This window comes from Salmo salar, chromosome 03 (genome assembly GCF_965601325.2).
Source record: "Salmo salar chromosome 03, fSalSal1, whole genome shotgun sequence".
Taxonomy (NCBI): domain Eukaryota; kingdom Metazoa; phylum Chordata; class Actinopteri; order Salmoniformes; family Salmonidae; genus Salmo; species Salmo salar.
In genome coordinates this window covers 72,139,671-72,378,008 of record NC_138293.1, presented here as the reverse complement: position 1 = coordinate 72,378,008, position 238,338 = coordinate 72,139,671, and the positions used below count along the sequence as shown (strand labels likewise).

The 238,338-nt window shown below is 44.4% G+C and overlaps 7 protein-coding genes across 21 annotated transcripts; 4 read left to right on the top strand and 3 right to left on the bottom strand.

The window, feature by feature from the left end:
• The first annotated feature begins 6,635 nt into the window (after window positions 1-6,635).
• LOC106601432 (uncharacterized) lies at window positions 6,636-32,852 on the top strand. Of its 6 annotated transcripts, none has more exons than XM_014193645.3 (5): window positions 6,636-7,177; window positions 17,860-18,103; window positions 20,564-20,648; window positions 22,214-22,288; window positions 31,452-31,470. In XM_014193645.3, the coding sequence occupies exons 1-4, from the start codon at window positions 6,830-6,832 to the stop codon at window positions 22,245-22,247; spliced, it is 711 nt and encodes a 236-aa protein (XP_014049120.1). In that variant the 5' UTR covers window positions 6,636-6,829; the 3' UTR covers window positions 22,248-22,288; window positions 31,452-31,470. The 6 variants fall into 6 exon arrangements, with proteins under 6 accessions (XP_014049120.1, XP_014049118.1, XP_014049119.1 ...); XM_014193643.3 differs by lacking the exon at window positions 31,452-31,470 and adding an exon at window positions 28,109-29,175; XM_014193644.3 differs by lacking the exon at window positions 31,452-31,470 and adding an exon at window positions 28,104-29,175.
• A 10,490-nt stretch (window positions 32,853-43,342) lies between these two features.
• On the top strand, window positions 43,343-47,601 carry LOC106601434 (alpha-N-acetylgalactosaminide alpha-2,6-sialyltransferase 2-like). Of its 2 annotated transcripts, XM_082971467.1 has the most exons (8): window positions 43,343-44,112; window positions 44,811-44,889; window positions 44,993-45,164; window positions 45,274-45,673; window positions 46,000-46,103; window positions 46,467-46,550; window positions 46,646-46,739; window positions 47,263-47,601. In XM_082971467.1, the coding sequence occupies exons 4-8, from the start codon at window positions 45,614-45,616 to the stop codon at window positions 47,440-47,442; spliced, it is 522 nt and encodes a 173-aa protein (XP_082827593.1). In that variant the 5' UTR covers window positions 43,343-44,112; window positions 44,811-44,889; window positions 44,993-45,164; window positions 45,274-45,613; the 3' UTR covers window positions 47,443-47,601. The 2 variants fall into 2 exon arrangements, with proteins under 2 accessions (XP_082827593.1, XP_082827592.1); XM_082971466.1 differs by lacking the exons at window positions 46,000-46,103; window positions 46,467-46,550; window positions 46,646-46,739; window positions 47,263-47,601 and having other exon boundaries at window positions 43,355-44,112; window positions 45,274-45,585.
• A 1,052-nt stretch (window positions 47,602-48,653) lies between these two features.
• On the top strand, window positions 48,654-142,143 carry LOC106601416 (caskin-2). 6 transcript variants are annotated; one of them, XM_082971465.1, is made up of 19 exons: window positions 48,654-48,984; window positions 57,760-58,297; window positions 97,120-97,171; window positions 109,936-110,033; window positions 111,999-112,144; window positions 113,653-113,748; window positions 115,340-115,470; window positions 125,372-125,480; window positions 125,721-125,829; window positions 128,951-129,036; window positions 132,793-132,910; window positions 134,900-135,076; window positions 136,085-136,221; window positions 136,433-136,496; window positions 136,645-136,751; window positions 137,142-137,354; window positions 137,468-139,394; window positions 139,483-139,765; window positions 140,249-142,143. In XM_082971465.1, the coding sequence occupies exons 2-19, from the start codon at window positions 58,204-58,206 to the stop codon at window positions 140,343-140,345; spliced, it is 4,044 nt and encodes a 1,347-aa protein (XP_082827591.1). In that variant the 5' UTR covers window positions 48,654-48,984; window positions 57,760-58,203; the 3' UTR covers window positions 140,346-142,143. The 6 variants fall into 6 exon arrangements, with proteins under 6 accessions (XP_082827591.1, XP_045571185.1, XP_045571184.1 ...); XM_045715229.2 differs by having other exon boundaries at window positions 128,942-129,036; window positions 136,088-136,221; XM_045715228.2 differs by having other exon boundaries at window positions 128,942-129,036.
• A 157-nt stretch (window positions 142,144-142,300) lies between these two features.
• LOC106601421 (Na(+)/H(+) exchange regulatory cofactor NHE-RF1) lies at window positions 142,301-182,273 on the bottom strand. Its single transcript, XM_014193628.3, has 6 exons — window positions 181,403-182,273; window positions 153,600-153,770; window positions 149,938-150,091; window positions 146,205-146,248; window positions 144,396-144,509; window positions 142,301-143,708 (listed from the first exon to the last, which is right to left on the bottom strand). Exons 1-6 carry the CDS (start codon window positions 181,907-181,909, stop codon window positions 143,562-143,564), a joined length of 1,137 nt encoding a protein of 378 aa, XP_014049103.2. The 5' UTR covers window positions 181,910-182,273; the 3' UTR covers window positions 142,301-143,561.
• Window positions 182,274-188,237: 5,964 nt separating this feature from the next.
• LOC106601425 (ras-related protein Rab-37) lies at window positions 188,238-201,456 on the bottom strand. Of its 3 annotated transcripts, XM_014193636.3 has the most exons (9): window positions 200,908-201,456; window positions 197,278-197,388; window positions 191,862-191,903; window positions 190,883-190,949; window positions 190,734-190,786; window positions 190,294-190,359; window positions 189,713-189,769; window positions 189,379-189,455; window positions 188,238-189,079 (listed from the first exon to the last, which is right to left on the bottom strand). In XM_014193636.3, the coding sequence occupies exons 1-9, from the start codon at window positions 201,016-201,018 to the stop codon at window positions 188,971-188,973; spliced, it is 693 nt and encodes a 230-aa protein (XP_014049111.1). In that variant the 5' UTR covers window positions 201,019-201,456; the 3' UTR covers window positions 188,238-188,970. The 3 variants fall into 3 exon arrangements, with proteins under 3 accessions (XP_014049111.1, XP_045571179.1, XP_045571180.1); XM_045715223.2 differs by lacking the exon at window positions 190,294-190,359; XM_045715224.2 differs by lacking the exon at window positions 197,278-197,388 and having other exon boundaries at window positions 200,908-201,290.
• Window positions 201,457-208,381: 6,925 nt separating this feature from the next.
• LOC106601414 (xylosyltransferase 2) lies at window positions 208,382-222,144 on the bottom strand. Of its 2 annotated transcripts, XM_014193620.3 has the most exons (11): window positions 221,993-222,144; window positions 217,030-217,558; window positions 216,320-216,495; window positions 214,574-214,776; window positions 213,847-213,927; window positions 212,888-213,104; window positions 212,393-212,569; window positions 212,003-212,259; window positions 211,593-211,788; window positions 211,035-211,368; window positions 208,382-210,777 (listed from the first exon to the last, which is right to left on the bottom strand). In XM_014193620.3, the coding sequence occupies exons 1-11, from the start codon at window positions 222,122-222,124 to the stop codon at window positions 210,449-210,451; spliced, it is 2,631 nt and encodes an 876-aa protein (XP_014049095.1). In that variant the 5' UTR covers window positions 222,125-222,144; the 3' UTR covers window positions 208,382-210,448. The 2 variants fall into 2 exon arrangements, with proteins under 2 accessions (XP_014049095.1, XP_014049096.1); XM_014193621.3 differs by lacking the exon at window positions 213,847-213,927.
• Window positions 222,145-225,635: 3,491 nt separating this feature from the next.
• LOC106601426 (uncharacterized) lies at window positions 225,636-234,935 on the top strand. Its single transcript, XM_045715219.2, has 5 exons — window positions 225,636-226,136; window positions 227,039-227,130; window positions 230,132-230,230; window positions 231,619-231,789; window positions 233,045-234,935. The coding sequence occupies exons 1-5, from the start codon at window positions 226,064-226,066 to the stop codon at window positions 233,237-233,239; spliced, it is 630 nt and encodes a 209-aa protein (XP_045571175.2). The 5' UTR covers window positions 225,636-226,063; the 3' UTR covers window positions 233,240-234,935.
• Window positions 234,936-238,338: the final 3,403 nt, after the last annotated feature.

Genomic DNA, 238,338 nt, shown 5'->3' with positions numbered 1-238,338 from the left:
CAACAATATTGCCTGGTTATGTAATTTTTCTATGACTTCAATTATTATTATATATCTTTTTTTATTTAACCTTTTATTTAGCTAGGCAAGTCAGTTAAAAACAAATTCTTATTTACAATGACGGTCTACCCTGGCCAAAATCGGACGACGCTGGGCCAATTGTGCGCCGCCCTATGGGACTCCCAATCATGGCCAGATGTGATACAGCCTGGATACGAAACAGGGACCGTAGTGATGCCTCTTGCACTGAGATGCAGTGCCTTAGACCGCTGCACCACTCGGGATTAATTTAATTACGTATGGGTTACTCACACAATTTTCAAATTTGTATGATAACAATTGTTATTGTCTCTCGTGTAAAAGTGTGCCCTTTGCTGCTATATTAATCAACATTTTAAGATGAATGAAATGAAACTATTCAATTTATTTGACATTACACGGCTATACTGTAGATCAGGGGTGTCCATTTAAAACAAAAAAAATCCCCCCCTAATTTTTCCGGAGAACGATCTCAATTGACATGCCTACAACCAAATCGAAACTGTGTAGAAATTATAGTGGACATAATTTTATAGTCTCTAAACTCTGTCCAGCTTGATAACAGTCATCTAAATGAAAGCTAGACAGTCGGGGAGCGTAGAAAATTTGATGGATAGAGAACTATTTTTTGCCAATTCTGACAGCAAGGAATATAACACAAGTGGACCTCGGTGAAGACAGAATGTGGCCCTTTGGGGCAAAATGAGTATAACACCCCTGTTGTAGATGCTGGTTTCCCAGACCCAAATCATGCCTATTCCTGGTCCAAAAAGCACTTTCAGAGAAGTCTCTATCACGGATGCCTTTTAGTCCAAGATTAGAATGAACCTCTTTCCAGGAAAGGAGCCCTAGGTGTTTGATCTTGTGTTCTCATTCTGAGCCACCATTTTATATTCTCATCGCATACAGAAGGGGGCACCAATGCCAGAGTTCTCACACTAGCTTGGCACTAGTGTGTGGGGGTTATAGTCCAGAAGATACAGTTGTGTTGAAATTAGAAATGAGGGCTGGCACAGGTAAAAGTTTAAACATATTGTAGGCCTTGTAGTTGCACATCTTGATCTTATTTCTCTGTGTAGTACAGCTAAGGGGGTTTGTGAAATGTTGCAAATACATTTTATGTGAGGGGATAGGTAGATATTTTGGACAGACTAAATTCATGGTTCTTTCCAAGTGGCTTCTAGGTTATGTGGCATATGCTGCTCTACAATGATTCAACTGCTTTGTATTTCGTTAGTGTAAATTCAAACAAAAGCAACTAGCTAATACATTACTGTTATTCAGCAAATACAAGTTAATGGTTTGAATGCAGATTCTGCTTGTATAACTTTGTTCTGTGGGGTTAACATGGAGTCAAGTGAATACTGTTTTTTTTTTGCTTTAAAAATGTGGCTTTGTCATCTAAAATGATTGAAAGTACTTTGAAGTATGAGAATTGCTGTATGTCTGTGCAGTAGGTGTTTTCCACTGTCTTTAGACAAAAGTGCCTATAAGCACCAATTGATACTGTCATTGGCCTGCAGATGAGAGGTTGTGTTGCTACATGTGGTCAATGCGTCTGGTGTTTGCGCTGTTTTTAACCCATTAGGTGCTCACCTCATGTCAAGCATTTAGCACTATTACGGTCCCTGGGGTCGGTCACATAGTGCCTTGGATCCGATGGGGGAATGGTGTGAACCAGGAGCCTACGTGGGTACATCTCATTTGTCTAATGTGGCTTCCTTTGGTCGACCTCTTCCCTTCAGCCGCACTGATCTAAATCTACAGGACTGGAAAAAGGAAGCCCTCTATTAGGGTTCCGTTATATTGCTTTCACCTATCCTGTCTGTCTAGATCAGGGCTTTCACCTATCCTGTCTGTCCAGATCAGGGCTTTCACCTATCCTGTCTGTCCAGATCAGGGCTTTCACCTATCCTGTCTGTCCAGATCAGGGCTTTCACCTATCCTGTCTGTCCAGATCAGGGCTTTCACCTATCCTGTCTGTCCAGATCAGGGCTTTCACCTATCCTGTCGGTCCAGATCAGGGCTTTCACCTATCCTGTCTGTCCAGATCAGGGCTTTCACCTATCCTGTCGGTCCAGATCAGGGCTTTCACCTATCCTGTCTGTCCAGATCAGGGCTTTCACCTATCCTGTCTGTCCAGATCAGGGCTTTCACCTATCCTGTCTGTCCAGATCAGGGCAGATAAAGGAGAATGATGAGAGGAAGCCATTTTAAGATATTTAGATGTACACCCAGACATACCTTGACGCTAACCAGATCAAAGTTTATAAATTATTGATGAGTTAATAAATTATTTTTTCATGCAGCAACGTGTTAGTATGTTTCATTCTACATATCCATAGTTTCATCCCAATTTATCAGAATCCCTTAACAGATTGTTTATAGATTTTCAACGAAATCAATAAATTGTTCAACTAACTATCCAAAACCATTGGCCTACCCTTAGCCCTTACCTTAACCCCATGTCGGTAGTGTTGCAGTTGTTAGTTTAATAGTTTTAGCATCTGTAAGATGACTAAACTGGTACCTGTGATGGTAGTTGCCAAAGCAAACCCTAGTGAATCATAAATACTGAGGAAGCAGTACGTCACTAGTATGGCTGGCTGGAATCTGCCTGTGATAGTGTCAAATTGGGCAGGGCATTTGGGAATGGGAAATTCAGTGATCTGACAGTTTGTTTTCATGGACATTGCAAACATTGTAAGGGTAATACAGTGCCTTCAGAAAGTATTCACACCCCTTGACTTTTTCCACATTTTGTTGTGTTACAATTTAAAATGGATTACATTTACATGTGTTTGTGACTGGCCTACACACAATACCCTGTAATGTCAAAGTGGAATTATGTTTTCAAAATCTTTACAAATTAATAAAAAAATGGAAAGCTGAAATGTCTTGTCAATAAGTATTCAGACCCTTTATTATGGCAATCCTTAATAAGTTCAGGAGGAAAAATGTGCTTAGCAAGGCACGTAATATGTTGCGTGGACTCACTCTTTATGCAATAACAGTGACTACCTCATTTCTGTAACCCACACAGATTCAAGACCAGGGAGGTTTTCCAATGCATTGCAAAGAAGGGCACCTATTGGTAGGTTGGGTCATTTTCTTTTTTTTATAAAAAAAAAACTGAGATTGAAAATAGCATTGAGCATGGTGAAGTTATTAATTACACTTTGGATGGTGTATTAATAAACCCAGTCAATACAAATATACTGTACAGGCGTCCTTCCTAATTGAGTTGCCGGAGAGGAAGGAAACCGCTCAGGGATTTCACCATGAGGCCAATGGTGACTTTAAAACCCCCTAGAGTCTATTGACACACCGGTGTCAATCTAAGTAACATAATACAAAAATCCCCATCAAAATCTGTCAGGTTAAGCTAGAGATATGTTTTTTTTGTTGCATGGGCTGCGTCTCAGTCCACTGCATCCGCCTATGTGTCCCTTCCACATCTGCGGTTGAAAGTGTCAGAGCTACAGCACAGTTTATCAGACCAGAAAACATCTGTAGCATCTGAATGGTTTGGCCTACAACCAATGTTCCCTCTAATTGTTTTCGGCACTGAGCAAATTTCAGGTCTGCTGAGCGCAAACTTGAACATTGTGAAAGTTCTGTGCAACTTCCGGCCCGCGTTTACTGTGAACACTGAGGCTGTACCCACTTTAAGTTACAGTTTTAACAGTAATCAAGTAGGCTACTGTGGCTATTTGATCATAATGTAGGCCTACCAGAGTGGTCTACCATCAGAAACAATGGAGAAAATGCATCCCGTAACATTTTAACATGGAAATAGCTATCATTCAGCCTACAGTAGCAGCGAATGTGTGGTGTTCATTGTAGGCCTATATTCCATGAGACTTGAAAAAAAACATGCAAGGCTTGACATGAATCTGTTTAATGTCCTTCAGACAAGGAGGTGACTGAAAATGTTGTTGTGTTGTTTGATGCAAGGAACATCTTTACAAAATAAAATGCATCATTTTTCCCATACTGTTATTACAGAGAATCAGTCAAATTATGCTACCCTCTGCCTATTGGCTACTTAGTTTATTCAAGCCTGTCTGAAAATACAACACTGCCCCTTTAAGGCAAGAAAAAAGCTATTTACTTGACTCACTTTTCAAAGATGACTAGACATGCACACGTTTTGTGCTCTTGTAGGAAGCAATCACTCCCCCATTTCAAATCATCTATAACTGAGCTAATAACTCACTATCAAAGTGTATGAACAAATGTGCACACGTGGCTACATGTAGCTCTCGCTTAAATCTCAAAACAAGCACATCTACTCATGACCGCTCATGTGAATTATTTCTGCCACCCACATACAGGAAACTGGTTCCAAATTAACAACATTATTACGTACTCCACCACTCATGTTATCTACATGATTAAATGTCCATGTGGGTTGTGTTATGTAGGTAAAACCTGTCGTTCTCTCAAACAGAATCAGTGAACATTAAAGTTCAATCATTAGAAACGACATGGACGAGACAGCCTACAGGGAGGAGGTGAGGGCTCTCGGAGTGTGGTGTCAGGAAAACCACCTCAGACTCAACATCAACAAAACAAAGGAGATGATCGTGGACTTCAGGAAACAGCAGAGGGAGCACCCCCCTATCTACATCGTCGGGACAGCAGTGGACAAGGTGGAACGTTTTAAGTTCCTCGGCGTACATATCACTGACAAACTGAAATGGTCCACCCATTCAGACAGCTGCGCCTCTTCAACCTCAGGAGGCTAAAGAAATTTGGCTTGTCACCTAAAACCCTCACAAACTTTTACAGATGCACATTTGAGAGCATCCTGTCAGGCTGTATCACCGCCTGGTTCAACAACTGCACTGCCCACAACCGCAGGGCTCTCCAGAGGGTGGCGCGGTCTGCACAACGCATCACTGGAGAGGTGGATATAAATAATACTCTGAGCAAAATAAAATGTTTTGGGATTTTCACCCTCCAGAAATCATTCCTGAAAGGTCTTAATGATGAAATGACCATGCATGTTATGTTGTAAATGTGAACATGAATTAATGCCATCACTTCAGATTACTCTGATGTTTTTTCTTGCACTGTACCAAATGATTTATGAAAACTTACTTGTCCTCATTGTGGTTTTATAGATGTGTATAATACGTTTTATGTACAGACTTTATTCGAAAAGTTATGAAATGCACATTGTTATATTTTGTAACACTTGCTTATTTTCCCTCGACTCCAACCCCATTTTATGCATTGGACCGATGTGGGTGGAGCAATGTCTACATAAGGGTACAAATTGTAAACACTCACAAAAGCTCTGACGAAGCCCTTGAGGCCGATACGTAAAGCTTAATTAATAAAGAGCAGTGATACTAGCAAGAGCGCTCTGCAGGTTTCTTCTTTTTTCTCACCTATCAGCTGGTTCATTCCTACAATGTGGGGCCTTTTGGACCTCATAACTTTTGGAATAAAAAATTAAATGCAAGTATTCTATCAGAAAAGGGAAACGTTTCACTTTTAGAAGAAACATATTGGTCAAGCTCAAGGCACTTCATTTTTTTTTTGGTCCATTTTCCAACCTGTAAGGTGCATAATCCTAACAGGGTGGAAAATTGGAGCCTAAATTAGCCATAGCTCTGCGAGTGAGAAAGATTGAGCTAGCATAATGGTGACCACTTGAATGGGATTTTACCTTCTCTATCACACATTTTTTTACATTTAGAAATGTTGCTAAATTTCTCTATAATTTAGCCCAACAGGGTGGAAATGTATGAGTGGGACATACAGACTAACATGACATGTGGAAAAATATATAAAACTGAGTGTTCATATTTATTTAGCTTTGCACCATTATTTTCCCACCAAAGACATGACACTTCCTGAATGTGGTGTCATTGTAGGAAGAGGTTGTTTTCTTAAATGGAGAATTACAACAAACTAACAATGTGGAAGATAATATCAGGGACACACAGAAAATAGAAAATAAAATAATAATAAATACAATAATCATGGAAAAAACTTTATTGATAAGAGAGAATTTAACTAGGACTATAAAATAATGAAGAAAGATTTTAAATATGTTATGGCTTATACTGTATTTCTCGTGGAACTTGATGAACAACACCTGGGGTCATGGCAAAAATGTTTACCTCCACTGAAACAAAGTGTTCAAAATGCATAAAATTCCCTTTCAATATCCATATTTTTGTGTTTTTAAGGTAAAGGACACCTGCCCTTATATTTAAAGCCTTGTGGAATCCACATTTTAAACTAAATAAGAAGTGATATTTCCTAGGGACAGAAAAGGAAGGCACTGCAATGTAGGAATGACCCGGCTAATACAATCATATGAAAATTGCTGTTCAAAACAACTGGAAACTCGGAACTTTTCGACTTCAGTGAGTTCAATACAACTGGGAAAAAACGAGCTCCGTCTGAGAAAAATAGTTTTTCCAGGTTCCAAGTTCTCTTTAAATCACCATTATAGCAAGCTGGTGCCCGACGGCACAGTCTATGACGTTGCACGCAACCATTGGTTGATGAATGCAACGTCTGAGCAGGGGAGCGCGACCGAAATTACGCTCAGCTTTATAGCCTGCGTTAACACCAGCATGTTTATACACTTGCGTTTAGTGGAAGCGCGGTGAGATGCTCTACAGTGCGCGCGGGACTACACTCTGACCTACACACCAGCTGGCATCTGCAACAAGAAGGACAATTTTGCATGTACACATAAAAATACTATTTATTACATCTGCAGAAAACAACAATTGTCAAGTGAACCTTAAATAATTCTACCATCATGGAACTTGACGCGTCTATCATTCTCCCTGCGCTCTTCTTTACCATTCTTGCTGTTGTCTTGGCAGCCAAATTCATCCTCAAAAAACAACCAGAGGAGAAGAAGAAGAGGGTTAAAGTAGGCAACGGAGACGACATTCCTCCTTCCATAGCATTGACACCAGCAGTAGCAGTAGTGGAAGTACCAAAAATGGAGATACCACCACCGGTGATTGTACCAAAAGTGGAGGTACCCCCACAAGTGGTAGAAGCTATAACCGAGCCAGTAACAGTTGCCCCAGTAGTTGAAGAGATCAATGTTGTAGAAGAAGAGACAGTTAAAGAGCCTGAAATTATCCCCGAGGTTCAGGTAAGATATTCTGTTTAGCTTCATTGACCTGTTATGAATGGTTTGAAGATGATGAAGTGACTATTTGGCAACTCTCCAGAACTTCATGAACTGACCACAGCCTTTGTTGCATAGTACCTGGCCAGAAAACACTGCAATTGCTCTACTTTTAAATTAAAACTATTCGAAATCAATATCGTTTTAAATCAAATTTTGTGTAAAGTTGTGCCATTTACGCACTGCTTAAGCACGTCATTTGCAACATCAATGCATTTCTCTTGCAGGCTATTTCACATCAAATACGAATTCCACCAAAAGCTGTCTCTTTTGATAATCTAACATGAAATGTGTTTATTCAGTTAATACATCCTTACATTTCAAGCTGGATTTAAACTGAGCCCAGCTTGTATTGTCACAGAAGGGAAAATGACAATGAAAAACCATCTGTGTCTCCAAGACCATTAATACAATACTTGATTTATAATGCCCATTTAGCTAATGACTGTGTTATGTGCATTCCAGAGCCAATGCTCTAAAGCGCACAATAAGCAGAACTGAATGTACCTTGTCTCCCAAGGGCACTCAGCATTTTGACCCCCATACCTGCCCCCCATGTATACTATAGTGCAACTGACCTTTTCCATCACAAGCCTATATGAGCCCTTTACAAGCACCTGACTAAAGACAGAATGTGCCCACTGCTGCTTTAACCTGACACACACGTCACAGAGAATACATTGGAGACACCCTCTATGTTTGGTCCCAAACATACAGTATTTTCTATATTTAATGACCGTGAGGTCAAGAGTATTTGGACAGTGACTCATGTTTTGTTGTTTTGGCTCTGTACTCCAGCACTTTGGATTTTAATTGATACAATGTCAATGAGGTTAAAGTGCAGACTGCCATCTTTCATTTGAGGGTATTTTAATCCATATGGGGTAAACCGTTTAGAAATTACAGCATGTTTTGTACATAGTCTCCCCATTTTAGGGAACCAAAAGTATCTGGACATTAAAGTAGTCAAAAGTTTAGTATTTGGTTCCATATTCCTAGCACGCAATAACTACATCAAACTCGTGACTCTACAAACTTGTTGGATGCATTTTCAGTTTGTTTTGGTTGTGTTTCAGATAATTTTGTGCCCATAGAAATGAATGGTGAATTAATACTGAATGAATCATGAATAATGAAGGATGAGAAAGAACAGAGGCACAAAAATAGTGCCCCAAGACATGCTAGCCTCAACAGGGGAGGTTAGCATTTTTGGGGGGTATGATATTTATGCCTCTGTAACTTTCTCACTCATTATTATTCATGATTAGTTCATGATTATCTGTAATCATGGGAGAATCTACATTAATATAGAAGTGTTCAGAAACATATTATATTCTTATTTACAATAAATATGACTCCAAAATGACAATACATTATTTACCATTAGTTTCTATTTTACAACTTCTTCTGTAGTATTTATCTTTATGGTCCACTTTGTTAGACTGACTTTATCACTATGTTAGTGGCACCATGCCATCTAAGTTGAGGTGGTTTGTGTGTACATTACCACCTGCCGTGCATTTTGCCGCGCTCACATGCTCCACATGCTAGTCGGAACTCGGACATCGCGGACTTCCTAACTGGTTGAACGTGGCACGTGGATAACTACAACCAGTTAGCAAGTGGGACATTTCTGAGTTTCCTAGTTAGGGCTAACACGTGAACGCAGCATTACTGTCTGTGCTTTACTATTAGGTTTATTTTTTACAGTTGCATTTAAAGTGCACATTTAAGAGTTCTCTCTCTCTCAAGGTGAAACAATCAATCAATCCAATTTATTTATAAAGCCCTTTTTATATCAGCAGATGTCACAAAGTGCTTATACAGAAACCCAGCCCATACAGCCTTCTCAGTTATGAGAGACATAACTTCTCTCCGTTGCCTGCTATATGGGACCCAGCCAAGTTGTGCTGCTGCAGCCCTGGGGCTGGGGTAGCTCACTGGCAAGTCTACATACAGTACTAATGGCATGGCACCTCGTGTGGCTGGCTTTCTGAGGGGCTAGATTAGAATAACATGGTGTCTGTTTTATCTCTCCACTTTTATCACCATCAGCATTCACATCAATGATCTGGTGCTGGGCTCTCATTTACCGCATTAGACAACCACCATGCACTGCACCGCTCTGCACAAGTTTGAAGTCTAATATTATCTACAGTAACGTGTGTGTATGTTTTACCGGTTTCACATCATTGATCTGGCCTCTCATTTACCATGTTGGTAGCTAACCTGCACTACTCTACTCTGCACAAATGTAATACAATTGAAGTGGAGTAACATCTTGATAGATCCATAGGTGGTATACGATACAATTATGTACTGTAACTGCATAGTATGCATAACCGTTGTCAGCAGCGGTGCAAACTGCATATTTACATTCTAACTGGAGGTATAGAGTTCTAAAATCACTAAACATTTGCTCTGCGACCGAGGCTACATCTTGGAGCTGTGGAATTTGGGGCTCCTTCCTGTGCTGCTTGCTTTGCTGAAAGTGTTCCCTTATCGTTACCCCAACCCTCTCTCCTCCACCCTCCTCTCCTTCATTCCCTCTGTCTGCTCGTGTTTGTCCTGTATGTCTGTGTGTGCTTAGCAGCAGAGGCATGCTCTGTGTCACGTCCATAGTCTTCCCTTCTGTTTGAACTTCACATTTCTGTTCCTTAATCTTCTCTCACTATCACTCTCCTGTGTTGTTTTGGGTGTGGGGGTCAGTGTAAGGTGCTCATAAATGTGTGTTACTGTCCTGGACACACACCCTTCTCAAACCCAATAGACTAGTATAGAACCTATAGAGCAGCCACTGACAAATGTAAAGAGTAACATTAAGATCAGAAGCCAACCCACAGTCATTCTTCCATATACTCACTATACTCCATCAACAGCATTGAACAGTACTTTCTCCATCAAATGTTCAATGACACATTCCCAAGACAGAGGGTAACAAACAAGGAAAGAGAGTTGAATATTCAGCAGTCTTTTTTTGCTTGTTATGGGTCGGGTCTGCAAACCTTTTTAACTGTACCCTACACCTATAGTCGTCTGTGAATATGCCACATGTTATCGTGGCCCCGTCAAAACCAGAAAGGAAACAATCTCCACTAAAGCCCATTATTCCATACTCAAGCTGTAGCAGCGTTCGAACATTGTGTGAGTGTGTGTGCGCACGTGTCGTGGAGGAGCACACAGTATAGCATACATACATGTACACAGACACGTCAGCCTATAGTGACCAATCAGGGGCCATGACTTATTAACTCCCAGTATCCAGGCCTTGTCAAGTCAATGTCTGCATTGTGTTCTGAGATTAAGACTGCCCCCTTCTCTCCTCAGTGCTGCCCACTTAACTATCTGGTGATATATGCACTCTATAGATGTGTGTATGTGTCAGGGTTGGCCTTAAGGTAGTGTAACCGATGTGAAATGGCTAGCTAGTTTGCGGGGTGCGCGCTAATAGCGTTTCAATCGGTGACGTCACTCGCTCTGAGACCTTGAAGTAGTTGTTCCCCTTGCTCTGTAAGGGTCACGGCTTTGTGGAGCGATGCTTCGTGGGTGTCAGTTGTTGATGTGCGCAGAGGGTCCCTGGTTCGAGCCCATGTAGGGGCGAGGAGAGGGACGGAAGCTATACTGTTACATTGGTGCCGTGACCCGGATCACTGGTTGCTGCGGAAAAGGAAGAGGTCAAAAGGGGGGTGAGTGTAACCGATGTGAAATGGCTAGCTAGTTTGCGGGGTGTGCGGTAATAGCGTCTCAATCGGTGACATCACTCGCTCTGAGACCTTGAAGTAGTTGTTCCCATTACTCTGCAAGGGCCGTGGCTTTTGTGGCGCGATGGGTAACGATGCTTCGTGGGTGTCAGTTGTTGATGTGTGCAGAGGGTCCCTGGTTCGGGGCGAGGAGAGGGACGGAAGCTATACTGTTACAGTAGCAAAGATACTGTACTATGCCTCTGGCTGAGATTGATGTAAAATAGCATTCTTGTTTTACATGTTCCAATGGCTGCGACACTCCACACCCTGCCCCCATACCCATCCTTTCTTGTTGTACAGTCAGAAAGAGTTAACCTCTTCCATCGTGTTGAAACACACTATAAATGGGAATGTGTCTGGGCCTGCTAGCTAACTCACTGCTCACACTGAGAAGGCAGAGATACACACAGGCAACAGCTGGAGCCAGCTGTTCTTTTGTCAGATGCAACATGGAGGACACTGTTATCAGGAAGTAGTTTGCTGCCTGTCGAAGGCTGTTAACGTGTTTTTATACAGGCAAAACATTCTTAGTATATAAGGGCCAATGTATGGTACCCTTTGAGTGCTCATTGGGTAAATCCAATGTTTGTCAGTTGTCCCATGAGGGACCCATAAGTAACTCAGATTTATCTTAAGGCAGTACACAGTGGGAGTTATGTGTATGGTACACAGACTACAAGAGGAGACTAGGGAGTGTTTCTCAGAACAGTCCTCAGCTCTCTGCTCTCTTGTGTGTTCGTCAGACTTCTAACAGTAGCCTGTGATGGAATCTGCAGGGCTGCTTACTCATTGGTCAAGCTCTCCACTGACCTACCTCTCTTGGTATTTCCCCTCGTTTCTCTGCCTACCTACCTCTGCATGCACGCTGGAGCTACAGTTTGCTCTGGTCCCTGTTGTCCTTTCCTTTCCCAGCTGGACTTCAGATCCAGGCAGGCACCCATCCCCATGAGAAGACAATGCCATGGCTTCACATCACATTACAACCACTAATTCCCCTCTGTAACACGGGCATTGGCCCATGACAAGAAGTTGGCAGTTGGCACTGACACTGTAGTGGGCACTGACTCCCTCTCTCCCCAGCTTGACTCACCATAGAGCTGAAACCCTGGTGTCTTTTCTGGCCATGTTGGGCCCTGCGCTGTGCACTAGACAAGTCAACACAGAGGAATGGAGGAGGTCTGCCCAGTACCGGAGTGAGAGGGGGAAGAGTGGAAGCATGAGGGAGTCATTTCCATTCTTAAAAGGTTAGCCAATCCCCCAGTGAAAAGCTAAGAAACAGCAGCTCGAAAGTAAGTTCACTGGCTAGGCCTGCACAGGCCTCTTGGCAGGTAGTTCCTATTAAAAGCAACCGTCAACTGCAGTGCTGTATAATGTATGTCTAAACAGTACAGTACATGCTTTCTATACAGTGTTGGAGGAAGTCATGGTGGGTTGTGCTGTTTCCTATAGAAGTGTTGCTGCTCTGGATCGGTGTATTGTTCTGCCAAAACAACAGATAAACTGTATCATGTGATTCACCCTTTTGATTGCCGTGATGTGGCCTGAATCATTGAGGATGTTCTTACTTAATAAAAGTCAGCTGTTTCGGATAACAGAACAAGGGCAAAACTATTGTATAATTTTAGTAATAATCAAACATATTCCAAGTCAATCATTATTCGTGAGAATCAACATTTGGACTCAATTCAGAGCCAATGACATGCTGAAATGAAACCTCACCCACAGTCTCCAGTCCAGTGGTGATGTCATCGATGGCACAATGGTGTAGGATCTCATTCCTGCAGGCCGCCACAGCACACTGTGACCATTGACTGCCAGGACACAAGCTGTGTGTGTTTGTGCCTGTTAACAACACCTCTATTAGCAACACTCTATGGCTAGCTCTGCACTTGAGAGTTCTGAACACTAATTGGCTTCATGCTACCCCACCGGATGTTCCTCGCTGTATAGCTCCACATACTGTCGAGGTATGTCTGTCGTTGTTTCATTCATTGGTAATATCAGCCACCGATAAGGCAGTGGCTTTGGGGGAACAATGTGTCTGTCTGTACACAGAGACACAGAGCAGGGGTGGGAGGTTGCTGAGACAACAGGACACTATTCCACCCCAGATGCCTTGGCCCATTGCCCTGAGCCTCTTTTCAGGGGATTGTCTGATGGACTGCAACAACATGACACAAACAGCCTGGTACCCCCTGGTCATCTCAATGGAGGAAGAGAAGAGAACTGGCATGGACAATGTAAAGGAGAGGGTACAATACACCCAAGAGGCTTCAGCTGAATTCTCAGCTGATGCAGTCTTGATGTGGACAGTAAATACACAAAGTTCATCCCGCTACATCAGAGGTGTGCTATCAACACCACCCTTGCCCACCACCCACTCAAGGGGCGCGGTAGCACTATAAGTTCCCTGGGGCAGCTAGAATTTCACTTGGTGGGCCAAGGGCCCTACCCCAACAACTCTTAAGAGGTTCTCCAGTGAGACCAATGCAGTTTATCACCCTTCTGTTTATTGTTGCTATAAAGGTAGCAACATTATTCAGTATCCACTTGCAGAAAGGTATCATTCTCTTCTGCCTCCTATGCACGGACCACTGTCAATGTTGCAGATGCCAGGTATCAGGTGTACACAGCTATGCAGCTGTCTATTTACCACCCCAAACCGATGCTGGCAGTAAGACCACACTCAACGAGCTGTATAGGGCCATAAACAAACAAGAAAATGCACATCCAGAGGTCGGTGTTTCTCGTGGCCGGTGATTTTAATGTAGGGAAACTGAAATCCATTTCATTTTTATTTTTTTGCATGTCACCTGTGCAACTAGAGGCGGCAAAACTCTTGATCAGAAACACATACAAGGCCCTCCCTCACCCTCCCTTTGGCAAATCAGATCATGACTCCATCCTCCTGCTTCCTGCTTAGAAACAAAAAGTAAAATAGCAAGTACTAGTGACACGCTCAATATGAAGGTGGTCCGATGAAGCGGATGCTAAGCTACAGCACTGTTTTGCTAGCACATACTGGAATATATTCCAGGATTCATCCGATGGCATTGAGGAGTTTACAACATGAGTCACAGGCTTCATAATAAGTGCATCGACGACTTCGTCCCCACAGTGACCGTATGTACATACCCCAACCAGAACCCATGGATTACAGGCAACATCCGCACTGAGCTAAGGGTAGAGCTGCCGCTTTCAAGGAGCGGAACACTAATCTGGACACACAGGAAATCCCGCTACGACCTCCGATGAGCCATCAAACAGGCAAAGCATCAATACAGGACTAAGATCGAATACTACTACGCCGACTCTGACGCTCAATGGATGTGGCAGGGCTTGCCAACTATTACGGATTACAAAGGGAAACTCAGCTGTGAGCTGCCCAGCGACGCAAGCCAAGCTTAAATGCCTTCTATTCTCTATTCTCGCTTTGAGGAAAGCAACACTGATCCATGCATGAGAGCATCAGCTGTACCGGACAACTGTGTGATCTCGCTCTCCGTAGACGATGTAAGACCATTAAACAGGATAACATTTACAAGGCCGAAGGGCCAGACGGAATACCAGAACGAGTACTCAGAGCATGCACCTCAGGAGGCTGAAAAGATTTGACATGAACCCTCAGATCCTCAAAAAGTTCTACAACTGCACCATTGAGAGCATCTTGACTGGCTGCATCACTGCTTGGTACGATAACTGCACGGTGGTGAGTATGGCCCAGTACATCACTGGGGCCAAGCTCCCCGCCATCCAGGACCTCTATACCAGGTGGTGTCAGAGGAAGGCCCATAAAATTGTCAAAGACTCCAGTCACCCAAGCCATAGACTGTTCTGTCTGCTACCACACAGCAAGCGGTACCAGTTCACCAAGTATGGAAGAAAAGGGACCCTGAAGAGCTTATACCTCTAAGCCATAAGACTGCTAAACAAGACTGCTGAATAGCTAATCAAATGCACTGGCTCTATGCACACACTGGACTCTACCCACACACACACACACACACACACACACACACACACACACACACACACATACTTACACTGACACCCCACACACACATACACACTACATACGCCCACCCAAACATAACACGAGCACACATGCATACTGAGGCCACACTCACACACCCATACACACACTTTCACACTTACCACATACACTGCTGCTACTGTCTATCTACGCTGTTGCCTAGTCACTGTACCTCTATCTATATGAATATAGCTGCCTCAATTACCTCATACCTCTGCACATCGACTCGGTACTGGTACTCCCTGTATATAGCCATGTTATTGTTACTCATTATTGTTATCAACTGTGTATTTATTCCTTGTGTCACTATTTCTAAGTAAGCATTTCACTGTTAGTCTACACCTGTTGTTTGTGAAGCATGTGACAAATACAATTTGATTTGATGTGCTCATGCTGTGAGGTCATGGCCCATACACGCTAAGAATAAAAGGTTCTACCTGGAACCAAAAAGGGTTCTCCTATGGGGACAGCCGAAGAACCTTTTTGGAACCCTTTTTTTCTAAGAATGTACTGACCCAAAATGGCTGAGTGCATGTCAGTGGATGCCACATTTACAGCATGAGGTCAGAGGTCAATGTCACTGTATGAGCTGAGTGAGGGGTTAATTGCACAGGCTGTTATTAACAGGGCTCTAAATCCTCTACAAGCCATCCTACAGCTCTTGGACTACGTTTAGTGTCTGGGTGGTACAGACACCGTTAGAAAAATGAAAGTTACTTGAGGAGCCTAAGAGATGATGACTGATGCAGAATGGAATAATGACCTCATACACTTCTACTAGAGAGAGCTCTCTGACCAAATTAGGAGATGTAAAAATTGAGTATTGGTGATGATGTTGAATCTTAGACTTACAAAATGTGAGCAATGCATCATCTCATTCTAAAGCAGTGGTATTCAAGGTCAGTAGAACTGCAATGGGGTTTTTGAGGAAATGTATTTATTGGTTTATTTTCATTTTGATAAGAGATCAAAATGCAATGAATGGAAGTTCATTTGTTGATATAAAATCTACATTTAACGATTTTAAGATTGTGTCATTAGATTTGTGGTAGGGTGGGGTTGCGAGAAATTCTGTCCCAAAAAATGTGGTCCCCGCTGAAAAGGTTTGAATACCATTGCTCTAAAGGGATTCTATAAACCTACATTCAGCCCTACTATGACCCTGAATAAGATAGCTTTTGTGAATGTGTGAGTTGGGTCCTATGCATGGAGTATTTTGGTGTTTAATAGCTGAGGAATTCAGTGGCAGAGGGGAAGAGGCTGTTGGTGGGTAGGTCTGCTAAATGGATTCCATTCCAGTGGTTGGGTGTGAGTAGTCTAAAGAGGGCTGCTCAGGGGTTAGGCTATGAGACACAGTTGGGCCTGGTAGAATCCATGCCCATGGCCTGCTCTGTCTACTACCATTTGTTACTGTGGTGGGTTAGTCAACATGTCCATCGTCATAAAGTCTGCTCCAAGAGGAGGGGTAGGGTTGTGACACAGGTGGCCATGTGCTTCCTCTGCTAAATTTAATATACACTTTAAAGTCATGTGGACAATTTATATAGACAAAAATATGAGCAGCCACAGGCAGAAATGTCAACAAAACATTTAATATTTTGATTAAATCACCTTAAGCTTCTTTCCTTCACTTTGGTCTTCTACATTTGGAGAATTTAAAACTACTTTAGAGCTGGACTTTACTGTAAATGAGCACCCTACTTATACTCTTAGTTCTAGGCTTTAGCCATTGTTACTCTGATCAGAGATGACAGGAGGCCTCTGGCAGAGCGTCAAGCCCTGAGCCCACTGTGTCCCCATATGTGACCTCACTGTGTCTCTGTGTACTCACTGTGAGATTAGTTCTCCCAAGTATCAGACACCAAAAGCATTAAAATATATTTTTGGTGCATTGTGTGTGTGTGTGTATATGTGTGAGTTCCTGCGAATCCAGTTCTGTCAGGGCTAGGGAAAGTTCTGGAGAGGGAGGGGAGGAGATGGATTGAAGGGGGGTTTATTTGTGCCTGTGTCATTGGCAGGCGGCATACAGAGAGGACACAGCCACTAAACAAGAACCTGAGAGAGAGCTGCAAATGACAGCTGTCACTCATAGAAGAACCATTACAATGTGTCAAGAGGTTATCACGTCCACAGGGCTCAGCAGTTGAGTCTGCAATTTGTAGAGGTTTGCGCAAAATATGCAGGTTTTACATTTCAGCATGTGAAGGATGATATTCTGGGTTATGTCCCTCCAGCACCAATTTCAGAGCAGAAAAAAGCCTTTTCTACTTTTTATAGAATGTGGGATGCGATACCGTTTAAGTATATGGCTATATTTCCCCACCATAGACCTACCCCTTATAGACTGGGGCAATTTGGATACTATGGGGGTGTCCTATTGCTGTCTTTAGTGACAATTTGACAGACACTCCCTCTGTATTTTTGCATGAGTTCTGTTCAGTGGTTCTATTCTTGGCAGTTTCCCAAAGTCGGTACTGGTTGAGCTGATGAGTTCTCATATACAATCACTGGGCTCAGTCATCTCTGTCTTATATTCCCCAGGAGGCTATGCATGACAAACAACACTCAACAGTTCTTATTGTTATTAGCGTGAGCAGTTGGTTCCACTAATGTAATTGTCTCAGGTACTATAGAAACAAGTCTAGCCTAAAGCTCTGCTATATTTAGAACCTAGGACGGCTAGGTTGGGAATACAACACAATTCCCTATTAACCTCCATTAGCCGCTACACTGACCATTGAAGGCCATTGGAAAACAAAGTCATGTTCGTAGTCAGATTTTTTTGCTCAATATTAATCACAATTCCATTGTTTAAAACAGCATTTTAGGTGTACAGTAAATTATATCTGTTATACACTTTGTCCCTGCAGGCTGTGCCAGAGCCCGTGGTTGAGCCAGAACCCGTGCCTGAGCCCATCCCTGAGCCAGAGCCCATCCCAGTCGTTGTTGAGGAGCCCATCCTTGAGCTCATCGCCGAACCTGTATCTGTGGTGAAGGAGGTCCCCGTCAGAGAGCCCACCCCTGAGCCAGCGAGGGAACCCAACCCCAAGCCAGCGAGGGAACCCACCCCTGAGCCCATCTTCGTGCCAGAGCCAGAGGACCTTGAGAGCAACGGTAGTATGTTTTAATAGTTTTTTGGTGTCAGCTAATTGTCAGCTATGGGTACAGTCAGTCGTCCAAAAGCAGATCAAGTTTGACTACCTGAATGGATTGACTTTAGCAATGACTAACTGCATCAAACCAATCTCAAAGGGCCCTAATGCATTAGCCAACATTAACCGGATGCACATCACTGCATACCCAGCAAATCCTCATTTAAACTGGATCTGGGGTGTCTAGCAGATGCACTGGCTTGTGTATACGCTGTGGGGGTAGATCCTCCATTGACACATCCCCTTACAGTCTTGAGACTTGCCCTCCTTTCACTGGAACTGAGTTGTGTATTCAAACCAGCCACCATTTTGTCTTTCGGTCAGGTCTTTTCTGATCCCTCGAGGCCCCAGGTCTCCATTGAGGCAGGTCTCATTGTGCCAGATTACAGTAAGTGTTTCCAGGTGAGAGGTCAGGCCTCCCTGGAATACTGTACAATACAACCACACAGAGCCACACAAACACAAGAGCTTTGTGCCTACATGGCCTTTTATACTGTCATGTATATATCTGACTAGGTTTCGGTTGGACACCTCCTTTTGTTATTTGTAGACTGCAAATTGACCGCAAAAAGTCCAAACGAATACTGTATCATATTTGACTAAAACATAGTATACGATCACATAACTGTATATCTCTCTATTATGCGTGGCAATACATTGGAACAGATTTTCAAAATTAAAATAACTTGGAAGTGATTTGCTGTTGTTTTTACAGTTTTGTAAGTACAACAATAAAAAATTAAATATACATGTTTTAATTTTTTTGCTCAAAAAACTTGGGTGGCCAAATAAAATCGCCTGTAGGCCAAATTCGGCCAGAGGGCCACCAGTTGGGGAACCCTGCCTTACAGTATATCCTCACTGAATAGCATACTGGCCACTGCTGCTGCAGGCGGGCAATCATCACTGTACGTGTGTGCAGGGGAGATAACTCGTTTCCAGGACAAAACATATGGTAAAGCTGTCTTTTTGCATGTTGAGATGGTAAAGGGGAAAAATGTGGACTTTAAGGCCAAATTTGATCTCATGTCTCCACCTCACCAACAGTTAACTGTTGATTGACAGTGAAACATGAGTTTCATTAAGTGACATGGATGGATGATCGCTGTAGGGGAGTTTGGTTTTTAGAACAAACTGGTTAGCAAGGAATGTACATTGAGTATACCAAACATTAGGAACACCTTCCTAATATGGAGTTGCACCCCCCTTTTTGTTTTCAGAACAGCTCCATTTTGTCAGGGCATTGACTCTACAAGGTGCCGAAAGCATTCCACAGGAATGCTGGCCCATGTTGACTCCAATGCTTCCCACAGTTGTGTCCAGTTGGCTGGATGTTCTTTGTGTGGTGGACCATTCTTGATACACACAGGAAACTGTTGAGCGTGAAAAACCCAGCAGCGTTGCAGTTCTTGACACACTCAAACCGATGTGCTTGGCAACTACTACCATACCCAGTTCAAAGGCACTTAAATATTTTGTCTTGCCCATTTGACCTCTGAATGGCACACATACACAATCCATGTCTCAATTGTCTCAAGGCTTAAAAATCCTTATTTAACCTGTCTCCTCCCCTTCACCAATGCTGATTGAAGTGGATTTAAGAAGTGACATCAATAAGGGATCATAGCTTGCATCTGGATTCACCTGGTCAGTCTATGTCATGAAAGAGCAGGTGTTCTTAATGTTTTGTATACTCAGTGTATTTATTGACAGTTACCTAAGGACAGAAAATGAACACTAGTTCACTGTAATGCACTTCCATGGAGCTACAACTATGTGAGGTCTTAACTCTTGTCATCCTATGATCATGTTTAAGATCTCTATGTACCCTTTCAGGTGTTACATGAAACACCACATTACATCTAATTATTGAGCTTGTATCTTCTCGGTAGAATGGACTCCTTGAAAAACTGATCAGTGTCTCTTTCACTATCAGACCTGTCTATAGGATATGGCCTGGTTTGTACCACTGTCTGTATCAGTAAAGTGTATTCCTCTAAATGAGAGACAAACTGCCTCACTAAGACACGGGACGGTTGGGGTCTGGTTCCACCAATAGCACAGGGTTGTAATGTCACTCTGTGTACTGTAAATGGAATCAGTGACATTGGCACACATAAAAGTGAATCAGCCATCTGACTCTGAATTGAATTACGGCCACACGGTCACTCTTTGCTCCGTTTTGACTGCACTCTACTACTGTGTGTCCTTCCTGTAATCCTGATATACTGTAGCAACAACAGGACTGTAACTAACAGCCACAGAGGTCCCAGAGGACTTAGAAATCCTCCAAACATTTATCTGTGTGTGTGTGTGCATGCGTCCGTTCGTGTGAACATGCAAGTGTGTGTACTGTATGTATGAATGATGTGTAAGTGTGTGTTGACCATGGTCCCTCCTGTTTTCTCTGATGTGGCATCAGCTGAGGCGGTGCACTTTACCCCAGGAATGAAGATTAGCAAGTTGGAGAAGCTGATGACCAAGGAGGAGATGGAGGAGGAGCAGAGGTGAGTGCCCCCCTCTCTCTCCCTACTGCCCCCCTTCCTTTGCATGACTCTGGTTTAACCTATCCTCCTTCTGCACGCCAATGCAACCACCTTCTCCCTCTCTTCCTCCCTCCCCTATCCTGTCCTTGTGTGTTGACCTGGCATTTAGGTGCTATGACATCTATGACACATCCATGACAACATCTCCCCTGCAGATAGGAGGGGGTTGGTCACAGAGTGGACAGTTAAACCAATAACCCACCAAAGCAGTGAGGGACGTTGCAGACTTTGTACCTGTAGCTACTAACTCCCTCAAAGAAATGTAGACTTGAGACATCCCACTGGGCACTGACGTCAATTCAACGTCTATTCCACATTGGTTCAACGTCATTTCATTGAAATGACGTGGAAACAACGTTGATTCAACCAGTGTGTGCGGTGGGATGTTCTGTATCTTTATAGGTCACCAGATTGTAAAATAAGATTAGTGAACTTCACTGAAGAAAATTGAAGGGCACTTAAGGAAAGAGACAAAAACAACAACAAAGACTGCTTGTTTTGAAGCCTAAAGGTTACTCTTAGTTTGTAATGCTAAACATCTTCCTACAGACTGTGGTGAGCTTGTGGTGGGAGGCCGGCATAGGGAGCGAACAGCCTCTCTCTCTTTCTCTCTCTCACATCCTAGGGCTTGAACTTGCATAAGCAGAGGGAGGGAGGCGTTATGTGATGCCTCCTATCTTTTGGTTTAGACAGTCCTGTTCTCTGCTAGTGGAGCGGTGCAGTGAGCCTGGGGCCCAATGCTTGCTGGGGGTTGGAATGACTTAGTGAGTGAGCGTGCAGGGGGCGGATGTGGACTCTGTTTAGGGGTGTGACAACAAGGGAATAACATGGATTAATAGCAGCACTTACCGTTTTGGGGGGGGGGGGGGGGGGGGGGGGGAGTGGATGTCTTAAACGCATTGTGATTGGTGGCATGTGCCTTCTAACACTGGAATTGAATCAAGGTCTTAAAATATCTGCCAAGCTTGGCTCTGTTGGTTTGTTATGTTCCCATGGAGTTGCGCGCTGCGGAAGGAGGAAGGGAGGAAAGGCATGTGGGCCCTGAGTTTCAGGAATGTTTTTCTTTGTCTTTTTTGGGGAGTATGCTTCCACTCTTGTTTGAAGCCTGAGCAGTGACTCATGGTTTTAAATGACCAATGATGTATTAATACATCTTTATACGATTAACTATAGTCTCATTCCAGCCCCAAACCCAGCTATATGTTACTAAATCCCTGTGCCTTGTACCCTGTGCCTTTCACTTATGTGTTTACACACAAGAGCACAGCATGTACTTGCTCACCACACCAACTGTTGGACCTGAATTAAACTCAACCACAACTTTGGCCTAAACTTGATTTCATGAAGCTCAGTGCAATGTTTTCCTTTTGGCACTAGGTTTTGTGTGGAAAAGATGTAAGCATGTGAAAGCTATTTGCATTGCCATAAGTGCCTGTTAAGTTGTCTGTTTCCAAGCTGTGGAATTGTGAGAGTAGAGTTCTGTGCTGCTATACATAACAGCTTTCACCCGGCCTTTATCTTTTCAGGATAGAGCTCACACCTGACTTTACCTCTCTATAAGCAACATCGACAAGCACACTGTGAGTTATGAAGGATTATGGGTAAGATATAATTTCACTTTAACCCCCCCCCCCCGAGCCTCTTATCCACTCCCAAGTCTCAAAAATACCACCTCACCTCCCTCTCCTTGCTCCCCTCACCCACTACCCAGGGTGTGACACACTGTATGACTGGCACTCCATCACTGGTGAAGGGCAGAGCCATATACAGTACATATGTACAGTGCCTTTGGAAAGTATTCAGACCCCTTGACTTTTTCCACATTTTATTACATTGCAGCCTTATTCTAAAATGGATTCAATAAATAAAAATACAATCTACACACAATACCCCATAATGACGAAGCGAAAACAGTTTTTTTTATTTTGTTGCCAATATATAAAAAACAGAAATAGCTTATTTACATAAGTATTCAGACCCTTTGCTATGAGACTCGAAATTGAGCTCAGGTGCATCCTGTTTCCATTGATCATCCTTGAGATGTTTCTGCAACTTGATGGGAGTCCATCTCTGGTAAATTCAATTGATTGGACATGATTTGCAAAAGCACACCTGTCTATATAAGGTCCCACAGTTGACAGTGCATGTCAGAGAAAAAACCAAGCGATGAAGTCGAAGGTATTGTCTGTAGAACTCCGAGACAGGATTGTGTCAAGACACAGATCTGGGAAAGGGTACCAAAAAATGTCTGCAGCATTGAAGGTCCCCAAGAACACAGAGGCCTCTGTCGTTCTTAAATGGAAGAAGTTTGGAACCACCAAGACTCTTCCTAGAGCTGGCAGGCCAGCCAAACTGAGCAATCAGGGGAGAAGGGTCTTGGTCAGGGAGGTGACCAAAAACCCGATGGTCACTCTGACAGAGCTCTAGTGTTCCTCTGTGGAAATGGGAGAAGCTTCCAGAAGGACAACCATCTGTGTAGCACTTCCCTAATCAGGCCTTGGTAGAGTGGCCAGACGGAAGCCACTCCTCAGTAAAAGGCACATGACAGCCCAATTGGAGTTTGCCAAAAGGCACCTAAAGACTCTCAGACCATGAGAAACAAGACTCTCTGGTCTGATGAAACCAAGATTGAACTCTTTAGCCTGAATGCCAAGCGTCACTTCCGGAGGAAACCTGGCTCCATCTCCACAGTGAAACATGGTGGTGGCAGCATCATGCTTTGGGGATGTTTACCAGCGGCAGGGACTAGGAGACAAGTCAGGATCGAGGCAAAGATGAACAGAGCAAAGTACAGAGAGGTCCTTGATGAAAACCTGCTCCAGAGCGCTCAGGACCTCAGACTGGGGCGAAGGTTCACCTTCCAACAGGACAACGACCTTAAGCACACAGCCAAGACAACGAAGGAGTGGCTTCGGGACAAATCTCTGAATGTCCTTGAGCGGCCCAGTCAAAGCCCGGACTTGAACATGATCGAACATCTCTGGAGAGACCTGAAAATAGCTGTGTAGTGACGCTCCCCATCCAACCTGACAGAGCTTGAGAGGATCTGCAGAGAAGAATGGGAGAAACTCCCCAAATACTGGTGTGTCAAGCTCGTAGCGTCATACCAAAGAACACTCTATGCTGTAATCGCTGCCAAAGGTGCTTCAACAAAGTACAGAGTAAAGGGTTTGAGTACTTATGTAAATGTCATATTTCAGTTTTGTATTTTTTATAACCAGTTTTTGCTTTGTCATTATGGGGTACTGTGTGTAGATTGATGAGGGGAAAAAAACTATTTAATACATTTTAGAATAAGGCTGTAACGTAATTTGTTGGGGAAAAAGTCAAGGGGTCTGAATAGTTTCCGAAGGCATTGTATATATGACTCTGGTGAAAGCAGTGTATATCGATGCATTCAGCCATTTACTAATTAGACTAGTATGACATCACCAACAGTGTAAAAAGGCGATTGGGCTGTAGGATATTGTTTTTTTGTTTTTGAACAGACATGTTAGCCACTGATAGGCTTCCACTGATGTGGTAGAGCACACATCTGGGTCTGATAGGGCACATGCTGGCAGAGCTTGCTTTATCCTTTCTATTTTACACTTTCTGTTTGATCCCTGCCAACGACCACCAGACCTACAGTGCATTCGGAAAGTATTCAGACCACTTCCCCTTTTCCACATTTTGTTACGCTACAGCCATTCTAAAATGTATTAAATAATTTATTTTCCTCATCAGTCTACACACAGTACCCCATAATGACAAATCGAAAACAGGTTTTTCTGACATTTTAGCTAATTTATAAAAAATAAAAACAGAAATACCTCATTTACAATTTAATCCATTTTAGAATAAGTTTGTAACGTAACAAAATGGGAAAAAAAGTAAACGGGTCTGAATACGTTCCAAATGCACTGTACATCACTTCCCGAACATCCCTCCCCCATCCCCCCATCTACATCCCCCTGTGTCTTCAGACAGTCTAATATCCTGGAGCTTCATAAGGATATTATGGTTCTATAAGGATACAGTTAATAGTTATCATATGCTGCTGTCTCACGGCCATGTAAAACAAAGGGCCCTGCGATCATGGGAAATACTGCACTGGGGCACCAATGTGGGTCATCATCAGTGCTGCAGGGGAGACTCCCCCCCCCCCACCTTCTATTGAGATGACATCTGTGAGGAATCATTCACAAAGGCACGTTCTTTACCTCTTAATGCTGGTACCAGAGGTGAATCCATTTGGAATTGATTGGTTGTGCGTGGCACCTGCTAAACAAATGCCTGAGAGAAAATCAGTTACTCACTTACTGCACACCCAAAATGGCTGCCATGATAGTATTAAAGAGTTTCATAATTTAGTGGTTAGGTGAGACTTTTATCAGGACCACTCTGATTTTAGGAGCCACCTGCAAAATTAGAATTAATCTTGTGCCAACAGCTGCGCTTGTAAACACTCAGGGGGCCTTGCAGAGAGCAGTTTTAAAGTTGAATTATAGCTGAGCCCTGAACCTTAGACCTTTGCTGCTATACCATTGGGCCCTCTGCAGGCAATATCGAGGTAGTGAGACATTTAAATTGGGGATTTTTTTTACTGTGTCTGTGAGAGCTGAAATGCTTTCACTATAATTGCATTTTTATTCCAGATGGTGACAGCATTTGATCAGTGTAGCCTGAAAAGGCAAATCAGGCCACTATTTGCAAGCCACGTTTATTGTCTCTACTTGATAATAAAGATCAACATTATTATTATTGCAATAAGGCTGACTCACTGGAATATAGGTATCTTCCCAACAAATGTTTTGCTCATAAACTGTTTATGTTCAGCTTACCAGTGTCTGTAGGTCTATCTATAATGTGTATTACTGTATGCCTGTCTTATCTCCAATTACAACATTGTTACATCTAGGGGCAACCTAGACTCAGGGGTAGACGTAACATAGTAAATGTAAATCCGGGACACACTAATAGTATGATAGTGTCCCGGATTTAATTTGTAGATGTCCACAATCCATTTTGTATGATATGTTACAATTTTTTTTTTTTATGATATGTTTCGAATTGCAATTTGTTGTGGCTAACGTTAGCTAGGTGGCAAACGTTAGCTAGACTAAAGGTTAAGGTTAGGGTTAAGGTTAGGTTTAGGAATTAGGTTAAATGGTTAGGGTTAGGAGAAGGGTTAGCTAACATGCTAAGTAGTTGCAAAGTAGCTAAAAAGTACAAAGTAGTTGCAAAGTTGCTAATTAGCTAAAATGCAAGAGTTGTCTGGGCTGAGATTTGAAAACGCAACCTTTGGGTGGCTAGACATTCGCGTTATACTCCCACCCATCCACCCCAGCCAACCACCCTACTTTCGTTTTTGCCTTAACTAACCTTTTACTGCAGTGGGCTAAATCAGGGTCACACAGACTGTTTATTGGTAGTCTTAAACAAAACTACTTTGACACCAAAGTATTTTTATAAATGATTTAACCTTTATTTAACAAGGCAAGTCAGTTAAGAACAAATTCTTATTTACAATGACGGCCTACCGGGGAACAGTGGGTTAACTGCTTTGTTCAGGGGCAGAACAACAGATTTTTACCTTGTCAGCTCGGGGATTTGATCGAGCAACCTTTTGGTTACTGGCACATCGCTCTAATCACTAGGCTACCTGCCGCCCCAAATATACACCACATTGTTATGGGCTTAAAAAAGAAGACGCCTGTACCATGTCAGATATGGAGTTGAAATGTATAAAGTTTGGAGTTTGCATCCCAATATTACACTTTATATACATTACAGAAGACTGAAATATATCAAAACTGTTTGACATAGAAATACCAGATTTTCAGTTTATTAATTATGAAATTATGAAAAATATTAACATTCCACCCATGAGGCCACTATTAATTGGTCTGCAGGAAATGGCTACAGCATTTGCAGACTGTATGTCAGATTCAGTCTTTAACGATTATCACGTTACACTGTGCGACGTTACCAAATTAAAATCTTGATATCAACCTGGCCAGATTGTACGATTTGCTTCAGTTCTGTCGTCACATTCTGCAATTTGCCTGCAGCGGTGTATTTGATCTGAGCATGTACCAGCACCAGCAGTGCAAGCCTCACTCAATGCTTATGCGTGAGTGAAGTGAGTTCTGAATAAATTCAAGTAGGCATCTTAGAAATAGTTTTCACATACAAACTTTATATGTACAAACGTTTAATTTGATTGCCGATTTTGTGCGTTTATCGAAATCCCACCAGGTAGCCAAATTTCAGATGTGTCATATAAACATGATTATTTACAGGGAAATCGTTCTTCTTGCACAGCATGTAGGCTAAACGTTTAATTCAAACTATTATATTAATCTGACTATTCACAATAATTTTATTGTTGTGTGCATACTCAGTGGCGGCCATCTTCATATTGGTCAGTCACCGGGATCAGCTCATAACACCAGCCACACTACGCGATAAAGGACAAAAAATGTGGACACCGCTAGAACTTTGTCGGAGCCTACGATTGCACGTAGCGGTACTTAATCAGCACTTAATCAGCAGACCTAGACCCTGTCACACTGAACGAGCCAAGACGTCCGACAATCATTTACGACCTAAGAATTTGTCCTCCACGTGGAAATTTTGTCTGGGACGGCAAAGTTGTGGCATAAAACGGCTAAAATCGTACAGTCTGCAAACGCCATATGAAACATAACATATCGTACTAAGTGGAGTGTCCCAGATATACATTTACTATGTTACGTCTAGTCTATGAGACCAGGCTGCTAGGGGAGGAATACTTGTTTCAATAGTTAATTGTTCAGCTGTCACATTCACATGCCTGCTGCATATGATAATATGGTCTCTTTGTTACATTGCACTAATTAGTACATACTAACCTTTGAAATGGCATGCATCTCACACATTGCCATCTAACCTGCCTGGGAACTCCGTGGTGCGGGGGGTGAAGTTTCTCCCAAGTGCAGATCTAGGATCAGCTTCCCCTCTCACAACCCAAATGAATAAGGAACATGCAAAACTGACCCAAAATCAGCATCTAGGGGCAACTTCACCATATACCAGTTGGAGGTGGTGGGGGAGGGGGATCTGTGGTGGGGGAGGGTATTCTATGGTGGTATGCTATTTTCCGGGTGTGTTTTGATCAACCTTTGGTCAGAGCACTGTCTGCTTTAGGTTTCTTGAAACCTACTAAACCCTGATGCATGCTGAAATAACAACCCTGACAATGGTGAGTGATCTCACTCTTTTCCAAATCACGAGTTTGATATCAGTCAAATTCCAATACTACAACTACTTAACATTTCTGACTCTTAAGCTAATAACAATAACTAGCTAATAATATCAATGAAATAACTATATTTGTCAATAGATAAAACTGTACCACATTGTACTGATATATTAGTACTCAATTTTTTTCAGTGCAGCTGAGTAGGCGATGAAGAAAAGGAATGACTCTACACCGACACCTTTCTATTCTTAACTTTGTTTTGTGAAAAGTGATCACTGAAGAAGAACCTTTGAAACCTCTGCTGAGAAGAGCGATCTCTTCTGTTGATTGTCCGGCAACTTTGCTGTTGATATGGAAAATATATGTTGCTTTTTTGTCCTCTCCCCTTTTCTTTCCTTCTTTCTTACTTTTGAAGGATGTGAATTAAAGGCTATTGCTCAACTCTGCCTGTGAATAGCATGCTGCATTACACCAAACACACAAGTGCCTCTGTGAAGCTTTAGTCCCCGCTTTAGTCCCCGTCGCTTTCTATCTGCTCTCTTACTGGTGGCGTCTATCCTTTTGATTAGAGCAGGAATGATTCATTCTGGATTCTGAGACTCTGATAGTCGCAAAAGAACGTTTGAAGATAATACATCCATGCTTATTACAAAGTATGACGTGTGGGGTGTGCAAAAAAAGTTCCCGAAAAAAGTAAGGTCGGGAACCACTGTTTTAGAAGAAATGGATGACCATTGCAATACCAATACAGTAAGGAAGTGTTTAAATAGCTATTATGGGCGAAGGGGTAGGGAAGGGTTGTGTTGTTTTTCATTGTTTTAAAATATGAAACTGTGATTTAAAGCCAAGACAAGTGATTTGCATGCAAAGGCCCCCTCTACCCAAGTCTTGGTCTGTGTGGCCACTGTCCATTGTGAGTCAGTCCCAGACACTTTAGGTAATGTAACAAATGCCAATCAGTAACATCCGAATACCCTAATGATGGCATTCTGAATGCTGAGAGAACCATATATCTCACTCCTGTCCTGACTCTGACGATCATTGGGGCTTTTGTCACTTTATATCTAACCAATGCACACTGACAATGAATGGGCTTCTTTTCATATGGGACTGAAGCTCGGTTGTTAGAATGGCTAAAGTGGAATATGTGTATGACAACCCCTAGTGATTTCTGTAGAGAGATTGAAATGTTTTGTTTAAACATGACGTTTTTTGGCCTTTTGTAAACTCTTGACTATTAAAAGCCAGTTTGTCTAAAACCAATGCTTGTTTAAGCCTCTTACTCATTTCCACCCATGAATCCACCCATGAATCCACCCATTTTTCCATATCAGCACATCTAATTAAAAGCAGTAAATTCATCACATCATTGAGTTTTGCTCACCTACTTTGTTGCACATTTTGTAGTACATTTACATACAACACAATGCTAATCAGTATGTCATGAATTGCATCTTTCTATGTAAGCCAGATAAGGTCATACATGGTTTGATGATGATATCATAACTTCAAATCTCTATACATACGCAATAATAGCTGTTCTCATTGCACCACTCGACATATGATTTCTGGTAACTAGTAGGGCTTTGTATGTTTCAGACGTGCCTTAGTTGACGTGCCTTTATCAGGTAGGTGTTAACTTCAGTGGGACTTGAGATTGAAGCCCTCTAGAAGAAGGTCTTTTGAGGTGTTTTTATTGGGCAGCCTGTAAAGGTCCAGTATGTGAATGATGACAATAATAAACTGTGAAGCACCTGTCTACCCCAGGATATGTTTTATACTTGTGTTTATTATAACATTAGAAGACACACAGTGTCCAACTATGTACACCTACAGTGCCTTGCATTCTATGAAAAAAAATAACTTGTTTAAAATTATTCAAAAAAAATAATAAATGAAAAGTGGTGCGTGCATATGTATTCACCCCCTTTGCTATGAAGCCCCTAAATAAGATCTGGTGCAACCAATTACCTTCAGAAGTCACATAATTTGTTAAATAAAGTCCACCTGTGTGCAACCTAAGTGTCACATGATCTGTCACATGATCTCAGTATATATATACACCTGTTCTGAAAGGCCCCAGAGTCTGCAACACCACAAAGCAAGGGGCAGCACCAAGCAAGCGGCACCATGAAGACCAAGGAGCTCTCCAAACAGGTCAGGGACAAAGTTGTGGAGAAGTACAGATCAGGGTTGGGTTTTAAAAAATATCAGAAACTTTGAACATCCCACGGAGCACCATTAAATCCATTATAAAATTTTTTTTAAGAATATGGCACCACAACAAACCAGACCAAGAGAGGGCTTCCCACCAAAACTCACGGACCAGGCAAGGGCATTAATCAGAGAGGCAAAAAAGAGACCAAAGATCACCCTGAAGGAGCTGCAAAGCTCCACAGCGGAGATTGGAGTATCTGTCCATAGGACCACTTCAAGCCATACATTCCACAGAGCTGGGCTTTATGGAAGAGTGGGCAGAAAAAAGCCATCGCTTAAAGAAAAAAATAAGCAAACACGTTTGGTGTTTGCTAAAAAGCATGTGGGGGACTCCCCAAACATATGGAAGAAGGTTTTTGGCCATCAAGGAAAATGCTATGTCTGGCGTAAACCCAACACCTCTCATCACCCAGAGAACAACTTCCCCACAGTGAAGCATGGTGGTGGCAGCATCATGCTGTGGAGATGTTTTTCATTGGTAGGGACTGAGACACTCGTCAGAATTGAAGGAATGATAGATGGCACTAAATACAGGGAAATTCTTGAGGGAAACCTGTTTCAGTCTTCCAGAGATTTGAGACTGGGACGGAGGTTTCACCTTCCAGCAGGACAATGACCCTAAGCATACTGCTAAAGCAACACTTGAGTGGTTAAAGGGGAAACATTTAAATGTCTTGGAATGGCCTAGTCAAAGCCCAGACCTCAATCCAATTGAGAATCTGTGGTATGACTTAAAGATTGCTGTACACCAGCGGAACCCATCCAACTTGAAGGAGCTGGAGCAGTTTTGCCTTGAAGAATCAGAAAAGTCCCAGTGGCTAGATGTGCCAAGCTTATAGAGACATACCACAAGAGACTTGCAGCTGTAATTGCTGCAAAAGGTGGCTCTACAAAGCATTGATTTGGGGGGGGGGGGGGTGAATAGTTATGCACCCTCAAGTTTTCTGTTTTGTTTTGGTCTTATTTCTTGTTTGTTTCACAATAAAAAATATTTTGCATCCTCAAAGTGGTAGGCATGTTGTGTAAATCAAATAATACAACCCCTCCAATAATCAATTTTAATTCCAGGTTGTAAGGCAACAAAATAGGAAAAATGCCAAGGGCGGTGTATACTTTCGCAAGCCACTGTATGTTTATGTCTTACACACACGCATAGATAACAATCATGTGTGTGTTTTTTGGGGTGTCACGTGTTGTTTGTGTACACTGAGTTTCTGTTATATGTATCTATTGTGTGTATTGATGAGTGTGAGTTTGTAAGTGTGTCATATAGACCCAGGCATTGGAAGCAATGCCATCATGTCTGTGTGTATCTGTTCTAGGGTGCAAAACGATCAGTTGGCGGCCATCTTTCTCATGCTGATGCAGAACCAGGAGGCACTAGGGGAGGTGACTGAGGGAGACATGGAGGAGCAGCTCAAACTCTACTCCCTGTAGCAGAATGGGGCGGTTCTGTTATTGTCAACCTTGTATAGGGCTGAATAGCCTGTTCCCCTTTTTAAAGTGCAGGTGTCAAGCAGAGCAACTGTCAATGTATAATACCGTATTTATGTTTGACTTATCATGTCAGGTCAGAATGATCCATAACAGACAAAGACAATAGGTTTAATATTCTGACATACTGGAGAGGGATAGGTTAAATGGCATTACCCATAAGACCAAAACAAATTGTACAATACTTGAATGTAAGACACAAGTCTTCATACTGTTCTTGTTCTGTTAACATTGGTTATCGTAAAGTATGGCAATGTTACAGTGGCTTTAAAAATTTTCTTAGAGTATGAACAAACAATTGCAGTAACTTATTTACATTAAGTATATTGATAACACACTTTGTTTATATTACTTACATTTTTTATGAAATATTGTTGGTAAGTCACATATACTGTATGTATTTTCACTTGTAAAGAACTATTTTGGAATGACTTTGTAGTGTTAATATAGGTACTATTGAAATATACAATGAGTGTACAAAACATGACATAGACTGACCAGGTGAATCCAGGTGAAAGCAAGATCCCTTATTGATGTCACTTATTAAATCCACTTCAGTCAGTATGGATGAAGGGGAGGAGACAGGTTAAAGAAGGATTTTTAAGCCTGGAGACAACTGAGACATGGATTGGGTGAATGGGCAAGCAAAAGCTTTAAGTGCTTTGAAGGGGTTATGGGTTATAGGTGCCAGGTGCACCGGTTTGAGTGTGTCAAGAACTGCAAAGCTGCTGGGTTTTTCACGCTCAACAGTTTCCTGTGTGTATCAAGGTCCACCACCCAAAGGACATCCTGTCCTGTCGGAAGCATTGGAGTCAACATGGGTCAGCATCCCTGTGGAATGCTTTCGACACCTGTAGAGTCCATGCCCTGACGAATTTAGGTAGGTGTTCCTAATGTTTGTACACTCAGTGTATATGTTTTTCATATATTCTAAACACTACATATTTTGAATCAAATGTTTTTAATGGATGTACATACTGTATGGAGATATTTTAGTAGTTTGTTTAGAGTCTCAAGCGATGAGGTTTTAATAGTTAGTACCACAGGTGGCTGGTGGCACCTTAATTGGGAAGGACGGGCTCATACTTATGGCTTGAACGGAATAAATGGAATGGTATCAAATCCAGCCATTATTATGAGTCGTCCTCCCCTCAGCAGCCTCATGTGGTTAGTACACTGGTGTATCTTTTTACCAGTTATTTTATTAAATAATATGACACTCAAAACAGGTCATGTGAGCATGTCTTTTTTATATGTGTGTTTGAGTGATAATGCTTTTATTTCTACTCTCTGTTTCTACACTGTATGAACAGTCCATTTGATAAATCATGATTTCACATTCTCTTTCAGTAAGTCTAACACCAACATTATTTTGCTAAACTTCTATAAGAAAAAGCTAACTATGAAATGTAAAAATGTTTAAACAACTGTTATAATTGTGTCACATGAACACATACAAGTTGTTTATGCCTTGTCCAACATTTCCCTGATGATGTGTTGTACATGTAAAACCAGGCAAGGAAAAATGAGGTAGGCTACAGTGATATGGTCTAGCTGGTTGAGTAGATGAGTAGATGAGTAGTCTTCCCGTCTACTGTTTGTCACGCTCTTATCATTCCTCTGTGGGGTGGTACCACTAACATGTTGGAAATAATTAGAGTACATAGTTACACAGTACATGTTTGAAATAATTAGAGTACATAGTTACACAGTATATGTTTGAAATAATTAGAGTACATAGTTACACAGTACATGTTTGAAATAATTAGAGTACATAGTTACACAGTACATGTTTGAAATAATTAGAGTACATAGTTACACAGTACATGTTTGAAATAATTAGAGTACATAGTTACACAGTACATGTTTGAAATAATTAGAGTACATAGTTACACAGTATATGTTTGAAATAATTAGAGTACATAGTTACACAGTACATGTTTGAAATAATTAGAGTACATAGTTACACAGTACATGTTTGAAATAATTAGTGTACATAGTTACACAGTACATATTTGAAATAATTAGAGTACATAGTTACACAGTACATGTTTGAAAAACACCTTATCAAAATACAGTTGCTCAGATCGTTATCAAAGTCATACAATGTTTGTGTTTATGTCATAATAAATTTCAAGGCATAATTATAATCACTTCCTAGTATAAATTGGCTTCATCCTCTTGCCATAACATTTGTAAGATGTGTTGGCATCATTCTACATAGCACCAAAGGTGAGAAGATTAAGGACACCAAGTCTGGATCAGAGAAGAAGTAGGGGTTTACAGAACTCCAGTCTCCTTTTCAGCTCATTTATCACCTGATTTTCTTAAAAGGCATATCTCGATAGGTGGTCCAGGTGTCCTCTGACATGGCACAAATGTTCTCTATTGCTCCTCTATTTTTCCTCAATCAAGGTGGGAGGCCGATGACAGAGGGCAACATGAAAAAATGATTTTGCTCAAAACATATTTTTTTACTCTTAAAGCCGAGCTCCGCACTTGGAGAAACAGCGCCACTGGCAGTGGTGGAAAAGGTGCAGTCATACTTGAGTAAAAGTAAAGATACCATCATAGAAAATGACTCAAATAAAAGTGAAAGTCACCCAGTAAAATACTACTTGTGCAAAAGTCTAAAAAGTATTTGGTTTTAAATATCAAAAATAAATGTACTCAAGTATCAAAAGTATAAACCAGACACAACATTTATTACATTTTTTAATTGACGGATAGCCAGAGGCACACTCCAGCACTCAGACATAATTTACAAATGAGGAATGTGTTAAGTGAGTCCTACAGATCAGAGGCAGTAGAGATGTTCTCTTGATACGTGTGTGAATTGGACCATTTACTTGTCAAAATGTAACAAGTACTTTTGGGTGTCAGGGAAAATGTATGGAGTAAAAAGTCCATTATTTTCTTTAGGAATGTAGTGAAGTAAAATTTCACAAAAATATAAATAGTAAAGTTCAGATACCCAAAAAAACTACGTAAGTGTAACGATCGTCTGAAAGAGGGGAGCAAGATGCAGCGTGGTAAGTGGTCATAATTTATTATAAATGACAAAACACTTAAACAAAGAAACAAAAACGAAAGCCAACAGTTCTGTCAGGTGAAAAACACAAGACAGAAAACAACTACCCACAAAACCCCAAAGGAAAACAGGTTGCCTATGTATGGCTCCCAATCAGCGACAACGATGTACAGCTGTCCCTGATTGAGAGCCATACCAGGCCAAAACAAAGAAATACAAAGCAGAGAAAAAAGGACATAGAATGCCCACCCTCGTCACACCCTGGCCTAAGCAAAATAGAGAATAAAACCCTCTCTATGGCCAGGGTGTGACAGTACCCCCCCACAAAGGTGCGGACTCCGGCCGCAAAACCTAAACCTCTAGGGAAGGGTCCGGGTGGGCATCTATCCGCGATGGCGGCTCAGGAGTGGGACGCAGACCCCGCTCCACCGCTGGCTCCCCCCACTTTGGTGGCGCCTCTAGAGCGGGGTCCCTCGCCGCGGGCGCCGGACTGGCGGGAGACTCTGGCTGCGCCGGACTGGCGGGAGACTCTGGCTGCGCCGGACTGGCGGGAGACTCTGGCTGCGCCGGACTGGCGGGAGACTCTGGCTGCGCCGGACTGGCGGGAGACTCTGGCTGCGCCGGACTGGCGGGAGACTCTGGCTGCGCCGGACTGGCGGGAGACTCTGGCTGCGCCGGACTGGCGGGAGACTCTGGCTGCGCCGGACTGGCGGGAGACTCTGGCTGCGCCGGACTGGCTCTGGGTGCAGGCACAGGATTCACCAGGCTGGGGAGACAGGCAGGAGGCCTGGCTCTGGGAGCAGGCACAGGACTCACCAGGCTGGGGAGACATGCAGGAGGCCTGGATCTGGGAGCAGGCACAGGACGTACTGGGCTGGGCAGGCGCACTGGAGAGAGAGTGCGAGAGGCAGGCACCTGCTTACCGCAAAAAGCACAGGTAGTTGACTCAGGCCTCACCCCTGTTCCAGCCAAACTACCCGTGTGCCCCCCCCAAAAAAAATGTTTTGGGGGGCTGCCTCTCGTTCTTCCCGGGTAGGCTCCGATATCTGTCGATCACCTGGCCCCAAGTCCAGTCTCTCCTCCCAATCCACTCCTGATGAGACCAGGTGTCCATCTCCTCCCGAGCACGCTGCTTGATCCAGTTGTGGTGGGTAGTTCTGTAATGATCTTCTGAAAGAGCGGACCAAGATGCAGCGTGGTAAGTGGTCATAATTTATTATAAATGACGAAACACTTAAACAAAGAAACAAAAACGAAAGCCAACAGTTCTGTCAGGTGAAAAACACAAGACAGAAAACAACTACCCACAAAACCCCAAAGGAAAACAGGCTGCCTAAGTATGGCTCCCAATCAGCGACAACGATGTACAGCTGTCCCTGATTGAGTACCAGGCCAAAACAAAGAAATACAAAGCATAGAAAAAGGACATAGAATGCCCACCTTCGTCACACCCTGGCCTAACCAAAATAGAGAATAAAACCCTCTCTATGGTCAGGGTGTGACAGTAAGTAGTATTTTCAAGTATTTATTATTGTTTTTGTTTTGTTTATTAAAGCCCAATGCAATCAAAAATGTGATTTTTCTGTGTTTTATATACACTCCCTGGCCAGTTTATTAGGTACACCCATCTAGTACCAGTTCGGACCCCCCTTTGCCTTCAGTACAGCCTGAATTTGTCAGGGCATTCTACAAGTTGTCGGAAACGCTCCACAGAGTTGTTGGTCCACGCTGACACAATGGCATCCTGCAGTTGCTGCAGATTCAACGGCGGTTAATTCATGCTGTAAATAGCCCGTTCCATGTCATCCAAAAGATGCCGTATTAGGTTGAGGTCTGGGGACTGAGCAGGCCACTCAAGTAAACTGATTTCGCTGTCATGTTACAGGCAATGTTTTTCCACTTCTCAATTGTCCAGTGCTGGTGATCATGTGCCCACTGGAGCCACTTCTTCTTCTTTTTAGCTGATAGAAGTGGAGCCCTCTGTGGTCGTCTGCTGCAATAGCCCATTCTTGACAAGGACCGACGAGTTGTGCGTTCCAAGATGCAGTTCTGCACACCATTGTTGTACTGCAGCGTTATTTGTCCGTTTGTGGCCCGTTTGTTAGCTTGCATGATTCTTGCCATTCTCCTTCAACCTCTCTCATCAACGAGCTGTTTTCACTCACAGGATTGCCACTGACTGGATGTTTTTTGTTTGTCGCACCATTCTTGGTAAACCTAAGACACTGTCGTGCGTGAAAAGCCCAGTAGGGTGGCCGTTTCTGAGATACTGGATCTGACGCGCCTGGCATACCACGCTCAAAGTCGATTAGGTCACTCGCTTTGCCCATTCTATCGTTCAATTGAACAGTAACTGAATTCCTCAATGCTTGTCTGCCTGCTTTATACAACAAGCTATGGCCACGTGACTCAATGTCTGTAGGAGTGATCCATTTTTGTGAATGGAGTGGTATACCTAATAAACTGACCGGTGAGTGTATTTTTCCACGCTATGAGGTTGGAATAATACTGTGATATTGTGAAAATTATGATAATGCACTTTTAGTGTAAGAGCTGTATGAAAAGACTACCTGAAATTTCAGCCTGTTTTGGTGGGATGGAGTTTTGGCCTTCCATGGTGACGTCAACATGCAATAAATGAGTTAATAGACCAGTAAGAAAAAGAGTTCCAAACCTCTCTGCCAATAACAGCTCATTTTCAGTTTTCCTCTCCCCACTCCCAGACAGTCCTAGCAAAATTCTTGTTTGAGAAATTGCCCTTTGCTAAGAAGCAATTTTTTCCCTTTTTGACCATTTTAATTGAAAACAACCACAGTAATGGACTTAATTGTTACCCAGAAATGATTTGATATTGAGATAAAAACGACTGCGTTGGACCTTCAAACGGCGGAGGAGCTCCCACGTCAAGGTAAAAAACTAAATCAGAGAACATGCTCTGCTGTGCTATTGTGCGTGCAGTGATGTGCAATGATGTCTGCTGAAAAAAACAGGGTTCATTGTCTGAAGAAACATCCTTGTTGTTGTAATATCGCAAATGAACGTGGCAGTTTCACCGCTGCGGATTCCAATTTTAAGCGTTCATTATTGAATTTATACATGGAATATTGTTTAAGAATAGGAAACGTTCAAAAATAGCTGGAGTGCGTCTTCAAATTACATTTCTATGGGAACACCACTAATTCCCATCTCTGCATGAAATAAATTCTGGTATGCAGCAGAGTTCCCATTCTGATCTGTGCTGCATTCTTCTGGTCTGGACAGGAATCACCTTGACATCAGCTGTTGGTCTCTCAGTGCTCCCCCTGGCCGTTGGTTATTTATCTAGTCAAGGAAGGGAAAATGGGCTCTACTGGTTGAAGGGTCCTGCCATCAGCTGGAGACCAATTAAAACCCAATCCTATTCTGTCATGCTGGAAAAAGATTTGCAGATGGACTGAGAAATACATGTAAATCCATGTAGCTACAATGGCACCTGTAATGAACATGTAATGCATGACATGTACACTATGCTCTCCTCAAATTGTACTCTAATCATGTAATCAAGTTTAAGCAAGTTAGAAAGGTAGAGGTTATAAAGAATCATTGAAAGGCAAGCCAGCCCAAATTTCCCTAATTATGGCCACCAGGGGGCGGAAATCCCAGCGGGGACGGGGGGGACACGACCCCCCCATCCTGGGAAAAATATGATTTGTCCCCCCCAATATATCACTGTAAACATAACTATCTAATTTAAATAATATTACTAATACGCAATGAAAGCAATTGTGCTGATTATAGACACTTAATAGCTCGTTTTTAAGTTTCAAAAGATTGCGCCCCCCCACCCTTTGCCTCACAATGGTTTGATCCACTGCCAGTTCCTTAGTTGGCAAGGTAACAGAGGGTTCGTATCTACTGTAAATTAGTGCCTCAAAGTCCCTGTGATAAGGTTAGTGATAAACTGAAGTCCAAACTGAACAGAACTACACTCTGTTCTACGATTGTCTTAAATATATTTAATGGTCTCGTTGCAAAAGCTAAATTGTCGCAAGGGAACTTTTATTTATTTATTTTATTTCACCTTTATTTAACCCGGGTAGCAAAGATTATAGCAAACACCACTGAAACGGAATTGGTGCTCACTAGCTTTGCAAATTCAGCTATTGTTGGAAGCTAGCCAATATGAAACAAACGATTAAAATGACAAAAGGTTGCAGCATATGTTGTGTAAATGGTGAACTCATACAGCTGTCAACTCTTGTCACTGCAATCCGTTTCACATTTGCTAGCTACCTTTTAGATCGAAGCCCATATAGAATGATAGAAGATAAGATGGTAGAAGCCCATCTCCTACTGTAAATAGCCTGTACACTGTGTGTGTGTGTGTGTGTGTGTGTGTGTGTGTGTGTGTGTGTGTGTGTGTGTGTGGTGTGTGGTGTGTGGTGTGTGTGTGTGTGTGTGTGTGGGAGTCAGCCAGGTAGAAAAATGGCAGAAAAAAGACGGACTTCAGAGTATTTTTCAGTATACCAAAACGCAAAGTAAGAACCCTAGTAGCCTAATATCTCAAAGACTAGTTGATAAAATGTTCATAAGAAAGAAGTGAAATACTAATGGAAATGTTTCACAATGATGTCATTAGGCAGAGCAGGCAACAGATGGCACACAGACAGCAGAGTTGGGGACAGATATGCAGGGACAGACTGGCAGAGACAGGGAGTCTCAGGTAAGTTTGTTGAGTCTTTGTTTGGCAACATTATGAAAGGTTCTCAATTTTTTTGACTAGTAAAATAGGAACATAATTGGAAAATGCCATGGATACCCCCACTCTCAACTTAAACTGGTGACTGAACTAAGATTTGTTAAAGGCAATGGTATTGCTGTTGTGATTAGTTGTGTAGTTTTGGGTACCGGTAGTTAGGAGTATGGCAAACACCTTATTTTTTTGGTTCCTCAATATACATTTACCATATTACAACGTAGGCTATGTGTTACAGCATTACTTTTGGTGTCCCCCTCAGGAATTGCTCTTGAGAAAATTTCATGTAATTGTCCCCTCCAAAGTTGATATCAGATTTTCGCCCCTGATGGCCACACCTCTTTAAACTGCCAGTTGGTGTAAATTGGGGCATTTCCATAAAAATAAACCCCCAACTCCACACACGAGGAAGGTGCGCATTGACTGTCACACCCTGATTTGTTTCACCTGTCTTTGTGATTGTCTCCACCCACGTCCAGGTGTCACCCGTTTTCGCCATTATTCCCAGGGTATTTATTCTTGTGTTCTCTGTTTGTCTTTGTAAGGGGTGCGTAACCGGTGGCAGGGAAGTCAGACGCAGGAGAGCAGAACTTGGTAATAGCCGGAGCAGTTTAATAGCAAAACCAACGGCATAAAAATAACAAGATATGGGTACAAAAACCTGTCGCGCACCAATCAACACGTGCACAAGCACTTACAATAAACAATCCCACACAAAGACATGGGGGGAACAGAGGGTTAAATACACAACAAGTGACTGAGGGAATTGAAACCAGGTGTGAGGAAAAACAAGACAGAACACATGGAAAATGATAAGTGGATCGATGATGGCTAGAAGACCGGCGACGCCGACCGCTGAACGCCGCCCGAACAAGGAGAGGACCCGACTTCGGCGGGAGTCGTGACAGTCTTTTAAACTATCAAAATAAAGAAAGTCGCACACTGCATGTATAAACTCCCAGCAATTTAATGGGTATTTACCAACATTTCGGCATCACTGTGCCTTCCTCAGGGTAATGTCATAAATACTTGAACCAGGTTATGTAGACACACAGTGCAATTAGTGTAATCAATGACAGTGGTGAGGGGTGTGTCCTAATGATTAAGTTAATTAAAATTAATTAGTGACTCTGTTAAAAAAATAGTATATGGCATATTAAATATATTATTATATTGTTATCATATAGAAACATAATGGAATATAGTACATCATATTAGCGTCAACATACATTATTGTTTCATTCAATTTCACATAATTTCGTATTTCATTTTTGTTACAAGTAATGTTGGTTCAACCTTAATATATAATGAACATCATCAACAGGGGGAACATATTAGGTATACGCTTAGTAAGCTGTAAAAATAATTTTTCGATTTATAAGACTTGTTCATAAAGGAAAAAGTGTTCATAAGAAGGGCCTGAGATCAAAGTCAATATTCAGACCATTAGGGGTCAATGTTTTTAGATAGGATATCCAGTAAGCCTCTCTTTGTAGTAGTAGGATCTCAATGTTACCTCCTCTCCTTGGTAGAGCAACATGCTCAATGCCTGTGTATTTGAGGGAGGAGATGGGATGGTTAGCTTCAACAAAGTGAGCTGCTACTGGATAGTCAATGTTCTTACACCTGATTGAGCTGTGGTGTTCAGCTATGCGTTGTTTTAATTGACTTTTCGTTTGTCCTACATAGGCTTTACCACATGAACAGGTGATGAGATAGATTACTCCCTTGGTCTTGCATGAGATGATACCCCTCACAGGGATTTTTCGACCTGTATGTGGGTGTCTGAAGAAATACCTTTTTATGGTGCTATTACACTGTGCGCATGAGCCACATTTGTAGTTCCCTTTTGGGATAGGTGTCAAGAGTGTCTGAGTGGGCTCAGGGGGCATGTGAGATCTCACCAAACTATCTCCAATATTGCGACCACGCTTATAGACCACCAGTGGGGGTTCCTCGAAGAGGTGTGCAATTATTTTGTCTGATTGCAGAATATGCCAGTGCTTTTTCAGAAATGCTTTCATTTTCTCCGAACCCTTGGTGTACTTAGTACAAAAGACGGTTGCGTTGATTTTCTTCTTTGGTTAAGTTTTTTGTAATTCATCTTTTGGTTTTTGAGATATTTTCATCATTGCCGCATCAATAGTTGTGTCCTTGTAGCCTCTCATTTTGAGTTTATCTGTCATTTTTTTAGCATTGCTGTCAAAATCTGACTGGTGGCCACAGATTCGTTTAACCCTGCATAACTGGCTATGTGTAGACCATTCTGGAGGGGAAGGGGATGCATACTATCTGCACATAGCAAGGTATTGATGTCTGTGGGCTTTGTGTATAAGTCTGTGTGTAATGCATCATTCTCTTTGATAATCCATAAATCCAGGTAGTTTATTTTTCTCTCAACAGTCTGCATGGTGAATTTGAGGTATTCAGAGCTCTCCTTTAGTAGAGTTTGGAATTAATTTAGTTCCTGCTGACTTACTTCCCAGAGCACAAAGACATCATCTATGTATCTCTTCCATATAAGTATTTTAGAAAGTAAGGGGTGTGTGTCTGTTTTAAAAAGGAATGCTTCTTCAAATTGTCCCACATACAGGTTAGCATAGATGGGGGGGAAAAGGGGAGCCCATGGCTACACCCCGAATTTGAAGGAAAAAGTCTGACTCAAAGACAAAATAGTTATGGGATAATACCAGTTCAGTAAGTTGTAAGATGCAATCATTAGATGGAGCAAGGGTAGAGTCTCTCTGCTGAAGGAAGTGTTGTAATGTCTGCAAGCCTCCAGTGTGTGGGATGTTAGTGTACAAGCTCTCCACATCAAAAGTGGCCAGCAGGGTGCCCTCTTGTATCCTTCCTAAGCCCTCTATCAATGAGATCATGTGACTAGTATCTTTGACATAAGATGGGAGATTCTCAACCATCGGTTTAATGTGGTAATCCACAAATTTAGAAATGTTGGATGTCACAGAGTCGATTGCTGCTACAATGGGTCTACTTGGAGGAGGAGATACTTGTTAATTTAGCGACTGTATCTTGGGAAATTTCACACATAGAAATTCAACTTCTTGTTAAGTGATTTGTCCTGATTCCAAACAGCTTTCCACTGTGGATGAAATATTATGCTGGAATTCCAGGGTAGGGTCACAATTCAGTTTGCGATAGAAGTCACCTTTAGATAGTTGTCGGCGACATAGTCACATTTGTTTTGTATACAAATTCCTTCTCCTTAGTCACATTTTTTTATGATAATCTAAGTATCTGACTTTAAGTCCTTAAGAGCCATTCTCTCGTCTCTACTCAGGTTCTCATAGGATTTGTGTTTCTGTTTATCTTTCAGTAAGTCACCTACATCATTTTCAACAATCCTTCAGAAGGTTTTTATGGAGGCATGGCGTTTGGGGGAGGTACAAATGAACTTTTTGCTCTAAATGTAGTTCTCTCAGAGTTCTCAGGTACCTCAGCTGGGTTAATGGCTCCATCTCCTCCTTGACTCACAGTAGGACAGGTAAGGCTATTGATTAGCATGGTAGACCTATGTTTACATCTCACTGAGGATGACATTTCAAGTGGAGTCATGTAAGTATCACTCTTATCAAAGAACTCACGCAATCTCAGATTACGAAAAACTTGAATACATCTATCTGGGCATCAAAGTCATTAATGTATGCAGTGGGTACAAATGTTAACCACTTATTGAGAACACTGTGGTGAGCGGATGTCAGGGTCTTACTTGATCAGTTGAAGACATTTAGCTCCTGTTGGACTGGGGCCGTCCTGGGTCTCAATTGATAGGTGTCGCGGGGTGGTAGTGGATTTCTTCTTCCCCTGACGTATGTGTCGAACCCTCTTACATGCTGGGAGTGTTGTCCTGGACGTTGTCCCCGGTGTCCCCGCCCTCTGTAGATAAAACGCTCACCATTGGTAGAGGAGACAGAGTTAGTGCTGTCTGTGGCTAGTCGGTCTGACAGAGGCACTCTGCGTCTGTCATCGGCTTGTCTCTTCCGTTTTTTTGGTTTCTTGTGTTTAGAGTCTCGCCAGAGATATATTAGTCTGTTGTTCTTATCTTCCAAATCGCGTTTATACTTCTTGATTTTCCTGATTTTCCTGTCTTTTGCCAGTTTGTCTTGTCAAGTCAACCAGTGTGGTTTTTTCTGTGCTCCTGGTTTTGACTTTTTGCCTGCCCTGACTCTGAGCCCGCCTGCCTGAACATTCAGCCTGACCTGACCTTGAGCCTGCCTGTACCGTTTGGAACTCTGACCTGGTTAATTAACTTTTACCTGTCCTCGACCTGCCTCTTGTTGTTAAATAAATATCAGAGACTCGAACCTTCTGCTTCCTGTGTCTGCATCTGGGTCTCGCCATGTGTCGTTATATTGACAGGTAAAACTAAAAACAGGACAGAGACAACACAATCATACTCTGCGGGACAGATCATAGTCTGACCGAAAAAAGACTCAGAGGAAAATGAAGGATATGGACCTTGTTCGCCCAACTGACTCACCTGGGATTTAGAGCAGTAAATGACTTGTAACAGAAAGTTAAACTCAAACTTTTTTTTTTACTCAAACAGCACGAGATATTATGTTCTCTAGTTGAGAAATATGATGATTTCTTTGAGGAAGTGTGTCTTCCTAGTGGGGGCTTTATGTGTAAGTGTTACTATAACCACGATTATGTATGGACAATGCTATGACCTGGACTTCTTCCACGACAGACTTGCGAACAGGTGAATATTCTGCGATTTTTGAAATTATTTCCCCTTTCAAATATTTGAATATTCTAAAATATAAATAAATAATTGTCAGGGTCTCAACTTACTGACAGTTAAAATAGTAGAATACATCAAGTGGAATTTTGAAATTTGGTTGTGCATCAGCAGTTTTTCTCACGTCACTCAATTAGCCCATGTCAGCTATTTTTTATTTATTTATTGTAAGTTCATTTGCAGCCAGATTTGCAGCCAGCTATTTAAACTTGCAGTAATCCTGGTTGAATTACCTACCGGTGGCCCCCAGTGATTGTGTTAGTCACTCTCAGTCAGATGTCCTATTAAAAACTGGAAACTTTTCTGCCCCTTCCCCCTCCCTGCCATGGCAAAATGTATAGATTTGCAGCAAACTTGCTTTAAAACTGCAACATGTGTGGAATTGCAGGAAATGTACAGAAATTTCACTTCAAATTTCACTTAGGGTCCCCAAAAGGCTAGGGCCAGCTCTGACTGCATGTGTGGGTATGGATGTGGGTACGCAGACCCGTGAGCCACGAGGTCAGATTTTGTGGCCCCCACTCCCATCAAAGTTGCCCATCCCTGACTTAAACAAATCTGCTGGATTGGTCTGATGTGCTTCTGTCCACTTAACAAGGTTTTGTGTGGATTTAACTCTTTGTTGTGCATTTTCAATGCATGTTGTCTTCTCCTTCCAGTCAAGGCACAGAGTTTGATAGCATTTGGACTTGCGATGAGGAGCTTTGGGACAACACCACAGCAACTGGGGAAGAGAAGGTAATCGCACAGAGATAATGTAGTTGCCTCTCATCTAATAGAACAAAGGCACACATATCCGTCTTGTACAGTACAATGTCAAGTGAGGTCTGTCTCTACTCAGCTGGAGGGTTTGTGTCCTCTGAGAAAAGCAGTGAAGAAGGACGACTTCCTCAGACTACGCTTTAACTTTAAAGTGCCTGTGCTGCAGTGGGCTGGGAGCTTCAGCCATTCAGAGTGGGGGCGATTGGAGACGTATATGCCCCCCTACGGCTGGAAAGGCCTGCCCCAGGACGGTATGAACATTCCCTTCAGGACCCTATTTAATCATCTCAACCAAACTACATGTATACTGTATATAAAGTCATTGTCCTCTCACCTTTTTGCTCATTTGTTGTTGATCAGTTGTGAGATCCACTTTGGCCCTGCTCAACGACTCGTCCAGCAGCCGCCTGTTTGAGCGCAGGTGGCCTGATCAGTGTGTCCGCTGTGCTGTGGTGGGAAATGGCGGCATCCTTCGAGGCTCCAAACAAGGCAGGGCCATCGACAGTCACCACTTTGTCTTCAGGTCAGTAGTGCTGCTGCAGCTCACCTTCGACCATCTTCAAAAAACTATTAGACTTCTTATTGCTCTTTGACATAACTAAGATCAAGTTTGTTGCAATTGTAAATATTTCCAATCACCAAGCACTTTGAGGAGGACGTGGGCACAAAGACATCTTTCTATGGGTTCACCACAAATACTATGAAGAATTCCCTACATTTTTACAGAAAAGATGGCTTCACCAAGGTCCCACGGGGACAGGTAAGAACTTGTGGGACAGGCTACAGCAGCGTTTCCCAAACTCTGCCCTCTGGACCTGAAGGGGTACACGTTTTGGTTTTTGCCCTAACACTACACAGTTGATTCAAATGATCAAAGCTTGATGATTAGTTGATTATTTGAATCAGCTGTGAAGTGCTAGGGCATAAACCAAAACATGCACCCCTTAGGGTCACGAGGACCAAGTTTGGGAAACCCTGGGCTACAGTGCTGAATCCGGTCCATTTTAAAGTGTTAGGAATTTGTCATACTCTGAGTGGTTGTTTATGCAACTATTCCTTAAAGCTTTGACTATTTCCTATCTGCAGAGAGTTCGATATATCTTCATTCCGTCCAACGAACGTGACTATGTGATGATGTCAGCTGCTATCGAGGGTCTAAATGTCACCTCCGGTCATGACAAGGGGGACTGGTGAGTTGAGAGGGTCACATATGTGAAGCCCACATTAAGAAGAGTTGTACATTTGAACAGCATGATACAATGGTGTGTTGAAGTACTGTGGTCAAGGAAAGCACAATGATCTTGCTTGCGCTTATGCTGGTGAATACGCGTCTCAGCTGTAATTCACTTTATTACCACAATATGGTGCTGTTGTATTTCTATGAATGTGGTGCGGTGAGCACTGGCTAGAATCTTGTGTGGTGGTAGGGCTGTAGGCATACAATTCACTTGTTGATGCTTATCTTTTTGTAAGCTCCCTTGCTATTGATTTACTTTTTGACATTCTTAATGGAAAGTTTTTTCACCCCTTACTACATTTATCCCCTCAAACAGGCCCTCTCGATACTTTGGATTTAAGCCACCATATAAGCACTTTAAAATGCTTCATCCAGATTTTATTACATATGTAACGCAAAGGTAAGGGGACTCGTATTGCCAGGTCAAATTGAGACTTTTAGATAATTATTGGCTGCTTTTGACATTAATGACTGTTGACTGTGAATGCTGCACAGGTTTCTGAAGTCTCCCCTGCTGAAGTACAGTCAGCTCTACATGCCCTGCACTGGTGCTCTGATGCTTCTGACCGCCCTGCACATGTGTGACCAGGTCAGGTCACATCGCCACACGCTTTGCCCTTGGTCATCTATTGGTCACTGTTTAACCAACCAAGTGTCTAATGACATATGGTAACTTGGCCAGTATGGAAGTGATTTATTGGGAAACCATGACATCCTCTGTTTATAGTCCTGGTATAGACCCCATATACTGTTATTCCATATTGATTGTGTCAGATATAATTCATTAACATAATCCTGCAGAAACAGTCAATGTGGATTATAATTAATTAAAACATTTTAGGGGTTGATATGTTTTTTGTAAGGGAAAATCAAGTCTGAAATGTAAAAGTGTAAATTACAAACTTCAGAAGCCTTTTTAAATCTCAAACACACAAGTATTTAATTTCCTGCGTTGCAGGAAAGTTCTACTGCAACAGGGTGATCAAATTAAGACCCTACATCTGTATTGAAGGCTAGATGGTGCTATACTGAAACTATGCATAGAAATATTTACACAGCTGACTGAGAATGCAATTCATGCATAAGTGATCAAATCTCCTACCTTCCTGCAGGTGTCTGCCTATGGTTTCATCACAAAAAACTTTGCAGACTTCTCTGACCACTACTATGATGCTGTGATGCTGCCCCTGCTCTTCTATGCCAACCACGACATGCAGATGGAGAGCTGGCTGTGGGAGGTACTGCATGCACGAAAAGTAATGTCACTGTACAAGAGGACAAAAGTAAAATGATGGACACTGAATTGTATTTTCATGTGAAAAGCCTTCCTTGAAATGCTGTTAACTCCTATGTTTGCCATGGAGGTAGTCCCTCTGAAGGAGTGGCTGCTGGAGTTGTGTGGCATCCTTTGTCATTAGTCTCACAGCAACATTAAAGGCCTTTGACGGTGTAAAGCCAAGCTCAGGTGTTCCAAGCGTCTGTTTGTGGGATCGGGCCTTCTTTGATCATTTGAACAACCCTTATCTTCTCTGTGAAGGCAGGTGCAGGGAGCCGAGACTATAGTCTCTCGGTCATTCTTCTTTGTCATTTTCCTGCAATGCCTATTCTTATTAGAAACTGTCGGTTTGACTGGGACTCACAATGAAAGCTTTCACATTATGAAGCCAGCAGTCCATTCATGCCAACCTTTTTGTAAATGAGATTTGACTTGCAGCCTCTTTGTCCAGTGCCTATCCAAGGATAGGTTACTCCAAGCCACAATAAAGACAAAGTGACACATTCTTGTGTCAAGCTTTGATCTGCTGAGCTATTGTTACATGCATAAATGGATCTCCAGTGTCTGTTATGAATGAAATCCTGATAATAGACTAGTGAATGCTGCTAGATTATGTAATTCACTGTAAAAGCAAGATAATGACCACTTGTAACAAATTGTACACATTTTGGGGGAAAGCTGTGTTATGGCCATTTTCTGCAACTGACAGCTGTGCAAAATCTTTAATTTTACTAACCTAACTAAAGCTAGAGTCCTTAATTGAAACAATAACAAAGCGGTCAGCGGCCTCTATTTTGGTAAAAAGCTGAAGGATGGGCCAGGAGAAATGTAACCAAATTGTAACTCAAATTCATAGAGCTATGGATGCAAGGACTGACCAGCCATGATATCAACATTATAGTTGTAACCATGTTTTGAGGCTATACAGTTTGTTTAAATACATTTACATTGTTTACAAACACATTTTTGGTTCTGATGGGGTACAACAGTTGAACTAAGCTCATAGGCATCTATGTTATCTTCAACAATCAATTCGTATATATTAAAAATGTATGTACAACCAGGGATTCTAGCTTTAAAATGTAGTGTAGTGCATGTTATGTATTTTTTATTTATATTATTTATTTCATATCATTTCAAGTCGCACTGGCGCGAGTCGGGTCGCACAGCTCGCTCCTTTTGGAAGCGGAGGGGGGGGGAAGCGGGGACAGAGGACTGTGGGAGGGACGAACATATTCTGGATTGGATCTGACGGAGCAAGTGACAATGTAGCGGAGTCTGGCTTTCGCGTCGGAGTTGGAAAATATTGCATCAAATTATACAAACTTTTATGTATTTTTATATTTCACATATATTTGTGATGAGTAGGTTATGTGTTTACTGGACATAAGAGGGGTACTAAGATTCGCTTTCTGTGGGAGACTGACTCAAAATTACTTTCCTTGAGTTATTGGAAGGCTCCGATTACTTTTGCTTGGACCTTGGAGGGCTCTCTGAAAAAACTGCCACCTTGACATGTATTCCCGTTTTCTAACATGCAACAACAACACTGTATAAGGTAAGACAAATGTGAATTCAAACGTTATAATTATGGATAAGACAGGAATGGCCCCTACCGACGGGCTCGGGAAACTAGTGTTGCTAGTTAAGAAGTTCAGTCCGAAGGTCGCTAGCACACTAGTTAGCTTTGCTAGCTAGCTAGCTAGCCATGTTATTTTAGTGAACGAAGCAACCGCGAGATTGAAAAGTAGATGCTAGCAAAAGTGATAGGCTTGCTACATATGTTGTAAGAGCTACTAGCTAACGGCATTTTTCCTTAACAATAACCCAGTTCAGTTCAAGTTGCATTGCACGTTTGCGCCATGCTTTGTAATGTGTGTCTTATTTATGGATAATTTTATAATTGAGTAATAACTATTTTACAGTTGGATGAACAATAACCACCTAGGTCTATTTCTAAAAACACATTATTGGCAATAAATGATCCATAATCTAAATCCTACATCATGGTGTAGTTCTCTATTGGGACCAGTGAATAAAGTTGCACCCCATCACCAGCTACACACTCCAACCTCTCAAACACATATTCATATTGTGTGACCCCTTGCCAGCAATGCAGCAAGCATGAAAAGACTGGCTAATGGGACTTGGTGGGGGAAGAGGAGGAGGACATGATCACTGTTATTGGGAATGACAGCTTTGCTTACGCACTGTGCACCTCTTTGGGTGTGTGGTGTACTGAGACTGCCAGGTTATGTAATGTAGCAAGTTATGTTCACACAAAAGAACAGTGCAGACTGCAGAGCTGTGCTGTGCAGACACCATCTCATTAGTGGGATCCTGCTGTGCTCACTGTGAACTTTCTCAAAACGGTGTATGTTTACATAGCAACACTTTGCTGTACATGAATTTCCTGGCCAGGTTGATCTGAAGAATAAACGTTTTGTTTTCTAAATTATAGTTTCCGGATTTGACCATATTAATGACCAAAGGCTCGTATTTCTGTGTTTATTATATTATAATTAAGTCTATGATTTGATAGAGCAGACTGACTGAACGGTGGTAGGCAGCAGCAGGCTTGTAAGCATTCGTTCAAATTGAAGCACAGCTCTGTTTATGACTTCATGCCTATCAACTCCCGAGATTAGGCTGGCAATACCAAAGTGCCTATAAGAACATCCAATAGTCAAAGGTCTATGAAATACAAATGGTATAGAAGATAAATAGTTGACGCGTCATAATTCCTATAATAACTACAACCTAAAACTTCTTAACTGGGAATATTGAAGAACTGGGAATATTGAACCACCAGCTTTCATATGTTCTCATGTACTGAGCAAGGAACTTAAACGTTAGCGTTTTTACATGGCACATATTGCACTTTTACTTTCTTCTCCAACACTGTGTTTTTGTATTATTTAAACCAAATTGAACATATTTCATTATTTATTTGAGACTAAATAGATTTTATTTATGTATTATATTAAGTTAAAATAAAGTGTTCATTGTTCATTCCGTATTGTTGTAGTTGTCATTATTATTATTATTATTATTATTATTATTATTATATATATATATATATATATATATATATATATATATATATATATATATATACACAGTTGAAGTCGGAAGTTTACATACACTTAGGTTGGAGTCATTAAAACTCGTTTTTCAACCACTCCACACATTTCTTGTTAACCTTTCTGCCGCAGGCATTCCGCTAGCGACCCACCTCAACAACATCCGGTGAAATTGCGCCAAATTCAAAATACAGAAATAGTCATAATAAACATTCATAAAAAATACAAGTGTTATATATCGGCTTAAAGATTAACTTCTTGTTAATCCAGCCGCTTTGTCAGATTTCAAAAAGGCTTTACGGCGAAAGCATACCATGCGATTATCTGAGGACAGCGCCCCGCTTACAAAAGCATACAAACATTTTACAACCAAGTAAAGGAATTACAAAAGTCAGAAATAGCGATAAATTGAATCACTTACCTTTGAAGATCTTAATATGGTTGCAGTCACGAGAGTCCCAGCTACACAATAAATGTTCGATAAAGTCCCTCTTTATATCCCAAAAACTTGTCAGCGCGTTTTGTTCCGTAATCCACTGGCTGAAAGGCGGTCAAAACATGCCAGCACTGCATGATTCTACAGTCCACTGACAGAAAGGTCTCATTCTTCTTCATTTTTCAGAAAACAAGCCTCAAACAATGTCTAAAGACTGTTGACATCTAGTGGAAGCCATAGGAACTGCAATCTGGGTCCTAACCCATTAGATACTCTATAGGCATTCAATTGAAAATACCCACATCAAAAAAATCTCACTTCCTGGATGGATTTTCCTCAGGTTTCCATCTGTCATATCAGTTCTGTTATACTCCCAGACATTATTTTAACAGTTTTGGAAACTTTAGAGTGTTTTCCATCCAAATCTACCAATTATATATTATATTATATTTGCATATCCTAGCTTCTGGGCCTAAGTAACAGGCAGTTTACTTTGGGCACGCTTCTCATCCAGACGTCGAAATACTGCCCCCAAGCCATATTAATAAACTATAGTTTTGGCAAGTTAGGACATCTACTTTGTGCATGACACAAGTCATTTTTCCAACAATTGTTTACAGACAGATTATTTCACTTATAACTCACTGTATCACAATTACAGTGGGTCAGAAGTTTACATACACTAAGTTGACTGTGCCTTTAAACAGCTTGGAAAATTCCAGAAAATGATGTCATGGCTTTAGAAGCTTCTGATAGACTAATTGACATCATTTGAGTCAATTGGAGGTGTACCTGTGGATGTATTTCAAGGCCTACCTTCAAACTCAGTGCCTCTTTGCTTGACATCATGGGAAAATCAAAAGAAATCAGCCAGGACCTCAGAAAAGAAATTGTAGACCTCCACAAGTCTGGTTCATCCTTGGGAGCAATTTCCAAATGCCTGAACGCACCACGTTCATCTGTACAAACAATAGTACGCAAGTACAAACACCATGGGACCACGCAGCCGTCATACCGCTCAGGAAGAACTAGAGATGAACGTACTTCGGTGCAAAAAGTGCAAATCAATCCCAGAACAACAGCAAAGGACCTTGTGAAGATGCTGGAGGAAACAGGTACAAAAGTATCTATATCCACAGTAAAACGAGTCCTATATTGACATAACCTGAAAGTCCGCTCAGCAAGGAAAAAGCCACTGCTCCAAAACCGCCATAGAAAAGCCAGACTACGGTTTGCAACTGCACATGGGCACAAAGAAATGTCCACTGGTCTGATGAAACAAAAATAGAACTGTTTAGCCATAATGACCATCATTATGTTTGGAGGAAAAAGAGGGAGGCTTGCAAGCTGAAGAACGCCATCCCAACCGTGAAGCACGGGGGTGGCAGCATCATGTTGTGGGGGTGCTTTGCTGCAGGAGGGACTGGTGCACTTCACAAAATGGATGGCATCATGAGGGAGGAAAATTGGTGGATATATTGAAGCAACATCTCAAGACATCAGTCAGGAAGTTAAAGCTTGGTCGCAGATGGGTCTTCCAAATGGACAATCAAACTTCCAAAGTTGTGGCAAAATGGCTTAAGGACAACAAAGTCAAGGTTTTGGAGTGGCCATCACAAAGCCCTGACCTCAATCCTATAAAAAATTTGTGGGCAGAACTGAAAAAGCGTGTGCGAGCAAGGAGGCCTACAAACCTGACTCAGTTACACCAGCTCTGTCAGGAGGAATGGGCCAAATATCACCCAACTTACTGTGGAAGGCTACCAGAAACGTTTGACCCAAGTTAAACAATTTAAAGGCAATGCTACCAAATACTAATTGAGTGTATGTAAACTTCTGACCCACTGGGAATGTGATGAAAGAAGTAAAAGCTGAAATAAATCATTTTCTCAACTATTATTCTGACATTTCACATTCTTAAAATAAAGTGGTGATCCTAACTGAGTTAAAACAGGGAATTTTTACTAGGATTAAATGTCAATAAATATTAATCGGCCGATTAATCGGTATCGGCTTTTTTGGTCCTCCAATAATCGCTATCGGCATTGAAAAATCATAATCTGTCGACCTCTATTTCATATACCTTTGACTATTGGATGTTCTTATAGGCACTCTAGTATTGCCAGCCTAATCTCGTTAGTTGATAGGCTTGAAGTCATAAACAGCGTTGTGCATTCAAGAATTGCTAAGAGCTGCTGGCAAACGCAGGAAAGTGCTGTTTGAATGAATGCTGACGAGCCTCCTGCTGCCTACCACCGCTCAGACTGCTCTATCAAATCATAGACTTAATTATAATATAATAAACACACAGAAATACGGCCTTTGGTCATTAATATGGTAAAATCCGGAAACTATCATTTCGAAAACAAAACATTTATTCTTTTAGTGAAATACTGAACCGTTCCGTATTTTTTCCAATGGGTGGCAACCCTAAGTCTAAGTATTGCTGTTACATTGCACAACCTTCAATGTTATGTCATAATTATGTAAAATTCTGGCCAATAAATTACGGTCTTTGTTAGGAATAAATTGTATTCACACAGTTCGCAACGAGCCAAACTGTTGCATATACCCTGAAGAAAGGCATTGATGTTCATCGTTAGGTACATTTGCGCAACGATTGTGCTTTTTTCGGCAATGCGCTTTTGTTAAATCATCACCCATTTGGTGAAGTTGAAGTAGGCCGCGATTCGATTATAAATTAACAGGCACCGCATTGATTATATACAACGCAGGACAAGCTAGATAATCTAGTAATATCATCAACCATGTGTAGTTAACTAGTGATTATGTGAAGATTTTTTTTTATATAAGATAAGTTTAATGCTAGCTTGCAACTTACTTTGGCTCCTTGCAGCCACAAGATCCTTTTGACACTGCACTTGCGTAACAGGTGGTCAGCCTGCCACGCAGTTTCCTCGTGGATTGCAATATGATAATCGGCATCCAAAAAGGCTGACTACCGATTGTTATGAAAACTTGAAATCGGCCCCAATTAATCGGCCATGCCGATTTAATCGGTCAACCTCTAGCCAGGAGGTTTGTCATTATTGATTGATAACAATTATTTTCCCACCTCTCCCACACTAAGTTTACAAAATTCTAACTTACAATGGTTTTCTTTCATTATTTGTTTTTTTATGCATGAATACGATTGCTCACTGTTCATTGTTGGCATTTACTGCCTAAGTTTGCCCACTTTTCCAATGAAGTGATCATTAAAATAATTGCCAACATCAAATGGTTTTGTGATGAATAAGCCATCTGATTCAACAAAAGATGGAGTTTAATTTGTCTGTCTTCTCATAACCTGAGTACTTGAAATGAAATTTTCTTCCATCATTCTTTATGTCATTGATCTTGGCTTCTGAATAGTTTTTTATTTTTAAGTTTAGGCACAATTTCTCAATTTGCCGTAAGTCAGCCAGTCAGTCAGATATACAGCCAGATTTATAGCCAGTCCTTTCTCCCATCTCTTTCTCAGCGAAACTCCGTATTTGGTGAATAACGAACGTATTTTGACATAACACTTGCTGAGCTGTCTAATGGGGAAATGAATGGTACTGTAGCTAACTGAGCTGGAGAAGAGACTCATATTCATTGTCTCCTCTTCTGCCCATTTACTGGTTCAGTGTGATCGTGAACACATCACAGTTTGCGTTATTGTACTTTCATGCACAAGTTCTATCTAATTCTGCTACCATCTTAAGTGAAACAAATATAGGTCAATTGTTTAAAAGCAACAAACACTCCTAAACTAGGCTACTTCTTGCTCTCATTTCTCTCAACTGTTCTTGGCCATTGGGCTGGAAGAGTTTAAGTAGCCTCCAATTCAAATTGCATTTGATACATGGTCAAGCATTGAAAACCTTATCTCAGAGCCTCAGGGAAAACTGTAAATAACACCAGCTCACTTGCTGAAAAGGCTCTAAAGAAATGTCCATCATCCTCTATGGGCAAGTTGCTCTCTCATGAACCATTTGTCCATAAAGTCCTGGTATGCACTGCAGTCATGAAACCACATTTTCTTTTTCATAAATTGCACTGTTTACCAGCCTTGTTGTTGAGGGGGATGGATAGCGTAGGCTACTTCATTTAATCTCAGATATTTACTGCTCACCATGATTTGAAGTGACAACGATGCATATTTATGTATGTGAGTGAGATGTTCATTTCGTGGGGAGATTCTTAGAGTTTTTCAGGATATTACTCCCTCCCTCACTGTTTCAGTTTCCTGAGAGATAAAGGGCACGCCACTGATTTTTCCTGTAAGGGCAAGCCGGGTTAAAAATGAAAAAGAAATCCTAGGCACGCTGGACTTTGTGGCAAATTGTTTTTTCTTCCCAGTTTAATATTTTGATTAATATCCAAATGAATAAGCCCGTAGCATTCGGGTGGAATTTTGTTGAAGCATGGTAAAAACTAGAGGTCGACCGATTATGATTTTTTCAACGCCGATACCGATTATTGGAGGACCAAAGAGCCGACACCGATTAATCGGCCGATTATTATTATGATTTTTTTTAATATGTATATATATACACACACACACACACAGCTCTGAAGTGACAACGATACTGAAGAGTCTGCTTAGGAGACAAATACTCTCAACTGTTTGAATAATAAAAGTAGAGTTTAAGTTACCTGTGATGAATGCTGAAAACAAAAACTGTAATTTCTATATGCAGGAAATCCTATTTTAATAATGGGCATGGTAGAAATAGTTTTTTTAAATTTAATTTTTTAATTTATAAAAAAATCTTTATTTAACCAGGTAGGCATGTTGAGAACAAGTTCTCATTTAAAATTGCGACCTGGCCAAGATAAAGCAAAGCAGTTCGACAACATACAAAAACACAGAGTTACACATGGAGTAAAACAACATACAATCAATGATACAGTAGGAAAAAAATAAGACTATATACAATGAAATTGACTACCAAAGTGCGAGTCACAATTCCCATGACACCTTCTAGCAAAATCAGAAAAGTGGTTCCTTCATTTATTCCATAGGATATTTTTAGATTAACTTAAAATAAGGTCTGTGTTTGGTTTAGGCTTACACCACCTTGCCAATTTTATAACTGTGTAGATATCCATAGGATATAACTCTGATCAATATAAGCGAAGATTATTTTTTTTGTTGAGTGGATTTATGAAAATATGTTGACAAACGTTACCTAGTGAGATTTACACGGGTATCAAAACGCCGAGGTGGTTTAAGCACAAAACACAGACCTTATTTGAAGTAGATCAAGACATTCTCTATGGAAGACATGAACGGTAAAATAACGAAGGAACCCCTTTCAAGTTCAGCCGCAAGTTATTACAGGAATTATGACGCGTCGACTATTTCTCTCTAAACCATATATCTTTGACTATTACGAGCCTGCTGCTGCCTACCACCGCTCAGTCAGACTGCTCTATCAAATATCAAATCATAGACTTAACTATAATATAATAAACCTTAGTTTCCGGATTTGACCATATTAATGACCTATCATCTCGAAAACATTATTCTTTCAGTGACATACGGAACCGTTCTGTATTTTATCTAACGGGTGGCATCCATAAGTCTAAATATTCCTTTACATCGCACAACCTACAATGTTATTTCATAGTTCCGTAAAATTATAGCAAATTAGTTCGCAACGAGCCAGATTCTGTATACCCTGATTCTGCGTGCAACGAACGCAAGAGAACTGACACAATTTCACCTGGTTAATATTGCCTGCTAACCTGGATTTCTTTTAGCTAAATATGCAGGTTTAAAAATATATACTTCTGTGTATTGATTTTAAGAAAGGCATTGATGTTTATGGTTAGGTACAGTCGTGCAACGATTGTGCTTTTTTTCGCAAATGCGCTGTTGTTAAATCATCCCCGTTTGGCGAAGTCGGCTGTCTTTGTTAGGAAGAAATAGTCTTCACAGTTCGCAACAAGCCAGGCGGCCCAAACTGCTGCATATACCCTGACTCTGTTTGCAAGAGAAGTGACACATTTTCCCTAGTTAAAAGAAATTCATGTTAGCAGGCAATATTAACTAAATATGCAGGTTTAAAAATATATACTTGTGTATTGATTTTAAGAAAGACATTGATGTTTATGGTTAGGTACACGTCGGAGCAAAGACAGTCCTTTTTCGCGAATGCGCACCACATCGATTATATGCAAAGCAGGACAGGCTAGATAAACTAATAATATCATCAACCATGTGTAGTTAACTAGTGATTATGATTGATTGATTGTTTTTTTTATAAGATAAGTTTAATGCTAGCTAGCAACTTACCTTGGCAACGTAAAGCAGGTGGTTAGAGCGTTGGGCTAGTTAACGTAAGGTTACATCCCCAAGCTGACAAGGTAAAAATCTGTCATTCTGCCCCTGAACAAGGCAGTTAACCCACCGTTCCTAGGCCGTCATTGAAAATAAGAATGTGTTCTTAACTGACTTGCCTAGTTAAATAAAGTTTTAAAAAAACAAAACAAAAAAAACAAACAAAAAAAAACATTCGGCAAATCGGTGTCCAAAAATACCGATTACCGATTGTTATGAAAACTTGAAATCGGCCCTAATTAATCGGCCATTCCGATTAATCGGTCGACTTCTAGTAAAAACCCTGTTGCTGTTCTTTGGTTTGGAGCTTCCTTGGGGTTACATGTTTTTTGACGGCCTTGCTTTGGTTTCTCCTCCATGTCTTCTATAGCCAGATGGGCATTGAAAGACTTGCATGTCTGTGTGGTTTGTCCAGTATTGAGTCTGGACTATGATATAGCCTATTAACCTAACTGTTATTCTCGTTTTCTCTGTTCTCAGGTTCTGGCCTGCTGGTTCATGCGGCTCCGCCCCAGCCTTCTCTGTGCTCTGACTATAACACCCGCCGGGGCCCTCAAGCACATAACTGGTAGCTCCACACAACTCCAACCCCTGACACACTCTGTACAATAAAATATTTAGCAAATAAAGACCGAAAGAAAGTTGAACAGGAAATTTAAGCAGCAAAAGAGATTTTCCGTCTCTCAGGCCTCCCTTGACTTGGCATCCATAACCGGACTGGGAGTTGAGACAGCTGATTTGAGGCTGTGAGTGTCCTCCGCTCTACTGCTTCACATTCCCTCACCTGTCAGCTGTGTGTGTTTCTGTGAGGACAGTAACTCTGAGGTAGGTTGATGCGGCTGTGCCTTAGCATGGTGCTGTGAGGAAGCCGCTGCCTGGACTCTGGACGGACACCAGTGAAGCGCTTACACACCTTGGACCGTCATGGGGAAGGAGCAGGACCTACTGCAGGCCGTCAAGAGCGGAGACCTGCCCTCCACTCAGAAACTACTGGCCAAGCTCAAAGCCAGCCGAAACAGTGAGTCCTCAAGTTACCCTTAAATCTTAAATCTCATAGTCAGATTTATTTTAGCTCGCTGAAAGGCTGAGGGAGTGTGCTGTGCAATACATCTCCGTTATGTTTATTTGCCCAAGCTTTGGGATTATTGGCAGATGGCGCCTAAGTAAGACAATTAGATGTGCGCACAGTCAGAAATCTCTTCCTCTGGAGGCAGTAAGGCAATCGGTAACATGCTTAAACAAGCAGTTTGCTTAGGTCTGTCTGCTGCTGCTGATGCCACACCTGTCATAACTACTAAACGTCTCCCAAATCAATAGATCCTGCTAAACGTCTACGCCAGTGATTCTCTAACAGGAGTAGGCTAGTCGAGCCAGCGGAAATCGACAGTTCTCAGTTATTCAGACATGATGCATAAGCCAGTGTTTGCTATCTGACTCATCAACCAGTTTTCTATGTCTGCTGGTTGACTCAATATTTCAACAAATAACATTTCAGTCATTTAGCAGATGCTCTTATGCAGACCGACATACAGGAGCAAATCTGGGTAAGTGCTTTGCTTGTCAGATTTTTCACCTAGTTGGCTTGGGGATTCCAACCAGCGGCCCATCACTCTTAACTGCTAGGCTACCTGCCGCCCCACACAGTTATGTGTATTTTCTTTCTCATGAAAAAGTGATAAACTCTGTAATTGGATTATGTGAAAGATAGCCTACCTTTTACAAAGTGGAGTGTTGGAGCTAATCCTATTGAATGTATAGTGATCCTTATGTTCAGTGATTGAGTGTGTTTGTTCAGGGGAGCTGTGCTGAGAGGAGGTGAGTGCTCTCAACTCTCTAATCTGAGGTCAAGCTTCAGGAATTTACCTACAGAAGATGCTGAGCCTCAGCTAAAGCTTTGGGGAAATCTATCCCTTTGGATTAGCCAGGCCAGCTCCAATCCAGCCCTTATGATGATGGCGCACTAATGAACTCTCTCTCTCGCTCTTGGGAAACTGAAAGCCTATCCACATTCTCCTCGGGTTTTAATTCACTGGACCATAAGCTTACGGCCATCTATATCGTCTCCCTTGAGAGGGACACTTTCTATCCCCAGAGTTGCTATCCGCTGTATGAGGGTTTGTGGATGGGGTGGGTGGGTTCCCACTTGCAGACCCCCACCACAAATGCCTCAAAGGTCTGAGGGGAGGGGGGGCTCAGTTGCCTCTTCTTGAGCTATCAAGTCCTCTGATCTTTCTGCTCTCAAAATCTCCAACTACAATGGTCTATCAACTGCAGTTTACTGCACCTTTATCCTTCTGCTCTTCCAATCACTAAATTCACCTACTGGCATAGTTTACAAACACAAAGACCATTACTCACACACCCAGGAGGACTTTTTCTCTGACTATGAGTGTTGTCGTGTTCTCAGAGGCCTATGTAATTACTAAAATGACAGTGCTGGGCGGCTGTTTAGAGGCTGTTTTTCCACAACCACAATGCCACAAGGTGCAAGACGTTCTGGAGGACTCCTGTATTTTGTTGCTTCTCTCTGCTCATTCACTGTCGAGATAGTGTCCGACATTGAGTTCAACATGACACCGAACAGCACAGTGACTTAGAGAACTGAGAGCCCCAGGCCAGGAGGTTGGGCTGCTTTATCATTGTGATAACCTATCACCCTCTGTGCTATTCGGGACCCTCTTTTGGCTCTAAACAAACATGAATTGCTCTGACCCAGAGGGGAGAGATGATGGGATATGAGGGATGGGGAGGTTGTCAGATTTAAGTGGTCTCAGTGTACCCTGTGTTTTTCCTGTGTTTATCAAATTCAGCAGACTATTATATTGTAAGAATGGTGGACATAAGGTGTAATTACACTATAAAGGTCTCTTTGTCTGCCATGGGGTTGTAAACCCTGTCAAGCGTTCATGTTAAAGGACAACTCCCACTTTTCAACCTCATTTTCATTATATCCTGCACAATACCAGTGTCAACATACAGCTGCACCATTGAGAGCATCTTGACTGGCTGCATCACGCTTGGTATGGCAACTGCTTGACACCTGACCGTAAGGCGCTACAGAGGGTAGTGCATATGGACCAGTACATCACTGGGGCTGAGCTCCCTGCCATCCAGGACCTCTATACCAGGCAATGTCAGAGGAAGGCCGTAAAAATTGTCAGACTCCAGCCATCTAAGTCATAGACTGTTCTCTCTGCTACCGCACGGCAAGTGGCACCGGAGCGCCAAGTCTGGGACCAAAAGGCTCCTGAACAGCTTTCTAACCCCAAGCCATAAGACTGCTAATCAAATGGCTACCCTGACTATTTGCATTGACCCCTTTTTTATTTGCACTGACTCTCTTGCACCGGCTCATTCACTGGACTCTACTCACACATACTACACTGACACTCTAACACACACACTACATTACACTACATTCAACTACATACGTTAACACACACAACACACATGCATATTGATGCCAAACACATACTCACGCATAGACACACTTTTGTACTCTTCACATACGCTTCTGCTACTCTGTTTATTATCTATTCTGATTGCCTAGTCACTGTTACCCCTACCTACATGTACATATTACCTCAACTACATCATACCTCTGCACATTGAGTATGTTTACATGCACACTAATAATTAGATATTAAACTGATTATTTTAGATTATGCAATAGTCATGTAAACACCTTACTCTGCTTATCTTTATTGATGTAAGGTCAAAATCTAAGTAAGCATACACCGATTAAAACACCTGGTTTTCTGAGCAATCTTTCAAATTATTAGGACATGTAAACACCTTAATTGACGTTCCAGCAGTGTATTTGATCTGCCCATGTGCTAGCACCAGTCGAGCGAGCCTCCTTTATTAACACGAGTGAAGTGTGTTCGGAACAACAATGTATGTGTCTTAGAAGTAGTTTTCACATACAAACTTTATAAAAAATGCTTACCAAAAATAACATGTTCGCCGTGGTAGGACGTTTATTTTGATTGCCGATTTTCTGCATTTATCAGTGTCATCAGGTAGCCTGATTTCAGATGTGTCCCTGTAAACAGGATTATTAGGGAAATCGTTCTTTTTATTTCTTTTTATTTGATTTAACCTTTATTTAACCAGGTAGGCTAGTTGAGAACAAGTTCTCATTTGCATCTGCGACCTGGCCAAGATAAAGTGTAGCAATTCGACACATACAACAACACAGAGTTACACATGGAGTAAAACAAACATACAGTAGAACAAAAGAAAACAAAAAGTCTATATACAGTGAGTGCAAATGAGGTAAGTTAAGGCAATAAATAGGCCATGGTGGTGAAGTAATTACAATATAGCAATTAAACACTGGAATGGTAGATGTGCAGAAGATGAATGTGCAAGTAGAGATACTGGGGTGCAAAGGAGCAAGATAAATAAATAAACACAGTATGGGGTAGAGGTCGACCGATTATGATTTTTCAACACCGATACCGATTATTGGAGGCCCAAAAAAGCCGCTAACGATTAATCGGACAATTTTTATTTATTTATTTGTAATAATGACAATTACAACAATACTGAGTGAACACTTATTTTAACTTAATATAATACATCAATAAAATCAATTTAGCCTCAAATAAATAATGAAACATGTTCAATTTGGTTTAAATAATGCAAAAACAAAGTGTTGGAGAAGAAAGTAAAAGTGCAATATGTGCCATGTAAGAAAGCTAACGTTTAAGTGCCTTGCTCAGAACATGAGAACATATGAAAGCTGGTGGTTCCTTTTAACATGAGTCTTCAATATTCCCAGGTAAGAAGTTTTAGGTTGTAGTTATTATAGGAATTATAGGACTATTTCTCTATATACAATTTGTATTTCATATACCTTTGACTATTGGATGTTCTTATAGGCACTTTAGTATTGCCAGTGTAACAGTATAGCTTCCGTCCCTCTCCTCGCTCCTACCTGGGCTCGAACCAGGAACACATCGACAACAGCCACCCTCGAAGCAGCGTTACCCATGCAGAGCAAGGGGAACAACTACTCCAAGTCTCAGAGCGAGTGACGTTTGAAACGCTATTAGCGCGCACCCGCTAACTAGCTAGCCATTTCACATCGGTTACACCAGCCTAATCTTGGGAGTTGATAGGCTTGAAGTCATAAACAGCGCAATGCTTGAAGCATTGCGAAGAGCTGCTGGCAAAATGCACGAAAGTGCTGTTTGAATGAATGCTTACGAGCCTGCTGGTGCCTACCACCGCTCAGTCAGACTGCTCTATCAAATCATAGACTTAATTATAATATAATAAACACACAGAAATACGAGCCTTAGGTCATTGATATGGTCGAATCCGGAAACTATCATCTCGAAAACAAAACGTTTTTTCTTTCAGTGAAATACGGAACCGTTCCGTATTTTATCTAACGGGTGGCATCCCTAAGTCTAAATATTCCTGTTACATTGCACAACCTTCAATGTTATGTCATAATTACGGATAATGCTGGCAAATTAGTTCGCAATGAGCTAGGCGGCCCAAACTGTTGCATATACCCTGACTCTGCGTGCAATGAACGCAAGAGAAGTAACACAATTTCACCTGGTTAATATTGCCTGCTAACCTGGATTTCTTTTAGCTAAATATGCAGGTTTAAAAATATATACTTGTGTATTGATTTTAAGAAAGACATTGATGTTTATGGTTAGGTACACGTTGGAGCAATGACAGTCCTTTTTCGCGAATGCGCACGGCATCGATTATATGCAACGCAGGACAGGCTAGATAAACTAATAATATCATCAACCATGTGTAGTTAACTAGTGATTATGATTGATTGATTGTTTTTTATAAGATAAGTTTAATGCTAGCTAGCAACTTACCTTGACTTCTTACTGCATTCGCGTAACAGGCAGGCTCCTCGTGGAGTGCAATGTAAAGCAGGTGGTTAGAGCGTTGGACTAGTTAACCGTAAGATTGCAAGATTGAATCCCCAAGCTGACAAGGGAAAAATCTGTCGTTCTGCCCCTGAACAAGACAGTTAACCCACCGTTCCTAGGCCGCCATTGAAAATAAGAATGTGTTCTTAACTGACTTGCCTAGTTAAATAAAGGTGTAAAAAAAAATAAAAATAAGCAAATCGGTGTCCAAAAATACCGATTACCGATTGTTATGGAAACTTGAATTCGGCCCTAATTAACGGGCCATTCCGATTAATCTGTCGACCTCTAGTTTGGGGATGAGGTAGGTAGATAGATGTGCTGTTTACAGATGGGCTATGTACAGGTGCAGTGATCTGTGAGCTGCTCTAACAGCTGGTGCTTAAAGCTAGTGAGGGAGATATGAGTCTCCAGTTCTACTTGCAAAGCATGTAAACGTTTTAATCAAACTATTAATCTGACTATCCACAGTAACTGCACTCATTGACTCGGTACGGGTACTCCTTGTATATAGGTTTGTTATTGTTATTTTGTGTTACTATTTCCTTGTAATTTTTTTGGCTAATTTGTCTTACTTTTTAGTTCTGCATTGTTGGGAAAGGGGTCGTAAGTAAGCATATCACGGTAAAGTCTACACTGGTTGTATTCAGCGCATGTGACTGATTTGATTTCTAAGTTTTGTAGAAACAAATATAAAGTTCTACACAATGACATCAAAGTTTAAACATTTAAAAACTGTGATTTTCAAACACTGAGGCCATCATTGTAAATAAGAATTTGTTCTTAACTGACTTGCCTAGTTAAATATATATTTTTTGATTTGCGGTGACGTGGGAAGCAAGAAAATACCCTCCCTTGGGCTCGATACTCGTTGCAGGTTTAAACCCTTGAAATCAGTTTTTACTTTTAATCCTGTGACAGAGAATCATGTTTTTACTACATTTCTAATGATCTTTTTACCACAGATCATAGAAACGCGCTGTTTTCACATACAGTTGAGGTCGGAAATTTACATACACAGCCAAATACATTTAAACTCAGTTTTTCACAATTCCTGACATTTAATCATTAAGTAAAAATTCCCTGTCTTAGGTCAGTTAGGATCACCACTTTATTTTAAGAATGTGAAATGTCAGAATAATAGTAGAGAGAATGATTTATTTCAGATTTTATTTCTTTCATCATATTCCCAGTGGGTCAGAAGTTTGCATACACTCAAATAGTATTTGGCATTTCCTTTAAATTGTTTAACTTGGGTCAAACGTTTCGGGTAGCCTTCCACAAGCTTTCCGCAATAAGTTGGGTGAATTTTGGCCCATTCCTCCTGACTGAGCTGGTGTAACTGAGTCAGGTTTGTAGGCCTCTTTGCTCGCACACGCTTTTTCAGTTCTGCCCACAAATTTTCTATAGGATTGAGGTCAGGGCTTTGTGATGGCCACTCCAGTACCTTGACTTTGTTGTCCTTAAGCCATTTTGCCACAACTTTGGAAGTTTGATTGTCCATTTGGAAGACCCATTTGCGACCAAGCTTTAACTTCCTGACTGATATCTTGAGATGTTGCTTCAATATATCCACAAATCTTCCTCCCTCATGATGCCATCTATTTGGTGAAGTGCACCAGGCCCTCCTGCAGCAAAGCACCCCCACAACATGATGCTGCCACCCCTGTGCTTTATGGTTGGGATGGTGTTCTTCGGCTTGCAAGCCTCCCCCTTTTTCTTTCAAACATAATGATGGTCAAAATGTTCAAACTGTTCTATTTTTGTTTCATCAGACCAGAGTACATTTCTCCAAAAAGTACGATCTTTGTCCCCATGTGCAGTTGCAAACCGTGTCTGGCTTTTCTATGGCGGCTTTGGAGCAGTGGCTTCTTCCTTGCTGAGCGGCCTTTCAGGTTATGTCAATATAGGACTCGTTTTATTGTGGATATAGATACTTTTGTACCTGTTTCCTCCAGCATCTTCACAAGGTCCTTTGCTGTTGTTCTGGGATTGATTTGCACTTTTCGCACCAAAGTACGTTAATCTTTAGGAGACAGAACACGTCTCCTTCCTGAGCGGTATGACAGCTGTGTGGTTCCATGGTATTTAACCTTTCATACTATTGTTTGTATAGATGAACCAGGTTCCTTCAGGCGTTTGGAAATTGCTCCCAAGGATGAACCAGATTTGTGGAGGTCTATAATTTTCTTTCTGAGGTCTTAGCTGATTTCTTTTGATTTTCCCATGATGTCAAGCAAAGAGGCACTGAGTTTGAAGGTAGGCCTTGAAATACATTCACACCTCCAATTACACCTCCAATTAACTCAAATTATGTCAATTAGTCTATCAGAAGCTTCTAAAGCCATTACATAATTTTCTGGAATTTTCCAAGCTGTTTAAAGGCACAGTCAACTTAGTGTATGTAAACTTCTGACCCACTGGAATTGTGATACAGTGAATTATAAGTGAAATAATCTGTCTGTAAACAATTGTTGGAAAATGTACTTGTGTCATGCACAATGTAGATGTCCAAACAGACTTCCCAAAACTATAGTTTGTTAACAAGAAATGTGTGGATTGGTTTAAACGACTCCAACCTAAGTGTATGTAAACTTCCGACTTCAACTGTACATAGACAGGTTTGGTGCTGGAGATGATGAATATGACTTTGAAAAGTGGCGGAATTGTCCTTTTATCACGGGATGCTCTTGTGGCCCCTACACTCCAGGCTGGGCTGGAGTTGCCTCAGCCAGCTGACAGGCATGCCGTGCTGCTTGGGTCTGCCCCCAAGTCCCTGAGGGGATTCCTAGAGACTGTCGGATTACCCCCTCCCTTTGTTTTGCCTCTTGCCCATCCCAATTTATCACCTTATACGTTACGTGTGGCTCAGCTATTGTTATGAGCTCCAACCCAGCCCATTGATGGGATTGTGGACAGTAATTACCCCCGCCATCAGGTTTCCACAAACAAACACACAACCTTTTCTCTGACATCTGGTACCTCAGGTCTCTGCCTCACCCAATCCACTCCCTCCCATATGGTGCTCAACCAGATTAAGGGGAATTATGGGTCGGGCTGGGATGAGAAAGAGGGGTCCAACGTAGCGGGGCTTCCTCTTCTCTCTCTCCTACATGGCAGAGTCATAGTTCTATTTAACAGGCCCCCGGTGAGCCAGCAACAGCACGGTGTGAGTTCTGTGTCCCATGTCTCATGGTCAAAGAGTCTCAGGAACGGTGGGATATAGCCAGGTCAGTTGGCTCAGAGACCTCCGGCCTCTATTTGAAAGTCCAACATATTCAAGCTGATAAGGTTTCATTTGTGTTTTTATGCCAAGAAATATTTCACAGCTTGTTGCCCAATTAGACCTACAAAGCTTGGGGAATTGGTTTGATGTTAGATGTGCATCCATGCAAACCTCCAGGAATTGGGAGTGAAACCCCCCTGCCATATAACATCGTCATCTGTCTTTTTTAAACGTAAGTGTGCCACACACTGCATTATTATTGACCAGAGGGAGCGGTGTTCCGTATTGAAGACCATCAATGTCCCATTATCGGCGTCTCGTAAAACTGTTGGGCCACAATGAAAGGCAGGGCCGTTAAGAGAGCCCCAAACAAAACGTCCAGCACGGCGGTGGTGTCTGTGGTGATTCTCCGGGAGGGAGCAGCTGTTAGCCTCCCCAGGCCAGGGATAGGCTTCTAAAGAGCCCACTGTGACTGTCTATTGGTCGCCAGGCAGCTCGCCCATACTGCAGCCATGGTTTATTCATGACTTTGTGTTCAAACAGAGCCAGCCCACCCAAACACCCAATCCAGTCCCTTCATTCCACTTACTTAGGCCTACTCCTGCCGCCTTGTTATTCCTGCCTCTAGCTAGCACATCTGGGGCATCATGACACAGATAGGCACACAACCTCCTCCTTCCCTCCACTACAGAGGCATCACAGTGTTGAACTATTGAACTAACAATAATTCTGGGAAAAGCTCCATCCATTTACAGTTTAGTCATTGCCAGTATAGTACTTCTTGCTACTGGCAAAAAGGAATGAGCTAGAGTTCACTTGATCTGAATATTGTACACGTTTTTCTAGTTTCCATCCCAACATACTAGACGTTTTGCATATAGACTTGACCTTGTTTCACGCAAACACAGCATATCATTTGCTTATCTGCTAGTTTTTATGGTTGAAGTTCAACAGAATATTATGCGTTCTCCTTCACCATTGCACCTTCCTCTCCCATGTCACAATGCCTCAAGTACAGCTCAGGATAATGAGAAAGAAATTTCCACTTTCTTTTCAGACTGGGCATATTGATGGGAAAGTGTTAAAACCTTTTAGACAGACCGTGAAATTCTGTCTCTGTACTGAAGCCGCCGGTGTTTGCCTGTCAACTCTACCGTTGGTGTGCTAAATGTTTAATTGGCTCGCTAAACAGACAGGTCCCATAGACCTTGTAAAGGAGGTCAGTTAGCCTATGCCTCAGAAGAGGAAGAAGCACTGGTCTGTGTTGGAATGGGGCCCTTCAGGACCTCTAGCTGTCAGGGATTTTGTGTCTGGTCTCTGACGCAAGTGGAAAGAGAAGAAACCCAAATGGGAAAAGCAAAGGTTATTGTTACCAGAGTGGTCTACCTATGACCCTTTGTCAAGTGTTCTGTTTTCTACTGGGTTGGATCACAGACAAGCTAGCCAACATTTATCAAAGCATTTCTTAGTTTTACTCATCTAAGACCAAGATGAATCTATAAACACAGCCTCAACGATATCTCTTGCCTTGGACATTTGGGAAACTGCTGAACTTCTGTTGAACTTTATGTTTCATGTCTCTCTTTAACCATCCTTTAATTTTTGTTGATGAGTGCCAGATTTACTGGAATTAAAAGGGTGGGGGTCTTCCAAATCCACCCGCTAGAGCAGATACCAATGTCAATGATGCAACACGCGTTGGAATGCACTACCATATTTACAAAGAAGTTGAATGACATTGCCTTATCTTGTATGTTAGTTCAGGCATGTGCTCGCAAGGAGGATGTGTGTAGTCTGGGGGGGTTTGGAGGTGTATGTTAGTTCATGCATGTGCTTGTCATAATGTGTGTAGTTTGGGGGTGTATGTTTTTGTGTCTTATGTAAGCTTTGTTCAGCAGAATGGGCTCTTTGTGTTTGTTGCTTATCTCTGCCATTCTGTTTCCACAGCATCATGTCAGATGTACAGCTTTCACAATGTCCCATCATTGACATTGCCTGACTGAACAACCATAAGATTTTAAGATATGACTGATTGTTCACCTCTTTTGAAAATGTATTAAATCTTAATACAGGCAAGATTAGAATGACATTTTGGATGTCACGTCATGGTATTTCCACAACATAGAAACGTAGGCTCATATGCACATATCTCTACCCTTTATGGCTCAAGGCTGGATTTAAACATTCACATTTTGACACGTGCGTAATAGTGGAAAGCTGCTATTCTGAGCGCAGTTGTTTTCCAAAAGGTACCAGTGCAGAGCTTTCAAAGTACCCTTCCTGTTGAGGGCCTTAATGACTCAGCCTTCATGCAGGATGTGACTGGAGCATAGGCCCAGGTGCACACTGGCACTCTGAACTGGAAAAAACGGTACATTAAGATGCAGTTTCACGCTGACAAAAAGCTAAGGCACCAAACGGGCAACAGAACAGTATGACTTATGACTCCCAGCTGTGGACTGCTTGGTCTTATCAAGGTTTCAGTTATTTTCCCCAAATCCCTCCCGCTCTATCTGTGCCAACCATTGTCCAAGACACGACATAGCAGCACAATGCGTTTGAATGCAGAAAAAGAATTGGAGGGAGGATGTCATGTTGTAGGAATGTGTATCCCACAAGGATACCTCCGATCTGTTTTCTGGAACTGGAATCCTGAACTCCTCTTTGTGCAGTTACAGTTCGGCTTAACCCGAAGACTGAGATGAAAGTTTTGGTGTAGAGGACAAAGAGAAGGGTAAGAGGCCTCGGAACTTTCCAACAGAACTGTTACTATTCTGCCCTCCAGGAGTCTGAGGCGACTTCAAACAGGACTTTGGGTTTAAGAGGAGAGAAAGTCTAGCTTTTGTCATGGAGATGAGGAAATGTGGTCTCGGCTGCGGTGCTGATATCGAAGGGGAGAGGAGCAGAGCTGTCGAAAGGGAAAGTGGCTGGGATCTCTCCCTGGACTGTTAATCTGTCACCTTATCTCCATTACTGTAAGTGGAGGCCTGATGCCCCTCACCGCACCCACACTGACCTCAAACGGACATGATTAGTCACATGCTTACTCTGTCAGGAGGAGAGGGGAGTTAGTACTGGGGAAGTAAGTAGATGAAAGTTTGGCGCCGCTGGAGAGTAAAAGTCCATTATGAACAAAGGATGGGGTGTGGAGTTTCCTCTTGTCCTGTGACCAAAAAGTGTGGAGTGTTCTGGTGCGTCTGTTTAGCTTAAAGAGGAAGAGGCATAAACTCACACACACACACACATTCATATTTGCTGTCCTCCACCCCTCAAGACAAAAACAATTCAATGTTTGTTTTCTTTTTTTACCCAAGGAACATTCTCCATGCTGGGAAAAAGCATCTCATTAAGGGCTTGGTTCTCTGTGTGTGCAGTCAGTTACCACAGGGGTAAAGGTTTAAAGGCATACCTCCTTGACAAGCTCTTCCAAGAGGACCCTAGAGTCTGCCACTACATCATCAACTGGCCATTAGGCCTCCCATTAGGGCCTGCCGTCCAATCAGCTATAATCATTAGGGCCTGCCATCCAATAAGCTATAATCATTAGGGCCTGGTCTCTGGGCCCTCCATTTCTGTCACAAACACCGGAGTCGCACACAGAGGTGAAGTGTCCCGTTTAGCATTCCTGCAGGTCAGTGTGAGTTAGGCCTTGTCAGCAGCTTCCAGCTGGATCAACACAGAGCTACTATAGTGTGTGTGTGTCTGTCCTGTCCTGTCTGTCTTGGCTGGCTGGCTGGCTCTTTTTTCATTAGCCTCTGCTGACTCTGGCCCCATGACAAACAGCAACCAAAAACACTCAAAAGCACTCCGCGTGTCATCATCCTATTATAGATGAGATGTTCATCCATCCAGAAAAGGACCCATGTCCGTTTTGTGCCTGTTTTCATCTGTTTAGTGTTCACTTCAAGCCAACTGCATGTCTTTGGGTGTTTCAAAGGGAAATAAAGAAGACAAAGTGGTGTTTGTGTAATCTTCTGCATGTATCATATGCAAACATCACTGTTCATTTCCTCTCAGATGTCGTGATGCTGGTGTCATGCACCTGCCTCTTCATTAGCCCCACCCCCCAGCCCATATGGGTCTGTATGGCAGAACCCCCCATCAGGACGATTATGTCACCCTGCTGTCCTTCTTTCATCTGAGTGTTTGTCTCTTTCTTTAATAAAACCTGCCGTATGTGTCACACCCCCGAGCCCTATTCTCTGTGGACGCCCAGCTGGGCGGAGACACAATGCAACTCACGCAGGTAATTTGCATGCGGGGTGCTCCATTGCGTCAGCTGTCTAATGGGCCTCAACAGAGAGAACGACCAGGGACCTTATCTCCTCTCATAGTCTTGCTTTGCATCCCACTCCCACAGCCAGGCCCCGACCAGGGTTTCCAGGAAGGCTCTGTCTGGCCTGGGAACAAATTACAGAGTGAATGATTGTCAGCTCAATTAGTACCTCGTCTCGAATGTTTTACTGTCTTTTAGTGTTTGTGTGCGATCCTCTGGCAAATAAGCTAATTACTTGGAAACAGAGAATTCTTGGGAAAAGAGAATTGGATGAATAATTCGGGTCAGAGCAATAGCTGCACCCATTAGACAAAGAATTTGGATCTCTCTTTTGGGACAGTGCTGAATATGAACTCAGTTCAGCGTTTAGTCTCAGGGTCATTGTGAGGTTTAGGGCATATTACAGTCTTGGTGGGTTGGTGGAGCTCCCAGCATGGCAGCAGTGGGTATATGATATAATCACAGCGGTGAGTCAGTATCTGTGTCCATGGCTCTTCTCCAGGCACTGCTCCAGCACTGGGGCTTAGGCCTACAATTTGGGACCTGGAGATGCAATCTTCACTCTGCGTCCGGTGCAGATAACGCCACAGCACATCACAGTCCAGCAGGTCCAGAGTGAAGCCATGGGATTATCTCCCAAGGTGGTGCAGCGGTTTCCCTCCGCTACACCAGAAGTGTTGTAGCTGCTAGTCCTGTTGGTGGACATTAGGGCTGATCCCATTTAGTCGACTGTTTGGTCGATAGGCTGTTGGTCGACTGGGATTTCTTTAGTCGAGCTGTAGCAAATAATAATTATAATAATAATAATTTCATGGTGTACAAGACATGTCTGAGTGGACTAATCTATTGTAGAGGCCGTGGGGATAGCACAGTCCATCAGTCTAAGACATGCTACTGGAATTGTATATGTTTATATTACGTAAGAACAATGGTGTAACACTAATACAAATAATATGGATGACGCAATAAACACCGAAGTTCTGTAGTGGTCACTGCAGCATGGAGGAGAGAGACAGACAACGGCTGCTAGTACATTTTAGGCCTAGTACTTGAAAAGAACCTCTTGGATGTAGTCTTGGATTTTTGTCCCTGGTTCTTTTCTCAGTGTACCAATGTACTGTAATGTGATTCAACTGATGCTGTATGATGGTGGGCTCATAGGGAGTTAAAGGGACACCATTTGCCAGTGAACCCTGGGGAGCCCCATCACCTGTGAACCCTGGGGAGCCCCATCACCTGTGAACCCTGGGGAGCCCCATCACCTGTGAACCCTGGGGAGCCTCATCACCTGTGAACCCTGGGGAGCCCCATCACCTGTGAACCCTGGGGAGCCCCATCACCTGTGTACCCTGGGGAGCCTCATCACCTGTGAACCCTGGGGAGCCTCATCACCTGTGAACCCTGGGGAGCCCCATCACCTGTGAACCCTGGGGAGCCCCATCACCTGTGAACCCTGGGGAGCCTCATCACCTGTGAACCCTGGGGAGCCCCATCACCTGTGAACCCTGGGGAGCCCCATCACCTGTGAACCCTGGGGAGCCCCATCACCTGTGAACCCTGGGGAGCCCCATCACCTGTGAACCCTGGGGAGCCTCATCACCTGTGAACCCTGGGGAGCCCCATCACCTGTGAACCCTGGAGAGTCCCATCACCTGTGAACCCTGGGGAGCCTCATCACCTGTGTAGTGTTGACATTACATAGGATAATACAGAGCTTGTGTCCCTCCCAGCTATGACTGCTATGTCCTTATGATTAAGATAAGAAAATCCCTTCAATGTACAGGTCTAGCCAGTTTTCTAATGTTTGCTTCCCTCAAAATAGTCTCAGGTGCATTAACCTGAGACTATTGGTTTGGATGACCAATCTATTGTTGGTGTTCTACGCAGGACGTTGGGTCCAGTTTTTGTTGTCTTTATTTGTATAGTACAAGTATTCCCAACCGGGGGTAAAATGTATACTTTTTTTGAATTTTTCTCACATTTTCAAACAGTCCATTTATATTTTCCAACGGGGCTATACATTTGGGTGAGTTTTTTCTCGCCTAAGTAGCCTCGTTTCACTGCCAAAAATCTAATTCAACCATCTAGTGTTCAGGGAAATAACAACACGATGTCAAATACAGGTAGCCTAGTCAAATAATTAACATCCAATCACATTAACCGTTACTCTCTCGCGGGAAACCTTCACTCTTGTGCAGACATTTAGAAACGAAACATGACAATTTAAAAAATAAGCCACGGGAGTTTTTTGAGTGAGTTGCGAGTAGTAAGACATGTATAAAAGCAACAGATATCATTAATAAGAAGGGGCTAGAAGCGTCTTATATGGTGAGCTACCGAATGGCTAGGACAGGCAAGCCCCATACTATTGTGGAGGACTTAATTCTTCCTGCTGTTGCGGTTTTGACTGGGACAATGCTGGGGGAAAAGGCCCAAAAAACGATACAGACATTTACTTCATCAAACAACACTGTTTCACGCCGCATCGGTGACATGGCAGGAGATTTTTTCAAACAATTACTGCTTCGCATACAAGCCAGTGAATTATATGCGTTACAGCTGGATGAGTCAACAGACGTGGCGGGCCTGGAACAGCTCCTGGTATATGTCCGTTACGTTTATGGGGGGTCAATTAAGGAAGACATCCTCTTCTGTAAACCAGGACAACTGGAGAGGATATTTTTGTAAGTACTGGACAGCTTTGTAACATCAAATGGACTTTGGTAGTCAAGATAGGTTGGTATCTGTACTGATGGCGCAAACGCCATGACAGGGAGACATAGTGGAGTGGTAATGCAAGTGCAAGCAGTTGCTCCCGTTGCCACTTGGGTACACTGCAGCATCCACTGAGAGGCTCTTGCTGCCAAGGGAATGCCTGACAGCTTGAAAGACGTTTTGGACACTACAGTGAAAATGGTTAACTTTGTTAAAGCAAGGCCCCTGAACTCTCGTGTATTTTCAGCATTATACAATGATATGGGCAGCGACCATGTAATGCTTTTACAACATACAGAAGTGCTCTGGTTATCAAGGGGCAAAGTATTGACACATATTTTTTTATTGAGACAAGCTTAAAGTTTTCTTTACTGACCATAATTTTCACTTGTCTGACCGCTTGCATGATGACAAGTTTCTCACACAACTGGCCTATCTGGGTGATGTTTTTTCTCGCCTGAATGATCTGAATCTAGGATTACAGGGACTCTCCGCAACTATATTCAATGTGCAGGACAAAATTGAGGCTATGATTAAGAAGTTGGAGCTCTTCTCTGTCTGCATTAACAAGGGGACACACAGGTCTTTCCATCATTGCATGATTTTTTTTGTGTGCAAATGAACTCAAGCTTACGGACAATGTCAAATGTGATATAGCAAAGCACCTGAGTGAGCTGGGTGCGCAATTACGCAGGTACTTTCCGGAAACGGACGACACAAACAACTGGATTCGTTATCCCTTTCATGCCCTGCCTCCAGTACGCTTACCGATATCTGAACAAGAGAGTCTCATCGAAATTGCAACAAGCGGTTCTGTGAAAATTTAATTTAATCAGAAGCCACTGCCAGATTTCTGGATAGGGCTGTGCTCAGAGTATCTTGCCTTGGCAAATCCCGCTGTTAAGACACTGATGCCCTTTGCAACCACGTACTTATGTGAGAGTGGATTCTCGGCCCTCACTAGCATGAAAAACTAAATACAGGCACAGACTGTGTGAGAAATTATTTAAGATTGAGAATCTCTCTAATACAACACACCATTGCAGTTATGTGCATCCTTTCAAGCACACCCTTCTCATTAACCCGTGGTGAGTTATTCACAATTTTTGATGAACAAAAATTGTTTTATATGTAAGATGGTTAAATAAAGAGAAAATTATTGATGTATTATTATAATATTATTTGTGCCTTGGTCCTATAAGAGGTCTTTGTCACTTCCCACAAGCCGGGTTGTGACAAACTCACACTCATTCTTATGTTTAACTGTATTGTAAAGTGTGTGTGTGTGGCAGGCTTACAATGATGGCAAAAAAACAACATTTGAGAGTCTGCTGGCCCTGGTGCTAGAGGGGGTATGCAGCTGGAGGTTGAATGTTTTAAGGGGTACGGGACTATAAAAAGCTTGGGAACCCCTGGTATAGTAGAATGCAGCCTGATTTGTGTATCTTCTGAGATTGATCCTTCCTTTCATAAAATGACACTTCATCAGATGGTAGTCTCTGACAGATGGGACTAAGCTTGAACTGCTGTATTTGGGTAGAAAATAAACCCAGTGATTGAATCCCCAAACGGAACCTTCTGAGGTTTGCCTTGAGATGAACTATGATCTATGTGTTTTCTTAACTGCCTGCCCTCCTTACACTGTTCAACTTTACCTATCAAATCATAGCTGTACTGTTAGTCCTTTGCACACGTATAATTAAAGCACTTTTCTGGTAGTTTGTCATGAAACAGCAGGGCCGTTTTTCTCTGCTCTCTGTGCCAAGGAAAACATTCCCTCTTTCATTGCCCTTTGCTTTTCTCTCCTCGTACCTCCTCTTTCAGTAAAACCAAACACGTCTTTGGAGCGTTCTTCTCATGTAACTGACTTCTGCATCAGCACCAACGACTTCTTTTTCTTTGCATTTAAATCCTGATCACAAAAGAAGCGCCAGGCCAGTGTTTAGGTTGCCTGACAACTCCAATGGAATTATTCCGCTGCTCCCCTGCGTTCGCGATATACTCCAGTCTGAGTCTGCCATTGTTGAAGTTGTTTGTAGTGACGTAAAAATGAGTGTGTTGTACAAAACACAAGTAATCAGTGATTGGATAATCTCTAACCAATCAGCGTATCAAAGCCAAGGACGCATTTTCAAAACGCCTCTTTACCTACGTGTTCTGGCTCTGGCGCAACCCGTTGGTTTCTGGGACCAATCAGAACGGTTACAATGCGTTTGCGTGCTAGAAATCTTCCGGGAGGTACTCCGATCCAGACTCATTGCGGAGTAGAAACTTATGTCCGTGGTCGTGGCGTAGCGTTTGGCCGGAGCAAGGATTTTGAGTAGCCAGGCCTGTATTTAGGGCGGCTTCGATTTATTTTCTCCAGGGTTGCTGCTTCCTGCTGCAGTGTGATGGTGGCCTCCTTTAGCCGGGGCTGGCCTGAGCTCTGATACTTGGGATCTCTCAGCCAGCTCCCCAGTGGCCTGCCCTGCAGCTGTCGAACCATGTCAGTTGGCCTGGAGATGAAAGTCTCGCGGCCCTCTCCTTCACGGGGAGTGCCTGACCGCCGTGTTGTCACGGATACGTGTCCATTAGGGCCCAGTGAGTGGCAGGCCGGCTCCACAGACAGAGGGGTTCACTGCACACACAGCCCAGGTACACACACCCTGAGGCAGAGAGCTGTGAAACGCATCACACACAATCATGATTTATGACTCAGATGCCCCCCTGTGCACTGGTTAATTGAACACCGCTTCAAGGGTCGTAAATTGATGCATCTGTCTAACTGACTAGGCCGTGTCAATTTCAAGCCCTTGGATGGGAGCTTTGTTTCTAGGTCCCTGTTGACGTACGGTAAAACTTGTTCTCATCCTCAATGATATTGTGCTGTAACGACTGACATTCAATTCAAATGGTACAGCAGCATTGTCGCATCATTTACAACATCTTTATGGATCACTAGTCTCACAAATAACCTAATCATGCATTGTGAACCATGCTTTGATTCATCCCCCAGTTCAGTTCACATCCTTCCTCTGGCACTCCACTGGAAATAGCTAGAGATGCACCATGATCAGCAGCCCAGTGTAGTAGAGCTCTCTGTCAGTAAACTGCACTGTCTTCTCATGCATGAAAGGAGCATCCAAATCCCTACACTAAACATGACATGCCTTCTAGCCTTACATAAACTGAAGTTCTTACCCCCAAAAAGTATACTGTGAGAATGTAATGCCAAGGGTGTGACTGGGTACATAAGCAGGAAACGGCAATACATGCATTATTGAGTAAACAACGAATGTAGTGATACACATCAAATAACCATTATTACTGAGAGAGGCCGCGCCACAATGTCTGTACTGCTGAGCGTTTTAGATGTGTATCAATACATGTATAGCGTGCTGAGTATTGCTTGTGTACCACTACCACCCTGTCTCTTCAACTTGGTTAAAGAGTGTACCACTACCACCCTGTCTCTTCAACATGGTTAAAGAGTGTACCACTACCACCCTGTCTCTTCAACATGGTTAAAGAGTGTACGACTACCACCCTGTCTCTTCAACATGGTTATAGAGTGTACCACTACCACCCTGTCTCTTCAACATGGTTAAAGAGTATACCACTACCACCCTCTCTCTTCAACATGGTTAAAGAGGGTACCACTACCACCCTGTCTCTTCAACATGGTTAAAGAGGGTACCACTACCACCCTGTCTCTTCAACATGGTTAAAGAGTGTACCACTACCACCCTCTCTCTTCAACATGGTTAAAGAGGGTACCACTACCACCCTGTCTCTTCAACATGGTTAAAGAGTATACCACTACCACCCTGTCTCTTCAACATGGTTAAAGAGGGTACCACTACCACCCTGTCTCTTCAACATGGTTAAAGAGGGTACCACTACCACCCTGTCTCTTCAACATGGTTAAAGAGTATACCACTACCACCCTGTCTCTTCAACATGGTTAAAGAGGGTACCACTACCACCCTGTCTGCTTCCCATTTATAATCACATTCCGCTTTACATGAGGACATTTCAACCATGAGAGAGTGGTTATTCATGGTAGGTATTGGACAGGAAATGTAAATTTCATATGAAACAAGGAAAGGGGGTCTTTCAGTTTTCCCAAAGAACCAATTTTATGACTTTTGCTCTAGGCCCAATTCATAAAGCACAATGTTTGTTCTCTCTTTGAAAGAGTGTTCCCTATCTTTATGTTCCATATTTTCATCTGGATCGGAAAATTAAGGCTTTCCTCTGTTATCATTAAGTCTATTTAGCATGCAATTTTTTGCTTAATGTGGACCCCCCACGGTGACTACTGTACCTCAATCTATTGTTTTCCTCGTGTTTCCTCCCTCAACTAAGACCACAACGTTATTAGTACCAATCCTCCTAACCTCTGTCTATCTGTTCTCACCGCTGGACCTGTGACCAGTAAGAAAGTCAAACACCAACATGTTCAAGACCCCGCAGACCACGGAGATGAAGCAACCTCCCCTTTTAAACTTTAAAGGCAATTCAGCCACTTTTCAACATCATATTAATTATCTCCAGCACCAAGTCGGAAGTTTACATACACCTTAGCCAAATACATTTAAACTCAGTTTGTCACAATTCCTGACATTTAATCCTAGTAAAAATTCCCTGTCTTAGGTCAGTTAGGATCACCACTTTATATTAAGAATGTGAAATGTCAGAATAATAGTAGAGAGAATGATTTATTTCAGCTTTTATTTCTTTCATCACATTCCCAGTGGGTCAGAAATTTGCATACACTCAATGAGTATTTGGTAGCATTGCCTTTACATTTTTTAACTTGTGTCAAACGTTTCAGGTAGCCTTCCACAAGCTTCCCACAGAAAGTTGGGTGAATTTTGGCCCATTCCTCCTGACAGAGCTAGGGTAACGCTTTTTCAGTTCTGCCCACAAATGTTCTATAGGATTGAGGTCAGGGCTTTGTGATGGTCACTCCAGTACCTTGACTTTGTTGTCCTTAAGCCATTTTGCCACAACTTTGGAAGTTTGATTGTCCATTTGGAAGACCCATTTGCGACCAAGCTTTAACTTCCTGACTGATGTCTTGAGATGTTGCTTCAATATATCCACATAATTTTCCTCCCTCATGATGCCATCTATTTTGTAAAGTGCACCAGGCCCCCCTGCAGCAAAGCACCCCCACAACATGTTGCTGCCACCCCTGTGCTTCACGGTTGGGATGGTGTTCTTCGGCTTGCAAGCCTCCCCCTTTTTCCTCCAAACGATGGTCATTATGGCCAAACAGTTCTATTTTTGTTTCATCAGACCAGAGGACATTTCTCCAAAAAGTACGATCTTTGTCCCCATGTGCAGTTGCAAACCGTAGTCTGGGTTTTTTTATGGCGGTTTTGGAGCATTGGCTTCTTCCTTGCTGAGCGGCCTTTCAGGTTATGTTGATATAGGACTCGTTTTACTGTGGATATAGATACTTTTGTACCTGTTTTCTCCAGAACCTTCACAAGGTCCTTTGCTGTTGTTCTGGGATTGATTTGCACTTTTCGCACCAAAGTACGTTCATCTCTAGGAGACAACGTGTCTCCTTCCTGAGCGGTATGACAGCTACGTGGTCCCATGGCGTTTATACTTGCGTATTATTGTTTGTACAGATGAACGTGGTACCTTCAGGTTTTTGGAAATTGCTCCCAAGGATGAACCAGACTTGTGGAGGTCTACAATTCTATTTCTCAGGTCTTGGCTGATTTCTTTTGATTTTCCCATGATGTCAAGCAAAGAGGCACTGAGTTTGAGGGTAGGCCTTGAAATACATCCACAGGTACACTTCCAATTAACTCAAATTATGTCAATTAGCCTATCAGAAGCTTCTAAAGCCATGCCATCATTTTCTGGAATTTTCGAAGCTGTTTAAAGGCACAGTCAACTTAGTGTATGTAAACTTCTGACCCACTGGAATTGTGATACAGTGAATTATAAGTGAAATAATCTCTGTAAACAATTGTTGAAAATATTACCTGTGTCATGCACAAAGTAGATGTCCTACCCGACTTGCCAAAACTATAGTTTGTTAACAAGAAATTGGTGGAGTGGTTGAAAAACGAGTTTTAATGACTCTGACCTAAGTGTATGTAAACTTCCGACTTCAACTGTATGTGAAAACTGCGCATTTCTATGATCTGTGGTTAAAAAAAATAAGAAGATGCTTTTCTGTCCCACCCAGGGTAGGATTAAAAGGGAAAAACTGATTTTCAAGTCCAAGGCATGGTACTTTCTTGCTCCCCATGTCACCGCGAATGTCATAGTGTTTGAAAATGACTGTTTATTAAAGGTTTAAACTTTTGATGATGTCATCGGTTAGAACTTTTTATATAATTTTCTTCAAAACGTCAAAATGCGCCATTTTCACATGTTGACACTGGTATTGTGCTGGAGATAATGAAAATGAGGTGAGGTAATGAAAAGTGGGAGAGTCACCCTTTAACACTAGTACCGCTGGGCCTGGATGGACCACCCCTTTCCCTTAGACCGCTGCTCCACTCCAGAGCCCTAAGGCACAGCATCTCAGTGCTTGATGCGTCATTACAGACACCCTGGTTTGATTCCAGGCTGTATCACAACCGGCCGTGATTGGGATTCCCATAGGGCGGCGCACAATTGGCCCAGCATCGTCCGGGTTTGGCCGGGGTAGGCCGTCATTGTTAGTAAGAATTTGTTCTTAACTGACTTGCCTAGTTAAATAAAGGTTACATAAAAAAATATATATATTATATTAGGTAATGAGAAGTCATTCTGACTGCGACATTCTAACAGTGTAATTAATACATTTCATATATGCTATCACAAAAATATTCATTTGGTTGTGTTTATGAAGGTCTTAGGTAACATTAGAATACAAATATATATTTTTTAAATTACACAATAGCATTTTCACTAGTTTGTTACTATAGGCTATATGTAACAACAAATAGAAACACAAATTCAAGTGTTCAATGTATTTTATTTGTGGAGTTCCTTTGTTACAACTATGAAACAGAAAGCATATGTGTTGGAATGCGGTAACTACTTATTTTTATTTAAAAAAAATATAATAATCCCCATCCGCCAATATGCAAGGTCAGCAAGACGCGCAGTCAAATGATGAAAACATCAGTAGCCTAAACATCATTATAAGCACCAAGTGTCACGGGCTGGCTCAAAAAAAGCAGGAGAGGTAGAGTCAGGCGCAGGAGACCGAGAATTCTTGACCACACTTCTTTATTCAAGAAAATGGATGTGGTCGCCAAAAATATAGGGACGCAGCCCTTAAATACTTCTGCGGTGGTGAACACAACGAAACCAACCACAGGCAGAGGAAAACCAGCACACGTTCCTCAAGCACATAAACCGGACAAGAAACACAATCACGCACAAACACAGACATCCTACGCTAAACTAAATAACCCCCCTCTACTAATGACTAACCCAAAACAGGTGCGTGCCTACCTAGACCTAACCAACAGAAAGTGAAACAAAAAAGGATCGATGGCAGCTAGTAGGCCGGCGACGACGACCGCCGAGCTCCGCCCGGCTGAGGAGGGGCGTCACCATCCGTCGGTGTCGTGACAGTACTCCCTCCCTGACGCGCGGCTCCCGCAGCGCGCCGACGCCGGCCTCGAGGACGCCCCGGAGGGCGAGGCGCAGGGCGATCCGGATGGAGGCTGTGGAACTCCCGGATGAGCGCTGGGTCCAATATGTCCTCCACCGGTACCCAGCACCTCTCCTCCGGGCCGTACCCCTCCCAGTCCACGAGGTACTGCAGGCCCCTCGCCCGGCGTCTGGAGTCCAAGATGGACCGGACTGTGTACGCCGGGGGCCCCCCGATGTCCAGGGGGGGTGAAGGGACCTCCCGTACCTCATTTTCCTGCAGCGGACCAGCTACCACCGGCCTGAGGAGAGACACATGAAACGAGGGGTTAATACGATAATAAGAAGGAAGTTGTAATCTGTAACACACCTCATTTATTCTCCTCAGGACTTTAAATGGCCCCACAAACCGCGGACCCAGCTTCCGGAGGGGCAGGTTCCGGGTCGAGAGCCAGACTCTCTCCCCTGGGGTGAACACGGGGGCCTCGCTGCGGTGCCGGTCAGCGCTCGCCTTTTGTCGCTCCCTGGCTCGTTCCAGGGATTCCTGCACAGCGTCCCAGGTCTCCCTTGAGCGCTGAACCCATCCCTCCACCGCAGGGGCCTCCGTCTGGCTCTGATGCCATGGCCCCAGGACCGGCTGATAACCCAACACACATTGGAATGGTGACATGTTGGTGGAGGAGTGGCGCAAAGAGTTCTGAGCCATTTCGGCCCATGGCACGAACCTTGCCCACTCCCCTGGCCGGTCCTGGCAGTAGGACCGCAGAAACCTGCCCACCTCCTGGTTTACCCTTTCTACCTGCCCATTACTTTCGGGGTGAAACCCCGAGGTCAAACTGACCGAAACCCCCAGTCGCTCCATAAACGCCCGCCACACTCGGGACGTGAACTGGGGGCCTCGATCTGAGACGATATCCTCGGGCACCCCGTAGTGCCGGAAGACGTGGGTGAATAAGGCTTCCGCGGTCTGCAGGGCCGTAGGAAGACCGGGTAACGGAAGCAGACGGCAGGACTTAGAGAACCGGTCCACAACGACCAGGATCGTAGTGTTGCCCTGAGACGGCGGGAGATCGGTCAGGAAATCCACCGCCAGGTGGGACCATGGTCGTTGTGGAACCGGGAGGGGCTGTAATTTCCCTCTAGGCAGGTGCCTGGGAGCCTTACTCTGAGCGCACACCGAACAGGAGGAGACATAGTGCCTCACGTCCCTCACCAAGGTGGGCCACCAGTATCTCCCACTAAGACCACACACTGTCCGCTCAACCCCTGGGTGACCCGAGGAGGGAAGCGTGTGAGCCCACCGAATCAGACGATCGCGAACACTGAGCGGAACGTACTTACGACCCACTGGACACTGCGGAGGAGTAGGCTCCGTCCGTAACGCCCGCTCGATGTCCGCGTCCACCTCCCAGACCACCGGTGCCACCAGGCAGGAGGCTGGAAGTATGGGAGTGGGATCGGTGGACCGTTCCTCGGCGTCATGGAGACGAGACAGTGCGTCGGCCTTAGTGTTCCGGGAACCTGGGATATACGAGATGTTAAACTGAAATCTAGTAAAGAACATCGCCCACCTGGCTTGACGCGGGTTCAGTCTCCTCGCCGCCCGGATGTACTCCAGATTGCGGTGGTCAGTCCAGATGAGAAAAGGGTGACGCGCCCCCTCAAGCCAATGTCTCCACACCTTCAGGGCTCTGACCACAGCCAACAACTCCCTGTCCCCCACATCATAGTTACGCTCCGCCGGACTCAACTTCCTAGAGAAGAAGGCGCAGGGGCGGAGCTTGGGGGGGGGCGCCCGAGCGCTGGGACAGCACGGCTCCTACCCCAGCCTCGGACGCGTCCACCTCCACTATGAAGGGCAAAGAGGGGTCCGGGTGCGCCAGCACCGGAGCGTCGGTGAACAAAACCTTCAGACGACTAAAGGCCCTGTCCGCCTCCGCGGACCACTGCAACCGCACCGGGCCCCCCTTCATCAGTGAGGTAATGGGAGCCGCCACCTGCCCAAAGCCCCAGATAAACCTCCGGTAGTAATTGGCAAATCCCAAAAACCGCTGCACCTCCTTCACCGTGGTGGGAGTCGGCCAATTACGCACGGCTGAGATGCGGTCACATTCCATCACTACCCCTGATGTGGAAATGCGATACCCCAAGAAAGAGACGGCTGGTTTGGAAAACTCACATTTCTCAGCCTTGACGTATAGGTCATGCTCCACCAGTCGCCCAAGCACTTTACGCACCAGAGACACATGCTCGGCGCATGTAGCGGAGTAGACCAGAATGTCATTGATGTACACCACTACACCCTGACCGAGCAGGTCCCGGAGAATCTCGTCCACAAAGGATTGGAAGACTGCGGGAGCATTCTTTAACCCATACGGCATGACGAGGTACTCATAATGGCCAGATGTGGTACTAAATGCAGTTTTCCACTCGTCCCCTCCTCGGATACGCACCAGATTATATGCACTCCTGAGATCCAATTTCGTGAAGAAGCGCGCCCCGTGAAATGACTCTATCGCCGAGGCGATGAGAGGTAGTGGGTAACTGAAACCCACTGTGATGGCATTTAGACCTCTATAGTCAATGCACGGGCGCAGACCTCCCTCCTTCTTCTTCACAAAAAAGAAGCTCGAGGAGACGGGTGAGTTAGATGGCCGAATGTATCCCTGCCTCAAAGACTCAGTGACGTATGTTTCCATAGCCGCTGTTTCCTCCTGAGACAGGGGATAAACGTGACTACGAGGAAGTGCAGCGCCCACCTGGAGGTTTATCGCACAGTCTCCTCGTCGATGAGGTGGTAATTGGGTCTCCTTCGTTTTACTGAAGGCGATAGCCAAATCGGCATACTCTGAGGGAATGTGCACGGTGGAGACTTGGTCTGGACTCTCCACCGTAGTCGCACCGATGGAAACTCCTATGCACCTGCCCGAGCACTCATTTGACCACCCCTTAAGAGCCCTCTGTCCCCACGAAATCTTAGGGTTGTGAGTGGCTAGCCAGGGAATCCCTAGAACCACTGGAAACGCTGGGGAATCAATGAGGAAAAGACTAATCCGCTCCTCATGACCCCCCCCCCGCATTACCATGACCAGTGGCACAGTGACCTCCCTGACCAGCCCTGACCCTAATGGTCGACTGTCTAGGGCGTGCACGGGGAAGGGTTGGTCCAACTGGACCAGGGGAATCCCTAACTTAGCCGCGACCCCACGGTCCATAAAACTCCCCGCCGCGCCTGAATCAACTAGCGCCTTAAACTGGACTCCCAGGTGAGTCTCTCCAGCACCGGTCCACAGTGTGCCCTCTGCGACCACATGAGGTGCAGGAGCGAACTCCCCCTCCAGTCTTCCTGGCTGCTGCCCCCCCTATCTCCATAGGCGTGGGAGCAGGAGGGCTGGAGGGTGGAATGAGCAGGGCCCGGGTCGGACGTCCGCGGGCGGCCAGCAGATTGTCCAGTCGGATGGACAGATCCACCAGTTGGTCCAGGGTAATGGTCGTGTCCCGACAGGCTAATTCCCGGCGGACGTCCTCCCTCAAACTACAACGGTAGTGATCTATAAGGGCCCTCTCATTCCACCCTGCTCCCGCGGCCAGGGTCCGGAACTCGAGAGCAAAATCCTGCGCGCTCCTCGTCTCCTGCCTCAGGTGAAACAGCCGCTCACCCGCCGCTCTCCCCTCCGGGGGATGATCGAATACTGCCCGAAAGCGGCGGGTGAACTCTGGGTAGTTGTCCCTGGCTGAGTCCGGACTGTCCCACACGGCGTTTGCCCATTCCAGGGCCTTACCCGTGAGACAGGAGACGAGGACGCTGACGCTCTCCTCCCCCGAGGGAGAGGGACGAATGGTCGCCAGGTATAACTCCAACTGGAGTAAGAAGCCCTTACACCCAGCGGCCGTCCCATCGTACTCCCTGGGGGGAGCGAGTTTCACCCCACTGGTACTGGGTGCTGGTGGGGGCGCAGGCTGTTGACCTGCTGCGTTCAGGGGGCCGAGAGCGCTTCGGTCCCAGCTCTCCATGCGCGCCAACACCTGATCCATGGCGTTCCCCAGACGGTGGAGCAGGGTGGAGTGTTGGTCAACTCTTTCCTCCATGGACAGGGTTGGCGCTGAAGCTCCTGCTGACTCCATCAAGTTTGGGTGCGTGATTTCTGTCACGGGCTGGCTCAAAAAAAGCAGGAGAGGTAGAGTCAGGCGCAGGAGACCGAGAATTCTTGACCACACTTCTTTATTCAAGAAAATGGATGTGGTCGCCAAAAATATAGGGACGCAGCCCTTAAATACTTCTGCGGTGGTGAACACAACGAAACCAACCACAGGCAGAGGAAAACCAGCACACGTTCCTGAAGCACATAAACCGGACAAGAAACACAATCACGCACAAACACAGACATCCTACGCTAAACTAAATAACCCCCCCCCTACTAATGACTAACCCAAAACAGGTGCGTGCCTACCTAGACCTAACCAACAGAAAGTGAAACAAAAAAGGATCGATGGCAGCTAGTAGGCCGGCGACGACGACCGCCGAGCTCCGCCCGGCCGAGGAGGGGCGCCACCATCCGTCGGTGTCGTGACACCAAGTGTGCTTGATAAAGTGTAAATCAGCACAAAAGCAATAATGGCATTATAATGAATATAAGTGTCAATGACAGCAGTCAAAAATAGTCAATTATTGTCAGCTCGTGCTTACATGGTGTTCGTGTTCACACAGTAGCATCAGCTGGAGCATGTCTTTTTAGTGCTTAGGTTCAGGCTTAGGTTCAGGCTTAGGTTCAGGCTTAGGTTCATGATGAGGCTCAGAATCTGAAGAATAATCAGATGTCATGAATCATTTCTTCCCCAGCATCTGAGTCGTTTTCATTCAGATTTTGTAGCAATGCTAATTTAGCATGTGCATCCATTCGTGTTGGTCTTCTTCCCGTTGTCAATTACGCACACTCTCACTGTGTACTTCAAGTATGCCAGAGTAGACTGATAAGACTGTTTGGATTCGTTGGACTGTATAGGGTTAGGGCTGTTGCACTGACAGTATTATGCCACATCGGCAGTCATGAGTCATGACCGCGGTAAAATTCCATGTGACCGTTGAGTAATGGTATTCTCCTCTTATGCACATATAGACATGTGTTGATAGTACCCAAATCGCTAACGACCATCAGGTCGTTAATGGCCTGGTACTCGGGGCTCTATTGTCCATTTAACCACTCTGATATCAATGCAAATGCAGTCAAATCACATCAAATGCTTATCATCAAAACATTATTGTGTTTTTAAAACTCACCTCACTGTGATTGATCAATTTGACGAAAGAAGTTCAACAACAGGTTGAAACTGAGTGGAGAACATGGTCGTTGTTTCAAAGCCTAACATAACAAAATGACCAGCGCTTTCTAAGTTGATGATTCATTCAAAACAGTCAATCACGTATTAGAGCTGATGCATACACATAGGCCCATTGATGAGCCAAAAAATACCAAAACTGAATTAAAATAATGATTGTGCTGTTATACAATACATACCTACAGCATATTATGCACGGCAGGAAAACATTTTAAAAAATGATTTAAGAGGTCTTTGGTGCCTAATTGTTCTAGCCTAGGGCTGTGGCGGTCACTACGTTGTCAGACTGTTATTGTCATGGAGGAGATGGAAATGCACAGTGGTGAGATATTCTGTAGCTAAAGGTAATGTCTCAGCCTATTCATTATGAACATAAATGACAATTCTCGATATCTAGGCTATTCAAATACAAATTGGGGGCGGCTATCTCTGTAAGCCGCTCTACACAATCAATGAACCAACCACATCGCCTAGGCCTATATGTTCTCTCCCAGACTCATGGATAGACAGTTTGGAGTGTAGCATAAGGTAACCAGTCCATCCAGTATGTATAATAATACAGTCCACACTCAAATGCCATTACTATAATTGTTTTAATTTTGGAGAATAGTCTAATAGGGTACATGAGGTTTTGAGGTTCTAATTAGAATAGATCAATACAATAGAATGGCCTGTCCTGTTCTTCATTCACAATTGGTGATGACATAATTATGCATCGTTCGCTTCCCCTCCCCCTTTCTCCCCATCATACTTTACTTCATTTATTTAATCTGTTGTTATATGTGTGAAATTAGTTTTGATTTAGGTTCAGTTTCGAGGCAATTATTAAGGTGATTATCAACTGGGCACAGCGCCTTCAAATGTCGGGAGAAGGAGTGGAGCAGGCCCCACTGTTGGGAGAAGGAGTGGAGCAGGCCCCACTGTTGGGAGAAGGAGTGGAGCAGGCCACTCTCTTAAATAATTATGAATAGATCCACCATTGAGCACAAAAACAACACTTGTTACAGAATATTTTACATAGAAATAACATCTGTCAGACAAACCATGCCTGACAACATGATCCAATAAGACAGAAAAATAAAATAACATTTAAAGGCTGTGGAGAGGAGGGGTGGAGCAGGCCCCACTGTTGGGAGGAGGGGTGGAGCAGGCCCCACTGTTGGGAGGAGGGGTGGAGCAGGCCCCACTGTTGGGAGGAGGGGTGGAGCAGGCCCCACTGTCGGGAGGAGGGGTGGAGCAGGCCCCACTGTTGGGAGAAGGAGTGGAGCAGGCCCCACTGTTGGGTGAAGGGGTGGAGCAGGCCCCACTGTCGGGAGGAGGGGTGGAGCAGGCCCCACTGTCGGGAGGAGGGGTGGAGCAGGCCCCACTGTCGGGAGGAGGGGTGGAGCAGGCCCCACTGTCGGGAGAAGGAGTGGAGCAGGCCCCACTGTCGGGAGGAGGGGGTAGCAGGCCCCACTGTCGGGAGGAGGGGTGGAGCAGGACCCACTGTCGGAAGGAGGGGTGGAGCAGTCTCCACTGTCGGGAGGAGGGGCGGAGCAGGCCCCACTGTCGGGAGGAGGGGCGGAGCAGGCCCCACTGTCGGGAGGAGGGGCGGAGCAGGCCCCACTGTCGGGAGGAGGGGCGGAGCAGGCCCCACTGTCGGGAGGAGGGCGGAGCAGGCTCCACTGTCGGGAGGAGGGGTGGAGCAGGCTCCACTGTCGGGAGGAGGGGCGGAGGGGGAAACCATTAAAGAAATGACATGCCCTCCTAAAACTAATTATAACACCAGTTCTGTTTGTGATATTAAGATTCTAAGAACGACAGTGTGTTATATTGGGTTATTTAGGAAAAGTCAAGGACTGAGGGGGGCATGACTTAAATGGCAGAGTATTTTTTTTAATGAGCAGTCCAAATTACTGCTTTAGCAGTTCTAGTGTTATCCTTCACAACCTTTTCAACTCCTCATGAGAGATGGATTCAGGGAATAGTTTTCTTCTTTGTCCCCTCAGTATGAGTGAATGAATTAAACCTTTGCTGACTGTAATGGGATCATCAGTACTTCTACAGAGTGACAGAAAGGAGTTAGACTGTTGTCACTGACCCCAAAACAGTTTCAGACGACAACAAAATGGCTGTGTGAAGTCATTACAGGCAATTTGGGACACCAGCAGTTTCAACTACTGACAGGGCAAATCACCTTTTCCCATAAACACCCCCTTTGACCTGGGGTGTTGTGTGTGTACATGTGCGTTTCAAAGCTCATCTCTTCTGCTGGTGTTAGTGTTGGCCCTCTGGCGTGCCGTGTCCGTGTGTGACCACACACTCCTCCAGGCCCATCTGCAGCGCTTTTATTTACATACCGTGGTGCTACTCCCCATGCCAAGCTGGCCCGGGCTCCGAACCCCAGACTCCCCACTGGCTGAGCCAGAGCCGGACTGGGAAGACAACACATGGGCCTCAGGTTTCACTCCACTTCATCTCAAAGGAAAACATTGGGAGCCTCAACTCTCTTCATTCTTACGTTAGACCATGCGTGTTGGCGTTCCTGTCAGCCATTAGGACGTAGCGTGTTGGAGCCTAGAGGGCCAGGAGAGGAGAACAGGCCCAGATATGATGGGGAGAGAACAATCTGGCTCTTATCTGTGCTGCTACGTGTCTGATGTTGGTGTTATCTGCCTTTTCTTGTCTCCTGATAAGAGTGTGGCGTGAGTAAAGCCCCAGGCGTGGGGCAGCAGGTGTGGGCAGGCAGTGAGACACTACAGTACAGCAGCGTACACATTCCTCTGGAGAGGCTGAAGTGTGTGAAAGATCTGGATCAGTAGGACACTGCTTAGGGCAGGAGGGGAGCCTTATCCCCTTGTCCCCTTGTCCCCTTGCTCTGATCAGCTAAGTAATTGCTCAGTTGTTTAAAGAATGTTTTTCCCCTTTTATGAAAGGGCATTTGTACTCTCTTTTTTTGCTGGTTGTTTGGTTACTTGATTGTGTGAGATGCTGGTTGTCTGTGTCTGGATCCTCTTGTGTACTAGAGGTGGTCCTGGTTTGCGTGTAGGCTGCGTAATGAGTTGTGAATGGAGCAGGAGGAACTCCCTGCTTCTCAGGCGTTTCTCTAATCATCAGAGGAAGAGCCGGAGGAACGAGGGGAAAATAGAGTGCAGAAAAAAGGGAGAGAGGGCAGGGAGACAGAGAAAACGAAAGAGAGAGGGCGGAGTAGAGTCGGTGAGATGGAGGAACAGAGTTTAGGGACCTCTCTCTCTATTGCTCTGTCTCCCTTTCTCCCTCCCCTGGGAGGGGGCTCACACAATGGCCTAAGCCTCCCGCTCTTTGGAACAATGGTCTTGGGAAAGGAAGTGTAGAAGAGGCCCAGCTCAAGTCCCTGCTTTTGTTTCTGAGAGGTCCCCCCCTTCGTGTCACAGCCAGATTGCAACGAAACACCCCTGAGGTCACTCACACACTCCTACACCTCCGGTTCCTGGTCACACAGCCAGTGCTCCCTCATTGTGCCTCCAGTAAAACTCTGCCCCCCTCTGATCACCCCCAAACACCACCCCCAGGAGGTGGAGGTGATGGGGCAAACCGGAAAACTGTCCCACAAGACGAGGTACATTCCTCCCGGAGAAAAACAACACCTAAACAAAGTGGACCGCCAGAGGCCTGGGAGGTGAACTGAGATGGGCTTGTCTCTGCCCGGCTGAGTGTGAGTGTGTGCCATTTCAATGTGGTCTCCAGCAATGGGGTCCCATCATGTGCCAGTACAGTGTGCACGGTGGGAAAATACCATGCAGAATGAACAGTCATGGACACGAGATGGAGAGAGGAAATTTTGCTTAGTTTGTTAGCACTTTAGGAAAAATACTCAGCCACACCACCAATCTCTTACTCCTGATGTGTTCTTAACCTTGTGTTCTTAACGGCCAGACAGTTTGGACTCCTCTGCATAGCTGCGTATACTGAAGTAATATGGGGTAATCTGGCATGGAGAATTCTGAGGGGCGATGACCATATATATATATTGTAATGCTTGTTTGCCACAGGAGGAAGCACTCGGCCTTCACTTTCTCCTCCCTACTCTCTCTCTCTGACAGAACTTGCCCTTATAGTTTAAGTGCGAGAGTTCAGAAACTGTGGCTCTGATTTCTGAGGGATTTTCCCGCTCTTTGGCTAGGAGGCAGGTGTTCAGACAGGTCGTGGATGTGTAGGAGTGAGTAGCAGCACAAGGGGCCTCAAGACACAGCAGTGAGAGTACTGCTTCCTATGATGTAACCAGGCAGGTGCAGTTACGCAGGTGTTAACTGCACCAGGAACAGGTAGGTGTTGGTAGATGGTTGAGCCTCCTATGGTCAAAATGCTGTAAAAGTCAATATCTAGCTCCAGAGAGGGCTAGCCACCAGGCAAACTGAGGACCTAACTTTACCCAGCGGACTTAGCAGTGTGTGATAACTTTTCTCCACATGTAACTGTTGATTTGAGGAAAGCTAAGTAAACAGATAAAACCGATCTGTGTTGAAATCTATGGCTGTGGTCCACTCTGGCAGCGCTGCCTCTAGACGTGGGGAATAGCCACTCTGACGCCTCACAGAGCCGTTTAAAAACGACAGGGATCTGGGAACTGGCCAGGGGAACGGCCTCCTTTGTGTGCGACCCTGTCATTGTCCCAGAGCTCAGATGAGGCAAAAAAAAAAATACCCCAGCACTGCGCTGTGACTTCCTGTCCCCATTTGCTCAGCAGATAAGGCCCTATTCCCACAATGAGATATGAAGGAGAGACTGAGGAGCGGGGTGGCAAAAGATAATTTTACTTTTCAATTCACATTACATCCTTGCTTTACTTTACCTTTTGTTGTGGCTGGCAATGCAACATTTTTGGTCCTCAGCTCAAATTTACCGTAAATATCACAGTAGCCACAAGCCAGTAAGCAAAACTATTCAACAGTGACAAACTTTTATTCTTAAACAAATTACACTATTGAATAATGCAACCAAACCATATTACACTCTTGAATAATGCAACAATTCACAAGCATGTATGTGCAAAGGGTAGGAAGCATGAGTTTTTACTCACCAAAGTAACAACACAGTGTTGTCAAAGACTTAGTTACTTAGTTGTAGTCATGATCTGGTTACCTATAACTACAAACATAGTTATGTTTTGGGGTTATTACTTGTGAACTTATTTCCGGATATCTTGTAAACTACCCACAATGCACTATTTCGCAACGTCATATGGAGAGAGTTCGTATGCTAGCTCGGTATCTAGCTCAAGCCGGCTAACGTTAGCATCCTCATGCTCTTCACGGACTTTGTGGCTGTGTTATCTCGTAGGAACCTGTTAGCACGGCATACTCTGGTGCCTTCTTGCCGTGGGCTCAAAACGAAAGAAAATCATACCTTTTTGCTCTGTATTACCTCGTCTGTTCTCCTTTTTGTTTTGTCAACTTTTCGGCATGTTGGGCCTCCCGAGCGGCGCAGTGGTCTAAGGCACTGCATCGCAGTGCTAGCTGTGCCACTAGAGATTCTGGGTTTGAGTCCAGGCTCTGTCACAGCCGGCCGCGACCGGGAGATGCATGGGGCGGCGCACAATTGGCCCAGAGTTGTCCAGATTAGGGGAGGGTTTGGTCGGCAGGGATGTCCTTGTCCCATCGCGCACTACTGATTCCTGTGGCGGGCTGGGCGCAGTGCACGCTAACACGGTCGCCAGGTGCACAGTGTTTCCTCCGACACATTGGTGCGGCTGGCTTCCGGGTTAAGTGGGCATTGTGTCAAGAATCAGTGCAGCTTGGTTGGGTTGTGTTTCGGAGGACGCGCTGCTCTCGACCTTTGCCTCTCCCGAGTCCATATGGGCGTTGCAGCGATGAGACAAGACTGTAGCTGCCAATTGGATACCACGAAATTGGGAAGAAAATGGGGCAATTATTTTTTTACTAAATAAAATGCAACTTTTAGGCATGTTCTCTGGGAAGTAGGCTACGGGAGTTTTGTAACTTTTTCCATCTTGGCTTAGTGCTAGCGTGCTAGCTGATATCTGGAATCTATTGCTTATAGCTATTGGATTTCCCTCACTGACTCTCCATCGGCCCGGAGGAAGCGCCCACCTCTCTCTCGTTTTGGTAGCTAACTCAGCCTGCACTCTTTTTAAAAAGTTTTACAATCGGATGGGTCCCAGCCATCAATCTGTAAGTCTTTGCTCTCTCTTTGCGTTTGATCTATAGTTATGTTTTAGTTGTGCTAGTTTTCTAGCTTGTCTCCAGTTGTTAGGCTCTGGCTAGGTGGTTGGCTAGACTATTAGCTAGTTGGCTATAGTTAATGTTAGCTGACTGGCTAGCTTGCTTACTAAAATACCTGCACTGATAACATTCTTTGATAACTGGTTAGATGGCGTTATGGTTTTCCAAAACGTTGGTTTACTTTAATGTAGTTGTAGATGGCCGACTCATGCTGTGCTAACGTAACAATACATTCATAAAGTATTTGCTTGTAAGTTTGCAGAAAATGTTATTGAAACTAGTATTTGAAGATATTTCTGTTGGAGTTTACATTATAGGGAATAGGCTAGCTTGCCTATATGTAATCCATATTACACCACACACTCAGAAAAACATTTTCCGACTTGACTTCGGCATTCTTCGGAATTCTGATTTGGTTTTCTGTAATAACTTGAGAAATAAGAAAAGTGAGGTGTAACTTTGCAGTGGGACTTTTAATGCGTATACTAATGCAAATCCATATGTTACATGTGGTTCCGTGTATGCTCCTTCCATTTTAAGGGGATTATTTTCTCGCCTGTGGAGATGGGCTTCCATAGTTTTACCTGGCTCAGTGCAGCCGGCAGCTACTGCGACAATTTCAGAATGTAATAAGGATGGCCATTTGTCATTATTTGACTGTTCGAGTACTCGCATGATTTTCTTTCGAGTTCTCGGAATAAAAAGAACAAGTTGCTATTTTTAGAACCGAAAGGCCTATATTTTTTTTTATCTCTGGTTAAAGATTGAGTTTTGACCTCCGTTCGAGCAATCAATTACTCATACTCATCCCTAGAATGTAACAGGGATGCATTCCAGGTAAAAAAAAAAAAATCCAGGTGAAAACTTAATAAAACGAGTCTCAGATATTCAAAAACATTGCACTGCTATTACCATTTATTCTGTTTGTACTGCCCTGCTACCAGGGAGGTAACTGTTTGGTGGGTGTCGTGCTCTACCTGGAGGTAGCAGTCGAGACGTAGCGGGTACGCAAGTTTACATTTCAGTAATATGTGTAGCCGACTGTATTTTACATAAAGTGTAGTAAGTGTGTCTCTAAGACGCTGCAGGTCCCGTCCCGTTCCTTCCTTAGCCGTACTGCATGCAGCTTCCTGTGTTCCAGTGCCAGGCCTGTGAGAGCCCTAGGAGCACCACAGAGCTATGAATTCGCTGGAATCCACCAGCCCTGATTGTGGACCCAGGGTTTCCGCTGACACTCTTGAGTCTTCAAATAGTGCCATCAGATCAAACACTCTGTCTCAGATGCTAAACAATCAGTCCTCCATAAGGCGAGGGGAGGAAAGGGCTTTCTTCAGCCCTTTAATCATCCAAGCAAGATGCTTCCTCGTTGACTGGTTGCAGCTCCCGAGGAGGAAGATGGCCAGCTGTTAAACCACTACTGTAGTTCACCTAATTTGTCACTAATTCAGTATAATATGTCCTCGGGAACAGAGATGTGAAGGGATGTATATTCATCTTGGCATTTGTCCTCTTTATTTACTGGTTTGAGTGATGCCAGTCACAGTAAGTCCTGTTATTGCGACAGGCAGATACCATAGTAGTGTTGTCAAATGGCAGGGAATATGGCATGATGGGACTGCTGACGTTTTTCACAGAGCAGTTTTCGACAAGGCCTACTTTTGAAAGCTCTTTCTTCTGTAACAGAGCTGTTCCTGCCTCACATTTTGGATGGATAATGGTGGCCTGGTCTCTGTTCTACACCACAATGAGTGCAGAAGGAAAATTATGACCTGAACTTTTGTATGTTTATTGCCTAGACCTAAGTGCAGTCATTTGAGCCCCAGAAACAAAATGGATTTTTGAGGCGTTGCCTGCTCTTTTATGGAAGAACATATAATCATAGTTTTGATACTCACAGTGGTTGTCTAATTTTAGTCTGATATTTTACAACAGATTCTGTTTCTGCCAGTTGCACCAGAGACACAGGCTGCGACTTGAATCCATGAACTTGTTCCAAGACAGAATTCTCAAATGTGCAGACTTTAGCAAAATCTCCCCTTTGCCCAGCATTCTTGTGGTACCAAATCTATGGTACGTTATACTTTCAGCTTTAAATTAAAAAAAGATATGGAGTCCTCAAAACGTAACCAAACAGGCGGCGCTTTCCCCCTCTCCATAAACTACATTAAAAATAACTTTTAACAAATGTGCAGCAGATGAAAGCTTCAATGGGCAATTTGCTGCAATATTCAGCTTTAGAGACTGGTTCCTGTAGTGAAGACAAGGCCAGGCAGCCTGTCCCGTCAGTCACATGAGGGTTTGATGTCAGTGTGTGCTTGTTACACGGCCAGCAAAGTGATCTAAAAACTTTTTTAAAGAGGGGTTTGTGTTCCTATGACTTGACTGCGACACGCAATGTTTGATACATCTAATTAATTATGGAATTGAGGTCATAATCAAAGAGCCACAGAGATCCCCAAGGGGAACTGGCTGTGTAGCAGAGATCTTGAATAGAAGCTCACTTCAAAGCACTTGTTTTGGGGCTGTTGAGGCTACCTTGGCCTTGCTCGCCTCCTGCTCAGACATAATGAGCAGTAGTAAGACTGGGGCTGTCGTCATGTCTCCACACCGTGGGTGTATCCAGTGTCTGGGACTTCTTTCCCACTCGGTTCTGTGTTACCCCCTGTGGCCTGCCCTTTGACCTCGCTGAACTCATAGCAAACAGTGACCCTCACAGCGGCTGACCCACCTTCAGACGCCATGGGAGACCAGAACACAAGTGCAGACTCTGTCTTATGACCAGCTGACATGGATGGAGCTCTGCCTCACAGACCTCCATTACTGTTACAGCAGATGACAAATGCTTAGTGTCTGACATTAAACTGTATATCTACCGCTGGCGGTGGTGAATCATAGTCTCAATGACCTTGCTGTGAAATGAGTGACTATTTTCAGCTCAGGGACGATGACTGTGGCATCACACTGACATGCTGATTGAACACAGGGCATAAGCTGCATGACTCTACAAAGCACAAACTTTGTTTGGAATTCACAGAATTTATAAGAATATGCTGCTTATCACATGCAACTGGTGAGTCTGTGCTTATGTTTGGAGAAATTGTATGAAAGATGTCAAAGAGAGCTGGGGTGTCAGCAGGGCCAGTGAGATACACAAGGGAACGACCCTGCCATTGGTTGATCACGTCTTGGGAGGGCAGGAGATGTCTCCATCAGTTTAGTTGACAGGTCTGGACGTTGCCCATAGAGGCTGTAGAGACTTGGCACATTTCCAATGAGGATTTACCCCAGTGTTTTACCCAAAAGGTGCAGACTTTTCTGTTTCCATCTACGTGGGCCAGCACCCGTGTCTCACTTGGCCATGGCTCCAGCAGATCTGCTCTGACTTGGAGCCATGACAAAGCAACGGTCTTCTTGAATGATGCAGAGGTTGTTGATTCTGCTCGCCACAAGTTTTTAGTGTCACAGTCCTGATGGAAACAGAATAACTAGAGGTTATGTCAACATAAAACACTGAGGACACCCAGGTCTGGGGCTAACTCTAGATGGAAAAGCACCATATGAGTCCCTGTGGTGGCCAGTGACATTCTTTCTTCTAAAGCCACACTAGGCTGATGGAGAGGCATCTCTATCAGAACATCAAAAGACACAACAAGGTCTCCTCCCCCCTCTGTTCTCTGAACAGTGTATTGTCTCCTGACCTGGCCACAGAGGTCAGCCTGGGGTGAGAGGCTAATGAACTGCCTCTAGAGACGGAGAGAAAGGGACAGATCTATCAGGGACAGCTTGTTTGGGATCGCTAGCTCACCCACCAGGTTTTTGAGACCTGGTGGGTGAGCTAGCTGGAGTCTCCACTTCACTGTCTGTTGCTCTCTCCTTAAACCCTGAACCATGACCCCATAGCCCTCTAATTAAAAAATATATATATATTTAACTAGGCAAGTCAGTTAAGAACAAATTCTTATTTACAATGACGGCCTACCAAAAGGCAAAAGGCCTCCTGCAGGGACGGGGGCCTGAGATTAAAAATAAAAATAAGTGCAATATAAATATAGGACAAAACACACATCACAACAAGAGAGACAACACAACACTACATAAAGAGAGACCTAAGACAACATAGCAAGGCAGCAGCACATGACAACACAGCATGGTAGCAACACAACATGACAACAACATGGTAGCAACTAATCAGGGTGAGTATCTAGACCAGGATCTCTTAGTCATGTGGCCTGCAGGTCTTCAGCCTTTCCAGAACCAGATGCTCTATAATCTTTTAGAATGACTGAGTTGGTTCCCACGGATAATCTTGTTGAACCTGGAGATGGTTTGAGCTCACAAGCAAACGCATGATCATGAGTGAACTAATAATAGATCTGTAAAACAATGCTCAACCTCCAGATTTTGCACAAAAGCAAGCCAATCCAGTATAATACTATAAACCATGAACTGAAGCTGCACCATGAAGACACTTCCCTCCAGGCTTGAGTGAATAGTTTCTAGGTTAACCAGTAGCACAGTGTTTGTTCTAAAAATATCCTGAACGCATGTTGATTTATTTTCTGTCTTGTGTTTTTGCAGAGTTGTTGGGCTCCACGAAGAGACTGAACGTCAACTACCAGGATGGAGATGGGTAAGTGTGTGATGATAATAACTGTCCTAAAGAACTGACTGACAACCTCTGTAAAATAATAAATATAATAATAAAAGATGGCCTACTAATAAGCTACTCTTTCTGTATCTGGAAAACAGTAGTTCTACTGTGTAGCTTCTACATACAAGGGCTGGGATTTTAAATCTCAATGCGTCTTGTCTTGGCTTGTGATAAACACTCTGCGTTAGTTTGCCTTGGGTTGAATCATGGCCTTCTGCTAAGTCAGCCAAAGCAGACTTACTGGTAATTGTGTCTGGAGGAGAAGCGGAGGTGTCACTGCTGAAAACGCTCATTTAATTGTTGTTTTTACTACTGCTTCTTGCCCAAAAGCAGACACACCACAGTCTACTAACCCCCCAGTTACCCTGTCTGCCAGTAGAAATGCTGACTGTAAAAATGTTCCCCTCTCGCTTATTAGCATAGGTCTAGTTTCTCCTCATCTATTTTTCTCTTTGTGGAGGGACTTGGATCCCATATGAAAGTTCTCACTTTCTCCGTTTCCTCTCTTTTCCCCTTCTCACAGGGTGGTGTGTTTTCATCGCAGATATTTTTGTCGGCTGCTAGAGCCATACTAATTTTCACAATTGCTCTCAGTAGCTGATAGAATAGCACATTGATGAAATTGGTGAGATCCCTTGGTGCAGCATGGCTTTTTTAAAGAGTCGCTCAGCTCCCTGTAGAATATGAACTAGTCAAAAAGTAGATCTGGCAAAGTCTACAGTTAGACTGTCTGAGTTCAGATTGAGTCCGATAGGCTTAGCACACCCGAGATATCCAAATATAACTACCTCTTATAGCGCTCCCACATCCATCCAAACAGCCTTCCCCCTCTACAGACACTACTGGTGCCCCCTCACTCAGCCTAAATAAACAGAGTAACAAAAGTGGAGAGAAGAGCCAAGACAACAGTGGGAGACCTTTAGATAAGCCGTGCCTCTGAGATGGCTGTAAAACGGTCCAGAGAGCAGGACATTGGCGCACCATATATCAGAGCCCAGGCCCCCCCCACCCCCCCCACCCCCCCCAGGCTCTGGCCATGGTTTACTGCTTGTTATGCATCTTCTCCAACCCCCTCCTCTCTCTTTGTCAGCTCTCAGGGGCTGGGGGGGGGCAGGGAATTCAGAGGCGGAGCCTGAGGGGTCAGGGGTGGGGTTTGTCTGGCGTAGAGGGCGGGACTGTGACCGATTTAGATGGGAGTGTTTACAAAAGCTGCCACACAATTCAATGCAGTGATGACAGCTACCGCGTCCGGGAATTATATACTAGTGCACCAGAGAGGAAAAACATGGCTGGAAACAGAGTTGAAGGCTTGATGATGATGATACACTACATGACCAAAAGTATGTGGACACCTGCTTATTGAACATTTCATTCCAAAATCATGGGCATTAGTATGGAGTTGGTCCCCCCCTTTGCTGCTGTAACAGCCTCCACTCTTCTGGGAAGGCTTTCCACTAGATGTTAGAACATTGCTGCGGGGACTTGCTTCCATTCAGCCACGAGCATTAGTGAGGTCGGACACTAATGTTGGGCGATTAGGTCTGGCTCGCAGTCAACGTTCCAATTCATCCCAAAAGTGTTCAATGGGGTTGAAGTCAGGGTTTTGAGCAGACCAGTCAAGTTCTTCCACACCGATCTCGATAAACCATTTCAATATGGACCTCGCTTTGTGCACAGAGGCATTGTCATGCTGAAACAGGAAAGGGCCTTCCCCAAACTGTTGCCCCAAAGTTGGAAGCACAGAATCGTCTAGAATGTCATGGTATGGTGTAGCGTTAAGATTTCCCTTCACTGGAATTAAGGGGCCTAGCACGAACCATGAAAAACAGCCCCAAACCATTATTGCTCCTTCACCAATTTTTCAGTTGGCACTATGCATTCGGGCAGGTAGCGTTCTCCTAGCATCCGCAAAACCCAGATTCATCTGTTGTACTGCGAGCTGGTGAAGCGTGATTCATCACTCCAGAGAATGTGTTTCCACTACTCCGGAGTCCAATGGCGGTGAGCTTTACACCACTCCAGCCGATGCCTGGCATTGCGCTTGGTGATCTTAGGCTTGTTTGCGGCTGCTCAGCCATGAAGCTTTCCGACGAACAGTTCTTGTACTGACATTGCTTCCAGAGGCAGTTTGGAACTCTGTAGTGAGTGTTGCAACCGAGGACAGACGATTTTTATGTGCTACGGGCTTCAGCACTCGGCGGTCCTGTTCTGTGAGCTTGTGTGGCCTGCCTCTTCGCGGCTGAGCTGTTTTGCTCCTAGACGTTTCCACTTCACAGTAACAGCACTTACAGTTGACCGGGGCAGCTCTTGCAGGGCAGAAATCTGACGAATGGACTTGTTGGTAAGGTGGCATCCTATGACGGTACCACGTTGAAAGTCACTGAGCTCTTCAGTAAGGACATTCTAGTGCCAATGTTTGTCTATGCAGATTGCATGGCTGTGTGCTCGATTTTATACACCTGTCAGCAATGGGTGTGGCTGAAATAGCCGAATCCACTAATTTGAAGGAGTGTCCACATACTTTTGTGTATAGTGTATGTGGGGCTCAACATTAGCATGTCGGAAGAGTGTTCATTTGTGTCTTGCTGTGTGTTGCTCAGGCTGCGTGCGTGCGTGTGTGTGTGCTGCTCGGTTCTAATGGCCCCCATGGGGACACGGAATTTCAAGTGGAGGAAAAGGTCTTTCATTATTCATCAGTGCTGTTGGCACTGCTCTGCTTTTCTCTCTAGCGTTAAACACAGACTATACTACTGTAGGAACCCGACCCCTCATCTTATCACTACAGCTCAGTCTCATATCCTATAGCTTAGTCTAGCGCTCCATTAGTAGGCCATACGCTATCATGTTGAAGCACAGCACACAGCAATTATGTTTACAACATTAATCACTCATGTGTGGTTTGTTTTTCTAGAACACTTTGTTGTTGGGCAATCATGGAAAGTGTTCAGTCTGTCTTGGCAGTAGTGAGGGGGGATATGACTGGGCTCTTTAGTATGTAGTACTATGAATGCTGTTCAGGTGAAGACCTGTATGAGAGGATGATGAAAGGTTCTTACTCATCCCCTACTGTAGGCGTGGTCAGTGGCCAGTTTATTAGGTTCACACATCTAGTACTGGGTTGGACCCCCCTTTACCTCTAGAACAGTCTGAATTCTTCAGGGCATAGAATCATTGCTCAATTGGTATCAAGGGACCTAACGTGTGCCAGGAACACATTCCCCACACCATTACACCACCGCCACCACCCTGTACTGTTAACACCAGGCAGGATGGGGCCATGGACTCATACTGTTTATGCTAAATCCTGACTCTGTCATCAGCATGACGCAACAGGAACCGGGATTCGTCAGACCAGGCGATGTTTTGTGTTGGTGATGGCGTGCCCACTGGAGCAGCGTTGTCTTGTTTTTAACTGATAGAAGTGGAACCCTCTGTGGTCGTCTGCTGCAACAGCCCATCCGGGACAAGGACCGAAGAGTTGTGTGTTCTGAGATGCTGTTCTGCACACCACTGTTGTACTGCGCCGCTATTGGCCTCTTTATGGCCCGCCTGTTGGCTTGCACAATTCTTTCCATTTTCGCCCACTGCTGCTGACTGGATGTTTTTTGTTTGTCTCACCATTCTCTGTAAACCCTAGACACTGTCGTGCGTGAAAAGCCCAGGAGGGCGGCTGTCACAGGAGGGCGGCTGTCACTTGTTTTACCCATTCTAATGTTTAATCGAGCAGTATCTTGATGCCTCTCTGCCTGCTTTATATAGTAAGCCACGGCCACGTGACTCACTGTCTGTAGGAGCGATCCATTTTCATGAGCGTGGTGTACCTAATAAACTGCTCACGCAACTGTTATTAAGGTGTGTGTGTGTGGCTGTGAGAGTGTGTGCTTGGCACCCATTCATCCCATTTCCGTTGACTTTATTTGCCCCCTCTCCGTGTATGTGCTAGCATGCATGAGAGAAAGAGAGTTTGTGTGTGTGTGTGTGTGTGTGTGTGTGTGTGTGTGTGTGTGTGTGTGTGTGTGTGTGTGGTGTGTGTGTGTGTGTGTGTGTGTGTGTGTGTGTGTGTGTGTGTGTGTGTGTGTGTGTGTGTGTGTGTGTGTGTGTGTGTGTGTGTGTGTCAGAGAAAGGCATGCTGAACAAACACTGGTGCTGTAATATATGAAAGGGTCTCTTTTCTGCAACCCTGTGAAACAAATTAGTATTTGAGTCTCCATGAACCTTTCCAGCTTTTGGTCTGTGTTTGGGGTTCCGTTTCCATGGAGAGCAGCACTGGAATGGCCTGGGCTGAAAGGCTGTGCCTGTCTTTGGGGGACTGGTTGGATCCCTGGCCTGTGTGTCTGTGTGTCCACAGAGGGCAGTACTGCCAGGACCCGTCAACACACCCCTGTCATCTGAAGCAATGGAGGGAAAGAACCAACCCAGGCAGGAGAGAACTATACACTACTACCTCTCCCTCTGAGAGCTGGACAGAAAGCCTGCTCTGTTTCCAAACTTCCATAGAAGCTGACATCCATGCCATGTTAGAAGACGTGTGTGTGTGTGTGTGTGTGTGTGGTGTGTGGTGTGTGTGTGTGTGTGTGTGTGTGTGTGTGTGTGTGTGTGTGTGTGTGTGTGTGTGTGTGTGTGTGTGTGTGTGTGTGTGTTTGAAAGACTGTGTATTTAAGAGAATGAAACAGCATGTCTGAACCTGCGTCCGTAAAAACTCCCTGTAAATGTTTTAATTCAGACGGCTTGTACTGTCATATAAAATCCTTTAACTTATAAAGGAACATAGGAAAGATACCAAAGGCATCCAAAAAAGACCTCACCATTGAAATGTAGCTAAAAGTTATGTCTTAGTTCCCGTGTTTCCAAGCCATTTCATTAGCTCTACTACTATACTACACAGAGCTATACGGCCCACCTGCATTGATGCTGTGCCTAGATGACCAAGGCCAGGCCACTCTGTTTGCTGAAACGATTAGTACACAGCCCAGATTGGAAGGAAGTTATTAGCCTCTGACCTCCCAGTCATCCAATCAGTCAGCCAGCCAGTCAGATAGACAGAGAGATACTAGACTGGCCAGGTCACCTTGGGGAATGTAACACTATCAGCAGGAATGTCATTTGACAGGATGGTGCCTTGGCTCTGAGAGGCTGTAACTCTCTCACTGTCCCTGGTCTGGCTGGGGAGCAGTGTGGAGTAGTGTGTATGGGGTTTGCGTCTGTGTGTGTGTGTGTGTGTGTGTGTGTGTGTGTGTGTGTGTGTGTGTGTGTGTGTGTGTGTGTGTGTGTGTGTGTGTGTGTGAGAGCGTGTGTGTGTTTGCTTGCTTGTGTGTGTTTGCTTGTGTGTGTGTGTGTGTGTGTGTGTGTGTGTGTGTGTGCGTGCGCGTGTGTGCGTGCGTGCGTTTGTTTGAGGTGGGTGATATACTACCCCAGTGCATTCCAGTCTGCAGGGATGACAGCACTCCAACCTGGTACTGAGGGGCCTGATTGGAGACAGGTCAGACCCTCTCCATCTCCCTCCATAAATATCTCCCTCCTCTCTCCCTCTTTCTTTCATTGGAGTGGTGTGCTAGAGTGAGAGGGGGAGAGACGGCTGGGTTGACAGGAGGAGAGACCTGCGTGCTTTGAACACAGAGCCTTTTCAAGGGCCTTTCTCTCTTCTGGACTCTCACGTCCTGCCAGGGAGAACAGGAGAGAGAATTGAAGGGAAGGACAGAGGAGGGATTGTGTACCTCCGGCCTCTCACCTCCCTCTCCTGACGTCCCTCTTTCATGGCTGGGCCCTGTGTAAAGCCCTTGGACCCTGAGTGACTTAATACATCCCCACCCCATGGCCCAAATAAACCCTGCTGCATTAGGGTAGGAAACCGAGCTCTACCTCAGAGGATAGAGGCAGGATTCACTGGGCTAAGTGGCCCTAAGGCAGGCCTAATGAGACCAACGTCACACAGGTTTCATCTAGGTGTAGAGAGATCTCAACTGAAGGTTCACGAAAGAGAAAGAGGGTGTGTGTGTGTGTGTGTGTGTATAGTCTGCTTGGTGTGTGACTCTCACAAAGGTGTGAAGTGTTTTCAGAAGCACTTAGGAAATGAAGTGATTTGGGACGCGGTTCACCAACACTTCTGTACTCAATATTACAACATGAAAAACGGTTTGGTTGTCACACCCTGACCTGAGAGAGCCGTTTTCTCTGTTTAGTTAGGTCAGGGTGTGATATGGGGTGGGCATTCTATGTATTGTATTTCTTTGTTTTGGCCGAGTATGGTTCCTAATCAGAGGCAGCTGTTTATCGTTGTCTCTGATTAGGAATCATACTTAGGCAGCCTTTTCCCACCTGTGTTTGTGGGTAGTTGTTTTCTGTTTTGTTATCAGTGACCTGACAGAACTGTTGGCTTTTGTTTTTGTTTAAGTGGTTCATTATATATAATAAATTATGAACACTTACCACACTGCGCTTTGGTCCCCTTCTTCTAACGACAGCCGTTACATTGGTATTCAAATTTTGTTACTTTCGGTTCTATCAAATGTGTCTCACATTTGTAAATGAACTAAATGTATTGAACTTAACTTGGGCAAATTAATAAATGATCTATTATCATAACACATGACCATAATGCATCAGGGATTCGTATTCCCTGCAATTTTCTGAAGAGGCAACGACACAGGAATGCCCCTGTCTGTGCGGTGCGCGCATGTCTATCACTTAGTGTAACCATTATGGATGCTAATGATAACCGTCTGGTAGGTGGAAAGCTTTTCCCAGTAGCCTATGCCTACCTGGCAGAATCATGATTATTTGCATCAATTCAGTGGCCAATAGTTTTGCAAACTCCATCACACGTGCGCCACAGAAACACCGCTAACCAAACAACAGTGCTAAGCGTCTGCACTTGAATTAAAGGGTATCTACACTAAAACATATTAACGTCTTCCATTTTTCCCAGACTTTACAAGTAATCCCCTGATGTGGTTTAGTCATTGTTGTGGATTTAGAACTTCCAATGTAGTTTCATCTTTTTTTAAAAGCCGAACAAACTAGGAAAAATCACATTCTCTCTGCTTTTTTTGCCATGTTATCGTTTTGGTATAGAGTGTTGTTTTTATTTAGCCTTTATGTAACTAGGCGAGTCAGTTAAAAATAAATTCTTATTTACCATGACGGCCTACCTCGGCCAAACCCGGACGACGCTGGGCCAATTGTGCGCCGCCTTATGGGACTCCCAATCACGGCTGGATGTGGTACAGCCTGAAATCGAACCAATGAGATGCAGTGCGTTAGACCACTGCACCACTCGTGATACTAAACCTGGTATCAGCATCCAACTCAAAATACTTGTATCGTGACAGCACTTGTGCTCATCCCTAGTCTGGGCCTCAGTAGCTGGTTTTATTCACACAAAATATCAGTTTCTTGCCGTACATGTCTAGTCTCCCCTACTTGTGCTCTTTCTTCAGACTCTTTGTGTGAGGAAGCCCTGGAGTGCAGCTCACGGTATCTCCATTATAATATGCTGACATAATGGCAAGATCAGTCTATGATACTCTATTAAATGAATTAAGAAGCCTCCAGGTAAGCCGTATTTAGTATCGCATTATCAAACTTGATACCTTTCTATTTGCGTTGTCATATGTCTAAGATACCTCAGTCTTTACAGTAGGCCTTTGTCTTTACTCTGAGGTCCCTCCATAGACTTCGGACTGGAGCAAACTTGTTTCCTATCCACCAATAGACAGACATTGTTTATTTAGATTTTAGAAGCTGTCCTAATAACTAGGCTGTTTGCAGAGATGCTCCCTCACACATGCATTTTTAATGTCAGATTATTTTATCTCCTCTCAGTCAGGCTGCTGGATTGAACAGAGGGATTAGACTCTCTCTTCCTCCCCCTCTATCGCTCTCTCCTTCCCCCTCCCTCTCTCCCTCATTCTATGCATTACTCTTAGAGATGATCCTGGCCCAGTCGGTTACTGTAGCTAGACACAGCAGAACCCCCCAGCCTCCCTTCACAGTACACAACTCCCTCTGGTAGAGAGACAGGAAGTGCTACATGAGCACTTGCGGTTCTGGGGTCGGGGGGGCAGGGGGGGGCCACTGCCCCTGTGACAACAATTTTGGACCCCCTTGTGGCCCCCCTAAATGTGGAGTATGAAATAATTTTTACATAACACATTTTTGCTATCGTTCTTTTTTTACATCCGTTATTAGACAGTGGCAACGATGATGATCATCAACATGGTCTTTTGCCTGCTAATGCCTGCAATGCAGTGAAGAAAATGATATGACAACAATAACGTCTAATGTAACTGGCCCCTCTAACAGTACAACTGGCCCCAGCTTGGCCCCCCCAGTTGAAATGGTCTAGAACCGCCACTGCCACTGAGGCACCACTTATTCCAAAACACCCTGTAGAGCTATAGTACAGACTGTCTCTCTCTAGTACAGACTGTCTCTCTCTAGTACCGACTGTCTCTCTCTAGTACCAACTGTCTCTCTCTAGTACCAACTGTCTCTCTCTAGTACCGACTGTCTCTCTCTAGTACCAACTGTCTCTCTCTAGTACCGACTGTCTCTCTCTAGTACCAACTGTCTCTCTCTAGTACCGACTATCTCTCTCTAGTACCGACTGTCTCTCTCTAGTACGGGCTGTCTCTCTCTAGTACGGGCTGTCTCTCTCTAGTACCGGCTGTCTCTCTCTAGTACGGGCTGTCTCTCTCTAGTACGGGATGTCTCTCTCTAGTGCGGGGCTGTCTCTCTCTAGTACGGGCTGTCTCTCTCTAGTACGGGCTGTCTCTCTCTAGTACCGGCTGTCTCTCTCTAGTACGGGCTGTCTCTCTCTAGTACGGGCTGTCTCTCTCTAGTGCGGGGCTGTCTCTCTCTAGTACGGGCTGTCTCTCTCTAGTACGGGCTGTCTCTCTCTAGTGCGGGGCTGTCTCTCTCTAGTACGGGCTGTCTCTCTCTAGTACCGACTGTCTCTCTCTAGTACGGGCTGTCTCTCTCTAGTACCGACTGTCTCTTTCTAGTACGGGCTGTCTCTCTCTAGTACAGACTGTCTCTCTCTCTAGTACGGGCTGTCTCTCTCTAGTACAGACTGTCTCTCTCTAGTACAGACTGTCTCTCTCTAGTACCGACTGTCTTTCTCTAGTACCGACTGTCTTTCTCTAGTACCGACTGTCTCTCTCTAGTACAGACTGTCTCTCTCTCTAGTACGGACTGTCTCTCTCTCTAGTACGGGCTGTCTCTCTCTAGTACGGGCTGTCTCTCTCTAGTACGGGCTGTCTCTCTCTAGTACCGGCTGTCTCTCTCTAGTACGGGCTGTCTCTCTCTAATACGGGCTGTCTCTCTCTAGTGCGGGGCTGTCTCTCTCTAGTGCGGGGCTGTCTCTCTCTAGTACAGACTGTCTCTCTCTAGTACGGGCTGTCTCTCTCTAGTACCGGCTGTCTCTCTCTAGTACGGGCTGTCTCTCTCTAGTGCGGGGCTGTCTCTCTCTAGTACGGGCTGTCTCTCTCTAGTGCGGGGCTGTCTCTCTCTAGTACAGACTGTCTCTCTCTAGTACGGGCTGTCTCTCTCTAGTACCGGCTGTCTCTCTCTAGTACGGGCTGTCTCTCTCTAGTACGGGCTGTCTCTCTCTAGTACCGGCTGTCTCTCTCTAGTACGGGCTGTCTCTCTCTAGTGCGGGGCTGTCTCTCTCTAGTACGGGCTGTCTCTCTCTAGTACGGGCTGTCTCTCTCTAGTACGGGCCATCTCTCTGTGTCTCTGGTCTGGTTATTTATGGTTACAGTGAGGGAAAAAAGTATTTGATCCCCTGCTGATTTTGTACGTTTGCGCACTGACAAAGAAATGATCAGTCTATAATTTTAATGGTAGGTTTATTTGAACAGTGAGAGACAGAATAACAACAAAAAAATCCAGAAAAACGCATGTCAAAAATGTTATAAAATGATTTGCATTTTAATGAGGTAAATAAGTATTTGACCCCTCTGCAAAACATGACTTAGTACTTGGTGGAAAAACCCTTGTTGGCAATCACAGAGGTCAGACGTTTCTTGTAGTTGGCCACCAGGTTTGCACACATCTCAGGAGGGATTTTGTCCCACTCCTCTTTGCAGATCTTCTCCAAGTCATTAAGGTTTTGAGGCTAACGTTTGGCAACTCGAACCTTCAGCTCCCTCCACAGATTTTCTATGGGATTAAGGTCTGGAGACTGGCTAGGCCACTCCAGGACCTTAATGTGCTTCTTCTTGAGCCACTCCTTTGTTGCCTTGGCCATGTGTTTTGGGTCATTGTCATGCTGGAATACCCATTCACGACCCATTTTCAATGCCCTGGCTGAGGGAAGGAGGTTCTCACCCAAGATTTGACGGTACATGGCCCCGTCCATCGTCCCTTTGATGCGGTGAAGTTGTCCTCTCCCCTTAGCAGAAAAACACCCCCAAAGCATAATGTTTCCACCTCCATGTTTGACGGTGGGTATGGTGTTCTTGGGGTCATAGGCAGCATTCCTCCTACTCCAAACACGGTGAGTTGAGTTGATGCCAAAGAGCTCAATTTTGGTCTCATCTGTCCACAACACTTTCACCCAGTTGTCCTCTGAATCATTCAGATGTTTATTGGCAAACTTCAGACGGGCATATATATGTGCTTTCTTGAGCATTGGGACCTTGCGGGCGCTGCAGGATTTCAGTCCTTCACGGCGTAGTGTGTTACCAATTGTTTTCTTGGTGACTATGGTCCCAGCTGCCTTGAGATCATTGACAAGATCCTCCCGTGTAGTTCTGGGCTGATTCCTCACCGTTCTCATGATCATTGCAACTCCACGAGGTGAGATCTTGCATGGAGCCCCAGGCCGAGGGAGATTGACAGTTCTTTTGTGTTTCTTCCATTTGCGAATAATCGCACCAACTGTTGTAACCTTCTCACCAAGCTGCTTGGCGATGGTCTTGTAGCCCATTCCAGCCTTGTGTAGTTCTACAATATTGTCCCTGACATCCTTGGAGAGCTCTTTGGTCTTGGCCATGGTGGAGAGTTTGGAATCTGATTGATTGATTGCTTCTGTGGACAGGTGTCTTTTATACAGGTAACAAGCTGAGATTAGGAGCACTCCCTTTAAGAGTGTGCTCGTAATCTCTGCTCGTTACCTGTATAAAAGACACCTGGGAGCCAGAAATCTTTCTGATTGAGAGGGGGTCAAATACTTATTTCCCTCATTAAAATGCTAATCGATTTATAACATTTTTACATGCGTTTTTCTGGATTTTGTTGTTGTTATTCTGTCACTCACTGTTCAACTAAACCTACCTTTAAAATTATAGACTGATAATTTCTTTGTCAGTGGGCAAACGTACAAAATCAGCAGGGGATCAAATACTTTTTTCCCTCACTGTAGGTGCTGTACAGTATATTATGTTCTGGCAGCTTCCTCCCTCTCTCCTCTCCATGTGGATGGTGGTGGCTGCAGGCTGTGGCTGCGGCCTGGACCTGCGTGTGTGTGTGAGAGGGGAGATTTATATCTGTGGTGTTTGGACTTGACGGTGGTGCTGGAGGCAGGACTGTTACTCACCAGCCTGATGAGTTGAGTCGTTCTTCCCCTCTGAGCTGAGTCACCTCTAGAGGCCACACTTTGTGTTGGCATGCCCCGACAACACACACACACACACACACACACACACACACACACACACACACACACACACACACACACACACACACACACACACACACACACACACAGACACACACACACACACATACACACATACACACACACACACGTCATGGCACTCATAAAACATGATGGGGGGTGCCAAATCCTCCCTCCCACAGTTTGGGGGCTTTCATTTTTGATTTACTACCCCCATACCCCCCCTCCATTTCTCCCCAAAACAGATAAAGCTGAACAACAAAGAGAGAAAAGGGGAGGAGGGGGGAGAGACTGTCTGGATGAGGATGGGGGGAGTCTGGTCTTGATTGAGCCAAAGCCTCCAGCTCCATTATCTTTCCAGTTATTCATGTCTCCTGGTGTCTAGTGAATCCTAGACTACTGGCTGTCTGGCTTCTACACTACAGTACTGCCCAATAACACAGCCCTCAGCCCACAGCCCAGAGCAGGGTTCTGGCTGAGCCTGGCTTTGCTTTATATTGTGGCCTCTTTCTACATATTGAAGAGGTTGTTTTCCATTCACTTTACCATCAGATCACATGCAGACTTTAATTGAATCGTTACCAGTGAGAGGATGAGTGTGTGACTAACAGCCCAGGGCTGTGGTGTGTTATTGGGCTAATGGAAGAGTACTGGCTCTCTCTCTCTCTGTGTCTCTGTCTCTCTCTGTGTCTCTGTCTCTCTCTCTCTCTCTCTGTCTGTCTGTCTGTCTGTCTGTCTGTCTGTCTGTCTGTCTGTCTGTCTGTCTGTCTCTCTGTCTCTCTCTCTCTGTCTCTCTCTCTCTGTCTCTCTCTCTCTCTCTCTGTCTCTCTCTCTCTCTCTCTCTCTGTCTCTCTCTCTCTCTCTCTCTCTCTCTCTCTCTCTCTCTCTCTCTCTCTCTCTCTCTCTCTCTCTCTCTCTCTCTCTTTCACAAGCAATCCCATTGGCCTCTAAGCCTCCCCATTGCCAAACAATCCCAATGCCCTCTCAATTGTGTCTTTCACTCAACTATACTATGTCTGTACTGAACTATCTCTCCAAACGTCATCTTCCCATTTCCTCTTCTCTGTTGTCTTTGTGCCTCTGTGCTATATCCCTCCATCATCTTTCTGTGTGTTGTCTTCAGGTTCTCAGCTCTCCACCATGCTGCTCTGACCGGAACTACAGACCTGCTGTCTGTGCTGCTGGAGGCCCAGGCCACCGTGGACATCAAGGACAGGAACGGTGAGACACAGCACTATTTATCACCTGCTCTCAGATCAGCTAGCAAAACAGCTAACACAGGTCTCAGTGAGATCATCTCAGTCAGCACAGGCATTATCTCTGATGTTTTCTATCAGTAGCCCACATCACATTTCATGCTAGCTGGTAGATACAGATCTCAGACCAGTTAGCAACATGTGCCTCAGTACAAACAGACTCGCCTTTAATTCATATTATCTGTGATGTTTTTATTAGTGACGCACACAATGTCTTGTGATTCTACTGTATATCAGCTGGTACATTCTATTAGTTCCATCTGTAGAACACATTGTGATTTTAATATCAGCTTTCATATGGATTACCCAAAAATGTCTACTGTATTTCTGTCTGTCACTCACTGTCTGTCTGTCTTGTGTTTGTTTATATGTGTATTGTACAGTGCCTTGCAAAAGTATTCAAACCCTTTGGCGTTTTTCCTATTTTGTTGCATTACAACCTGTAATTTAAATTGATTTTTATTTGGATTTCATGTAATGGACAAAATAGTCCAAATTGGTGAAGTGAAATGAAAAAATAACTTGTTGCACTAAATAAAATAAAAATTAAAAAAGGAAAAGTGGTGCGTGTATATGTATTTACCCCCTATACTATGAAGCCCCTAAATAAGATCTGGTGCAACCAATTGCCTTCAGAAGTCACATAATTAGTTAAATAAAGTCCACCTGTGTGCAATCTAAGTGTCACATGATCTGTCACACGATCTCAGTATATATACACCTGTTCTGAAAGGCCCCTGCGTCTGCAACACCACAAAGCAAGGGGCACCACCAACCAAGTGGCACTATGAAGGCCAAGGAGCTCTCCAAACGGGTCAGGGACAAAGTTGTGGAGAAGTACAGATCAGGGTCGGGTTATAAAAAATATCAAACTTTGAACATTAATCAGAGAGGCAACAAAGAGACCAAAGATAACCCTGAAGGAGCTGCAAAGCTCCACAGCGGGGATTGGAATATCTGTCCAAAGGACGACTTTAAGCCATATACTCCACAGAGCTGGGCTTTAGGGAAGAGTATCCAGAGAAAAGCCATTGCTTAAAGAAAAAAATAAGCAAACACATTTGGTGTTTGGCGAAAGGCATGTGGGAGACTCCCCAAACATATGGAAGAAGGTACTCTGGTCAGATGAGACTAAAATTGAGCTTTTTGGCCATCAAGGAAAACGCTATGTTTGGCGCAAACCCAGCACCTCTCATCACCCGGATAACACCATCCCCACAGTGAAGCGTGGTGGCAGCATCATGCTGTGGGGATGTTTTTCATCGGCAGGGACTGGGAAACTTCTCAGAATGGAAGGAATGATGGGTGGCGCTAAATACAGGGAAATTCTTGAAGGAAACCTGTTTGTCTTCCAGAGATTTGAGACTGGGATGGAGGTTCACCTTCCAGCAGGACAATGACCCTAAGCATACTGCTAAAGCAACACTCGAGGGGTTTAAGGGGAAACATTTAAATGTCTTGGAATGGCCTAGTCAAAGCCCAGACCTCAATCCAATTGAGAATATGTGGTATGACTTAAAGATTCCTGTACACCAGCGGAACCCATCCAAGTAGCTGGAGCAGTTTTGCCTTGAAGAATAGACAAAACTCCCAGTGGCTAGATGTACCAAGCTTATAGAGACATACCCCAAGAGACTTGCAGCTGTAATTGCTGCAAAAGGTGGCTCTACAAAGTATTGACTTTGGGAGTGTTAATAGTTATGCACGCTCGAGTTTTCTGTTATTTTGGTCTCATTTCTTGTTTGTTTCACAATAAAAAATATTTGTCATCTTCAATGTGGTAGGCATGTTGTGTAAATCAAATTAAACAAACCTGCCAAAAATCCATTTTAATTCCAGGTTGTAAGGCAACAAAGTAGGAAAAATGCCAAGGGGGTTGAATACTTTCGCAAGTCACTGTATATGATCATAGATGTGCTGCCTTCTGCAGGTATGCGTCCACTCCACTATGCAGCATGGCAGGGCAAGGCTGACTCTGTCCTTATGCTGCTGCGGGCCGGAGCTGGAGTCAATGGGGTCTCACAGGATGGTCACATCCCCCTGCACCTGGCCGCACAGTATGGACACTATGACGTGGTCAGTACACAGACAGACAGACAGACAGACAGACAGACAGACAGACAGACAGACAGACAGACAGACAGACAGACAGACAGACAGACAGACAGACAGACAGACAGACAGACAGACAGACAGACAGACAGACAGACAGACAGACAGACAGACAGACAGACAGACAGACAGACACTGAGCTCTACACAACAGGCATGACACTACACACAGCCATCGTTAAGCACTGTCAACAAATATCCCCATTCTGCTGGATTGGGTGGAATGTATGCTGTTCTGTCCACAAAGCTGATACTGGTTTACTGTGGGTCACTTATCTGAGATTTAGATGTGTGTGGTCATGTTTGGTCAGTCCACTTAAGTCTTAAACAGTAAACAAACTGTCAACAAATCACAGCCATAGCCCCAAAACAGATGTGACATGGCAGGGGATAGAGTAGGATGAGTGGTGGTTGGTGGTACAGTCATTTAAGGGATTGAGGGGTTAGGGGATACGTAGCAAGCTGGGAGAGGAGAGGCATGGTGGTGTGATTGGATTGGAGAGGGAAAGAGGCCGGGAGAGAGAAGAACGAGGCAGGATGAGGGGTATTGGATTTGTAGGGATTGAGGGGGTAATGATGGGGGGTCAGGTGATCTGGGGTGATCAGGTTTAGGGGGGATTAGGGACCTTGTCTTTGTTACTAACCCCCGTCCGTCCCCGTCTCACCCCCTGTAGTGCTGAGTGATAAGTCGGTTCGGTCCGATTTATTTAGAAGTTAGGGTTTTCGCTTTAACAACACAGAATAAAACAATGAATTAAAGTCCCATGATGGTAGATGGTGCGTTTTCAGGTAGAGATACCGCATGCAACTGCTCTAAATCGCGCGCTCCATCTGTGTATGCCCCACACAGACGGGACAAGTAGGCATGCAATGGATTATGGTCATTGTAGTTAACTACTCACGTTTCCTGCCCTGAACTATGTAGAATATTGGCCTGTTGGAAACTACAACTCCCTACTACATCGCACAGTTCGGCTTTGATCTGATTTATCTCTAGAGAAACTGCGCATTGAGCGCACAGAAAAAAACGAACGATATGGAATTCTAATAATTGGGAAATAGATCAGGAACTATCCTACAAGCATTGTCAGGATGTGTTCTGGTTACGCCACATTAATTGATTTGTAAGCCTTTTAGGACCACAGTTTGTGTGAAAAGCATTTATCTGCACAGACCATGAAGTTCCATTTGATTATAACAGCCTCTGGTCCTCTAGTCTACGATGTATTCCCAGGGCTAATGGACTGTCTGTTTTCACCAAATACTCTGTGTCCTTGGATACGGCAGGCAGCACCAGGTGCTGATAGAAACATCTGACATCATCTCCCTGGCTATGTGTGTTGTAATATTATCTGCATGACCACATCCACATAACATAACCTACTCCCCTAATGGCCCCGGTGACAGTGTGTATGGTATTTGATCGTGTGTGTGTGTGTGAGTGTTGATTCCCTGTCTGTCTGTTTCTCTCAGTCTGAGATGCTGCTGCAGCACCAGTCCAACCCCTGTCTGATCAACAAAACCAAGAAGACCCCCCTAGACCTGGCCTGTGAGTTCGGGAGAGTCAAGGTAAGACTGTGTGTGTTTCTCCTCCCCCACCACTGGCCCAGGCTCACAGAGACAGACAGGGAGGCTGCAGCCTGCTGTGGGAGTGTAAGTGATGTAACTCTGTCATGGCCTGTGTTAGTCTGGACAGATACAACCCCTCTGGAGCTGGGATGGGCTGCGTTGTCACAACACAAATACATCTCACTTCTGCACTCTTTACTTTGTCTTTCTTTCAGTCTCTCCCATCCTTCAGCATGCTGGTTTTCTTACTGGAGCACATTTACTTCTCACTGTCAACATTTCTCCTCTCTTTCTCTCCCTCTCTATTCTCCATTGCTCTCTCTTTCTCTCCCTTGAGCACAGTTATTCTCACTCATTTTTCACACTCTCTCCATCTGAAATGTACATTTGGTTACTATGACTTAATGGTGAATTGGGCAGTTTAGGCCTTCATCGTTAAACCAGTTTGACAGTTTCAGAAACATCTCTCTCCCTGACCGCACACTAGCTTTGTATATGAATGTGTCCGTTCCTATAGCCATTCAAACACCACCAAGCCATGTGAGTGTATTTCAAACTCTGTGCGCTGCCTCAATCAAAGTCCCTGGTCCCAAATAGTGCTACAGCAGCGTTTAATTTGGATAGGACAGTGTGAAGCCGAACCAAGCCAGGGTGAAGTAATAGTACACACACACACACACTCATTGTGAACACTCCTCTCCTCTCCTACTGGGCTGGAAAATCCCCTTGTCTTTCATTCTTATTTATCTGGATGTGGGCTGGAGAGGAAGTATTGGCAAGTCTGTCTGTAACTTCTATTACTGGAAGGTTTGCTGGGCAGCTTTGTTTGTGCTTGTGTGTTTGTTAAATGAGTCTTGAGAGAGTTAGCCTGTAACTATTGTCCCCCAGGATTGATTTAGAATGGGATATCTTTAGAATGCTGACACTGGCTCCAGTGTGTGTGTGTGTGTGTGTGTGTGTGTGTGTGTGTGTGTGTGTGTGTGTGTGTGTGTGTGTGTGTGTGTGTGTGTGTGTGTGTGTGTGTGTGTGTGTGTGTGTGTGTGTGTGTGTGTGTGTGTGTGTGTGTGTGTGTGTGTGTTTGGGCATCAGCTGCTGTGTTCGGGTGCCAGGGTGTGGCGAGGCCCACCCTATTTCTATTTCTCTCTCTCCTTCCACTCTTCCTTTCTCTCCTTTTCCCTCTCTGTCCTCTGTCCCAGACCAGTCTCCCAGCAGCAGTAGTCAGTCAGTGGGTGTTGAGGTGTCATCCAGTGTGTGGGCCAGGTGTGGGGTTGTTTATGCCCCTGGGTCACTCCTGTTTTACCTCACACTCACCTGTGGGTCCTCACATGTCAAATCACAGGACTCCTAAAGGTTTCAAACTTGTGTGTGTGCGTTATCCCTTGTCCTAACACTGCATGAAATGTACATGTGTTGGTAACATTTGAAGCCTGTACTCATCACCCTGTCTTTTATTTATCACCCCTCCTCCCGTCTCACCCCGTCTCACTTTCTCTCACTCTCTCTTCGCTCTCTCTTCTCTCTCCTTCAATTTCCCTTTCTCCTCTCTTCTGTCTCCATGGCTTTATGACTTTCTTGACCTCCCTCCTGTCAGGTTGCTCAGCTGTTGTTGAGCAGTAACATGGTGGTGGCTCTGTTAGAGGGTAATAGTAAGGAACCTGTAGACTCAGGCTTCAACACTCCGCTGCACCTCGCCGCACGCAACGGACACAAGGACATCATCCGGTAAGAAACTTCCTATTGTTTTTCACAATCTGAACTTGTGAAACGTACGCAAAACTCGTATTGTGTAATAAGTGTTGTATAAATCATGCATTGATGTCAATGATGTCAAGATTTAATGCAGATTTGTGTACATGTTTGTCAGGCTGTGATTCAGACCATAGTGATTTGTGTGTACAGTGCCCATTGATAGATTGATATTTTCTTGTGGGACTTAATCCTCTGCCTGTCATTCCTCTGATTTGTCCCATACTAAATGAAAGGCTATGATTGATCATGGTTGGTCAGTACAGGTCTGTGTGATTGAACACCTACTCTGAGGTGGACAGGGGTCTGACAGGGTTAACACAGTCACTGATCTGGAACTGGTGTGCTGGGAGACTCAACAGGACAGTAAATGGTTCCCATGGGTCTACCCATGGGTTCCCATGCCCCTCCTCTCTCCTTCCCTCCTCCTCTTCCTCTCCACTGTACTATGGACAAGACAAGAACCATCAGACATGGCTCTGTCTCCACACCCTCGCTCTGGAACACTGTGGTGTGTGAATGTGTTTATTCTCTCTCTCAAGTGGATCTAGCCATATATTTAGTACCCCAATCTCTGCTCTGACTAGCTGGGAGGCTATAAAACGGCCTGTCCAATGTCTACTCCACCAGGGGCCACAGTCCCAATCCCCTAGTACTTCCATGGAGACCTAGATCAGAGTCTGTCTGGTACAGTCCAGTACCAGACACCCAGCTCACCCTGAGCCCTGCCATAGAGAAGGGGAGGAGGAGGGGGTCTACTCTGCAGCCCTGTTCCCATGTTTCACTGACAGCTGCAGCAGTCTGTCACCAGCCTGAGAGAGCGAGAGAGATTGATATGCAGAAAGACACTGGAGAGAAACGGAGAGGGAGGCTCTCTGGTGTGAGGCTGCAGTGCTGCCAATGTGACCCAGATCTGCCAGTGAAATGTGGCTGCTGATTTATCAGTAGTAGCTGGGATCAGACTGTTAACACTAGAACTGCTGGGCCTCTAATGGTCCGCCTTCAAGCTAATGAGCAGTCATTCTGACTGCAACATTCTAACAGTGGAATTCATATTTTTATGCTGTCGCAAAAATAATCATTTGGTTGTGTTTATGAAGGCCTTGGGTAACATTAGAATACGATTTTAATTTTATTTCAAAGAACTCCATAGCATTTTCATTAGTTTATGTTACTGTACGCTATACGCAAGAAAATAAAAAAATTGTTCAAGAAATGTTCTTAGTGGAGTTCCTTTGTTACAACTATGAAACAGAAAGTATATGTGTTGGACACGGTAACAGCTTATTTTTATAACTACACAAAACATACCCCAGCGACCAATATGCACGGTCAAAAGATGCACGGTCAAATGATGAAAACATCAGTAACCTAAACATCATTATAAGCGTGAAGTGGCCTTGATAAATAGTGAAACTCGAGGCAAAAGCAACAGTGGCATTGTAATCAATATACAGTTGAAGTCGAAAGTTTACATACATTTAGGTTGGAGTCATTAAAACACATTTTTCAACCACTCCACAAATTTCTTGTTAACAAACTATAGTTTTGGCAAGTCGGTTAGGACATCTACTTCGTGCATGACACAAGTAGATGTCCACAATTCCAGTGGTTCAGAAGTTTACATACACTAATTTGACTGTGCCTTTAAACAGCTTTGAAAATTCCAGAAATTGATGTCATAGCTTTAGAAGCTTCTGATAGGCTAATTGACATAATTTCAGTCAATTGGCGGTGTACCTGTGGATGTATTTCAAGACCTACCTTCAAACTCAGTGCCTCAAACCTTCAAACTCAGAAATCAGCCAAGACCTCAGAAAACAAATGGTAGACCTCCGCAAGTCTGGTTCATCCTTGGGAGTAATTTCCAAATGCCTGAAGGTACCACGTTCACCTGTACAAACAATAGTGTGCAAGTATAAACACCATGGGACCACGCAGCCGTCATACTGCTCAGGAAGAAGACGCGTTTTGTCTCCTAGAGATGTATGTACTTTGGTGCGAAAAGTGCAAATCAATCACAGAACAACAGCAAAGGACCTTGTGAAGATGCTGGAGGAAACGGGTACAAAAGTATCTATATCCTCAGTAAAATGAGTCCTATATCGACATAACCTGAAAGGCCGCTCAGCAAGGAAGAAGCCACTGCTCCAAAACCGCCATTAAAAAGCCAGACTATGGTTTGCAACTGCACACGGGGACGAAGATTGTATGTTTTGGAGAAATGTCCTCTGGTCTGATGAAACAAAAATAGATGTCACGTCCTGACCAGTAGAGGGAGTATTTGTTATTGTAGTTTGGTCAGGACGTGGCAGAGGGTATTTGTTTTATGTGGTCCGGGGGTTGTATGTGTTATTAAAGGGGTGTTTGGTTTATGTAGTCTGGAGTTTGAGTATATGTTCTAGTGTTGGTTTTCTATGGTTTTCTAGTCTGTCTATTTCTGTGTGGTTTGTGTGGCTCCCGATCAGGAACAGCTGTACGTCGTTGTTCCTGATTGGGAGTCATATATTAGATGCTTGTTTTCACCTGGAGATTTTGTGGGTAGTTGTCTTTTGCACTGGTAGTTGTCATAGCCTGTAAAACTGTCGTCTGCCGTTCTTTGTTTTGTTATTTTTCCCATGGTCTCTTTATTTTAATAAATATAAAGATGAGCATCCACATTCCCGCTGCGTTTTGGTCATCTCTACCCAACGACACCCGTGACAGAACTACCCACCACAAAAAGACCAAGCAGCGGAGTAAGGAGCAAAGGGATTTTGAGATGGACTGGTGGGAGAAATGGACCTGGGAGGAAATTCTGGACAGGGCTGGACCTTGGCACCAGGCTGGGGAATACCGTCGCCCACAGGAAGAAATAGAGGAAGCTAAGGCAGAGAGGCGTCGGTATGAGGCCATGTACGCGCTGAGGGAGAAGCACGAGAGGCACCCCCAAGAAATGTTTTGGGGAGGGCACAGGGGTAGTTTGGCTGGGCCAAGGATGAGCCCTAAGCCAGCTACCCGTGCTTATAGGGAGAAGTGTATGGAGTGGAGGGCGCCGAGTTTTGAAGAAGTGTGCAAGATCTTGCCCATACGCACGCACAGTCCAGTGTGAGTTATTCCAGCCCCTTGCAGATGTCGTGCTAGAGTGGGCATCCAGCCTGGTAGGAGGATGCCTGCGCAGCGTGTCTGGTCGCCGGTGCGCCTCCTGGGACCAGGCTACCCTACGCTCGCTCTACGCACGGCAACCATCAGGCCCCTGCACAGCCCAGTTCGCCCTGTACCAGCACCCCGCTCGTACAGGGCTACTAGTTCCATCCAGCCAGGACGGGTTGTGCAGGAGGTGCGATCAAGACCGCCTGTGCGCCTCCATGGCCCAGTATTTCCAGTTCCTGCCTCTCGTGCTGACCCGGAAGTGCGAACCCCTAGTCTGGCACGTCCGGTACCAGCACCACGCATCAAGCTTCCAGAGAGTCAGCCTGGTCCTACTCAGCCTGTTCCCGCTCCTCGCACTAGCCATGAGGTGCGTGTTCCCAAACTGGCACTTCCAGCACCACGCATCAGGCTTCCAGTGCGTAATACCAGTTCCACTCGGCCGGTTCCTGCTTCCTGCACTAGCCCTGAGGTGCGTGTCCCCAGGCTGGTACCTCCACTACCAGTCCCACGCATCAGGCTTCCAGTGCGTCAGCCCAGCCTCGAGTGTCCGGAAACAGTTCCCCGTCCAGAGTATCCGACGACAGTGCCCCGTCCAGAGTATCCGACGACAGTGCCCCGTCCAGAGTATCCGACGACAGTGCCCCGTCCAGAGTATCCGACGACAGTGCCCCGTCCAGAGTATCCGACGACAGTGCCCCGACATGAGTATCCGGCAAGAGTGTTAAGCCCGGAACCGAGTGAGACGGCCTACAGTTCGGAACCAAGGGAGACGGCCCACTGTGCAGAACCGAGTGAGACGGCCCACAGTTCGGAGAGGGGTAAATGGGTCTACAGTCCGGAACCGAGTGAGTCTGTCTGCGATCCGGAACCGAGTGAGTCTGCCTGTGATCCGGAACCGAGTGAGTCTGACTATAACTTTGAACTATGTGAGTCTGCCTACGGCCCGGAACCGAGTGAGTCTGCCTACGTTCCGGAGCCAAGAGAGTCTGCCTACAGTCTGGAGGGCAGTAGGCCAGAACCTGAACCACCTCCAGTATAGGTGGGTTGGGGAGGGGGGGTGTAGCACAGGTGCCGTCGTTGACGGCAGCCACCCTCCCTTCCCTCCCTTTAGTTAGGGGTTTATTTTTTTGTTGTTTTTTGTTGTTTAGGTGCATTCGGGGTATGCACCTTTGGGGGGGGGGGTAATGTCACGTCCTGACCAGTAGAGGGAGTATTTGTTATTGTAGTTTGTTCAGGACGTGGCAGAGGGTATTTGTTTTATGTGGTCCGGGGGTTGTGTGTGTTATTAAAGGGGCTGTACGTCGTTGTTCCTGGTTGGGAGTCAAATATTAGATGCTTGTTTTCAACTGGGGATTTTGTGGGTAGTTGTCTTTTGCACTGCTAGTTGTCATAGCCTGTAAAACTGTCGTCTGCCGTTCTTTGTTTTGTTATTTTTTCCGTGGTCTCTTTATTTTAATAAATATAAAGATGAGCATCCACATTCCCGCTGCGTTTTGGTCATCTCTACCCAACGACACCCGTGACAATAGAACTGTTTGGCCATAATGACCATCGCTATGTTTTGAGGAAAAAGGTGGAGGCTTGCAAGCCAAAGAACACCATCCCAACTGTGAAGGACGGGGGTGGCAGCATCTTGTTGTGGGGGTGCTTTGCTGCAGGAGGGACTGGTGCACTTCACAAAATACAGTGGGGGAAAAAGTATTTGATCCCCTGCTGATTTTGTATGTTTGCCCACTTACAAAGAAATGATCAGTCTATAATTTTAATGGTAGGTTTATTTGAACAGTGAGAGACAGAATAACAACAAAAAAATCCAGAAAAACACATGTCAAAAATGTTATAAAATTATTTGCATTTTAATGAGGGAAATAAGTATTTGACCCCTCTGCAAAACATGACTTAGTACTTGGTGGCAAAACCCTTGTTGGCAATCACAGAGGTCAGACGTTTCTTGTAGTTGGCCACCAGGTTTACACACATCTCAGGAGGGATTTTGTCCCACTCCTCTTTGCAGATCTTCATCCAAGTCATTAAGGTTTCGAGGCTGACGTTTGGCAACTCTAACCTTCAGCTCCCTCCACAGATTTTCTTTGGGATTAAGGTCTGGAGACTGGCTAGGCCACTCCAGGACCTTAATGTGCTTCTTCTTGAGCCACTCCTTTGTTGCCTTGGCCGTGTGTTTTGGGTCATTGTCATGCTGGAATATCCATCCACAACCCATTTTCAATGCCCTGGCTGAAGGAAGGAGTTTCTCACCCAAGATTTGACGGTACATGGCCCCATCAAATGATGCGGTGAAGTTGTCCTGTTCCCTTAGCAGAAAAACACCCCCAAAGCATAATGTTTCCACCTCCATGTTTGATGGTGGAGATGGTGTTCTTGGGGTCATAGGCAGCATTCCTCCTCCTCCAAACACGGCGAGTTGAGTTGATTCCAAAGAGCTCCGTTTTGGTCTCATCTGATCACAACACTTTCACCCAGTTGTCCTCTGAATCATTCAGATGTTCATTGGCAAACTTTAGACGTGCATGTATATGTGCTTTCTTGAGCAGGGGGACCTTGCGGACGCTGCAGGATTTCAGTCCTTCACGGCGTAGTGTGTTACCAATTGTTTTCTTGGTGACTATGGTCCCAGCTGCCTTGAGATCATTGACAAGATCCTCCCGTGTAGTTCTGGGCTGATTCCTCACCGTTCTCATGATCATTGCAACTCCACGAGGTGAGATCTTGCATGGAGCCCCAGGCCGAGGGATATTGACAGTTCATTTGTGTTTCTTCCATTTGCGAATAATCGCACCAAATGTTGTCACCTTCTCACCAAGCTGCTTGGCGATGGTCTTGTAGCCCATTCCAGCCTTGTGTAGGTCTACAATCTTGTCCCTGACATCCTTGGAGAGCTCTTTGGTCTTGGCCATGGTGGAGAGTTTGGAATCTGATTCATTGATTGCTCCTAATTTCAGCTCGTTTCCTGTATAAAAGACACCTGGGAGCCAGAAATCTTTCTGATTGAGAGGGCGTCAAATACTTATTTCCCTCATTAAAATGCAAATCAATTAATAACATTTTTGACATGCGTTTTTCTGGATATTTTTGTTGTTATTCTGTCTCTCACTGTTCAAATAAACCTACCATTAAAATTATAGACTGATCATTTCTTTATCAGTGGGCAAACATACAAAATCAGCAGGGGATCAAATACTTTTCCCCCCCCACTGTAGATGGCATCATGAGGTAGGAACATTATGTGGATATATTGAAGCAACATCTCAAGACATCAGTCAGGAAGTTAAAGCTTGGTCGCAAATGGGTCTTCCAAATGGACAATGACCCCAAGCATACTTCCAAAGTTGTGGCAAATTGGCTTAAGGACAACAAAGTCAAGGTATTGGAGTGGCCATCACAAAGCCCTGACCTCAATCCTATAGAAAATGTGTGGGCAGAACTGAAAAAGTGTGTGCGAGCAAGGAGGCCTACAAACCTGACTCAGTTACACCAGCTCTGTCAGGAGGAATGGGCCAAAATTCACCCAACTTATTGTGGGAAGCTTGTGGAAGGCTACCTGAAGCGTTTGACCCAAGTTAAACAATTTAAAGGCAATGCTACCAAATACGAATTGAGTGTATGTAAACTTCTGACCCACTGGGAATGTGATGAAAGAAATAAAACCTGAAATAAATCATTCTCTCTACTATTTTTCTGTCTTTTCACATTCTTAAAATGAAATGGTGATCCTAACTGACCTAAGACAGGACATTTTTACTAGGATTAAGTGTCAGGAATTGTGAAAAACTGAGTTTAAATGTATTTGGCTAAGGCATATGTAAACTTCAACTGTAAGTGTTGATATGACAGCAGTCAAAAATAGTCAGTTATTGTCAGCTCGCGCTTATATTGTGTGCATTTTCAATGGCATCATTTGGACTTCATTTAGCTGTTATCCCTTGTCCTAACAGTTGACTCAAATCTTCATCAATTTCACCTGCCTTAACACACTTTGACACCTTTGTTTGGTTGTAGTGCGTAATAGTCTCCGGTTTTCTCTTTGTGTTCCGTTGTCTTGTCATTCTTCAGCACTGTTGAGGAGTACGACAGCTGTGCAGGTGCCTTATTTTGCGCAGAGGTACGGAGCTCCCATCTCACTTTGTTCATGGTGCCAGGCAGACTTGTTTTCTTTACAAGCAAATTGTTCGCCCATGACAGTGATGTTAAGAAATTGTCCATGGAGACATTTCTCCCCTTGCCAATGTAAGGTCTCCAACACTCACCTGCTGCACAATGTAGATATTTTCCCAGACATTGAAAGCCGTTCAGCATGTTCATTACGTACGCTCTCACGGTGTAGCCTGCTCCAAGTAGCCCAGAGTAGACTGATAAGACTGCTGTGATTCAGTGGAATGATTCAGAGTACATATCATTTAAGATTCTAATTAGAATAGATCAATACAATAGAATGGCCTGTCCTGTTCTTCATTCACAATTGGTGATGACATAATTATGCATCGTTCGCTTCCCCTCCCCCTTTCTCCCCATCATACTTTACTTCATTTATTTAATCTTTTATATGTGTGAAATTAGTTCTGATTTAGGTTCAGTTTCGAGGCAATTATTAAGGTGATTATCAACTGGGCACAGCGCCTTCAAATGTCGGGAGAAAGAGTGGAGCAGGCCCCACTGTTGGGAGAAGGAGTGGAGCAGGCCCCACTGTTGGGAGAAGGAGTGGAGCAGGCCCCACTGTTGGGAGGAGGGGTGGAGCAGGCCCCACTGTGGGGAGAAGGAGTGGAGCAGGCCCCACTGTCGGGAGAAGGAGTGGAGCAGGCCCCGCTGTCAGGAGGAGGAGTGGAGCAGGCCCCACTGTCGGGAGAAGGAATGGAGCAGGCCCCACTGTCGGGAGAAGGAGTGGAGCAGGCCCGGCTGTCGGGAGAAGGAGTGGAGCAGGCCCGGCTGTCGGGAGAAGGAGTGGAGCAGGCCCGGCTGTCGGGAGAAGGAGTGGAGCAGGCCCCGCTGTCGGGAGAAGGAGTGGAGCAGGCCCCGCTGTCGGGAGAAGGAGTGGAGCAGGCCCCGCTGGGTTATTTGCAAAAAGTCAAGGACTGAGGGGGGCATGACTTAAATAGCAGAGTAATAAATACAATGAATGAGCGGTGAAAATGACTGCTTTAGCAGTTGTAGTGTTAAGGAGTCCTAATAATGGTGTGGTGGTCTGCCTTTTCTCTGACACACCTTCCTGGTCCAAACCACCTTACCAAAGACACAGTCAAGGCTTTCATTGGCTTCAATTGATAATGAAAGAGAGAAACTGTGTATTCAACCACGGCACAAGGATTTCTGGGATCCAGTGGCCATATGACTCCATAACAATACCCTGTGGTCCAATCACACGGTTATGTCACCACAATACATGCTGTAACCTGTCCCATGGTTCCACCACTTTGGCCCCACATAGACATCCATGTAATAGAGGTATTAAAGGGGCGATATGAACAGTGGGTTATTGAGTCAGTGCGGCCCCAAAGGAGGAGAGGAGAACAGGATAGGGCTCTCTTTCAGCATCCAGCCAAACCAGAGGGAAAGAGAGACTTTGATGAGCCTCTCCTCCTTTGTGTTTCTAAGGGGAAATGAAACGAGCACACTGACCTGGGGCGTAGCAGCCGCAGGGCAGAGAGAGGGGGGAGAGAGTGAGAGATGCTGAAGCACAGTATCTGTAACAGGATGAGAATAATGAAGTTCAAGTAAGGGAGGGGGTATTCTTCCTCTCCCTGTCTCTATATCTCTGTCTCTCTCTCCTGTATTTGTCCCCGGCATGGCCCCTCTACCAGGGCTCAGTCTTCTGAGTCATCGCTCTGTGCTTGGCAACTGAGCCCCAAAAATCCCTCTCTTTCTCTCTGTCTCCCTCCCTCTCTCTCTAAGTGACTTCTTGTTAGATTCGTGCCTTATTTACTAAAGTAAGTGGTGAGGCAAACTGATGATGCAAATCACTGTCACTGTCTGAATCAGTCTTGTATTGTTATTTTGGGTTAGTATAGTTAAATGGTGTGATTGTGACAGAGGTCATTGTGAGATGGTGTGGTTGTGGTATGGTTCTGGTTTGGCTGATGAGCAGGAATGCCATGTAAAGACAGAAGTTATGTGTTTGTGGTAGTTAGTTACCAAACCATTTGCATATGGGCACGTGTGGATGCCCACTTCCCCTTGCCTTGTGTGTGTGTGTGTGTGTGTGTGTGTGTGTGTGTGTGTGTACCTCTCCTGCCACTCTCACAAACTTTCCATGCTGTACATTCCCAGAAGAGCTCTGACATTCCTAAAGCTTAACTTAACTAACTTTTTATTTTTAAATGTAACCTTTATTTAATCAGGCAAGTCAGTTAAGAACAAATTCTTATTTTCAATGACTAGGAACAGTGGGTTAACTGCCTTGTTCACTACCAGGATATTTGAGTGCGTGTGTGTGTGTGTGTGTGTGTGTGTGTGTGTGTGTGTGTGCTGTGCAGCTGGAATCAAGTGTGAATTTTCCACATTTCCCCCTGGCACCTCAGTGAGTTAATGTGATGTGGGATGTTGAGTAGACTAGCTACTGTGGATCACTGTAACACTCTGCCATTGACATAATATACTGTCCTGGCATCTGGTCCTGCTGGCTCCAACCATGGCTCTGCCTCGCAGAAACCTTTACAATTCACCCTGGAGTTAACAGCCTTTGTAAACTTGAATCTGTACTAAAGTAGTATTGTGTTGTTCCTCTCTGGTTCAGGTTGCTGCTGAAAGCGGGCATCGACATCAACAGGGCCACTAAGGCTGGCACTGCCCTGCACGAGGCTGCCCTCTACGGCAAGACGGAGGTGGTCAGACAGCTGCTAGAGGTAAGACACCTGGAGGGACATCAACCTCACTTAGTTTTTAACTAGTCTGATTCAATCACTATTCTACCACGTTCAACTAACAGTTGGTAACATGTTGTCCAATGTAAGTGAAGTGTGTTATTGAATAGGTTGTACAGTACATTGCCGTTGACTGCGTTAGACTTGAACATTGATGTTGAATGTGTTGCTGTGTTTCAGTGCACATCTGATTGACAATAACATTGTGTGTGGTTTTGACAGGCTGGTATAGACGTGAACATCCGTAACACGTACAACCAGACAGCCCTGGACATCGTGAACCAGTTCACCACCTCTCACGCCAGCAAGGACATCAAGCAGCTCCTACGAGGTGAACAGAGCACCGCTCACCACTGGAATAGACTGGGACAGGAGATAGTTGTTAACAAATGAAGACATTATTCCATGAAGTATCATTCTTTGGCAGTCTTTACCTCTCATTCTGTGTTTTCCGCCTGCTTTATTGTCCTTGAACCAGGGCTCTACAGTGCAACCATTTTACTCACAAACTGAAAAAGTCAAGTATGAGTTTTGATTTATAGCATATAAATTGCTGCTGTAGTTCTTTTCAAAGTATGTTGGCTGTTTTAGAAGTGTGTAGCCATAGAGTCTACTTGAGTGACTTTGACCTTGTGTTTCTTGGCTATGGATATCATTTTGTTCACATGCTAGGTTGTTTTTCATGTTAGCTTGTTTGAGCTCGCTCAACTCAACTGCTAGTGAAGAGACATGGGAGAATCTCATCTTTCCCAGACAGACATGCCAGTCTCACTGTTACCCTTAACCTCTCTGGGGTAGCTGGGACGTGACCGTCCCACCTGCGGGACACACTATTCAACAGCCAGTGAAATAGCAGGGCGGCAAATTCAAAACGACAAAAATCTCATAATTCAAATTTCTCACACATACAAGTATTAATACACCATTTTATAGATAAGACTCTCGTTAATCCAACCATATTGTCCGATTTCAAAAAGGCTTTACGGCGAAAGCAAAACATTAGATTATGTTAGGACAGCGCCTAAAAAATAAAAGCCACAGCCATTTTCCAACCAAGGAGAGGCGTCACAAAAAAACAGAAATACAGCTAAAATGAAGCACTAACCTTTGATGATGATCTTCATCAGATGGCACTCATAGGACTTCATGTTACCCAATACATGTATGTTTTGCTCGATAAAGTTCATATTTATATCCAAAAAAAAACATTTTACATTGGCCCGTAATGTTCAGGAATGTTTTTCCTTCAAAAACTTCCGGTGAATGAGCACATCAATTTATAGAAATACTCATCATAAACGTTGATAAAATATTACTGTTATTCAAAGAATTATAGATAAACATCTCCTTAATGCAACCGCTGTGACAGATTTCAAAAAAGCTTCACGGGGAAAGCACACTTTGCAATAATCTGAGTATGGCACTCAGAAAACAACAGCAGGCAATACCTAAAATCATAAATAGCATTATAAATATTCACTTACCTTTGATGATCTTCATCAGAATGCACTCCCAGGAATCCCAGGTCCACAATAAATGTTGTTTTGTTCGATAAAGTCCATAATTTATGTCCAAATACCTCCTTGTTGTTAGCACGTTCAGTAAGCTACTCCAAATGTAGGAAGCACGCAGAAAGTTTCACGACGAAAAGTGAAAAAAAGTTATATTTACGTTCGTAGAAACATGTCAAACGATGTATAGCATCAATCTTTAGGGCCTTTGTAACATAAAACTTCAATAATATTCCAACCGGACGATTCCAATGTCTTGAAAAATGTAATGGAACACAGCTACCTCTCACGTGAATGCGCGCCAATGAAGTCATGTCCTTTCCTGAGTCAACAACTTCCAACTTCCTTTGTTCGCTCTCTGTTCACCATAGAGGCCTCAAACAACTTTCTAAAGACTGTTGACATCTAGTGGAAGCCTTAGGAAGTGCAAAATGAACCCTAAGTCACTGTGTGTTAGATAGGCAATCACTTGAAAAAACTACAGCCTCAGATTTCCCACTTCTTGGTTGGATTTTTCTCAGGTTTTTGCCTGCCACATGAGTTTTGTTATACTCACAGACATCATTCAAACAGTTTTAGAAACTTCAGAGTGTTTTCTATCCAAATCTACTAATAATATGCATATCCTACATTCTAGGTCTGGGTAGCAGGCAGTTTACTATGGGCACACTTTTCATCCGGATGTCAAAATACGGCCTCCTACCCTAGAGAAGTTAAAGGGGCAGCGGAACATTTTTGTCTCCCCTAAGTGACTAAAATATTTGACGGGACATTCTACTTGCTTGAGCATGGAACACCACAAAAACATTTTATTCTTTCACTTTTAGTCATTTCTTATCATAAAAACGCTCTTCCTCAATCTTTTATTGTGTTCCTAAATGTATTTGTGTGTTAAAAAATCTATTTAGCCGCAAAAATTTGCTAAAATGTCAGCATAGATTCCTGGCAGCGGATTTCTTTCTTTGTGCTTTTGTGTAGTGAAGCGACTCTTGCATTCTTTTGCAGTTTGAGTTCTGCAGGACAGAGTGTTCAGAGGTGTGTGTGTTGGGAGACAGACTGAGACAGAGCCAGTGCAGACGTTCCTATAGCGAGAGAGGCCCAGAGGAGAGACTGAGGGATATGAAATGCTCTAAGCTGTAATTCACCAAGCAGCTGTGTATAACCTCATGGAGTACAGGTTACATAACCCTATCAGCTCACACACAGACACACACACACACACACACGCGCGTGCACACACAACCAAAAGACTAGGTGTGTGTGCGTGTGTGACCTATAAGTTTGTTTGTTTGTGTGTGATTGTTGCGTGCCACCCCTGTGTACGTGCGCATGCATGAGACTGTGTTTTGGACCTCTGCTGTTTGTGCTATCTCCTCTGTAATCCAGCAGGCCTGGGTCTTTGATCTGGTTCTCGCAGCCTGGGAACTCAGGCCATAATGAGCACTTGTGTTCCTCAGTCAGCAGACTGCTGCTTCAAACATGGAGGCTGTGGAGAGAGACTTCCTGTTATGATCCAGTTTTCTCTGTGTTCAGAGCAGAGTGAATAACAGAGGAATAGAACACAATCAGCCACCACACCTCCTCGTCATGGATTAATTATTGATGTGTACCAACCAGTCAGAGGCTGAATACAGCACTGACTGACTCTGCTCTCTGATGTCACTGCATTCCATACCAGTGCCGGATGTGACTAATAAAAAAACAACAGGCATTGGGATTGTAGCGGCGTCTGGGTATATCCCCTTAAGGTGATTTGAAAATAGTGTACATGTCAGTATGTATCAATCATTGGGCTGTATTTTCTTCCTGCCTTCGTTCATACCAATTCCCTGAACTAACTTTGTGTGTGTCTCTCTTTCTCCTCTCTCTCTTTCCTCTCTCTGTCCCCCTCTCTCTCCCACTCTTTCTCCCCTCTGTCTTTCTCACACACAGATGCTACAGGTGTCCTGCAGGTGAGAGCTCTGAAAGACTACTGGAACATCCACGACCCCACCGCTCTCAACATCCGGGCCGGGGATATCATCATGGTAGGCAGCAGGAACACACACACACACACACACACACACACACACACACACACACACACACACACACACACACACACACACACACACACACACACACACACACACACACACACACACACACACACACACACACACACACACACACACACACACACACACACACACACACACACCTACCTCTCTTTATTTGCTGTCTGTAACTCCTCAGATGTGCCTCAGCTGGCATTGCCGTGTTGTTCCCACACTCACTGTGCCCCCATGTTGTCTGTTAGGACAGGTGTGTTTTCCCTGTGAACTGTCAGGCTCATCCTCTCTAACAGGTGTTTTAGTAGCAGGCAGGGAGACAAGCTGGCAGTGTTTATGTGCGGGTGGCTTCATGTGTATTCAGTAGACACAGTATGTAGATATGTGTGGACTACAGCAGGGGGTTTCAGCTGTTCCATGTAGTTGAACTATTCCACAGCTAGCACACCTGATTCAACACGTCAGCTAATCATCAAGCCCATGAATAGGTGACTCTGGTAAACTAGTTCAGGGCTACAACTAAATTGTGAAAAGTCTGCGGGTCCCCGAGGATAGGTTTGAAAACCACTGGACTATAGGACGGTTTGAAAACCACTGGACTGTAGGACGGTTTGAAAACCACTGGACTGTAGGACGGTTTGAAAACCACTGGACTATAGGACGGTTTGAAAACCACTGGACTGTAGGACGGTTTGAAAACCACTGGACTGTAGGACGGTTTGAAAACCACTGGACTGTAGGACGGTTTGAAAACCACTGGACTATAGGACAGTTTGAAAACCACTGGACTGTAGGACGGTTTGAAAACCACTGGACTATAGGACGGTTTGAAAACCACTGGACTATAGGACAGTTTGAAAACCACTGGACTGTAGGACGGTTTGAAAACCACTGGACTATAGGACAGTTTGAAAACCACTGGACTGTAGGACGGTTTGAAAACCGCTGGACTATAGGACGGTTTGAAAACCACTGGACTATAGGACGGTTTGAAAACCACTGGACTGTAGGACGGTTTGAAAACCACTGGACTGTAGGACGGTTTGAAAACCACTGGACTGTAGGACGGTTTGAAAACCACTGGACTGTAGGACGGTTTGAAAACCACTGGACTGTAGGACGGTTTGAAAACCACTGGACTATAGGACGGTTTGAAAACCGCTGTACTGTAGGACGGTTTGAAAACCGCTGGACTGTAGGACGGTTTGAAAACCACTGGACTGTAGGACGGTTTGAAAACCACTGGACTGTAGGACGGTTTGAAAACCACTGGACTGTAGGACGGTTTGGAAACCGCTGGACTATAGGACGGTTTGAAAACCACTGGACTATAGGACGGTTTGAAAACCGCTGGACTATAGGACGGTTTGGAAACCACTGGACTGTAGGATGGTTTGAAAACCGCTGGACTATAGGACGGTTTGGAAACCATCAGTCAGTTACCATCAGTCATAAAGCATATACACTTGCTAGTGAAAGTCTACACACCCCTTGCACAGTCTTCACATTTTACTGCCTTAAAATGTTGTCTCAAAAGGGAATACATTTGATTTTGTTCCTACCAATCAACACAACCTACTCCACATTCCCAAAGTTAAATAAAAATGATTTAAAAAAAATTAAAAAAATGGAATTAAAAAGATGTCTTGATTGTGTGTCTTTACGCCCCAGAGTTAATACTTCATTGTAAGGCAGCAAAATGTGTAGACTGTGACAGGGTGTAGAGACCATCACTAGGCACTGTACTGAACCTGATGTACATGTCCTCTATCAGTTCACTGTACTGAACCTGATGTACATGTCATCTATCAGTTCACTGTACTGAACCTGATGTACATGTCCTCTATCAGTTCACTGTACTGCACCTGATGTACATGTCATCTATCAGTTCACTGTACTGAACCTGATGTACATGTCCTCTATCAGTTCACTGTACTGAACCTGATGTACATGTCTTCTATCAGTTCACTGTACTGAACCTGATGTACATGTCATCTATCAGTTCACTGTACTGAACCTGATGTACATGTCATCTATCAGTTCACTGTACTGAACCTGATGTACATGTCCTCTATCACTTCACTGTACTGAACCTGATGTACATGTCCTCTATCAGTTCACTGTACTGAACCTGATGTACATGTCATCTATCAGTTCACTGTACTGAACCTGATGTACATGTCCTCTATCAGTTTAAAGTCCAGTAGGTCCTTAAGGGTATAGTACACAACAGGTGAACCTCACTATCCATATTCCTGAGGGGGAACTAGTTTAAAGGGAGAGAGTACAGTGAGCCTCTCTATCTGAAGGATGGCTCTCTTTGAGCCCGGAGAGAGAGAGAGACGGGTAGGGACAGGCCCTGGTATTCATCCATCACTCCCTCTCAGCAATGACTCTACTACTACTACTACTACTACTACTCGTCTCACACATACACATCGTCTCATGAACCCTGGCCTGTTTTACTTCTTGGGAGTGTGTCAGCCTATTCTGCTGCTTCAATGCCAGAGAGAAACAATTCATAAACCTTGCCCTCAGGCCATCCACCTCACCCATCAACTAGCCTTTCCACACCTCACACACACATGTACACGTTAGATACTAGGCAAAAGGTTAGCTGACATCTTAGTGGGGACCGGTGCCGAACCAAAGCGCAAAAAGTGGTCGGGCGGAGCGAGGCTGGTGAGGAGGATTGGACAGGCTGATAGCGATGTCGCTCTGGGTAAGAGCGTCTGCTAAATGACTTAAATGTAAATGTAAATGTGTTTCCGTAAGTGGATGAATTGGTCTAATTTAGCATGTATGGTAAAGCCTCAAATCTTAGCTACATCTTCCATTTCAAATAAGCTAGTAAAAAAGTGAATAATTACAAAAAAATATTTAATTTTGTGTGACTACAGCGCCAGCGATAAAAAGCCAAAATGGAGACGTTCTAGGTGAGCGAGGCATCGGAGCCTACAGGGTTTTTATCATTGAAAACAATGCATAGTAAAATAAATTCCACACACTGTGCCTTTAGCTAGTTTAGGCCTTTAGAAAAATATGTTTTGACAACTTGGACGGGTCAATTCATTTAAATGTATTTTTCTATAGCTGCCAAACCTGCCCATTCAGTACATGCTATTTCCCCCTCTACCCACATCTTTTACCAGACACACAACCCAACACCCCTCTTCTCCCCGATACCCTCAGCCCCCGAACCCTAATGTCCCTTGGCTTGTATCCTCTGACTAAGGCTGCTAAATTAGGGAGCAGAGACAATGGTCTGGGTTTTAGCAGCTCATGTGGACAAATGGAACATGATCAGAAACACATGACTACTGTCATCATCTGTTTATGTGCTTGACCTTTTGGTTCTCTCTCTTTTGGTTTGTTATTGTACTACAGTTGATCTCTGGGCTGTGGCGCTGCTTTTGTATCACCCTCCCAACTTATGTAAAACATCTTTGACATTATGAAAACAAACCATACAGAGACATAGATACACAGATGAAGTTGTTAACACGTAGAATGTGTTTCAAGTTGGAGCATGTACTTTCTGTCATTGTCCCAGAACTGCACACTTCAGGTCAGGTACTCTCCTACACACGTACATAAACAGTGGAAATGACACCATGTTGTTATAGAATCTCACAGACCTACCTGCCTCAATATGGAGAGACACTGGGTAGTAATAGCCATCTGACTGGTTTAGACCTGTCTTAATGTTTGTTTTGATTGGCTGCCTGGCAGGTCCTAGAGCAGCACATGGACGGGCGCTGGAAGGGGCACATCCACGACAGCCAGAGGGGCACCGACCGGGTGGGCTACTTCCCCCCAAACATTGTAGAGGTTATCAGCAGACGCTCAGGTCAGTCACACACACACACACACACACACACCCTATAAGTTCAGTGTAATCATTAGCCATTCCCCACTCCCATCTGAAAGCAATGAGCAAAGAGAGAGAGCCCTCTGACATTTGCCTCTTTCATTGCGTAACCGTGGCACCCGCAGCAAACGGAGGATTCGTAGCTTGTTGAGTCAGCTGCCGGCATGTCGGAACATCAACACACAGACACACTCACTCACTCACACACACACACTCACTCACACACTCACTAACTCACTCATCTCCCAGACAAGTCAGCACACTCACAATGCAGTATTAAGTCAGAAATGGAAAGGGAAATGGAAATGGCTTGGAACTGCATGAGTTATCTGCTATTGTACATTATGTAAAAATTCCCACCCTTACCCACGCAGTCTACCTCTAATACCGGTTAGATTAACGGAAGGTGTCAGTTACCTACCTAACACCACAGAAGAAGATAATCCGCCCCACACCACCTCTTTGATGTGCACTAGAGGGAGAAATCCCTGAGTGAATAGGTTGGCGTGGAGACACTCATGGAGCAGCTTTGACAGAACAGGGAGCAGCTCAGCACTGCAGTCAGAGAAAAGTGACAGGTTTCTGTCTTCTCTGCAAATCTGTCACCACAACAAAAGATCAGGGGAACGGGAGACCCATCTTAAATTCTCCCTCTGCACCTACTGTACCTTCAGAAAGTATTCACACCCTGTTACTTTTTCCACATTTTGTTGTTACAGCCTGAATTAAAAAATGATTACATTGAAATGTTGTGTCACTGATCTACACACAATACCCCATAATGTCAAAGTGGAATTTTGTTTTTACACATTCATAGAAAATGAAAAGCTGAAATGTATTGAACCCTTTTTGTTATGGCAAGCCTAAATAAGTACAGATGTAAAAATGTGCTTAACAAGTCACACATAATAAGTTGCATGGACTCACTCTGGGTTCAATAATAGTGTTAACATGATTTTTCTTATGATAACCACGTCTTTGTACCCAACACATACAATTATCTGTAAGGTCCCTCAGTCAAGTAGTGAATATCAAGCACAGATTCAACCACAAAGACCAGGGAGGTTTTCCTGTGCCTCGCAAAGAAGGATACCTATTGGTAGTTGGGTGTTAAAAATTAAAGCAGACATTGAGTGACCTAGTTACAGTTGTGACTTAAATTGTCTTGACAATCTATGTTAAGGTATGACAATGGCTGTCTAGCAATGATCAACAACCGACTTGACAGAGCATGAAGAATTTTGTACAATCCAGGTGTGCACAGCTCTTAGAGACTTACCTAGAAAGACTCACAGCTGTAATCACTGCTAAAGGTGATTCTAACATGTATTTACTCAGGGGTGTGAATATTTATGTAAATTACATATTTCTGTATTTCATTTTCAATACATTTGCAAAAATGTACTACAAAAAAATATATAAAAAAATATATATATTTTGTTTTCACTTTGTCATTATGGGGTATTGTATATAGATGAGTGAGATAAAAAAAAATCTATTGAATCAATTTTGAATTTAGGCTGTGACACAACAAAATGTAGAATAAGTCAAGGGGTATGAATACTTTCTGAAGGAACTGTTTCTCTCTTGGCTCCACACACACACACACACACACACACACACACACACACACACACACACACACACACACACACACACACACACACACACACACACACACACACACACACACACAGATAGGTTGTATCTCTACACATCACTGCATTGGAAGAGCAGTGGTGGCCCCTCTTCATTACAGGTTGGCCCCTCCAGAGAACACTCCATTTCCCAGACTACCTTGGTTGGACTAATCCCTCATGCTTCCAATCCATCCCTTGCTCCTATTTTTCTCTCTTCCTCCTCCTTTTCTCTCAGCATCTCTCCATCCATACCATGTAATGTCCACCTCTAACCATCAGCTTGCGTTTAACCTCTCTGTCTGTGTGTCCTACCTGTTTGACCCTGTAGGGGGCACCCTGTCCCGGCACGCCTCTCTGCCCACCCAGCGCCACCAGCTCCTCTCCAGAGCCCCCCTCTCCTCCAGCCTGAGCTCAGCCCCCCAGACCGACGACTCCTACACACTGTACACCCCCAACAATCCCCACCTGGCCCTCCCCCACGCCATCGGCCTCAGCGCCAACCCAGGTATATACACACACACCCTTATACATGCACTCAGAGGACAGACGCACATCGAAACAGGTATACAGTACTCAGCCCCCTAACCAGCCAGACTTCCCCACCACTGAACCGTTGTGGGTGCACAAGGACACCTATGTTCGCCCCCTCTAAACCCCTCTCATGTTCAGGCCCAGCCAATCCCCAGTGCTGCTCCGTAGACCATGGTACCCCCATGGCCCAACAGTGTTGTTATGTCTGATAGGTCGGCCTCCCAGCAGCTTCTCTCAGCCTGGTTGTCCCCTGGAGGACATCTGGGTGCTCAGGAACTCACACACCGCGGGTAAGAGTCCCTCCACTGTCCCCCCATGACAATAGCTGGCTGTCTCTGTCCCCTGTCCCCATGCTCTACCTTTGTCATGTGCCAGCTTCAAACTGAGCTTCCCATAGCTCCTGCTGTTCTCCCTGCTGCCACGAGATGGGACCACCAGGAAACCTCTGTTCCAGTGACCAAAGAAAGTGACAATTCCGACAGTCTACAGGACACTGCAAGCTTAATGGGTGCCCTGTGTACTCCGCTGTAGGAATTTTCCATTGTGGATGACCTTTCATCTGTCCTACTGCAGGACTGTAGTTGTAGTTTACCCCTGTAGTTCTGTAGTTCTGTACCCTTGGCTGCTGTTGCTCTATGCCTGCAGCTCCGCTCCACCATGCAACCATCTCCCTTGGCTTCGTATGGCAGCAAATGACGTCCTGTCCTGGCCTGTGCCACCCCCCTGATCTGTGATGACTTTCCTGGCTCAGTGACAGAGTCCACAGCCCCAACCTCTGCCATCCTCTGCCAGCTTCAGTTAGAATCATGTGGATGTGTGTGTGACTGTGTTGACGTGAGCTCTGGAAGGACACAGAGGGGAGGGACCTCATTTTGCTCTCCCTCTCGCTGTCCAGCCACCACGGTTGTCTTTAACGTCCCTCACTTCTATCTCTCTCTTTCTCTTCTCCCTCTGCATCCTCCTCTCCTGTGGTCCGATCTAGCAGGTGACAGGAACAGTGTAGGGAGTACGGGCAGTGTGGGCAGCACCCGTAGTGCTGGGAGTGGACAGAGCACAGAGAGTAACACTGCCCCCAACGGACAACACCAGCAGACCACCGCACTCCCAGACACAGCCAAAGTACTGGACCAATTGTTATTTCAGCTTTATTTATCCTGGCTAGTTTTACTGAGATAGATAACAATGCTAAAATAATTGCAAACCTTACTCACAGCAATGAACAGAGGAAATGTAATATTGTGATTTACTGTCTTCATATGTAGTGCCAGTCAACAGATTGTTTATTCCTGCTCTCTCTGTAACTTGTCTTGTGCTCTGTTTTGATGTGCAGCCAGCGCCCTCTGCTGGTGACTCAGGGCAACCAGTCCCCAATAAACAGCCTGACCTGACTGCAGGTAGGAATACCAGCCCTTTCTCTCATTACTGCTGCATACCACAACATTTCTCCTGAAACTTCACCTTTCTAGTTTGATTTGCGCTTATTGATAGAAAACATCCTGAACACCATTCATTTAACTCTCCAGTGTGTGTTTTCTTGTCTAGTGGTTCTGGGTGCTCCTCGGAGGCCGATGGTGAACATACAGAGACCAGGGGAACAGCAGTTTGTCTCCCCACAGTTTGTACGTCCTCAGCAGCTACTGGAGGGCAAGGTGAGACTCAGACACAGGACAGACACAGGACAGGACAGACGCAGGACAGGACATGACAGGACAGACACAGGACAGACACAGGACAGGACAGACACAGGACAGGCACAGGACAGACACAGGACAGGCACAGGACAGACACAGGACAGACACAGGACAGACACAGGACAGGCACAGGACAGGACAGACGCAGGACAGGACAGATGCAGGACAGGACAGACACAGGACAGGAAATATTGTCCATGTTTGCCACACATTACAACTCATGATTGTATTTTTCTGAGTACTCTGTATGCCACAGTGAAATAAATGTATCTATTAAAAGAAAGGAGGACAGTGAATAGGCCAGTAATTGATGTCAATGTGATAGTCAACCCCTCCCCTCTGGTGTAGGATGCAGAGGCCATCTACCAGTGGCTGAGTGACTTCCAGTTGGAGCAGTACACTGGGAACTTCATCACGGCCGGCTACGACGTCCCCACCATCAGCAGGATGACCCCAGAGGACCTGACGGCCATCGGCGTCACCAAGCCAGGCCACCGCAAGAAGATCTCAATCGAGATAGGAAACCTCAGCATCCCAGAGTGGCTGCCTGAATACATGCCGGTAAGGAGGGCCTGTGTCTGTCTGTCTGCTTTTGTGTGCAAGTCAGGTGTTTACATTACTTTCATTAAGGTTTCAACTGTGTAGGTCTGACTGTGACTCTTCTCCTACTCCAGGCAGACCTGGGGGAGTGGCTGAGTACCATAGGCCTGCCTCAGTACCAAAGGAAGCTGTCAGAGAACGGCTATGACTCCATCAGCATCGTACGGGACCTGACCTGGGAGGACCTGCAGGAGATAGGCATCACCAAGCTGGGCCACCAGAAGAAGATGATGCTGGCCGTGAAGAAGCTGTGTGACATCCAGAGGGCCATCCTAGCTGCAGAATCTGGCCAGGGCACGTTGCGCCGCAAGCCCCCTGGAGCCCTTCACCTGGTCACCATCGAGCCCCCTGACAGCGCCTCCGACTGCCCCTCGCCCCACACCCTCAAGATGCTGACCTTCCAGGACAGCGAGCTGAGCGCTGAGCTGCAGACAGCCATGTCCAGCCACTACCAGGAGGGCCTGGCCATCAAGAGTGCCGTGGGCATGTCTCGGAGCCAAGAGAGCATCGACGCCCGGTCCAGGGGCTCAGGGCGCTCCCAGGACCCACCCACGGCCTCCATCACTCCCCACAGCCGCTCACAGGAGAGCCTAGGCAGCTGCAGCACCTCCACCAGCCTTAGTGCTGACAGCAGCCCTGCCAAGGAGAGGAATATTCCAGAAGGCTGGGACCAGAGGTCCATACTACAGCAACAGCTGCCCAAGCAGGTCCCCCTGGGGGCAGCCACTGTGTTCAAGTACCCAGCCATCCCAGCCAAGCCTAAAGGCCCTGGGTCTCACTCCCTAGGCTCCTCTCCCCAGGGCTCCCCGGCCCAGAGGGGCTTCAGCTACCTCCACTCCCACTGTGGCAGCACCGACCTGGGCCACGGCTCGCCCACCAAGCCCTTGGCACACACATACCACGCCATGACCCTGGCCCCGCCTAAGAAGCGCAGCCAGAGCCTGACACGCTATGCCCTGTCAGACGGCGAACCAGACGAAGAGGATGACGACCTGGCTCCGCCCTCTAGCACCCTAGAGTCCTACGCCACCCTGACCCGCCGGCCTGGACGCAGCCAGCTGGCAGGCATGCAGACCACACCCGTAAAGTACGGCACTGTGGGGCGTAGCCAGTCCTTTGCCGTGCGCGCTCGTAAAAAGGGTCCCCCTCCAGCCCCACCCAAGAGACTGAGCTCGGTGAGCAGCAGCCCCAGCGTTGGGTCCATGGAGAATATGGCGCCCTCTCCTGGGGGGGTGGAGACAGACAGCCCAGGGAGCGTGAGGAGCATCGCAGCCTGTCTGGAGGCCTCCACTGAGGGGAAGAGCCTGTCCAGGCCCAGGCTGGACCTCCTCCAACCAGAGCCTCTCCTCCCCAGCCTCACCCCCTCAGGACTGGAGCCCAGAGAGGCCTCCGCAGGGATGAGGAGGAGGGTGCAGAGTGAATGTGTTCCAGCCCAGACCGACATCCCAGACCATGACCCAGAGCGAGGGGTGAAATCAGACTCTGAGGAGGAGGAACCTAAGGGACCGGGGTTGGATGGCTCCTCATCCCCTCACAATAGCTCCAGCGAGTGTATCCCCTTCGCTGAGGAGGGCAACCTCACCATCAAGCAGAGGCCCAAGGTGGGAGGGCCGCCCAGGGCCGAGAGCACTGTGGAGATCCCGGCAGACAAGAACCGGCCCACCAAGACAGCCCTGGAGGTGCCTGAGTTTAACCTGAAGGAGTCAGACACTGTGAAGCGGAGATACAAGCCTAAAGACCATGCTGGCAGCTCTCCCACCAGTGACAGTGAGGGCCAGATAGAGTCAGACTCCAGTCCAGGCAGCAGGGCCCAGTCCCAGAGCTGTGAGGAGGTGAGTCTGGTCAGTCTGAGGATCAGTGAGGCCAGTCTGGAGGGGCTGGAGAACCTAGCAGGGACAGGCACACCCCTCAAACCCCCCGTCTCCCCCAAGCCTCACAGCTCCCACGGACCCCCCGTCACAGCCCCAAAACCGTCCCGACACAGTCTGGCTGCTGCTACAGGTAACTTATTACACGTGGAAGCTCATTATTATGTCTTTCTGTTTTTATCATCAATTCTGAGTTTCTGCTTTTGCTTCCTGTCCAACAGCCATAGTGCCGCCCACTATGACTGTCAACGTGGTACAGAGTCTTGCCTTCTCAGCCCCACCATCACCCACACCCAGCCGGTGTCCCCCAGTCCTAGGGCTTCAGAGCCAGCCAGCCCAGACAGGCAAGCCCCAGATCTGTGTGGTCGGCCCAGGCCCAGGGGTAGAGTCTGGCCCGGGGTTAGAGGTGGTGCAGCAGCAGAGGCTGGAGCAGACCAGCACCTCTCTGGAGGCAGCACTGCAGGCTGTGGAGAGAAAACTCACCCAGGAGGACAGCACTGACGGGTAAGAGAACATGATAAACACCTTACCATTTCCTGTATTTACAGGCCATATACACTCTACTGTTTATGTGAACTGAAGTAGCATTCATGCAACATTGTATCTGTCCCATTATGGTGTCTTTGAGAGCATGGGCAGTGCCATTGACACCATCTCCATTTTGAAGTAGTCCGTTTTCTTCTTCTACTACTTCAATGAGTTGGTAAACAAACTGAAAGGTTGCATACTGCAGCTGGAGTGTGTTGTCTGAACAGGTATAAAGACAACATTGGTGATTTACTGTCACTTGCAGGTATGGAATGTTTGCTCAGGTCCCACCTGATGACCTGGATGGAATTATGTGATCCTTCCTAAACCCATATTTGACTACTTCAAAATGGTGAAAGTCCTCAATGGCACTGCCCTTGATGAAACAGGCTTTTGAGCACTAGAGTCCTCTATCTATCTCCATGACTAAACCCTGCTTCTTTTTCCACCTCCTGACAGTGGGGCTAACACAGTGAAGTCAGCGGGCAACATTCTGGATGACATTGGCAACATGTTTGATGACCTTGCTGACCAGCTGGATGCCATGCTGGACTAAGCCCTCTATCCACTCCACTGACCAGCCCACTGACCCTTGACCCTTCACCTCAGGAAGTACTAATGACATTCAGAGGGAGAATGGAGCAGGTCACCCCACCTAAGTGGTATCTCCGACCCCGTCGCCCCTAAAACTACAGACCAACCCCCACCACCAGACTAACAGAAAACATATAGGACTACATTGTAGGATGTGCCATGGACTGGGATGGTTTTAATGAACAGTGTGTATCCATCTCCCTCCTCCCTGCCTCCATGTTGCCACTTCCTCTCCTTTCAACACCAGCACTTAACTCTGCTCTACAGTGCATTGCCATCAGTCACAACAACCCTGTTGGTTTCAACACAGGGCCTGACTGACTGACTGTAGATACATGAGGGGTGGACAACATACTGTACCAGTACACCGTTGTATTGGGTTGTTTCATATAACACAAGTTAAACTGTGTTGTCCTTTTTATTCTACCCAACATCCTCTATTTCTTCGTCTTGTTGGTGTGCCTTTCTTCCCCTCTTTCTCACAGTATCCACCTCTGTGTAAAGTCATTGTTTGGCCACTGTAGCAGTAGAGAGAGAGAGACAATGGGGAGAAGTGGTGTTTTTATACTGGCCTATAGAGGAACCATTCCTAGACAGAATATTACCATACAATACCATTTGTATTAGACGCTGTATCTGTAATTTGACCTTTGTATTTCACTATGTCTGACCATTTCAATTGGACCTTGTTGATATTTTCAATACTCTTGTATTTTATCAATTTTATACCGAGTTGACCACAATGAAAGTGTGTTTGTGTCTTCCTCAAGGCATGGTGCCAGTACGTTTGTGCTGTTAAAATCTTTAGTAATCATTCTTTAGTAATACAGAATGACTAGATGCTATATCATTTCTGGTTTTATGAAGCTATGTAAAACATGTAAAAGTGCTGGATGATATTGTTTAAACAAAAGGGAAGAAGACCTTTGCATTTCAAAGCATATTTAGCTATTGTCACTGTCCACACTGTCAATATAAGGAGTTATACATGCTTTGTACAGCCGAGGATGACATGCAAGATATTAATAATGTACACTATTTTTGAAAGAAAAAACAACAACATTTTAATGTAGATTAGTCCAACTAGTATTTAAATTAGAGTATCTAAATATGTATATTGTATACTTATAGGTATATCTGGGAGCAGAATCATATTCAACCAAAGTTCTTTGTACAGATTTTCCTTTGATATTTTCAATATTTCCATAAAATGCAGAACCATTGTTAAGGGGTTCTGGTCTTCCTTATTGTAACATGAATGAAATGAATTATCTACATGGTTATTAAAAATAGTTTTTTTCCCTGTCCACCCAGCATTATATGGCTATGTTCCATATTTGGGCATGCTACCGTACTTCTAGCAGAGAGAATGAACTCTTCTATGCTGTGTTTCTGTCTTCCTCATCAACTTTCAAATCATTAACCCTGACTTGTATGATTGTGTCGTGTCCTCTGTACTGTAAATGTTAGTGTTGTTTCAGTGTGAATGTGATCCCTGGCTGTAACCTGGGTTTCATCTCTGTCGTTCTCAGGAATGTCCCACCTATTCAGTTCAAGCTGCTCTCACATTAAACACGCACACCTGGCTTTGTTATAGGAGGAGGAACCGTGGTTTTGAAGAGGTGAGGTGAAGGAGAGCCTTGCGTGAATGTGAAAGAGGCACCATATTTAAGATGGGTCTGTGGATATATGTTATTCTGTTTTTTCATCCAGCTGAATCTTCATTTGGTTACAGTTAACCATTAAATATTCAAGTCTGATCCTGTTGAATTCTCTCGTTCATTTCTGGATTTAAATATCCAGAAGCCTTTTAAGAGTGGGTGCATTTCATCTACACCTTTATAGCACAGAAATAGATTCCTAACATTTCTGTTACTGTAGTCTTAATTTAAATGGAGAGTCATGGGACAACAGTGGTGAGATGTACAATTTAATACAGTATAGAAATAACATGAACAGTTTAAGAGCATGACACCCCCATACAATTCAAAGGTCAAAATAGCGAATCTCACTGTCATTCTCAATACTGAACATACACATAAAATCTAGTGAAGCGTAGAAATTTATATTCTTATTAAAGAAAGAAATTATGTTTAAGTATATCTACGTAAACGTAAAAACCTCAAAGCATTTTGACAATGGCAATAAAAAAAACTGAAATGAAAAGTAGCGCAATATACAGTGGTAATGGCAACGCTATGGACGTAAGGTTTTCAGCCTTCACATTTATTGAAGTAAGACTGGTATGGATGGACACTGCACCAACATATCGTTCCCCAATGACTGAATGACTGTCAGTGGTTGTCGTTCATCAGGGTTTTGGTCCCTAAAAGGTTTGCAGAATCTACCACACACACAGAGTTGATTAGTGAAGGTGCTGAAGGCAAAAACTGGACAAACATGAAAAAGTCTCTGCACACTTCCAGTCAGAAGCAAATTTCTCCTGAAGCTCGACTGACCCAAAGCTCAGCTACATGAAAGACATTTGCATCTGACTGGAAGTGTGAAGAGGCTTGCTATTTGGTCCCTGAAAGGTGATAGACTAGACAGGTATGTAAGTGGCTGGTCCCATTCTCGTTTAAGGCGAGAAAAATATTGTTTAATGTGGTTCAATGACTGATTAACGTGTAGAGGAATGGCCATAAGAGAGACCTACTCCACTATACTGACAGGCACCAGGCTATGACCAGCAGGGACTTCCAGGGTCTTCTGGGCATACACACCCAGGTACAAAACACACACACACACCTCGACACGCGAAATGGAATACTTAAAAATTGATTTTCAAATCACAATACAAAGATTCTTATCTGATCTAGATTTTTCCTTTCCAACATTGGCATATTCATCTAGATATTGTTAGCACATCATTTATAGCATCTGGAATATAATACAAATATCTGTGTATATATTTTACATACATATACCTGTATTCTCCCTCACCAATAGTTAAACTGCTGGTTTTAATGAGTCATAGAAAACATGGGGCTTAGAACAACCCCTCTCTCTCTCCGTCCCTCTCCTTCACTGACCTCTGTGAGTATCTACTGGATGTGGGTGTGTGAGTATCTACTGGATGTGGGTGTGTGAGTATCTACTGGATGTGGGTGTGTGAGTATCTACTGGATGTGGGTGTGTGAGTTTCTACTGGATGTGGGTGTGTGCAGGGTGAGGTGCTCTACAGGTTGCTGAACAGTTCATTTTTCTTGCTCCAGTCCATGGGCGGGGCCCTCTTGTTGGAGCGTTTCTGGTGAGCACGCTCCTTGACCTGCTGCAGGGACAGGTTCAGACCCGGGATGGCGCCCATGATCACTGGCTCAGACAACTGACCAACCAGGGAGGAGAGAGAGGGTTTAAGAGTGTGAGAGAGGAGTAGAAGTAGAGAGAGAAAGCACAGAGCCACAAGCCCCGTTTATACCTGGTTCTAAACATGAGTACTTTGTACTGATCTTGTCCACATTCTGATTTTGCCAGCATATTTAAACAGGTGTAGATGACTAAAAGACACATTGTGAACTGATTGTGATCTGCTCTTGCGTCACACACGCAAGTGTAAACAGATCCGGATAGTGAAACAATTTAAATCATAATCCCGCCCTCTAAAATATTGACAGGTGACGCCATTGACTTACGGCATCAATGTATCTTAAAATAAATACATATTATTTTGAAAGAATATCTGTCAAATCATTTTCATACAGGGAGGGACCAGGATATCTGGTCACAATGTGGACACAATAGCCGGATAACAGATGTAGATGCAACGGCTACAATGTGGACCCAATAAGAATGTGGATAAGATCACGACAAAGGACACATGTCCTCACCAAGTATAAACGAGGCTAGAGAGAATAAATTGATATTTTGATATTGTAGTAAAGCCTATTTTACAAGAGTGTGCTGAAATAATAGATATTATACATTACTGTGTCATTATGGAAACACATTCAGATCATGAGACTTCAGCTGCTTTATAATGCTGCTTCACATGTGTTTTCAGGGCGGGACTTACCTCTGTGGGCGGGGTTGTGAGTGAGGCGTTGGAAGAGGTGTTGCTTGGAGACGGGCTGATTGACAGCTTAGAGTCCTGCTCCACCTCTTTGGCCAGTTTTCCATTTCCATTCACCTGCAGTGGACACACAGACAGACAGCAAGCAACAAATCAGATCAAATACAAGTAGCCAAAGTGGGGGTCAAGTTTGAGAGAACTCTCCATGGAGAGTCTGGCTGCAATATTATGTTTGCCCACAGGGAGGCAGACTTGCCTGTGCCCCATTCACACACTGTCTGACCATGCTGGTTGGGAAGTTGTATGATATGTCTCCCTAGGCCAGTAGAGGCAGCAGCAGTTTACTAGAGCCTACTGGGGTCAGAGCATTAGAGAAGACCCAATCACCCTGTTCTGCCATGTCTGTGCCTACCTCACCCTAATCTAAGATAGCAAGCGTAAAAAAGAACGTCCTGTTTTTCAGGGGAAACGGAAGTTAGGTTGAAAATACTGCATCCCTGAAAACCGGAAACACGAGCCCATGGAGAGTGACCTCACCCTAACCTCTCTACAACCTCTCAACTCCTCTCTCTCTCTGCCTTTCCCTCACCTCTCTACCCGGCCTCCCCTCTCACTTAATCCAATGTTTTGACTGTTAGATTTGGGGGTTAAAAGGATGGTCAATGACTGAGGACTAGAGTCTCACTACTGACCTGCGCCTGTCTTCTTTACATATGAAGTCTATTAGCATAGTATTAATGTAGTGGAGTTAACCTAATGACATCTTCTTCTTCGGTTTGTGGCCAGTGGCCTGACTCTGGGTTTATCTGCCTGTTTGGCAAGCCTCCAAATCACTGACCATATCTAGGTTATATCACAACACACAATAGAGAATCCCCAGATAATACAGTGGGCTGCTATCATATGCCAGATATCTCTCTCTGTACCTGAGTCTACAGTACACTAGGTGGTAGGTGTGGGCTGGTCTGTCCCCTTACTAAGGGATTATGCACAAATACCTCAGAGGGATTAACATGGTGCTGATGAATTCTCCATGCCTAAACAACAGTGTACTGCTTTCAGCTTCTTGTTATCCAGCATTACCATGTGAGCCCTCTATACCCGTCTACCAGGCTCTGAGCACACTATTGAGGGCTACACTAGCCCTGGTACTGTATATCTTACAGACACCTGGACCTGGTTCTGTTCTGTCAGGGTAGACTGCTCTCCTGGCTTCCTGAGTGAATGTATTCAGATTACACAGGATTTACATATAATATCAACACAGAGAGTAAGATACCCTCCCCTGCCTGGGCCAGCCTGCCTGGGTCAGCCTGCCTGGGCCAGCCTGCCTGCTGGAAACAGTCTGTTCTATTCATTAATGAGTGAGCTGGAAGGAGAGTGAGAACCAACCAACACAAAGTAAATTATATGAAGCAATACACACACTCTACAGTCCTATAAAATAATACTAGTCCACTCCCTATGAATGCTCAGCTGATACAGTGCCTGTCAGTGCCAAAGCAGAAGCAGTTAATCCACAGTGTTTCATTTCTAGGGGCTGACCTGTCAGTGACCTCCACAGTGCCAGGAAAAAAGACTAGTGTTTTGGGAAGTCCACTCTGTGGGAGCGCAACTCTGTCTGTCTGTCTGTCTGTCTGTCTGTCTGTCTGTCTGTCTGTCTGTCTGTCTGTCTGTCTGTCTGTCTGTCTGTCTGTCTGTCTGTCTGTCTGTCTGTCTGTCTGTCTGTCTGTCTGTCTGTCTGTCTGTCTGTCTCAAATGTTAGTTTTGTATGATATTAGGTCAATAAGGTATTTGGCATCCAAGTCTTACCGTCTTTTCCATGTCTCCGTTGACGACAGGCTCAGGCAAAGCTCCTGAAAGCAGAAGAGAACACTGCTCAGTTATGGACTCCACACAAACTCACACTCCCTCCTCCATACCAGCTATTTACAACCATTCAACAACATCTAACCATGGAAATTCTCCAATCTTATAGTCAGTCCTAAATATCCTGTAACTGTCCCACCTCCGTCTAACACCAGAACAGAATTCCAGAGTGACTCATATCCCTGCTCCAGAGAACGGCTCCTATCCAGTTCAGGTTTCATCCCAGCGACACCTACTCTGTTACATAGCACAGGTATGTGTAGGTCATCCATTATTCAAACAGGGTTCATCTTCACAGAGATGTTCTCTGACCCTGGTTACCTGCCACGCATCATCACGTCCAAACAAGCTGCTGCATATGAAACCCAGTTCCCTAGTGGCCAACCTATATCAAATAGCCCTGGTAAGAAACTCTCCTCTAACCCGGTCACATGGATATTAAGGAATGGTTTTCACTTGGCTAAGTCAACCACAGAAAGAGACAATCCACTATATCTAAACCTGTGTGTCTATCTAAAACAGATACAGTTGACTGATGAACAACTGACCCCTGGTCGGAGCTGGTGGAATACTAAGACGGACCCTTACCTTCCATGCTTCAATTCCTCTCACACAGACAGACAGACAATCGGTGAGAACTAAGATAGTAACCTGTTATCATCTAAAGATAGCCTGACCCTGGTCTGCGTCCCCCTAGGCTGTTCTGAGACCTGTTGAAGCTGTCTCTATGTACCCCTGTGCTCCTTGGGTCCCTCCTCACTGTTTGCACACGGACAAGAGGCTCTTCAGTCCCAATACAGCTAACACTACAGGCTGAGAGGCCACTTGGAGCCAGCGCCTTGGAAACCAAACACAAGTGCTGGCCAGAGGGGTGGTGAGAGGGGAGTGTGGAGTGTGTGTCCATCCATGTGTGTGTGTGTGTGTGGGCTGGCCGCATGTTCGCGTGTGTGTGTGTGTGTGTGTGTGTGTGTGTGTGTGTGTGTGTGTGTGTGTGTGTGTGTGTGTGTGTGTGTGTGTGTGTGTGTGGTGTGTGTGTGTGTGTGGTGTGTGTGTGTGTGTGTGTGTGTGTGTGTGTGTGTGTGCGTGCGTGCGTGCGTGCGTGCGCTGCGTGCGTGCGTGCGTGCGTGCGTGCGTGCGTGCGTGCGTGCTTGAGTGTGTATCAAAGTCACAGTGATCCGGTGCCCTCTGAGTGGGCAACATGAGAGAGCAGTTACCTGGGCAACGCCTCAATGGAATTTTGCTCCTGTTGGGCATTTTTCAGTCAGGTTTAGAAGCCGATAGCAGAAACCACAGGAAGTTAGATAGGACTAAGACCTGACCATATATCCTCCTGGATGGAACAGGAGTTATATGTCCTTTTACTGCTTCACTATACTCATTCAGAGGAGAGGACACAGCATGTCAATCATCAGTCAACTGTGAGGTGTAACTGTGCCAATGGACAGCTGTCAAATCAAATGTTATTGGTCACATACACATATTTAGCAGATGTTATTGGTCACATACACATATTTAGCAGATGTTATTGGTCACATACACATATTTAGCTGATGTTATTGGTCACATACACATATTTAGCTGATGTTATTGGTCACATACACATATTTAGCAGATGTTATTGGTCACATACACATATTTAGCAGATGTTATTGGTCACATACACATATTTAGCAGATGTTATTGGTCACATACACATATTTAGCAGATGTTATTGGTCACATACACATATTTAGCTGATGTTATTGGTCACATACACATATTTAGCTGATGTTATTGGTCACATACACATATTTAGCAGATGTTATTGGTCACATACACATATTTAGCAGATGTTATTGGTCACATACACATATTTAGCTGATGTTATTGCGGGTGTAGCGAAACGCTTGTCTAAACAACCAGTGTGGACTCAGAATACAAGAACATTCCACCATGTAAAACAGAGGAAATTCTTATCACAACAAAGCAGCTACTGTATTTTTATTGGTGCACTGAAGAAGCATAAAACTCCCAGTTAGGGAGACACTAACTGACAGGGGCGGCAGGTAGCCTAGTGGTTAGAGTGTTGGGCCAGTAACCGAAAGGTTGATAGGTCAAATCCCCGAGCTGACGAGGTAAAAATCAGTTGTTCTGCCCCTGAACAAGGCAGTTAACCCACTGTTCCTAGGCTGTCATTGTAAATAACAATTTGTTCTTAACTGACTTGCCTAGTTAAATGAAAAATAAATATTGTCTACTTCTACCCACCATCTTACTAATACGGCCTCATAGGCACAGACAGGTAACCTCTTTAATAAACAGTATCTTTGGCCTGATCAGGCAGCGGCACTTCACTGTTGTTTATGGCAGAGCTTCAAGCAGAGGAAATATAAAGGCAGTCTGGGGCAGGGTGGTGTGTGTGTGTGTGTGTGTGTGGGGGGGGGGGGTTTGCAGCACACACACTGACTAATATGAATGTCCCAGACACAGAGGGCACCGATTTCCTCCACACCCATATGGTTGTCATAGCGTCGGCTGGGCTGGCATCATCGTTCTATGAGGCCGTTGGCATCAGAATGGCACTCAGAGTAGCCAGCCAAGTGTTGTCATTGGCCACCGCCCTGTTTCAACAAGTGTTACTTGGGCACATTTGGCCTCTCAAGCCAAATGCAGCTTGACGTTTATTGTCATGAATCTTGCCTTGGAGGCAGAACCAAGCGATTTCTGCTAGATGGGCTAGCTACAAAGTAATTAATGACTATATTGTAAAAATGTATGAAAGCAAAAATATACTTTTTGGTCTTATTTTAAGGTTAGGGTTAGCAGTGTGGTTAAGGTTATGGTTAAGGTTAGGTGTAAAAATCTGATTTTAAGACTTTGTGGCTGTGCCAGCTAGTGACTACTCCGCAGAGCTGCCTCCATGGCAAAATTCATGACAATAAATGCCAACCTGCAGCACTGGAGTCAATTTACAGGCTGAGGCTCCCTCTAGGGGCTTTCAGAGGTACAACAGCCTTCTCTTTGTGAAGAGCTCAGTAGCTGTTGGGGGAAGTTGCCCCTAGACAGTTGGGGGAAGTTTGCATTTAGCCCCTAATAGTGGTTGACATTCAGGGAGGTTAAGCTGATTCTAGACCCGTACCTAAGAGTTCGGATTTTGTACCTCGTGCAAACAACGTGAGGGGACAGGAAATGAGATGAGCTCAGTATATGTGTGTCTCTGTGGCTGTGTTCCTTGGCAGAGAGAGAGGAGCAGAGGAGCCTGGCCAAGCAGTCAGACAGACCCTTAATCTGCTAGTGTTTACCAAGGACAAGGGGACAGGGGGGGTAAGAGATCAGGCCTGAGAGAGAAACCTCTGGGGAATATAGACCTTGAATGAGGCTATTAAAGGAGAAGTAGTGGTTTAATCATTACCTGCCTAGTTAAATACATAGAAATATGAGGTGATTGCAGAGGCAAAACACTCCCTACACTGTGAGGTTGTCTCAGATCTGATAATGATTCCCATGTCCGTCAGGGATCGTGTGAGTGAGGGGCTTCAGAGGTCTGTCCTTCACACACACAGTGAGGAATGTGCAAGCTGATAACGTCCATTGTGTGTGAATGCTTGGACACGTATGTCTACAGAAAGGATCACTAATCCAGCCAAACTGCATCAACCGTGTTCTGGCCCTTTCTTGTAGATGTTTCTGGTCTCACCTGTGATGTGTTCTGGGGTGGGAGCGACTCTGCACCTCCTGAAGAAGGCATCTGTGTCTGTGTCCACAACCAGTAGAGAGGTCTCCTCACCACCAGACTTGATGGCTGCCACCACCTCCGAGTGCTGCTTCCCCTCCACTGTCATACCATTCACCTGGAGAGAGAGGGGGAGAGACGGAGAGACAGAGAGGGGGAGAGAGACACAGAGAGAGAGAGAGGGGGGAGGGAGAGAGAGAGGGGGAGAGAGGGGGATGAAAGAGGGGGGGGGCAGAGAGAGAGGGGGAGAGAGGGAGCGAGAGAGGGGGAGAGAGACAGAGGGGAGAGAGGGGGAGAGACAGAGAGAGTGTAAGGAACTTCAAAACACACAGACACAAGAGTCATGTCTGCACAAATCAGCTCATGAAGCATTAACTCCTTAGTTGTATAAGTGGTGTAACTATAGTTAACCAAGTCAAAACGGTGAAGGCTAGTCCAACAGCCTAAAACTACAGGTTTCCCTTTCACATCAGCACCATAGTTTGTTCAAGTAACTAACTATTTATGGGGAACTATTTCTTGCATATTTCCATTGTTCTCACAATGAGGACGATAACCTGTTTATCAGGTAGGACTTTTCAATATTATATTATCAGTCTGTTGTCCAGCAGGAAATCCTGTCTCTCCACACAAACACAGAATATGCTGCTGCACACACACACAGAGGAAGTGAATCTCTCCCAGGGGCTTGGGAGATGAGCGTCAAAACTCTTCACTGTTGCATGAGAATCTGTAGTACGTAGTCTGAATACAAATGAAACATTGCTGAAGAGAACAATTCAGAGATAGCATAAAGGAGTGCAACAACATTCTACTTTCCTTTCTCTTCATACAGTAGGTTCTTAGATAGCAACAACATTCTACAGTGAGGGAAAAAAGTATTTGATCCCCTGCTGATTTTGTACGTTTGCCCACTGACAAAGAAATGATCAGTCTATCATTTTAATGGTAGGTTTATTTGAACAGTGAGAGACAGAATAACAACAAAAAAATCCAGAAAAACGCATGTCAAAAATGTTATAAATTGATTAGCATTTTAATGAGGGAAATAAGTATTTGACCCCCTCTCAATCAGAAAGATTTCTGGCTCCCAGGTGTCTTTTATACAGGTAACGAGCTGAGATTAGGAGCACACTCTTAAAGGGAGTGCTCCTAATCTCAGCTTGTTACCTGTATAAAAGACACCTGTCCACAGAAGCAATCAATCAATCAGATTCCAAACTCTCCACCATGGCCAAGACCAAAGAGCTCTCCAAGGATGTCAGGGACAAGATTGTAGACCTACACAAGGCTGGAATGGGCTACAAGACCATCGCCAGGCAGCTTGGTGAGAAGGTGACAACATTTGGTGCGATTATTCGCAAATGGAAGAAACACAAAAGAACTGTCAATCTCCCTCGGCCTGGGCTCCATGCAAGATCTCACCTCGTGGAGTTGCAATGATCATGAGAACGGTGAGGAATCAGCCCAGAACTACACGGGAGGACTTGTCAATGATCTCAAGGCAGCTGGAACCATAGTCACCAAGAAAACAATTGGTAACACACTATGCCGTAAAGGACTGAAATCCTGCAGCGCCCGCAAGGTCCCCCTGCTCAAGAAAGCACATATACATGCCCATCTGAAGTTTGCCAATGAACATCTGAATGATTCAGAGGACAACTGGGTGAAAGTGTTGTGGTCAGATGAGACCAAAATTGAGCTCTTTGGCATCAACTCAACTCGCCGTTGAGTTGGAGGAGGAGTAATGCTGTCTATGACCCCAAGAACACCATCCCCACCATCAAACATGGAGGTGGAAACATTATGCTTTGGGGGTGTTTTTCTGCTAAGGGGACAGGACAACTTCACCGCATCAAAGGGACGATGGACGGGGCCATGTACCGTCAAATCTTGGGTGAGAACCTCCTTCCCTCAGCCAGGGCATTGAAAATGGGTCGTGGATGGGTATTCCAGCATGACAATGACCCAAAACACATGGCCAAGGCAACAAAAGAGTGGCTCAAGAAGAAGCACATTAAGGTCCTGTAGTGGCCTAGCCAGTCTCCAGACCTTAATGCCATAGAAAATCTGTGGAGGGAGCTGAAGGTTGGAGTTGCCAAACGTCAGCCTGGAAACCTTAATGACTTGGAGAAGATCTGCAAAGAGGAGTGGGACAAAATCCCTCCTGAGATGTGTGCAAACCTGGTGGCCAACTACAAGAAACATCTGCCTTCTGTGATTGCCAACAAGGGTTTTGCCATCAAGTACTAAGTCATGTTTTGCAGAGCGGTCAAATACTTATTTCCCTCATTAAAATGCAAATCATTTTATAACATTTTTGACATGCGTTTTTCTGGATTTTTTGTTGTTGTTATTCTGTCTCTCACTGTTCAAATAAACCTACCATTAAAATGATAGACTGATAATTTCTTTGTCAGTGGGCAAATGTACCAAATCAGCAGGGGATCAAATACTTTTTTCCCTTACTGTACTTTCCTTTCTCTTCATACAGTAGGTTCTTAGATAGCAACACCTGCTAGTAGCCAGAGAGTGCTAGCAACACCATCTCAGCCATCAGGCCATTGGCCCAGCATATGTCATGATGTCATCTGTTCTCCAGACAGCTGAACATTCTGAGGAACCACTGCTGAGATAGCCTGTGTGTACTTTGTTTGTGTGGGTTCTGTGAGCTCTAAGTGTGTATTTTGTGCATGTGTGTGTGTGTGTGTGTGTGTGTGTGTGTGTGTGTGTGTGTGTGTGTGTGTGTGTGTACGTGACTTGCCTAATTAAATAAAGGTTACATAAAAGAAATTCAAAATAATTACGTGTCTGTGTGTGTGTGTACGTGTGTATGCGCATGAGTGTAATGCGTGCATGTGTGTGTATCTGTGTCGGTCATAGGGTGGGCCTGCCTGTCTACCACAGTCCCAGGAAGGAGACTAAACAATACATGCTTTGGCAGTAACAATAGCTGTCCATTTAACAGAAAGAATACAGTCCTCAGTGGGTGGTGGGAGTGTGGGGACCGCTGGGGGATGGAAACCCCTCTCTGTCTCAAGGATTCAACTCTCCTCTCTTTCCGCTCTCCTTTTCTATGGCAGTCTCACATGGCTGCTGGGGTATAGCAGAAACTAATTTACAAAACAGTGGCTAGAGTAGAATGAGGGCAGCCAGGCAGCCATACACACCTCTGACAATACACACACACACACACACACCCCACACACCCTGCTACACAGTACTGAGTAATGAGCAGGATGGACTGGGGTGGTGGAGTGCAGACAAGTCACCAGTGACAAAGCTGGATTATCCCAGTCTGATCTAACTCCCAGTGACAGTGTCCACCTCTCCCCTCCTATGAGATTAGGACCCCACAGAGACTGTTACTACCACTCACAGTCCTCCTCACTCTACACCTCAACTTCAACATGACTGAATTGTGCCAAGGCCATTAAAGACAAGTCCCGTAGTTTTAGAAAAGTTTGCATGACATACAGAAGTATTTTCATTAATACAATATTATTCAATTTACTACTATACAGTAATAATAGTACTGTGCATTGAATAGTAATGTACTATTACTATACATGGAATAATAATAACACAGTATGATGCCAGAAGTCAAAGGTGAGCTAGATAGTTACCTGTACTATCCTGTCCTTGGCCAGCAGGCCTGACCTCTGTGCAGGTGAGTCCTCATCCACTGCTCTGATGTACTGGCCTGGTCTGGCCTTCTCACTGTGCAGGTTGAAGCCGTAGCCATGAGGCCCCTTCTTGATCACACACAGACGCGGCCTCAGATCACTCTGCACGTCCTGATGAAGAGATGAAACACAGTTAGTTGAATATTATCCTGTTGGAGAATCTACTTTCTCCTTCCACTCTCCTGGTTTCCTGTGCTAAGACAATGAATCACATTCACAGAACATACATGAAATGATTCACATTCACAAAAATATGTTTTTCCTTTACCATTAATACCTAACACATCCCAATATCGGGCGGCAGGTAGCCTAGAGGTATTGGGCCAGTAACCGAAAGGTCGCTGGTTTAAATTCCAAGCCATTGATCAAGACAGTTAACCCCCAACTACAACTGCTCCCCGGGCGTCGATGACGTGGACATCAAGGGGTTGGGTTAAATGTGGAAGACACATTTCAGTTGAATGGATTCAGTTGTGCCAACTGAGTAGATATCCCTTTCCCTTTCCCTTCCTTCCCCTTCCCATATGTCCAGTATGCTGATATGGTATGAAATGCAGTAATAGACTACATTTAAGACCATGACTCTGACATTGATGATCAAATCAGACTAAAATTACACCAGAGGAAGGAAAGGAGTCTGACAGAATAGGAGGGTGTACAGAATAGGAGGGTGTACAGAGCATGTGACTGGAGCTGTGTTGGTGTAGGGAGGACTGGGAGGGGCAGGAGCCAGGAGGCATGGAGCCACTACCCCGGCCTGAGGAAGGGCCAGTTCCTGAGGGCCAGTTCCTGAGGGCCAGGCCCCTGTGTTGTGTGAGCCCAGTCAGCCCAGGGCAGGACAATAGCAGGCTGGGAGGTGACCCCTGTCCTACTGCCTCTCTGAGATGACAGGAAGACATAGAACTGTATTGTCATCCAGGAAAAAACTCGACCAAGTCCAGCTACTCCCATCCGTCGGTAAGAGAACACAAGTAGTCTTTTTTTAGTAAGGGGACCTTTCACAGAGTTTTACAAAGCCTCAGGGAATGTTAAAATGTTGGTGCAGAATTAAATACAGCACAGATAAAGAACAGGAGCCAAAAAAACTACACAATCATAATCAATGTCTCTCTGACCCAACAAACCCATACTCCCCCTATTGGCCAATATGATTATTGACGTAATCAGTTTTTCCAAATACACTTTTGACGAGACCTTGATTGACACCTACAGTTGAAGTTGGAAGTTTACATACACCTTAGCCAAATACATTTAAACTCAGTTTTTCACAATTCCTGACATTTAATCATAGTAAAAATTCCCTGTCTTAGGTCAGTTAGGATCACCACTTATTTTAAGAATGTGAAATGTCAGAATAATAGTTGAGAGAATTATTTATTTCAGCTTTTTTTTCTTTCATCACATTCCCAGTGGGTCAGAAGTGTACATACACTCAATTAGTATTTGGTAGCATTGCCTTTAAATTGTTTAACTTGGGTCAAACGTTTTGGGTAGCCTTCCACAAGCTTCCCACAATCAGTTGGATGAATTTTGGCCCATTCCTCCTGACAGAGATGGTGTAACTGAGTCAGGTTTGTAGGCCTCCTTGCTCGCACATGCTTTTTCAGTTCTGCCCACAGATTTTCTATGGGATTGAGGTCAGGGCTTTCAGATGGCCACACCAATACCTTGACTTCGTTGTCCTTAAGCCATTTTGCCACAACGGAAGTATGCTTGGGGTCATTGTCCATTTGGAAGTCCCATTGCGACCAAGCTTTAACTTCCTGACTGATGTCTTGAGATGTTGCTTCAATATATCCACATAATTTTACTTCCTCATGTCATCTATTTTGTGAAGTGCACCAGTCCCTCCTGCAGCAAAGTACCCCCACAACATGATGCTGCCACCCCCGTGCTTCAGGGTTGGGATGGTGTTCTTTGGCTTGCAAGTCTCCCCCTTTTTCCTCTAAACATAACGATGGTCATTTTGGCCAAACAGTACTATTTTTGTTTCATCAGACCAGAGGACATTTCTCCAAAAAGTACGATCTTTGTTCCCATGTACAAACCGTAATCTGGCTTATTTATGGCGGTTTTGGAGCAGTGGCTTCTTCCTTGCTGAGCGGCCTTTCAGGTTATGTCGATATAGGACTCGTTTTATTGTGGATAAAGATACTTTTGTACCTGTTTCCTCCAGCATCTTCACAAGGTCCTTTGCTGTTGTTCTGGGATTGATTTGCACTTTTCGCACCAAAGTACGTTCATCTCTAGGAGACAGAATGTGTCTCCTTCCTGAGCGGTATGACAGCTGTGTGGTCCCATGGTGTTTATACTTGCGTACTATTGTTTGTACAGATGAACGTGGTACCTTCAGGCGTTTGGAAATTGCTCCCAAGGATGAACCAGACTTGGGGAGGTCTATAATTTGGTTTTTGAGGTCTTGGCTGATTTATTTTCATTTTCCCATGATGTCAAGCAAAGAGGCCTTGAAATACATCCACAGGTACACCGCAAATTGACTCAAATTATGTCAATTAGCCTATCAGAAGCTTCTAAAGCCATGACATCATTTTCTGGAATTTTCCAAGCTGTTTAAAGGCACAGTCTACTTAGTGTATGTAAACTTCTGACCCACTGGAATTGTGATACAGTGAATTATAAGTGAAATAATCTGTCTGTAAACAATTGTTGGAACAATTACTTGTGTGAAACCATCAGCCAATCTCTCTCACACACACACACACACACACACACACACACACACACACACACACACACACACACACACACACACACACACACACACACACACACACACACACACACACAATCAAAGTGGAGCAGTCATGAATGACCGATAGCCTTTGTCTTATGTAAGTTGATTGCAGTCTTAAGCAGGAGTCGAGTGCTGTATTCGTCAGTCTAATCAGTGAGTAAAAAAAAGGGGGCAGGGGCAGGCTGCTGGGTGGAGCGCTGTAGTCACTGAGACTCAGAACAGAAGAAACCTTTTGTTTAAGGAATCGCACACAAAGCCTTCCCCCTTCCAACGAGCTGCAGCCTCTCCTTCTGTGGAGTAGAAGTCCAGGAAAAGACAGGTTTCCTGAAGACTCCACCTGCTTCCCGCTTTCAGGAATGGCCCAGGCAAAGCCCCTCCCCCACAACCCATACGGTCCCTCAGACATCTCAAGATGCAACAGCTTGAGAGCCAACTAGTCCATCATAAAGAGACTAGGCTGTTCAGTAGACCATTCTTGCTGTCAAATACAAATACTGATCCTCTCTGAGACAACATCAATAATGCTGGGGCTGGCCAGAGCTTCAATGAGGCTCAACTGCCCCCTGAATTCATTACATGTCTCTGTAGGAGGTTCTAGTCGGAGGGACAGAGTTGAACATGGCTAGGAGGATAGGGAGCAACTGGAGTGTGCCAAACACTGATCCTGCCAATCAGACTTAAGTTGAGTACCTCTGCATCTGATGAAACTGACAACCATCTTACATGTTAATCAGGTCTGATTCTCCTCCATGTTCTTCATTCCAGACCTCCATATAAAATATACATTCCAAACTGTGAGTAAATCAAAATCAACTGTCACAACATATTTATATAATAAATTAAGATAATAAATGATAAATACTTTAATAAGGATCAAACAAGCATATTTAGAGGGAAAGTAGAGGAAAGAAGAGAACATTGGAAAGTATGCAGAAAAAGCACATTAATTGGAACTTAATTCTCCCTGACTAATTCTTGGTGTGGTCCCTCTCTACCCAAAGGCCAAAGTCCTGGTTAAACTGAAAAAGCTGGTTACAGTGGTTTCTCTGCTTCCTGTTTTTGGTGTGAAATCTCCGTTTTGCTACATAATTAAACGCAAACTGCAAACTGTACGCCACAAAGGATTTTTCTTTCAAAATGAAGAAGAGCGACTGAGGGTGCACCTACGTCCTACAAATTGAAGGCTTGAAACACGGGGTCATGGAAGGTCATGGTAGATAAGAAAAATACAGCATGGCTTGAGGATGTCCTTCTGGTATGTAGATCCCATTGACTGTCCACTGCACAAGTCTTACCACACATTTTACAGACGAGCACTAAGCACAGTGTCTGACAAGGACAGATCTGTTTTAGTCCAATTGGAGTCCTTTTCCTCTTAAGGTGGACTATGCAGAAATTGCTCCGTCATTTCCTGGTTGCTAAAATTCTAATAGCTAGTCCTAATGTCAGTTAATGGAACAAAACAAGCAAGTATAGTGTAGAAAATCATTGTACCATCGAAATTGCTGTGAAATATATTTTCCATAACCAAAAATATAGTATTTTAACTATTTGAAGCTGGTGTACAAAAGCGAAAGTTAAAGACCCAAAAATAAAATTTAAGAACAGGAAACATAGAAATAGCGCACATAGAACAGAATCAACCGCTTCTTAGACTTGCTTTCAATGAGAATGACAGATCTATAACTATGTGCATTTGGACAAAAAGTCTCCCAAAAAGTTACATATTGCAGCTTTAATAACAGACATTCACAGCGGAACACAGCAAGGAAGGATGAGGTCTACTGGCCAACGTTGAGCGTCCCTGCCAAGCAACAGAAAGGGACCATGGCAGGCTGGCTGGGATAACAGAAGACAGTTTGTGTCGGGAGCAGGGAAGAATCTCCGGGAGGGCACGGAATCTGTGGAATCTGCTGCACACACACAAACCAGGGCCTTCTCCTGGGGAGGAAACCGTGCTTCACTCCTACTGCATGTCCTGTGTGTGTGTGTGTGTGTGTGTGTGTGTGTGTGTGTGTGTGTGTCAACCTCTCCACTGCAGGAAGGGAGTAATGCATGGAAGATACCGTAAGAACAGTCACCTGCAGTGGTCAGCTTTTAAAACAGTCAGCCCAAACAGACAGTTTTACAGTCACCACCCTGCGCAATAGCCTGCGCCACATTCATTAGGCACTAAACGGGAGAAAACACAACCCAGCTTTGACAGAATATAGGACATACCAATAGCAAATGCCATGGTGTGCTATTGGAAAAGACTGTCTGTCTGTCTCTGTCACGTCCTGACCAGTAAAAGAGGTTGTTTGTTATTGTAGTTTGGTCAGGGCGTGGCAGGGGGTGTTTGTTTAGAGTGTTTCGGGGTTTGTTGGGTTATGTTCTTGTTAGTCTATTTCTTTGTTAGTTCTAGTATGTCTATTTCTATGTGGTGTTTATTGGGTTGACCTTCAATTGAAAGCAGCTGCTCCTCGTTGCTTCTAATTGAAGGTCCTATTTAAGAGGGGTGTTTTTTCTATGGGATTTTTGGGTAGTTGTTTCCTGTTTTGTGTTCGTGCACCTGACAGGACTGTTTAGTGTTGTTTTGTTGTTTTTGTATACATGTTTTTTGTTTTGTTTTCCTTATTTAATAAAATAAGAAGATGAGTTTACACGTTCCCGCTGCGTTTTGGTCCAATCCCTACGACAGTCTCTGTATTATAAAAGTCTCCCACATGAAACCAATATTTGTTTTAGATCAGCTTAGCCGTGACCTGAGTTAAGTCTCAGGTCAGAAATATTTGTCTAATGTTTTCACTCTTTATTTTGTTTTGAATGGTTCCCAGAACCTAGTTCTCTCTATAAAGGCATAATATTGGGAGAATGTGGGAGAAGAACGCTGGAAAGTACATCCAATTAGGGAAATATTGTGTAATATTAGGTTGCTTCTTGTGTAAATATTTTCCGTCTGGATTTTAATGACTTGTATATCAAACCAAATTCCAGAAGGGAAGGGTCTGGTCATGGTAACCACTCAGGTGGGGGAAGATTACAGTGTCCAACTATTACATAGTTAACAGTCAATTCAATTCATTACATCATATTAAGCATATTAAGCTTTATCTGGTTTTAGGAAATGAAAAATGTCTGTGGTAATTATATACTGTAAATAGGAATACTGTGTGCTACCACTCCTGAATAGTTGTTTCTAAGCCTATACCTTAAACATGTTCCCTTAAAGCTCCCAGAGATCTCACATATGGAGATCTCACACCTACATATCCACCCCACCTTGTGTTGACTTGTATATGAGGAGGTTTCTAACAGTCATAATCTCTGGGGTCTGTGGTCCCACACAGGAACCTCCTATCTCCAGTCACCTGAGAAGCAACACCTCATGAATAACAGTTAATACAGGGAGAGAAACTGAGAGAACAGTTAGTATTAACATTTATGTGAATAAATGACAAGGTTTTGCATATCCTGAATCATCAGAAATAACCATACTAGTAAGCATTTTCAAAGCCAGAGAAAGTATTGTGCTTTGTGGACTATTTTAAATGCTTTGGCATAGATTTGACGTACAGTGAGTGTAAGAGAATGGGTTCCTAGCTGAACACGTTCACTGGATGAAGATGACACAACCTTTTCCATCATGAGGGGAAGTGCGCAACACAGGAACTGCTACTTCGTTCCTGAAGCATACTCTTCCCTCTGTAGTCAACTTCCTCACATGCAAGAGAAATAAACACACAATACAGACAGACACCCCTATACCTGCAGTCCCACTGGTTACAGCACTCACATCTACCACACAGAAGACGTAGAAAAAACAAACAGCCATTGCCCATCCTGCCCACACCTTGACTGACAATAATGAATTGGCTTGACTACGCTTCCAGTGTAAATTAGCGACGGTGTCTAATGGGTATTTCTGCATGCTGGTTACTGAAACCATCAAGCAAATGTGACAGCACTGTTTTACAGCTACGAGGATTTAGAGGCACACAGGTGTACAGAGGCTCATCCCTTTCTAAAGCTGTGACTTACAGTAAGTCAGTGGTCGGAGCTGTTCTGACAGGTCATTGGCTGTCACCAGGGAGAATGATAGAGGACTCTAGCGCCCGGAAAGCCCCTTTTCGCAAGGGCAGCGCCATTGAGGACTTTCACCATTTTGAAGTTAAGGAAGGATCACATAATTCCATCCAGGTCATCAGGTGGGACCTGAGCAAACATTCCATACCTGCAAGTGACAGTAAATCACCAATGTTGTCTTTATACCTGTTCAGACAACACACTCCAGCTGCAGTATGCAACCTTTCAGTTTGTTGACCAACTCATTGAAGTAGTAGAAGAAGAAAACTGGAGATGGCGTCAATGGCGCTGCCTGTGCGCTCACAGACGCCATAATGGGAAAAGTCCTCTGTCATTCTCATGGAGGGACTCACTAACACCCTCTATATGGAGGTGACAGGAGGGAGGAGAAGCAGTACCTTACCAATTACCATCTCCATCTTCTTTTTAGGGAAGAAAAAAATATTGTGATCACCATCATCTGTGGCCGACGACTGTTGACACGTGGGCTCAACCAGAAGCCCTAGTTTCATATGAACAAGTGGAACACTTTCAGTATGAACGAACACATTAACAAACCTTGGGGTCTTACTTGAAACCGACTAAAAGTATTTGAGTCATAATTCAAAACCAGGCTTTCCCTGACTGCCAATTGTGCCAGATGTTTTACTATGGCCTGATGCAAAAATAGAACAGCCATCAAGTCATCGTCATCCAGTCCAGTCCAAGTCTAGGAAGGAGACCTTTGGAGCAGGTAGGTCATTGGAGAGAATGAGACTTAGCATCCTCTGCTTCAGCCCATTTCTTCCTTCCTGCTACGTACCGGGCTTTCAATTGCATCTAACCTCAAGCCGAGACACACTTCTTCTCTCTGTTTGCCTACACTCAAAAAAAAGTATATGATTATTATAATAATTTTGTAACAATACGAAACATACACAAACATCAACGACATCACACCTACCCAGACCCACCTGCTCACACCCCCTTCTCCAGCGTCCGCATCCCTCTCATGGCCTTAAACTGCACCATCTTGTTTATCTTCGTCGCCTATGCACTTTCAACATTTACATAATCAAGCAATTGACCTATCCATTGTTTTAACGATGGAGGATTGGTTGATTTCCAGTTTTTAAATATATACGTTTTTTCAAGATGAGAAGAGAATTGTCCAACCCATTGGATATCTCACTACACCCCCATACGCCATGTCTTGAAATATGAAGACAGACGGATTAAAAGTAAATTTACATTGTAATACCTCTGAAGGCCAACTTTCTAACTCCGCCCACAACTTCCAGATTTCTAGCATTCCCAGAAGCCATGGATTATTGAGTCATTGATAGATTTACAATTAAGACATGATTCTGCTGTTGTGCTGTAGAATGTGAATTTTGTCTGCATACACTCTGAGGGCCAGAAAACCACTGTAGGCCTACTGCAGACACTAACTAACCAGCCTGAACATGCTAACAAACCAACACACACGCCAACAAGCGAACCTGTAAAAAGGTGCTATCTAGAACCTAAAAGGGTTCTTCGGCTGTCCCCATAGGAGAACACTTTGTATAACCCTTTTTGGTACTAGGTAGACCCTTTTAGTTCCAGGTAGAACCCTTTTGGCTTCCACATAGAACCCTTTCCACAGAGGGTTCTACCTGGAACCAAAAAGGGTTCTCCTATGGGGACAACTGAAGAACCCTTTTGGAACCCTTTATTCTAAGAGTACAGTTTATCTACACACAACTGTTAACCCGCATCATTAAGCCTGGTATGCTCACCTATCTGCAGCTGCTGGTGATGCTTCTTTCTTAATCTATCTCTTCTGAAAGTTAGAGATTTGACAGCCCCCACCCAGAGCATGATATAACCCAGTTCACCATAACACATGACCCCCTCAGGAAGCAGTATATGCCAGGTAAGGTACAGTATCACCACAGTTCTGTTTAACTGGCACCACGCAGCTGCAACACCTCAAACATACTCCTGATAAACAACTGCCACTAAAACTGACTGACCTTGTTTATACCTGGGATGTACAACCCAACCACAATCACACCTGGGAAAAAAGAATAACACTTATTTCACTCTTTTGTAGCTGTTTTCAGTTCATACTTACCTGATATTAACCCATATTTACTATTTACCTAAACCCCTGTCAAGAGAGCTTCACTGTCTCTTCAGCACCTGAGTCAATGATTGACAGCAGAGATGGCATCCCATAAAAACCTGATCTGATGTGGAGAGCTGTAAAACACATGATGAGCTCTAGTAAAATATCTCAAAGGTTAATGATCTCAGGCAATTTGCATCGTCCATCCTCTCATTCTTTTCCCCTGACCATATTTGACACAGAGGGCCTTTCTAATGGAACACTAAGGCAGCTGTCAAAGTCACCACCTCACCAGCTTGAAAACAGCTTCATACACCATGCCAGCGGCTGCCACTCTGCCAGATGCCTGGTTAATATTTTCCCCATGTGAAGCCAGTGGAGGACTGAAGTGTAACTACTGTGTATTCACCAGGACATCATCATACTGTAGCCGGGTAACGTGTGTCATTAATTCTACAGAATGCCAGGGTCTCTGAGTGACTCAACTACAGGGCAACATCCAGGAAAAAGACTGTTAAATCATGTTATTCTTAAGCAGTAAGGCCCGAGGGGGTGTGGTATATGGCCAATATACCACAGCTAAGGGCTGTTGCGGAGTGCCTGGATAGAGCCCTTAGTCGTGGCATATAGGTGATATATCACAAAAACCTGAGGTGCCTTATTGCTATTATAAAACTGGTTACCAACGTAATTATTGCAATTTTTTGTCATACCCTTGGTATACGGTCCGATACACCACAATTTTCAGCCAATAAGAATTCATGGTTTGAACCACCCAGTTTATAATTCATGATAACGCCATACAAGAGATATTCTACTGCAGCTGTAATGGACAGAGAATGTGTCTTGCTCTGCCTGATAGGCATTGGCTCTCGCAGAGTTTACCATGCTGCACATGGCTGCATTTTGTGCCATCGATAATGTCCAAAGTCTAGGCACCCTCCTCTGTCACACGCCCCGCAAATCATCAACCCAGGCATTCTGCGAGCACTCAGCCGGCCTCTATATACAATAGATCTGTCATGCATTCAGTCCACTGCTGCTGCCTGCTATCACAGCAACTTTTAAACAGGTCTCTAACTCCTGGGGTTTTAATAAGTGGTAGAAAGCTGCGCAACACCCCTTGATCAGGTGAAAGAATAACCTCAGAGATGACAAAGTCAAAAGCTCCATGGTTACTCAGTGGAATAGGACAAATCCTTAGCCTCGTGATTGCCATGTGTAATTTTGACAAGAGCTTAGTTTAGTGACCCTTTCAAACCCCTATAGGGGAGAGAGTTAATAAGTGTCTGACTGACAAACTCACTGTTGTAAACCTGGTTTTTCAGTCAGTGTGGCAGGGGTGAACAGTACTTAAGTAAAAATACTTTACAGTATTACTTTAGTTTTTTTGGGGGGGGGTATTTATATTTTTGACAACTTTTACTTCACTACATTCCTAAAGAAAATAATGTAATTTTTACTCCATACATTTTCCTTGACACCCAAAAGTACTTGTTACATTTTGAATGCTTTACAGGACAGAAAAAATGTCCAACTCACACACTCATCAAGAGAACTTCCCTGGTCATCACTACTGCCTCTGATCTGGCAGACTCACTAAACAAAGAACATTCCTGGTCTTCCCTACTGTATCTGATCTGGCAGACTCACTAAACAGAGAACTTCCCTGGTCATCCCTACTGTCTGATCTGATGGACTCACTAAACAGAGAACATCCCTGGTCATCCCTACTGTATCTGATCTGGCAGACTCACTAAACAGAGAACATCCCTGGTCTTCCCTACTGTATCTGATCTGGCAGACTCACTAAACAGAGAACATCCCTGGTCATCCCTACTGTCTGATCTGACAGACTCACTAAACAGAGAACATCCCTGGTCATCCCTACTGTCTCTGATCTGACAGACTCATTAAACAGAGAACATCCCTGGTCATCCCTACTGTCTCTGATCTGACAGACTCACTAAACAGAGAACATCCCTGGTCATCCCTACTGTCTCTGATCTGACAGACTCACTAAACAGAGAACATCCCTGGTCATCCCTACTGTATCTGATCTGGCAGACTCACTAAACAGAGAACATCCCTGGTCATCCCTACTGCCTCTGATCTGACAGACTCACTAAACAGAGAACATCCCTGGTCATCCCTACTGTATCTGATCTGGCAGACTCACTAAACAGAGAACATCCCTGGTCTTCCCTACTGTATCTGATCTGGCAGACTCACTAAACAGAGAACATCCCTGGTCATCCCTACTGCCTCTGATCTGGCAGACTCACTAAACACAAATGCTTTGTTTGTAAATTATGTCTGAGTGTTGGCGTGTGCCTCTGGCTATCCGTCATTTTTGGGGGGTAAATTGTGAAGTCTGCTTTGCTTAATATAAGGAATTATAAATGATTCATACTTTTACTTTTGATACTTAATTATACTTAAAACCAAATACTTTTAGACTTTTATTCAAGTAGTATTTTACTGGGTGAGTTTCATTTTTACTTGAGTCATTTGCTATTAAGGTATTTTTTACTTTTACTCAAGTATGACAATTGGGTACTTTTTCCACCACTGTTACTGTCCACCTCCATTTGAAATTGGAACAGACTGGGCACCTATGGGATGGCTCTGCCATGGGTTCGAATTACAAGTCACTCATAGTGGGTTCGCTAAAAATAGTAGACCATTGTCAATCACAACAATTATGGGGGATGCCCATGTTGATATTTTAACACTAATGGGTGGGTGTGCCCTGATTAGGTACTGAAGTGCCCGGCATCCCCAGACCCCCTTTTCATTCAGTTCTCTAGTTCTGTCTCTTCTCAGGACACACCTTTCCAAAGCAGCTGTCCCTCCTCCATCCCTATGTCTCTCTGTCAGTGTGTTAGTATCAGTGTGTTAGTCCTACCCTATCAGGCACCAGGCCTGAGGAGTCAACATGGTTTATCTGCGAGGCCATGCTTCCTGTCTCTGACCTCCACCCAACGAGTTGCAGGCACACAAAATGTCTCCCACATCCAACTGAGCCCAGCCCCAGAGAACCTGTCACTGCACAGATTGACATCTCAGAGGGGAGAGGAAAGGGGCTAGGAAAGGATGAGAGGGATGAATAAGTGAAAGAGAACGTTGTGACATCCTGTGTGGCGTCATTCAGGCTGTGGATGGTCAACATGTGACAAACATTTTCTCACACTTTGCTGTCAGACTGTAGTCAGCTTTGATAACATAACCAAGCTCACCAACACTGCAGAAACCAACATCATACACCCACGATTGTAGAATATATTATACCCCTGGCCTTTCGTAACTCCATAGAATCCCTTTCAGACAGAACACACACAGTATAACCACTATGCCTGTGTGTGTTGTATAGTCTGTCCTGGTCCTACTCTGTGGTGTCATCATGGGCGCGGGTGACGGAGAGTCTATTTCAGGGTACCAGAGTGTCACCCCCGACCCCTATCCTTGGAGGGTGCGGCCCTTTCTCTCATTGTCAAGGAGGGGTTATGAACCCTGAGGGGCATGGAATGAGAAATTAAATGTGGCATGGTAGCATTCTCCCCTCTTGCATCCCAGGGGGCTCCCCTCCCCCTCGTGGGGTCCACTTCCACCCCACCATGACCTGGCCCTGTGTCGTGGCCCTAACTGTAGGAGAGACGGTGGTGTTGCTGTTTTGGGCCAGAGTCACTCATTCACTTCACTACAAACCCTCTACCATCCACTCTCACACACACACACACACACACACACACACACACACACACACACACACACACACACACACACACACACACACACACACACACACACACACACACACACACACACACACAAAGCCACTGGGTCTCAGGAAGAGGGCCATGGTGGGTGTGAATGTATGGCCAGAGCTCCACCCTGGGCCCCAGACAAGACTGGAGACAGAACACACTGAGCAGAGCAGGAAGTCCAGTGACCTGCAGTGAGGGACTTCCAATACACCTCTCTGTCCATGTGATGCCTACAATTATAGTCTGTATGATACAACTAAACCCTTATTAGAGAAGCAGATGTACAGGACTGACCGTAGAGCCTAGAGGGGGTGGGTAAGACAGAGTTAGTTACATAATACACTCACAAGCTGCTGAACTCTTACCCTCTACAAACACACACACATTTACACAAGTTGACACCACACACACACACAGACTGCACAGTACACAAATAAATGGATCCTTCTATTGAAACACAATGAATCCTGTGACCCTGTGTTTAGACCTCCACCCTGTCTGTCTTGTCATGTTGACCGTTTCCTCTGGAACACACTGCTCAACAAAGAGGAGGGAAGGAAAGGGTGACTCCCAAACATTCACTCACACACACACACACACACACACACACACACACACATCAAAAACAATTGGGTAATCGGGCTATATAAATGGTATACTGTAGTTCTCCAGTACCCCCAACAGTACACATTTTTATTGTAGGCCCAGACAGACTCACCTGATTCAGCTCATTGAGGGCTTGATGATTAGTTGACACGCTGAATCAGGTGTGCATGTCTGGGCTACAATAAAAAAGTGTACTGTTAGAGATAATGGAGGACTGGAGTTGGGAAACACTGCTCTAGTGTACCAGATTTGACCAAAGTTACAAGGAATGCCATCAACTACTGTAAGAGGTTTGACTTTGACTTAAACAGCCCACATTAGTTAGCATGTTATCCACTAGCAGGCTATCCTATTAGTTTGAACAACACTTTACTGTGTGTATACTGTAGACCAGGGGTACTCAACTCTTACCCTACGAGGTCCAGAGCCTGCTGGTTTTCTGTTCTACCTGATCATTAATTGCACACACCTGGTGTCCCAGGTATAAATCAGTCTCTGATTAGAACTACTGAAGAAAAATCAGTGGAACTGGCTCGAGGTCCAGAGTTGAGTTTGAGGGCTGTAGACTGTAGTAATTGTAGAGAAATTACAGTAATAAAGACTAGGAGTTTTCATTGTGACCAGTAGAGGCAACCCATTGTGGAGAGAGCAGAAGAGAGGGGGAGGGGGTCTGCCTGACACTCTCTACCTCCACCAACAACAATGACAGGAAACCAGCCTAAGCTTTCTGGAGTCTATGTGCTGGTCAAGGCCCCAGGAAAAGATTCCCACAGAAGCAAGCTACGCTAATGAGATTTAAAGAGCAAGTCACAAACTAAGGTGTGGCTGCCCGTTTCCTAAAATATGTATTTTTATTTTATTTAACCTTTTATTTAACTAGGCAAGTCAGTTAAGAACAAATTCTTATTTTCAATGACGGCCTAGGAACAGTGGGTTAACTGCCTTGTTCAGGGGTAGAACGACAGATTTTTACCTTGTCAGCTTGGGGATTCAATCTTGCGACCTTTCGGTTACTAGTCCAACACTTTAACCACTAGGCTACAGTAGCCTAAGCAAATCATTACAATGACGGCCTACCGTCATAAGAGAGATTCATGAACAGTTGACATATTTTCTTTAAATGGCATAGGACAATGTTATTGAACAGCCATTGTGGATTGTATGGCATCAGCGTCTGGTTGAACAGTTGGTAAAGCTAACATAAATAATATCAGGCCTCGTGTCGTCACTTGAACATGGTGAGGTACACCCAGAGACTTGGTCTGAAATACATAACTACCCAGTAAATAAACTATTACCCACTATAGGTCAATAATAAACCCACTAAATAATCCACCAGGAATGCTTAAAGAAAAGCCCTGGTTTCAAATATCTTTACGAGTTGCTAGCTCCTTGGTCACCAGGTTAAACCATTTAGTTAAAGCCATTGTCAACCCTCGCACTCCACTCTGTGGGAGAAAAAACAATATAGAGTGAGAATCCTCCTACAGTCACTAAAGTGGGATATTCCTATGTCTGAGGAACCATGTTTTGCTATAACAAAAGCCTCTCCCCACTATGGCACACCACAAGGGCCAAAAAGCCTAGAGGCAGTGGGTGTGTCAGTGGTTGATCCATGCTCTTTAATAAGCAGCTTTTATATGAATGAGTAGATTACAGGCTTGGTATCTGGTAGAAACCTGGTGGAAACAGACAGCCAACTGGCATATGCCTACAGGCCTGTCTGCATGTTGCTGCTCTCCAGGCAAAGTCTCTATGCTACTGTTCTCTACAGACTTCCTCCAAGACATGGAACACACACAACGGCCCCTCCCTGAACAGCACAACTCAGCCTACTAGTCACAGTTGATTTCATCTGACACACGGAGGACTCTTTCTCTCCTGTAATTTGCCTTTAAAAACAGGCTTATGTAACCAGGCAGTCATTCATGAGGACTCCAGAAACACCAAGCTGACTGGCTGGCTGGCTGGCTGGCATCCTCCTCGGTCTCCCAGTGGAATCTCAATGGACCAAAGCCTCGGTTGATGTGGGCTTTCCTCAAAGGCAAATGGAGGGAATTAGGCGCCTCACGCACACAAAATAACAACACAAACAGATAAGATAGATACTGTGGATAGAAAATAAACTTAGAGGCTCAACTCAAGGCATGCGTCACACCCTTATTTTCATATTTTATCAGATGTTTAGAGTGGCTTTAATGACAGATCCCATAAATCTATTAACGGTGTAATAAGTGCAGCCAAAATATAACCTGTTGTGACCTGTGTGCTGGTTTACTGCATCCCTCTCCACTCCACTGCATTTTACAATGGGAGTTATATTTTACTGCAGGGAAAACAGAGAAAGCCCTTTGAATCCAATGGCTTGTAGTGTCTACAGTGGCCACTTAAATGGCTATCAGAGAAGGAATAGACAATCAAACTCAGAGTGCTGGAAAGATTATCTCTGTCCTTGGTTTCTAACAACAGAGAAGACTGCAATTCCTGATTGCATTCAAAACGTTCCATCTCTACTTTCCTCCTCTCCATTGCTTCACACCCCTGTTTCTCACTTTGCCCCTCACCTCCACACACACAGACCAACACTCAACATGGATAGCACACACACCACATCAGTGTAACCAAGGCAACTCCTCCTTGGTTTCCGGAGAGGGCGTTCCTCTTGGTCCCCTCTTTTGTTTTTCTTCAAAGACAGGGAGAGGCAGTTGCTAAAGACGTCAGTGAGACTGCTAAACCAACATGCTGTGTATTCACTACCCAGGCCGTGTGTGTGTGCGCGTGTGTGTGTGTAATGTCACACTGACTGCATGGGCCAGGGTAGAGGAATGCCGGACAGGATGCAGGCAGAACATTCCTGGAACATAGTAATATGGTCTAAGCCTGAGTTGTGTCACTGTCAGTGTTCCAATATATAGGCTTACCACTTATCATCTTCTCAACCTTCACGCATTAAAGCAGTAGGTTGAGTTTCTTTAAAGGTCCAGTGCAACTGTTTATATCTCAATATTAAATCATTTCTGTGTAACAATGAAGTAACTTACTGTGATTATTTTTAACCGTTTTAATTGAATACAAACAAAAATAGCTTCTTAGCAAAGAGCAATTTCACAAGCAATAATTTTGCTATGAATGCTGTCAATAACAGCTGAAATCTAGCTGTTATTGACAGAGAGGATTAGACCTCTCTTTCTTATTGGTATATTAACTCATTTACCATCTGGTATTGTCACCAGGCCAGCCCAAACTCCATCCCACCAAAACAGGCTAACAGCTCTTACACTAAAAGGGCATTATCATCCTTTTCACAAATACACAGTATTATTCCAACCTCATAGTGTGGAAATATATATAAAAACAGAGTAAAATCAAATTTTGGGCTGCACTGGGCCTTTAAACTGTCAAGTAATGTATTCTCTCTAACTATTTCATTTAGAAAGCAAGCAAACACACTAGAAACCAAGGAAACATTACATGTCCAACATGAAAACTACAATCCAACCAATGAAATATGAGCGGTACAGAAGTGGGCTTGTTTGTTCATGGAACACTTCCTTCTGATGTGCGTACCAGCGTTAACTATAATACCACAACTCCATCAGGCCATCTGGGTGAGTTAGAAAGTAAACAGAGGAACAATCGGTGTGTATTTCTAAGACAAACAACATAACTGCGGCTGTTTTTCTATGGTGCTTGAGTACTTTTCCAGGACCTGTAGATGCTCTACAAGTGAGGGCCATTTACAGTAAGACATTTACATGTACATTAATACACAGTACATTGTTTCCATGAGCTTCAATTGCTCTAGTCTATAGAGTTAACTAATGTGATATTGTGGTCTGATGTACTGTAACATGTTCAGCTGTTGAGGGGATCTGATAGATTGTTCAACATTGCACAACAGTATTTCTGTGCCTTTATGTGGCACAAGTCCTCTACCTTCCACAGTAATGTCTGTCACTGGGCCTCTGCCTTGTAGTGTTAACACACAGCACTGATAAGAGATGAGGCAGACGCAGCATTTAACTACCCTGCAGACACAGAGTTACAGCCAGGACACAGCAGGGCCTATAGGTGGGGTAGATTTGCTGTGTTTTTGGATATTGGGACGAAACATGGAGGGTGAGGGAAACAGGGTTCTCATAAGGTTTCTTCGATGACCCCCATTACCTTCCCTGCAGGTTCAGAGATTAAACCCTGTTGGAAATCCTGCTCTTAATATTGATTCATTTAATGAGAACACAGTGGGTTAATACTTTATTGGAAGTGTAATGCTGGAGGAGTTTAAGTCACAAACATGTCAACTGTATCCGGTACATGTACACATAGTATACACAGGATGTACAGGAGCCCCTCGAGCAGCCCATAATATGCTGCACATGTGTCTGGCTGGCTGCATCCTGTTCAACACATGAGTGGGCTGGTCATGGCTGGGCACTGCAGGGTATGGTAGTGAGACTGTTGTTTAGATTGTTATGGTAGCAAATCACTCAGCAGTGAGATTCACTCGGAGCGCCACATTGGAACACGAAGACCCAAACAGACAGTGCAGTGTCAGTGAAGAAGTCTGGGTTATTACGTCACAGCAATAGAGGAACCAGAGAGAGGGGCTGGGAGAGCCCAGGGGTAAACATCCGGGACACGGCGGGGGGCACAGATGTTTTGGAGTGCCCCTCTTTTATTCAATGTTTGAATGAACCCACGTCATGTGCATGCTGTTAGCTAGAGGATATTAAGAGGATGTGAAGACTAAATGTAGTCCCTTCAAAGAATAAATAAAGTTAGAAACGGCTATTGAACAATGTGAGGAGCATTTGAAGAGATGATTTATCCACAATTTTTTTGTTTTTTTGTTTTTTTAATTACTGTCCTCAGATTCAAAAAATATATACACTGCTAAAAAAAATAAAGGGAACACTTAAACAACACAATGTAACTCCAAGTCAATCACACTTCTGTGAAATCAAACTGTCCACTTAGGAAGCAACACTGATTGACAATAAATTTCACATGCTGTTTTGCAAATGGAATAGACAACAGGTGGAAATTATAGGCAATTAGCAAGACACCACCAATAAAGGAGTGGTTCTGCAGGTGGGGACCACAGACCACTAATCAGTTCCTATGCTTCCTGGCTGATGTTTTGGTCACTTTTGAATGCTGGCGGTGCTTTCACTCTAGTGGTAGCATGAGACGGAGTCCACAGGTAGTGCAGCTCATCCAGGATGGCACATCAATGCGAGCTGTGGCAAGAAGGTTTGCTGTGTCTGTCAGCGTAGTGTCCAGAGCATGGAGGCGCTACCAGGAGACAGGCCAGTACATCAGGAGACGTGGAGTAGGCCGTAGGAGGGCAACAACCCAGCAGCAGGACCGCTACCTCCGCCTTTGTACAAGGAGGAGCAGGAGAAGCACTGCCAGAGCCCTGCAAAATGACCTCCAGCAGTCCACAAATGTGCATGTGTCTGCTCAAACGGTCAGAAACAGACTCCATGAGGGTGGTATGAGGGCCCGACATCCACAGGTGGGGGTTGTGCTTACAGCCCAACACCGTGCAGGACGTTTGGCATTTGCCAGAGAACACCAAGATTGGCAAATTCGCCACTGGCGCCCTGTGCTCTTCACAGATGAAAGCAGGTTCACACTGAGCACATGTGACAGACGTGACAAAGTCTGGAGACGCCGTGGAGAACGTTCTGCTGCCTGCAACATCCTCCAGTATGACCGGTTTGGTGGTGGGTCAGTCATGGTGTGGGGTGGCATTTCTTCGGGGGGCCGCACAGCCCTCCATGTGCTCACCAGAGGTAACCTGACTGCCATTAGGTACCGAGATGAGATCCTCAGACCCCTTGTGAGACCATATGCTGGTGCGGTTGGCCCTGGGTTCCTCCTAATGCAAGACAATGCTAGACCTCATGTGGCTGGAGTGTGTCAGCAGTTCCTGCAAGAGGAAGGCATTGATGCTATGGACTGGCCCGCCCGTTCCCCAGACCTGAATCCAATTGAGTACATCTGGGACATCATGTCTCGCTCCATCCACCAACGCCACGTTGCACCACAGACTGTCCAGGAGTTGGCGGATGCTTTAGTCCAGGTCTGGGAGGAGATCCCTCAGGAGACCATCCGCCACCTCATCAGGAGCATGCCCAGGCGTTGTAGGGAGGTCATACAGGCACGTGGAGGCCACACACACTACTGAGCCTCATTTTGACTTGTTTTAAGGACATTACATCAAAGTTGGATCAGCCTGTAGTGTGGTTTTCCACTTTAATTTTGAGTGTGACTCCAAATCCAGACCTCCATGGGTTGATAAATTGGATTTCCATTGATTATTTTTGTGTGATTTTGTTGTCAGCACATTCAACTATGTACAGAAAAAAGTATTTAATAAGATTATTTCATTCATTCAGATCGATGTGTTATTTTAGTGTTCCCTTTATTTTTTGGAGCAGTGTATAATATTCAAATGTGTTATTTAGAAAACGCTATATATCCATTGTTTAGTTGGAATGTTTGTAAACTGTGTATTTGACTGTGATATAGTGCCTTCTGAAAGAATTCACACCCCTTGACTTTTTCCACATTTTGTTGTGTTACAAAATGGTATTAAAATTGATAGAATTGTCATTTTTTGTCAACGATCTACACAAAATACTCTAATGTCAAAGTGGAAGAAAAATCCTAACATTTGTACAAAGAAAATATGAAAAATAAAACAAGAATATATGTTCATTAGATAAGTATTAAAACCACTGAGTCAATACATGTTAGAATCACCTTTGGCAGCGATTACAGCTGTCTTTCTAGGTAATTCTCTAAGAGCTTTCCACACCTGGATTGTGCAACATTGGCCCATTATTTTCAAAATTCTTCAAGCTCAATGATTGTTGATCATTGCTAAACAACCATTGTCAGGTCTTACCATAGATTTTCAAGCAGATTGTCACGACTTCCACCGAAGTCGTTTCCTCTCCTTGTTCGGGCGGTGTTCGGCGTCACCGATCTTCTAGCCATCGTCGATCCACTTTTCATTTTCCATTTGTTTTGTCTTGTTTTCTTACACACCTGGTTTCCATTTCCCTCATTAATTGTTGTGTATTTAACCCTCTGTTTCCCCCCATGTCCTTGTGTGGAATTGTTTGTTTGTAAGTGCTTGTACTCTTGTCACTGGTGCGCGTCGGGTTTTTGTACCCATGTAGGTTCTTTTTGTATTGCCGTGGGTTTTGTAATTAAACTGCTGCGGCTAATAGCTATTTCTGCTCTCCTGCGTCTGACTTCACTGCCACCAGTTCCGCAACCCTTACAGAATTCCACACCTGCCATATGGAGTCAGCAGGAGCAGGTGAGGAGTTGAGGAGGTTGATGATCCACCAGGAGCGCGTCCTGGAGCAAGAGGCGATGATCCACCTTCTCGGCGCCGCCTCATGGACTGCTGGGAGAGACAGGGAGTTCCTCCAGCGCCTCCCCCAGCACAACAGGGGCCTCCACTACTGACTCCCCCTGCACCTGGTTCCAGTGGGATTCGCCTCACCCTCCCCTGGGAGGACAATGGGGACGGCTGCCCGCTGCCAGGGGTTCCTGCTGCAGTTGGATTTATACCTGGCAACCGTTTACCCGGCTCCTTCGGGCCGTGAGAGGGTGTCCGCCCTCGTCTCATGCCTCCCGGGGAAAGCCCTAGAGTGGGCCAACGCCGTGTGGGTGGAAGGGGATGCAGTGCTGGACCACTTTGAGGAGTTCACCCATCGTTTCAGTCTTTGACCACCTACCCATTCGGCTGGATAACCTGCTGGTTACCCGCGGACATCCAGATCTGGGTCTGTTGGTTCCATCCCCCAGCACCACTGCTCTGATGCCCATGGAGTTGGGAGGTGCTGCGCTCAGGGAGACCGGAGTAGGTTCCGTCTCGTGCACTATCTGTGGCCGCAGAGGTCACACTGCCGGTCGGTGCCGGGTTGGTTCCTCTGGGGGTTGAGGCAGCAGGCAGGGAACTCTGGCGTCACCCCAGGTGAGAAAGCACCATTCTCACCCAGAGCCCTCTGTTGCACACATGTTTTTGTTCGTCACTTTTCCTGAGTTTTCCCCGCATTCCCAGCATAAGGCACTCGTCAATTCAGGCGTGGCTGGGAATTTTATTGACAGATCATTTGCCCATAGTTTACGGATCCCCATCGTACCTGTGGCTACGCCCTTCCCAGTTCACACCTTAGATAGTCGACCATTAGTGTCAGGGTTGATTAGGGAGGCCACCGCTCCTCTGGGCATGGTGACGCAGGGGGGTCACACGGAGAGAATCAGTCTCTTTCTCATTGACTCTCCTGCGTTTCCCGTGGTGCTAGGCCTACCCTGGTTAGCTTGTCATGACCCCACTGTTCCATAGCTACGGAGGGCTCTCACGGGGTGGTCGCGAGAGTGCTCGGGGAGGTGTTTAGGGGTTTCCGTAGGTGCTACTACGGTGGAAAGTCCAGACCAGGTCTCCACCGTGCGCATTCCCCCCGAATATGCCGATTTGGCTCTCGCCTTCTCCAAAAAGAAGGCGACTCAATTACCACCCCATCGACGGAGGGATTGTGCGATATATCTCCTGGTAGACGTTGCACTTCCCAGGAGTCACGTGTATCCTCTGTCACAGGCGAAGACGGTGGCTATGGAAACATATATCTCCGAATCCCTGCGTCAGGGGTACATTCGGTCCTCCACTTCCCCCGCCTCCTCGAGTTTCTTTTTTGTGAAGAAGAAGGAGGGAGGTCTGCGCCCGTGTATTGATTATCGAGGTCTTAATCAGATAACTGTGAGGTACAGTTACCCGCTACCTTTTATCGCCACGATGATTGAGTCAATGCACGGAGCACGCTTCTTCACCAAACTTGATCTCAGGAGTGCTTACAACCTGGTGCGTATCCAGGAGGGAGACAAGTGGAAGACGGCGTTCAGTACGACCTCAGGGCATTATGAGTACCTCGTCATGCCGTACGGGTTAATGAATGCTCCATCAGTCTTCCAAGCCTTTGTAGACGAGATTTTTAGGGACCTGCCTGGGCAGGGTGTAGTGGTGTATATTGATGACATTCTGATATACTCCGCTACATGCGCCGAGCATGTGTCCCTGGTGTGCAGGGTGCTTGGTCGACTGTTGGAGCATGACCTGTACACCAAGGCTGAGAAATGTCTGTTCTTCCAACAGTCCGTCTCCTTCCTAGGGTACCGCATTTCCACTTCAGGGGTGGAGATGGAGAGTGACCGCATCTCAGCCGTGCGTAATTGGCCGACTCCCACCACGGTAAAGGAGGTGCAGTGGTTTTTAGGGTTTGCCAATTACTACTGGAGGTTTATCCGGGGTTTTGATCAGGTAGCGGCTCCCATTACCTCACTGCTGAAGGGGGGACCGGTACGTTTGCAGTGGTCGGCTGAGGCGGACAGGGCCTTTGGTCACCTGAGGGCTCTGTTTACCTCGGCTCCTGTGCTGGCTCATCCGGATCCCTCTTTGGCATTCATAGTGGAGGTGGACGCGTCTGAGGCTGGGCTAGAAGCCGTGCTCTCTCAGCCCTCGGGTATGCCACCGAAGCTCCGCCCCTGTGCCTTCTTCTCGAGGAAGCTCAGCCCGGCGGAGCGAAACTATGACGTGGGGGACTGGGAGCTGTTGGCTGTCGTCAAGGCTTTGAAGGTGTGGAGACATTGGCTTGAGGGGGCTAAACACCCTTTTCTCATCTGGACTGACCACCGCAATCTGGATTACATCCGGGCGGCGAGGAGGCTGAACCCTTTCTTACAGACCAGGTTCCCAGAACTGTAAGGTAGACGCACTGTCCCGGCTGTATGGCACAGAGGAGCGGCCCATGGATCCCACCCCCATACTCCCGGCCTCCTGCCTGGTGGCGCCGGAAGTGTGGGAGCTGGACGCAGACATTGAGCAGGCGTTGCGTGTAGAGCCCGCTCCCCTCCAGTGTCTCGCTGGGCGTCTGTACGTTCCGTCTGCTGTCTGTGACCGGCTGATCTATTGGGCCCACACGTCACCCTCCTCTGGTCACCCAGGCAACGGTCGGACGGTGCGCTGTCTGAGTGGGAAGTACTGGTGGCCCACTTTGGCTAAGGACATGAGGGTGTATGTTTCCTCCTGCTCGGTGTGCGCCCAGTGTAAGGCTCCTAGGCACCTGCCCAGAGGTAAGCTACACCCCTTACCCGTTCCACAGCGGCCATGGTCACACCTGTCGATCGATTTCCTGACCGATCTTCCCCCATCACAGGGAAACACCACGATCCTGGTTGTTGTGGATCGTTTCTCTAAGTCCTGCCGTCTCCTCCCGTTACCCGGTCTCCCTACGGCCCTACAGACTGCGGAGGCCTTGTTTACACACGTCTTCCGGCACTACGGAGTGCCTGACGACAGTGTCTGATCGGGGTCCCCAGTTCACTTCGAGGGTCTGGAGGGCGTTCATGGAACGTCTGGGGGTCTCGATCAGCCTTACCTCGGGTTTACACCCTGAGAATAATGGGCAGGTGGAGAGAGTAAACCAGGATGTGGGTAGGTTTCTGAGGTATTATTGCCAGGACTGTCCGGGGGAGTGGGCAGCGTTTGTGCCCTGGGCAGAGATGGCACAGAACTCGCCCCGCCACTCCTCCACTAACCTCTGCCCCTTCCGGTGCGTACTGGGGTATTAGCCAGTTCTGGCTCCTTGGCATCAGAGTCAGACCGAGGCTCCTGCGGTGGACGACCGGTTCCCGGCGCGCGGAGGAAACATGGGATGCCGCCCATGTTCACCGCAGTGAGTCCCCGGTGTTCGCACCGGGGGACCGGGTCTGGCTCTCGACCCAAAACCTGCCCCTCCGCCTGCCCTGCCGGAAGCTGGGTCCGCGGTTTGTGGGGCCATTTAAAGTCCTGAGGAGACTGAACGAGGTGAGTTACAGGTTATAACTTCCCCCAGATTACCGTATTAACCCCTCGTTCCATGTGTCTCTCCTCAGGCCGGTGGTGGTTGGCCCGCTCCAGGAGTCTGAGGTGTGGGAGGTTCCTCCGCCCCCTCTGGACATCGAGGGGGCCCCGGCGTACTCCGTTTGATCCATACTGGATTCGAGACGTCGGGTGAGGGGCCTTCAGTACCTCATGGACTGGGAGTGGTACGGTCCGGAGGACAGATGCTGGGTTCCGGTGGAGGACGTGCTGGACCCTTCAATGCTGCAGGAGTTCCACCGTCTCCGTCCAGATCGCCCTGCACCTCACCCTCCGGGTCATCCCTGAAGCCAGTGTCGGCACGCTGCTGGAGCCGCGCGTCAAGGGGGGGTACTGTCACGACTTCCACCGAAGTCGTTTCCTCTCCTTGTTCGGGCGGTGTTCGGCGGTCGGCGTCACCGGTCTTCTAGCCATCGTCAATCCACTTTTCATTTTCCATTTGTTTTGTCTTGTTTTCTTACACACCTGGTTTCCATTTCCCTCATTAATTGTTGTGTATTTAACCCTCTGTTTCCCCCCATGTCCTTGTGTGGAATTGTTTGTTTGAAACTGCTTGTACTCTATGTTACTGGTGCACGTCGGGTTTTTGTTCCCATGTAGGTTATTTTTGTATTGCCGTGGGTTTTGTAATTAAACTGCTCCGCTATTACCTATTTCTGCTCTCCTGCGTCTGACTTCACTGCCACCAATTCCGCAACCCTTACACAGATTTAAGTAACTCAGGATTTAAGCCACTCAGGAACATTCACTGTCTTCTTGGTAAACAATTCCAGTGTAGATTTGGCCTTGTGCTATAAGGTTATCGTCCTGCTGAAATGTGAATTAATCTCCCAGTGTCTGGTGGAAAGCAGACTGAACTACGTTTTCCTCCAGGATTTTGCCTGTGCTTATCTCCATTCCATTTTTTTTTTGTCCTGAAACTACCCAGTCCTTAACGATTACAAGCATACCCATAACATGATGCAGCCACCACTACGCTTGAAAATATGGAAAGTGGTACTCAGTAATGTGTTCTATTGGATTTGCTCCAAACATAAGTTTGTATTCAGGACAAAAAGTTGCTTTGTCACATTTTTTGCAGTATTACTTTAGTGCCTTGTTGCAAACCAGATATATGTTTTGGAAAATTGTTATTCTGTACAGGGTTTCTTCTTTTCACTCTGTCCATTAGGTTAGTATTGTGGAATAACTACAATGTTTCTGATCCATCCACCGTTTTCTCCTATCACAGCCATTCAACTCTGTAACTGTTTAAAGTCACCATTGCCCTCCTGGTGAAATCCCTGAGTGGTTTCCTTCCTTTCCGGCAACTGAGTTAGGAAGGACGCCTGTATCGTTGTAGTGACTGGGTGTATTGATACACTATCCAACATGTAACTTCAACATTGTAACTTCAGAATGCTCAAAGGGATATTCAATGTCTGCTTTTACCTTTTTTACCAATAGGTGCCCATCTTTGCGAGGCATTGGAATACCTCCCTGGTCTTTGTGGTTGAATCTGTGTTTGAAATTCACTGCTCGACTGAGGAACCTTACAGTACTTGTATGTGTGGGGTACAGAGATGAGGTAGTAATTCTAAAATAATGTTTAACACTATTATTGCACACAGAGTGAGTACATGCAACTTATGTGACTTGTTAAGAAAATGTTTACTCCTGAACTTATTTAGGCTTGCCAGAACAAAGGTGTAGAATAATTACTGACTCAAGAAATGTCAGCTTTAAATTTTGTATTAATTTGTAAGAAATGTCTATAAACATAATTCCACTTTGACATTATGGGGTAAAGTGTATAAGCCAGTGACAACAAATCTAAACTAAATACATTTTAAATTCAGGCTGTAAAACAACCAAATGTGGAATAAGTCAAGGGGTGTCAATACTTTCTGAAGGCGCTGTATGTGGTTGTACTAACTGTATGTTGCTCTGGATAAGATGACAAAAATGTCAAATCTAAATGTTTTACATACAGATCTCATATAATAAAAATAACTCAATTAAATATTGATGTCACAAATGTATCATTTGTTCAGTTCTTTAATAAACAAAATGTTATTTGTTAAACTTGACTGTGTAAAACCTAGCAGTACTAGTTATTTCTCTGAGAGTGATGTGGATATATAGTATTACTGTATAAAACATAGCAGTACTAGTTATTTCTCTGAGAGTGATGTGGATATATAGTATTACTGTATAAAACCTAGCAGTACTAGTTATTTCTCTGAGAGTGATGTGGATATATAGTATTACTGTATAAAACCTAGCAGTACTAGTTATTTCTCTGAGAGTGATGTGGATATATACTATTACTGTGTAAAACCTAGCAGTACTAGTTATTTCTCTGAGAGTGATGTGGATATATAGTATTACTGTGTAAAACCTAGCAGTACTAGTTATTTCTCTGAGAGTGATGTGGATATATAGTATTACTGTATAAAACCTAGCAGTACTAGTTATTTCTCTGAGTGATGTGGATATATAGTATTACTGTATAAAACCTAGCAGTACTAGTTATTTCTCTGAGAGTGATGTGGATATATAGTATTACTGTATAAAACCTAGCAGTACTAGTTATTTCTCTGAGAGTGATGTGGATATAGAGCGTTTTGCTAAAAAAAAAACAGGATTATTTATCCCTCTGAAATGAAACCATTAAGTTCTAGATTTTTTAAATACATGTCTGTCAATGAACAACCTCATGACATGATGAGATATGAAAGAGATAGTGAAAAAACACACCAAAGTTATTTAAACAATAAAAGCTAATTTACCAAACTTTCTGAAAATGGATATATAGCATTTTGGAATTAAACTCTTCATTTGTTTTCATAGACAGCGGGAGGTCATAATCAAGGACTAATAATTGTATTTTGATTTGTTTCTTGTGTTCCATTGTGGGTGCATTACATTGCGAGTCATGAAAACATAAAGACACCAGAAATATGTTGGATGTAGTGTGTTCAAAGACATCTGCTTCAGTAAACCTCCAATTCTTTCTCTTCAACCCCAATGTCAAGTGTCAGTTCTTTCTCAAACCTCAGAACAACAACACAAAAAATGTTGTTGCCCTCCCAGTGGTGTGCAGCATCACTGTCACATTAACTTGAACTCAAGGCTGAAGCAGGCTGTTTGTCCTTCCTTTCCTATACCCCCCTTCCCACCACCACCACCCACAACAAATGTGCAGCCAACTGACTCGCCTACAACCTGCTATCTCTGCCAAAACTGCTACAATGAAGAGAGTGGGAATATTGGGCTTTGCAGCTGACCATATCAATTGTTATTTTCACAGTGCACTTATACAACAGGAGACTGAAAAGTTAAAATAATCTAATTACATTGCTGGTGAATACATGAATGAATAAAAAAAAACTGTGTCAGTGGTACAATTACGCAAACGGTAACTGAATCTGTATTGTATATTTGCAGAATATAGCTTACTGTGACCACCAGGCTACATCAATGACCCCATATAAGAATTTCATTGATTATTCAGGTTTTGCACTTTGGCACACTCACCTTCTCAGAGTTGATGCTCAGCTTTTTCTCAACATGGCTATGGAGCTCTACGTGGCCATGGAGCTCTCCGTTATTTTCCGGGATGGGTGTGGATTCTCTCGGTGTCCCGCATGGTGTCCCGTTCTCCTTAACGTCTTCGCTTTCTGACTCGTCGTCGCTGGGTAAAGGAATGCGCTCCGTGACATATTCTTTGAGACACTTCATCTTGTGTTTTTTCAACAGTTGCTCAGTGTCCTGGTCGACAACAATGAGCTCGAGCTGGCCCACCGTGGCTCTTATCCGGGACACAACCTGTTGATGGCTCTCGCTCTCCACGTTCTCCCCGTTCACGAACACTAGTCGGTCCCCCGCGCGAATCCCAGAAATTTCAGACGGACTGTCGGGCTCCACAAGCCGTATGAACTGCCCGGTCTTACCCTTCTCACCGTGGAGATGGAACCCATAACCATTGTCCCCTTTCTCCAGCAGGCAGAGTCTTGGCCGATTATCTTCGCTTTTGCTGGGCATAGTTTCTGCTATTTATTTCACCAATTCAACCCGTTGCTTGTGAGAATTATCGTTCACTAGCTGGAAGTTGCCAAGAAAACTCCGTTTGGGATGCTGAGCACGAGTGGTACCCGTCAACAGGAATCTCTACAGTTCTCAAGGCTGAGCGTCTGGCATCCAATGGGTCTGTTTATAAAGCGCCGTCCGTGGTGACTGGATGTCACCCACAGTCGCAACTCACGTTCAAAAGCAACTCCTAAACTTTGTGCATACAGGGGATGTATGCCAACCCGAGATGTGTCGCCAAAACCTGAAGTTCTACTAACTATATGTATGCGTTGTCTTTTCTCCAAAACTCAATTCTCTAATCTGACACGGAGTTAAACTCAGTAGACTATTTTATAAAGGACAGTGACGTAGGTGGAGAAGACAGATAGTAACACCAATCACTACTCAAATACCCCAGGAGGAGGGAGGCGCATAAATTAATGGGGCATGCATGCTATTGGCCCTAATGATCGACAAGTGCATGCGCAAAAATGATTGCTGCTGCTGCTGCCATGTTGTGACAAATGCATGTGGTCCTTCTGTAAACATATGGTACTGTATCACAGGGGGTTGGTGGTATGGTATCAACAACATCAAACATATGGTTTCCAGGTGTTTGATGCCATTCTATTCGCTCAGTTCCAGCCATTATTATGAGCCGTCCTCCACTCAGCAGCCTCCACTGGACTGCATATTCCTGATGTTTAAATATGTTTTTACTTATAGATTACAAATATTATGCTCAGGAAAAGACATCTGCATTTGCCACATGCGCTCCTTCTCTCTCCATCCTCTCTCTCTATATCTGTCTGTCTCTGTGAGAACACACACTCACTGACAGATAGAAACTCTTCTGAATAGGCCTACCTCACCAGCCTGCAATTCTGAAGAAATGCAAACCTTTATGTGGAAGGAAGGAGCCTAGACCCTCCTTGAGAAATGCTCTATTACATCATCACTAAAACAGCAAGGACATCACTGACCCAAAACCACAGCAGAGTTGTTACTTCTCTATACTGGGACATTTGCAGGTACACTTATCAATGCATGGTAATGTCCTTAATATAATATATTGATGACTCACTATAATTTATTGATGACTCACTCATAGGCCTATCATCTCAAACTATGTATACAGAAAGGCTGATGGTCAGATGCTATGTGATGTTTCTGAGGATGATTCTTGTTTGTGTTTGATTTAATCGTTGGTACAGCAGTACAACTGTGTGGAGGAGGAAGAGTTCCTAGGAGGTTTATGGTCTATGGGATTGATAGACTGGATGGGGAGGGGAGAGCTAGATTCCAGGTATACAACTGAGCCAGGTACAATGAGTAATGGATGTTCTGCCTGGCACCACCATCTCCACTACAGACTCCACCATCCAGGTTGATGTAGGCCTGCAACTCAGCTCAAATTGAACCTCTTTCGTACAGTATCGGTAAATAACCCTTTTCATATTACAAGGCTGTAAGGATTCCCATAACTTCACATTTCCATGTTCATCTCAATATGTGGTGGTTTGAAATAAACCTTTTCTGTCTGTCTCAATAAGTGGATGAATTACTGGCTTATTTTTATTTATTTTTTAATAAAAAATGAGTAGGATGTATTTCACAAAACAATCGAGTCCCTCTGTGACTTTGTGGATGTTTGGAGCTATTTGTGTAAAACAAATCCCGAGTGGTGATATTAAGAAGCGACTGCCTTTAAAAAGCAACGAATCCCTTTGAAAACAGCCTATGTGGCATTGATAGGAGTCAGAAACAGTGTGTCAAAATTGACTACAAAGTGTAAATAGGATCATTTTGGTCATAAAGTCAGTCTTGTCTAAAACTGAGTGTGGAACATCCGTGCTTCACAACTGGTGAATGAAGGTTGGGTTTTGATTTGACGATTTTCATTTGTCTACTAACATGGGGTGAACAGCTGCAGTGATTGCTCTCTATCCAATAGCATAGACAGTGAGACAGACCTGCCCAGCAGCTCCGACCTTGTTTATACAAGACAACGTGTGTTGCATTTCTTTACTTGAGAAATACTGCACCACACACTTCAGTTAGATGTAAAATCACACAACTAAAACATCCTAGGCAAAAACGTCAAAATGAATTACAGATTCCTTGAGTCATATTAGATTCATTATGGGGATTTTGAGGAAGTGAAATAGTCTTCTCATGGCGAACAAACATCATTAACCAAACGCGGAATCGGTCAGGGAACACACCCCAAGACTGAAATCTTGTTTTTCTACAGAAAAAACACGTTTTTCTATGGAGCGGTTGGTTGGGGGCCGGTGCATAATTACAAATCATTTGAAGACTGCAAAAAGCCCAAACATACACAATGTTTGACTAAAACATAACCATTTCAAACCTTGCATTTGTATACGATCATGTGTCTCTCTATTATGCGTGGGATACTTAGGTGTGTTAAGTAAAAAATAATAATAATGAAAGCGCAGCATTAAAATAACAGTAGCGAGGCTATAAACAGGGGGTATGGTACAGAGTCAATGTTAGGGGGCACTGGTGTCGAGATAATTGAGGTAATATGTACATGTAGGTAGAGTTAAAGTGACTATGCACAGTTAATAAACAGAGAGTAGCAGCGGTGTAAAATAGGGGGGGGGGCAATTGATTAGCTGTTCAGGAATCTTATGGTTTGGGGATAGAAACTGTTAAGATAGTTTGTTGGTGATGTGGACACCAAGGAACTTGAAGCTCTCAACCTGCTCCACTACAACCCCGTCGATGAGAATGGGAACGTGCTCGGTCCTCCTTTTCCTTTAGTCCACAATCATCTCATTTGTCTTGATCACGTTGATGGAGAGGTTGTTGTCTTGGCACCACACGGCAAGGTGTTTGACCTCCTCCCTATAGGCTGTCTCGTCGTTGTCGGTGATCAGGCCTACCACTGTTGCGTCGTCTACAAACTTAATGATGGTGTTGGAGACGTGGCTGGCCATGCAGTCATGGTTGAACAGGGAGTACAGGAGAGGACTGAGCATGCACCCATGAGGGGCCCCTGTGTTGAGGATCAGAGTGGCAGATGTGTTGTTACCTACACTTACCACCTGGGGGCGGCCCGTCAGGAAGTCCAGGATCCAGTTGCAGAGGGAGGTGTTTAGTCCCGGTGTCCTTAGTTATTGATGAGCTTTGTAGTCAATGAATAGCATTCTCATGTAGGTGTTCCTTTTGTCCAGGTGGGAAAGGGCAGTGTGGAGTGCAATAGAGATTGCATCATCTGTGGATCCGTTAGGCCGGTATGCAAATTGGAGGGGGTCTAGGGTTTCTGGGATAATGGTGTTGATGTGAGCCATGACCAGCCTTTCAAAGCACTTCATGGCTACAGACGTGAGTGCAACGGGTCTGTAGTCATTTAGGCATGTTACCTTAGTGTTCTTGGGCACAGGCACTATGGTGGTCTGCTTGAAACATGTTGGTATGACAAACTCAGTCAGGGACAGGTTGAAAATGTCAGTGAAGACACTTGCCAGTTCCTCAGCACATGCTCGGAGTACACGTCCTGGTAATCAGTCTGGCCCTGCGGCCTTGTGAATGTTGACCTGTTTAAAGGTCTTACATCGGCTACGGAGAGCGTGATCACACAGTTGTCCGGAACAGCTGATGCTCTCATGCATGCGCCAATGTTGCTAGCCTCGAAGCAAGCATAGAAATAATTTAGCTCATCTGGTAGGCTCGTGTCACTGGGCAGCTCGCGGCTGTGCTTCCCTTTGTAGTCTGTAATAGTTTGCAAGCCCTGCCACATCCGACGAGCATCGGAGCTGGTGTAGTATGATTCAATCTTAATCCTGTATTGATGCTTTGTCTGTTAGGTGGTTCATCGGAGGGCATAGCAGGATTTCTTATAAGCGTCTGGATTAGAGTCCCACTCCTTGAAAGTGGCAGCTCTACCCTTTAGTTCAGTGCGGATGTTGCCTGTAATCAATGACTTCTGGTTGGGGTATGTACGTACGGTCACTGTGGGGACGACGTCATCGATGCACTTATTGATGAAGCCAGTGACTGATGTGGTGTACTCCTCAATGCCATCGGAAGAATCTCAACCACCTTCATGACGTAGTTTCCTGGAATGCATTTCAATTAACAGGTGTGCCTTGTTAGAAGTTAATTTGTTGAATTTCTTTCCTTCTTAATGCATTTGATTCAATCAGTTGTGCTGTGACAAGGTAGGAGTGGTATACAGAAGATAGCCCTATTTGGTAAAAGACCAAGGTTATATTATGGCAAGAACAGCTCAAATAAGCATGGAAAATGACAGTCCGTTATTTTAAGACATGAAGGTCAGTCAATGCGGAAAATTTCAAGAACTTTGAAAGTTTCTTCAAGTGCAGTCGCAAAAACCATCAAGCGCTGTAAGGAAACTGTCTCTCATGAGGACTGCCACAGGAAAGGAAGACCCCGAGTTACCTCTGCTGCAGAGGATAAGTTCATTAGAGTTACCAGCCTCAGATATTGCAGCCCAAATAAATGCTTCACAGAGTTCAAGTAGCAGACATCTCAACATCAACTGTTCAGAGGAGACTGCGTGAATCAGTCCTTCATGGTCGAATTGCTGCAAAGAAACCACTACTAAAGGACACCAATAATAAGAAGAGACTTGCTTGGGCCAAGAAACACGAGCAATGGACATTAGACCGGTGGAAATCTGTCCTTTAGTCTGATTAGTCCAAATTTGAGATTTTTGGTTCCAACCGCTGTCTTTGTGAGAGGCAGATTAGGTGAACGGATGATCTCCGCATGTGTGGTTCCCACTGTGAAGCATGGAGGAGTTGTGATGGTGTGGGGGTGCTTTGCTGGTAACACTGTCAGTTATTCACTTTGAATTCAAGGCACACTTAACCAACATGGCTACCACAGCATTCTGCAGCGATACGCCATCCCATCTGGTTTGCGCTTAGTGGGACTATCATTGGTTTTTCAGCAGGACAATGACAACACACCTCCAGGCTGTGTAAGGGCTATTTGACCAGGAAGGAGAACGATGGATTGCTGCATCAGATGACCTGGCCTCCACAATCTCCCAACCTCAACACAATTGAGATGGTTTGGGATGAGTTGGAACGCAGGGTGAAGAAAAAGCAGCCAACAAGTGCTGAGCGTATGTGGGAACTCCTTCAATACTTTTGGAAAAGCCTTCCAGGTGAAGCTGGTTGAGAGAATGCCAAGAGTGTGCAAAGCTGTCATCAAGGTAAACGGTGGCTACTTTGAATAAACCCAAAAATATTTCGATTGGTTTAAGATTTTTTTGGTTTCTACACGATGATTCCATGTGTTATTTCATAGTTGTGATGTCTTCACTATTATTCTACAATGTAGAACCTAGTAAAAAAATAGAAATCCCCTTGTCACGGGCGTCGTATGATTTGGACCAAAACGCAGCGGGAATGTGAATACACATCTTCTTTAATGAAGGAAAACGTAAACACTTAACAAAACAACAAACATTGACGAGAAACAGTCCTGTCAGGTGCAAACACTAAACAGGAAACTACCCACAAAACCCCCATGAAAAACACCCCTACTAAATAGGACCTTCAATTAGAGGCAACGAGGAACAGCTGCCTCCAATTGAAGGTCAAAACAAACTAGACACAGAAATAGAAAAACTAGAAAATAGAACATAGAAATACAAAACATAGAACACTACCCAAAAACCCCGACAACACAAAACAAACACACCCCTGTCACGTCCTGACCAAACTACAATAACAAATAACCCCTTATACTGGTCAGGACGTGACACCCCTTGAGTAGGTGTGTCCAAACATTTGACTGGTACTGTATATATATTGTTTTGCTCAGAAAACTTGGGGGGCCAAATAAAACCACCAGTGGCCACCAGTTGGGGAACCCTGACCTATAACCTCCTCCCCAGCGACTCAAAGAACAGATATACAAACACACACTGCAATAAAACACCACCATCTTCATTACAAAAAAATAGTTTTTATATACTGTACGATAACAAAGCACCTTTCCATGGCACTTTGTGATCACTGTGACACCTCCATAGAGAGTGACAATAATTGTGACATCAAGCAAATTCAATAAGCAAACATCCATAATGAACCAAATACAAAGGAACATTTTACACAATGCAACCCATGAACAACCCATGTACAGTAGAGACAACAACAACAACGTCCATTAATGATGACTGATAGAGGTTCCACAACAGTGTCTGAGGGAGCTCTCTCATTGGTGGATGGCATGTTTAAAAGCAAATCAAAACTCATGCTGGAACTTCTGACCACCACCTCAATTAACATTGACCACAACATTTCAGATTTTTTATTTGGAGTATAATTAGAAAATGACTGTCATTAGACACATTTTCAGCCGGTAGAGGCCGCATCTGGGACACGCTGTGTATGACACCGCAGTAGTACAGGGTGCTCCTCATACAACATGTATAATGGCATTTAGTCCTGAATAGAATGTGGTGAAACATATGAAGCCATGAGCACCAAAAAATCTGTATTTTATTCCACCTAACATCTTTATATAAAGTGATCAGATCATTTCCTAATGTCTTTGTAAATATGGCAAAATTGGGGCAAGAAATTCCATTAGGATTTCCAATCCTTCCTTATGGCAATAATGAGTAAGACTGACTGGCTGCAGCTGCAGCATGTGATACACATGAACTAAATGATCCGAGCATGTTTCAAATATAAATTCACATTTTAAATACACTGGTAATGGATTTCTATCCAACTGAAAACACTGACATGGTTTTTCTCCTGATAGGGGTAGAATGAGGGTTGGCTAGTTGCCATAGGCCTTCCAAGTAGGTGGGGAGCAGACCAGGTGATCTCTTTTTCACAATGTGGTTGCTCTGCTCTTTTTGACTACTCACAATCTGATGATGCTATTTTAGGGGGACTGTCTCCCTACTGCTCTGTCTCTCTCTCTTTACCTCCCTCCCTCTGTAGATGTTTGTGTCTCTCTCTATCTCGCTCCTCTCTCACTGTGGCCTGGTGTGGTGTAACAGTTGGTGAGAGGTTCAGCTACATGTAGCCACCACAGCAGCCAGACTTCTGCTTCTCAGAGGCGATGTAGTCGTGGATCTGGAACTTGGGCTCGTTGGGCTGCTGGGCAGATCTGTGCTTCAACTCCCTGGCAGGCAGAGAGGGAGAGAGAGAGAGAGAGAGACAGAGAGACAGAGAGACAGAGAGACAGAGAGACAGAGAGACAGAGAGACAGAGAGACAGAGAGACAGAGAGACAGAGAGACAGAGAGACAGAGAGAGAGGAAGGAAGGAGAGTGTGTGTGTGGGATGGAGCAGTGCAGAGCAGAGAAATTGAAAACATAAGGGAAAAGAGAAGGAGAGATGAGGAACATAATTGGGCAATATGTCTTTGCCCTCTCACATACAGTGCAACTTTCATTTAGAAATAACATGAGTCATGACTTACTTTGCTACAGCCAGGAAGGCCAGCTCTACGTTGACTCCAGTCTTGGCACTGGTCTCCATGAAAGGGACTCCATATTCCTGAAAAGCATCCAGGGCTTTTAATGGCACTACTCAAGTACAGCACATTCATCATATGAATGAACTCACTACCAAACACTCAGCATGATACATCTCTCCAACACAAGAGGGAACATCAGTTCACAAGTGCAGTATATAAATCAACATTTCAAGCTTGTTTTCATTTCACAGTGCTGTACAGTTGCTTTTGAAGAGGCTACTTGGTGTTTTGCAGTAGGAGAGTGGAGCAAACCCTTTAAGAGGGCCTTGTCTCTTACCTTGGCCAGCTTCTCTCCCTCCTCATGCTTGATGACCCTCTCTCCGGCCATGTCCGTCTGTTTGGACAGAGCAGAGGAGAGTCATGGACACAACTAGTCCATTAGATCCAGAGAGGCACCACTACATCAGCCCACAGCAGTTCCCAGGGCAGTCTCCAGGCTGCCTCGTAGTGTCTGAGCACAGGCCAAACATTGCTCAGAGAGAGAAATGTTCCCTGTCCTGCTGCTCTCCCCAGCTCTGGGAATAAATGATGTCTGGTGGAACGTGACAGCAATGACCCAGTGTCTCTGTAGTAGCACCACCAGAGGGGGCACATGATCTATGGGTGCTGTTGAACTGGAGATGCCACCAGTTCTATTTGAAATCACCACAACACATGTATTCACTAGTAACGTTCTAATTCAGCTTCAATATAAACTCTGAGGCTGAGACACTGTGTGTGTGGGTGTGTGTAATTAGGCTACAAAGTCAATAGCAGAGACAAATATGTTTCTGTGTGTGTTGTGTTCTTATTGTTACTTTTGGTATGACGACTTCTCTTGATACACTCTACAAAACCAAAAGGATGTCTAGCTCACACCTTGTTGCCGAGCAACATGATGACCACATCCTTCTGAGCATACTCATGAATTTCAGTCAGCCAGGCCTATATATGGGAGGGGGGGGTGGGGGGGGGGGGAGAGATTTAAAAAGGAGATTAGTCAGTAAAAATTCCAGTGCTAAAGGAGACCCTCTCCACAAAAACAGAATCAATTTCTCTGCTCTGCTGCTTTGGTTACTGTTCTCCATTCTGCGCTCCACTTCCCCTATCCCAAACCTTCAAAAACTAAACAAATTGCTTCTTGGAAATATCATGAAATGTCATTGTGGAGGTCACTTCAGTAATGTAATGTAAGTGTGGAGGCCATATATTACTTGGCATGTAAAAGGAATTCTGGGTTCTTCCTCTAAAAGGGGGCTTATGAGAAGACGTGAGGAGATAAGAAGGAGGAGTGAAGAGTGACATGATAGGTTTCTCACCCTGATGTTGTCAAAGGATGACTTGCAGGTGATGTCATAGAGCAGGAGGAGGGCTGAGGAGAGAAAGGCAGAGAGTCTCACACAGCCACGTGCTCTTAGCATTCTACCACACACACAACCAGGAAGTGTTTTAATAGAGCAGAGATTACCCTGTGCGTCTCTGTAGTAGGCGTGCGTGACACTGCGGAATCTCTCCTGTCCTGCAGTATCCCAGATCTGGGAGAAAGAAGTGAAACAAATTCATTATAAAAATGTAATAAACCTGGAAAATGGGACAATATCCCAACCAGCAGCAACCAATGAGCATGCAATGGTATGCACGTCATAATGGGAAATACGTGAAATTAATGATCAATATATTTTACAGTGTAATACATTAGAATAGTCACGTGGCTTATTTATTTTTTACCAGGTAAGTTGATTGAGAACACGTTGTCATTTACAGAAATGACCTGGGGAATAGTTACAGGGAAGAGGAGGGGGATGAATGAGCCAATTGGAAGCTGGGGATGATTAGGTAGCCATGATGGTATGACAGCCAGATTGGGAATTTAGCCAGGACACCCCGAGGTTAATACCCCTAATCTTACGATAAGTGGCAGTTGATCTTTAGTGACCACAGAGAGTCAGGACACCTGTTTAACATCCCATCCGAAAGACGGCACCCTACACAGGACAATGTCCCCAATCACTGCCCTGCGGCAATTGATATATTCTTTTAGACCATAGGAAAGAGTGCCTCCTACTGACCCTCCAACACCACTTCCAGCAGCATCTGGTCTCCCATCCAGGGACCGACCAGGACCAACCCTGCTTAACCCTGCTTAGCTTCAGAGGCAAGCCAGCATTGGGATGCAGGGTGGTGTGCTGCTCAGACAAAACCCACCAAAGGCATTTAAATGTTTGGCACCTCTCAGCCAGCATTGTCACTAGAACAGGATACGATAACAACGTATTTGCAATAGATACGCTGTGGTTACATAGGGACACTTGCATGTTGACCACATATGCCACTGCCCACTGTGTAATATAATGATACTGACTGTGGTTTAATGAATTAGACTGGTAGGGATAGGATCACAGGAATAGTGGCATCAATGTTGGGTGTAGAGGTCCCTGCTCTCTCACCTGGAGTTTGACCTTCGCGTTGTCCACCGTCAAAACTTTATTCTGATGAGGAGAGGAAACAGTTAACCACAGGACTGTCTATGGGGGTCTTTTTGCATAATAGAGACAGACTCAGAAGAAACACATCACAGGTATTTAAATATTAAGAAGCTTCAGAAAGCAAGAATATTCTAAAGAACAAACAAACAGACCAGAAATGGCACAGCATGCTGTATAGCAGTGGCGACCCGTCATTCAGGGCAGGTGGGCCCCAACTTTTTTTCAAAAATAAAAATAAATAAATAAATCTATCATTTGTTTTTTTGGGGGGGGATTGCCTGTTTTGGATGTTATTTTGGCATTAATATGTGTCACATCAGTTTGCAAACAATGTAAAAAAATATATATATCATTGAGTTAATAAAGCTGCAAATAAACAGGCAGCTCTAAAATGTAGGTGTTTCAGCCTAGCTCAGTGCTTTACGTGGTGGTGGGGCAGGCCAGCAGAAAATAGGAGCATTGCACTGTGATTGGCTCAGTGTTCTGTCACTCATGGGGACACACTGTCACCCGCCTTAGATTAGAAGTGCCCTTCCAAGAAGGCTCAAGGTCATTGGCCACAGATAAAATGACCACAAATCACGTTATATCTACAGTAGCTTTGATTGGACAGATCATGTCAACATCTTACTTTCAAAGTCTTAGCTAGCAGTCATCATCAGACAATCTACTGGCAAATCCTTTTTAATCATTGTCATATGAAGAGAAATTATAGATAAAACATATCGGTGCTCATCGGCCATAAAGATTACACAACAAGTTGGAAATCGCAAATTCAACAATGAGTCGTTTGGAAGGAATCAGTGGCTAACTGCAAGCGTTGCAAAGAAACCACTAACGTTAGCCTGCTATTCAATGGCTGTGTCCCCCCCCCCCCCCCAAGAGTTCCCACCATAAATCCAGAGAATGACAAAGTTTGATGACAAAGTCTGATGACACAATTTGCCCACAAAGGACCGCTGCGCCACCAAGGTGAGTCCAAAAATGTATTGTATGCTGCTGCATAAATTATGTAATATGCAAGGGAGAAATGTATACTGTAGCTAAGAAAGTATTACTAGTGTTTGTTGTGTTGTAAGCTGTTAGTAACCCATGTGCCTCACCATAATAATTTGGTCTATTTTCACCAATGCGGTATTGCAAACACATCATTCGTGGCCCGGTGTGTGCTTGTTTGGCTACTGTTTTGTACAGCTTTCACCCAAACGGCGTTCAATGTGCACCACCCTAATAATTTGGTCTACTTTCACCTCTTAATTTCGCCTACTGTTCTAATTTGGTGGTGCACATATAGCCTATAACCTGTTTTGGAGAACTGTAATAATCGAATATTGTAAAAGCTTTCATTGTCTGTTTATATGCCCCCTTTTTTTATCCTACGGTTCTGATTTGTACAGGGAGTACACTGTAAGAATGGCCCATGTTCTGAATTCTGTCGCTATACATTTCAAAAGTGCTGAACAAATAGTTATATTGACTACGTCCGTCGTCGCTTGCTCAGTAACATCTTAATCGGAATTATGGATTGCCTCTTATCCGCTTGTTGTCCCCTTATGCCATAGTTTGTACATCTCATTAGTCAGTAGAAACCACATTTGTTTAATCTTGACGTTACCCTACGATAGGGGGCGCCACAGCGCATTTTGGAAAAAATTTGTGCCCATTTTCAACGGCCTACTAAGCAGACTCAGAAGCTAGGATATGCATATAATTAATACCTGTGGATAGAAACACCCTAAAGTTTCTAAAACTGTTTGAATGGTGTCTGTGAGTATAACAGAACTCATATGGCAGTCAAAACCCCGAGACCGATTGAACCAGGAAGTGGAATTCTGAATTGTGGACTCAACTTCACGTCGTTGCCTATTATTCACACCGTGAGATATCGTTCATTGAGCACTTCCTATTGCTTCCACAAGATGTCGCCAGTCTTTACAAAGTGTTTTGAGCCTTCTACTGTCGAAACTCAGTGAATGAGACGCGTTGGAAATTGGTCACAGGGGGAGGGCCATCACCATTATGAAGCCGGCGGCCCTGTCTACCCCCACCTTTGGAAACACAATGAAATCATCCCCCTCGAATCTTATTGGCTCTCTTGTTGAAAAAGGCCCTGAAGATTTATGTTATACAACGTTTGACATGTTTGAACGAACCTAAAAATTATTATTATAAAAAATTATTTCTAAACGGCTGTGGCGCGCACGGCAGAGTAGTTGGATACAGCATTCAGACGCGCTAACAACAGCAAGCTAATGGAACATAAAGGATGGACTTTTTTGACCGAAAATACATCTGTTGTGGACCTCGGATTCCTGGAAGTGCTTTCTGATGAAGACAACTAAAGGTAAGGGATTATTGACAATATTATACAACATTAGATGTGATATGCGATTGTTCCAAGATGGCGCCGAGCTGTATTTACTAGCTCATTTTCTGAGTATCGCATCCCCTTTTATCGCTAAGTGTGATTACCCAGTAAAGTTATTTTTAAATCTGGTATGACAGGTGCTTTCAAGAGATATTCATCTATAAATCTTAGAATGACAATATTACATTTTAAACATGTTTTCGAATAGTAATTCAGTAAATTGTAGCTCTGTTTCCCCGGATTGCATTTGACGGGAAAATAGTTAGTCAACGTCAGACGCCGATGTAAAATGCTGTTTTCATATATAAATATGAACTTTATTGAACAAAAGAATGCATGCATTGTGTAACATGATGTCCTAGGTGTGTCATCTGATGAAGTTTGTAAAAGGTTAGTGCTGCATTTAGCTGTTTTTTGGTTATTTGTGATGCATGTGGTTGGTCGGAAAATGGCTATGTTGCTGCTTGTACGATAGACTCCTCTAACATAATCTAATGATTTGCTTTTCCTGTAAAACCTTTTTGAAATCGGACGACGTGGGTCGATTCAGGAGAGGTGTATCTATAAAACGATATGAGACAGTCCTATATTTGAAAAAAATATATATATTAAATTTCGTTATGCTAATGTCGCTAGGAGTTTTCCCTGGATTTTGATCCCGCTGACGGGACGAGACGCTGAAGAGGTTTTAAGCAAGTCTGCCATGTCAGCTATGTTTTTTAAAAGGCAGTAAATGAGGCTGAATGAACTGTTTCGCTGCCAGACAAGGCTCCGCTGAAAGCCAGGTTTAGCAGTGGTAAGGTGTTGGGACAGCTTTACGTAGGCCCTAACAGTTTGTGGGCACCGTTTGTCACCATTATAGTGCAATTCATGTATTGTTTAGTGTTGTGGCTTTGATGGCATGCATCCCACTTTTTGGGGGGGGCCCCACCAAGATTTCCATGCTAAAATCGCCACTGCTATATAGACTCATACAGACAACATGAAAACTAAGAGGAGCTTCAGGGGCCAGCAAAGAAAGCCAATTGCTACGCCCACACTACAGAGGTTCTGGAATTAGACTTAATTGCACAATAGTGAGAAAGAAGACTGGCAAAATAACAACCCACTCCCCCACTAATTTCCTGTGGCTGTCAGGGACGCCATGTGATTTCCTGTATAGGCAGGATTCTAAAATAGTCATGAGTGAAAAAAAGAATATTAGCTACAGATATGGATTGGTGAAAAACATATCTTGTGAAAGATGCTCTCCAAGACAATATAGAAGGAATATGGAAGATTAAGGAGGAATAAGACGCTTCCAAGTGAAAAACATATCTTGTGAAAAATGCTCTTCGAGGGAGTATAGAAAGAATATGGAAGATTGAGAAGGAATAAGATGCCTAAGTCATGTGAAATGATGTGTCCCTTCTAAACTAAGTCTCAAATACGTACGTACATACACCCACCCACCCACACGAACAAACCCAATGGCACACATTCTAGAGGTCAACCAATAACAGCTTGTTGTAAGGTCATTCTGCTGTGTAGGTGTCATTATTATGCAGGTAGCTGAACCAGTTTACCTCACCCTGGCCTTTTAAACTTCCTGTTTGTATTTCAGGGGAAAACAGGGGGAAAGTCACTAAGTGAAAACATGACACAAGCAACAATGTTGAAATGAAGGAAGTGAATGCTACAACTGGTACATATCACTTCCTCTAAGCTAACCTCATTACTCCACTATCAGTACCCGGGTACAGTCAGCCCCTGCCTTTCCTGTGAGCACACTGACAGACACACTCTCTCTCTGAAGTGAGTCCAATCTTCTAAAATGGCCCCTCTCAACAGGAGTAACCACCACCCATTGAGACTTCCACCTTGGCAGAACGGACATGGTCCAACCCCTGCATTAGTTGCCATGGGTTTCCATTTTTCCCTCCAATTATTACGCAGATTGGCCACACACGGCTTCGCGTTGACAAGCCCGCATGCTGAGTAACTGCTACAAGGAAGCAGGGCCAAAATAGCCCTGCCACGTTAGAGCTAGTCACATCAGTCTTCCCATCCACACAGGGTATTGACTGGTATAGCTGGAGGCTCAGCAAGGAACATGTTGACTGATCCTGTATCAGTCTCAAAATCATCTCTCCTTATAATCTTCTGTTCCATACAGATGCAATGCAAGTAGCCGGGGGTGGTCACTACACACAACTCATTGTTATAATGCACTTATTTATGGATCTCATGAATAGTTAATACCTGTTGCACAAGCATGGAGAAAATAATCTCCATTTGTCTACTTAAACGCTCCACACATCCCTATCCATGTTGTACTCCCATCCCAGGCAGTCCTAATGTCTCCACCATCAACACAGAGTGGTAACACAGTACTCTGTCTTAATGCAACATCATTTCCTCCAAAACCGCCATTTTACCAGCCATTAGATAGAGTGTTTTCTTTGGAGGGTGAGCGGGTCCAAATCCACTGGTGCAAGAGTCTTTCTTTCTGTCCATATTCTCTCTCTTTTTCCATCTCTCACACATTTTCTCTATCTTTTTCTCTCTGTCTCTCCAGCAGCTGGTTGGAAGCTATGGAAATCTGTCCCCCACCAATCTGTCCCCCACATGGGAGCTGCTTGTTTATTTGACCCCAGCCAGGGCAGAGCATCGTTTGTGGGGGTAACGTAACGTACAGCTCCTCCAGGCTGAAAACAATCATTCTGGAGCCATATGCGGCACAGTAGCAGAAGTGCTCTATGGACTTGACTGATTTGTGAAAGGGTTTGTACATTTTGAGCCATCATCACTGCATGAAAACACTTTAAAGTGGTTATTGGATTTACAGATTTAACTGAAATAGGATGGGAAAATATTTTATGTATGGATTCTTCAACCACATTCTAGCGTTTATCTTGTAAATAGACCATTTAGAAATGAGAAAGAACAGAGAAAAACAGCAGACAATGTATACATTATGAATGTATAGACACAAAGAACCTGAGCTGAGTCTACTGACATCTCTCTCACCCTAAAGTCTATTCCCACGGTGGCTATGAAGTTGCCTCCCAAAAAGGCCCCGTCTTTAAAGCGCACCAGCACACATGTCTTCCCCACCGCAGAGTCTCCCAGCAGCATCACCTAGAGAGGCGTCACAGCCAGAGGTCAGAGAGAGGAGTTAGGGGTCATACCTGGGCCCAACACACTGACATCAACCCTCACATGACCAGAAGAATGGTAATAACTCCAAACAAGCTTTCAATGAACAATGTTTGGTCTTAAGAGATGAATCATTGAATTCAATTGGTTCATATGCAAAATTACTTTCTGGTGGTAATCTGTTGATTATTTCATGATGCTGTGCATCCATGAGAAGTGAAAATTATAAAACTAGAATTTCACAACATCATGATGACTAGTGTTGCTAAGTGTCAAAGCACTGACTCATGATCCTATTGCAAAATGTTCTTGTTTTAGCCTCATCTGAACTTCCTGGTTAATTTATTGGGCGCCTGATTTAGTTTGGATATTTTATCCATCCGTTGATTTCATCTTTATAAGGTTGTAGACTAAATGATGTGGTTGATGTGTGGGTCTACCCTTATTCATTTGATCATTCCTTATTCAACATGAGTAGTGTTCTGCAGTAAAACAGCTTAGAGTGGATATGTATGAGAGATCATATTTGCACAAACCATCATGGGACTGATGTGAAACTGCTTGACTATGTGAATGACCTGTTCTACTTCTGCTTGGTCTAGTCCATTAACCACTCTCCTGATTCTGATCAAAAGATTGAGAGAAATGTACTATTACGTGGTATGCAGTTAACCTGTATTACCAAGTGCTACATTCTTCCTTGAGCCAATATTTAGGTATCACTAAGAATGGGAGGACTGAATAGCGTGATTCATATCAAATAAACCTGTGTCACATTGGCTACATTATCCAGTGGTGGTACTACTTAACTAGTTTTTTGGGGTATCTGTACTTTACTATTTATATTTTAGCCAATTTTTCTTCACTACATTCCTAAGGAAAATAATGTACTTTTTACTCCATACATTTTCCCTGACACCCAAAAGTACTTGTTACATTTTGACAAGTAAATGGTCCAATTCACACACTTATGAGAACATCCCTGATCACCCCTACTGTTTCTCATCTGGCGGACTCACTAAACACAAATGCTTCGTTTGTAAATTATGTCTGAGTGTTGGTGTGTGCCCCTGGCTATCCGTCAATAAAAAAAATAAAAACGTGTGTCCTCTGGTTTATACTTTTACTTTTGATACTTAAGAATCAAAAGTAAATGGAATTGCTCAAATGTACTTAAGTATATTTAAAACCAAATACTTTTAGACTTTTACTTAAGAAGTATTTTACTGGGTGACTTTCACTTGAGTCATTTTCTATTAAGGTATCTTTACTTTTACTCAAGTATGACTGTTGAGTACTTTTTCCACCACTGACATTATCCATAAGGGAGGGGTGAAATTGGTGTGCACTGGTGTGTGGCAAGGCACATAATTGATAGTGAGTGTGGTAATTAAGAGTAATGTAAACAGAATAGAAGCTTGCCACAATGATAACAGCTGTTCTTATTCCATAGTGGTATATTGTGCTACATTAAGGGGAAACTTCACAAAAGCAAGTGCTACCCTCTTAGAAAACAAGGTGCTATCTAGAACCTAATAGGGTTCTTTGGCTGTCCCGATTGGAAAACCCTATGAAGAACCCTTGTTGGTTCCAGGTAGAACCCTTTTGGTTACAAGTAGACCCATTTTGGGTTACATGTAAACTCAGCAAAAAAAGAAACTTCCCTTCAGGACCCTGTCTTTCAAAAATAATTAGTAAAAACCCAAATAACTTCGCAGATCTTCATTGTAAAGGGTTTAAACACTGTTTCTCATGCTTGTTCAATGAACCATAAACAATTAAATAACATGCACCTGTGGAACGGTCGTTAAGACACTAAGAGCTTACAGACGGCGAGCAATTAAGGTCACAGTTATGAAAACTTAGGACACTAAAGAGGCCTTCCTACTGATTCTGAAAAACACCAAAAGAAAGATGCTCAGGGTCCCTGCACATCTGCGTGAACGTGCCTTAGGCATGCTGCAAGGAGGCATGAGGACTGCAGATGTGGCCAGGGGAATAAATTGCAATGTCCGTACTGTGAGAGGCATAAGACAGCGCGACAGGGAGACAGGGTGGACAGCTGATCGTCCTTGCAGTGGCAGATCACGTGTAACACCACCTGCACAGGATTGGTACATCTGAACATCACATCTGCGGGACAGGTACAGGATGGCAACAACAACTGCCCGAGTTACACCAGGAACGCACAATCCCTCCATCAGTGCACAGACTGTCCACAATATGGCTTAGAGAGGCTGGACTGAAGGCTTGTAGGCCTGTTGTAAGGCAGGTCCTCACCAGACATCACTGGCAACAACGTCTCCTATGGGCACAAACCCACTGTCGCTGGACCAGACAGGACTGGCAAAAAGTGCTCTTCACTGACGACTTGCGGTTATGTCTCACCAGGGGTGATGGTCGAATTCACGCTTATCGTTGAAGGAATGAGCGTTACACGAAGGCCTGTACTCTGGAGCGGGAACGATTTGGAGGTGGAGGGTCCGTCATGGTCTGGGGCGGTGTGTCACAGCATCATCGGACTGAGCTTGTTGTCATTGCAGGCAATCTCAACGCTGTGCGTTACAGGGAAGACATCCTCCTCCCTCATGTGGTACCCTTCCTGCAGGCTCATCCTGACATAACCCTCCAGCATGACAATGCCACCAGCCATTCTGTTTGTTCTGTGCGTGATTTCCTACAAGACAGGAATGTCAGTGTTCTGCCATGGCCAGCGAATAGCCCGGATCTCAATCCCATTGAGCACGTCTGGAACCTGTTGGATCGGAGGGTGAGGGCTAGGGCCATTCCCCCCAGAAATATCTGGGAACTTCCAGGTGCCTTGGTGGAAGAGTGGGGTAACATCTCACAGCAAGAACTGGCAAATCTGGTGCAGTCCATGAGGAGGAGATGCACTGCAGTACTTAATGCAGCTGGTGGCCACACCAGATACTGACTGTTACTTTTGATTTTGACCCCCACTTTGTTCAGGGACACACAATTCCATTTCTGTTAGTCACATGTCTGTGGAACTTGTTCAGTTTATGTCTCAGTTGTTGAATCTTGTTATGTTCATACAAATATTTACACATGTTAAGTTTGCTGAAAATAAATGCAGTTGACAGTGAGAGGACGTTTCTATTTTTGCTGAGTTTAGAACCTTCTCCACAGAGGGTTCTACATGGAACACAAAATGGTTCTACCTGGAACAAAAAAGGGTTTCACCTGGAACCAAAGGGGTTCTTCTATGGGGACAGCCAAAGAACCCCTTTGGAACCCTTTTTTTTTTATAAGAGTGTACTGGTGTGCAGAGTAGACAGGCTACTGTATTTAAATAGATTTTCCTTCCTTTGTTTGATAGATGGACACCTGTACCACCAGTGAAGCTTCTCAATTAGGCTACAGTCAATATTAATACCAGCAGGCAGCGCCATAACATGATCAGAAGCATAATACTGTTATGAGCACATAAACATAGCCTAATAATATATATCCCAATAATAAGAATAGCCTAATACAGACCTTGAAGGCAATATCAAAATACTCGCAAACCGAGGCGCATCTCTCCAACACATATTTTGATGTTCCGTTTTTAGTCTCTTTATCCTTCAACGATGCCTTCTTTGTTGACATCGGAATGACTATCACCACAGTATCACCGAGATCTGTCAGCGCGCCGCCCGATGTTCCTCCCGAGATGCCAGTGACTCAAAACCAGTTAACACGAGCAATGAGTCCATCAGCAGTCATTTAGCGTTGTCCAAAACCACCCAGCGCTTTCCAAGAACAATTTCTTGACGCTGAATCAACTAATGCCAATCATAGAGTCGTGGTTAAAACTTAAAGGGGGATTCTCTTGAGGACGCGGCTACATTCGTGGAGAAAATATGATCAATATGCGGAAACATTTCTCAGTTATGCAGAACGTTGGAACGGATCGCATCATTCTTTACGCGTTGGCAGATGAAACGACGTTGCTATTGTCATTTGTCCAATGAAGATAATGTTATTTAGGCCTATGAAATGAGGCAGTTTTTTGTCATTTTCATAAATGAAAACAACTAGGTCTTCAACCGAGCCACGGACGCAACAGGCAGTGATGGCACGAGTTATTAGTCACAGGTGGTACTGAACTCGTTGATCATGAAAGAGGAGGAGTTCAGCGAACGAAAAAAACGGCTGTCAACGTGTTGCCACGGAAAAATACACTTTTCAGTTTCAATCCTAAATGAATGCTATTCCAGTGATTTCAGAATTCTGAAAGATTCCTACAATTTAATCCACAACATGTCAGGTAGATGGTCTTTTCTCACTAGTGTCTACTTTTCAAAGGATGTATGTAGCCTTGGGAAAATACACTATAAACAGACAGTGTTCATATGAGAATCTCATTTTCTTTCACTTAATTGACATGACATAATGTCAAAAATGTTCTAATTGCCAAACCATGTATGACCATGTGGATGGATACCAGCTGACTCTTTGACTAAGAGTTTGTCTCCCCCCAGTGTTCAAAAGAGAGAGACGAGAAAAAGAGATGGTTGTGGGTGTATCTCTCTCTAGCTCCATCACTTCACATTACAGGCAGTTGTGGGCTCAGACAGACAAACAGACAAACAGACAGACAGACAAACAGACAGACAGAAAGACTGGCGAACCTTGGTTAATCTTCTATCCACCTAGTACAACAAAAGGTTTCTGCAAGTGCAACCAAACCTTTTTATACCCACTGCATTTTCGTCACAACATTTTACTGTATGACAAAGCATTTTTTGTATCTCCAAGGTATGCAGCTTTTTGTGTCCTTTTTCTGCATTGCTTTTGTGTGGCTTATATGCCTTCAGACAAACAAAGCCTTCGTCATCATTGTCTGTCACAGCACAAAACATTCAGGTCTATTTCTGAAAATAGCATCACCCTGAGCTTTATATCTTTTACAGTCCCGTTCTTTCTGTCTTTCTTTCTTTCTTCATTCATTTTCTCTGTGAATGGAAGCCCATCATACATCACCACAGTGATAATGTAGACTGTATATGCAGACAATCAATCACTCCAGTTCACATTCACAACAGTGAGTGATACATCTGTGAAACACAGCTATCCATCAGGGAACAGACCACCTTTCTCGCAACACCCAACTGTGTGCTAAAGATCATTATGATTGCAGAAAGAGGAAGATGATTGTCACCTCAGATAACAGCATTTAGGGACCCTGGAAGGGAAGACACTTGTTGTCCCATCAATCCCAGTAACAAAGTGATCTGGTCCCTTCATGGTCACTTGTCCCCTATGGCTCATGGCAGACAATAACGCAGAGACTCACCGTGAAGCCGATGCCCACAGTGGCAGAGAAGGAGCCAGGTATGAACTTGCCTTGGTCATACTGGACCAGCAGAGAGGTCTTCCCCACACCGCTGTCTCCCACCATGATGGTCTGTGGATAGCAGGAAGAACAGAGAGCAGGTTAGTCACATCACAGCACTACACAGCACAGCACTACACAGAACAGCACTACACAGCACAGCACTACACAGAACAGCATAGTGCACTCTTATAAAAAAGGGTTCTTCGGCTGCCCCCATAGCATAACCCTTTTTTGTTCCAGGGAGAACCCTTTATGGTTCCACGAAGAACCATTTTGGGTTCCATGTAGAACCCTCCATGGAAAGGGTACTACATGGAACCCAAAAGGGTTCTACCTGGAACCAAAAAGGGTTCTTCAAATGGTTCTCCTATGGGGACAGCCGAAGAACCATTTTAGGTTCTAGATAGCACCTTTCTTTTGAAGAGTGTACAGTACAGAACAGCACAGCACACTGCTCATCTATAGGCCTGTACAATGAGTGGGTGTAGCGTACCCTACTGTATATGTGCATATGTTGCTTACAGTGCGGAACATGCCCTTGCCTGATGCCATATAATGTGTGTAATATAATGTGATTGCTCTGAAGGTCAGTTTGGTAAATACCCGGCGGGGGGAGGGAAATGGCAGTGGATGAGTCTGAATGTACCAGGGATATAAGGCAGCTGCAGCCTGAGCATCATGTCAGCCATGGCTACTTGGATTCAAGACGATGCTCTCTGTGCCCCAAAGGGAGCATTAAGAGATCTCTCCTTGCCCACTCAACTGCAAAACCTCTTGCACAATGACACACAGCACAGACAAACACACATCAGCAGGCTACACACACACACACGCACACACGCACACGCACACGCACACACAGTAGTCTAGTGGAGAGTATACACAGGTATATACGGTGTATACCCACTTATTTTTTAGTGGGCCTTGTGTATACTCCCTTCTTAATCCCCATGATGCATATAAAAGTAGTGTAGTGGAGGTATATGCTGTATCAATAAATAAGTCTGATGGAACAGATCAGAATGTTTAGCTTAAAATGTTGATAAACTATTATTTCTTCACATTTTAGGCGCAGAAATTTCCACACGGCGGTAGGCCTATATTTAGAAAGAGGGGAGATCTAAAGATGCAACAACTATCATGTGTTGCTAATATGACTAGGATAATACCTTTGGCTGCTAGACAATGAAAGAAAGCTTAAAGAAAACCAATAGAACAGGAGTATGCATAAGAGGAAGTCTTTAGAAAATAATTACCTCCAGGTTTCTATGGTGGGATTTTGGCTATATAGGCTACTTTGAAGCAAGGTAAGACATGCCTCATAATATAAAGTGATATCAGAATGATATCATGATTATTTTCATGAATTATTGCGATTTGTTTTGCAATCTCCATCTTGTGCTATAGGTGCTACAGAAACACCACTAACCAAACAACAGTGCTAGGTGCCTGCACACTTGAATTAAAGAGTATCTACACAAACAAATCTAAGTGTCTTACTCGGTTGACATCCTCATTTATCTTTCAATAGTAGGCCTACTATTAGCCTACTTGCACAGTACAGATTGGGTACCTGACTGTGAAATACCAATATGGGATTGATCATTTTAGGTCAGTCAGAGTGTATGTCACTGTTTCTCATAGAATTTTTCACACAGGGATCCTTTCCTTCGCCGGCCGGGCTGTTTGGCAAAATTAGAGTATACCCACTTCTCCAGGCACCTCTGCACACACACACACACACACACACACACACACACACACACACACACACACACACACACACACACACACACACACACACACACACACACACACACACACCACACACACACACACACACACACACACACACACAGAGAGAGAGAGAGACAGTCAACACTCAGTCAAGGGTCCTCTTATACGATAGGAATGATCTCCCATTGCTGAGGGTCATGCGTCATCCCAACGGGGATCTGCTGTTGATTTGAGAGAGGAGCGTTGAACGTGGGCATCAATAAGGCCTGTTGCCATGGTTATCAGGTTGGTGGCTGATGTTGTGTGGCTAGCCTGGGGCTCCGTGGCAGCAGTCAGCAGACGCTCTTCGCCTCTTTTGTTGACATTTATCCCCTCCCAGCACTGCCTCTTATCTGCTGGCTCATAGAGCCTCACAGCCCACTCAGCTCCCCAACACTCTAATCACTCACATCCCTTTCTCAACTTTCTCATTTTTAGGCCTCAGAAAGAAAATGTTCATTTCTTCATTACTGTCTCACCAGATATGGTAGATTTAGCTAAAAATACATTATATCTAGACTTCACCCAGATTAACTCTTTCTCTTCCTACAGAATACATAGTGGAGACTGTCTGGGGACTGGACTAGATATAAATGCTGACATTAGTGTTGACCTTTTAAAATCTGGGATTGAAAATCTCTGATCAATTTAAAATCTCAAATCAACCAATAGACACTGACCTTTTGAAGCGACTTTAACATTCACTTATAGAAAGCTTTGGAATACATAACGTGCCATAACATTTCTTTGTATTTGCAAGTTTTATTTATATTTTATTAAAGGTTAATTGTGGGGGTGGATGCTTAGGAAAGGATAGCATTCATGAATACACGGTCACAACACCAACCACAGTCTGACGCAGACTTGCAGCTTCGCATGGAGCACAAACACACACAGTGGGTGTACCCTGTGTGAAGGCCTGAGCAACCCGGAAGCCACTGTCAACCAACTACATTACTATTTCTTGTCATCCTCATCCAACTTTAATGTCTGTATGTGGGGGGGTAACAGGGGGTGGGGAGAGTTTGGGAAAATGGAGAGGAAGTGGGGGTGTAGCCTACCACAGGGGGCAGGGGAGAGATGCTTTTACCATAGCAACACACAAGCTCTCGTAGTAAGAGAGTACCAACTCCCCCCTGAGTTGTTTTAGTTAATCAGGCATAACCCCCTAACCTGGGTACCTGTCCGTGTACTCCGTTTCTTCCAACAACCAATGAGCAACTCAGCCGTAATTCCAGCTGCATATTGAAAGTTGAGATTGCTGACAGGCCAGTCTCTGTGGCAAAACTTTACTTTTTTATTTAACCTTTATTTAACTGACAGGAGTGGCAGAGAGTGGAATGATAGATAAACAGACTGGTACCCAGACTAATAACCCCCACAGATGTCTCACAATTAACTAAGTCAAAACCAAACTATAAGGCTATGTGATTCTGTCAACCTAGAGGAAACACCCATCTCCCTGCACATCTCTCTCTAATATAGCAAAAGGTTGTTGTTTTCCTTCAGTTAATGAGAATCTCCCTCTGGGGATGTCCTCATACACCCACTGAGTCATTACGCTGCATTGTTTGTGAAAGTAACACAGAGGGTAAATGGAAACATTCAACATATGCACTTTCTGTTCCTACACTGGAGTATTCTCAGTCAGTTGGCGTGAGGACTGGATTTATCTAGCTGCTTTGGGGAATGGAGTTGTTATAGAATGATCAAATTATTAGCATAACACTTGATGCCTATGGATAAATAATAGATACTTGCTATGAATTTAAATACTTGCCCTAAAAATAGTGATATGAAAATGTGTGAAGTTAATATTAGATGTTGCTTACTAAAGTAATTTACCCCAACAATGTTGATGAGTATAAGTGGGTGTATTGTGAAAAAATGATGTGGCGTTAAAGGGAATTTGGTCTCCAACTGTAAAGGAATAACATGCCCCAAGTCTCATCTTTCTTTCATGACATTTCCGCCCATCTACTTCCACCACACTCCCACATATTTGCTGAGGTAAAAAAAAGTCATTAAAGATGCAAATTTCTCTAGAATAACTTAACGTTGGCATCAGTGCTAATGTCCTAAAAAGCAGCCTTGGTCTTTAACAGGAAGATGTTCTATCAAGGCTATGAGATTACACATAGGAAGGAACAGAGAACGTACAGGAAGCATACATATCGGGGTTGGGGTCAATTTCATTTTAATTCCAGTCAATTCAGAAAGTAAACCAAATTCCAATTCTAATACCACATTTTCTCATTGAAAAGCATTGAAGAAAATTGGAATTTGTATTTATGTGTACTTCCTGAATTGACTGGAATTTAAATGGAATTGACCCCAACCCTGATACATATCCCTTCAATTTCCAAGTGTCCTCACATGAAGTACAAATAAAAATGCAGTCAATAATGACAAAGTATACATCATATGAGTAGGCACTTGCTACTGTATGCGTATTGCTGTGGCTCACAAAAACAAAAGGGGAGCAGTTCAACCATACATTCCACTATAGAAAGTCATAGTCAGGTTACATTTTCTTGATGTAACCTGGAGGACAAAGTTCTATCTTTTTTTTTGTCCCATTGCCATTGGACATGTACAGCTGTCAGCCTGGCTGTCCAGGGCCCCTGAAACCTGGCAGGTGCTGATTCAGGTGAGAGAGATGGATGAAGTCATGGAAGCTGGCAAAGGGAATGGGTTCTCCACAAGCAGTCAACCCACACTGAGATGTCCCTGCAATGCGCAACCATTCCAAATTGCTTACCTACATAGTCAGTCCAACTTTGATATTACCTCTACATTACACATACAACTGAAATATCCACTCAAGTATAATGCTGACTGTTGTAGGACCTCCCATGTCACATAATGAAGGCATTGTTCACGCAGACAGAAAAGTTTACTTTTATAATATTACAGACACACTTAAATATTAAAAATATATATTTATAAAACAGTACAATTTAAAAGGTATATTCTGTATATAGAGATAGGCTACCCCCAGTAGAATTGGCCAATTTAGCACATCATCTTATGTGAGTTCCGCCTCTTTGGTGATTTTAAGTTAGCCTAAGAGTTAAGTGAAGTTATGAAAAAGTAGCCTAATCACCTTGTGCATTAGGTCCTCGTTATAGGGGAAAGTGATCTCGAGGGGAGTCAGGCAGTCCTCTGTATCCGTGTCCACCGCAGATGACCCATAGGCACTGTCCGAGTGAAGCGCCTCGCCCTGGTCAACACATTCCATTTCAGGGGTATTCTCCATAATGATATCCATCTTCTATATGTGTTCCTATAGACTCTTTTTGTCAACGAGTTGAGAAGCTTTCTTTTTTTAACGAACGGAGCTTTTAGACACGTCGCTGCAATAACTTTATCTCCCTTCCCCGCTCTCTCTCGTTTGCTGTCGCTCTTCTCTACACTCACCGCCCCCTCCTTGTCTAAATCCCTTGCATTTGCAGGTTTGATACTGATGCTCCTGGCAAGAACTATAGCCACCTAAGGGGATCATTTCCGCAGATTCGAATAAAAATTTTAAGCAAAGCGCTCCTACTGGAAGCGGACACGGAGTTGTACTATAGTATTTATGAAACCATGTTAACTGTGTGCGTTGAAGTGACGGATGTGCATCGTGTTCAGCACCACGGTGAGCGCCTTTCTTCAAACGCAAAGCATCACGTGTCTTCTCTTTGGGATTACTGCGAATTAGCTATATACTTTTGAGGGATGGATGAGGCATATTTTGAGTCATATCCTAAACCTGCTTTTAAACTAGTAATTGTGGCCGATATATATTTCATTCAGCTATTTGAATTCAATCAACTAGTCAAAAACAAAATACCCCAAAAAAGCAAGACAAGATTACATTTTTGAAATTCTTTTTATTGTGCCACCAGTCAACCTGTTGCCATGTTTTACCAGAGGCGTTCTGTGATTGGCCAGCACTCCCCTCTCCAGTCCAGCACTGTCATGCTTCAGTCAGGGAGCCAGTGCCACTATGTCATCATCATCAGAGTGAGTCATGAGTGGGCTGTGGGGTGATAGAGCATGGACGGAAGTGACATTGAATGAAGTGTGATGTGTCCAAAGAAAATAATACAATAAGTGGTTCTCAATAGTTTGACAGAGGATGGACAAATATATATTTCTCAAAGACTAAAATATGAATAAACCTATTCCATTTACACTAAACGGTGCTGTGCTATTCTTTCTGTTAAAATGGAAGCTTCACTGAAGCAAGTGTGCAAGGGAAACAAGGTCACTTGTAAACTCAGTGGTAGAGACTGAAAAAAAACTAGAAAAGTAGGAGTTTCAGCCAGTTTAGTTTTAAAACATTACAATTAAAAATGAAGGTATAGGGTAAGGTTTCAGAAGTGTCTAAAAAGGAAATAAGTGCACGTCTTGAAGCTATTCTCCCATTATAAACAGTTCATATTAACGAAGTAAAGGCTGTTTCGATTTCTTAACCAGACCGTGAAATAGTCATGTTTACCCCTCTCGGACGGGAGTTTCATTGTTGTAGAAATGCTTATGGACAACCAGTAACATTAAAAAGTGGTAGGTAGATGACAGAAGAGTCTTCACTTTGTTGGCATACAGAGCATAGACCACATGGACAGTACTGCACTGCATATACACTGATACAGAAGAGGCAGCTAGCCCAGAGCCATGTATTTAGAGAGATTATGCATTATGATGTATTTGCATGACTGTCTAGTATTAGAACAATATTGAATATTCTAAAAGTTTTCCTAACTCTAAATATATGGCTCTAGCTAGGCCTATATAGCATAACTGTGAATAGACCCATTGAGAAGCGATGTAGTCCACTGTGAATATGATGATGCCACACTGGAGAGTCAGGCCACTGTAGCCTAGAATATTACCCACATCAGTTAGGCACTTCCTCTGACACACAAAACCACCGCTGGCTTTGCTTTGCAGTGATCATGGACAACAAAGACATTTCACATCTCAATGTTCAAGAAACAAACATTTAAAAACATGATATGTCACAGTAAACAGAACTCATGAGAGAAGAGGACTCTCTCCCAACTTTAACTCTGTTGTCTCCCAGCTGGTAACTCAGAACATTATTATTATTATTCCTCCTCCAGGTGAGCCATCTGGGTCAGATATGTGATATGATAGTGACGCCGAAACGTTCTAGCAGCACTTTTATACAAAAGACATGTAAGTAAGTGAAGAGGATGCCATGTCACCATTGTGATGACCTCCACCTTGACCTTTTAAGCTCCTAATCCTCCTCGTTGTCATTCTCCAACTACTGATCCACCCTGTCCTGTGTAACCTTAGTCTTACAATAAAGTGCACTTCCCCCATCTGCTGTTGCTGTTCTGATAATAATGCTTGAAAATAAGCATGAAGATACTAGTCCAGAGGACCCACTGCCCTCTGACAATACAACACAGCATTTAGCCACTGTCAAAATGTTGGCCACTGCTTTCAATTCCTTAAAGCAGAAGAAAACTGTGCATTGAACAGAGTTCAAACATATGCGGGTGGGGTTCTCCTCTTTCCAAAGTTCTACCCAGACAGACCCTGAATGAAGACTTATAAGCAGACAGATAACATAACAGAAATTGTCCATGTAACGAGCAATGACATTTGAACACAAAAAAACCTGTCTTGCAGTCTTCAGGTGCAAATTTCCAGCACGCATCTCCTCTGAAAAGGGCATGTAGCCTCTAAACTGAGAGCATAGCCACTCCTCAGCGTATGTAGGGAGAAGCCATGTCTATTTATGTGCCTTATAAGTTAGCCTTAGAGACCAAACCCCACTCTCCCCTCAGGGCTCACATATCCTGCCCTCTTCTCAGGGCTCACACATCCTTCTCTCTCTTCTCAGGGCTCACATATAATCCCCTCTCCCTCTACTGTAGTCCAGCATGCCTCCTGTTCGGGGGGCTACCTGATCCGGCCATCACCTTTGACAGGGCCAAGTTCTGACTTAGGGTCTGGGGCGAGGGAGCTCCAGGTGGACTTGGTACAGGGGCCCAGGGAAGGGCAGGGGCCCGGGGAGGGCAGGGTGGAGCACAGGTCCCCGGTCACCCAGAAGGCCCCCACGGTGCGATCCACCCAGGCTTCCAGGGGCTTGCCCACCAGCTGAGCCCTCTGCTGGGCCTCCTGCAGAGCGGGCTCCTGTGGGGGCAGCTTCAGAACAGATCTCAGCTGCTGGAAGCCCTGCTCCAGGTACAGGTTGCCTGGTGGCCCCGCGTGCAGCCAGCTGTCCTCCTCTGGATCAGGCAGGGTGGCAGAGAGGAGGAAAGGGAAGGAGAAAGGACTGTTAAGGATCAGTTCGCAACATCCTCATCTGATACATAAATACATACTGAGAGTCTTCCAGTGACTTGAATACGGAGGCTGAATGGCTGCACTGAACCAAACAGAACACCAAAAGGGGCAAACTACCCTGAACTACACTCCCCTTGGAACCACTTCACTTCCTGGTAAAAAGTAATGAACTACCAGACCCACAAAGCACTAGGCTCACCTTGGTGTAGTGGCTCTCGTCCTTTGAAGGCCAGGGGCATGACGAGGAAGCGAGCCTCAGCCACCCGCTCCCACAGCCTCAGCACCCTGACTGTCCAGGCCCCGGGGCGGAGCGGCCGCTGCAGCGGAGGCTTGTACTGCGTGTACTCTGCGTCCACATCCACACTGATGTCATAAGATGCCGCCACCGTCTGGGCGGGGTCGATCCACACAATGGTGGCAGTGAGGTTGGGCCCCCGAACCCACTTCTGTACCGCCACCGGCTCATCCAGCGGCCCGATCACACCGCCGAAGTTCCGGAAGATTCTCTCCTTGGGGTCCCACTCTGTGCCCACCTGAGGGGGAAACATAAGCACAGACATTTCACATCAATGTGGTAGGGCAGTCTTGCATCCTTGTTGTCCTATTGGTATTCTAACTTGCTCATTTGCTCAACTTGTTCACCCGTAGTCTCAGCCCTTGTCATACACCACTATCTAAACTGCAACAGCCTTGACTGTACACAATACCCATAGAAATAAAGATAGATAGACATATGTCTATCTCAGGTCCCACCCACCTCCAGGTTCTTGAGCCTCTCAAACTCCCTGAGGTTGTTCTCCAGCTGCATGGTGGCCTGAGGCACGGCCCACACCTCCACCGTTTCCCTGACCCTTGACCCCACGTTCTGCACCTCCTGACGGACCAAGTAGCCCTGGAAACGCTCGTCGTAGAAATACAGGTGCACCGACACCGGGTAGCCTATTGGCTCATACCTGCACAAAAGGAGGAAGAGATATTTGAATAGACAATATGAGATGGTCAAATAAATTGAGATATCTTTTTAGTGTGTACATCAATAATTAAACCCAGACTTAAGTTGTCCTTCTTTTGAAGAAATCAATCTATTGAGTCTCAACTAGTCTAAGTAATAGTTCCACTCTGAATCTACCATTTGGAAGAATTGTAGTATTCAGGGCAGGGCCTCACCTGCAGGTCTCCAGGCTGGTCTGGCTGCTATCCAGGCTCCTGAGGCCCAGGCGGAAGAAGGAAGAGTAGGCCGTGAGGGCCACGTCACTGAGGGAGCCCACCCCGTCCGCCTGCTCAAACAGGCTCTCCCAGTAGGCCTTGATGGCCACTGTCCCTGGGGCGTAGTGTCCATACAGGTGGGTGTCCAGGATGTCTATAGCCTCTTGGTTCACCATGGACTCAAACTTTCGAGCAAAGAACGTGGGCCGGGTCAGTTGCTGTGGGGGAATGAACACATGAGAATCAAGGTTAAATACTGCACTTGTTGGCTGAGGAAGAGTGCAGCAGTTAAGGACACTCAATTTGAACTCTCATGATAGGTACAACAGTGCCCTCTGCTGGCTGGCTGACCTGTATCCTGACAAGGTCCTGTGGTTTGAAGTCGTTGGGAGAGCAGCCGCACCAGTCCACTATGTGTTTGTACTGGCACTTACAGCCCAGCTTCCTGTTCCAGTTGGTAACACGCAGGTTGTTGTCCACCAGAGAGTCACACATGTGACTGTTCCCCAGCACTGTGTGGAAGAAGGACTGGAACAAAGAGGGATTATATTAATATTTCAAACACAGGGATGTGACATTACTGTAAATAGAATTGCAACATTTCACCATCTCCACAGGGATTCCTGAACAATGAAGACAATCCAGACATGTTTCAAAACATAAATCAATACTTTTGACTCTAGTGTACAACATTTCAATATTAAGATATGACCTCAACCAACCCACTTTAACTGGCAGCTAAACTCTGTGACCCCTTCTTCAGTCTAGCACCTCTACAGCCCAGAGAGGCTGTGACTTAAGCAGTCACATTGTCATGTTCACCATTGTCATTTCCCTGTCCATTACCTCAGCGGGGAGCAGGGCGTAGGTGTAGAACTGTTTCAGGCCCGCCACCAGCTCATCCTGGGAGTTGATGACATACTCGACGAAGCGCCTGGTGAGGGAGAACCAGTCAGAGCCCCCAGACACCTCCAGACCCTCTGGGATGGTCCGCTCACCCAGCCGCCACATGTGGTTGTCACACTCATGGAACAGCCGGTCCAGACCCTGCTTCTTTATGAACCTGGAGGTCATAGGCAGTGTTCGTTTCATCAACAACAACTATGACAGAAGATATTCATCAACAACCTATTTTTCCTTCTTATCAGTTTTGTCCAATCATAAATATGCATGCCTTTGCATAATATAATGCAATATTCTCATTGGTCTTTCAGTTGCGCATTCTGATTGAGATGATCAGCCTGGCTCTCCCACACACAAAGTTACCAGGCGGCCACTTCAGTCTAGAGTTTTAAACTGACAACAAACTAGGAAGGATGAAATTACTCAAATTGGTAATTTTAGTAATAGTTAAAGCTATTTTAGTCAAAAGACAATCTAAAATAGCTGCCAAAATTAACAGAGCACAGGGAAGGACAGTGATTAAGAGTTATTTATCTAACCCATAGTTTACAAGGCAAGTTCATTGACAACCTGTTGCCTTGTTGCCTAAATTCCGCAATAATAACTGATCTTACATAGTTTGTCAGAGAGCTGTCCTTGACTATATGGGAAATAAACATCAAACAGAAGCTTTACATCATAATCATCATTCCATTCATTTTCCCTTCCAACATCTTAGTCCTGTCCTCCAATATGAAAGATTAACCATTACATCATACGGAGTGAAGCTAAGCTTGATGAGAAGAGCAGTGGAGGAATATCTCATCCGATGTGAGCCGTGTCAGACAGTAACAGTGAGAGCCAAGTGTGTCAGACAGACTGACGAGGCTGTGAGTCAGAGGTTTCCTAACTAAACTCCCTACCTCGCGTTCTCCCGCCCATGTGACTTGAGGAAGTTCTGGTCTCTGTGCTGTGACAGAAAAGCCACTAGTTCATCGTTGGTCCTGCCGGAAGGCGATAGGCCAAGGAGAAGACAGAAAGAAAGGAGTGAAGGAAAGAAGAGAGGATTAGGTTGGGAATAAAACGCTGACTGGAGCGTGGCGCGAGGAGCAGGGAAGGGGGGACGATGACTTTCCATGGGTGGAATTAGCCACTGCCCGCAGGATTTGGGAGGCAGCGGAGGCTCCTCTGTGTGTATTTATTCCCCCCTTTAAACCCTGGGATGGTTCAGGAGGATTGGCCACTGCTCTGGAAGCAGCTCAGAAGGGCCTCAGAAATCCACCCCAGAACTGATTGACAAGAAAGAGGCGATTTAGCAGTCTGTCTCTGTGCATCAGTGACCAAAACAGTCCATGACAGCATGGGCTTTCATCTAGAAGGAACCGTGGCTCTCCTTTATCTTGTAGCTATAGGAGTCAAAGTCACTGCAGGTCAACGGAATCATTTAATCAAAAATAGCAGAGTGAAGTGAAACCAAAAAGCTCCAGCACAGATGAAAAGCTACAAATCCAGAGCATGTTTCTTCTAAACAGACTGAGTTGTGTGGTAGGAGGAATACAGTCTTCATCACACATATGTCAATTAACCATCATAAACATTAAACAATAGTTTCAAAGCCCATCATATGACAGTGGTGTTGTGGTCACTGACCTGGTGGGGAAGTCAGTGGCACTGAGGTTGATGAAGAAGTCCCAATTCCAGTCCAGCATGGAGAGCAGGTCCTGCATGCTGCGCAGGTAGGCCTTCAGCAGGCTGGCACCGCCCCAGATGGTCACCATGCGCCAGGGCGTGGCACGCACATTGGGGTACTGCTGGGCGATCTGCTGCACCTCCCGATGCAGGTAGTTGGAACGCTGGGGGGGAGGGGGGGAGGGGGGGGGGGGGGGTTAGGAGACAGACATTTACATACACAGTAATAATCTGATATTAAACTGATTATGGCAGTTGTCAGATTATGCATTAGTCAGGTAAACACCTTACTTATCGGCATAAGGTCAAAATCAAAGTACGGTAAGCATACGCCGACTAAAACACCTGGTTTTCTGATCAATCTTTCAAATTATTAGGACATGTCTTCCCTGTGGCTCAGTTGGTAGAGCATGGCGTTTGCAATGCCAGCATGGTGTGTGCAACGCCAGGGTTGTGGGTTCGATTCCCACGGGGGATCAGTACAAAAAACAAACAAAAATAAAAACAAAAGTATGAAATGAAATGTATGAATTCACTACTGTAAGTCGCTCTGGATAAGAGCGTCTGCTAAATGACTACAATGTAAACACCTTAAGGTAACAATCTGCCTACTGCCATAATCAGTTTCATATTGAATTATTAGTGTGCATGTAAACATACTCATTAATCAAAAACATGCCCATGCATAGAAATCTCCTCGTATGAAATAGCTGTAGGTTCTTCTGGCAGCAGGACATGAAGAAAGAAGAACTCAGCTAAGAGGCTACTTCCAAACCGTAAAGAAGAGGATTAAACATTGATGGAAAGATGGATGCAGCAGGGTTGGTGACAACAGGCCTCAGAGATCAGATTCTTGCGTTGAGAAGAGGAGCAGGTAGAAAGTATTGTGACAGGGCCCAGCTCCAGGCTAACACAGGGAGAGAGTGGCCTGCTCTGCTGGTACAGAAACAGAGAGAGAGACAGAGAGCGAGAGGAGGGCTGCCTGGTGGAAGGACTCCAGAACAGCCTGACTTGCTTTCCATTCTGTCCCATCCCTCAAGGTGCCTGCCTACCCGTCCCAGTGAGAGGAGCGATAAGGTGGTGGACCTTTAGCATCTAGTGTAGTCTCGACAGTGGGAGCCCATTGACTCCTCATTTATCAGTGCTTTCCCTTCCCTTCTGCAGTGTTAAACTGTTTCTCTGAGCTCTATGGCTCTGCAGCTGTGTAGACAGCCACCTCTTAAAGCTCCCACAGTAACCAGACAAACCACTCTATCCTGTCTAATCCTCCAAACACTTCCTTACTTGAGGGTTATTTTAGACTCTACTACACACAAAAAACAGTGACCTCATCAAGCATGCACAAGTCAGCGACACCCTCCAGGTTAGAGCTCCTGCCAGCATATGAAAACCAATTCCACATATCATGGCGTCCTCATAAGCTAACAAGGAACGCGTGAAGTACGATAAAGCATAAGCTTAATCTTACCCCCTCTGTATCTCCTTTGTGTGATAGTTGCTTGAATTCAACCCTCAACTGAGCCAGCCAAACCAGATCATCCCAATGACAAAATATCATTTCCAGCCATAAGAGACTGTATGGTGCATCTAGGGAAGTCCAAACTAAGTAATGCTTTTTTTGTGAATGTTTTTTTATTGGATGTTGTTATTCAAGATGAAATCCTTGTTGAAGCCATCACAGTAGTGTGTATGTCTGCCAGTAGTTACCTTGTCCACGTGGATGTAGTAGAAGTGGTCTCGGTGGTATATGGCTTTGATGAGGCGTTTGAGCTGCCTGATGGCCCGGCCGTGGACCACCAGGACGAAGGCCACCCTGACCGGGTTCTCCACCTTGGACAGGTCATTGTCCAGCTCTTCAGCTGTCTGGACCGGGCTGGAAAAACCTGGGAGGAGGACACCATTTTTTAAATGTAACCTTTATTTTAGGCAAGTCAGTTAAGAACAAATTCTTATTTACAATGACGGCCTACACCGGCCAAACCCGGACAACGCTGGGCCAATTGTGCGCCGCCCTATTGGACACCCAATCATGCCCAGATGTGATACAGCCTGGATACAGCCACAACACAGGATGAGAGAGAGGATCATGGGAATGAGTATCTGGATACAGATTCTTTGGATGATACACATGGGACTGATTAACTGTCCAATAATGGAAAATATATAGTCCTCAAACCCCTGAGGGTTGGCGTGAAAATATGCTATCTTTTTACATTAAAACAAGAAATGGAATTGCAAATGTAATATTCATGCACAAATTTAGTCTTGGGAGGCACTTCAAGACACAAATGAAAAATGTTCCAGGGAGAAAAAAATATCCCATAGATCATTAAGAGTCTGCAGTGTGTGGTCTGTCTGGATGTGCAGTTAGTCTCTGATCTCTAGAGGAATGATGGCTAGGTAGGGGTGTGTCTCACCGTGCAGCGGGCAGAACTGAGGCAGTGCCCTTGGCATGAGCTGCCCGGCCTGATGCTGGCACACAATGTTGGCGATCTCCTGCCGGCACTGCCGCGAGCCGGTGCGGTGCAGGGCCGACAGGGCGTCCTTGCCCATGATGTCACACTTGGGCACAAAGTCGCTGCTGGGGGCTTGTGGCGCCCCCTCCACGCTGCCCGGTTCCCCTTGCATGGCTGGAGGGGGTAGTCTGGCCGCCCCCTCCCCTCCGCCCCGGGTATCATTGAAGTTACGGCTGCTGTAGGGGTCATGGGGGGGAACGTCATCAACTGCTACCCCCTGGCTCAGGGGCACCTTCACCCTGATGTGCTTCCCCCGGCGCTTGGTGCCCCTCCGGAGGGCGCTGGCGGCAGTGGCCCCCGTCCTCTCCAGCCTGCTGTTCCATCGGGCCCCGCTCCTCCCAGACAAGGCGTTCTGTCTCTCCCAGGCCACCGCCTCCCTTTTGGGGTCCTGGCTGTTGTGGTCAGGTAACTTAGACCGCCGCGTTTTCCTCTGGGGGGGGAAGAGTTAGCACAGAGAAGATTCTCATTCTCCTTCTTTCCTGTCGATACACTACACAACATACTGGGACCAATCAAATTATTAGGAATAGTGTTTGTGAAATGAGGAGATGATTCACCCTCTAAGAACGAACAAAACAACAAGTCGACAACAGAGCAGGAGCACCAGAGGCGAGATGTGTTTACAGTGTGTTTCTGCTCTGGGTTATTTTTAGCCTCTGCCTTTTGTTGAAGTAATCAGGGAAAGACAGAGTTCAGAAAAGGCACAACATACAGATGGGTAATGAAGGCAGTGATTCACCGCAGTGACCTCAATAAACGTCAGTCAGAGCCTGGGCACAGTACAGAGCACACAGCGCATGAATGGACCGTACACATTCAGTCACACCACATAAAATTGGACATATGCTGACATCTACAATGTGAGTCCTTATCAGACCACTAAGGGGAGTGTGTGTATGTGTGTGTGTGACAGACAGACAAGTCCTCTGACGTGTAATTAGTGAGGCTTGTAAATGGGCAACGACAGGCAGGCAGGCAGGCAGGGGGAGCTGGAGGGTTACCACGCTCTGAGCTGCCCAATAAGATCACTGTCGGCCAGGGGCCAAGTGGCCTTATCAGCAGCCACCCCTGCAGCCCCAGGAGCGCTCAGCGCTGCCCACTTCGGCACCCAGCCCTGAGCCCCTGCCGCTTCAACTGTACAGTGCACAGCAATGGCCCTCTACCATCACTAGGACCAGGGCTACCTGGGGAGGAGGGGATATATGTATGTGGGGGATGTGTGTGTGTGTGTTTTGGGGGGTGGGCAGGAACACATTCATTCGGAGCAACTCTAGCAAATCACAACACAAAAAAACATCATGACTCTTCTTGCTCTAAGGGTGTTTCTGGTGGTTAGTGGAGATAAACGGGGGAAACTGCTCACCACACTCTTAATGGAATGCAAAAAAATGGGTCCTCCACAAATGGATCCATCGAAAGCATCAAACCACCAGTTATTTTCACTTCTGGCAGGAAAATATATCACAGCTTATTGGAATTGTACAGAAAGGCCCCAAAATATGCACCCGGAGAGGGGATAGAAAAACAGGGAGTGGGCCGTGCGTTTCCTGCCCCTGTCAGACGGCATGGCCCAGAGTGGGCCCTCGCCACACGCCGCTGGCACAGAGACAGACCAGAGCAGACTGTGGGAACAGAGGCTATGGCCTGGGACAGACAGCACAGGGAGCTAGACCAGTGCCAGTCAGCCAGCCAGTAGCCAATCCAAACAACAGAGCTACTGATCACCCAGTGCACCACAAATGGTGTTCCAGTTTAAAAAAAGCATTTGTCGACAATGATATTACAGCCCAGCCTCATTGAATGTGTTTTGCGGCATGAGTTTGGAGAGAAAAGTCCATATTTGAAAAGACTGTTACTCTACTGGTGGTTCACTGGTTCAAAACTGCTGCCAAATTGTAAGTGAACTTATCTGGGAAATGTTATGTTATCATATTGAAGAAAAACACAGCGATTTCATTTAAACTTTTCCCTATTTTTTCATGCTTTTTAATTAACGCCCTCACGTCAGAAATGCTTCAACCCAAAGGCGAGTTTTTCTTTTTATCATTGTAATTAGTTGAAGCCATATCACTGCCATCACCACCATGTGAGGAGAGCGGACCAGCACACCCCTGCAGCTCTTTATGAAGCCACTGACTGTGGAAGACTGAACTGAGTGTGCGGTTTTCTTCACTTCTTCTCAAGTCCTTTTCTGTGTGGGCTATAATAGGATGCATGTGGTTGTGTTCACACATGCACAGCAAGCAGCCAGCTTCTGATTAGAGCAGATGTGAGTTACATCGAGGCCACTGAGCAGAGAGGGATTCAGTCCAATCACTCAGCCCTACATTGGCCCCAGCTCTATACCCACTCACTCAAAAAAGGGAGGGCCACTGCCATTGTGTTAAATAATTTTTTACCCATTTCAGTCATTTAGCAAATACTCTTATCCAGGGGGACTTACAGTAGTGAGTGCATACATTTTTCATACTGTTTCCCCATGGGAACCGAACCCACAACCATGACATTTCAAGCGCCATGCTCTACCAACTGAGCCACATGGGAACTGTAAAAATGCCTCCTTCAGCCTCCCAATTACCTCATTTATCACATGATTTACCTAACAAAAAAGTATGTCAGCAGTAGGTATAAGGTTCAAAATGATGTTGCACCATTGGGCGGTGGGGGCGTATACATGTGCCTTTGTTTAGGTTGGCTGAATCAGGACTGAAGTCATAGCAAGAGCTGGATGCATCCTCATGGAATGAACATGGAGAGTAACATGATTTAAAGCAATCTACTAGAGGTCACAATGGGAACATCCTGCTCTCTGAGGGATCTCATGTCATGTCACATTTCCTGTTTACACTGTGTCCGTCCAAAGGGAAATGCATTCATTGCATCTTGGCTGTTATTAATTCAGACAGCTTATGTAATGTTCCTACTGGTCCAAGTAATAACATCTTCTTGATTGTGAGAAAGGACGTAACATAGAAACACAATAAGCAGAAAATGGCTAATAGTGGGTTTGCTCCATGAAATAACATAGATTTAAACCATCACCAGTGAAACACAGAGTCCAGACACAGAGTCCAAAGAGTCCCAGAGCAAACCTACCCACCCTATGCACAGTACCTCTTCTGGGGCCCTCCTTAGATGCTTCCTCTCCCTCCAGGTATGCATAGCTCAGTGAGACAGCTCTGTGTGACTACCCGAGCCACGGGCTGTTCACCACGCTACCATCCAGCGCGAGGTCAGTACAGGTGCATCAAAGCTGGGACCGAGAGACTGAAAAGCAGCTTCTATCTCAAGGCCATCAGACTGTTAAATAGCCATCACTAGCAGGTTACCACCCGGTTATTCCATCCTGTACCTTAGAGGTTGCTGCCCTATTTACATAGAATCACTGGCCATTTTAATAACAGACCACTAGTCACTTTAATAATGTTTACCTACTGTTTTACTCATTTCATATGTATATATTGTATTCTACTGTATTTTAGTCAATGCCACTCCGACATTGCTCGTCCTAATATTTATATATTTCTTAATTCCATTCTTTTACTTTTAGATGTGTGTATTGTTAGATCCTAGCTCCAACAGTGCAGTAGTAACACAAGCATTTCACTACACCCGCAATAACATCTGCTAAATATGTTTATGTGACCAATAACATTTGATTTGATCAGTCTGGTTATGCACACACGCAACACAAGTCCCATCATGAAAGGCAGAGCGGGACTTCAGACTTTCAGCACACATTCCTGAAGCGAAATCTGTATCAATGCCTCAAATGATATCTAAACACAAGCCCCCGGGGCTAAATCTGTTGACAGCTCACAATGACTTTATTTGAAGAAGAAATGGGAGGTTCCAGGCCACTGCCTCTAGGGTAGTGTTCCAGGTGTGCATGTGAGATTGGAGAGCCAAGATTCCCATGGATAAGTATGTTACAGGTCGGTTCAGACGCTCTACTTCAATGTACTTTAGAAAATATAGACCAAATTGGCTAAATGTGTTGTTTACCTAGAAATAGTTCAGGTGTAGTTTTATACTTGGAAAAAATACAAGTCAATTACTATACTTATATCAACACCAATAAATTGTGAATCAAACTATGAGAGTAAATGACTAAGATGACTATGGTATGCAATGGACCCATGAGCCAACTCAGATACTCAGGTCCAAGTATGATAAGGAAAGATGAGCCAGAGGGAAGCACGACCGCACATTCCATACGCACGCTCCAACTCGTTGCATCTCATAAATGTACATTATACTGGCTAGTCTTGACACCTACTTTGAATAATCACCGAATCTATTAATCCAGTTGGCAAGCCCGATAATCAACTTCGCCATGTATTTCCGTTCTCTTCATCACTACACAGTCACACAATACTAATTGAAGTGACAGTCGCAGAACCAATCAACATTCATCCAAGGACATGCCAAGTCACAACAGAATGAAATGAGAGCCGCCCTAAACAATGCGACCTGTTTTTAAATATTTGCTTGCTAGCTGGTTGGCAGATTACAGTTTACAACACAATGACCTCATACACAAGTTCTTATGAGTACACTCAGGAAACGTCTAACCTGAATTCTGGAGACAGTTTGGCGAAAGAAGTGGTTCACTAGTCTGGTGTGGTTTATCTAGCGAATTGGTTTAAATGTTCAATTCTAGCTATAATAAGCGGAATAAGCTTACTATGAACTAGCTTTGGTTAACTACAGTATCTTTACTGTAGTTAGCTACAGAGTACTAGAAACAGCAAGCTTACGTTAGCATAGTACTGTACGCTAGCTTGCTAACTACCGCTACCAGCTTTACAGAGACCAAATCTTATTTTAACCAGCTAAACAAAGTCAAATTAAGCTTTTTTACCTCCGCCTCGCCCTCTTCGAGACTTCTCAGACTCCATACTACTAGCCCTTGAATCAGAAGAATCGTTAACGCGGCGGCAATCGCTAGTTTGTACCGTCGGAGGAGCTTCTGCACTCTGACGCTGGCCACCATTTTTCCAATTCTAGTTTACATGAGCGTTTGCTAGGGGAGGAGAGAAGCAAATCTGAGCAACGTCATAGACTTGCATTTCCTCAGGTTAGAAGTTGTAGGCAGGCTACTGATTGCACATTTATGGTTTAATTCTGAGTTTAAGTCTAATACAATACGTTTGATTATGGTTTAAAAGCATAATTTTTGGGGGTTTTCAAGGTTTACAGCTAGATAGTTCTATAGAAAATGTGTCATTTATATGATGAACATAATCAGAGTGTGAAAAATAACAAATACAATTAAAGCCTATCATCATTAGTAATAACATTGCATTGAATGTATTTAAATGTTAATACAAAATGCTCTTTGCGTGTTCCTAATTACATATAAGGATGAAAAGTGCGGCCCTTTCTACAACCGTTTTGCCAATCCTCTTATGGTTTATTAGATTATGAACTAGCATGATCATTATGGATCCTTTTTAAATTATAATGATAATCAGATTCTATAATTTTGTTATAGCAACTCAGTGCCATATCTTTAGCTACAGTGCCTTCGGAAAGTATTCAGAACCCTTGACTTTTTCCAGGTCCCCAAGAACACAGTGGCCTCCATCATTCTTAAATGGAAGAAATTTGGAAGCACTAAGACTCTTCCTAGAGCTGGCCGCCAGGCCAAACTGAGCAATCAGAGGTGAAGTGCCTTGGTCATGGAGGTGACCAAGAAACCGCTGGTCACTCTGACAGAGCTCTAGAGTTCCTCTGTGGAGATGGGAGAACCTTCCAGAAGGACAACCATCTCTGCAGCACTCCACCAATCAGGCCTTTATGGTAGAGTGGCCAGACGGAAGCCACTCCTCAGTAAAAGGCACATGACAGCCCTCTTGGAGTTTGCCAAAAGGCACCTAAAGCCTCTCAGACCATGAGAAACAGGATTCTTTGGTCTGATCAAACCAAGATTGAACTCTTTGGCCTGAATACCAAGCGTCACATCTGGAAGAAACCTGGCACCATCCCTACGGTGAAGCAAAAGGTTCACCTTCCAACGGGACAACGACCCTAAGCACACAGCCAAGACAACACAGGAGTGGCTTTGGGACAAGTCTCTCAATGTCCTTGAGTGGCCCAGCCAGAGGGACTTGAACCTGATTGAACATCTCTGGAGAGACCTGAAAATAGCTGTGCAGCAACACTCCTCATCCAACCTGACAGAGCTTGAGAGGATCTGCAGAGAATACACGTGTGCCAAACTTGTAGCGTCATACCCAAGAAGACTCGAGACTGTAATCGCTGCCAAAGGTGCTTCAACAAAGTACTGAGTAAATGTGAGGATTGACGCTGGAGACGAATAAACAACGGACATGAAACAGAACAGGAACAGCGTCTGGACAGGAGAAAAATAACAACATAAATGCTGACACGGGGATCTGTCGGAGGAACAAACAGATATGGGAGGGGCAATCAACAAGGTAATGGAGTCCAGGTGAGTCCAATGAGCGCTGATGCGCGTGATGGTGACAGGTGTGCGTAACAATGGGCAGCCTAGCGCCCTCTAGCTCCAGAGAGGAGCAGGAGTGACAGTAACCCCCCCCCCCCCCAAATGGAGTCCAATGGAGTCCAATGAGCTTGGCAAAACGCAATGGATTGGCAAAACGCAATGGAGCCCAATGAGCTCTGATGTGCATAATGATGGTGACAGGTGTGGTAATGATGGGGAGCCTGGGCCTCCCGAGTGGCACAGTGGTGGTTGGTAGTTGGAGACATCCCTCTAGTGGTGTGGGGGCTGTGCTTTGGCAAAGTGGGTGGGGTTATATCCTGCCTGTTTGGCCCTGTCCGGGGGTATCATCGGATGGGGCCACAGTGTCTTCTGATCCCTCCTGTCTCAGCCTCCAGTATTTATGCTGCAGTAGTTTATGTGTCGGGGGGCTAGGGTCAGTCTGTTACATCTGGAGTATTTCTCTTGTCTTATCCGGTGTCCTGTGTGAATTTAAATATGCTCTCTCTAATTCTCTCTTTCTCTCTTTCTGTCTTTCTCTCGGAGGACCTGAGCCCTAGGACCATGCCTCAGGACTACCTGGTATGATGACTCCTTGCTGTCCCCAGTCCACCTGGCCGTGCTGCTGCTCCAGTTTCAACTGTTCTGCCTGCGGCTATGGAACCCTGACCTGTTCACCGGACGTGCTTGTTGCACCCTCGACAACTACTATGATTATTATTATTTGACCATGCTGGTCATTTATGAACATTTTAACATCTTGACCATGTTCTGTTATAATATCCACCCTGCACAGCCAGAAGAGGACTGGCCACCCCTCATAGCCTGGTTCCTCTCTAGGTTTCTTCCTAGGTTTTTGGCCTTTCTAGGGAGTTTTTCCTAGGGAGTTTTTCCTAGCCACCGTGCTTCTTTCACATGCATTGCTTGCTGTTTGGGGTTTTAGGCTGGGTTTCTGTACAGCACTTTGAGATATCAGCTGATGTACGAAGGGCTATATAAATAAATTTGATTTGATTTGATTTGGTCTAAGGCACTGCATCACAGTTGCTAGCTGTGGCACTAGAGATCCTGGTTCGAGTCCGGGCTCTGTAGCAGCGTCCGGGCTATGGGAGGGCTTGGCCGGCAGGGATGTCCCTGTCCCATCGCGCTCTAGCGTGGAGGGCCGGGTGCATGCACGCTGACACAGTCGCCACGTGTACGGTGTTTGTTCCTACACATTGGTGTGGCTGGCTTCCGGGTTAAGCAGGCATTGTGTCAAGAAGCAGTGTGACTTGGTTGGGTAATGTTTCTCTACCTTCGCCTCTCCCAAGTCCGTATGGAAGTTGCTGTGATGAGACAAGACTGTAACTACCAATTGGATACCACGAAAAAGGGTAAAAGTGTTATTTTTTTTTTATATTATTGAATATTATTTAATATACACTCGAGAGAGGAGGAGTGTGAGCAGGCTGATAACTTATGTAAATGTAATATTTCGTTTTTAATTTTTTTATTAATTATCTAAAATTTCTAATAACCTGTTTTTGCTTTGTCATTTTGGGGTATTGTGTGTAGATTGATGAGGGGAAAAAACTATTTAATACATTTTAGAATAAGGTTGTAACGTAACAAAATGTGGAAAAAGTCAAAGGGGTCTGAATACTTTCCGAAGGAACTGTACACGTAGCAGAGATGCAGTTTTGGACTCCACCAACAGGCTGTTCCCTCTCATTGCCCACTATCCCATCACAGGCATCTCCAAGGTAAACTGTGACTACAACGCTGGAATGTGATGTCCTCCTGGCTGATTTGGACCCTAATATTGGGATTCCCAACCAAGAGAACTATTTAGGCTTCTTACTTTGTAAACTTTATGATATTGTAAAGCGTGATGTTGTGTGAACGTAGTCAATAAGTTGCATTTAATCAAATAAATAAACTATTTGCATTAGTGTGTTATATAGTCTGGTTGAGGGTTAAGCCTATCTAGTCTGTCATGAAGAATACAAACTAGTGAATTTCTGAATGATTGATCGAGTAAAGTTGGATTTAGCCTATGATCTGTCAAGAAAATGCAACAGAAAAACCTTTATTACATTGTATCAACATTATGAAAAAATGCTTCGGTGTGCTGCTATGAGTTCAGTGGCTACTTAATAACCAGTGTCAGCCAAATTGCCTCCTTGGCGACTGCGTGCGCGTGTCTATCAACATCGTACAAGGACTGTTTGTTGTCCGGTGCCCGGCGACGTCACGGAATTTGAGAGCGCGACAGTGCGCCCTAGGACTCAAATACTGTGGCATGTTAACCGACGTGAGTTTCCCTGATCCGACTCTTGTTTGGAGCTCGTCTCTCTTGCATTGGAATAGTACAAGGGATAAGGAAAATAATCAGAATCTATGATCTCGGTCCCTTTGATGAAAACAGTCCCCTTTTACCCTCTGACTTCATGATCCAATTGGGTATAGATAGTCTATTCGCCAGAGATGTCCACCGCTGCAACTCCAACCACCCCCTCTCAGTTAACATCGGATCAACTCACGGTCATTGTGGCAGCATGTAAGTAAGATTTTAATCTCTCAAAATGTCAAATATTCCATGAAACTGATGGTGGCATTTGAGCATAGATCAGAATCAGATATAATTTTAGGCATATTTTTGTAATGAACCCATCTGTTATGATAAACAGGCGTATTGGCATGTCACTTTTGCCTGTTACATTAATAGCAGTTGTATGTGTTCATTCGTTTTCTTTGGACAAAACACAACTATTGTAAAGTTGTAGAAAACTTCAAAAGTGTAGCCTATGTGGACGACTGACCTATGCTATAGATCTGGATGGGGAGTCTGTTGCCTCAGCAGGTTGTTCACACCAGTGATGGATCCTTTTACTTCATCAAATCACTGCTGTGGTGGTATGATAAGGAATATGTTGAATACACTGTTCGCCAGCTGCTATCACTGTAGATAGCAGCCTATTTGCCTACCACGTTAGATATGGAGCTTTCTATTTTTAGAACCTATCTGTATTATCTTGTAGCTGCTAGTGTTCCTCTTGGACTTGTTTTGTATCAGAAGATGAATTACATGGTTGACTTCATATTTATATTTGACAGTAAATTAATTTGAAGTGTGGAAAATCGACTGCGACTAACATTACGATAGCCAATTATCCCTGTCCACAGATTGAAAAACATATTGTGAACAGCGTTCCATTAAATAGTCTAAACAGTATGTCCACACAGCGTTTCAACTTAATTACCTGTGACGTGAACAGGAAAAGCTCTGTCCCCTAGCAACCGCATATTACAGTGTTCTGAACACTATAATAAACAATTACTTTACATTAATTAGACTGGGGCATTACGTAATATACCTTTTGTACAAGTGCATGTCCATTGTCATTGTGATGCATTGTTAACAGCGGGTGACTAGTTTTCTCTTCTCCTCTCCTTTACTAGTTTCAGGTCTGGTGTTCTTTGTGGTGATCGTGGTGCTGCTGTCCATATACAGGAAAGAACCTCACTGCTGCAAGGACACCCATGGAGACATGGTAAGGACCTTGAGCTCACTCACTATATTTTATTGAAAGATACAATTAATGAGAAAGTGTCACTTGTAAACAAACCATAAATTAAAGTTAGGCACAATACAGATTAGATGTGACTGAGGCCAAATGTACCATGCAAATTAAAGTTAGTGCCATTAAGAGGTGTCATGTTTCATTTGCATGGCTGTAGGAACTGGCCCAGAATAAACCTGATATGATCACTGTAAAACCATGCATTTGCATTTAATGGAATTAACAGTGCTTTCGCTATGAGCTTCGGCTTCCATAACTATCCCTGAGTGCCAAAGCAATCATGAGCCATAGTGTGGTGAGGCAGCATTGACAAATGCTATTGATACCTGCACCAATCTTGTGATGTGTCAACACCACTACAATGAGAATATTAAACAGATTGTTTAGCTAAACATTTGACTCAAAACATGTTGTATGAAAACATATGAATGGCTAACACAGGGCGGAGGAAAATCTGATCTTGACTGCAGACAAGCATATCCTGCACACCCAGAAACTGGATACAATATTCAGTGTTCCTCTGAGTGAGGAACACAAACACTGGCACAGAGGAGGAGTCTTCTGTATCACTGTTGACCTCCTTTCCTCTCCCTCCCAGAGAATAGAACTTAGCAGACAAGAGTATCTTATATGAATGGTACTATGATGGATGCCCAAAGTATGGAGGTTCATACATATCAATACTATTTAACAACTTCAAACTATGACCAATATTCAAGTCCCTAACTTGGTACAGGAAATAGGGAACAGGAAGTATAAACTCTCCATGGAGGTCAGTTTTCAGTTTCTGCCCATCCTCCATGTTTCCTCTTCCTGACCTGCGTCCCTGGTGTAGGGTTAATATGTTATCTCTGGAGAACAGGGACACTACTCATACCTTCCAACTCTTTCCCTTTCTCAGACAAACAGGAAACACCAACATCTCCTTTGTCTCTGCTATGTTTGGCTCTGGCCTGAACAGATTAGAGAAAAGTTTTGCTGTCTCTTGTCAGGAATAGACAGGCTTGTACATTTCAGCCATTTTGACCTGCTGTCAGCTAGAGTAACCCACACATGACAGATCAGACAACATTGCTCGTCACTATTTCCTAACATATTGTCAGTGTGGGGAGTGGAGTCTAGTCTATATAGTAAACAGTGGGTGACAGGGTGTAAATATGGAAAGATTTTGGTGGGTATGGAGATGACCTCTGGGAACTGTACAGGTGACAAAGTGTTACTGGGTGAAAGAATACACAGCTAGCTGGCAATGTGAGCAAAGTAAAAATCAAGTTTCCTGACGATTTAAGTTGTTTTTATATAGAAACAGATTTGTTGAAATCAGTTTGTTGTTTTTGGTGTCCCTGTTATGTCGTTTACACATTCCCTGAAATCCTATCCAGTCACCCATATAGTCATAGTGACTGGTTAACTGAGGCATGTTGCAGAAGAGGGTGGTTTTGTTACAAGATCATTACAAGGACACCAACCTGAAGGCAAGCCAGATTGCGAGGGAGGCTCACATGGAAAAAAGGCTCTATTATTGTTTTCTATGGAACGTTTACTTTCCTCTATATGTGTTGTTGCCACATACCTTCCCCTGCTTCAGTTTGCTCCATGAATAATGGCCCGACCCTCCTGTGGGTGTTGGGGACAATGGCTCTCCTTCAGGTCGCGGCACAGAAAAAGGCACACTGCCGATGGGGTCCTCCCCCCACTTCAGCTCTGATTTTACACGGTTGTGCTTTTTCACGCTGGGTGAATCAGAGGCAGTAAACAAAAGGACATCTCCCCTTTTTATCCTGAAGACTTTTTTCGCCCCTTGAAAGTGCAAACTAGCGAGGGAAGGTGACCTTTGACATCAATGTTTCTGTGGCGTCTCTCTCTGTCACATGCTGGAGGGGTGGTGACAAAGGTCAAACTGCATCACTGGGAACGTGAGTGATGTCCCCGTTCAGGCAGAGATCAAAAACTGGCCCTGATGTTTTGAAGGTGACCATTTTGTCAATATGAACAAGCCTACTTCCCTATGCGTGATTCGCAGTGGGGAAATTTTCCTATGTAAATTGCTACAACCATTCTCCTACTCATCACGCATCCTCATTTTAATTTATTTTATTTAACCTTTATTTAACTAGGCAAGTCAGTTAAAAACAAATTATTATTTACAATAACGACCAAACCCTAACCCGGATGACGCTGGGCCAATTGGGACTCCCAAGCACGGCCGGTTGTGATACTGGATTGAACTCTGTCAGGCAAAACATTCCTTTGTTGTAATGCTGTGTAATGTTGTCCAAATTAACTATGGGGGCCATAATGTGTATTTGAGCATGCTTGTTGAGAGGAACCTGCTACAGTTACAAGGGAAAAGAGAGATGCTGAAAAGGTCACACTGTGTGGTTTCTTGCTAGGGACCCTGGTGACACAGTAGGACACTGCATTGTCCCCAATACAAAGAGACTCATTTAGGCCCAGGGTAATCACCTAGTTTTCCGGCAGGGCTTTTGAAGAATTCCAGCACCTCATACAGTGTGAGCCTGCCTAATCTTGTTTGAAATGGGTGGGACTGGGAGGAGGCACGGAAATCGTCGGGTGGTCGTCTTATAGGCTAGATAATTTATGGTATTGCTAAAACAGTCAGGACCAAAATGAATGAAACAAGGCATGACAATTGGTCAATGAGGCTGAAATTAGGGAATGCCTTCCTAATTGGGATGTTGGGCTAGCCTCGTAATTACCAGCCTGATTACCACTGCGTTATCAAAACAGAATGTAAGCTCGCAAGACTTTCGGAATGTTGTACAAGGTTAACGTTGGGCAGATCGTCGACATTCAATCTCTATTTTAATTAGATTCTCGTTGAATCTCAAATTTAAATGTAGGGTTGTTAGAAGTTGTTCAGTCATCTCTGTAGTTAATGTGCTAATGGAGGGTTCATCATACAATAGTCTAACTCACATTAGTCACTGTTCCCTCTGTCCTCCTGCAGGATGCCCCTCCTCAGTACTACAGCAGCAGACAGACACTGGTGGGAAACCCCTGTCTGGAACAGACTCATGACATCATACACGACAACACACACTCACAGGTAAGAAGGCCCGGCACTGGGTGGGTCAATACGTTGTCAGACCCAGTGATACCTGTGTGTCAGGTGCGGAGCTGGGGGGGGGGTTATAACTTCCAAAGTCGCTGGTATCATAAATGCATTCATATTTGAATGGTCGTCAATCATCATTAAGTAGCTTATTCCTGCACCGGGATTATTAAGCGCACAGATTGATACAAGGCAATGTGCAATGTGCAGACAAGTCAGAACCATGGAGAAATAATTAGGCCTAGGCTACACCTTGCTCTTTAGATAAGTCAGACAGTAAACTAAATAACATCAATCGTGCAAGATCAGGTAGACTGCAGTCTACAACATAAGCAGCAAACACATCCACATCAATTTGATAGGCTATTGCTTTCTGTAGTCAAGCACAAGGAACTGAATCCCATGTGTCTACTACTGTGCTATAGTAGAATAGACTACTTTTGCGTTCATATGCCATTTAAAAACAAGTTACAGGGGAGAACATTATAGTAAACCTACTCACCAAACGGATGTGTCGTGTCATGGGGTAAAAGCTCATTCATGCGTAATCATGCAATGAAAAATTGTAAATACATTTTGAAAAGTCCAAAGAACAGGCAGAACCTAATCTGAACTAACATCTATATATATTGTCGAAAATAGGAAATTATACGGTTTATGTCCCTGAATAAATTGTCTTTCAACTTAATATTGAGAGCATGAGACCCTTCTCAAATTGTCCACTCTTTTTAAAAAGTAACCATTCCAGTCATGAGATGTGCATCTCACTTCGCACTTGCAATTCTTTGCTTTTCAAAAATATTTTCTATTTATTTTGTTATATATTCCATAATATTCTACCTATAAAATAGAGGTGTCTTGACTGTGATAAGGGCACAGGAATATAAAACTGTATTTTCTACTAAATTAACAAACAAGGCTATGCCAATGCAATTTCATATAGCCATAATCACCAGCAGCACAGCGCCAGTCTCAGGCCAGGGGGCCCCTCAAGGGGGTATAGCGACACACAGCACACATTGCTTTATAAAATAAGCAATACCGGCTCAGACCAATTCCAAGATTTAATAAAATCATATTATACAGTATATCATATTATATATATATATACATTTATCATGTTTTATAGTGTTAAATAATATTTATTTTATTTGGTTTTTGGTACAATGTTTTTCTTGTAAAAAATCTCCAGGAACAGGAGGCCTCGCTTCTGCTGTGTGTGGATAGGTTTATTGCTCTGATGCTTATAGTCAGCAATGATGCACTGACAAGGATTCTCCATGACCAAACAGACACCAGCAGTACCTTCCATCAAAGTGTTTATGACATCTCTCTAACTGTTCCATTGTGTTCCCCGGCTGTCTGCGTCTTCTCTCCATCAGTCAGGGCAGCTGTTCCTTATCGGCCTGCCCTCCAGCTACCGCCTACCCTCCCTGGAGGCGCCCCTCCCCAGGCTGCCCTCCTACGAGAGTGTCAGGAAGAAGGACCGCCAGAGACAGATACACATGATGATCGCTGACCGTTTCGGCCTCAACGGCTCCATGCTGACTGAGGTAAGATACCGGGGGGTGGACGGGTAGCATTGAGATAAGTGGCATGTGTCCTCATAAGTATTGAACGCTGCCTCAGCTGCCTGAAAGTGTAGGTTATTGAACGTTGCCAAAGTTAATCTTTAGTCCATTATTAAAGAGCCTCACATATATAATCTGTTGTTTACTCCAAAGTGCAGTGACCTATAAAAGAGAATAAATGAGAGGCTTTGTTCATTATGAATGTGCTGTCACAGGATAACTGGAGCTTGTTCTATGATGAAACACTATTCAGAACGCCGTAAATAGGAGCCCTATCATCTCATCTTCTGCTGTAGTGATGCACAGACTGCGCATTCCCAGGTTTTACCGTGTTGATCTTTCGCCAGGGCTTTGACTTGCGTAACGCTCGAGCAAACAAGGTAATGAGAAAAAGGCAAATCAAACATAATTAAAGCTTGCGTCCTCAGTGTAAACAGTGGCAGAGAATGCAGCTTTGTGCTTTTTTTTCTCCTTTACTTGTCTTTTTTGCCCCACTTTTTCTTTAATAACTGTCCCAGTGAATAAGTGCCCTCCCATCAGTCCCCCATCCTGTCACCGATAGCTCAAAGTGGCCCTGTCAGACTTTAGAGGGGATCTGATGGCCCATAATTGCCCTGTCTGTGCTGTGGCCGTAGGGGCTGGAGTGAAACTTTGTTGCGCTGTACGTGTGTGGTGTTTTTATAGGCTGTCCTTGCCGCCCGCGGGGCCCCAAGCAATTAAAAGATAAGGAGTTAGTCAGGGAGTGAGGAGCTGGCTGATGACGGAGATAGGCTCTGTACTGGAGGAGTGATGCTAAAGGCAGCCCGGGTGCTGCCAGCCTAATCTGTCATGTAAACGCTAACATGATGCCATTAGGTTTGATGTTAGAGATCATGTATCAGCCAATGCACACTAGGAAACACCTACACCTGGGAAATGGAGTCTCTAATCTTAGATGGGATGTCATTTTAGAAGGTCATGGGTTATTTTGTTGTGTGTGGAATAATATAGCGTTTAACATTTTCAGTATGTTTTATAGCCTCTCAATTATGAGTTAACATTTTTATTTAATTTTTTTATTTAACCTTTATTTTAGGAGGGTGACTCATTCTAAGTGGCTCACTTTGTCACAAAGTATAGCTTGATATAATGAGCCGCGACACTCAAATCAAGCCATCCACTCACCCATTTGACACGTACCCACTTACCCTAGGTTCTAAAGCAGTGTTAACCAAAGCTTACTCTTTCTCTCCCACAGCCCCCTCCAACGTATGAGGAGAGCATCCGCCACTCCATTGAAGTGCCCTTTGACATTCTGGGGTCTGTAATAGACGCCCCTCATCCCCAGGACATTTACCCTCCGCACCCTGGCACAGACCTTACCACTCAGTCAGAGGTAACCACTCAGTGCCCGTCCACTCAGGATACCAACAGTGCCACCCTACCAGTCTGAATCCTCAGACTCGCTACTGACACACGATGACAAGGACAACTGGAGTATTGATGCTTTTTATCCACCTTGATGTGCCAAACTGGTCAGAGGATAACAGACAGTGGAAATGCACACATTCTCAATAGGTTGAATCCGATCCAGCAGCCAATGTGTTGACTGTACTGTAGGAACACCCTGCAGTGACAGTATGCTGGAAGATAGTGACCAAAGATAGTGAAATTCTACATTGCGGGTTACTCCATACTGACAAACTTGAATGTCTAAACACCTCGTCAGTTGTGATTTTAAACTGGAGCCTAAATAAGATTGGTGAACTGGGAAGACTTGGATTGCCAGGAAACCGTCCTGTAGATGACCATGACTATATGTGTCTGAGGTGGCAGGTTCTAATGCCAAAGTTAACTGTAAGAGGAGACAGGCCAGGTAGAAAGACACTCCATGGCAAATGTGCTGCTGAAAAACAAAGACCATTTTGCTGTGAACAGTAAAAGCACCAAAAAGGGAAGAACGATCCTTAGATTTAAAAAAAATGTTTCTCATATTTTCTACATTTGATCATGGTACCCCCTTTTGATCATTTTATGGATTAAAGTAATCTGGATTATTGTTTTTGGGGGGAACTGTGTTGTAGCAAGTCCTTTTCTGAGTAAAACCACTCTCCTCTTTTAGTGCAATGTCTGAGCCAAAAACGTATAAGCGTGAGTTGTAAAATGCTCCTATGTCCTACCCTGCTGAGCTTGGGTTGTACAGCTGAGCCAGCTACAACTTGTGTGTTAGTCTTGGAACCTGTGAAGAGTGAGTCAACAACACCAAACCTGTGTTGGCTCTGGTAATGGGTCTTAAAGGCCCAATGCAGCCGTTTTTATATCAAATCATTTATGGGTAACAATAATGTACCTTACTGTAATGGTTTTCCATTAAAATGATCAAAATGTTTTTTGTTGTTGCTTTTAAGCGTTTTAAGCGTTAAACGTTTTAACAAACAAGAATTGTGGTCTGAGTGGGGAGGAGAAAAGGGAAAACTAGTTGTTATTGTTATAGAGGTTTGGAACTCTTTGTTATTAATCTATTAACTCATTTACCACCTGGTGATGTCACCAGGCAAGCCAAAACTCCACCCATGAAAAACCTGCTGTTTTGAAGGTCCAATGTAGAATGTATTTTCAACCAGGAAATAATACTGATCAAATCTTGTTAGTTTCATCAGCTGTTGTACAATATGATGCAAAACACAGAAAACTGAATTTTGACTGCACAGGGCCTTTAAGATACAATTCAGCATTGGGATTCTGGGAAGCGTTAACTAAGTAGCTAGCTTTGTTTATTCAAGAGCTCTGTGAACAGTGAATGAGAATAGTTGTGTAAAAAGCTTCTTTTTTTGTTGATTAACTGGGCTGCCTGTCTTAACAGTCCCTGCACAAGCTTGAGAAGAAACCAGTATGAATGACAAGAAAAAGTATGTAACATTTCCCTCACATCATGTCTGAAACAAAAGTATGAGGTTTCAGCAGCCGTTAGCAAGTAGAGACAAGTCTATTCAAAAGACAGCAATTGTGAAATACTTGTATGTTTATACAAGTGTAAGAGTGAGAATTGGAGTTGATGATCATTTATAGACCTGTGTCTATAAATTCCTGTCTGTCATGTAAACTAATTGAGATGGTGGTGGCTTCTAGATAAAGACATTTAAAACATAGCGCCTGTGTGCTGTCTCTGTCTGGTCTTAATGTCCACCAGTTTCCTTTTCACCTCATTTAACACATGATTTACTTAACAAAAGGAACATCTCAATAGGTGGTCCACGTATGACAGGACATGGAACAAGCAGGGGGAGGGGCAGGTGCTGCTTTCCTCTTTTGTTCTCCATTGCTCCTCTATTGTTCCTCAAACAAGGAGGAGGCTGATGACATCACATCTGACCATCTCCTTTTATTTTATTTATTTAACCTTTATTTAACTAGGCCAGTCAGTTAAGAACACATTCTTATTTTCAGTGACAGCCTAGAAACAGTGGGTTAACTGCCTTGTTCAGGGGCAGAATGACAGATTTTTACCTTGTAAGCTCGGGGATTTGATCTAGCAACCTTTCGGTTACTGGCCCAACGCTCTAACTACTAGGCTACCTGCCGCCTCAAACCTGCCACTCCAACATCCTTGAAGTTAACTTAAAGTTTGCGGTTGTCTCAAAAACACTATTTTGCTCAAAACATATTTTTTAACCCTTTAGTGTATGTATTTATACTTGGGATATTTGAACAGGAAAAGTAAAACAAAATCACTGGAGGACGTCTAACTTTCACTTTCCGAACCCTCTAAACTGCACATTACATTGGTGGGAGCAGTGTTTTTGTGCATTTTGAATGACCCTGGAACCTAAGTATTATACAAGTGAATGAATTACCTGTAAGTTTACTTTGAGCCCACCACCAAGTTACATCTGACCTGTGCACACACATTGAACATATGTATGTAAATAATAAACTGTTATTAAATCAAATTGTATTAGCCACATGCGCCGAATACAACCTTACAGTGAAATGCTTACTTACGAGCCCCTAACCAACAATGCAGTTGGATATACGGATAAGATTACGGATAAGAATAAGAAATAAAAGTAACAAGTAATTCAAGAGCAACAGTAAAATAACAATAGCGAGACTATATACAGGGGGGTATTTTATATTTTCTTAATCATGTAAATTGTTACTTGCTATGGGTGAATTGTTTTTAAAAGTCATAATGACAGTCTAAGGAGGAAATGGATGCATTTGTTTCTGTATTAATGAACATATGTTACCTCTGTGACTTGTCAAAGTCCTTCTCCATCCATTGTCACTCAAAAGCCTGACCTCTGACATCTGGTGGCCAGCTATAGAATTGCAGTCTTGAAGATTACACAATTTTAACTGAAAACTGAACCAACCCACCCCATACTTTTGAGACAATACTCTCACATAAACATAATGATGTCACAGTCAGTAATATATTTAACTCATTAGATGAAGTGTCCACAAGGGTTCCATTGTCCTGCTACTGGGTGTCTAATGAGAGAGAGAGAGAACAAAAAGACGCACTCAGAGGTCATTAAGCTCCTCACAGTTGGGCAGCACAGCTGGAAACAGCCTAGGGGCAGAATGAGAAGACACTACAGGATGAACAACTTCCATCACCGTCTTCTGACTGACAGACACAAAGTGCAACTGTTTGGTAATCCCCTTGAGCTCTTGTCGTAAAAGATGAGCCCCATATAGTTAATTAGGTCTTATGGTCGTTTGATCCCTTAAAATACAGACCACAAAAAGAGGTGACATGGGGTGCTCTCTTCATCATTGACATCTCAGCAGCTAATTAAGCATACAGATTTGGCATTTAGGGGATTAGCACATGCTATATTGAAAGACAGGCTTTGTTAAATTTACAATTACTTTCTGATAACCCTTCAGATTTCAATGAATGAAAGCAAATAGCAGTGGATTTTTTCTTCAATAAACGTCCTAATCTTCGTAGCCCTTTACACTCGTACCTGTATATGGATTGAAAATGACAGATTTGGGCACTAAATTGGAATGCAGTTACTGTACAGTAACATGCTATACATGACGTCAGAGCTGTGGCTCTGAACCTCACAGGGCTGTATGGGTTTAGACTGACAGCCGTTCTGAACTTCAGCACCACGCGTGACAGAAGTTTCCTCAATCACTCCCAGTAATTGGGCAACTTTTGCAAATATTTTGTTGTCTGAGTGAGGGAAATGCTGTAAATTAAAATGAATCAATGTATTCTGAAAGATGAGACGTTGAGGAATATAATAAATACAGCTTTGATGTCATACGAGCAACACAAACATCCATGAGTCCAAATGTGAACTTCACATTTACAAATCATAAAACTCATGTCATATAAAGTGTCAACGTTTATGATCACTATGTTTGATGTACAGTTACAACATGACATGGCATCACACCCTGTTTTTTTTAACAGAATGAGATTTGTTTATTGGGAAGAATATTCGCCTCAGTACACACACCTGAATGCACGCATTACTTTTTTCTGTGCGCACCAAGATTACAATCCGTTTCTCCTTGTGAAAGCCTAACACTGTAAGATGTTATTTAATAACTTAGCTAGTCGTGTTGGCAATAGAACAAGCTTTAAAACCATGCCCACCTGACCCAGATTGCGATTTATAATGGACCGTTTTTGGATTGCGTAAACAACAACAGTAATTGTGTGATGGCAGGAATGCAGCGTTGTGTTCCAAACGAAACAACTGCAAGTGTGCTTGCTCTAGTTCCTCAACAGCACAGCTAGGAGAGCTAAAAAAAATCCTTATAGTTGAAGACTCTTCTTTGACTCATAAAAGTGCATTGAAAATTCTTAGGAACTGTGCACACTTTGGAGAGGTGTGTGGCCACTTGGAGAGAACAGTTAGTCCTCTCGAACCTACTCACTCAGACCCTTGTAATTTTGGGGGGTCTTATGTTACACCTACCCCATATTCTCCAGGAATAGTCTTATCATGTTACAGAATGTATCCAGAGTAGTTTTAGATTTTATCAAGAAATGCTTCAAAAAGTACAGTAAATGTAAAATGCACAGAAAATAAACAGTGTAATGTTTGGATTCAGTCTTGTGTCAGGTGAACTGTTGCGTCCTCACCTTTGATCTAATAATTTTCCCATCATCTCCAAGCTGTTCCCTTTCAATTGCTACCATGGTTATGGATATGCATTTCATATAATTTATATTGTACACACACACACACACACACACACACACACACACACACACACACACACACACACACACACACACACACACACACACACACACACACACACACACACACACCACACACACACACACACACACACACACACACAGTATTTGAACCCCTTGCCTTTTTCTAAATTTTGTTACGTTACAGCCTTATTCAAAAATTGATTAAATAGTTTTTTTCCCCTCATCAATCTACACACAATACCCCATAATGACAAAACAAAAACAGGTTTTAGAAATGTTTTGAAAGTATTCAGACTCTTTACTCAGCACTTTGTTGAAGCACCTTTGGCAGCGATTACAGCATTGAGTCTTCTTTG

What these genes read in the sequence shown, in the direction of transcription:
- LOC106601421 (XM_014193628.3), bottom strand. Translation starts at nt 181,909, where the DNA reads ATGCCCAGCAAAAGCGAAGATAATCGGCCAAGACTCTGCCTGCTGGAG. An exon ending in CCAAGGACAGGATAGTACAG is followed by an intron (nt 150,092 to 153,599) that starts GTAACTATCTAG and finishes CTCTCTCTCCAG; the next exon opens with GTGAATGGTATGACAGTGGA. An exon ending in TCACAACCCCGCCCACAGAG is followed by an intron (nt 143,709 to 144,395) that starts GTAAGTCCCGCC and finishes CTGGTTGGTCAG; the next exon opens with TTGTCTGAGCCAGTGATCAT.
- LOC106601426 (XM_045715219.2), top strand. Translation starts at nt 226,064, where the DNA reads ATGTCCACCGCTGCAACTCCAACCACCCCCTCTCAGTTAACATCGGAT. An exon ending in AGGACACCCATGGAGACATG is followed by an intron (nt 227,131 to 230,131) that starts GTAAGGACCTTG and finishes GTCCTCCTGCAG; the next exon opens with GATGCCCCTCCTCAGTACTA. An exon ending in ACGACAACACACACTCACAG is followed by an intron (nt 230,231 to 231,618) that starts GTAAGAAGGCCC and finishes TCTCTCCATCAG; the next exon opens with TCAGGGCAGCTGTTCCTTAT.
- LOC106601425 (XM_014193636.3), bottom strand. Translation starts at nt 201,018, where the DNA reads ATGTCAACAAAGAAGGCATCGTTGAAGGATAAAGAGACTAAAAACGGA. An exon ending in CTACTACAGAGACGCACAGG is followed by an intron (nt 190,787 to 190,882) that starts GTAATCTCTGCT and finishes TTCTCTCCTCAG; the next exon opens with CCCTCCTCCTGCTCTATGAC. An exon ending in GCCTTCCTGGCTGTAGCAAA is followed by an intron (nt 189,080 to 189,378) that starts GTAAGTCATGAC and finishes TCTGCCTGCCAG; the next exon opens with GGAGTTGAAGCACAGATCTG.
- LOC106601434 (XM_082971466.1), top strand. Translation starts at nt 43,988, where the DNA reads ATGATGATTTCTTTGAGGAAGTGTGTCTTCCTAGTGGGGGCTTTATGT. An exon ending in CACGACAGACTTGCGAACAG is followed by an intron (nt 44,113 to 44,810) that starts GTGAATATTCTG and finishes TTCTCCTTCCAG; the next exon opens with TCAAGGCACAGAGTTTGATA. An exon ending in CAGCAACTGGGGAAGAGAAG is followed by an intron (nt 44,890 to 44,992) that starts GTAATCGCACAG and finishes GTCTCTACTCAG; the next exon opens with CTGGAGGGTTTGTGTCCTCT.
- LOC106601414 (XM_014193620.3), bottom strand. Translation starts at nt 222,124, where the DNA reads ATGGTGGCCAGCGTCAGAGTGCAGAAGCTCCTCCGACGGTACAAACTA. An exon ending in CATGGGCGGGAGAACGCGAG is followed by an intron (nt 213,105 to 213,846) that starts GTAGGGAGTTTA and finishes TATGACCTCCAG; the next exon opens with GTTCATAAAGAAGCAGGGTC. An exon ending in AGAGGCTCAAGAACCTGGAG is followed by an intron (nt 211,369 to 211,592) that starts GTGGGTGGGACC and finishes TTTCCCCCTCAG; the next exon opens with GTGGGCACAGAGTGGGACCC.
- LOC106601416 (XM_045715228.2), top strand. Translation starts at nt 58,204, where the DNA reads ATGGGGAAGGAGCAGGACCTACTGCAGGCCGTCAAGAGCGGAGACCTG. An exon ending in AGTATGGACACTATGACGTG is followed by an intron (nt 112,145 to 113,652) that starts GTCAGTACACAG and finishes TGTTTCTCTCAG; the next exon opens with TCTGAGATGCTGCTGCAGCA. An exon ending in CAGGAGGACAGCACTGACGG is followed by an intron (nt 139,766 to 140,248) that starts GTAAGAGAACAT and finishes ACCTCCTGACAG; the next exon opens with TGGGGCTAACACAGTGAAGT.
- LOC106601432 (XM_045715235.2), top strand. Translation starts at nt 6,830, where the DNA reads ATGGAACTTGACGCGTCTATCATTCTCCCTGCGCTCTTCTTTACCATT. An exon ending in AAATTATCCCCGAGGTTCAG is followed by an intron (nt 7,178 to 17,859) that starts GTAAGATATTCT and finishes TTGTCCCTGCAG; the next exon opens with GCTGTGCCAGAGCCCGTGGT. An exon ending in AGAGGACCTTGAGAGCAACG is followed by an intron (nt 18,104 to 20,563) that starts GTAGTATGTTTT and finishes ATGTGGCATCAG; the next exon opens with CTGAGGCGGTGCACTTTACC.